General features: G+C 51.6%; 1 protein-coding gene across 2 annotated transcripts; it reads right to left on the reverse strand.

Annotated features, from left to right (window-relative positions):
- Positions 1-649: 649 nt before the first annotated feature.
- Positions 650-137,602, reverse strand: PLXNA2 (plexin A2). Of its 2 annotated transcripts, XR_009115531.1 has the most exons (33): positions 137,529-137,602; positions 118,505-119,759; positions 117,905-118,087; positions 90,286-90,420; positions 67,174-67,274; positions 62,769-62,892; positions 61,785-61,938; positions 61,246-61,342; positions 59,567-59,681; positions 51,198-51,398; positions 49,282-49,378; positions 48,514-48,707; positions 41,531-41,682; positions 37,268-37,385; positions 36,379-36,515; positions 33,079-33,246; positions 32,494-32,587; positions 30,746-30,985; positions 30,452-30,595; positions 29,074-29,308; positions 27,563-27,705; positions 24,733-25,001; positions 20,495-20,561; positions 19,807-19,953; positions 18,831-18,990; positions 18,446-18,549; positions 14,278-14,377; positions 12,104-12,294; positions 10,822-10,991; positions 9,038-9,250; positions 8,110-8,260; positions 5,668-7,167; positions 650-4,096 (listed from the first exon to the last, which is right to left on the reverse strand). XR_009115531.1 is itself a non-coding variant. In XM_058039985.1 (32 exons), exons 2-32 carry the CDS (start codon positions 119,690-119,692, stop codon positions 7,072-7,074), a joined length of 5,688 nt encoding a protein of 1,895 aa, XP_057895968.1. In that variant the 5' UTR covers positions 119,693-119,759; positions 137,529-137,602; the 3' UTR covers positions 650-7,071. The 2 variants fall into 2 exon arrangements, 1 of the variants encoding a protein (XP_057895968.1); XM_058039985.1 differs by having other exon boundaries at positions 650-7,167.
- Positions 137,603-286,633: the final 149,031 nt, after the last annotated feature.

The raw sequence follows: 286,633 nt of genomic DNA on the forward strand, positions 1-286,633 counted from the left end.
TGTCCTTTTTGGTACCTAATTTGTAAAGAAAAAAACCCCAAACCACCCCTTGAGATCCTCCAGAACAAGCAGTGAGACCTCTTGTTCCACATCCACATGTTTCTTCTTTAATACTTCCTTAAGGGTCTCCATTTTTCTGTCACTTATCATCATCCAGAGCAATTTGGGGCTGTTAGAGAAAGTTCATTGCTGTAATTGCGACCATATTGGTCATTAAAGATGACAGACAGCTGCTGGAGAAGTCACTCGCCGCTTCTGCTGCTCAGCAGATGCCTCTCAGCATTTGCTTGAATTTATGAAATGGAAGCAAAAGTGTTTCACCTCAAGGACTGAGCGTTTCAGTGAGGGGAAAACACAAAGAACTCACCCAGGTCTTTTATTTACAAACAGGGTTTGATGCTCCTGCTTCAGGAGGGGAAATAAATGGAATTTCATGCTGCTCCTGCCTGGAGCTGGATGGGCTTTAAGGTCCCTTCCAACCCAAACCAGTCTGGGATTCCCACTGGATTAAATAGCACTGGATGGGCTTTAAGGCCCCTCAAACCCAAACCAGTCTGGGATTCCCACTGGATTAAATAGCACTGGATGGGCTTTAAGGTCCCTTCCAACCCAAACCAGTCTGGGATTCCCACTGGATTAAATAGCACTGGATGGGCTTTAAGGTCCCTTCCAACCCAAACCACTCTGGAATTTCCATTCACCCATTTCTTGCTGCTGGGATTCAGTAAATAAATATTCCTCACACAATTAATGCCACATACTTGAAAATAAGGAGCTACTCGAGGAGGGTTTTTTTAACCAGTAAACTTTATTTATATATAACAACAGTACAAAGTGAGTCCTTGGCTTGCAAAATAGGAGTGTTTCATATTTACAATAGGTACACAATAATATATTAGAATAATAACAAAACCCCCTTTTATTTCCTTGGAACATTTTTAAATACTTAAACTTTCTTACATTTTTTTTTCCACAACACTTGTAAAAACAACAAAAAACAGACAATCATCTTAAAAAAAAAATATAATACAGAACTCCAGTGTGTCAAGTATAACGGGGAGGGGAGGAGCCAGAGAAGGACACGGTGGAATGGGCACAGATACAAATTCAATTCCTTGTTCCTGCCAACACACAAATCCCCTAAAACTGCTGGGGGCTGCTCCGTAAGGAGAAGGGGAAGAAGAAATATCAGAATCTGTTCCATGGCTGATATACCTCTACATTCTGTGACGTTTTTTGGGGGCACTCCAGAAGTTTTAGTACCTTGTACATTCCCTTGCCCCTGCTGCTTCTCCGCGGTGCCATCAACACCAGAACTCAGCAGCAAGAGAAGGACATTTCTGCTGCACCTTCTGAAGCCATGAATATCGTGGCCAAATCAGCTTTCTCCCCTCCCCAGGGCTCCTCGTGCGCCTTTGTGTGCCCAGTCCAAGGGAGGAGAAGCTGTTGCATAAACTTCCAAGCTTATTCGAAAGAGAGGTATTAAAAATCCCAAAGGAAAGGCCATCCAGGAGACTTGGTGTTTGATTTGGCAGCCCTGGGAGGCCCAGGGGGTTTGGGATATTTGGGATATTGTCCGTGCAAGTGGATGGACCCTGCGGGCCCTTGGGGCGTGTTCCTCAATGCTGCAGAAAGGGAATTTCTTCAGGGTTTTATTCCACGGTTACAAAGGAAGGAGAGGGATGGGAAACACAGGGACAAAGGGGGATCTGAAAGAACAAGCACAGAGACACTGCCATGCTCACAGCACGGCCACAACACCGCTGGTGCCACCTCAGACACCCTGCAGGGACAGGGTGGCATTTCCAGCACGGAGCAGGGGGGCTCGGCCATCCTGCACTGCCCCACACCCTTCCACCTGCCCTTCTCTGACCCCAGCACCCCAGAGAGCACCCTGGGGTGCAGGGCACACACCACAGAGCCCCAGTTTTCTTCCAGGAGCCAGGAAGGCACCAGGCACACCCACAGCTGGGGCTCCGGCTGATGTTCCATTGCCTGCCCAGAACAGGACCAGCACCCACAGCTGGGGCTTTTCAGGGTGAAGGAGCTTTCACAAAGCCTTCCAGACAGCCAGAACCTGCCATCCTCTCCCCCTGCCAAACTAACCTGACCACAGTGCACTGAAACTGCACATTTGGGGTTGCTCAGCTCAGCAGTTCCCCACCAGCCCCTTTGCAGTGCACACATCTCTTACTCTGACTGTTTCCCCACTGAGTTTCTCATCAGTAAAACCAAACCATCCTGCCCGTGCAGGTGGCCTCAGAGCTGGTTCCAGAGCCTTGCCCTCAGCCTCTGATCTGCTGGCCTCTGGTTTTGGGTCCAGGCTGGGTGTTTGCACCAAGGACAGGGCTGTGCTCTGAGCTCCTCCTCACACACAACTCTGCACAATGTCACAGATCCTGCACTCTTGCCTTGCAATTCCTGGTACAAATGTGGATCTGGAATAGGATGGCTGAAGCTCTGTGGCATTTTAATGCATCTTTGATGTCAGTTATTTCCCCTCCTCAGAACATTTTCTCTTCTCTCCAGGGCACAGTCACTCGTGAGCTCTCCCTGATGGCCCAGCTTATTCAAGTCAGTCGCTTTTGGTTTCATTTAGTTTGGGGAGCTGAGTCCCTGTGACAGGTGAGTTCTGACAGCACAGGAAGCTGGATGGAGAGCAGCCAGTGACAGCAGAACGTGGCTGGGCTGCTGCCAGGGAAGGGGCTGGAGGCTCTGGAGCAGCACAGGGGCCATGCTGGGAGCTGCTCTGCCCTGTGCCAGCCTGGCCTTCCCCATCCCTGCTGGCTCCCGGGGACCTCTGGGAATGAGACCTTGTTTGGAGGCTGTGCCCACTGCAGGAGGGGATGCTCTGACCCTTTTCCCACACAGATTTAAACACCAAGATCCCCACAAGGAGCTCGGAGCCAGCAGCGAGCAGAGTGCAACCCCAGAGCCCGAAACCCTCTCGCCTTTGCCCTCCACGTGCCCACCCAAACTGTTTCCTACATTGGGACATATTTTTGTGGAGTCCGGTGGAAGGTAGCAGGGAACACTGGCGTGGGGATGGGCCACCAGGATTTTAAGACAGAGTGTGGAAGGCACTGCTGTGATGAAGGTTGGCACTGCACTCATTGTCCCCAGCGTGTCCCAGCCCTGGCCCTGGGGAGGCACCGCTGTCCCCACGTCCGTCCTTCAGGGAAAAACCTGAAATTCCACACCTGGGATGCTGCTGGGATGCAGCCAGGCCGTGGCAGCAGTTTTGTTCCTCAGTGCTGGGTCCTCACTGCTGCACACAGGGTATCCAGCATTTCCAGGGTTCTGGATTTCACATGGTGGGTCCTCACTGCTGCACACAGGGTATCCAGCGTTTCCAGGGTTCTGGATTTCACAGGGTGGGTCCCCACTGCTGCACACAGGGTTTCCAGGGTTTCTAGGGTTCTGGATTTCACAGGGTGGGTCCCCACTGCTGCACACAGGGTTTCCAGGGATACCCATACTGGACTTCCCAGGGTTTCCAGCTGTGCTGACCCCTCCTGCCTCCCTTCAAACCCATCCTTTGTGGCAAAGTGTGGACCCCTCGCTGCCCACACCCTCTGAGCTTTGTTGGCTGTGGCTCCTGGCGGGGCTCAGGCAGGGCCAGCCGTGCCTGCGAGCTCCCCTCTGCTGTGTGGGGTTTGATAAAGGCTTTCAAGGTGGAGAAGCGTTTGATTAGCACCTCGCTCCCCCTCGGAGTGGGTGCTTTGATAGCTCGTGAGCAGAAGATGAAAGGGAATTATTCAAGCGGTGACACCAGGCAGAGAGATCCCGGCAAGTGACGTCTCCCACTTTGATGTTGGAATACCTGAAACGCAGCGAGCTGGAGACTCCAAACTCTGGGCAGCCTTGCAGGAGGAGGGGGGCAATGAGAGGGACGTGAAATCGTTTCATCTAAGGCAAGTGCCCCCTCCTGACCAACCCTCGAGTCCAGTTTGCTGCCGGTGCGAAGAAAATGCCATTTCTGAGATCTGAAGCTCCCTCCTCCCGAAGGAGGAATGGAAATGTTGGATGCAAACAGGGCAAGAGATTCCCAGCGCTCTGCCTCAGGGGGATATGTTGCTTCAATCGATATAATTGCCTGTAAAGATCCATAATTAATGTCAACCACCACGAGAAGATTCTTGGCAATGTATTTCTAGGCCACCCCTCCAGCCAGGACTGAGCTGTTCCCTCTGCCATGCTCCCAAAGCTTTTCCAGGTGATGGAAGAGGAATTTTTGCTGTTTCCTTTGGGATTCAGTCAGAAGTGTAAGAGTTTACTGGTTTGCAAAGTGCTCCTGCTGCTTCCCCTTTTTCCTTCTCTCTGCTCAGATCGTCCCACAGCACAGAAGATGAATTCAGTTGTCCCCTTGTCTCCTTAATGTCCTCCCAGAGAATCCAGGGGGTGTGTGGGGACCTCCATTTCTGCTGAGAAAATACAGGGGAGGGGGAATGGCAAAGCCTTGGCTTGGGGGGGTGCTCCTGGCCAGAGGGGAGGGAGCAGGAGGAGGAAAGCAGGAGGATGAAAAGCTACACAAGAGATGCAGAGAGGAGCACCATGAGGGCTGTGGGGCAGGGACACTGTCAGCAGGCCCAGGTGATGCACAGCCAGGCCTTTGCCTTGGGCTGTACTCCTATTTTGTGAGTCCTGCAGAGGAAACTCCTCACACTGGTATTTGGAAGCATTTGGAAGTCCTTTGGGAGTTTTTTGGAGTGCTCTCTTTGGGTTTCAGAGTACCATGAGAACTTGGAGAACCCAAACCAACAGCCACAGCTAGGACAGACCTGGCAATCCCTCAGCTAAGCTGTGTGATGGATCACTGTGAACAGCAGGAACAGAACCAGCAACAAACCTGCAGGACTCCAAAGCCTGACCCTGTGCCATGCCCTGGGTACCTGCAGCAAAGAGCAGGCCAGGCTGGGGACTGCCCCAATGACATTCCTGGGCTCTGCAGTGCCTGACTTTTAGGTGGACTTTTGCACATTTTTTGCCTCAGAAATGAGATTCACCATGGAGCGGGATCCCTGGGAAGGGAACTCTCGGATAACAGGCAGCACAAACTCTGCTCTGCCTTTCAGTCTCTGTTCCTGCCACTCCCCCCCTGTCTCAGTAAATCCAGCGCTCAGGCTGCTGTAAATGTCAAGAACTTATTGCACAAGGTCGATTATTATCATCAGTATTTTCTGCTTTTCAGAGAGACTCACAGAAGTGGATTACCAAAAGAAAGTGGACTTGGCATGGCTTTTACTGAATGGTAATTAAACCAAGTTTCCTGAGTATTTCTCTACGTGCTTCTCCCCTCCCCTGGTGCTGGACTGCAGGACACAGAGGGCCAGCAGCCCTGCTGGGCTCCTCCAGGCAGGAATGCTGCAGGAGGGGGATGGAGATGGAAATGGATTTTCCTTCAACACACACTGGCTGCAAGCGAAGATCCCAGTCAGTGTGACACTGCCTGGGCAGACACCAGGGATTATTTTGCTGCCATTGCCAAGCTCCTGCAGCCAACTCTTGTATTTCCATCAGGCCTCCTCTCCCTGCCCTCCCCACTGCATCCTGCACACGCATCAATATTTACTACAGAGAGAAATATTTACAGCACTCCTTCCCCTCCTGGCACTCCACAAAGGGACACACATAAGCTTTGGTGTCTTGGAAAGAAATAACACTCACAAACATTTGCCCGTCCCTGGCCACAGGAGCTTGTGCCGTGGGGGCCAGCAAGGAACTGAGGAGAACAACGAGACGCCGACACAGAGACACGACAGCAGGGCTGGCTGGCCCGGGGGTGCTGGTTAAGGTTTGCTCTTGCCTGGAGCAGAGATTTCTCTCCCTTTCCCAGTGGAAATGCAAGTCCTGGCCCTGGGTGAGGCGGCAAACGCTGGAGGAGACACCCAAAGGGAGCCCGTGCCCAAAGACTGCACGTCCAGCAGAAAATCAACAAAATCTGCTCTCCCAGCATCCAGGCTCTTCAAGTATTGTCACCGTAAACATCAGGGTTTGGGGGGTGTTGCAGTGAGAAATCAGAGCTGGCTGCTGGAGACCCCCAAAACCGACCTGGAGGTGTCAGCCCAGCTCTGCCTTGGCTCACGTGGCACCTGCAGGAACCAGCAGTGGACACTGAACGGATCAGTGCTGGTCACTGTTGGATAACCATGGCCAAGCTGGACACTGCTGGATCACCATGGCCTTGCTGGACACTGCTGGACACTGCTGGATCACCGTGGTCATGCTGGACACTGCTGGATCAGCCAGTGAGGTGGGATGCAGGTGGAAAAGGGAAAAGCAATGAAACTCAGATCTTCCCTCATTCAACAGTAAATGGGATTAAAAAAAAAAATAGATGCATTGACACCATATAAATACATGGATAAAGCTGGATTTCAACACAGGTCAGATGATGTGGTGGTTTTGCAATTCAGGTAAAGTTCCTTCTAGTGCCTCTAAGTTACTCAGCCACTGGACTATTTTCGGGCAAAACTGCTATTTTGCTTGTGTAAAAGGTGTGGTGCAAACTTGTGCTCCTATGTGTTGTAAGAATCCCAAACGAAGACATTTTGGTTTTCCAGACGTTCCAATTGTGTGACAGTCCGTTTGCAGAATGCCTGAGCCGTGTCCTTGGAAGGTTCTCAGGGACAGGATTCAGAGCTGATCCTCCTTGCCAGGATTATCTCTATGGCCTCTGTGGTTTTTGCTCTTTTTTTTTTTTTCTTCCTTTGTTTTTTTTTTTTAAAAAAGACCCTTTAAATAAAGTTTTATTTTCCAATATACATTAAACAACTTTCATGCAAAGCAGCAGTCGTGGAGACATCCAGACTTTCCAGGTTCCTTCTTTGCGCGTACACTCGAAATAATGATCCACCTTGCTTGGACTGGTGATGGAGATGCTTCATCTTCCCTTCCTGCCCTTCCAAACTGGATCCTGTACGATTTTTGAACACAGCCAGTCCTTGAGCCAGGCCCTGCTCTCTCCAGAAGAGCCTTGGGGGGTGTGTGCAGTGCCTTCCTTGCTTGTTCTCCCTCCGAATTCCCGAGAGTCCGTGCGATGCTCTGCCCTTTGCTGCCCGTGACCTTTCCTCAGCTCTCGAAGGACATGGCCCCAATGAGTTGCTCTACTTTGTAAGCCAAGCGCTGCCTCCGAGCCTGCTCGTCCTGCTCCAGAGCTCCGATGAGCTGGGGGAGAGAACGGGAAAAAGGGGGAAAAAATGAATCAGAGAGAGAAATCAGCGTGAGAGAGGGGGCGGGAGAGGTGGGTGGGCAGTGAGTGTGAGCAACTCCATGTGAGGAGCTGTGAAATCCCAATAAATAGCAAAGCATCTTGGCTGTCCTTGGTTTGTTGGACCCCTCCATACCCACCCAACAAAAACTACTCTGGTGCCTTGGACTCCACATTTCTGGTGCCTTGGAGTCCATGTTTCTTGTCTCGTTTAGCAGGAAAGTGATGAGATTTTTCAAGCCTAATGGGAAAATAGCCGTGGCGTTGTATCACAAATGGCTACATGCAGTTCAATGACAAAACCCTTCCGTTTCACGGACATAATTACAAAATCGGTTCTTCTTGCAGAGAAATGAAGGGATGGAACAGATGGCGAGAACTTGGTTTCAAGTGATGCATTCATTAAAGGAGCTCAGGCTGCCAGGAAGCCTTTGCAAACAGGAGCCTGTGCCACTACAACAGGGATTTGGACTGTGCTGCTCCCAAAGGACACCGAGGTTTCTGGGGAGCTTTGATGGGTCATGAATATTTTCCACATCACTGGGCGCATGCCAGAGCTGAGGTATCCAGGTGCTCCCGCAATATTTCAGCTCTCAATCCTCCTGGGGAGGATGCTACAAGTGTGGCCAATCCCAAACCCCTCTGTGCGTGAAGAGAACAGCGGGGCAGGAGCGGCGCCAGCTACAGCCAGGCTGAATCCAGGGAAGGGAGGGCAAGCAGATCTGGGAGGCAGCAGAGGGATCCCTACACAGCCCAGCACTGCTTCTGCTCTCCCACACACCTGCCATGGGGCCCTGTCACCCTGGGGACACCACGGCCCAGGGGACATGCTGCCTGGAGCACACCATTGCCCCAGAGGACACCACCACGGCCCAGGGGACACTGCTGCCCACACCCACCTCCTCGCTGTACTTGCTGACGTAGGAGTAGATCTCGTTGAGGGCGCTCAGCATGTTGAACTCCACGGCGTGCAGGCGCGACTGCTCGGCGAGGTAGGCGTTCATGTCCTGGTCACTGATGGCCGGGAGCTTGGCAATGTCGGCATAATACCTGCAGAAATGAGGGGGAAAATGAGAAACAGGAACGTCCCAAATGCCCCTGTTCCCCCTGGGATTTAAGCCAAGCTCTGCAGGGATAAGAACATATTTTTGTTTTGCGTTTGCATCCAGCAAAACGGGATTTTGGGCTGTAATGAGCTGAAAACAGGAGCAGCGGTGCTTGGTGGGGCTGAGAACCACCCTGCAGCATCACTGCTGGTCCTTGTGTGTCACAGACATCTTTTCATGAGAAATCTCTCCTTAGAATTTTTTTCCTCCTGAGAAGCTGAGAGGCCTCAGCAACAAAATGTAAACAATGATTATTTGCTGCTGTGGGATGCAACAGGTGCATCTGTGATTGGTCTCGTGTGGTTGTTTCTAAATAATGGCCAACCACAGTGAGTTGATTCAGAGTCCGAGCCACAAGCCTTTGTTATTATTCTTTCTTTTCTATTCTTAGCTAGCCTTCTGATGAAACCTTTCTTCTATTCTTTTAGTATCGTTTTAATGTAATATATATCATAAAATAATAAACAAGCCTTCTGAACCATGGAGTCAGATCCTCGTCTCTTCCCTCATCCTCGGATCCCTGTGAACACGGGCACGCTTCTGCTTCCCTTCCACTCGGGATGCTCTGCCCTGAGATCCATGGGGTTTCAGAGCACCCGGCACCCACAGGATGTTCTGCCCTGAGATCCATGGGGTTCCAGAGCACCCCGCACCCACAGGATGTTCTGCCCTGAGATCCATGGGGTTCCAGAGCACCCCCAGCCCCACGCGCTGCCCTCACCTCTCCACCCAGCTCTTGTAGCTGGGGATGTCCTTGGCGTACAGCAGCTTGTTGGAGGGGGAGTCCTTGCCCAGGCGGTGCTCGGAGGTGGAGCAGGAATCCATGAAGGTCTGAGCCACCACGGACAGGCAGGCGTCCGTGATGCTGCCCTTGTGGATGTCGAACACGAACTGGGGGTTTTTGATCACGTTCACCCAGAAGCGCAGGGGAAGGCTGGGAGGCAAAGGGAGAATCGGAATGAAATGAAAGACAAAAGGAAAAGGCTCGTGCTGTGGATGGTGCTCCCAGGCAGAACACGAGTGGTGGGGAGAATAAGAGAAGAATTTAAACAGGAGCTGGGCCGAGGCCATCAAGCACCAGTTGCTGCTGGTGGATCCTGCCATGCCCAGGAGCTGCTCCAGCTCAAATCCCACCTGGAGCAGTGGAGGAGATGAGGGGCAGGGCAGGGCTGGGCAGTTTAGGGGTACTGGGGGAGCACCTGCAGGAGGAGCCCATCAGGAGGAGCTCCCCAGAGCAGGGTCAGTGTGGGGTGAGCCCTGGCACTGATCAGCTCTGCCCAGCCGCTCTCCAGGACCCGCGAGCTGGCAGCAGGAACCACAGGATTTGTCCCCAAATCCCGGGGCCTTTGCAATCAAAGGGGAATTATTATTCCTTTTTTTCTCTGGCTGTATAGCAGGATCAAAAAAGCAGCTGCTGCTTTCTATTACCTTTCAAGTCGCAGCTCTCTCTGTCTCTCCAGCTCGCTGAAGGCTGCAGCCTTAACTCTTGCAGTGCTGCAGGAGAGCAGCTCAGCCCCAGCCCCAAACACCCCAGCTCCCTCTTCCAAACTTCCATTTGCTTGGACCTGGTCCAGGGGCAGCCTTCTCCCACATCCTCACAAAAATTCCCTTTCTGGAAATGCTGCAGCTCAGCTGAGATGGAAAGAAGGAAGGTCCAGGCCTGGTGGGACCTGTTGGCTCTGGCAGACCAAACTCTGGTGGTCATTGCTTTCTTTTTCTCTCATAATTTCTTGTGGTTCTACAGTTTTTATCCCAATAACTCCTTCTAAGGCTTTAAATTAATCATTTTGAGCTTCCCACTGCCTTAGCAGGGAAGCAGTTTTTGCAGCCATGATGATTAGAGGCCTTTTAAACCACGAGGGACTCGGGGGGAAAATGCAAGGTCTTCAGGGAACAACCATTTGTTGTGCTTTTTTATTCCTTTCTTGCAGAGGTAAATTTCCAACCCACAGAGGTTTTAATCCTAAAATAGCAGCAGAGGCAGAGATGTGGGGGCTCCCACTGCTTGCAGAGGCTGGACCTGGCTGCAGCCCGTGCCTGGGGCATGCAGAGCTGGCTCCTTCTCCCTGTGCCACCTCCTGCTGATGCCCAAATGCTCCAGGTGCTTCCCAAAGTGATGGGGAAGGTGCAGCCACTGGCTGAGCTCCCCTTCCCAGCCAGTGCTGGCATTTGTGGCACAGCAGGGCTGTGCAGGCAGCATAGGGCAGGCACTGGAACCTTGGTTTCCACTCTTTCCAAAGTCCAGATGTGCAGATCTACAGCCTGAGGGCAGTGTCCCTCTCCCATCCTGGGTATAGAAGATAGCCAGGCTATCTCCCTTACCTTCTGAATCAGAATATTTCAGGATTTTAGCATCCTGTGAACACTGGCAGCCCACCAAGGCTCTCACCCCATGAGCTTTGTGTCCTGCTTTGGGGCTTGGCCATTCCTAGCCCATCCCAAAACCATCCCCCACACCATTTTTTTGCCCAGAACCCCCCAGATTTGCCCCCTTTCCCCCGTTACCAGTTGCTCTTCCAGGTGTGCCGGACGTCGGTGTCGTGGATGCCGTGCTTGTCCGCCTGCTCGTCCAGGAAGTCAAACATGTACTTGATGGCCAGGGGCAGGGCACTGCCCCGGTGCACCGTGCTGAACAGCGTCTCAAACAGGTCATCCACGAACTTCTGCAGCGTGCCCTGGTGGCAGGAGGGCAGATCAGACAGATTCTAGCTTCTTTTTGTAATGTAATTTTATTTAGGGGTTTGTTCGCCTCCGCGCGGGATGGGGGGAATTGAGGTTTTCTCTTGGAAAGGCTCTGTTTCACTGAGGGTTTCAGAATTTCTGGCTTGTGGGCTTCAGTCAACAAAAAGGAGATTCCCAGAGCCAGAAGATACAGAGGGGATAAATGAACATTGACAAACATCACCCCCGGTGTGGTCAGAGACACCTGGTCTTGGAAATGATTGATAAGAGAACCAAAGCACGAGGACCAAATTAGCACTGAAAGGATCAATAACCAATAGGAGATCAAGTGCTGAGAACTGTGTGATTTAGAAGCAGTGAATGTGAATTTCCTTGGAGGTTTTATGTATAAATATGTGAAAAATGGGGTAAAACCCATGTGTGATGGAATGATTTTCACTGCACAACCCAGGCACGTGTGGATGAAATAATTTCTATTGCACATCCTGGCCAGAATAAAGTATTAACTAATTCTCTGATATTGAAAAGATGCTGTTGGAAGTTTCTGTTTTTCCTGCAGTTTTGGTGACAGAAGCAGCAATCTGGGGGTGAGGGGAGGGACAGGCACTTCCTGGCCAAGCAGTGGTGGCAGGAAGGGACACCAAATGTTACCAGCCCCAAAAAGTGCCACCACAGATCCCATGGGAATAACCAAGGTCAGGGTCTTTCAAAAAGCTCCAGCCTGCAGCTACTCACTCATTTACTCTTTATTTCTAACCTGAAATATTTTTTTTTTTTGCTTTCCAGAGCACAGCTGTGTTATCCACACCAATGAGCACAAGGGGAAAGGCAGGAAAATCATGTCTGGTTGAGGGAGTGGGTAAATATTTCCAGGCACTGCTTCATTCACCAATTTGTGAATTGGTGAACACTTTTAACACTGTGCAAAAAAAAAAAAAAAAACAAAGGAGAATTGCAGCAATTGCCTTGAGTGTGAGGAAATGTGGGCTGTGCTTCTGTTGCTGCTCCAGGAGTTTCCCAATCCCAGGAGAACCCAGCCAGGTGGGAGCTGAGCCTCACCAGGACCCCTCACCGTGCATTCCCCGGGTCGATCCAGCCCAGTTACCTTTGTGGCCAGCAGCCTGGTCAGGTAGATCTCAGACACCATCTTGCTGCCCCTGTCCCCTTCCTTCTGGTCGCCGTGGTCGTGGTTCTTGACCAGGTGCCAGACCTTGACGCCGCTCTCCAGGTCGGGCGTGATCATGGGCGCGCGCGAGCGGAGGCTGTCGGGGCTGCCCGTGTAGCGGAACGTGGAGTCTGAGCCAGGGAGAGAGGCCGGTCACGCTCGCAGCAAAACCCTTCTGCACCTCCTCAGTGCCCTCAACAACACCCAAATTGTTGGCACTGGGGTTTTTTTTTTTTGGTGGGGAAATGAAACGGGAAAACCGCCGCGGTTTTGTTGCACGCGCGTTCTCGCTCTGCGCTGTCAGAATTTGGTGTTTGGCAAAAATCTGTGGTGGTCTCCGTTCAACAAAAAACCTCAGAATTGAGCTTTTTTTTCCCCTCCCAAATATGGCCTTTCCTGCCCCATTCACATCCTTTCCTCCTCATACAGGTCCACACAAAAATCCTCCCCGAGTCACAGCTCACACACACGACCCCGGGCACCGACTCCTGCAGGAGCAGAGCTCCAATTTCAGGATTTTGTAAATAATGAGGAGCTGCCCAGCACAGCCAGCACAAAGGGCAGGAGAAGCTGCTGAGCTTGTCCTTGAGGCTTTCAGGCGAGCAGTGAGGACTCAAGCTGAGCATCAACAGCAGAGCCTGAGGCCAGTCCTGCCCCCTGAGCCATCCCTGGGCTGTCCCTGCAGGAAAAGGGAGCTCAAAGGGCACCAGGGAACTTTCCCTGAATTGCTCAGAAACCATGGGGGCATGTGGCACATTTATTGATATATTTCCCTTCCCAAAGAATGTCCCTCCCTGCATCCCCAGCATCTCCAGGACGAGACACAAGGCTGAGGAGCCCAAATGTGCCCTGCTGAATTCTTCCTCCTAAAAGAACATTTCTTTGTTCTCTGGGAATCTTGTGCATTTTCTCAAGTTTAGCCTTCAATTCACTGCTCCCCCTCCTCGTCAGGAGTGCGGGGATCGATCGTAAATCAGCTGAGGGAAATACTCAAGTCATTACCAAAGTAGCTGGATTTTCATCCCTGATTAAGGCTTAGATAAATGAGTGCTCCAACTGATATAATTAAGGAGACAGACAGGGGGACAGCTCAGGAAGCATGCAGTAATTCTATTTTTAAACATTTCTCTGTACTGATATATGACAGGGGAAGTAAATAAGTATCTAATTTAAATTCTGCCGGCACAATTAGAAATATTAATCTTAACATGAGCAATGATGGCTCGTATTGGTGCTTTGCAAAAGCTTTTCCAGCTGACAGAGATCAATGAGCACTGAGGGCTCAGGCTGTGAGACCCAGCCTTGGTTTTTCCTTCACCTGCACTGTGGGATGTGTGGGCCTGGCAGGGAGAAATGCCTTTTCTCCAGGTTTTTACCTCAAGACTCCCCCGGTTTTGATTCCTCAAAACACTCACTCGAGCTAAAAACCAACATTATTTTGGGAGCTATAAACAAGAGGAGGAGATGGGTTTGTCAGGAGACTTTTTGCTGGTAAAACACTCTGTGAAATGAACGATAATGAAAGATCAGCACCCGGGAGATTTTGCCACTGCTGCCTTTTATGGAAGTCTATTATTACAATTATTGTGGATTTAGTGTTCCAAGCGTGCACCTGGCACCTTGCAGGCTCATTTTCTCAGGCTGCAGCATCTTCAGGGACCCTCTGGAATGTGCTGAGCCCTTCTATTATGCAAATCAGGAATTCCCAGGTGTGCACATCCCTGCACTCTGCGCTAAGATTGCCCTTCCCCATTTGTGACCCATTAGCTCCGAGCTCAGGATCCTGCACTTGGGGAGGATCAGACAAATCAGGTTTATCTGTGCTGCTGCTCAGGGGCTCAGAGATCCTCTCCTGCATCACCCATCCCCTCTGAGCCCCTGGACCTTTCCCAAACCCCATTTCCCAAAGGCTGCTCCTGTTCTTGGCATTTCCTTTTCCCTCCTCTCACCTCTCCTGCTCCTTTTGCTGTTCTCACAGCTGGAAGAGCCTTTGCAATCCAAACCTGCAGCCAGGAATGTTTTTCTGTTTGGATTTACACTTGTTTTGGGTGGTTTTTTTGCTGCTTTTTCCCCACCTACACCCCAGTGTGTGTCCCTCCCATCCCGTCTCTCACCGTATCTGCTGATGGAGGTGCGGGAGATGCTGGCAGAGGCAGGGATGTTGTAGGAGGAGGTTTGCTTGGGCACCAGAGCCACCACGGAGCGGTCTGACACCTGGGGAGGCAAACGGGACCAGTCAGGGGGGTTCCCTGCCCACCCTGTGATCCCAGGCTGCTGATCCAGCAAATCCTGGCAAAGGCAAACCAGGACACGCTCCCCGAGCCCTGAGCTGGGCCAGGATGCAGCAGGAGGCTGGAGGAAATGAGGGATAAATCAAAAGATGCGGTGAAGATGCTTTTGGTCGTTCTGATTTAAGGTTATGCCTTACCCAATAAAAATGAGAATCTCAAGAATTGTTGTGATCCAATTAAAGTAACAATGCAGAGGGAATAAAAGAGCTGTAATAACGTTATGGGCCATAAAACATTCCTATTAAACCATTTTTTATTTTAGCAATTTTTACGAACTTTAAAAGTTTGATTTACAGCGGAGCAAGTCATAAAGCCATCTTTCAGGGTATTTAATTGTTATCCCTTTACTGCTCCAGAGAAGGAATTAAACACTGGGAAGTCAAACTATAAATGAACATTAGCACTAACAAGGTTTTGTTACAGCAGATTTTAGTAGCCATGTTTAATTTTATCCTCCCTATAAATCTGGTAGTCACTGGAAGTTTTCTAACTTATTCCCCTTAATTAAGGAGCTGCAGGTTTCCAGGGAATGGTCCTGAGGAGCTTTTAATTTTGAACTTGTGACCTGTGGTGCAGCACAGTGAGGGAGCACAGAGTCACCACGCCTTGCCAGGGCCCAGCAGACACTTTTAAGAGGCTCAGCACAAAAAAAATGCCTCTTCCTGCTGCAGTAATTGCTTTTTGGGCTAAACTCTGCATTATCTGCCAGGGGTTTTGTGATGGACCCAGCACTGACCCCATGAATGGAGCTTTCTGCTCCCCCAGCAGCTCTGTACCCTCTCTGCAGCACCAAGGGGAGCTGCACACAACGACCTGTGCTGCCTCCAAGGCTTTGGGCTCCATCCAGATGAAAGGTTTCATGGAAATCTGAGTTCTTATTATTGCTGGCGATAGTGGAAATAATAGTTACTTGTGTTTCACGGCACGAAAGTGAGATTTTCCTAAGCAAAACACTCCAAACACCTCCATAATTTCCTTCGCTGCTCCTGCCTCACTTCATCCAATTTATTGAGCCAGTGGAAGGAGTGATCAGTGCTGATATTATTTTCTCAGGCTGTTATTAGCTGCCACTTCAGCTCCATCTCACCAGGGAGAAACCCGAGGTGCTCCCGGGCCGGATCCATTTCCACCAGGGCTGTGCTCAACTGGGAGAGAGGCACTAAAAATTCCACACACACACACACAGAAAGGGCCCTCTCAGTCAGTAAATCTGGGGTGGAATGGCTGCTGTCAGCTCAGCCCCAGCAGCTGCAGAGCAGCCTCAGGTGCAGCACGCGTTCGTTTGCTCCCACAGCACCCCTGGGATGCGCTCCGGGCTGCCTGGCTGCTCCACTACTTTATAAATATTCTGATTGTTCTACAAGCTGGAAACACGGGGCACAAAGCACCTTAAAGACAGGGGGAAGGAAGGCTGGGAAGGGAGGAGGGAGCCCAGGGCATGGAGCTGTGTCTGCAAGGGGCAGTGAGGGCGCAATGATGATTCCAGCTCTGCATCCGCACCACTCTCACCTCCTAAGCCTCATTTTCCACCCAAACCTCCCCTTTCTCCTCCTGATTTTTCATTTAAAGCAGCTTCCTGGTCTCCTGGCCTCTCCAGACTGGCAGGGGCTGACAGGTATTCATGCTCTGCTGCCTCTGAGTTAACCCTGCGTGAGCCACTGTAAATCATCCCATATGAAATTCAGGGTTTCATTTTGCCCGAGTGAAACCACACGGGGCAGGACTCTCCCATGGAGTTTAATAGCCGTGAAACCAAAAGGATACGACACAAATGTAATACAATTCCCTGCCATGTGTAACAGCTCTGGAGAGTTTAACAAAGAATTACACTTATTTAAGCTACACATCTATTTTTATAAATGAAGAAATAAGCGGGAGTCGTGCAGTTCTCTCTATAATTTCATAAAGTGGTTCAAAACTATTAGAAAGGTGAACATTTCTCTTTAATTCCAATTTGGGTTTTGAATGTGAAGGCTTCCCATGAAAAATGCATTTGATCAGCTATTGTATTTTTGTGATTCTAATGTAGAAAACAAAAGCAACAAAATCCAGCATCCAGGTGTGGAGGGGAAACCCTTGGGATTAAATAAATAACCATCCCCGGGGCACAGGGAGGAGGAGGAGGATGCTTTGGAGCCTTGGAGCTGTAGGGAATGGATCCTGGGACTCAGGAGCAGGAATTGAGCACCAGGAGGGTCCTGCAGGTGCAGCACCTGTCCCAGGGACACACCTGGAACCTGGGCTGAGCATCCCCCAGCACCACCTGCAAACCCAGGGATCTCCCCGCCTTCAGAGCAGGATAAAGACAAAACAGCTCTGAATAAAAAAATGGGCAGGGCTTTGCAAAGCGGCTTTCACTTCTTTCCTAGAAATCCAGAAATCATCTTTACTGCTCTTCTGGAAATCCACGCTTATTTTAATGGCTTGAACCACACCTGGCTCATGTGTCACACTCCTGTTAAACAGTGAGAGCTCGTGGAACTCCAGTGATTTTACACCCTCCTAAAGCTGGGTATCACCCAGGTATCTGTTTTACTGTGCAGTCCTGGAACATCTGTATTTTTGATACCTAATAAAAACTTCTACTCCAACAGAAAAAAATCCCAAACTGGTAAGAATAAAATAAAAAAAAAAAATATATATATATATATCTGTTAGTTTCTGGCAAAAGGCTCGCCTTGACAGGATTTCTGCTGCTGCAGTGAAAAGAATTTGGCTTCTCTTTAATGCCTGAGACAGCTCAGCTGGGCTGAGCAGAGCTGGGGCTCGTGTCCCTACCTGGCTGGATGTCTGGCTGCCAACTCCTCCTTTCTTCCAGAGCAAACCTGACACTCAAATGGCAGCAAGAGCTGCAGCATCCCGAGCGCTGCGAGGATTTTGTTTATTTTAAGGAGAAGCTTTTGGCTCAGGTTTTCCCACAGGCTCTGGAACAAAAGTGCTCCCTCCCCCAGCATCCAGCACACATCAGACAAGCACAGCTTTCACTTGTGACTTCCTCACGATGACTTTTAAAGATCAAGGCATAATAAAGTCTCGCTGCTTCCCTGCATGTTGGTTAATCCCTTGCAACTGTCAGGTAAAACAGATTTTTAGGAACAATGGAATTAATCTGCGCAACTCCTCTGACATTTCACGGTAAACTGTGTTTAAATCCTGGGGGCTGCTTGGAAAAGTTGACCCTGGAGGTGCTTTTTAACATGCACGGTGCATATTGATGGCACTCTGCTGCCTGGCTCCCTGATTGCAGGGCTCCTGTCAATACTGGCTCCCATTCAAGTCCCCCAGCGTGAGTCAGGCTGATGGACTGGAGATGCTGGATAAACAGGGAGAGATGCCAGATTAAACACTAAACACTTCTGGGGAGGTGGTGATGGACAGGAGTAGGTTACAGTCCCAATTAATGCACTTATCCTGTGCTGCAGGCAGGCTGGGAGGGAAAGCCTTTGATTCCCTGCAGCCAAACCTTCCTCAGCCCCCTCCTTGCCTCTCTTCCCATCTTTTTCATTAATTCCCTCTAACCAAACCTTCCCCAGCTCCCTCTTTTCCCATCTTTCACACTGTGAGGAGCCCTTTCCAACAGACTCTGCCCTATCCAGAAGATAAAGATGACAAGAATTTCTTAGCCCTTCTCACCCACCCCATGTGAGCATTTCACTGCGTGCCTCCATTTCCCTATGACTTTGTGTCCCTCCTGCTGCACCCCAGGCTGTCCCAGAGCCCAGACAAAGCCCTGAGCCCCCCGTGCTGCCCTCCCCAGCCCCCTCATCCCCGGCTCAGCCCCTGCACTGCTCCCTCTGCCTCCCTCCCACGGCTGGCAGGTTTAATTCAGCCGAGCTTCAGCTCTGCTGCTTCCCTTGAGCTCCGTGTCAAGGCTGCTTTCCCCCGTAATGCTGAAGCACGTGGAACCCCTCTGGTTTGTCACACAGACACTGGGATCGGGTTCCTGCTGCCCTTCTCCCTGCTGGGGCTGTCGGGGGGGCTGCTCCCTCACCTGGTAGTGCACCAGGGTGTTCAGGCGCTTCCAATCGCCCTCGATCTTGGTGGTGATGTCCTCATCCTGCAGCACCACGCGGGCAATGCGGCCCTGCCGCCACTCTGGGGATGGGAGAGCCACGGTCAGGGGGTGCCAACCCCACAGGGATCACCCCCAGCCCCAGGGATCACCCCAGGGATCACCCCCAGCCCCTCTGATCACCCCCAGCCCCAGGGATCACCCCAGGGATCACCCCAGGGATCACCCCCAGCCCCAGGGATCACCCCCAGCCCCTCTGATCACCCCCAGCCCCTCTGATCACTCCCAGCCCCAGGGATCACCCCAGGGATCACCCCCAGCCCCTCTGGTCACCCCCAGCCCCTCTGGGCAGGGCAGCCCCTACCCAGGTCCATGTCCACAGCTCTGGGTCTCTGGGAGTAGGGCACGTTTTTGTACACAGCATCCAGGATCTTCTCCTTGACCTGGGTGATGGTGTCGCAGTTCAGCACCTTGACAGGGATCTCTGGGCTGTTCTCGTTGTCTGGGTTCACGCAGTTCAGGATCTGCAGGAGGAGAACCACACCATGCTCTGGAGGAGAGGTGTCACGGCAGCCTCTTCCCATGAAACACTCCACTGCAGCCCTAAATGCATCCCTGCTATTGCATCTATAATATTTACACAATTATTGCTGAGAGAGGAGCCCTGGATGTCCATTTTCAGGGGCTGCAGGAGAGCACTGCCCAGAGCACAGGGAGATAAAATTCCCTCACACTTGAAAGGAATAGTGGATTTGTCTTTACAAACCAGCTCTGTGTCTGCTGGTGGATCAAACCGGCAGAGTTAAAAGAAACAATGGGAAGGATTCCACTGATTGATAAATGGGAAAAGATATTTGGTTTTACAAATAAACTTTAGGTTTGCCCATAAATGAAATCAGACATTGAAAGAAGAAAGAAACAATGGGGAAGAAAAACCCCTAAATTCCACAAAAATTAAAAATTAAAAGGGAGGGTTGTACATTAGAGGGGAATCTCTGGTATTGGGTGTATCAGGAAGTCTGAACCTCTCAAGCACCTCAGAAATGGGGAAAGAGAGAAGGGAAATGTGGTGGGAAATTGGGATAAAAAGGAGGCTGTGTCCTCCAAAAATGGGGAACGCCCCATGGCCTCTCCCTTTATTCCAATATAGAGAAAAGGGACTCCTCTGTCTCCTTCTTGGACATAAACCTCTGATGTTTGCGGAATAATTTCCCTAACACACCTGTGAACTGGGGCCACACCTGGCTGGGACATGGGTCCTCATGGCACAGCAGCACTCAGAGCCCAGGCAGGGCCCTGATGCTGCTGCAGGGCCAGCCCAGCTGGGGTTTGTCACTCACCAGGGTCTTGTACTCGATCTGCTGCCGGATGAGCTTGTCCTCGCTCAGGGAGTAGCGCGCCTCCCCCGTGATGGCATCGATGGGGCCCTTCTCCATCTGCTGCTTGATGGCACAGTAGAGCATGAACAGGGGCTCCCCAGCACATTCCTGCACCACAGGGGGACACAGGGCTCACCGGGGTGAAGCTGCCTCTGCTCCTGTGCCAGGATTCCCCCCAGCACAGGCTCAGCCCCACTGGCCCAGCCCTGAGCACACAGGCAGCCCAGCAGCTCCCGCAGAGCTCAGCCTGAGCTCCACTGCTCCGTGGCTGTGCTGTCTTTGGCAGGGGAAATCCCTCCTGAACCCATATGGCTGTAAAAAAATGGAATTTGAGATCTCCATCTCACCGTTCACTCCCCTGGAGCCAATTCAGTGGGGCTTCCAAAGCCACAAATGAAGTTAAAACCACGGAAGCCGAGGCACGGAGACGTGAGGATCCCCCTCAAGTATCAAAGAGGTGTAACAGAACCTCCTTTAGTGGGAATTACTCCAGGACGCCTGAAGCTTGGGAAGGTGGTGAGCATGGAGCAAATTTCCACCTCTCCCTCCTTGCTGCTCCATATATTGGAGCCTGATGGAAGAGTTTCACCCTGCTGGGGTGTCTGGAGGGTGAGACAGCAGAGCAGGGCCTTGCTCCACCTCTCCTTACCTTGAGGAACCTGTGGAGCAGGAAGGCAAACCAGTTGGTCAGCATCTTCTCGGCCACCGACTCGGTCCTGGGGAGGCAGGAGGGCAAATATCACACATGGAGCACCCAAAACTGCACCCAGGGCAGCGACAGCACTGTCCCTGTCCCTGTCCGTGTCCCTGGCCCTGGCCCTGGCCCTGTGTCTGTGTCTGTCCCTGTCCCATCCCTGTCCCCATCCCCGTCCTCGTCCCTGTCCCTGCAGCCCATCCCAGCCTGCCGGGGCTGGTGACAGCCAGCCTGGTGACACTCAGCCCCCCGCACGTGGCGCAAATTACAGCCTGGCTCAGTAAATCACTGGGATTTGCAGCAGCTCCCGGCAATCAGGGACAGCCGAGTGACAATGGCAGGGAAATTGCAGCTTTCTCCCCGGTCCCACCCAGTGTCCTCTCCCCGCATTGTGCCCGAGATTATCTCTAATTTAAATACAATGGCTCCTAATGGCAGCTTTCAACGCTGCCTCTGCAGGGCCCCGAGGGTTTGCTTAAAGCTCCACAGCCGCTTTTCCTGGGATGGGATGGGATGGGATGGGATGGGATGGGATGGGATGGGATGGGATGGGATGATGGGATGGGATGGGATGGGATGGGATGGGATGGGATGGGATGGGATGGGATGGGATGGGATGGGATGGGATGGGATGGGGTGGGATGGGATGGGATGGGATGGGATGATGGGATGGGATGGGATAATGGATGGGATGGGATGGGATGGGATGGGATGGGATGGGATGGGATGGGATGGGATGGGATGGGATGGGATCCATGGGATGGGATCCATGGGATGGGATGGGATGGGATGGGATGGGATGGGATGGGATGGGATGGGATGGGATGGGATGGGATCCATGGGATGGGATGGGATGGCTCTGGTGGTCGTGGGGTGTCTCAAATTGGAGCCCCAGCCTTGTGCAGGGGGAAGCTGCTGTGCCCATGACCCTGGCCAGCTGTGACCATGTCTCTGGCCAGCTGTGACCACAACCATGGCCAGCTGTGACCATGGCTTTGCCTGGCTCAGCCTTCCCCTCATGGACACCTGTATCTGACCCAAATTCCAGCAAGCAAGGAAGGATGAATGCAATTCCCTTTCCTTTGGGGACTGCCCTCACCATGAACCAGGTCACCTCCTCCTTAACCTGGAGAGGGTCACATCTCACTCCAGCCCCATTTTCCCTGTTCTTCCCCTTAAATGAGGGGCTGCCTCTTGCTCTGACTCCCCACAGCATTTTCCAAGTGCTTGGAATTACAAGCACACACCAAAGAAGCACAGGGCTTGATTCCAAAGCCAGGCAGATCAAAAATAAACAGGAGCCAGAGATTTCAACAAACAAAAACTGACACCAGTCGGCCAACAGACCTGGGGTAACATCATCCATCATCTCCTAGGATGGCAACATCTGTCAGGAATTCGTGAAAATGTCTGCAGATCCCCGAAGAATTTAAGGCTGAATTGATTAACTGCCTAAAAATTCATCCTACAAATTGACACTCACGTCGTTCTCCTGTTTGAAATATTTCAGGCACCCAATTAAAGAGAAGAAGCACCAGCACCCTTTTGAACAGCCCTAGAAAATGGAGAGGCAGTGACACAAGCCACAGACGAGGTGAAAAACTCAGAAAATAACACATTCAGGGCTTCGGGGGGAATATTAATTTAATAAACTACTTTGTTAATAGAATATTAAATGAAGAACTAGAAAGTCTCCCAATTAGCCCTCCCCGTGAAGCTGCTGTGTCCTGTCCCTGTGGGCTGCTCATGACACCAGCTCTGAAAAAAGCACTGAAAAGTGGAGGGACAGAGAAGGTGGGGAATATTGATGGGGATAATGGGAGGGGATGGGATGGGATGGGATGGGATGGGATGGGATGGGATGGGATGGGATGGGATGGGATGGGATGGGGTGGGAGGGGATGGGATGGGATGGGATGGGATGGGACGGGAGGGGATGGAGATGGAGATGGAGAGGGAGATGGAGATGGAGAGGGAGATGGAGATGGAGATGGAGATGGAGATGGAGATGGAGATGGAGATGGAGATGGAGATGGAGATGGAGATGGGGATGGGATATTTGCAGTGCCACAGTCCTGAGCACAGCCAGCAATGGAGTCAGGGTTGGGTTCATGCCCTGTGTTGGTGGAAAGGGGCAGCTCTCTCCCTCCTTGGTGCTGGGAATTCCTGCATGGAGCATCCCTGCTCTCCTCTGCCTTGCAAATGGGAAACTGCCTCACAGCCCAGGGCCTGGCCTTTCTCCTTCACATGGAGGGCTTTGCTGAGCCCCAAATCTTCTGAGCCCCCAGCCTGCTGCCAGGTTTTGAGCTGCCCCTACCATCACTGCTCTGTGCCATCACCAGCCTCTGGATGCTGTTAAAAATCTGCTGCAAAAATAAAAAATAAACTCCTGGAGATTGCCAGGGCAGAAGAGAATCCCTAGACTTGGAGCCAACCCTCCTCACGCTGACCACAGAAGGATCCAGAGATGATTTTCCAAAGGAGCCTGACAAGAGCGCCCAGCCTTGGCTGCTCCGGCAAGAAAACAAACCTAAACAAAACGAGCTGGGAGAACCTAAAAAATAAATATGTGTTTTATTAATTCTCCCTGCTCTATGTAGGTCTCCAAACTGCTGTTGCCAGCAAGCAGAGCAGCTGTTTGATTTAACGTCAACTTTCTTGCTGTCTCCCGCGAGGGGCAGTCGTGGAAGAAAGAGAGAGGGGAAAGCCAGGAAGAAAAGAGGGAAAGAACTGAGTGTCAGTTATCAACTGCTGCCACCAGAGAGCTCAAAACATTCTGAAAAATAGTGTTTCACTTCATGGCTGATCACTCCTTATTAAGTCAGAGCAAGGAGCTCCAGGCTGGGCTGGGCACAGGGTTGGGACAGGTCTGCAGGCCAAGGTTTAACAGGACCTGGAGCATCAGGACAAGGAATAAAGCTTTTAAACCCAAAGGGAGTAGATTCAGACTAGATATAAAGCAGGGATTTTTATAAGGATGGTGAAAAACTGGCTGAAATTGCCCAGATTGGTGGAAGATGCCCAATTCTATGATTCCTGTTTAATGGGTAAATCCTGGTGCAGGACAGACAGCCCAAAGCACAGACAGCCCCCGGCCCTGACTCCTTGCTGGCTGTGCAGGAGGAGGGGGCACAGCTCTTATCACCATGCCTGTGTTTTTTGGAGCGCCAGGAAAAGTCATTATTGATGGCTGAGGCAGAAGACGCCTTCCCAGTGACTCGTCAAACCACGGGGGAAATTAAGGCGGCTTCCTTTGCCAAGATGAGTTATTGCCTCCGCAAACACAGCCAGATTTAAAGCAATTTCCTGTCAAGTATATTCATTGTGGCTGCAGGGACCCCTGAAATTTTCCTGGAGCTGTGAAATCCTCCCCTCTCCTCCAGTGTGATGCCAGCAGAGCCCAGCACAGCCCGGGGGCAGCACTGGCCAAGGCCAGGCTCTGCAGGACCCCCAAGGATGGGGAGAACAGGGGGAGCCTTTTCCTTGTGCCCACTGTTTAGCCCCACACTAATGCACATTTTTCCCCTATTTTCTTGCTGGCACTTCCCAGCTCTGCCTTGGTGAGTTTCTCAATCCATGCTGAGCTCCTGGCCTAGCTGTGGCACATAAATCTGGCACAAAAATGCCAGGCAGAACCAGAGGATCTGGTCTGAGACCCTGTCCAGCCACCTGTGAACTCCCAGAGCAGGGCCAAGTCCCCATCCTGGACACAGGTGAGGGAATGGATGGAGAGCAGCAACTCCCTTCCAACACGCTGTAGAGCCCTCAGATCACAGAATCCCGGAATTATCCAGGTCGGAGAAGACCCCTGAGATCATCAAACCCAACCTGTGTCCAATCCCCACCTTTCAACAGGACCAGTTCCTCTAGAGCCCTCAGATCACAGAATCCTGGAATTATCCAGGTCGGAGAAGACCCCTGAGATCATCAAACCCAACCTGTGTCCAATCCCCACCTTTCAACAAGACCAGTTCCTCCAGAGCCCTCAGATCACAGAATCCTGGAATTATTCAGGTCGGAGAAGACCCCTGAGATCATCAAACCCAACCTGTGTCCAATCCCCACCTGCAGCCCCTCCAGACACTGCAGCACCTCCCTGGGCAGCCCCTCCCAGCCCTTTCCATGACTGAAGTCCCCATGAAATCCCCACCAGCCACCCCCAGGACCCCTCCCCTGCCCGTGCCCGGCCTCACCTGCGCAGGAGCAGCTTGGGGTGGTTCTTGTTCTCCAGGTTCTTCTCGATGAGGTCGGAGAGCAGCTGCTTGAGCACGTCGGTGGCGTACTCCAGCTTGCCCTGCAGCCCCGTCATGATCAGCGAGGCCACATTGCCGCGGTCGCGCATGGAGAAGCTGCGCTGCAGCTCCAGCGTGCGGATGAAGGTCAGCAGGAACACCTTGTTGTTGATCAGCTGGGCAAAGAGCTTCAGGGCCTTCTCCACGCTCTGCTGCCCGTTCCCCTGCACCTGCAGGAGGAGATGGTGGCCGTCAGATGCAATGTGAGGGGACAAGGGACAGCGGGGCAGCGCTGCCAGCGCCGGGGGAATCTCAGGAGCAGGGAATGTTTTGGGTGGGAAGGGACATTGAGGCCCTGTCCAGCCACCTGTGGGAAGGGACATTAAAAATCTGCTCATCCCATCCCCTGCCATGGCCTAGATTAAAAATCACCTCATCCCACCCACCCTGTCCCAGGGTGCTCCAACCTGGCCTTGGACACTTCCAGGGATCCAGGGGCAGCCACAGCTTCTCTGTGCCAGGACTTTCTCACTCTCACAGGGAATAATTTCTTCCCAAGATCCCATCTAACCCTGTCCTCTGAATCCATTGTCCCTTGTCCTGCCCCTGCAGTTCCTGATTAACAGTCCCAGCTCCAGCTCTCCTGTCACCCCTTCAGAACCTGGAAGGTGCTGGGAGGTCTCCACACAACTTTCTCTTCTCCAGACTGAACATTTCCAACTCTCCCAGCCTGTTCCAGCCTCCTGGTCTCCTCTGGAGATGCTCCTGCAGTCCCATGCCCTTCTCACACTGGGGGCATCGGGATGGTTTAACCCTGGCTGCACCCTCAGGATCTCAGCATCCCTGGATGTGGTTTCTGGTGCATTTTGAGCAAATCTCCCCTTCCACAGCTGCCCTGAGCCCTGGCTGGGAGCTGCACTCTGTCCACACCATAAAGCAGCAACCTGGAGCCTAATGCCCCCAAAAATGACACCCAGTTCTGCTTGTTCTGCACAAAAAGTGACACTCTTGTAAGTAAATTAAATACTAATTTAGACTATTGCTTTATTATGGGCCAAGTGTAAAAAATTAATTGAGGCTTTCAGCCAGTTGCGGATTGAAGTAATTCATTACAAGTGAAAATGATGAACTGCACGAAGCAACTCTTTACCAAACATCTTGGAGAGTTATCTATTGGTTTTACTAACGTTACATAATTAAGCAACTGTGTAATTGGCAACACATTTATCACTTCTGCAATTCTGTTTTTCACGAGTGAAAAAAAAAAGCAAATTCATATTTGTTTGCTGGAGTGCCAGCTTCTCTGGCAACTCCAACAGCAAACATAATGCATGGAGCTGGAGGACTCGGAGCAGGAATGGGCTGGGAGAGGCTGCTCCTGTTTTAGCAACACCACAGCAATGCTGGGTGCTGGGGAAAGAAACCCAAATTAATGCCTTAATGGTGGGGAAAGCCTGCCTGGTTAGAGGAATCCAGCCCTAAAGCAAGCAGGACTCCTCCCTCCTACATCCATCCCTGGTCTGGGTGGGGGAAACAGGATTTCAGGATTTACTGGGGCACTCCCAGTGCCTGAAAAGCTGAGCTGAGCCTCTGCACATGCCACGGGGAGGATGGCAGCTCCATCGTGGGCATCACAGCCCCATCCCAGGGGTGAGGTGATGTTCATGAAGCCCATCCCTATTCTGGCCCCCTCCCAGGTGAGCAGGGCCCATTTGCCAGGGCACTGATGGGCCCCTGTGCCCTCCCAATTCCTCCGTATTCCCAGTGAAAGTTTTTTGTGCATTTTTACGCATCCTGGTGGGAAATCCAGGGAGATGGAAGCGCTTGCTCGGAGGCTGGAATGCCTGGGCATTCTCCTTGCCCTCCTGTGGACACGCGAGGGAACAGCAGCAGGATGCTCCGGGCAGGGTGCTCGGGGCTCTCACCCATCCCTTGCCCCACCAGTGACTTTGGAGCACTTCAAACACACCACAACTGCTCTGCCCTGCTCTGCCGCTGCCCTGGAGCGCTACAAACCCCCATAAAATAAAAATAAACCAACACCAGGGAGCAGAAGCCGAAAGGAATCCGGCGATGTGGGAGGAGATAAAACTCCAGACCGGGAGTTAAAATGAACCCTGCTGACCCCAGGGCATCCAATAACTGGTGCAAAGGATGGGTTGCATCTTTTGTCAGGGGAATTTTTTAGATTGTAATAATTGTTTTTATACTCCTAATCACGTTCCCTGTCTAGTTAAGCGTATGCAGAAGCCCATAGGGGATTAGGGAAGAAAAGGGGAGCTGTAGCATCCCATGAAGCTGGATCACACCTGTGTGGTGTCACAGACATCTTTTCATGAGAAATCTCTCCTTAGGATTTTTTTCCTCCTGAGAAGCTGAGAGGCCTCAGCAACAAAATGTGAACAATGGTTATCTGCTGCTGTGGGATGCAACAGGTGCATCTGGGACTGGTCTCATGTGGATGTTTGGAATTAATGGCCAGTCACAGTCAGCTGGCTCAGATAGAGAGCCGAGACACAAACCTTTGTTATCATTCTTTCCTTTCTATTCTTATCTTAGCCAGCCTTCTGAGAACTTTTTCTTCTATTCTTTTAGCATAGTTTTAATGTAATATATATCATAAAATAATAAATCAGCCTTCTGAAACATGGAGTCAGATCCTCGTCTCTTCCCTCATCCCAAGACCCCTGTGAACACCATCACAGTGTGGAGCCCTCAAGGTGCTGCAGGGCTCCCTGGGGGCTCAGGTGGAGCCAGGGGAGCTGGGGCAGGGCAGGTGGGTGTGGGTTACCTCCAGCTCCCTCAGCACCGGGTGGTCCTCGATGCCCGGGAACAGCACGCGCATGGCGTAGGTGCGGTAATCCAGGTAGGGGATGCCCGAGCGGTCCAGGTCGCTGGTCAGCTCGTTGATGTCCGTCTGCAGCTCTGCAAAGGCTGTTCGGGGAGAGAACAGGGCAGGGCTCAGCTCCAGGGGGATCTGGGCAGGCCTGGATGGGTGCTCTCCCCGTGGGCAGGGCAGCTCAGGGAAGGGTTCAGGTCGGAAAACACCCCTGAGATAATCAAATCCAACCTATGTCCGATCCCCCCGTTGCCAACAAGACCAGCCCCAACAAGCTCAGCAGCCCTGGAGGCTCCATCTCAGCAGCCCAGGGTGGCAGAGCAGGCTGTGCTCGGAGCAGAGACTGAGAACAAAGCTGTGGTTCATTTGTATGCAGTTCACACCTGTGCACACACACCTAAAACCCCTTTAAAGGCTGCGCAGAGAAACAAGGATCTGTTTTCATAACTTGCCGCCTCCCCTGTTTTCCTTTATTCTTGTTTTCCTCCTCTATCAACAGTTGGCAAGATAATCAAATCTGATGCAGATCAGATCTGAGCTGCAGCAGGGGTCAGGAAGGGATTTATTTTCCCTCTCCTAACACGGTGTTGTACAGCTGGATGTGTCTCCTCCTGTTCCCTCTCCAAAGTGTGACACGCTGGCTCAGGAAGCCTCTGTACCCCAGCTGGGCTTTGCCAAGCTGAATCTGTGCCTTCTCCTCAATACATCTCAATTTTTGCCCTGTGCTTTCAAGGCTACCCTTGAAATCAGCTGAACAAATCCAATGCAATTCTCTCTCTCCACTATGAAACGTGCAGTCATTAATTTTGTTTTGATTAAGCCCCTTCCCACGTGGGAGGAACAGGAAACAACAGCAGCACCTCCCAAAAATCCCCCTTCACCTGCAGGGTGAGGAGACTCAGCTGCCTCCTTGCAAGGCACAGGACTCGTCCATGTGGAAACTCTCAAGCAGCAGCTCTGGGTACTCCAAATAACACCCAAAATTCAGGCAGGGTGCCTAAGCAGCATCAAGCTGTAGTCCCATTCTTTGCACATCAGAGCTATGTCTGCTGCTCACCCACTGTGGGCTGCCACCCTCCCATGGTGGGGCAGGAATGGAAACCTCCAAAAACCCCACAAAAAAGCACAAAAAAACTCACAAAAAACCCACAAAGAAACCACAGAAAAACCCCACCAAAACCCACAAAAAACCACAAAAAACCACAAAAATCCCACAAAAAAGTCACAAAAAACCACAAAAAAACTCACAAAAAACCCACAAAAAAGCACAAAAAAACTCACAAAAAACCCACAAAAACCCCACAAAAAATCCACAAAAAATCCACAAAAAACCCACAAAAAATCCAAGGAGCTCCCACAAACCCCAAGGAGCTCCCCCCTGCATGCCTTGGGGTACTGGGAGAACTGGGATCCCTGCCATGGATGTGCAGCCCCCAGGGCCCCCCAGCCCCTGCAGCACTGACCCTCCTTGCACTCCAGGGCCACCCGGGACTCCAGGTTGTCCATCTGCATCTGCAGCCTCTTGAGGGTGAGGTCGTTCTCGCGGGACTTGCGCTTGTAGGCGATGAGGACGATGATGACGATGATGAGGAGCAGGGAGCCGCCGGCCGCGATGCTGACGATGGCGGGCAGGGTCAGCAGGCTGTCAGACACGATGCTCACCGAGCCAGGGGAGAAGGTGACGCCCCCAACGCGCACCTGCAGGGCACAGAGCTCGCTGAGAGCAGCTCGGGCCGTGCCCCCCGTGCCAAAGCCTGTCCTGCCCGCCACAGGGCCCTGCAGGTCCCTGGGGAAGCACTGAGCCACCTCTGCACAGAACAGAAAACCCCAACTGCCTTCAAACACAGAGGGGGCTGCTTGTGAGAGCACAGGGAGGCTTCAAGTGATGATAAATGTGCCAGCCCTTCACTATCTGGGCTTTGTTCTTATTATCTGATGGCTCCATTTGGCTTTCATTTTATAAGCTTTCAACTCCTTTTCGTAAGCCGTGGACGTTAACAAGCCCCTGATCATTCCACTGACAAGAAAGCAGAGTGACTGCAAGGGCAGAGCAGGGAAGGGAGCAGAGAGGCCCACGTGAGAGCAAACAGGCTGGAGTTGACACCAGGACAGGGTTTTCTTGGACGTGCCCTGGCCGCAGATGTGAGCAGCTCTCAGCTAGGTTAGGCTGCTGGGAGTCACACTGTGATAATCTGAATATGTTTTGGATGCTGAACTTCAAGGGAAATAAATCACAATTACAATCTCATTTGGGCTCTGCTCAGGCAGCTCAGCAGCTGGGGCTTGGTCTGCAGGAGAAGCAGAGGAAGCAGCAATGCCCAAACCCTGAGCAGAGGGAGGCACTGAGGGTTATCCTGGATCAGGGGGTTGATCCAACCACTCCAGGGTTCAGATGTTCCTGGCTCCTGCTTCGGGAAAAGGCAAAACCTTTCCATCCACTTGGCAGCTCAGGTCTGTCTCTGTGGCTGATTAACCCCTCCAGGAGGGAGAACACTGGGAATGCTCTCAACTTCATCCACAGCAAGGATGGCACCCAGTGCCAAAGGCACTGCCAGGAACATTTGTTCCTTCTAGAAGGCTCTGAGGGGCATTTTTCCTTCTAGAAGGGAGTGACTCTGAGGGAAGGACAAAGTCTCTCCATGCTAATCCCCATCAATATTTAAACTTCCAATCAGACACCCATAAAATGGAGAATCCTGCTGGGGATTGTGGATCCAAGTGAGTCAGGGAGCTGGAGAAGGAGGAGAAAGGGTGGGGAGGAGAGGGAAGGGGATGCTGGAGGAGGATGAAGGGTGATGAGGAGAGGGGAAGGGGATGCTGCCAGGACATGCAGCCCCTCACCATCACTCTGTGCTGCCCGCTGAGGGTGGGGGGCTCGCAGAGCAGCTGCGTCTCGGACACGGTGACGGCGCAGGGCGTCTCCCCGATCAGCACCGTGTAGTTGAGCTTGGCTCCTCCCGGGGCGGGCGGGCACAGGTTCCTGCCCTGGGGACACGGGGACACAACACCGACAGGGATGCAGCACGTCCCTCCAGCTCCCAGCTCGTGCCAACAGCGGGGCTCTGTTTAGGGCACCCCAAACTCCGCAGCCCGGGGGTTTTGGGGCTCCCCAAGGCTGAGGCAGGCTCTCCTTACCTTCAGGATGATGGGAGAGCCCGGCTTCTGCTCCAGCACCCCGGTGGAGCTCAGCATTTCGAAGGTGGGGTCGGGGTAGTAGATGAACTTGGTGTCGTTGTAGAGCAGCAGGGACTGGACGTTGTTGAAGATGAAGCCGAACTCGTCCGGGCGCTCCACGGCGTCCAGCCCCGGGCGGTACTCGGCCGTCAACGGGGGAGCCAGGCAGGCCAGGGCCGTGGAGTTCAGCACCTTGCACACCTGGGGAAAGGGAAACAGCAGGGAAAACACAGCCCTGAGCACCTGGGGAAATGGGACACTTTGGGGAACACAGTAGGGAAAACACAGCCCTGAGCTGAGGCCATGGATTCAGCACCTTGCACACCTGGGGAAAGGGGAAACAGCAGGGAAAACACAGCCCTGAGCACCTGGGGAAATGGGACACTTTGGGGGACACTTCAGGGAACACAGCAGGGAAAACACAGCCCTGAGCTGGGGCCATGGATTCAGCACCTTGCACACCTGGGGAAAGGGGAATTTCAGCGAGGAACACTCTGCCCTGAGCTGGACCCTGATGCTCTGGAGGATGGGAAGCCCAGTGGGTTCATTTTTAGCTGTGAGTGTTTAATCCAGTCCTGATGCTCCATGGTCTCAGAGGTCTTTTCCAACTTTGCTGATTCCATGAAGCATTACTGCCATGATTTGGGGTAATTTGCTTCTCCTCCAGCCAGCACGAAGGCGCTGGGGTGGAGATGGAGGGTGAGCCCAAAATGAGCCGTGTTTCAGTGGAGCTAAAGGCTCACACAGCAGCTCTCGCTCATTTTTCTTTATTTTTTTCCCATTTCTTTCCACTTTCCTCCTCTGCAGCTCTGAAGCAGACCCACAGGGAATACCAGCTCCCTGCTGCAAATGGGTGATTAGAGGCCATTCCCAAATGCCAGCGAGGGAAGGGAACAGAGCATGTGACACTGGTGGGCAGGAGGGAACGTGAAGGTCATCTCCTGCTGGGCTGAGGACACCCACAGCTCCTGCAGCCCTCAGAGCAGGGAAATCACTGATTTATGGGGCTCTTGCCTTGGAAAGCAGCAAGAGCCCAACCATTTGGCCTCTCTCCATAACTGAAAGATTTAATTTCACTCAATTTTGTGTCTTCAGAATTATTTTTGTAGCACTGTAACTGCAAGTGCTAGCAACAAAATTAGATGTCTTTTTAAAAAGAGCTCGGATGAAAAAAGGTCTTGAGGGGGAGAAAAGGAATAGGAAAAGACCTCTCAGTGACTTGCCCTTTCCAAGAGAATACAGACTCAGTCACAAAGATCACTGCATAGAAACAATATATTTCAGCTTTACTTGGCCAGAATAATTTCTGAAATCCCGGAGGTTCAAATCTTACACACAAGAACCTCGCTCAGTCCCCATTTAGCTGGGGGTGCATCTCAGCTTCTCACTCATGGACTGGAAGAATACAGAGGAAGGAGGCAATCTCACATTTTGTGTGCTAAATTCCCTCTTCCCAGTGTCCCCAGCTTGGGGGAGTGCAGGAAATCCCTGCAGAGCAGCTTTTGCTGTGTCAGACATGCCCAGGGAGGCAGCCCTGGCAGCAGTGCCCATGCAGGGTGATGCTCCTTGCCCAGCTGGCAGCAGTGCCCATGCAGGGGTGCAGGAGGCATCAGTGGCCATGCAGGATGATGCTCCCAGCTGCAGCAGTGTCCCATGCAGGGTGCAGGGTGCAGGATGGTGCTGCCTGCCCAGCTCCAGCCCCTACTCACGTTGATGAACTCCTTGCCGTTGTGCTTGGCGCGGATCCGCGGCTCCTGGATCACGTCCAGGTTGGAGCCGGTGACAGTCAGGGGCGTGTGGCCGCTGTGGGAAGGCAGGAGAGGCTGGTCAGGGCTGGGCTGGGCCCCAGGGACAAGATGCCAGTAGGGTTAGGAGGATGAGTACAGCCCAGGGCTTTCAGCAGTGTCCCTGCCGTGTGACAGCAGCAACCGCCCTGGCCCCCACACTCCCTTTGATCAACATCAGCTCTTTCCTTTCTAGGTGGCCTTGTGGTGTTCCAGGACCACAAGAAGGAGCCTCCAAGGAGCAGTTGTGCCCTTCTGCAGCAGAGGGGGTGGTCTGGGCTTTGGTTGAGCCCCCAACTCCTGGTGCAGGGTCTGCTGTCACTGCCTGGCTGGACACAACCTCCCTGTAACCCCAGACCCAATCTGTGCTAAATGCAAACCCAGGAATGCCCAGCCCTGACCTGTTCAGGATGCTGGGAGGGATGTGCATTCCCAAACAGCTCCTTTTTTGGCCTGGGTGTGTGCTGAGCAGCCCCAGAGCAGGGGAGAGCCAAGGAGGTGCTGCTTTACCTGGCGATGCTCCACTCGGGCTCGATGTGCTGCACCTTGGGGTCGTCGATGTACTCAAACAGCAAAGTCCTCTCCAGCTGAGCCCTGTCCACGCTGACAGAGACCTGAACAGCCCCCAGGCCGTGGGCTGAGGGTGCTGACACACAAACAATCTCGTTCATGGATCTCCTGCACAGGAGGGAAACAGGCAGGGTTAATGGGATGGTGGATGTGCAAAGTCCTGTGGCTCATTCCTTTCTTAAAAAAATATCCCACTTACATAGTTACTATTTTAACCACAAAAATTACCTTTTTAACTACAAAACTACATTTATCACACTATTAAAATGTTAATACAGCACTACTAATCAACATAACAAAATACATATAGTAAATATCTGCATAGAGCCATATAACATGCACTTTTCACACTGGTGTAGGGGCAGGAAACAGCCTTGGTCCTGTCCTGGGGCAGCCCAGGAAGGGCTGAGCCTACAGCCAGCAGCAGACTGGTACCTGGGGAGCTGCAGAGGTGGGCAGGAGGGTTTGGCATGGAAGGAAAGGCGGGAGCTGTGCCCTGAGCTGTGCCCATGGTGGGAGCAGCACAGCCCCCCTGAAATCCCTCTTTGTGCCAAGCTGCAGCTCCCACATCCCCCCGAAGCCGCTGCCGTCTGCTGGGCGTGCGAAAGCAGATGGCTGCCTTTTCAATGGGATGCATGAGCTCAGTGAAAAGCCAAATTCTTCCCCTCCCCAGCCCAGTGCACACACACGAGGCTCTGTGAGCGGCACAATGAGCAGCCCCTGCCTGGGCAGGCTGTGGCAGTGGCAGAGCTGCCTCGGCTTTGTCTCCCCCAGAGCGGGGTGACCCCGGCTCGGCGCTGCCTGGCTGGACACAACAGACCATCTGCTGCCACCAGAGCCCACAGAAGGGGCAGGCAGTGACACGGGGAGGCACTGCCACAGCACAAAGGCGTCGGTGAGTGGAGGGATGGGGAAGGGGAATGGGATCTGAGCATCCAGAACAGATCTGTTCCCGGCTCCGTGGTCACTGATGCTACAGAAGTGCTGGAGGGACGTCTCTGTCACATCCTGCACGGCCACCTCTGGCTGTCCTTGCTGCTCAAACCGACCCTGGCTCACTGGAAAGTCAATGTTCTTTCTGAGGCTCCTTTAGTTTGGTTCCCCCAGGGCAGAGGGTAGGCAGGTCTGCAGCACCTCACTGCCAGTCTGCTGCTTAAAGCAAAACCTGAATGGGCGACCTTCACCACCCTCACCATCCTCAGGGGCTGCGGAGGTGCCTGGGCGGCTGAGGATCAGGTGCAGCCGTGTCCCTGCTCTGTTTCCAGCAAAGCTGTGAGCCAGGGGGACAAGGTGTGTGTGCTCCCTTCTCGGGCTCCTTACACACCCCCTGCCCTCTCTAACGGGCACTCAGGAGGGCATGGAACAGCAGGCACCACAATGTTCCCAGCTCACACCTCAGTCCTTCCACCCTCCACATCCGAGGGCACAGAAAGAATCCCCTTAAACATCTCAAACCATCCCTTAAACAGCTCAAACAATCCCCTGAAACACCTCAAACATCCCTCTAAAACACCTCAAACAGCCTCCTGAAACAATCCCCTGAAACACCTCCAACAACCCCCTGAAACCCCTCAAACCAACTGCACTGACCGTTGCTGCTGATGCAATAACACATCCACCCCTTCCTGCCCTGCTGCTGCTCCTTTTCCTATCCTCACTTGGTTTTATCACATCCACCTTGTTTAATTCAGCCACAAAGGCTTCCTTGTGTGAGGAGTGGGATTCTCCACAGATTCTGTGCAGCCTGGCGGGTTCCTGCCCTGCTGCTGCCCTCTGCCCTGCCTGCTGCTGCCCACCCCGTGCCTGCCCAGCTCTGGCACGGGCTGGCAGTGATGCAGGGCTGTTGGCAGAGCAGCTCCCAGCTCCCTGTGATCAGCTAATTAGCTTTCTGTGCTATTATTGTGTCGTCATGGTGAATCTGCCCACTCCTCGGATCAGAGAGGGGAGAATGGGGGAAGCTGTAATTAGAGGGAATCTCATTAGGAGCTGCTTCATCTCATCAGGCTCCCCCACGCCCCGGAGTACAATTGGAGTTCATTGCCTCAGAGCGGTCCCAGGCATGGCCCCAGTGAGGATGGGGCACTCAGCCACTGCTCCCTGGCTGAAATTTCTGTCCTGCTGCCATCAGAACTCCCAGGGCATCCAAAACCCCCCCAGGTTTTGCAGGTCAGGAGCTGCAGGCTGCCTGAACAGGATCAGGCGTTTGTTTAAGGGATGATATTCCAGGATGATACTCCAGGGCTGGCCCCACACCTCTGCTGCTGCCTGTCTCCACCTGAGGCAGCAATTTGGCATCTTTGTTTGGGATGTGGGAGGAAATATTGATGGGTTGGTTACACTGCTCAACACCTGGAGGGCTGAGCTGCGCTGGAAGGTTCTGGAATGCCCTGAGCACCATCCAGAGCAAGCCCTGCTGATAACCCAACGTGCTCCCACACCTAATAACCCACAGCTCCCACATCCCAGAACCTCTCAGGCTTTTGGATGAGAAATTCACCTCCAGGCATCTCTGCTTTCCCAGAAACTTCCTCAGCTCCTCCTGGGCAGCCTGGGTGAGGATCTGGGAGGCAGAATCCCTTTGGATGCCAGGCTGTGCCCACCCCAGCAGGGTGGGCCGGGCTGTGTACTGATACATACAGATGTAAACCACACACCTCTTTTTTAACTAAGCCCCAGGAAAACCCATTAAACCCTGCAAATGTCAACTCTGTGTTTACACTGCTGGGGAAAAAGCAAATTTGCCATGGAAGTCCCAGCAGAGATTGATGGCTGTGCAAGTTCCTCAGCAGGAGGTGTGAGCAGTCCCTTGCCTGTCTCTGCCCTGAGGATCCCAGACCATTTTTAGGAGTTGGAGGCACCTGCAGCAGTGGCTACAATAAAATCAATGCAGCTCTGTGAAAAGAGAAAGGAGGTATTTCATATAAATGTTCCATTTTCTTCAGAGCAGCCAGGCTGGGGGCAGGTACTGGTGACCAATATAAGCACATTTCCATCCCAGTGGTGTTTCACTGTGATTTTCAGAGCAGTTACCACCGGAACAGCATTAAAATGAAATAATGAACAGCACTGACACCGACGAATCCCTCCCTGGCCATGCAAGCCTCCATCACAATAAAAGAGAAGATGGTTTCATGCAATAAAGGAGGGAGCCTCAGGGGCTTCCCAGATGGATTTTTGCACGCTCAGCTCCAGCAGATCCGAGCTGGGACGGGAGCTGCGGGAGCCTGGGGTGTCTCTTACTGCAGGAACTCGCAGGTCTGGTTCCCCAGGAGCACGGAGACGCGGCTGCCGGCGCCCAGGTGCTGGCCAGAGATGGTCACCATGGTCCCTCCCGACTCGGGGCCGCGGCCAGGGCTCAGGAAACTCACAGCCGGGGTCTGCAGGGAGGAAAGGAGAGCTCAGGGCCCCTGCTGCAGCCAGGGAGCTGCTCTGGGGGCCGGGACTGGGCACGACATCCCTGAGTGTGCCCACAGCCAGGTTGGATGGGGCTTGGAGCAGCCTGGGATAGTGGAAGGGGTGGCACTGGGTCTTTGGGGATCCCTCCCAACCCAAACCAATCTGTGGTTCCATAATCACTGCTCTGGGGGCTGGGACAGGCCACGACATCCCTGAAGTGCCCAAGGCCAGGTTGGATGGGGCTTGGAGCAGCCTGGGCTAGTGGAAGGTGTCCTGCCCATGATAGGGTCTTTGAGGATCCCTCCCAACCCAAACCAATCTGTCATTCCATTATCACTGCTCTGGGGGTGCCAAGCTGGATCCAAACACTGTGGGAGCCCTGGTTTATCCAGAGTGAGCTCTCCATCCTGCAAGCTGCGCTTGTTGAGAGAGCCACCAAAAACTGAGCTACACCAGGGGGAAAGCCCCAGGAAAAAACTGAGCAATTCCAGGACTGTCCTTTGGAGCTGGAGCCCCTCTGTGTGCCAGGCTCAGCTCCAGGGGACTCATGTGCTGTCCCCAGCAGGACACTCACCACAAACCTGTAGTACTGACCTGACTTGGCCGTCAACTTGGGCACCAAAAACTGAGCAAACCCAGGGGAAAAGCCCCAGAAAATCGCAGCAATTCCTGTGGAGCTGGAGCCCCTCTGTGTGCCAGCCCCAGCCCGTGCTGTCCCCAGCAGGACACTCACCACGAACACGTACTGCTGCGCTGACTTGGCCGTGAACTCAGGCTTGCACTCTCCGATGCACAGGAGCACTGGGCCGGAGCTGATCCCTGGAAGCGCCTGCCCCATTTCACAGACGATCCTGGAAGCACAAATGCCTCAGTGGAGCTTTGGCAGGAGGTGCCAGCAGTGCCCTGCTCAGCTCCATGCTGCCATTATTTCTTCTTTCTCCCCCCTCCCAACCCTTAACTTTGATATCTGCCTCTTTGGAAGGAGTTAATTACTGAGTCTATTTTTACCCTGTGTAGTAATTTAAAGGAAAAAAAATCAAAATGAGACATAATTATTACAAGCTGTAAACTCCAGAGCAAAGCAGAGCACTAATGGCAATATATTAGCCAGTAGCAAAGCGAGTGCGAAGTCCTCAGAGTAACAGATGAGTTCATTAAGGGAACAGCTCACACTGCAGACTCCCAGTTAATCACAACTGCAGGAGAAACCTGCTGGGGGACGATAGAGACAGCCCTGGAGAGCAGCTTCTGCTGGGGACAGGGCTGGCTGCACAAACACACTGGTGCTGGTCCCAGAGCTTGTCCCCATGCTTCTGGCGTGGTGCAGCTCAGCCCCATGGGCACATCCTGAGGCTGGGAGAGCTGCAGGGCCAGGGGGAGCTGCTGGCATTCACCACAGATGATGATGAACAACCCCAAAAGCCCAGGGCAAAGCTGCAGGGCCAGGGGGAGCTGCTGGGGTTCACCATAACTGATGGATGAACCCCAAAAGCTCAGGGCACAGCTGCAGGGCCAGGGGGAGCTGCTGGGGTTCACCATAACTGATGGATGAACCCCAAAACTCAGGGCACAGCTGCAGGGCCAGGGGGAGCTGCTGGGGTTCACCGTAACTGATGGATGAACCCCAAAAGCCCAGGGCACAGCTGCAGGGCCAGGCAGAGCTGCTGGGGTTCACCATAACTGATGGATGAACCCCAAAAGCTCAGGGCAAAGCTGCAGGGCCAGGCAGAGCTGCTGGGGTTCACCATAACTGATGGATGAACCCCAAAAGCTCAGGGCACAGCTGCAGGGCCAGGGGGAACTGCTGGGGTTCACCATAACTGATGGATGAACCCCAAAAGCTCAGGGCACAGCTGCAGGGCCAGGCGGAGCTGCTGGGGCTGCTCACTGAGGATGAATAACCCCCAAGTCCCAGGGCACAGGGGATGAGTGACACCAGCTGGGGACGGGATCAAGTGGATGCCAGGCATGCCAGCAGGTCTGGGGGAGGTTTTCAGAGGGGCATCAGCTGGCAGGGCTCTCCAGATGGACCTGCATGCTGCTTGCTCCCACAGCAATGCTGGCAGGGTAAATTCGAGAGCATCCCTGCAGGCTCTGAGAGGCTGAGGGTGGGAGGAACCTGCCTGGAAATCAGAGAGGGGGATTGGAGATGGGAAATTGGCCTCGGGGAGGAAAAGCTGAAGGCAGGAGGTGCGGTTCCACCTGTGAGAGGATCTGACCCTGGGAGTGGGACCAGAGAAGAGCCAGAGCAGCCTCTGCCTGCTGAGGCTGAAGGACAAGGGAGCTCTCCCTCCTCTGCCCATCACACACAAAGACATAAAAGGCCCCAATTTGGGGAGTTGCCTTCAGCAGCATTAAATTCACTGCAAATAAAAAATAAAATAAAATAAAATAAAATAAACCACGAAGACTGAAGGAAGAAAAGAAGCTGCCGTGCGCAGGTGATGCCAGGAGGCCTGATGAAATACACACATGCTGCTAAAGAGCTGGAACGTGCACGTCCTCGTTGCTGCACATCAAAAGGGGCTGCCTGGAGAGACTGCTGCCTTTGGAGAGCAGGGATTGAAGCCTCTCAGCTCCCAGCCTTCCTCTGCCACACGCTCCTCGCTCTGCCTTTCAAGCAGACATCGCCCCTGCACCTCTCTGCCTGTTCTTCCTTCACCTCTCCCCATCCCTCCTCCTCCTCCTCCTGGAGAGGAGCCCACTCCGAGCTTGGGGCCATGCAAGCAAAGCCTGGGGGTGACTGCTGGCACCCCAAGGGCAGCAGAGGACAGGGGAGGCTCTCTCTGCCCAAGGAAACACCATACTCTCAGCTCTGCCAGCACAGCGGCAGCTGCAGCCCAGCCCGGGCAGGGATGGGTGCGGGACAGGGCACAAGTGACCGGGCACACCTGGTGCCCAGCCCTGCTCAGAGCCAAAGCCCCAGCAGGTACCTTGTTACAAAATGATGCATTCGGCAGAGCTGTAGGGTGCTGATTGCCGGGCTAAGTGGCCCTTTCACCAACATTAACCTAATTGCTGCCTGATAGATTGCGGGGCTGGAGCATATGGCAGAGTCATTACAGTCCTGGAATTCAGTCTGCCCACAGAAGCCTTAAGAGGGTCCTTTTATCTGTATTCATCTTTAAAAGGCAGCTCTCATGCTAACGCTTGCTGTTATCTGCCCAGGGTAAATGTTTTAATGATGTTAACAAACTTTGAAAGCTCAAGAGCCGTAATTAGAGTCATGATTATAAAATCAGGGTTTCATACCATCAAAGGGGGATAATTTCATAATCTTCCATCCTTTATTTGAAAAATAAGATATAACAACGTACTGCTCAGCAGAACAGCCCCAACTGCTCGCAGGGATGGGGTATTGGTGCCATTCCTGCAGCAGCCCCAGGCACCCTAGACCCTGTGATCCAAATTCCATCTGCACTGCCCCTCGCTGCTCCAGAGGGGTCAGCAATGCCCCTGCTGCCTCTCAGATGGGCAAAGAAACACCAGGAATGGACAAAACCCAACCAACGCCGCCACGTGCTGCTGGTGACAGGTCCTGGGCCTGCTGGGGTCTGAGTGGGAGCCACTAAATGCATTTCCCAGCAGAGGAAAATGGATTTCCCAGCAGAGGAAAATGGATTTCCCTGCAGAGGATGAAGCTGGGGCAGATCTGTGCTGCTGGGAGCGCCCATGGGACCTTGGCCAGCTCCACACTCACCAGCCCTACCAGGCCACCATGCTGGTCCCAGCAGGAGATGACACAACCCAAAGGGACACATCTCCTGTTTCTGCTGTCCCACCCAGCAGGGATGTCCCCAAACACCCCCTGAGCCCCCCCAGCCCAGCCCAGCCCCGAGGGGCAGCGGAGGAGCGGCTGCCACGCCGACGCGTTCATTTGCCCGTCCCCTGTTCCAAGCCTCTTTTCCAATTTGGGGCTGACATTTTTCTCAGTGAAACAAATGGATTGACTGCAGGGGAGCTCACTCGGAGCGCGGGGCTGTCAGCGCCTCGCCCGCCTAACAAATGGCTGCTGCAGCCCGGGCGCCGGCGGAATCCCAAGCGGGATGGATGGCGAGGCAGCAGCAGCAGCAGCAGCAAGGTGCTCATCAGCAAAGGTGCTTAGCCAAGCAGGAACCGCCGTGTGCAAGGAAACAGAACGTTTAATGCAACCCAAAGCGCTGCTTAACCCCTGCAGAGAGAGCCCAGAGTGTGGGGATGTGCGGGAATGGGCAGGAATCCCTTCCCATGCCCACCTCCACAGCCCTTCCCGGTGAGGTTTTGGCCTCCTGAGCGTTGGCTGGAGGTCAGGGGGTGTGGGAATCTACAAAATTGGGGGGTTTTGAGAAAGCTGCAAGGTGCAGGCAGAACTGTGAGTACAGCTAAGCAGCAGCCATGAGATTGGTCAGCAGTAGAAGTATTTAAACTGCAGAAAAGCAAAAGCAAATGGAACAATGGTCTGTGTATTAATGCTTGTCTGAGCAGCTCTCTAAGCTACAGAAAGTTTATCTAGCAACATATTGAGAAGGTTAAAGCTTAATAATGGAGCTCTGTTGTGTTTTAAGGCTTACAAGCAGGTATTGTATTGGAAATAAGCAAGCATTGTTTTAACCGAAGGTACGTGTACTTTTAGTGATTACATAGAACTGCTGTCAATATAGAATATATACTATACAGATATAAATACTGTCAGAGTGCTTTTGCTTTGTGTGATTAGTCAAGAAGCTTATAAAGTGAGTTGTAACATTAAGTTCTGTGTCTGCTGCCTGGGATGTGAGCTGCTGGCATCGTCCCATTGTCACAACCACGGAATGAGACTGATGCTGGAAAATAAACCAGCTCGAGGCGCGTCCACAGCAGCCCCATCCCGTTTGTGCCTGTAAATAACCCCCAGCCAAGGTAAAGGGAGGAGCTCTGCGGGGTGCCCAGCCCCGGGGACAGGTGAGGGGACAGGTGAGGGCACAGGGGAGGGGACAGGGGAGGGGACAGGGCAGGGGACAGGGCAGGGGACACTCACTGCTCGGCCACCACGTAGTGCTCGGGCAGGGGCGTGCACTGCACCCCGGCCACCTGCACGCCCTGAGCGATCTCCGAGAAGTCCAGGCCCAGGTTCACCCCACGGATGGTCACCCTGGTCCCTCCTTCCGGGGGCCCCGACACCGTCAGGATCTGCAGGGAGACAGCACAGGGTGAGGGGACGTGGGGTGGTGATGGAGGCTCCCAGGACGAGGTGAGAATCTTGACTCCATGTTACAGAAGGCTGATATAGTATATCATATCATATCATATCATATCATATCATATCATACTATATATCATATCATATCATATCATACTATATATAATATCATATCATATCATACTATATATCATATCATATCGATATATTAAAACTATGCTAAAAGAAATAGAGAGAAAGGATTTCATCAGAAGGCTGGAAAGGAATGAATAATGAAATCTTGTGACTTGGCCAGAGAGTCTGCCACGGCTGGACTGGGATTGGTCATTAAGGAAAAAAAAATCCACAAGGAACCAATCAAAGATTCACCTGTTGGTGAGCAACCTCCAAACCACATTCCAAGCAACCAGATAATTCTTGTTTGCATTTCTTTTCTGAGGTTTCTCAGGAGAAAAATCCTAGTGGAAGGATTTTCATAAAACATGTCAGTGACAGTGACATCCCCACCAGGCCCCTTGTTCAGCCCCATCCCTGGTTTGGAACCTCTCCTGCTGCCAGACAAACCAGGGCCACCCCTCATGGCTCTTCTGGGTGTCCTGGAGGAGCCCAAGGGTGCTGAAATCCATCCATGCCCTGCTCCAAGAGAGAACTCTGAGGTCCCTGAGCTGGCCAAGAAGAGTGGGCAGTGCCATTCCCAGACATCCTTGCAGAAGGACACACCTGGCTCCTGTCTCCATCCAGAACAGGGTAAGTCACTTTCCAGAAGCAGCCTGGTGCTTGGAGAAGTTTGCCTTCTGCCTTGGCTGTAGTCTGAATGTTAATGTCACATTTTATTAGTGACTTGGCACCTCAAATGACTTAAAAATGCTAAAGGGTGAGGTGTGTGCTTTCAAGCTGCCTGTTTATGGCCTGCCTCAGCCATAATCATCCCTGCTTCCCTGGACTTGCATTAAGGACAATCTCCTCTTCAATTAGAAGTATAAATTTCAATTATGCATGGTCACAAAATTTGGACCCAGGACTCTCAGACAGTTATCCTGAATCTGCCACCGCTCTGTTGTTGCTCTTGGGTGAGTTTCTCATCTTCCCTGTGCTGCAGTTATTAATAAATAAACACAATCCATAATAATGCAATTTAATTAATTTAATGGATAAATCTTGTTTATGCTTCTTTGTTCCACCCTTGTCTTTGGCAAAAAAACTTGAGCTCCTCAGAACCTTTCCCTCGCTGTTTCCAGATGGATGGGTGGGTTTTTCCACCTCCTCAGGAGGGAGGAATATGGCCAAACACCAGTGCCACCATCCCAGCAACGTGTCCCACAGCAGCCCTTATGGAACACCCCTGTCCCCATCACTTCTGTGCTTCCCAGTTCCCCAAAGCATCTCCAAAATGACACCCAAGATCTCCAAGAATGAATCCCACCATCCCCATTAAACCAGTGGCCACATCCAAGTGGTTTTTGAGCACTGCCAGGGTGACCCCAGCACTTCCCTGGGCATTCTGCCCTGTTTTTGGCTGAGGTTATTCCAGCTCCATGCACCCACCAAGCCACCCCCTCCTTCCTCCACATCCTTTAGTTCCCACCTCCCTCTGCCCTCCACCGCCTGCTGGAGGATTTTAATTTATTCACCACGCAGTGCCTGTTGTGCTGCTGCTCCCTGTAACTCACACCACGGCCTGTCTTGTACCATTTAGCTCTGGGAAGTGCTCATAAACCCACTACAAAACCAAGCTGGGTTGTGTTACACCGGGTCCTGGAGGCCTGGTGGTGTTTACATCACTGCTGGGGAATCACCTGAACTTGGCTGACAGTTACAACTGTCCTCTGCAGCTCTGCATGATGTTAAAATGCATTTGCTGGGGCACTTACTCCGCTGTCTCGTCGTCTCATCACTGCTCAAACAAAAAGAAGTCACTGCTTGCCATTTCCCGAGCTGAGCAGGAGCAGCAGGGCTGAGAGGCCTCCCTGAACAAAGCCCAGCTGATGCTGTATTTTAAAAATGTCCTGACCTGGAAAATCCCCAATATGGAGCTCCACTCGACCTAGATTTTAGTGGCCACTAATTGAACAGTTTTGAAGTAACTGTGCCATAAAGCAGCCCCAGGGTTAGAACAGATGCATTCAATTAATTACAGCTGGAGAGATTCAGTCAAAATCGCAGAAAGAAGATAAGTCTTAAAGGTCCCGGTGCAGCCAGAGCTGGGCACCCTGTGAGCAGCATCCTCGTTGGGGTGAGCAGGAGGCACCTCAGCACAGCCAGCCTGGCCTGCCTTAATCCCAGCTGGGAGCTGCAGGGCTGCCAGCCCAGATTTCTGATCTGAGACAGACAGGATTAGCAAGAAATATTCCCCAATTTCAAGAAAATCACTCCACCAGACTGGCTTTTCACTTGGAGCTCTGTGGAGGATGAAAAGGAGCTGCAAAGGACAGCTGAGGAAGAGAAAGGCCATCCCAGGAATTGGACATTTGCTGTTTAGGAATCTGCACCTCTGCTGGAAGTTTTTTCAGTTTGTTTGCTAAACTGAAGCAGCTTGAAAGTCACTGAGATCTAAGCGGGGTGTGGGAGGCAGAATTATCCTGAGCAGGTCACCTCTCCCCACTGCAGAGACAAACCCCAGCCCTGTAATGATGCTGGACACACCAGGTGTGCAGCCCTGTGTTAGTGATAAAATGGGCTGATACAGGGATGAGGGGGTGCCAGGAGCTCACATCCTGCCCTTGGTCAGGGAAGGGCTGCAGGTGCTTCAGAGCCCTTCCCTTATTGCTGCTTTTTACCTGAAACCAAGGTGGGGACCCCAAGGCTGGAACCTAAGAGATTCCCCAAGGCTGGAACCCAAGGAACCCCCTAGGTTGGAATCCAAGAAATCCCCAAGGCTGGAACCCAAGGAACCCCCAAGTTTGGGATCCAAGGGAACCCCAAATTTGGGATCCAAGGAATCCCCCAGGCTGGGATCTAAGGAACCCCCAAGGATGGAGTCCAAGGGACCCCCAAAGTTGGAATCCAAGGGATCCCCCAGGTTGTGATCCAAGGATCCCAGGGACCCAGGAGTCCCAGCCCAGTGCCAGAACCTTTCCCCTCGCAGCCTGCAGAGGACACAGCTCCAGCAACGAGGATAAATGTTCTCGGTGTCATGTCTTGCTGCTCGAATCTTTCAGCCTTTCTGACATGAAGCAACATTTTGCCTGCAGAAGAAGTCAGAGAGGAGCTGGGGAGAGCTGGGGCTGCTGGGGCTTTCCCTGAGGAGCTGCAGGGAAGGCAGGCACAGAAGTCAGTGAGGATCCAGGGAGAGCTGGAGCTGGAGCTGCAGGGAAGGCACAGCCCTGCACAGCGAGCCCTGGGCGTCTGCTGGGGTGCACAGAGACCCCAATCAACGGCCCAGCCCCTGCCCCCTCCCCAGCCCCATCCACCTCCATCCTCTTTGTGCTTTTCTGCTGCTGCTCCGAGCCCTGGATCCCGGCTGATGAGCCCAGCGGGGAGGCAGCACATGAGCATTGTCATCCCGGCATGATCCCTCCTTGTCTCTGCCTCAGCTGATGGCACATTCAGAGCCTAATTGTTATCTCAGCAGAGCAACTCCATTATTCAGCCTGACACTGCCCCCCCTTCAGCTGTTTGTTGCGCTGATGTTATATTAATGAGGCCTGCAAATAAATGAATAGGAGATCAGAGCGCTGCTTGTTCGCCAGAAATCTGATTTTTATTTATTTATTGCTAAGGCCACGGGCCGGGTGGAAGCTTTAAGCGGCTGAGGGGACTTTGCTGGGGAGGGCTGGACCTCTCACTCAGTGACAGGACTGCAAATACCCCACTGCTCATTTACTTTTAGAACTATTAAGACACGATCTCCTTATTTATGCATCCCCCGAAGGCACTGGCGCCTGGGAGCCAGGCCCTTGACCTCAGCCTTGTCACAAAGAGTGAACCTGGCCAGATGAAGCAAAAGGAGTGGAAAACCAGCCCGTATTAAAGGCTCTTTTACTCTGGGTAATCCAGGCTGCAATGTGAGCTCCAGTATGAGAGCAAACCCTGCTCCCCAGTCCTGTCACTGCTGGTGCCCAGGGGATGGGGGATTGGCACCAGTGCCAGCCTGGACCTGCCAGGGCCAGGGCAGAGTGCCCTCCCATCTGTATAGCTCTGCAGCACTGGGCATGGCAAAATGGTACCCAAAATCCTGAGAAAACTCAGATATTGGGAAAGGACCCAGCAGCAATGAAAGCTGGGAAGGTCTCATGGTCTCCTCCAGAGTCTCAGACACAGACCTGGGGATGGAGTCAAGAAATCTGCAACAGCAGAGCTCTGCTCTTTTCTGCTTGGACAGAGCCCAAAAGTATTGCTTTCAAGTTGGACAGTGATAAAACACTTGGTGGCAGTGCCCTGCCTGCAGCCAGCTGCCAGAGCCAGCCTGGCACTGCTCACATGCGAGTCACTTGGTGCTTTCCCCTTCTCTGCCCAGCTCAAGGAGGGGCAGATAAAGAATTCCAACATTTCTTTGAATTGACGACTTTCTGCATGGTTTATGGGGAAGCAAATCTAAGCAGAGGCTGTTTTGTAGCACAACCTTGTGCAGCAGAACAGAACTTGGGCAAGAGAAATTTGGGTTCTGCCCAGTGGCAGGGCAAGGGGAAGATCCAGGGGAGCCTTTAAGGATTGTTTTATCTCTTGGCAGCACAGCTGGGACTTGGAAAACAAAGAGACTAACCGAGCAGGGAAAGGACAGGCTTCCAACCCTTTTTAGTGCTTTCTTATCCCTGCACAACCAGCCACCAGCTCCACTCTGTCCTGTACAAAACACTGCACGAGAGAAATCCTGCACAAGAGAAACACCTGCACAAAGAAAAACCTGCACAAAGACACCTGCACAAGAGAAACACCTGCCCAGCAAAGGTGCACCACTGGCAGAAGGCCCAAGGCAGAAATACCAAAATACCAAAACCAAATCTGGTAATGTCCCTGAGGATGGATGGACCCTCCTCAGTGACACCATTCTCCTGCCAGCCCCACCCAGCCCCAATACAGCAGCAGCCTCTGTGCTTCCTCCTCTCCTCCATAAAAGGAGGTTGATGGCTCTCTCCCACGGGATCTGAGCCAGTTTAGTTAAACCAGTGCAAAAACTTATTTAATTTAAGATGAGAATTCCACACTCACTTGGGTTCTGATCCATTGGGCAGACTTTGGGTGCTGAGCAGCAGTGCCAGCAGCAGTGGTGTAACAGACAACTCTGATCCTGCTGTGTTACACCTTTTGCAGTGCGGATACACACCCAAGGCAAGGGAGGCTTTTTTTGGGATTTAATTAACTGAGAAACCCAAACCTGCCTTGGTTCCCACCTGACAGGAGTGTCACTCCTCATAGCAGCGTTAACAGAGCGAGTGCAGTTTCACTGCTGAAAATGCTCCTGGGACACATTTTGCATCCCTCAGTGGGCTGAGCAGAAATATCAGAACCACCAACTCCAGACTAATTAGCTCCCTGGTTTAATTAGCATTCCCGCCACAGTCTGTGGCGGCCACTGCAGCGTGGGTGGGGCAGAGGCTGCACACTAAAACATCCCAGAAAGTTCTGGAGTGTTTTACCCACATTTCTCAGGGCTGGGCGGATTTTGGGGCAGCACAGGGGGAGTGTGGCAATCACACATCCTCTGAACACAGAGAGAGACACAGCATTTCCCAGGATTTTCCTGGGTAAGGCTGTGAGAAAGCTCAGAGTGAGAATTAAAACAATCCTTACCTTCATTTCTTGCACCTGTTATGTACACGTGGAATGTGTTATGGAGATTGTTTACCAAAGGGTGATTTGTTAATTGGACTCAGGAGGTGGTGTTTGGATTCATTGTCCAATTGGATCCACCTGTGTGTTGGACTGGCTGGCAAGAGTGATGGGATTTTCTTGGTAGTAGTACAATGCAGTGCAGTAGTAGTAGTATAACAGTGTATAGTACAGCAGTATAATAGTGTATAGTCTCAAGCTACATCAGGGAAGGTATAGGTTGGATATCAGGAAGAAATTTTTCACCTAAAGAATAATAAAGTACTGGAATACTCTTCCCAGGGAGGTGCTAGAATCACTGTGTCTGGATGTGTTTAAAAAAAGACTGGGCATGGCACTTGGTGCTATAGCCTGGTTGATGTGTTAGGGTATGGGTTGGACTCGATCTTAGAGGTCTCTTCCAGCCTCATAATTCTGTGATTCTATGTGATTCTGCGTAGTACAATATGGTGTATAGTACAGTTGTCTAATATAGTGTATAGTACAGTAGTATAATACAGTGTAGTGCAGTAGAATAATATAGTGCATAGCATAGTAGTAAAATATGAGTATAGTAGTAAAATATGGTGTATAGTATAGTAGTATAATATAGTGTAGTATAGTAGTATAATATAGTGTAGTGCAGTAGTATAATATGTATCTACATACAGTATTGTATGACATATATAGTATGTATCTATCATACAATATAGATATATAGATACCTAGATATATCTATACATTTAATTCGATGTATCTAGTATATCTATATCTATCTATATATCTCGTATATATCTATAGCATCTATCTATCTAGATATATACTATATAGATATATAGTGTATATATATACTATAAATCTGTGTATATATATACTATATATCTATAGTATATATACTATATATCCGTACAGTATATACCTATATAGATATATAGTACGTATATACTATACATAGTATCATATGCTAGAATAAAGCATTTAATCAGCCCTCTGCAGTCATGGAGTCAATGCGCTCATCCCCGTCCAGGGTCCCGCTGCCACGCCAGGGGAGCAGGGGCTGGGGCCAGGCTCACCTCGGTGATGCGCGGGTTGGAGCACTTGACGTTGTGTCCGGCCCAGTGGAGCCAGGGCAGGGCGCCCGGGGAGCTGCAGTGGGGCCGCAGGGTGCAGCGCCCCTCGCCGCTGCACCAGCCGCACGCGAACCGCGGCTCGGCCTTGAGGCACAGCCCGCAGCTCTCGCGCTGCGCCGCGCACTTGTACAGGTGCACTGCGGGACGGGAGCGGGGGGTTAGCCGGGGAGGGGATCCTGGGGGGCAGCTGGGGCTGAGGGGGGCTCATTCAGGGGGCAGCTGGGGCTGGGGGGGCAGCTGCGACTGGGGGATTCGCTTGGGGTGCAGCTGGTACTAGGGGGGCACTGCAGAATTACTGGGGGTGCAGCTGGGGCTGGGGGATTCCCTCTGGATGGAGCTGGGATTGGGGGATTCGCTTGGGACATGGCTGGGATTGAAGGGATTCCCTCAAGGTACAGCTGGGACTGGGGGATTCACTTGGGACACGGCTGGGATTGAAGGGATTCGCTTGGGACATGGCTGGGATTGGGAGATTCCCTCAGGATACAGCTGGGATATACCCTTGGGGTACAGGTGGGATTGAGGGATTTCCATGGGACACAGTTGGGATGGACAGATTCAGTCGGGACTGAGGGATTCCCTTGGGGTGCAGCTGGGATTGGGGATTCCCTCAGGATACAGCTGGGATATACCCTTGGGGTATAGCTGGGATTGAGGGATTTCCAGGGGACACAACTGGCATGGCCTGAAGCCAATTCAAGCCGATTTTACCTTTCACGTTCTCCGGGTTGTCGATGACAAAATTCCCATTCCAAACCACGGCAAAGTCCACTGCCAGGTTGCTGATGTCCATCCCATCATAGAGGTACTGCAGGGTAAGATCCAGAGTGAAATGCCTGGGGAGACAACACTCCCAGGCAAAGAGGTTTTTTTGAGAGAAACCATCTTCATTCTCTGCTTAAAAACATCTGCTGGTGCCTCAGACACCACATTTTTACACTTCATCTCCAGGGCTCTGCTTTGAGTCCCTTCTCCTCATCAGGAGGAGATAATTAAATCAGATCTAGTCCTTGTGAGAGGTAACAGATTAATTATTCCTCTTGCAGTGGCTGCTCTCATCACTCAGTCTCTGTCTTGCCAACACAGCCCCTCCAGGTAACCAGACTGGGACTGGAGCTGCCCTCAGGCTGCTTCTTGCCCAGTTTGTGATTGGGAGCTCCAGAACCCCTCTGCAGAGCTTTGCAGGTGGAACAGGAAAATAGAGCAAAAATAGATGGTGCAGAGCCCCAGCCACTGCCTCAGCCTGCCCCAGGACAGCACTGGCCTGAATTATTCCCCTTTTTATGACATCTGGGGGCCGTGGCTGAGCGAGGCTGGATGCTGCAGCTGAATTCCCAGCGAATGCTGAAATTCCCATTATCACACCCAGCACTGGCCAGGCCCCACTCTGGAGCTCTCTTTAGGTCAACCAAGAGCCGCTAAAAAGACTTCAGGAGGTGAGTGAGCATTGCCATGCTCCCTGGGAGGAGGGAGTGGTGATGAAAGCAGGGCAGAGTGCTCTGCCTGTCCCTGGGCAGCAGCTGTGCAGCTTTAACTCATGTTTGACTGTGCTGGGTTTTACTAAGCTGGGGTGGAACAAGAAGCTGCGAGTCCAGAATGGCCCCCACATCCTCCCCCTACCGCTTCCTATCAGCCCAACAGCAATAAAAGTGCTTCTCTAATGCTTATAAATCACTCTGGATAGGAAAAGTACTATGTACTATTAATGCATTTATTATCCACCAAGCTGCAAGGCCCAAAGACGGCCAGCGATGTATAAATATCCAGTAAAACTTTAAAAAATTCAAAACTTCATTAACAATTTAAGGCCATCTGCACTGAATATTCAAGTGGACCCTGTTGTGCTGCCTAAAACAAACTGACTGTGCCCTTTTTGCCCAGGGCCCTTTCTGAGCACATGGTGAGCAGAGGCAGGGCCACGCTCGTGAAGGGACACAGGGGACCCAAATTTGGGCTGTGGATCAGGGTGGGGGTGCCTGGCTATGCCATTTGTGTTTTGGCATCACAGAGTGCCCAGCAGGGTGAATTTGGGGTGCACATGGTGAGGTTGAGCGCTGTCTTGAGGAGGGGATAACCCTGCCCTGCTCCTGGGCAGCATCACCTGGGCAGCATCACTCGGTGATTCCCCTCTCCTGGGCAGCATCACCTGGTGATTCCCCTCTCCTGGGCAGCATCACTCGGTGATTCCCCTCTCCTGGGCAGCATCACCTGGTGATTCCCCCTCCACCTGGTGATTCCCCTCTCCAGCCCCGCTCTCTCTCTCTCCCCCTTCACTTTCCCTCTCCCCCTCCTTCCCCGCTCTCCAGCCCCGCTCTATTCATCCAGCCACCGTGACCTGGGATGTGACAGCTCCCCGATAAGGGGTCTGTGATTCTCCTTATCTCCCCGCGTGTGAATTAGCCTGCCTCAACACCTCCTGCATCCCCTCCTCCTCCCCTTTCCCAGGCTGACCTCCCACAGGCAGCCAGGGCGCTCCAGAGCCAGCATCTCCTCCCTGTGGGGATTCTCCCACCGGGGATTTGGGATTAGAGAGATTTTCCTCCCTCCCTGGTGCTGCCAGCCCTGCCCATGCCCATGCCCATGCTCATGCCCACACCCATGCCCGTGCCCATGCCCCTGTCACGCACCGAGCTGTTCTGGCACTGCACGCTGGAGCTGTTGAAGCGCAGGGCGGGCACCCTGTGCACGATGCCCTGGATGCTGAGCACGCACTCGTAGCCCCTCTGGCCCGACTGGGGCTGCGGCAGGTTCCGGGCCCTCAGCGTGATGGGCTTCACCTCTCCCACCGGGATCAGGATCTCCTCCGTGGGGAACAGCTGCGGGCAGTCCTGGGAGGCAACGGGAGAGGGGGCCAGGTCATGGGTGGGGTGTGCTTGGGGATGCTTCAGCATTTTAGCTTTTATATTTTTTATACTTTTTAAATATTTTATATATTTTATATTTTTATCTATCTATATTTTTATATTTTAGATTTTTAATATTTTAATATTTTTTATACTTTTTATATGTTATATTTTTATATTTTATATTTCTATATTTTAATTTTTTCTTATATATTTTTTATATAATTGTAATCCTGCAATTCTCCAAATCCTGCAAAATTTGGACTGTATAACTCCAAACTCCATACTTATATTTTTATACTTTTCTTATATATTTTTATATATTTTTATACATTTTTATATATAATTGTAATCCTGCAATCCTGCAAAATTTGGAGTGTATAACTCCAAACTCCATACTTATATTTTTATATTTTTCTTATATATTTTTATATATTTTTTATACATTTTTATATATAATTGTAATCCTGCAATCCTGCAAAATTTGGAGTGTATAACTCCAAACTCCATACTTATATTTTTTATATTTGTCTTATATATGTATTTTTTTTTTATATAATTGTAATCCTGCAATCCTGCAAATCCTGCAATATTTGGAGTGTGTAACTCCAAACTCCATACACAGTGTGAGTCTGGAGTTATATATATTATATATATGGAGTTATATATATTATATATATGGAGCTATATATATATAATGCTGCTCTCCCGTTTTGGTCAGACACAACAATTCCTCTCCAGGCCTGGCAATCAAGCCTCAGTGTCTCAGGCTCTGAGAGATGTGAACAAAACCATGACACCTTCCCACCCAAAGCATGTGTGACTCTGTGAAACACCATTGCACAGATATCCAGGTCACCCAAGCACAAAGAGAATGTCTGAATGAAAGCACAAAAATGACTTATCAGCTGCTGGTAACGGTGTGACATCCCTCCCATGAGATCTCAACATCCCAAACATTATCTCTGCACAACACACTGGGAAATACAATTTTTCTCCAATTTCTGCAGCAGGAACTGCAGCACCTCTGACCACCAGCTGTATTTACATTCTGCTCAGCTCTAATTCGCTTTGATCTAATGGAACAAGGTACCTAAGTACCTGTAAGCACCTGACACTGAGTGATTAATCCCCGGCTAAAGCAGGAGTTTAGAACAAACACGTCGGTCTCCATTCCCTCTGCCAAATCCCAGAGTGGCACCCCAAGCCCCTGCAGCCTGGGGATGAAAGGGAATCGTGCTGATGGCAGTGCCAGGAGCCACCGTGCCCAGGATCCTGTGTGCAGGGGGGAGATGGGGAAAATCCCCCTCCCCAGGGCAGGCAGCCCCCAGCCAGGGCCAGGGGAAGTGTTTCAGCGTGGCTCAAGCCAGCTGTAAATTGGGAACAGATGCTCTGCTCTGGAGCAGCCACTCACTTAAACTGCAGCCTCATAAACCTTTTTAGTGGCACTTTTCCGTATATATATTTTATTTTATTCCTAACAGGGACTTTCACGGATTAACAGCCAAGAGTGATTTCAAACTCCATCAGCTGTGCTGGGGAGGGAAGGGAGGCCCTTTCCTGCAGAGGAGAGGGTTCACAGGCTGGGAGGGAATGGCATTCCCTGCTTCCCACTGACCCTGGCCATGGATCCAGCCCCAGCTCACCACCAGCAGACTCCCTGGATTCACAGCATTTTCCATCCAGCTCTGCACATTCCTTCCCCTCCTGCAGCACCACTCACCTGTGCCACCTTCCACTCAACACCTGCCTGCACTAAGGCTTTGATTTCACCCCAAAGTCCCATTGAGCTCCATCAGAAAGGGGCCCAGCCCCGAGGGCTGGAAGGAAAAGCAGCCCAGAGCTGCAGGATCCTTTACCCCATTACAACTGAAAACAAAAAACCTCCACTTGCATCACCAGTGGGAGAACTTCAGTGCACAGTCCTGAAAATAATGAATATGTTATGGACCATTATCCCTCCTGGCCAGCTCAGTCCGTGAGGAGACTGCTAAGGAAGGGCTCCTTCCTTCCCAGGCACAGGAGGGGACTCCATCCCACATCTGCTCCCCGCTGCTGAAAGTGCTGCCAGCAGAAACTGCTCTGCCATCATTAGAGACAAGTGGGGCAACATAGATTTATCTTGTTTTCCATTCCTTTGGTTCCAGAGGATGGAGAATGTCACACTGGGGCTGTGGGGAAGGTGAGGCAGCCTGCACAGGAGCGAGCGGCCCCTCGGTGCTGGCTGACAGCTGCAGTGATCACACTAACAAGGGACCCACGCTGGGGATGCAGGCATCTGTGGGAGGATGCCAGACTCCAGCGCAGCCAGGATGCTCGTGGGCAGCCACACTGCTGCAGGCAGTGCCTGCTGAATTTCTGAGCTGGGCGAGAGGAGCTGCAGGGGCTGGGGTCAGCTCAGACCCTCAGAGCCTGTGCAGCCCCTGCGGGGCATTTCCAGCCCCAGGGAAAGCTCAGCTTTCAGGGCTTTTCTTCTTCCAATTTGCTTTTTAAATTGCTGCTTCAGTGATGTACACCCACGGCCCTGCATAGCCACATCCCTGCACCCCAAATCCCTGAAAACCCATGTCCTTGTACCCAAATCTCTGCACAGCCACATCCCTGCACCCCAAATCCCTGCACAGCCATGTCTCTGCACCCCAAATACCTAAAAACCCATGTCCCTGTACCCAAATCCTGCACAGACACATCCCTGCACCCCAAACCCTGCACAGCCACATCCCTGCACCCCAAATTCCTGAAAACCCATGTCCCTGCACCCCAAATCCTTGCAAACCCACGTCCCTGCACCCCAAATCCCTGAAAACCCAATTCACCACAGCCAAATCCCTGCACGGCCACACCCCTGCACCCCAAATCCTGCACAGTCATGTCCCTGCATCCCCAAATCCAGCACAGCCATGTCCCTGCACCCCAAATCCTGCACAGCCATGTCCCTGCATCCCCAAATCCCTGAAAATCCACCACCTGTCCCAGCTGCTCCCTGGTGTAACAGCCACTGCTCAGGTAAATGATTTTGTCAGGAGTTTATTTATCATCGGTTGGGCAGCTCCTCTGTCCATGCTGATCCCCTCAACAGGAATTGCCCTGGGAAGGGTTGGCAGCACCAGCCAAGGTCCCTGCTCGTGTCCCTGCAGTGCCAGGCTCAGCCTGGGTGCCCCGTCCTGGCTCCCTCCCCAGGAAGAGCCAGAACCAGCCAGAAAACACCGAGGGAAGGCGGTGGAACACACAGCTCGTTCCATAATCAGTTTACTTTGTTTTTTAATTCATGAGAGGTAAATCCTGCAGCGAGTCAGAAAGGCCATTACTGCCTCCTCTCTCTAAACAAACAGGCAGAATCCTCTCATTATCCTCCTTGACTTCCCGGAGCCAGAATAAACACGGATCAGATCTGCTGGAGGAAGACAAGGCTGGGGTGCCTGAGTGGCACAGACTCTCGGGGAATGTTCTGCCTGTGAAGTATCAGCACACACAATTTACAAAGACATTTTATGCTTCTCCAACACTTTTTAGCCTCAAAGACTCCAAGGTCTATAAATACCTTAAAGACCCACGTTCTGCAGCTGTCTCTGGAGCAGAACAGAGCACCCATGGTTATTATTTGTGTTTAACCGAGCAGTTTTAGTAGGTCAAACCTCCTTGCTCTTATTTGGAAAAAAAAAATTGCCTAGAAATGGCAGGCAATTCTTCTGACTAGAGGATTTAGCCCAAATGGCAGAAAATAGACTGTTTCTGTACTTTTCATCTTCAAAAAACCCCCGCAAACTCTCCACAAATGTTAACTTGCCGCACGTTATTTTAAAGTTATAAACATAACCCAATCTGGCACGTGAATGTAAACCCCTGGTTCACAGTTGTGCTCCCAATGATATAAATTACAGTCCCTGTCACTCATGGAAACACATTATCCTTCATTTATGCCACTGGAAGGGAGAGCAGCCCCCGCTCCTTGGAAACCAGACATGAAAGGAAGGCAGCTGGAGCCCAGCCTGGCGAACTCCTGACCCACACCATCAGCCCTGAGCTCCAACCTGGGTCTTCTCCATCACTCTGGGAGGCAGGGGGATGTTCAGAACCTTTCCCTGCTCTGAACAGCCCTTTGTGTGCCAGGAGCAGCTCCCTGGCCCAGGGTACAGGCGGGAGCATCTCCCTCTGCTCCTGCATCCCTCGCTCTGAACACCAAACATCCACAGCACGGCTGATAAAAGCACTAACCTGGGTGTTCTCCATCACTCTGGGAGGCAGGGGGATGTTCAGAACCTTTCCCTGGCCCTTTGTGTGCCAGGAGCAGCTCCCTGGCCCAGGGTACAGGTGGGGACATCTCCCTCTGCTCCTGCATCCCTTCCCTCCTGCCTCCCTCCCTCTGAACACCAAACACCCACAGCACGGCTGATAAAAGCACTGCCACGGCTCAGAGCTGAGGGAATTTTGCTGAAACCGGGCTTTTTGCTCCTATTTCAGGCAAAGGCATCTCCCCAAAGTGAGGTGCGACCCTGCAAAGTCATTGGCTGCCTTTGGTGGCCTGAGCTGTGGCTCTGAGTCACCTCCAGCACATCTCAGCCCTGCTGGCACGGGGATTGGCAGGGCAGCTCTGCAGGGCTGGTTCTGGTTTGTTCTGTTTCCTTCAGGGCACATCAAGCAGCACTCAGCACCCAAGGGCACAGCCAGGGGCAAGGGCGTCGCCATAAAATCAGTGGGAATTCAAAGGAGCCCCACGGGCACTGAAATCCCCGAATCTGGAGCTCTGTGTCCCCAGATCAGCGTCCCCCTGTGGAAATGGCATTATCAGCACACACTGGACATCAAAGAGGGACGGGCTCTCACATCCTGGGGAGCTAAGAGGATTTATTTGGTTCTAGCTCTCCTCTGGGATGGGGTGTGAGGATGTTTATGAATCCACATTCCTCCTCATTTAGAGAGAGACATCATAAAACCTCTCACACACACAAGCCAAACCACACCAGGCACATTAAAATGGCATCATTGGCTTGATTGGGGTTTTTTAAAGCGGGACAATCAGTGCTCCACACCCAGGAGAATCTCTTGGAGAAATCCTGATTTAGTGGGGGCAAGGTCTGAGCAGGCACCTTCAGCTGACAGTGAAGGCTCTGACCAGGGAAAGGATGGGGAAATAATTGCTTCTCTAATAATTAACTCCTAAAGAATTGGCTACATGAAAATGGAGACCTCAGAGGATCTCAGAAATTCCCAGGAGAGGGAGAACATCAGGAGCAGCCAGCTCCGTCCTGCAGTATCCCTCTGCTGTAAAGGCTGTGAAATATCTGCATCCACTGACCAGTGACCCCAAACCACAGCTCCGCTGTTCCTAAAGCACCCACCCACCTTCGGGGCTCCCTGAGCTCTGCCCTGGGATCTGAGCACACAGTTCCTGTTGGCAGGGCAGGTGGAGGGATGAGGAAACTCCCTGGGCTCTATTTCCATGGCAGGCAGGGCAGAGGCTTGCAAGGAGCAAGAGCACAGCCCGTGAAAAGGGAATTTCTCTCCCCCATCTCCTCCCGAAGTGGCTGAGGCTTGCAGCCCTCGTTCCTCCTCCAGACAGACAACTCCTGGGAGCATCAAAGGGAGCTCGTTCCACATCCAATCCCACCGGGATGCCAGCTCTGATGGGCCAGGAGTAAAAGGGAATATTCAAGATATTTTCCCTTGAATTAAAGATAAAGACGCGAGCGATGTGCAGGCCCGTGTGAACACGTGTGTAAACCTTACGTAAGGAGAGGCACAGGGGACTGAAAGTAGGGCACAGGCACGGAGATCCCCACTCCAAACACCACTGGCTCTGCTGGGGAGGCAGCCAGGGGAAGCACAAACAATTTCCTAATACATCAGGCCGTGACACAATGAGAACATTGTGATCTGAATCGGTTGAGGAGAGGAAACCCTCCATGAGGCATTTGCTTATTTGTGTGTTGGTGAAGAGCCCACAGCAAAGGCATCATCACCGGCTGTGTGTGAAGGGGAAATTCATTGCTCTTAAATGAGCAAACACATTTACTTGGGGTGGTTTGGCCTGCGCTCAGAGGTCTGGGGGAGAAATGATGGAGAGCACTTGTATCATTATCATCAGCCCTTATCAAAGGTAATCACCAGCAAGGTGTGAGGTGTCCCAAAACATCCCTGGTGAGAAATCCTCGGCAAGATGAAGACAGAGGAAGTTCTTTGGAGACAGCCCTGTGGTCCCAGCAGGAACTGCCAGGGATTCCCACTGCTCCTCTCTCCTTTTGTGTGACTCAGGCAAGCCCTTGGTGCTCCCAGGAGGAAAACAGAGACTGGGATTGTTCTGCTCTAGCAGGGACCTGTCAGACACTGCTGAAATCCCAGGGTTGGGGGCCCAGAGAAGGGAGAGCTCCACCTATGCAGATGGGAGAGCAGGGATGCTTGGAGTGTGGAGGAGAACCCACCCCAGCACTCAAGAGGAGGAGAGGCAAAGGGTTTTGCTTTCTCTTGATATGGTGAAAGGAAGTTTCCTGACTTTGAAAGATGGAGAAAGGGTTTGGTTTGTCCCTGGGGTGGAAGCTCCTCCCTGGGCACCCATTCCCATCCTTGGGTCTGCAGCTTCCCACCAGGTCCTTGCACAGCTCAGGAATGACTCTGCCCTTTACCTCTCCTGGCAGCCAGGGAGACACAGGAGTGGAGTTTACTCCCAGTTTAGCACCAACCTGGCTAAACCTTCACTCCTTTTGACAGCTCAGTGTTTACACCCCTGACTGATCCCTCCTGTTTTTCTCCATCTCCATCACTCACTGACAAGGATTTGTCTGGATGCTGGCACACTTTCCTCTCCTCTGTTTTTCTCCTATTTGTAGATGTCCTCACTGCTGCCTTTCCCACTTTCCAGCACCCTCAGGATTTCCAGAGCCTCTTTTAAACCGTTTTCCCCTGCAGCTTTAGGAGCTGCACTCATTTCAGGTGCTACAAAGCTGTTTGTAGGAGCAGTGGGGGCAAAGAGCAGGACCCTGCAGCACCAGGACCCTGTGAGGATGAATCGGGCAGGACAAGGAGTGCAGAAACCCTGGACCAAGGGCTCCTTGCAGTGGTAAATCAGGATTTGTGCTAACAAACCCCTTTCCTCCACGGATGCCTCTGCCCTGGGACACTCGGGAGAGCTGGCACAGCCACTCACAGCCTGTGCCTTTCCAAGTGTTAAAAGCGTTTTTGGATGGGAGCCCCACACCTTTTATGAGCTGCTAAGAGAGATGGCTCCGGGTCCAGGGTGCTGGAACCCAAACCAGCTCCCTTTTCCAAAATCTGGGGCTGTGCTCTTTGGTAATTCCTTCATCAGCCACAGCCAGGCTCTGCCATAAATCCCAACAGGAGGGACCAGAGCTCTGCTCAGAGCGAGCAAAGCAGAGCTGCTGGAAGTGCTGGAGTCTCTGGCACCCCTGGGGGAAAGCACTACAGCAATTACTGTAATTAATGAACCTGGGCATTCCCACACTGCAGGGGAGGCTCAGCTCTGCTGCTCAGGTCAGGAGCAGCACTTCAGTGACACCAGCACTGCCCTGCTTAAAGCTGCTCCTGCACTTTTGGGCACCAGACAGACCCACAAAGCTCACATGGACACGGTCAGGGTGCTTGGGGCGTGGAAAAGCAGAGGGCAGAGGGAGGAATCCCAGCGTGGTACTGTCACAGACATCTTTTATGGAAAATCCTTTCCTTGGGATTGTTCCTCCTGAGAAGCTGGGAGGCCTCAGGAACAAATGCAAACAATGGTTATCTGCTGCTGTGGGATGCAACAGGTGCATCTGGGATTGGTCTCATGTGGTTGTTTCTAAATAATGGCCAATCAGTCAGCTGGCTCGGACAGAGAGCCAAGCCACAAGCCTTTGTTATCATTCCTTCTTATTCTATTCTTAGCTAGCCTTCAGAGGAAATCCTTTCTTCTATTCTTTTAGTATAGTTTTTATATAATATATATAATAAAATAATTATAATATAGATAATAAAATAATATATATATTGTAAAATAATTATAATATATATAATAAAATAATATATATAATAAAATAATATATAAAATAAAATACTTATTAAAATAAAAAATATCAAAAAATAAATCAAGCCTTCCGAACCACGGAGTCAGATCCCGTCTCTCCCCTCCCCCTGGGACCCCTGAGAACACCATCCCGTGGTACCTCGGAGACATTGATCCTCCCCTCCTGGAAGGAGCAGGTGGTGGGGTCGTGGGTGCACAGGTTCCTGTACTTGCACCAGTGGCAGCGGAAGGCACTGTTCACACAGGACAGGCACCTGGGGGGAGAGCAGGGTCAGCACAGGCCTCCGCACCCTGGCAGGGCTGCAGCCTCCTCCAGGCCTTGCCAGAAATTCAGCCTTCCTGGGAAAACAGTTCCTTTGGTGAAGAATTCCTTTGATAGAGCACAAAACAAGAAAAGACTTTGGGAAAACACACACGGCTCCAAAAACAGACCCGGGGCAGCCTCACAGTTTATCCCAGAGTAAAATGCAAGCTGGGATTTACTGCACATCCTTGGATCAGTTTAAATGGAGCAGGGCACTGCACAGGCACCAGGCTGGGGCTTTGGCTCCTAGGAAAGAAGGCAAGCCTGGCAAAAATGGGATCAGTTGTTCTGCAAGTCAGGAATGCTTCAAGGCAGCAGCAACGCTCCTGCCCGGCCTGGGAGTGCAGGGGGTGCTGCAAGTGCTTGTGATTCATGTTGGGGAAAAGAAAATAACTGCTTATGAAATGTTTTTGAAAGAACACAGACCCCGTTCAGCCCCAGGGGACCCAGCTGCCAGCAGAGCGGCCGGGTGGGTTTTGTTCCCCTCTCACAGAGAGGCAGGAGCTGTGACAGCTGCCAGCCCTGGCAGTTGCCACCTCCTCCATCTCCGAGGCCACCCCTGGTGCCACGTGGCAGCTCGTGGTGGCAGCAGGATCAGCTGCGCCCGTGGATTCGGGCCATGCCCTGCCCGTGGCTCCGGGCACTGCAGAGGGAAGTGCCCGGGATTGCTGGAGCCAGGCCAGGCCAGGCAGACAAATGTCACCAGGGAGGTGGCAGCGTGGCCTGGGGCAGCTCTGGAGAGGAGCAGAGCAGCTCTGCAGGCTGGGCTGTCCCAGCTGGGCACAGGGAGCAGGGCAGGGTGAGAGCTGCTGCCACCACAACAGCTCATTGTGCTCTCCTGAGCATTCTGCTGGCCTCCACAGCCAGGGGAGCTTCTTCTGATCACCACAGCAAATCTGGGGAGTGCTGAGAGCTTCTTTAATTACTCATTTGTCTGACCCGATTCTGTCCCTCTTTGGGTCTGCAGCACCTTATCTCACCTGGCCTGGCCTCCAGCATTCCCAGCAGGGGCTCCCACAGCCAGCATCCCACCTTTCCCTCCTGCATCCCACCTTTCCCTGCCCACCTTCCCCTCCTGCATCCCACCTTTCCCTGCCCACATCCCACCTCCTGCATCCCACCTTTCCCTGCCCACCTTCCCCTCCTGCATCCCACCTTTCCCTGCCCGCATCCCACCTCCCGCCTCCCCAGCCCCTCTGTTCTGCCTTCCCCAGCAATCCCTTCCCTTCCCATTCCCCATTCCCCATTCCCCATTCCCCATCCCCCATTCCCCATTCCCCCATTCCTCATCCCCCATCCCCATTCCCTCCCGGCTCCATCCCGCTCTCAGTTGCGGGATCGCGCAGCTTGGGGGCACCAGCAGGTTGAGGTTGCTCCCGGCTCTGCCTGCTCCGCTTCTCCCGGATCCCCCCGAGCCCTCCCTGTGCCCCGGGCCCGGTGCCACCCCCAGCGCCCCCTCCCCGAACCCTCGGGGCTGTTTTTGGCTCTGCTCAGCGTGGGGAGGGGGCACTCACAGCTGGTGGGCGCTGCAGTTGTAGAACTTGAACTCGGTGCTGACGAAGGTCCTGCCGGTCTCCCGGGACTTCAGCTGGAGCACGACCCCGAACCAGTCTGGGGACAGAGCAGGGCCTGTCAGTGTCCCTGCTGTCCCTGCTGTCCCTGCTGCTGGCACAGCCAGGGGTGGGGATCTGCTGCCCACTGCCCTCTGCTGAGCCCCCTGCTGCTGCTGCAGCAGCACTGTTTAACCAAAGGTACGTGTGCTTATAGTGGTTACACAGAACTACTGTTAATATAGAATATATACTATACAGATATAAATACTGTCAGAGTGCTTTTGCTTTGTGTGATTAGTCAAGAAGCTTATAAAGTGAGTTGTAACATGGAGTTCTGTGTCTGCTGCCTGGGATGTGAGCTGCTGGCATCGTCCCATTGTCACAACCATGGAACGAGACTGATGCTGGAAAATAAACCAGCTCGAGGCGCGTCCACAGCAGCCCCATCCCGTTTGTGTCTGTAAATAACCCCCAGCCAGCCCCAAGGAGCCACCACTTACCCTGATCCACGGGGATGGCAGGGACGTCTCTGGCTGCTGGTGACACGCAGAGCACCTGGCTGCCCGACACCTGCCCCTCCACCTCGCTCAGGTTCCCGAAGAGGCAGCTGACCCCGGCACTGAGGTCTGGAGCATCGCTCACCCGCAGCCTGAGCTGCAGCACGGGCAGCAGGGAGCAAAGCAGAGCTGTCAGCAGGCAGGGCAGCCCAGAGCTCCCTCAAATCCCCAGCCCTGCCTGTTTCCCACCCAAAACAACCCCCTGAAATCACACACCTGCCCACAGTTGCTGCCAGCTGCCCTGTGATGGGGAAGGGAGGGGGAAAAGGGAAGGCAAAGATGTTCTGTGGATACAAACCATGCTGAGCCTTGGGGTGCTGGCAATGGCAGATTTTTGTCCCCTGGTTGCTTTGCCAACCCCAGTGCCTGTGGCAGGACCCTGAGAGCAGCAGGGACCATCCCCAAAGCCCTGAGCTCAAACCACCTCCCTCCCCACTGCATGAATGGGGGAGACCACCCTGCCCTGGCTGGGAGGAGAGTCCCCAGTGTCCCCAGAATGGCTGGGCAGTGTCCCCATGGCAAACCAGTGTCTGCAGGGCTGAGCCCCCTCTCCCCACACCATTTTTACACGGGGGGCTGCAAGGGGGGCAGCAGCACCAGCTGCCACAGAGGAGTGGGGCAGCAACAGCTGGGAAGGCTCAGAGAGCCAGGCCTGAGCCCAGCTCACAGAGGAGCTTTTTGGGAAACAAAGCCTTTCCTTTAGCAGCCACAGAGAGCAGGGAAATGTGAGCTGGGGCACCAGGGGAAGGGAATTTGTTTCTGCCATCCCTCTCCACCCTCTCGGGTGACCCCTTGGCTGCCCCATCCCTGCACGAGTGTGACCTCATGAGAAAACGCTTGTGCCAGAGGGAAAGGGGAGGCTGGGCTGCGGGGTGCTCCCTGCTGGGGGTGGCTGTGTCCCCTGCCCCTGTCCCCGTCCCTGCTCACCGGGAGGCTGTGCTCTGACACCGAGATGCTGCTGGGCTGCACGGCCACGCTCAGGCACTGCCCGATGCTCGCGGCGAAGCGGAACGGCTCCTGCGCCCGCTCACAGCGGTCCCGCGGGGAGCACCTGCCACACAGGGGCACCCAGAGCGCTGAGAACATCCCCAGGGCATTGAGAACATCCCCAGAGCACTGAGAACATCCCCAGGGCATTGAAAATATCCCCAGGGCAATGAGAACATCCCCAGAGCGCTGAGAACATCCCCAGGGCATTGAGAACATCCCCAGAGCACTGAGAACATCCCCAGAGCGCTGAGAACATCCCCAGGGCAATGAAAATATCCCCAGAGCACTGAGAACATCCCCAGGGCATTGAGAACATCCCCAGGGCAATGAAAATATCCCCAGAGCATTGAAAACATCCCCAGAGCGCTGAGAACATCCCCAGGGCACTGAGAACATCCCCAGGGCATTGAGAACATCCCCAGAGCACTGAGAACATCCCCAGGGCATTGAGAACATCCCCAGGGCAATGAAAATATCCCCAGGGCATTGAAAACATCCCCAGAGCGCTGAGAACATCCCCAGGGCATTGAGAACATCCCCAGAGCGCTGAGAACATCCCCAGGGCAATGAGCACATCCCCAGAGCACTGAGAACATCCCCAGAGCACTGAGAACATCCCCAGGGCAATGAAAATATCCCCAGAGCACTGAGAACATCCCCAGGGCATTGAGAACATCCCCAGGGCAATGAAAATATCCCCAGAGCATTGAAAACATCCCCAGAGCGCTGAGAACATCCCCAGGGCACTGAGAACATCCCCAGGGCATTGAGAACATCCCCAGAGCACTGAGAACATCCCCAGGGCATTGAGAACATCCCCAGAGCACTGAGAACATCCCCAGGGCAATGAAAATACCCCCAGGGCAATGAGAACATCCCCAGGGCATTGAGAACATCCCCAGGGCAATGAAAATATCCCCAGGGCATTGAAAACATCCCCAGGGCATTGAAAACATCCCCAGGGCAATGAGAACATCCCCAGGGCATTGAAAACAACCCCCAGATCACCCAAAACATCCCCCAGAGCACCAAAAAACATCCCCCAGGGCACTGAAAACACCCCCAGAGCATGAAACAAATTCCCCAGAGTACTGAAAACACCTCCCAGGGCACTGAAAATATCCCCCAGAGCACCAAAACCACCCCCAGGACACTGAAAATATCCCCTAGAGCATTGAAAACACCCTCCAGAGCACAGAAAATATCCCCAGAGTGGTGAAAACATTCCCCAGAGCACTGAAATCATCCCTCAGAGCACCCAAAACACCACCCAGAGCACCAAAACCACCCCCCAGGGCACTGAAAACTTCCCTCAGAGCACCTAAAGCACTCTCCCAGAGCACTGAAAACACCCACACAGAGCACCCAAAACACCCCCCAGAGCACATCCCACCCAGAGCACTGAAATCACTCCCCCAGGGCACTGAAAACACCCCCAAGGGCACCCAAAACACCCCAAACCCCTGGGAGATGTTCCACAGCAGGACCTGGTGATGCCCCTCACAGGGAACACGTGTTGGGCACCAGGTTAGGACCAAAGGGCGCTGGAAAATATCCTGTGATCAGCAAAACCACAAGGCAGGAACCAAGCATGCCAAGGTGCCAAGGTGTGCTCTGAGCAGGAACCAAGCATGCCAAGGTGCCAAGGTGTGCTCTGAGCAGGAACCAAGCATACCAAGGTGCCAAGGAGTGCTCTGAGCAGGAACCAAGCATGCCAAGTTGCCTGGAGCGCTCTGAGTGCTCCACATGCCCCAGCACAGCTCCTCATCCCTGCTTTGCTGCAGACAGAAATCCAGCAGGGCACCCACTGGGCACCAAGGGAGGGCTGCCAACACCACAGTCTGCTCTGGAGCACTGGCATCCCTCCAGGATTCCCTGCTTTCTGTCATTTGGGGAAAATCCTTCCCTGCCAACCCCTCCTCCATGGGTGCAGGTGGCAAATTTGCCTTTGAGGTCCCTTTGAACCCGAGTGTTGTGGGATTCTGTGGAACAGTGGGAGTGCGCTTCAGATGAAGGGAAGTGAAGTTCCCACTTTCCCTTTCCAAACCACCCCCCTGATCCCCAGCAAACGCTGGGGCTGCTCTCCTCACCCTCTCCCTTTTGTACCTTTTCCTTTGGAGCATAAAGGAGCTAAATATGAATGGTGCCAAAGGAAGAAATATCGAGGTTTAAGTGAATCTCTAAGATAGCCCTAAAGTGAGCTCTTGACTGGAGCCTTTATCTCATTGACTCGCTGGAATGGCTCTTTTTTATCATCCTATTTATGGCAACAGCCCCAACAGAGATAAATAGGCCTGGAGACAATAACACACTCGCAGAGAGCAGCACGGGGAAGTCTTGCAGGCTTCACATCCCACTGGGCTGCAGAGATCCTCTAACAATCTCCTGGAGGCTCTGACGGCTCCCAAAGAGCAAAGCATCCCTCTGTCCGTGCAGAGGATGAGCAAATCACCTCCTGCTCCAGCCCTCAGCCTTTCAGCCATCCCCAAACCCAGCGGGAGCATCCCCCCTGGCCCAGCACCTTCCAGGGAGCAGCTGGAAGCAGGAACATGTGAGAATGAAAGGGGAGAGGTGACAAATTAAATACGAACGCTCCAGCACTGGGGGCCTCCCAACAAAGATGACAGAGGCTTCGAGGAACAGCAAGATAAACACAATTATTCACAGCTTAAAGAAATAAAGCTGAAAAATGATCACTGCTCCAAAGTGCAGATGCTTGAAGGGAGCGTTGATAAATCCCATCAGGGGAAGAGCCCTTGTTGGGAATGGGCTGACGCTGAAATGTCATGGCCAAAAGGGCAGAGGAAATGACACTTTTCTCTCCTCTTGTCATCGAGGGTTTTGTCTCTGCAAAATGAAGATAACAACCTTTACCTGCCTCCCAGGTGGCTCGTGAAGATTCAGCTCATTAGCATGAGGGAAGTGCTCGCTGATCCTTGCGCAGGAGCTGCTGCAGGAGCAGCCCCAGAGCCCCCAGCCCCAGAGCCCCCAGCCCCAGAGCCCCCAGCCCCAGAGCCCCCAGCCCTGCCCCTGCTGCAGCAGCCCCTGCCCAGGGGGGCACACAGGGATGGAAACAATTCCCTGCTGCCGGAGGAGCTGGGCCTTTGGGGCGTGGTGCACCCAGGGTGGCTCTGCTGCGGGGGCTTGCTTGGGAAGGAAAAAACCTAAAAACCCCCAAGGGGTGCTCAGAGTGCCCTGGGCTGCTGCTGGGGCAGGCTCAGAGCCCTGCTGGTACCCCCAGCCCCTCTCTGACAGAATCCTGTGGGATGCTCAGGGGCTGAGCAGCCTCTCCCACCCCTCCCCAGCACCCAAACCCACACTGGGGAGCTGCTGGTATCCCCATACCCTCTCTGACAGGATACTGTGGGATGCTCAGAGCCCTGCTGGTACCCCAAGCCCCTCTCTGAGAGGATCTTGGGGGATGCTCAGAGCCTGAGCAGCCTCTCCCGCCCCTCCCCAGCCCCCAGCCCCACCCTGGGAGCTGCTGTGCCCCCAGCCCCGGATCCAGGCCGGGTTTGTGCAGGAGCCTGCAGCTCCCCCCAGCACCTGCTGCCCAGGCAAGGGGCCAAGAGCTGCTGTGCGGGTCCCTGGGCCCTCCTCCCCCCTGGCCGGGCGCTCAGGGCTGCCCAGCAGCTGGCACGGGGCCGGGGGGATTTCTGTCCCCTCCTGCGCCCCGTGGGCTCCCTTCCGCCTTAGGAAGTGCTGGTTGTTATGGCAGGCCGGAGAAAGGAAGGGCACAGACACCTCCTGAATGCAGAGAGGCTTTCCTGGAGCTCCCCTGGAGAAAAGCACCCTGAGCCCTTTGTGCCAGCTCCCAGCCCCTCTGCCGGGTCCCCCCGGAGCAGCTGGAGCTGGGACCCCCTGACCTCCCCTGCAGGATTGAAAATTCCCTTCTGGGGATTTAAAGGGGCTCTGTGCTCTGCTCTGCTGCTGGAACCTCGCTGGGAGCAGAGCCCCACTCACAGGATCCCGTCTGCTGCTGCCTTTAAAAACTCCAAATTACTGGGGCTTGGGCAAAGAGCAGGAGGGTGCAGAACAGCAGTGGGGGTGCAAACCAGCAGGAGGGGTGTGCAAACCAGCAGGCCTGCATTCCCACCAGTTCAAATTCTGGTTTTCCATCATTTTCCCATCTGGTTTTCCATCCACATCACCCTGCCCCTGCGGCAGGAGTTGATTTCCCTTCCCCTCTCCCAGGGATCTCCAATGGCATCCGAGCTGCAATGCAGGGAATGCCCAAAGGAGAGAAAAATGGACTTGGGGAACTTCAGCCTGGCTTGTTCTGTGTGGGAGGCTCTGGGGAGCTCTGAGGGCTGCTCTCATCACCAGGGAAGGCTGGACTTACATGTGGTGCAGGGAGCACCAGCCGCAGTGCGGGTCCCCCGAGCTCAGGCACTCCTGGCAGGTCGTGTACTGCTCACAGGACTCCACGGGCACCCTGGACACCTGCAAGGGACACAGCACACTCAGGGCTGCTCTGCCCACCCAGCCAGGGCAGCCCCAGGGCCCGCGGAGCCCCCCGGAGCCACGGGCACAACGGCAAAGCCTGGAATGAAATGAAATGAATTCGTTCCGACATCCAAGAATAGGAATTATTGCAGGCTGAGACGTGAGATCACCCATCCCCTGGGTGAGGGCTGGGCACAGACAGCCCCAGCTGGGCGCCCACAGTGCTGCCAGCTCCCCTGACCCCTCTGGGCTGGAGCTGAGCCCTCTCCTCCCTGATTTACGATTCCTGCCTCACCCTTCCCCAGGGAGCTGCTGCAGGGATGAATCACAGGGATTGTGGCAGCTGTGGGGTCTGGGTTGGTGTTTCACTGCTTTGTGGGGTCTGGGTGAGGGTTTCACTGCTGGAGCCACTCTGAGCCCTTCCAGCAGCAGCCACCTGGGCCCCCAGGCCTGACCCACTGTGGGTCTGATGCCACAGAGGGGAGCGCAGGTGGGAACGGCCCCAGAGGCTGCTCTAAACCCCTCTCCCACTCCCAGCGCACGAGGAATGATGGTGATGGTGAGGTGCAGCACGGTCCTGACCTATTTACCAGCACTGAAAGCCCCAGAGGCTTCAAAACGACGCCAGGCTTTAACCACAGGTCACTGCTTGGCTCCAGCAAAGACGTTTGTAACCTTTTTAACCACTTTAACCTTTCCAACACATCCTTTGCCACCTCCAGCATTTTGAACCACTTTAACTTCTCCAACCCATTCCTTGCCACCTCCAGCAGCAGGGTGGGTCTGCATCTCGAGCTTCTTGTAGTGTTCTCTGTACAAAATATGGAAAATTTCCTTCCTGCAAGGTTGGGGGGCACTGAAACACATTGCTTAAGGAGAAATCCCTTCCTGCAAGGCTGGGGGGCACTGGAACAGGTTACTCAAGGAGAAAACCCTTTCTGTAAGGCTGGGGGGCGCTGGAACAGGTTGCTCAAGGAGAAAACCCTTTCTGTAAGGTTGGGGGGCACTGGAACAGGTTGCTCAAGGAGAAATTCCTTCCTATTCTTTCCTTCAAGAAGAAATTCTTTCCTATAAGGTTGGGAGGCACTGGAACAGGTTGCTCAAGGAGAAATCCCTTCCTATAAGGTTGGGAGGCACTGAAACAGGCTGCTCATGAAGAAATCCCTTCCTGTAAATTTGGGGGGCACTGAACAGGTTGCTGAAGAGCCTGTGGACTCCCTTATCCATGGAGCTGCTCAAATCCAGGCCGGACAGACCTTGGCACAGCCTGGGATAGCGGGAGCTGCCCAGATGATTTCTGAGCTCCCTTCCAGCCCAGGCCATGCCGTGATCCCGCCGCTCCACTCCCGTTTCCCCCAGCAAACGCCGCAGATAATCCTCCCCCAGCCTCACACAGCTCCCGGGCCCCAGGAGCGATGCCTGCAACTGGCTGGGAATTCAAACAAGCGCTGGATGGCTGCGGCTCTGTCCGTCACAACAGCACCCGGCTCCCGGCAGCCGCGCTGAAAGGAGCAGTGTCTGCCCGCACAACGGCCACTGTCACGCCAAGTGCTGTTGACACAGTGAGAACCCAGTTCCTCTCTGAGCTGGACACCAATAGGGCTGCTATTCTTCTTGTTTCCTCAGCCCCACTCGACAGCTTTTCCCGAAACAGAGATTGCTCGGGTTTGGAGTTTTCTGGCTGAGGAGGAGCCTGTGGGGAGGGTGGAGGGCTCGGGATGGGACCCTGGGAATGAGGGGTGGGAAGGGCAGAGCTGGGAGTGCCTGCAGCCCCTGATGGATGGGAAGAGCTTCGGGAGTGGAGAGGAGAAATTCTGAGGTGGAAATGAGGGGTTGGGGTTTGAGTCCTGGCTGCAGAGGCGCCTGGGGTGCCCTCGCAGGGTCTGCACAGGGGATGTGCTGTTTGCTGCTCTGCCTCTCCCTTGTAAGGGGCAAAAAGCACTTTTCAGTGGGGTGGGAGCAAGCCCAGGGGCCTGGTGACAGAACAGCCCCCCAGCACGGCCCATCCAGGTGCAGACTGACCACCCAGCACCTCCCAGTGCAAACCAGTGCTGCAGCCATTGTGCTGCCCCTGGGTGGAGAGCCAGCGGCAAACCCAGGTTTTGGGCTTTTTCAAACCAAAATCTCCCTGTGGGAGACACCAGCTGGCACAGGATGTGCCCAGGGATGTCCCTGGGCTGCCCCTAAAACCAGCCCAGCATGCTGAGCCCTGAGCCAGCCCCAAAATCCCCCAGCACAGCAGATCCCCGCTCACACCCACAAAGGGAGGCTTGGCAGGATCTGTCCCCGTGATTTAAATGCAGCTCAGGGCTTGTTTCATGTTTGTGAGGAGCTGGATGCTCTCACTGCGCTCTATAAATAACGGAGGGCTGGAATTATGTGAATAAGAGTTCATTAGAGATGATTTGATGTTGAGCGCTTCGTTTCTTTTTCTGCTCGGAAGCTGCACATGATAATTCTCTAAAAACCACGCAGAGGGTTTGAACAATGTCTCTGGGGGAGCATCTGTGTGAAGGACAGCAGCCAAGAATCCAGCACTGCTGGGGGATCTCCTCGCTGCTGAGGGCACAGCCCTGCTCCCCCCAGCCCAACTGTGACCTCTCCTCCTGCTCTCCCTGCCAAAATGCACCTGCTGCTCAACCATTAAATGATAAAGCCTCATTATTACTGTCCCTGACTGCCTGACCCATAACACCAGCAAAATAAAATAAATTACAGAACGAAAAAAAAATCAATACAGACTCTCCAAAACACACAGATTCCAACTCTGCCAGTCCCCGGAGCAAATAAGTGCAAGAAACCAGTTCCAAATAAATAAATAAAATAAATAAATAAATAAAATGTACAGCCAAAGCAAAGTTTCCACAGCTTTTGCGTGCTACCAGCCCAGTGCTGTGACCTCCCCTGGCTGGAGACAGCCCCTGGAGCATCTCTCAGCCACAGCAGGCTGCCCACAGACCCCTCGGGGGGCTGGAGTTCAAACAGAAAATCTATTTTTAATGACTTTGGGGAGTGGAGTAGAGATGCCAACTAGTTCAGTGTAATTAAAGCCATCTATCACTCACTGAGCAGGAGCCCAAAGTTGATGAACTTTCCAATGAGATTTGATTCTTTCCTTTATTCATGAGAAAACTCCGCTTTGTGTCGGGGCAGGAGACGTGAAAAAGTGTGGGAAGGAGCAAGGAGGACGCCTCAGCTGAGCCATTAATGTGTCAGGGTGACAGGGAAAATAAAGTCAGACTTTCCCAGAGGCTGTAAAAAGTCTGGCAGACTCTTCCCACTGCTCCTCTTCCTCCCGTGCCTCCAAGCAGAGCTGCAGGTGGAATATCCTGCTGGGCACCTTTGCCAGGAAAATTCCCTGTGTGGAGGGGTGGGAATGCTGTGGCTGTGCTGAGCAGGACATGTGGGTGCAATCTGCATCGGGCTGTGGAAATCCCTACCTGGAAACTGCTGCTCCTGCCTGGTGGAGACCTCAGGGAGTGTGGAAGGACCAGGAGTGAGTGGGGCGAGGGAAACACATCCATGGGGCAGAGCCAGGAGACAGAGGAGAGGGGAAAAGGGGGAGTTTAACCACAAACAACAGAGGAGCATCCCCAGGGTGGAGCTCCCCGAGGTGGGGATGGCTCCAGCGTCCATCCCTGTGCCACAGGGGCGGTGCTGAGGCAGGGGCAGGGCTCGTGCAGGAGCGGCTCTGCCGTCCCACAGCCCAGCACAGCAGCTCTGCTGTCCCACAGCCCACTCTGAGGGGCTCCCAGAGCCCCCCCCGGGCTGTCAGAACCAAATCAAGGCCGGGGAGTTCTGGCAGAGAAGCAGCGAGTGGGAGAGGATGGGGAGACAACGTTGCCATGGCTACGAGGGGATTATTTAATTACAGCACTGCAGATGCACGCAGAGAGCCCCTTCAACTCTGAGCCAGGCAACCTCTGCCTGGGCTTGGCTTTGCTGCTCCGAGAACCTCATTAACATCCGAGGGGCACAAGCTGTGCTGGAGCACGGGGACTGGATCACTCTGGGTGAGGGATGAGATCTCTTGCACACATTCCCATCTCCTTGGCTCCCCCAAAGCCTCCGTGCAGCCTGCCAGGCTCCAGGGGAGGTGATGAAAGCAAGGACAGCCTCCTCTGGGAAGCCAGAAAGGCTGAAAAAACAGCAAATATCCCGAGGTGAGGCTTGCTGGAGCAGGGAAATTGTCCTCAAGCCAGAGTTTGCTGCATCCATCCGGCCCAGCATCCCGGCAGGGCTCGGAGCAGCCTCGTGTTCTGGCACACAGGCTCCTGCACACAAACACTTCCCTGTGGTTTACCACGGCTCCAGTTAATCATCACATCAATATGGAACATCTGAGCGGGGTTTGTTGGAATAACAAAGTGCCAGGCAGAGATCCCAGCTCCCGGGAGCAGCTCAGCCTCGGCCAGGAGGGGAAATGGGATTTCATCTCGGGCTGCTGCCTCTGCCCCAGCAGGTGACAGTGACACTCTGGGGCAGCAGGGTGGGCACGGGGGCAGGTGCCCCTGCCTGGCACAGACCCCGGGTGTCCCATCCCTCACCCTGCCTGGGCTCCCAGCTGTGGGTGCAGGCTCAGCCCAGCATTTGGGATGCCCCTCTGGCATCCAGCCCTGTCGCAGACATCTTTTATGGAAAATCCTTTCCTTGGGAGTTTTCCTCCTGAGAAGCCGAGAGGCCTCAGGAGCAAAATGTAAACAATGATTATCTGCTGCTGTGGAATGCAACAGGTGCATCTGGGATTGGGCCATGTTGGATGTTTGTAATTAATGGCCAACCACAGTCAGCTGGCTTGGACACAGAGCCAAGCCACAAACCTTTGTGGATCCCTTGTGTGGAAAGCCACCACCCCACAGGGAGAGGCATTTTCATTCCTGCCTGCACCAAAAGGGTCAAACGAGCTCCTGGAAGGCAGGATGGTGATCCAGGCAGGAGCTGCCCTGCTCCTCAGCTGCCAGGGTGATGGCACAGCCTCCCTGCTGCTGTGGGAGCCCCTCTGGATTCCAGGACGATGTTCCCATCCCCGTGCTCCTGCCAGGGGACATCACTGCTGCCATCACAAGTGGCTCCCTGACATGTTGGCACCGTCCTCTGATGCCACCCTGCCACGGCCACCAGCTGATGAGCAGTGCCCTTTGATTAGCCCAGGCCTCAAGGGAGCTAATTAATCAGGATAAAAGGGGGGCAGCCTTCCAAAATCTCCGGGCTCAGGTGGGGATCAATCCAGCACAGGAAACTTTCATCTCGCATCAGTTCACGGCCCCTGCTTTGCCTGGCTGCCATGGAACTCCTGGCGTGCTCCCTGCAGTCATTTAAAAGTTTTAACAGAAGCTCAGAAAATTAATTAAGGTGAATAATTAGAAAGTGTGTGCGCTTTTCCCCCTCTCTGTTTGGTGAGAAAACAGCAAAAACAGAATTCAGAATGATTCTGGAGCGGTAACCGAAGTAATTAGGTGTTCGAGGAGCACTCACAACTGGGCTGCGCACAGAAAAATTACTGTTTTAGTCAGAGCACTTTGCCAGAGAGTCGTTAACAGCACAATGCTCCCTTTCCTCTAATTAGGCTTGGACGGGACTCTCATTAGGCTTGGAGCCTCCAGCTCGGGGCTGCCCAGCCCTGGTGCCCACCCAGCCCTGCAGGTGATGCTCCCTGGGCTGCTCCCAGGGACAGGGACAGGGACAGAGCCCTTGGCATTGGGAGGAGATTCCATTCTGGGAGAGTGGGCAGGCCCTGGCACAGGGTGCCCAGAGCAGCTGGGGCTGCCCCTGGATCCCTGGCAGTGCCCAAGGCCAGGCTGGGCAGGGTTTGGAGCACCTGGGGAAGGTGTCCCTGCCATGGTAGGGATGGCATTGGATGGTTTTGAGGTCCCTTGTAACCCAAACCATTCCGTGATTCCGTGACACCCTCAAGGTGGGGATGCCTTAGAGGGGAACACACCTTGTGAGGAACCAGAGCACCCAGCAGGAAGCACCCTGAGCATTCACCAGCCCCATCCCTGCTCCGAGCAGCGCCCTGGGCTGGAGCCTGCCGCTGTGTCCCGGCAGGGATGGCCCTGCTGGGAGCTCAGGCACCCAGCTCTGCGGTGGAACCCTGCATCTCCGGGCTGTGCATGCAGGCAGGCTGCCTCACTGCGAGTGCCTGCAGTCTGTTTCTCCTGGCTCCCCAGGAAAAGCACACGCCAGACAGCAGAGCCCCTTCCCCCAGGCTGCCAGCCTGCAGCTCACGGATTCACTTCAGTTGTTAAAAAGGATTGTGGCAGGCTAAGATAAAACAGAAGAGTTTAAGATGACAAACAGACTCCTAAATGGGACTAGAGTCTTAATGAAAACAGTAATGAATGAATGAGGCGAGCAAATATTCCCCATTAATATTAGACAGATAGATTAGATCCCTGGGCGCTGCATTTAAAACCGACATGAAATTACTTCAATTACTCTGCATTGATAAATAACAAGGCCGTATTTACTGTTAAAACACATTTCCTCCACCCTCCCCCATGCTTGCTTTGGCTTCTTCTGCTTCTCAGGAGGGAGAGGAGATCAGTGAGGGGGTGGAAATGCAGCGGGCTGGGGGCTTCCCTCCTGCCCACGGGTGTGACGGCGCTCACAGAGTTCTTGGATGAGGGCAGAGACAGGATCTGACTCCGTGGTTCAGGAGGCTGATTTATTATTTTATCATATATATTGCATTAAAACTATACTAAAAGAATAGATGAAAGGATTTCATAGAAGGCTAGCTAAGAATAGAATAGGAAGGAATTATAACAAAAGTTTATGGCTCGGACAGAGAGTCTGAGCCAGCTGACTGTGTTTGGCCATTAATTACAAACAACCACATGAGGCCAATCCCAGATGCACCTGTTGCATCCCACAGCAGCAGATAACCATTGTTTACATTTTGTTCCTGAGGCCTCCCAGCTTCTCAGGAGGAACAATCCCAAGGAAAGGATTTTCCATAAGAGATGTGTGTGACACACGGGAGAGCCGGGCTGCCCTGCACCCAGCCAGGGTGTCCCAGGGCAGCTGCCCCAGGATCAGCCCCTCAGGCTCAATCAGCACCATCAGCTCTGCCATTCCAGCCCTGGCAAGAGGCAGAGCAATCACTGACAGCCACTTCAAACCTGGTGCTCACAGCATCCTCCCCTCTCAGAAATTCACTCTGCTTCCCCTTGCTGGTGGGTACAGCTGCTCAGCATCCTCCTTTCCACGCTGGGAAAGTGAGATTAACCTGATCAGAGGCCTCTTCTGATGAAGAGATCATAGATGGATAATTCCTGGGTGTTTGCTGGCATTTACATGCTAATGATGAAAGGCACTCTGGTAAAGGTAATGTCAACACGAGTCCCTTGTCCTTGCATCTCAGCCTCCAGCCCAGCCATCTGTTCTCAGGGTTCAGAAAAGCTCTGGAGAACAGGTTGCTGCTAGAAAAGCTGCAAAAGCTCCTTCCCAGCTCTGCTGCCTCAGCCTGTGGAGCTCCATGCCAGTCCTGGATGCCGGGGGATGCTCAGAGCTGTGGATAAGCAGAGCACTACAGCACACCCGGGCTGTGCTGGCAAACCACTGATGTCTTGCTGCTAGAGGATCTTAAATACCTGCAAAACTCAGCCTTATCATATGTCAGTAAACAAGAAAGACATAAAATATCTCATTTTAGGGGTACAGGAGCAGCAAAGCATCCAGAGGTCATGAGTCCCTGCTGCAGATCCAACATCCCAAATTTCCTGAGGGAGAGGAGGGGAATGAATAACTCGTGCTTCCCCCGAGCTGGGATGCAATCCCCTGGGATAAATTCACTCCCCAAAAGGCAACACAAGCCAGGCCTGGTGCTTTCCCAGCTGAAACCAGGGGTAAAACAGCCAAGTGGAGAGGGAGGAATGCTCAGAGCTCTTCCCACAGCTCAAGGGACGGATGACCTTTCCAATACTCTACCTGTATAAATCTTACTTAATGAAATAATAAAAAAAAAAATACGATGAAGGTTAAACCGTTCCCTGCAGCAGATTTACACTGAACACAAGGCCTGCTCAGGGTTTACACAACAGCCCTTTAACATTCCTTTCCTAACGACTGGGGTGACTCCTGAGCAGCCCCAACCACAGGATGGGTGATCCCAGCCAAGGGCAGCGTGCCAAGGAAACGGCTCCAGCCCGGGCTGTGCTAAACACACAATTAGGGTTTGGCTGGGTCACGAGCCACAACACGGCGGTTTTCCCCACCAAACCCTCCCCACAGCCCTTGGGACATGACTTCATTTTGCGGTGCCACCACAAGCGAGCTCTTCAAACAGCCCGGAGCAAACGCGGCTGCCCGCGGCTTGGGAGCGCCCCTGGGAAAGTGGGAGCACCAAGGCAGGGTCTCCCGTTGTGGGAAACGAGAGCTGGGACGGGGTTTGGAGCCATAGAAGGGTCGGGTGAAGGGTTTGGCTTTGATCTTTACCTGCTTTTCCTTGGGCTGCTGCTCTGCTGCACGGGAGATGGGGAATCAAAGAGCAGCTCTGGGGCTGTGGCAGTGCTCTGACTGAGTCAGGGCTGATACAAGCTCAGAGTCCCCAGAATTGCTGCATTGATGCTCCCAGGGCTGATACAAGCTCAGAACCTCCACACAGACCCCAGAATTGCTGCATTAATGCTCCCAGGGCTGATACAAGCTCAGACCACAGAATTAATGCTGCATTAATGCTCCCAGGGCTGATACAAGCTCAGACCCCAGAATTAATGCTGCATTAATGATCTCAGGGCTGCCACATCAAGGCACTTGTCCCTGGCAGCCACCTCAGCTCCTGCTGCAAGCAGCTGCTTTGACATCAGCCTCTCAGTGCCCGGATCCAGCACTCAGAACGGTGGCATTTTGGGCAAATAATGCCATGAAACTATTTCTGCTCCACCGGAGCCTGAGGAGCTTCTGCATGTATTTCCATAAATATCCCTGGCGTCAGTGCAGCAGCAGACCCAACAGACTGCCAGGGGGATCCTGCAGCCTGTGCTGAGCCTACCTACAGAGCAGCTCCAGGAAAAGCTCTGGGCTTGCAAGGGACTGGGGAGGACAGAATTAACCAGCTTCTGTGGGGAGGCTGGGAACAAGGGGAATCATTGCTCCAGGGTGGGGCACTGAGCAGGGATCAGCTCGTTAATGACAACGTGGGAATGCCAAAAACCAGGAGAAGAGCTGGTGGATCCATGACCTGCTGTCTTCTGCCTCTGGCAGGAGCAGGGCACAGGGACCTACAAGGATGGCTCTTTGTGCCATGTGAAACCATGAAACCTCCAGTTCTGGGCTGAACTTCATCCCTGGCACGGTGTCTGTCAGCTGCAAGCTCCCAGCAGGGTGGATGCCCTGGCAGGGGCCCTGCCCTGCCTCAGCTGCCTCCATCCTGCTGGGAGCCAGCGCTGCAGCAGCTGCTCCGAGCGCATTTCCCTGCAGGGTGGCTGGCAAGGGACGGGGTTAATGGTCCCACTCCACGTGTGACCTCTGTTCCCCCTCTGCAGAGCTGCTAATTACCCAGCTGAAGGGAGAGGGGCAGCCCTGGGGCTCTGCCAGCCCTGGCATCGATCTCTGCACCCCGGGAGAGACCCCGGGGAAGGCAGCTCCTCCCATCCCACCCAGCTAATCAGGGCCAAAGCACCACGAAAACCCGAGCAGCAGCAGCAGGTCCCCTCCTCAAAATGAGAGCAGCCTGTGGGGGATGAATAAAGAGCGCTGCTAATGAAAAGGTGCCTGCCATGGCTCGGTCCTGACAATTGGCAGATGAATCTCGGCGGTTTGTGTGCTCCCCCTCTTTATTCTCTGCTCATAAAACTGGCAGGAGCAGGGGTAGCACGGAGCTGCTGGCGGCAGCTGTGCTCAGGATGAAAAATGAGCAGCACATGCACGGAGGCAGCTGGAGCACAGCGAGGGACCCCGGGGTCCCTGGGGTTATTTCCCTCTCTCCAGAGGGGCCCTGAGCTTAACCCTTGCTCTCCTGGGTTGGAGCAAAGCAGCCAAAGCCACAGGCCTGGGTCACCCTGGCAGTCCCCAGTGCAGGGTGTGTGTCCTGGCGTGCCTGCAGTGCCAGGGGAGCTGCAGCCCTGCTGGAACAGTCACCGTGTTCTCACACAGAACATCACCCAAGCTCATGGGCAAGGCAGGGCACTGCAGTGGGGCACAGCACGGGTGGCAGTGCCCTGTCCATCCCCACAGCCTGTAGGATGAAGCTCCCTGCCTGGCACTTTCGGAGGGCACACAGGCAAGGTGTTCCCCAAATCTCTGGCGGCTCTCTGTGTCCAGCCCAGTGTCCCAAAGCCACCCATCCCCTGGCACCTCACCTCGGAGCTGCCTTTGCCTTGTGCCTGGCAGGAGCAGGAATGTCCTGCTGTCCCTGCAGAGCCCCCTCAGTGCCACCCCTGGCACACAGGGGGTGTGGAGGTCACGTTTTGTTTGCCCTCCTTGCTGAGGAGCCAGCCCAGGCCATGTCCTGCCACCCACCATGTCCGAGTGGCCGTGGGCACAGCGTGGGCACGGGGTGGGCACAGCCCCACATCTGCCCGCTCCCTGCAGCCTCCCAGGCCGTGCTGTGCCTCAATGCCGCCTTTGTTCCCGGCTCTGGCACGTCCCAGGGTGTCAGTGACACTGAAAAGCTTTGACTGGCCCTTTCTGTTTGTTTTCTTGGCACACGCGGGCACCTCTCCAAAGGCCCAGCCCCGCTGTGCCCGCACCTCGCGTGTGCCTGGCAGGGTTACTGAGCTGCAGCTCTGCCCAAATGATGCCATCCAGCCCCTCTGGCTCCTGCAGTGCCCATTCCCTCTGCATTTCCAGCACAGCATCCCACACCCCAGAGTGGGTGACCAGTGCTGGGCACTGCCCAGGCTCCCCGAGGCTGCCAGAGCTCCAGGAGTGTTTGGAAATGCCCCCAGGGATGCCCAGGGTGGGATTTTGGGGTGGATGATCCTTGTGGGTCCCTTCCATAGCCCAGGATTCCATAAATCCAGGCTGGCAGAGCTGCAGGGTCCATCCCTCAGAGCCCACATCCATGGGATGCTGCCTTGCCCAGTGAGCTCTGTGGCAATGCCAGGCACATTCAGCACAGACCCTGCTCCAACCTTCTCCACAGCCACAAAGGCCTGCTGCACACAGGGCAGGAACACAGACAACCCTCAATTCTCCATTTCTGAACCATTCAGGGCTCTTCAAACTGTTCAAACACTGCACAAACCTGGGAGGAACATCCCTGGCACGGCAGGTTTGTGTAATTTTACAGCGCCTTGAAAATCCAAAGCATTTCAGTGCCCTAAGTAGCTTTAAAGGTCACAGAGTGCTATCACTGCTGCTTGCACAGCCTGGCCAGGCCCTGCCTGGTGTTTGCTCCAGGAACACCCCGCAGTCTCCACGGCTTTTTAGCAGGATTGCTCTCCAACTCCATCACGCTGTCCTTGCCAGTCAATTTTCTGCTACTCCATCACTTTCCCATTTGTATATCATTACACACGGCTGTCAGAAATAATTTAGGAACCTGACGGGCAGCGTGAGGAACGAGCTGTCCTAAGCATATCCCAAACTCCTGAGTGCTGCAGGAAAAGGAGCTCTAAGCCCTTTTCCCCACAGAAGGAGCCTGGCGTGGCTGGGTGTAGGATATGGGTCTGTTCCCACACATGGACACGTCAGTGAGACCAAGGAAACATCTCAGGAGAGATCCCCAAAGATCCCCTGGTGCTGCAGGGTGAGCCAGGCTGGCTCTGCCCATCCACACCCGGCCACAAAGCTGCTGCTGCTGTAATGCTTTAACTCATTTTCATACATTTATGCTGAGACTAAATTTGTCCCTGCATATTTTCCTCCCCAGCCTAGTAATCAGTAGTGGAAATAATTTGCTGTTGTCTGCTCTGATGTTGCCATCTCTTGCACACATCCAAGTGACAAAGACATCAGGCCCTCAAAGTCCGATTGAAGAATAATTGGAAATCCAAAGTGGCACTAAATGTTATTTTCTAAATAAAATGCATTAAATTACAGAACATGAGGCTGTCAAGCACTAAAAAAGATTAGTTAGAGGCGGAAAAGAAATATTGTTCAACCCTTCAGAGACTTCATTACATGCAGAGGATACCCCTGTGTTCTTTGGGACAGACAGGGGGAAAGGGAATGCAAAGCTATGGAAATATTTCCAGCAGCCTGTGCTGTCCCAGATGGGCCTGGCTGCCTCTGCACTGCTGGATTTGCATCTCAGTTGTTGGATAAATATATAGAGAGATAGATATGTGGATAAATATGGGTGAGAAAGGCAAGATGGGTGAGGGGAAAACAGATAAATCAAGAAAAAGCAGAGAGCAGAGCAATCCCTGCCCCAGTGCCTGCAGGGAGGAGAAGGCCCAGCACAAGGACAGGAGGGATCGTGGATCTCTGCAGGGATGGGGAGGGCAGCCAGCCCTGGGTATCCAAATCACCCCAAATCTGCAGAAAAGGGACAAATCCAGGCACAGATCCAGCAGCTGAGCCCCAGGGCTGTGTGTCTGCCTTGGCTGGGTGTTAATAAACCCAAATATTGCGGCAGCTGCGCTCAGAACCTCAGCAAAGCCCAGCCTGGCCGTGGAGCGCAGAGACAATCGTATTTCACCCGGCAGGAGCTGCTAAATTCACACTTAGAGCCATAAAGGCACAGCCAAACAAACATGACCCCAGTGGGACCCGTGGCTGGGGCAGGCACATCTCAGCTACACAAACAGCAGAGCTGAGGTGCATTTATCCCAAATCCCTCCTCTCTACAGCCTTCCCCAACAGCTCTGGCCCCTGGCATTAATACCCAGAGCCCAGCAGGCTGCAGGGGAGGCAGAATTATTTACATGGCTGCTTCCCCTTCCTGCACAAGGATTAAAGGCCAGGTGAGGCTTTTTTTGTGGTGGTTTTTATTTTGGTTTTTGCCTTTTTTTAAAAAATAAGAGCAGATAATTATCATCTGCCATTATGGAGGTGCTGGTGCACCAAGTGCTGCTCCCCTGTGCTGGGGGAGAGGGCAGAGCAGCCCACACACAACTGGAGATGGATTTATTCCAGCTGAGGGCTGGGGAGCCAAATCCCTCTCTCCCAGGGTTTCATTAGCTGGGAATGGCTTTCTAACGAGATTTACACAGCCCAGCCTGGAGCCTGCCCGTCCTGCCCTGCACCCAAAGACAATAACCACGGGCAGCTCAGGGGAGCCTCCAGTGCTGTGACACTGCTGCCGTCGGGGCGACCTCACAAACCCACAGAAACCCCACAGAAACACCACCCAAAACCACACAGAAGCCCCACACAAAACCCCACAGAAACCCCACACAAAACCCCACAGAAACCCCACACGCAATATCCCCCACGCAAAATCCCTTACACAAACCCCACACAAACCCACATAAACCTCACACAAACCCACAAAAAAGCCACACAAGACCCACAGAAATCCCACACAAACCACATAAACCCCACACAAAACCACATAAATCCACACAGAACCCCCACAAAAACACCACACATAACCCCCCCACAAAACCACATAAACTCCACACAAATCCACACAGAACCCCCCCACAAAAACCCCACAGAAACCCACATATACCCCACACAAAACCCCCACAAACCCTGCACAAAACCCCACATTCTGGTGCTATGGCTCCAGAATCCCGCTCGTGGATTAAAACACCCCTAAAATAACCAAAACTCAGCGTTTGGACACTGCTCTGAGGCACAGGGTGGGGTTTTGGGGTGTGCTGAGCAGGGCCAGGGCTCAGTGATCCCTGTGGGTGCCTCCTAGCCCGGGAAATTATGTGATTCTCTCATAGCCTTATTCCCTTTAAGGGCTCAGGTCCTTTTTGGGTGGGATCTGCTGCTCTGGGTGGCTGCATCCCCCAAACAAAGCCTAAACCCAATCCCACCCCTCTAGCGCTGCCTCTTAGGGAGATTTTTCCTACAAATCCAACATTTCCTCCAGCATCCTGCTTGGACGAGGTGCCAGGGACGAGCTGGAGCCCAGGCCACCAGCCTGGACCACGCAAGTGCCTAAAATGGAAAAAGCCAGCTTGTTTTTGAGTGCCTGGAGCCTGCCCCCTCCTCTCTGCAGGCACGGGAATGCTGTTTCTGGCACGGCTTCTCCAAATAAAAGTGTGGTCAGCTCTTTTTTGGATGGATTTTTGAGCGAATTGTTTTTGTGGGCAGCGCTGTCGGCTCCAAGGCCCAGCCGCACAGGGAGGGGTTATTGTTAAACCCTTGGCCTTCCCCTGCTTCCTTCCCGAAGAAAATGAAAATAAAAATACTGAGATGCAGTTCTTAGCGAGGTGTTAATAGCACCCAAGGCACTGGCAGTTGTGAGTCACTTAAATGGATGGGGAAAATCTCTTAAATGGATGGGGAAAAGCCCAAAACAAGGGCAGGAGGCAAAGGAGAAGTCCCTGATCCCAGTGCTGAGTGCTGGGATCACTCCAACAGACTGGGGAAAATTGATCCCCTCAGCTCCAACCAGGCAGGCAGCAACCCCTGACCAAATCCTGCCCTCAGTCTCCAGGGATTTTGGCCAGTTTGGTTTTGATGTGGCTCTGGAGGCCATGGCAGGGTCATGAAGGGTGTCACTAACAAAGCAAAAGGCAGCACCCAGCCTCTGAGAGCCTTAGAATCAGCGAATCCTGGAATGGTTTGGCTTTGGAAGGACTTCAAAGCTCATCTCATTCCACCTCCAGCAGCCCCATCTTCTCCAGCCACCTCAGCAGCCGAGGGCCCCTCAGTGCCTGGGGCCCTTTTTGTGGCCCTTCCTCCCCAAACCTCCCTATTTCTCCACTGCTGGGATGGAATTCCTGGAGGCTCTTTCAATTAAATTGTTTGAAAGCATCTCTGGAGCCCTGCCAAGCCAAGCCAGGGTGGGCTCTGCAGGTCCTGCAGCCCCCTGTGCTGCCCTGCCCAGCAGTTTGAAAGGGAACACCAACACTGGTGCACTGGGATCAGCTTTTCATGGGCATTTACCCATTCTAAAAGCTCGCTCCAAGGAGTGCACAGGAATAGCTGCAGGTGGGAAGGTGATGCCTGGATTTATGGGTCTTTATAAACAACCTGGCACTGCAAACCACACCCAGGGCTTCTCTTCCCTCCTTCTGCTCGTTGGAGCATCAGCCTGGACAGGAGAGAGGAATGGCTGTGGGCCTGAGGGTCTGGGGGCTTTCCCAGATTTCCTGTCTCACTTAGGACAGGTCACACAGCATCTCTACACTTCAACCCTGGTCTAAAAACTGATATTGCTGCTCCATCTCCCAGATCTGGGAGTGGAGAGACAAACCTTGACAGCCTGGTGGGGGCTGCTGCAGAGAAACCGGTGGAAAAGGCAGAGGGAAAATGAAGAGGGAAAACAACAATCCCCCTGTGTGAGCAGCACGTTCCAGGCTTGATTACAATAAAAATAATTTCTTTAACACCCACACAGAAAGCTCCAGGCCAGGATTGCTGCTCCCCCTGTCTGTCTGGCCCCCAGCACTCTTGGCAGGGCCCTGGGCAGGGCTGGGGCAGGGGGAGCAGGCAGTGTTTAGTCTGCCAGGCACATTCCTGCTCGCTGCTCAAATAAATACAGGGTTATTGATGGGGCTCCCTCCCCTCCCCAGCATCAGGCAGAAATGCCACAGTTATCAAATGGCTCCTTGGAACAGCACAGGGATGGGGCTGGAGGGACCTTGGGGACGGAGGGACACCCAAGGCCAGAGGGGTTCTCGTTTACAAAGTCAGGATCTGCCCCAAGGCTGGTGCTCAGGATTTCCATTTGGGTGCTGAATGTGCTCTCCAGGATCATCCCTGAGAAATCCATGCGCCTCCCTCCAGAAAATATCAACACTTCTTGCCACAGCAAAGTTATAATGGGAAATATTTTTCCAGAGGAGGAGGAGGAGGGAGAGCAAGAGCAAACCTCACAAAAATTTGGTTTTTTCCTGCTTTACAACCAGCCTTAACTTTTATATTTAGTCCCAGCTTGCAAGGCCATTCCAGCCACTTTCCCTGGGGCACATCCATCATTTTCAACCTCTCTGGAGACTGCAGGAGCTTGAGTCAAGTTCCACCTCATCTGGGGGAATTTTTCAGAATCTTCAGGGGAAAAGGAGAAGAAGGCAAAGGCTTTAAGAGTCAGGTTGGATTTGAACTCTTTTAAATCCTTCTGCCCCTTTGAGGCTCAGACTGAGTCCACGCAGGAGCTGGAAGCCTGGAGAGGGCAATGCTGGGGGGGCTCTCAGCTGCTCCCCCAGCCCACACTGCCACCAGCAAAGTGCCACATTGTCCCAGGCTTCTGAGGAGACCAGGCAAAGCCTGATCCAAGGGAAATGCTGCAGGACAGAGCCTGAACTTAGCAGAGTCAGAACCAAGAATGGTTTGGGTTGGAAAGGATCTCAAACCCCCTCCAGTGCCACCCCTGCCATGGGGTCACCTTCCAGTGCCACCATGCCACCTCCCACTGTCCCAAACCCTGTCCAGCCTGGCTGGGACACTGCCAGGGATGAGGGGAGCACTGCCAGGGGTGAGGGGGATGGAGAGATCCAGCAGGAGCAGCTCCTGCCCTGAGTGCACACACCCCACCACAATAAAGGATCCTCCACGCCGCAGCCCTTTTTCCATTTCACCCTTCGCTGGATCATTTTATGCATCTATTCCCACTGCTAATTTGAACTAATTAAAGTATAAAATAGAATAATTTGTGCAATTTCAGAGCTCCCCTCAGCATATTGTGAGTTATGTTCCCTTTCTGTTGGTGCCTGATGTGAGCAATTCCCGGCCTCGCTGGCTCAGTACCCACAAACTCCTCTCCACAAACTATTCCAGGAGCAGGGGATGGGGGACAAGGGGAACTTTAAAGGGGGAAAAGAATCCAAATCTGGTTTTAAATCTCATCACTGAGCACTGAGTGTGGTATTTCAGATCTCTCCTTCAAGGCCTTTTCTCCTCTGGAAACACAGCTCTCTCCTTTTAGTGCTGGTAAGGAGGACCTGGGTCTGTCTGTCTGTCCATCCAGACAGGAAATCCTGCAGCATTCCAAACCCAGCCTTGGAAACCAGCATCACCCACGGAGCTGGACTGGGAGGTGTCCCTGTCCGCTTCCAGCGGAGCTTTAAGGTCCTTTCCAACCCAAAAAATCCTGGGAGTCCATGGGCTCAGCTTCCCTCAGCATGGAGCAGGGATGGTGGCACCAAATCTGGAGGGACATCAGAGCTCCTTTGCAGACCCTGCAGCCCTGGGGAGCTGAGGCTCTGTGCCCGTAAGGGAAATTCTAGAAATACCTCAGGACTGTGGTGGCTGGAATGGAAATGGAACAATGGCTCTGTGGAAGGGGAGGAATTGGAAAGGGAAGCAAATTCCGAAGCAAACACGTGGGAACCCTGTGGCTGTGACTGGCAGGGGAAGAAACAGCCCTAATACAAAGAAAAAACCAAAGCAAAACAAACAAACTGCAGGCAAAGGCAGGCAGCACTTGAAAGGAACAACCACACGGGCAATGTCTGAGACATAACTCATGCAGGAAAAACAAATCCACTGACCCCCGCTCACAGCAACGCCTCCCGCAGCCCTTCTTCCAGCAAAGCTCATTCTCCAAGGATTCCTCACCTCACAGGAGCTGTCTGCGCTTGTTTTGGGTCTGGACAGACATCCCTGGGGCTGGGGGAGCTCTGGGCCAGGTGAGCCCCAGCAGGGCTGACAAATGTGCTGGCAGCAGGAGCCCAGCAGGGCCCCACCTGCCCGGGCTGGCTTTTTGGGCAATCATGGTAATTAACACATCCTCCCTGGCAGCCAGGTATTGTTAATGAGAGCAGACAAGCTTTTAGCGGGATTTCTTAATTATTCCTAGTTGAGGCCGGGAAATTTGGGAGGATGGAGGAGGAGCTGTGCACACACAACCCTTCCTCTCCAGGGGCTCCTGTGCCCATCCAGCTCCTCTCTGTCCCAGCCCGTGGGCAGGTGGAGGGACTCTCAGGGGAGAAGGGATTTTGGGCACCTCTGGTGGGATCCAGCTGAGCCCTTCTCCCTGTGCTCCAAGTTTGCTGAGATTATGTCCAGCTAAATGGCTGTTCAACTAGCAGATAATGTAGTTAAAAATTTAATCAGTTCATTTTTTTTTTCCCTCCTGATGACTGCAGACCCTTTTATCCACGCCTCGTGCATTTTTTATCATGTTTTCTCAGTTCTCCTCAGGACACCATCGGTATTTACAGCCCTGCTCAGGCTCCAGGACTGATGGGCTCCCCTGTTTTTCTCAGCCCTCACTCCAATCCAATCTCTCCTAAATCATCTGGGCAGCTCCTGTCTGCCTCCCCCTCCCTCAGCATCCAGAAAATTCATCCCAAAGCAAAGCAGTTTGCACAGGACTGAAGCCTCTGGGGGTTACAGGGCAGAGGAATGCACAACAAATTATCCCTGGAGAGCTGCAGCTCCTGGCACAGGGGCACTTGCAAAGCAAATATTTCACTGCTCCCAGAGCAGGCTAAAAGACAATTTCTTTACCTAAAGACACAGTGATGGATGTGGAGAGGGAAGGGGAGTTCAGTCGGTGGAAAAGCAACAGGTTGGGAATAAAGGAGGAGGAGATGTGGCTGCCCCATCCCTGCAGAGTTCAAAGCCAGTTTGGACAGGGCTGGGAGCAACCTGGGGCGGGATGAGATGAGATCTGAACCCTCCCAACCCAAACCGTTCTGTGGTTCTGTGGTTCCATCAAAGAACACAAACCTGTGCCCTCCAAAGCCGCAGAGAGTGCATCATCCAGCACTGCCTGGAGCAGCAGGGGCTCCCTCAGGGCTCTGCTGTGTTTGTTGGTGTTCACAGGGTGGTTCAGGGCTCTCATATCTGCCTGGGGAGTGCTGAGGCTCCCAGAGGAGGAGGCTGCTCTGTTCCACCCCTCAGAGCAGGGAAATCCTCCCCTGTGCCCGAATCAGCTGGGCTGGGAGCAGCTCCCGAGCCCATGGAGGCTGCAGGGATCGTGGAGGATGGCTCTGCAAAGTGAATTCTGCACCTACAGCACCCTGGGCGCTGCCTGCTGAGGAAGGTGCTGCTCTTCCCCCAGCACCTCACCTGGGGGTTCACCTGAGGAGCACCAGAGCTGAGGCATCATGAGCTGGGAAATAGGGAATGGAAAATTCACCGTTGTTTTTGGGCAGGGAGGAGGCAGTGAGGGCAGAGGGAGAGCCTGCTCAGCACCAGCTCCTCTGCCCCTGCAGCTCCCACCTGTGCCAGGAGCCCTGATGCCCAGGCTGGGGTGGAGAGGGCCCTCCTGGCATGTTTTCCTCACCCCTAACACAGGAACTTCCTCCCAGCCACCATTTCCATCCCGCTGATTTAAATTCCACGTCTGCAGCCCTTGATTAGGTGCTGAAATCTTTTGGAGCCAGCAATCCCTGCCCTGGGTTTGATTGAGCTCCTCTCACTCCTGCCTTAAAAATAACCAAATTCCTTCTTCTGTCAGAGCTGTGAAAATCTTTGGCCCTGTTTTTGCTGATGCTTACACAATGCCCACGGCCCTGCCTGGGGGAGCAGAGGGGGTTCCTGCAGCCCTGGGGCCGTCAGAGCACCCTCATCCCACAGGATTGACGGGGCTGGAGCTTGCACACGCTGAGGAAACCCAACTGACAGCCAGACAATTGATGCTGCTGGGCTGAGGTACAGAGCCACTTCTGCCCAGCACGAGCAGCACCTGTGGGAGCCTCAGCCCTTCCCTCTGCAAGAGATTTTCTGCACGTGCAGGGGTTGTTGGTGAGGGCTCTGTGACAGACTCTGTGACAAAATGGGGATTTTTAAATCAGGGGGCGTTGGTGGCCCCACAATTGTCAAACATTGCCATTAACTCCTCACCTGCTGTTTGATCAGCCCCAGGGGCACCTCATGTCTCATCAGTGAAGCGGAAACTAATTCCATGTCAATGCCTTTTGTTTGTTTGTTTGTTTGTTTGTTTGGGTTTTTTTGCCTGGTAGAAACCATTAATTGAAATTGTCTGTGAAAAATTAAGCAGCTCATCCTGGGCAGTGGCTGAGAAGAGCCATGGTCCCCTCACTGTGGCTGTGATGGTTCCCTCACCACAGAACCGATGGTGAATAAAAATTGGGATTTTGGGGTGATTAGCTCTGCCAGTGCCTGCCAGAGCCAGTGCTATTCCCACCCTGGAACCTCACAAAGCTCCTGCAATGCCACCCATCTCCATCATCTCCACCATCCCCATCATCTCCATCATCCCCATGATCCCCATCATCCCCATCATCCCCATCATCTCCATCATCCCCATCATCCCCATCATCTCCACCATCTCCATCATCCCCATCATCTCCATCTCCATCTCCATCATCTCCACCATCCCTATCATCTCCATCATCTCCATCATCCTCATCATCTCCATCATCCCCATCATCTCCATCATCTCCATCCCCATCCAGCTCTCCCCAGCCTTGCCCAGCCTGTGTGCAGAAATGGGCTTTGTTTGCTCCACCAACACTGAGCAATGAATTCCTGCTTTAAGTAGTGTCAGAGCCACTTCTCCTTTCCCCTGTGAGTGTTTGAAAGCAGGTGCTGTGAGAAGGGAACCTGAAAGAGCTCCTAATAACCACCCTTAAACCGAGTGGTTCAAGAGCCCCCGAGTGCCTGGAAGCAAAGTTTCTTTATTCCTCTCTCCCCCGGATCGGGCTGTGCAACTGTTGCTTCTGTGCTTTGTGGGAGTGAAATCAAATGTCAAATATTCTGCTTTGGAAGGAGTTGGCAGCGAGACATGAAAGGCTCTGGGAGAGCTTGAAAAAAAGAGGGAGGAAAAAACTGGAGCGAAGCACAGACAGGGCTGGGACAGGAGCCAGGGGATGGGGAAGGGCTGTGCCTGCAGCCACAGCTCCAGAGCTGAGCAGGGAGAGGCTCTTTTCCCTGCAGTTCTGCACTGAGCTGGTCCTGCCTGCTGCCTGCACAGAAGGGAGCTGGGCTCCGTGCCGAGGAGCTCCCTCCATCCTTTGTGGGAAGCATCTCCACAGCCCCATCCTCACAACCCCATCCCCACAGTCCCATCCTCACAGCCCCATCCCCACTGCCCCACAGCTCCATTTCTACAGCCCCATCCCCACAGCTCCATCCCCACAGTCCCACAGCTCCATCCATCCCCACAGCCCCATCCTCACAACCCCATCCCCACAACTCCATCCCCACAACTCCATTTCTACAGCTCCATCCTCACAGTCCCATCTCCACAGCCCCACAGTCGCACAGCTCCATCTCCACAGCCCCAGGCCTGGGAGCTGCCCCCAGACCCCATCTCAGGGCTGTCCCAGGGCTGTCCCCATGTCCAGAGGGGCTCAGGAGGTGCCAGCAGCTGTTGGGGAGCACCTTCCCCAGGTAAATTGCACAACCCCCAGCACCTTCCCCAGATAAATTCCATAACCCTCAAAACCTTCCCCACATAAATTCCACAAACCCTCAACACCTTCCCCAGGTGAATTCACAACGCCCAAAACCTTCCTCAGGTGAATTCACAAACCCCAGCACTTTCCCCATGTAAATTCCACACACCCCAGCACCTTCCCCAGGTGAATCCACAACCCCCAGCACCTTCCCCAGGTGAATCCACAACCCCAGCCATTCCCCAGGTGAATCCACAACCCCAGCCATTCTCCAGGGCTGTGTGTGGACACAGCCCTGGCCTGGTTCTGTCTCAGATATCAAACCCCAGCTCTGGGCAATCCTCCCCCCACGGTAACTGCAGCACAGCCCTGCCAGGAGCAGCTGCTCTCTGTGGCATTCTGCTGCGGCAAATCTCGGTTTGTTCTCCATTTCCAGCCCTCAGAGGCCGTTTTTTGCTGTGTGTTCTCAGTCCTTCTGAGGGCTCCTCTCACCATTTACAGCCTCAGCCCTCCGGGGCTGCTGGACCTCCCTCCTCCTCTCGGTTCTGACCCCTTTTCAATCATCAGCCTCCTTTATAGAGAACCAGGGAACAATATCTCCTTGGCTGCTCTTTGCTGACCTATCACACTGCAGGATGGGGGCACTGGGGTCACCACGGGAGCTGACAGATCCATATGCATGGGCTGCTGCATTTTGGGACCCAGAGCACGCATTGCTGCAAGGGCAACAGGCAAATCCTGTGGCAAAGCCTGCAAGGAATGAGAGGCAGCAGCCCCCAGCTCCTGGAGCCTCCCCAAGGCAGAGCCGTGGCTGGAAATGGAATTAATGTTCCAGGAATATTCTATTATTTGCTAATTCTCTTCACATCTTTTTGTTTCACAATTAAGCAAATTAGCGCTTTGATGAATATTAAGACGCTCTTGCCTCATAAAAGATGAGTTAGAGGCATTCCCCCTGGACTTTGCTCCTAATGAAAACACTTCCTCAACTGTTTGAGATCCACACCGGGTCCTTTCCTCCCTGCTGGGAGCACGGGCAGCACGTGGCTCCTGCACAGTGACCAAGCATTAACATTTGAATAAAATAATTCAATTGCAAAGTTTGCACCGATCTCATTATCCAGCCTGAGCTGGATGGGATCTGAAACTTGTGGCTGCTCATGCAAGCGTCTGTCCATGAGAGTTTCCAACAAGCACAAAATGCCTTCCTCAGCCTCAGGGGTTCACTCACTTGAGGCTTTCAGTGGGGAGAAGACTTTGCCCTCTCCTCAAACATTTCTGCCCTGTTTCCAAATAACTTTATAACCAAGGAACCCCTGTGGTTCATGACCGAGGCAGGAACAGCTCAGAGCCCCAAACCAGCCCAGTTCCCATCCCTTCCAGCCAGGAACAAGCAGGGTCAGCTCTGCCCCAGCTCAGAGCCCCAAACCAGCTCAGTTCCCATCCCTTCCAGCCAGGAACAAGCAGGTTCAGCTCTCCCCCAAACCAGCCCAGTTCCCATCCCTTCCAGCCAGGAACAAGCAGGTTCAGCTCTCCCCCAAGCACTGATGCCAATCTCTGCTCAGGGGCACAAAGCCCCGAGCTGCTCCTGGCCCTCCAAGCCCTTATCCCCACGCAGCACCCCGGGGCTGATCTCCAGAGCGCAGCGCTGAGGGGAGGAGCGGGGATGGGCAGCAGGCACTCACCTGGCGCTCTGACATGACGTACAGGTACTTGTGGTCCATGGAGAAGGCCATGTCCCGCAGCACCGGGCTGCCGTCCTTGAACACCGGCACCACCTCGTACTGGATCCCGCCCTGGGGCGGCCCATCCGCCCGGATCTGCGGGGCAAAACACACGCACAGGTCAGGGGCACTCACAGCTGACAAATCCTGCCTTTGTTTTGGGGTGAGGGAGGAGGGCAGCAAGGTAGGGAAAGGAATGAATCCAAAAATCTCAGCTCCGGACTGCAGACAGAGCAGGGTGGGAGCAGGAGCTGAAATGAAGGTTCTGTCTGCACTGCAGCCAGTGTGATTTCTTCACTCCAGGAGAAATAATGAGAGAGTTTTGTGGTTGCAAGGCGAGCACAGAGACCTCCAGTGAGCCATGATTGACCATCCAGGGGGAAGGAAAACTGTAAACTTTTAAGATTCTCTCTAAAATAAACCTGAAAGGAGACCACAAAACTCTACAGCCAACAGCAAAGCCAAGCTGCCGCAGAGGTATATTTTAATTCTCCAGACACCTATAGAATGACACTTGGATAATCTCCACCGAATCCTCCTGGAGCATCATCCCTGCTTAAAACCCGGAGATGCTGCTGCCACTTTCCTGCCTGGAGGGTTCAGCGAGGCAAGGCCAGCTCAGCCCAGCCCAAGCATCCCTCCATCCCTCCCAAACACCGCCCTGCTCCCGCAGGAAAACCTGCCCGGGCTGTGACAAGCCCCATCCCTGCCAGCAGCCGCTGCTGCGGAGGAAACGCCGCCTTCCCTTGCCCGAGTTAATAATTGATGGCCTCGGGGGCTGAGCGCGGGGAGGGCAGCGGGAGAAACAAACTCTTGGCATTGCCTTTGCCACCAGGATCTGCGCGTTTGGGGAGCCGCGGGATGGGAACGGGGCTGGGGGAGCCATGGGCGGGCAGCGACAGCGGGGATGGGCCGGGGACCGGGGATGAGCCGGGGATGTTCCAAGGATGTACCGGGAATTGCCGGGGATGAGCCGGGAATGTACCGGGGATGAGCCGGGAATGTTCCAAGGATGTACCGGGAATTGCCGGGGATGAGCCGGGAGTGTGTCGGGAATGTGCCAGGAATTACCGAGAATGCTGGGAATTGCCGGGAATGTCCCAGAAATGAGCCGGGAATTGCTGGGATGTGCCGGGGATGTGCTGGGAATGTTCCGGGATGCGCCAAGGATGTGTCGGGAATTGCCGGGAATGAGCCGGGAATTGCCAGGAATTGCCGGGAATTGCCGGGAATTGTCGGGAATTGCTGGAAATTTCCAGGATGCCCCTGCTGCCCCTCCAGGAGAGGGAACACGGCCCTAGGCAAACCCCTTATCCCAGAGATGCCACCTGCCGCCCCGAAATTCCCTGCTTTGGAGTGTGTTCCCGCATAACGGAGCAAAAGGCAGGAAAACCCCAAGGCCAAACCTACAGAACAGGCAGGACTGGCACAGAAGGGGCTGGCTCTGCTTTCTGTCCCTGGGAGCTAAGACAGCAGGTTGTTAAAAATCTTTGATTTAGCTGAGAAACGAGCCACCCCAGCCGGGAACACCAGGAGAGCAGAGCTGCTCCCCTGCACCCTCTCCGAATAAATCCTCCCCTTGGAAAGGGCCCCGGTGCCTCCTGCCATGCACAGAGATGTTGGATACACACAAACACATTCATTTCCTGCATTTCTCTCTTTTCCCCTTCCCCTCCCGAGCGTTCAGTGCCATAGAGGAACATCAGGTGGGAATGTGAGCGCTCTGTGGAACACCCACAGCCAGGCACAGGAGCCCCTGGCAGGATTGAGCCCTGAATTTTCAGAAAGCAAAATCCCCCAAAAGGCAGAAGGTCAGAGAAAGCAAAATCCCCCAAAAGGCAGAAGGTCAAACCCTGCTTTAATTTCACCTGTGAGAATTCGGATCGTCACAGCCCCAGTGAAATACCGAGAATCAGATCAGAGCCACACCAGTATGAGCCCAGTGCCTTACTGGGTGCTGCCACCTGAGTCACCCGCGCTGCAGCGGGGACAGAGGGACAGAAATCACCCAGAAATAAAGAGCAGGAACGCGGGGCTGCCAGGGCTCCACAGCCAGCACCGTACAAAGGACTGATTAATGGCCAGACAGGAGTGGGAGCCCGGACATGAAGGATCAGCAGCCTTTGTGAAAAACAACTGTTTTCCAGAGTTCCCTCAGGGCACCAGCAGCTCGTTAAATTGAGCTTCTTTCTAGTAATGAGGTCAGACAGGGCTAATAAAGAGAGATACCACTGGACAAGGCTGGTGCAGACCAATTCCAACTGGGAATTGCAGCTCGGGGCTGGAGGCAGCGCTGAGTGCCCCTCCAGCCCGGCTGAGGGCTCGGAGCTGTGCCTGGAGCGGGAGCCTGGCATGGGTTTGGTGCCTGGCATGGGTTTGGTGCCTGGCATGGAGTTTTGGGGCGCAGCACGGGGTGGTGGCACTGCCTGTGCCCTCCTGCCCCCACAATGGCCAGGGAGCAGCCCTGGGGCTCTCGGGGATTCTGTGCCCGGGGCACGGGACAGGGGCACAGCAGAGCCCCTCCCTGGGTGGGTGTCGGAGCCCCGGAGCCCCCAGAGCCCCCTGGCCACAGCCCAGGCCGAGGGCACCCAGTGACACCAGGATGCTCCACTGCATCTCCCGCTCAGGGCTCGGTTTCCACGGCAACAAATGATGATGTCAGAGAGGAGAGCGATGATTCCCGCGGCCGGGGAGGAAGAAAGGGATCATCTCACCCAGCAGGAAGCCTCTTGTTGACGTTTGGGGAGGGAAATCATCCCTCTGCCTCTCGTGTGGGTGCCGTGCCACAGCTCCTGAACTGTCCTGGAGCGCGGGGTGGGACCGGCCCTGCACCTGCGGGCTCATCCCAAATCCAACCCAGGGCTCTTCCCCAAATCGAGGGCTCACCCCCGGTCTAGGGCTCACCCCCAATCCAGGGCTCACCCAAATCCAGGGCTCACCCCCAATGCAGGGCTCACCCCCAGTCCAGGGCTCACCCCCAACCCAGGGCTCACCTCCAATCCAGGGCTCACCCCCAATGCAGGGCTCACCCAAATCCAGGGCTCACCCAAATCCAGGGCTCACCCCCAATGCAGGGCTCACCCCCAATGCAGGGCTCACCCCCAATCCAGGGCTCACCCCCAATCCAGGGCTCACCCAAATCCAGGGCTCATCCCCAATGCAGGGCTCATCTAGCACAGCCCTGGGGGAGAGGGGAGCACAGGGGTGGGAGAGGCACCTCAGGAGCTGGAAACGGGGATCAGAGGGACAGCAGAGCCCAGGAGGACACAGCACAGGCTGTCACACTCAGACAGGGACACGAAGAGCTGCCCGGGCCACATCCAGCCCGTCCCTCCTGCTGGGTGTTTACAAATCTCTGCTGAGAGGTGCCTGATGACATAATCTGCAAATCCAAACTCATCCCAGCTCGCAGGGCGGCCCGGTGGAGGAGCAGGATGTGCTGGGTGCAGGAGCTGCAGCCCTGCAGAGCTCACACTGAGCTCTCTAATACCCCCACAATGCAGCTGCAGGCTAAGCTGGGCTTTATCAGCAGAGATTAGCCAAATACCACATTGTGGCAGCGTGTAGGAGCCACTCACGGATGTAATCTGACATGAAGCTCCAGCACACCTCGTGCACAGAGTTCCCCTCAGGTGCTGTGCCCAGGCACTGGGATAGCTCTGCATTCCCCCCAGCAGGCTCCCATTAGGAGACATCGAATCTCTTTGCAGGAACTTTCCGTGATTAAATTACCTGTCTGTTTGCATTAGGGGTGTTTCCAGCAGGCTGACTCAGGGTGGAATTCCCGGTGCCAGAGAAAACAGCTGAACAAGTCCTGCATGAGGGGCTGATTGCCCAGCCTGGGTCCTGCAGCAGGGCCACCATTGACTCCTCCCCACCTCTGAAAGTGCCTCATGGGTCCCAAAGCACTCTGGTTTCCATGTGGAAACACCAGGGAGGCACTGGAGGGGCTCCTGAGAGGATTCCCAGGCCCAGGAGCAGCAGGCACTGCCTGAACTTGCTGATTTTTGGAATGGCAGTGGAGTGAAATCTGGCCCTGCATGATTCTCCTGGTCCTGCATCCTCAGACCCCCACGGCAACCTCCAGGAGGGGAGAATCCACAACTGAAAGTGCAAATTATTACCCAAAAAGTTTCCAGGCCCCTGCAGGATCCCTCCCCATGTCCCCAGTCCAGCCTTCCCTGCAGGCAGGAGCAGCAGGATGGGACTGGGCTCCATGTGGGAATTCTCCCCTCAGAATTCAAGTGCCACAGGAACCCCATTGGGTGCCTTTCCTTTAAATCACAGATGTGTCCCCGAGAAAGCTAATGACAAACCTCACATGCACATTCCATTCCAATCAGCATATCCAATTAACTTCATTACCTGCAGGCTCCCTCTCTGCCAGGCTCTTTCTCTCCTGCCACATTTTCTTTATGCCTTTCTCCCTGATTGGGAGGGAAGGGCTCTGTCACCGTGGGCATCACCTTTGTCTTGGCCCCACAGCCTCCATGGATGGGTCCCTGCAGGAGCCCGTGGCGCTGTCAGGCTGGGGTAAAGCAGCTCCCGAGAGCAAATCCATCCCCTCCAAGCACACACTGCCCAAGTGAACACTAAATACTCTCACTAATCACTGCTGGGGCTGCCCCTGCAAAGCCCCAGGGAGAAAGGCTGCACAAAGGCTGCACAAAGGCTGCATTTCAGGCATGGTGGGATCATCCCAGCACTGCCCCAGCTCCCCAGGAGAGCCACACAGGTCCCCTCTCACCTGGAGCCCACCTTTCCAATGGATTAAACTGGGAATTTAAAATTGCCCTTGGCTCAGGCAGCTCCTGCCTTGCAGGATCTCTGACTCCCCTGGCTGAGCAGCTGGGGCTGGGTTTGTTCCTTGGCATTCCAGGGGGTGGGAGGGGGGAGCAGGGTGGGCAGGGACCCCCAGCCTCACTGTCTGTGTGGGGGCACCCACAGTGCTGGATCTGCCAGGAGAAGACATCCCACAAACATTTATTCCTCTCCCACGAGGAAAGGGATGAGGAGAAGGATCCCCTGCTGCCTTTCTGCAGGGTTCTGGAGGGGAAAGGAGCCAATTGTTGGGGTGAAGCAGCAGCTCAGACACCCTGACAGGACAAACCCCTATGAGAAATTGCCACTGGAGAGGTTCCTTCCTCCTCCAGGCTCTCCCACCCTCGTGCAGAGCTGCTCTGGATGAGGCGGGGAGGGTGGCACACAGGCACCATGCAGAGCCTAATCAGCAGCCCCATGTCTTTAATTTATTACTGCACGAGAGGCTCGTTCAGAACAAAGCTGCCAGTTCAGGAGATCGTTCCTTGAAAAGACTTTTTATTTGAAAAGCTGTCAGCTCACACCTTGTCACAGCCCTACTTGCAGCAGCACAACTTTAATAACATGCCACCTCATGCAAATGAGCTGCTAATTAATTAAGTAGTATTCTTCCGGGGATGGATTCATTAGATTGAAATTTGGGCTGGCGAGGCTGGATTGCTTTGGATGGTGCTTTAAATCAGCAGCATTGTCTTCTCCTGGAGGCCCAGCTCTCCCTCCCATCCCGAGGGAAGCTCCTTCCCATTCTGTGCCCCCAGGAAGGCTCTGCCCATCCTGCTGCACTGGGTGGGCACAGCCCAGGCTGCCCCTGAGCCCTGTGGGTGCCACAAACCCAGGGCAGGGTCGTTCCCTGCCTTTTCCCACTCTCTGCCCCTTGCCCTGAGCCAGAGCTGGGCTCGGTGTTAGAGGGACCCAAAGGGACACAAGGGGCAGCACAGAAACCCAAAAGTGCCTGGCTGTGCTTGCAGGACACACTCAGGGATGGAGGGAGCTGCGAGAGGCATTTGGGGAGTGAGAAACGGGAGAGCAGGGCTGAGTGCTGAGCCTGAGCCCTGCAAGGGACAGCAAGCACCGGAGCAAGCCCACAGCTGGTGTTGTTCTGGCGTTATTCAGGCCGAGGCAGGCGCCAGGTATCTGCCTGTCACAAACCATTTGCAGCTCCTGCCCAAAGCCCCCAAAATAGCCCTGCATCTGTGTTGTGTGTCCACAGCTCACCTGTGCCCTTCCAGCTGAATAATCCTGCACAGCTCCGTGCCAGGCTCTCTCTCCCCAGGAACATCCTCCTCCAGCTCTGCATTTCACAGCTGAAGGGATTGGTCCTGCTTGCTTTGCTTTGCTGACCTTGAGTGGCCATGTAAAATGGCATCAAAAGCCACTTAGACAAGACTGTCTAATGTGGAGTTTGCTCTAAACGAGCTTCAGTGCGTCGTGATTCTCCCCAAGGAGGGAAAAACTAAATGACTGTCAAAAATTGCCACACAAAAAACCCTGTTTCTCCAAAGCCACGGCTTCCAGCTGATCAGGTGGGAGCCGCAGAGTTCCTCAGGAAATATTATTCTCTTTCCTCTTTGAAAACATCATGTAAGTAATATGTTTGAAATGGCTTCGATTTCCTGCCCAGCACCTCCCGGGGATGCTGGAACACGAGCCAGACTCAGAGCTGCCGAGGGCCAAAGCCCAGAAGGAAATAAGAGAATCCACGTTTTATTGTCTGTGGGGTTTCTAAAGCTGTGGATAAACCCTGCCTGGTGGTTCTGTGCCGCTCTGGGTCAGGCAGGAGCCAGCAGGTGAACAAGGGGGCCGTGCATATTTTTGGTTCCACTTGTGCATGCAGAGGCAGTCATGTGTTACTGATCAGATCTAACCTTGCTGGGGCAGAGGATGTGAGAGAATTACCGAGCTCAGCTCAGCTCAGCTCCCGGGAAATGAGGGAAATGAGGGAGATGAGGGGGATGAGTGTCTCCCAGCCCCCAGGCCCTCCTGCCTGCAGAGCTGCAGCTGCCCATGGGCATTTTCTGGCTGTGAATTGGGGCACAGCCTCACAAAGGACTGGGTCTGGAGGTCGTGTGAGGACAGAGAGCCCCGGGCAGGCTGGCAGTGCCCCAGGGCTGCCTGCAGCTCTCCCCTGGCCCTGCTGCCTGCCTGGGCTCTGGCAAAGCCCCGGCAGGGCCTGGCTCCTTGTTTGGGGCTGTTCAGCATCCCTGGGCACGCAGAAATGTCACCTGCAGGAGGGCACCAGGCAGGGCCATGGGGCTGGCTGGGCCCAGGGACGTTGGCTGGTGCATTCCCTGTCCTGGAAGCACTGAGGAATCCTGAGGGGAGGCTCTAAAATATAAATCCAAATCTCTCCCTGTGTGCTCATTCATGCCCCAGTCTCCATCAGACAGAGGTTTGAGGTAGCTCAGGTTCCTGATGTGCGAGGAAAGCTCCTGCTGCCCCTCTGAGCTGCTTCCCCAGTGCTATTCTGGGGCAGATCAAGGATAAAAATAAAAATAAAAAGCAAAATCTCCTCCATCTCTGCACTGAAACTCCCTAAGCCTTTGGCACATGCCCTTTGCAGCATCTCAGCATCAATCAGCAGATAAGCAGATGAGCTGGCTCTGAATAATCTGGGTGTGCAACAACACATGGAACGATGCTCAGGCCTGGATGCAGTGGGGTTTGCTGGGCTCAGGGCACACGTCTGTCCCTGTCCCTCTGTCCCTGTCCCTGTCCCCCTGTCCCTTCCCAACACCAGCACAGCAGTGGGCCCAGGCTGGCTGCAGGGGTGGCACAGGCACAGCCCCAGCACATTCCTGCCCTGCTCCACCATTGACCTGCAGACAAACACGTGCCTTCCTTCCGCCCTAATCCCCTGCAGCCTCATGAACATCAGCCGCGCTAAATTTTTCATGTAATTAAGAGAAAAACCCTAATCCAGTGTAATTAGCTCCCTGATTGCCAGCGTCAGGCAGCAGAGCAGTGTTTGAACAGCAATTCAGGTCTGGCTGGTTAGGCAAACACTGCGTGTGTGGCTCAGTAATTCAACACTGGAGCAGCTCCCCCTGTGCTGTCCTTTGGGCTGCTTCCCTCAAAGCTTCCCCTGCTCCAGGGGCCTCATCTCCCCAAAGTGCTGCTCCAGTTACAGCCCCAGGGGCTGGGCATGGAGCCAGGCCAGCAGCTCACACAGAGCCCCCTCCCTGCTGATGTTGGAGCGGTGCCCCCGTCTCACCGGGATTTTGGGACAGCACCAGCCCTGCTTGCCCAAATTCAGCACCTGAGAGGCACAGCTGAGAGCCTGGTGGGGAACCAGGGGATGCTCAGCACCAGCAGCACAACCAGGCAGGGCTGGAGGCCACCAGAGCTCCGAGGGGTTTGTGGTGCAGAGCAGAACCATCCCAGCACCCATCCCAGCACCCATCCCAGCACCCAGCCCTTGTTCAGATCAGAACCCATCCCAGCACCCAGCCCTTGTGCAGAGCAGAACCATCCCAGCACCCAGCCCTCGTGGCTTGCAGTGATATTTTCCTCGTTCATTCATATACATGAAGGCAGAATTTTAAGAGTGAAATGTTCGAATTTTGGGAAGGGGAAGCAGATGGGAGAGGAACGGAGAATGTGGATGCGTGTGCCAACAGGGAGGCAGAGAAACTAAGAAAGCACAGAGAGAAGACACCTTCGCTTAACCATTTCATACATCCCCAACAACAAGGAGCTGAGCTGCTGAAGGCACTGTCAAATATTTCTGTTTTCTTTCTAAAATTCACCTGTGACAAACTACAGACACCTCTCAGCAGTCACACCTTCATCTTCAGACTCAACACCAGCCTGCTGAAACACAGGCTTGAAAGGAATATCATTGTGGGAGTATTTGTTGGAGTGTCTCGAGGACACAAAGGGTTTTTCTGCTTTTGTAGAAGGGTCTTGCTCTCTGTTTGGGCAGTTTTGTTTGCTGCTGCTGTAGGGGCTGAGTTTTTGTGGCTGGGATAGTGCAGACCCCAGCCCCCTGTGTGAGGAGCAGGCTCAGAACCATCCCACAGCCCCCATTGTTATCATTCTTTCTTTTTCTATTCTTAGCCAGCCTTCTGATTAAATCCTTTCTTCTATTCTTTTAGTATAGCTTTAATGTAATATATATCACAAAATAATAAATCAGCCTTCTGCAACATGGAGTCAGATCCTGTCTCTTCCCTCACGCTCAGACCCCTGTGAACACGGTCACAAGGAGCTGCTCAGTCCCCTCCAGCCAGCTCTGAGGTGACCTGAGGGACACCACGGGGCCCTTTGCCATCCCCTGCCCCCAGGAGCTGCAGTTCCAGCAAGGTGGGGTTCTTTGAATTGCTCTCAGTAAAAACAGAGCAGGTATCAAATGTTCCCAAGGCTTTTAAAACAAGGGCTACGAACCGAGCCAAGGCTCAGGGCTGATGTGGAAAGTTCCCTCCCAGGACAGATTTTCCCAGTGCTGGCAGCCACAGCAGCCTCTGTGCACGAGGCCCAGTGTCACAGGAGCTGAGCTCCTTCTTGCCTTCCTTTCCCACTGCTCAGAGCAGCACAGCCCCCTGCACACCCACACCTCTGCAGAGAGAAATCTGCTAATGATGCTCCTGCTCTGTCACTGCCGTGATTTATTGCTTGTGTCGTGGCTTGCACTCAGCTGTGAAGGAATCTTGCTGTGACCTCAAGCCACGGGACCCCAATTTTCCTGGTGCTGGAGGAGAATGGCCTGGCCAGCCCAGCCCAGCAGGTATTTTGGTATTTCCCTGTCTCCTCCTGCAGTTTGTGCTGCCAGAGCCTGGCTGGGAGCCGGGTCCTGCTCTGAGCATCTGGAGTGCTGTGCTTTGTGCCTCCACCTGCTCCCCAGGGGCTCTGTGCCTTGAAAATTCACTCTAAAGCAGCTTCAAACCCTCCAGTTTTCATTATTAATACGACTCCTTTCATCAGAGTCCACTCATCTTTTTGCTTTCTATTTCTGCCTCTACCCTTTCATTGTTTCCCCGGTGCTTCCATGGGAATGGCACCGAGACCCCGACCCGGCAGCAGGAATTCATTCCATCAAAGCTTCCTCCTGCAGCCGAGGGTTTGTTGTGGGGCTTTCTTCCCCCCTCGTTTTAATTCCATCTGTATTTAATCCCAGACAAACACAAACAACAATCTCAGCTCCCTAAGGCCGTCGCTTTCTAAATCAGTTACAGCCAACTCCAATTAGCAGGCAGGCAACATGAGCAGCTCCTGGATCTTTGGGAAGGAGCCAGCCCAGAAGGTCCTTTTCCCCAGACTGTCCCTTTTTTCCTTCTGAAGGACTTGCACCATCATTAGAGGCACAGGCTGTGCAAGATGAAACCTCCTCCCCTTTGCTTGTGGGGATGATGTTCCGCGGCCTCATTAATGCTGTTTGTGCTGCTGTGCTCCAGCACCTGAGCCTACCTGCAGGCTTTGATTTATAAGAGCATCCCAAAGGCTCTACAAGTGCTGAAGAGAGACTTTATTGGTCACTTTAGCTTCCCTCTCAGCCTGCACTTGAAACTGCTTCTCAACAGCCTCTCTAAGGCGGGCTGAGGAGAGGCAGCTCCTGCCAGGCACAAACCTGACCCTCCTCAGGGGGTGAGAGGATCTCTCAGGGGTGCCCTGGGGAAGCCTCTCCCTCCTCAGGCCATGGCAGCATCTCCTGGAATTACCCTGGGGAAGAACCCACCAGCCCTCAGAGGAACCCACCACATTCAACATGGAATTATTTGGTTGAACCTGACTGGGAGCTCACCGTCCTCAGATTGTTTGGGTGGGAATTGTGTGATCCTGCAGGCTGGTGGGATTTTCCTGGAATTATCCAGAGAGGCACTTGCTCTTTAGGGCTCGGAGCTGGTGGTGTGCCCTGCCTTGCTGGCTCCTCCCCCTCTCTGGGTGTCTGGAGGCTGCTGGGGGCACTGGTGGAGCTCAGTCCTTGGTGAAGGTGCCCAGGCAGGACACATCTCACTGTCCCCCCCAGCCATCCCTCCCTCCATTAGGGAGCTGTTTCAGGCCATGATTTCAGATGAAAATCTGTATTTTATTAACTGTGGGTGTGCTTTGCTGCTGGACTCTTTAATGTGCTTGCAGCTGTATCAGTGTGAGCCATGGAGAGAACCTTGAACCCAACTGCCTGGAGCTGCCACCCCTGCTGGGACACAGCTGTCACCAGGGTGAGCCCAGGGTGGGGACCATGGCCAGAGCTGCTGTCCCCCCCTCCTGTGGAACACAGAATCCTTCAGGCTGGGAAACACCTCCAGGATCACCAAGCCCAACCTTCAGCTGGTGCCACCAAACCACGTCCCAGAGCCACCTCTGCCCCTTTTGTGAGTACTTCCCAGGGGTGGTGACTCCACCACTGCCCTGGGGAGCTGCTCCAATATCTGACCACTGTTCCAGTGAAGAAACTTCCCCCAGTATCCACCCTATCCAGGGCCACTGAGGCAGTGCTGGGGCCGTGCCCAGCCCAGTGAAGGATGATGGCCAGGCAGGTCCATCTGGAGACACCGGCGGGTTCCTCTGTCCTTCCCACTGGCTGGCAGGGAATGCTCAGAGCCAGATCCAGCCCTGCTGGGCTGCAGCTCAGCGTGCTGCCAGCAGCTGTCACAGGGACAGACGAGGCTGGGAGAGAAGAGCACTTGCACTGCTGCAAACCCTTCCCCAGCCCAGCGCCCGGGCTCCCACAATCCGGCGATTCCTGCGCTCGTCTCCCGCCGCGTGCACACACCTCCCCAGCAGCCTGGAAAAGGATTTCCCCCATTCATGCCTCTTCCTCCCATGCAGGGCTATCAGAAAGAGCAGCGTGTGCAGGCAGACAGATTTATCCACCTGCCCTACCTGGCAAAACTGATTGGGTTTGACAGACGTGCCCGGGATGTGCCGGCGCGTTAACGAGCGCTTTAGCATGGAAACGAGCAGAGCTGTGCTCCTCACAGATGTTAGGGGGAGAAGTTTATCTAAAGCATATTTTATGGCTGTGCAGAATGTATTAGATCAGCAGCCTCAAGAAAAAATCACTACAGGCTCCTTCCCTAGCAAACACACGCAAATTTTTAAAATCAAATAAAACAAAACCTCCCCCGAACAAAGCGTGACACGTTTTACAAACCAAATTCTTTGCTGCTGAGGTGACTTCAGCTCTTGGGTGAGGACTAGAGAGGATCACCAGGAAGGAGAAAGGGGTGAGAAGCACCCAGTCCAGCCCCACACAACCCATCCCTGGGATCAGTCATTCCCAGGACCTGTCTTCCCCCTCCAAGCGAGTGATTTAAGTCCTGGTGTTTTAGAGACAGAGCAGCATTAATGGGCTCCACTGTCTGCAAAGTGCTCGTGCTTAGATCCCCGCAAAGCTGAGCAAGAGAGGCACCAGGCTAAAAAATGTTCCCTCTCAAGCAAAACAGACTCGCACTTGGATTGCACAGAAATTAAAGCAACAAAAGGTCTCTGAAGCCAATTGCCATCTAACTGAGAAACAGGCGCGTCACTTTGTGCACCCATCTGGCAGGGACATACTTTCCATTTCAGCAAGTGCGGGGATGGGTGGACGGCGAGGGGAATGTGAGAACGGCAAAGAAAGGAGAAGAATGCAAACCTGCGGGACAACACTGCTGCCCTGTCACGAGCACTGTACTCTATTCATATGAAAATCCATACGGCTGCTACTGTTGCATGCGCTCTTCTTACACAGCATGAAATTAAAATTCCTCCTCAGTCTCACATTGCCAGCGCCACAGAGCAGCTCCAGAGCAGGCGAGCAGACAATTTATCCTTTGGCTTCCTCAGGCGGGTTTGTGCTGGGATTGGGAGCCACTGGGGTGAGGGAGACGAGTCCATTGCCCACGGTGACAAATTCTGCTTCCCAAACAAATCCCAGAGAAATATTGCTGGCCTGCAGTCTGGCTGTTGGTGCTCCTTTTCCCGGCGCAGTTTCACATGTGTAATTCCCCCCCCAGGCCCCCCTGCCACTTCCCTTCTTATCTTCCCAGAACAAACTCAACGTGCGGGCTAATTTCAAGGAGTGTTTCACCCAGAGTCCAGCCAAATGTCAGTGGATCTGCTGGAAATGCAAATGGAGACAATCATGCAAAAGAGGAGGGCTTATGGATTGTGCGGGAGGGCAACAGAAGGCAAATAAAAGCTGACAGGGAGAGGGAGTGGGGAACAAATCTCCCGTCTCAAGCTGTTGAGCATTTGCGCAAACGCCCGTCGAGCAGCACAGACAGATTCCCCAAAATGCCCAAATCCCATTGATTATCCCTGCTGAATCGCCTGCGTGCCTCCAAACCCCACCTATCGCCAGCTCCTAAAGCAGCATCTCACTCCCACCATCCCCTCCCACTCCACGGGGGTAAATGACAGGGAAGAGATGGAGAAGGGAGCTGGAGCAGAACTGAGGAGCCTGGGAGGGGTTTTTTGGGTTTTTTTTTGTGTTTCCCCAAATTCCAGAGAGCCATTGAGTTGTCAAAAGCAATTGCAGCTCTCACAGAAAGTGTTTTATTTTGTGCTTTTGAGAAAGTCGGGATAACTGTGAGATCATCTGGGGACAAAGTGAGGGGAGACGAGAACTTGATTAGCTCAAACCCAGCCACGAGAATTTCTCAGATACAAGCAGATTTGTTCATTATGTGTGCAAAGGAACAGCAAGCAGGAGGACAGGATCCATACTATGTGTTGTAACATGATATAGAATGAATCCCCTCAGGTTACAAAATTCCTTATAAATTGTAAGGGGGATGGTGTCTGCTGTGTTGTATTTTATCACACTTTCTGTCAAAATATCCCTGGCAGGGAGCCTATTTGGAGATGCAATCAGCACCAAAGCCTTGTTTGGGGAGAGAGATTTGGACTAAGCAGCAGCAAACTCCAAAATGTTCTTTGGGAAAGCTCAGGAGAGAAACCCCTTAGAGCGTGGTTAGTGAGGTCTGGCCTTCTTAAATCACCTCATTTTATGGCTTTGCCCAGCCCCATAGGGAGCAGAGATGCTCTCAAGGTCCATTAACAGCAGTGCTAATCCAGGCTGGCTGCTTCCACCTGCCCTGAGCCCCAGGGAGCACAAAACACTTCTGAGAGCATCCCAGAGAAGGGAGCACAAAACAGAGCACAAAACACTTCCCAAATCATCCCGAGAAGGGAGCACAAAACACTTCCCAAATCATCCCGAGAAGGGAGCACAAAACACTTCCCAAATCATCCCGAGAAGGGAGCACAAAACATTTCCCAAATCACCCCGAGAAGGGAGCACAAAACATTTCCCAAATCACCCCGAGAAAGGAGCACAAAACATTTCCCAAAGCATCCCAGAGAAGGGAAGACAAAACACTTCCCAAAACATCCTGAGAAGGGAGCACATAACACTTCCCAGAGCATCCCAGAGAAGTTTGTCCCCTCCCAGGTGATGCGGGGCAAGGCTCACCCTTCACGCCCTGGCCCACAAAGCCCAGATCATCACCAGCCCCTGGAGCAGAGCAGAGAGAGCAGGGCTGGTGGCCCTGGGGTGGGGACAGCGGGCTCACCAGCCTGTGGAGCGGAGCAGAATGAGCAGGCTGAGCTGCCGGTGGTGCCACTGGGGTGGGGACAGCGGCTCCTCCCGTGCTGGCCTCTCTGAGTGCTCACGCTTGGCTGCCCCCTGCACTTTTGTGAGGCACTCCGGTGTTTTTGGCAGGCACTGAACTGGAAGGAAAAGGGTCTGATTATCTCCTCCAGCACCTCAGTGCTGACCCAGAGCGCTGACCCCTTTGCTGTCACTCTCCATTTGCTCTGGATGTTTTACACAGCGAGGGGGCAGAGCCTTCCCCATTGATCCGGGCTGCAGCCAAAGGCACGGCGTGGCTCCAGCTCCATCCCTCAGAGCCTGGGGCTCCTGGGCTGCCTCTGCTCCTCAGAGAGATCTGGGGCCACGCTGGGGTCAGGAGCTGTAGCACAGTTCTCACTCACACAAAAGCTTCTCCAGTGTCTGCCTAAAAGCCAGATAACACAGCCTGCATTTACATCAAAGTCTCTTTGGCACACCTCACACAGCCTCAGAATGGTTTGGGCTGGAAGGGACCCCAAAGATCACCTCATTCCAACCCCCTGCCATGGTGGGGACCATCCCAGGTTCCCCAGAGCCCCAGAGAGGTTTGGGTTGGAAGGGAGCCTGAAGATCACCTCATTCCAACCCCCCTGCCATGGTAGGGACCATCCCAGGTTCCCCAGAGCCCCAGAGAGGTTTGGGTTGGAAGGGAGCCTGAAGATCACCTCATTCCAACCCCCTGCCATAATGGGGACCATCCCAGGTTGCCCAGACCCCCACCCAGCCTGGCCCTGAGCCCCTACAGGGATAGGGACCCCCAATGCTGACATTGTCCCCAAACTGACCCAGCAGCACTGGGCCCATTTCAGCCCCCCTGCTCAGAGCAGCTCCCCTGATGGAGCAGCATCAGCATCACCTGAGGGTCCCTGGGTGCCAGAGCCCCCTGTCCCACCCTGTCCCCCTCCGCTCCCTCCCTTCCCAGGAGCAGTCTGTGCACAGCCACGTCCTTGCCATGAGAGCTGCAATTTGGAGCAATTTCCCTGCCAGCCTCGCTGCAATCTCGTGTAATCTCCCCCCAGAGGGGATCAGAGATCCCACGGTGCTGCAAGGAATGCAAATCACATCCCCACGGCTCTGAATGATGCAGGGCAGGGAGAGCAGAGCCCAGCAAGGTGGGATGGGTGGGATGGGGTCTGCCTGCTCCTCTTGGGGTTCTCCACCTCAGCCCAGGCACACAAAGAGCTTCAGCAGTGCCTGGGCAAAGCAAATCATTGTCTGCACCATCCCAGCACCGAGCAGCACCACCAGGAGAGGCAAGAAAAGCAAAATCCAAATGCAGGGAGGCCCAGAAATAAGGAGGGAGGGAGCAGTGCAATGTTTTCACTTTGCTCTCCTAATGGCATGGAGCTGGCAGAAAGTTCCCAGAGGGCACACGAAACTTCTGGCAGCTCCATTTCCCTGTCAGGAGCCCCAGCCAGGCTGCCAGAGCCCTCCACATCAGGCAGGGATTTGCTCATCCCGGGATTTTGCTGTAATCCAAACCACAATTCCCTGATAAGCTGTCACCACGTTTGTGCACCAGCGTGTCCCAGATGCTGGGGCTGCCAGGAGAGCCCACAAAGCAATTCCTGCTGGCAGGGGTGGCCAATGCCCAGCTCTGCCAGCCTCCCTTCCACCAGCAGGGCAGCAGGAGCAGCACAGCCAGGTGAAAGCAGCACAGCCAGGTGAGAGCAGCACAGCCAGGTGAGAGCAGGACAACCCAGGTGAGAGCAGCACAGCCAGGTGAGAACAGCACAACCCAGGTGAGAACAGCACAACCCAGGTGAGAACAGCACAGCCAGGTGAGAGCAGCACAGCCAGGTGAGAACAGCACAGCCAGGTGAGAACAGCACAACCCAGGTGAGAACAGCACAGCCCAGGTGAGAACAGCACAACCCAGGTGAGAACAGCACAACCCAGGTGAGAGCAGCACAGCCAGGTGAGAACAGAACAACCCAGGTGAGAACAGCACAGCCCAGGTGAGAGCAGCACAGCCAGGTGAGAACAGCACAACCCAGGTGAGAACAGCACAGCCAGGTGGGAACAGCACAGCCCAGGTGAGAACAGCACAACCCAGGTGAGAGCAGCACAGCCCAGGTGAGAACAGCACAGCCAGGTGAGAGCAGCACAGCCCAGGTGGGAACAGCACAGCCAGGTGAGAACAGCACAGCCCAGGTGAGAACAGCACAGCCAGGTGAGAGCAGCACAGCCAGGTGAGAACAGCACAGTCAGGTGGGAACAGCACAGCCAGGTGAGAACAGCACAACCCAGGTGAGAGCAGCACAGCCCAGGTGAGAACAGCACAGCCAGGTGAGAGCAGCACAGCCCAGGTGGGAACAGCACAGCCAGGTGAGAACAGCACAGCCCAGGTGAGAGCAGCACAACCCAGGTGAGAACAGCACAGCCCAGCTTTGCTGTTTAGACAGGAACAAGGGAAAGCAGATCCCTCTGCTCTGCCCAAGGTGCTGCAGGACCCTGAGCACACCCAGGGTCACCAGCCCAGCAGAAAAGTGTCCCCAGTACCTCAGGGCTGCCACATCACCCTCTCCTCCCTCCCCAGCCACCTCTCACTGCAGTCCTTGCTCTCCTTTCCCTTTCCTTTCCTTTCCTTTCCTTTCCTTTCCTTTCCTTTCCTTTCCTTTCCTTTCCTTTCCTTTCCTTTCCTTTCCTTTCCTTTCCTTTCCTTTCCTTTCCTTTCCTTTCCTTTCCTTTCCTTTCCTTTCCTTTCCTTTCCTTTCCTTTCCTTTCCTTTCCTTTCCTTTCCTTTCCTTTCCTTCACAAAGCTCACTTTCAAACAAAGGCTGACATGTCTTGAAACAATTATTGCCCATCCTGGGGGAGGAGAGGGCTGGTAAAAGATTATTTTGGGAGATTATGTCTGGAGTGACTGACAAACTGATCTGCAGCAGCGTTTGTTTTTAATCTGAAACAGGTTTGGGATAGAACAGAGGGAGAAAAGCTGCAGCCACCCACGGGCAGGAGGAGGGTGGCAGGGGAGCTGCAGGCAGCAATGCCAGCGTGTGACCAGCTCCAGCCACCTCCCCGCACTGGCCACATGGCCCTGGCCCATGTCCCCAGCACCAGAACGGCTCTGCGTCCCTCCCCGGGACAGGGACAGACCCACGGACACACAGAGGAGCTGTGCCACTCTTGGGCATCACCCAGAGCCCCCCAGGGCCCAGGGCTGGGCTGCAGCCCTGCGCTGGCACTGCTGGAAGGCGATTTTGCGCTTTGAAGCCAAACCATTTCTGGTTCTCTTTGGGGTGCCAGCCTTTATTGGGGTTTATTCCTGCCCAGGCAGGGCAGTGCCAGGGCTGCCCCTCAGCCCCGTCCCTGGCACAGCCCCAGCATCTCCTGGGCTCCAGCCCTGAAGCTCAGCAGTGACAGCAGCCCCAGATGAGCAGCAGCTGCAGGAGGGCTGGGGGAATTAAATTAATCCCTTCATTATCAACCTGAGCCCTGGGAAAATCTGCGGCAATGGCTGGGGGGGGGGTCAGAGCACTAAACCCAGCTCAGCTGGGCCAGCACAGCTGGGCTGGGCTCTGATCCCCTGCCCCAGCTGCCACCAGGGCTGCCAGGGCCACCAGTGAGGCCAAGCAGTGCCACCAGTGCTGCCAGTGCCACCAGTGCCACCCCGGCACGGAGCAGAGCTGGGGACAGCCAGGCTGGAGGGCACAGGGATGTGCCAAGGCAAAGCCAGGCAGTGCTGGCACAGCTTTGGAAGAAATCCCTTTCTTTGCATCCTGAGCGCCCCAAGGGCAGCCGAGGGCAGTGCCAGGAGCCTGGGCATGGCCTGCACGGAGCCACCAGGGTCACCTGCAGGGCACAGGGACGGGCAGCACTCGGGGCCAGGTGCCACGGGGCAGGAGAGAGGCAGCTCCCAGAGTGCAGGGATCTGTGTGCTGCAATCCAATCCCCTCTGTGAGCCCCGGCCAGGCGCCCTCCTGGCCTGCACAGGCTGCTGCCAGCAATCCTCTGGAAAAGCTGGGGAGGGAGGGAAAGAGTGGAAAATCAGGGAAAAATAACAAAAACTCCTCTCCTTGTTGAGATGAATATCTCCAATTGAATTTGTGCTGAAGAATAACAAAGAGGCAGAATAACAGAGAGCTCTGGCCCCCAGCTCAGGCTGGTGGTCCCACCTGGGGAGGGGGTTCAGCCCAGGGGCTGCTCCTGCTCCTCCCGTTCCCATTCCCATCCCCAGCACACACAGGGATCGGCTGGAAGCAGATTTATCTGCTGGACAATGGAGGAAAAAGGTTCTCCAAAGGAGCTCCAGGCCAAATCACCAGGATCCTGCTCTTGGGGCTTTAATCCCTCTGCAAAGTGTCAGAGTTGGGTGGGGAAGGGAGGACGGGGAGAGGAGAATGGGGAAAGGGAAGGGAGGATGGGGAAGGGATGATGAGGAAGGGGAGGATGGGGAACGGAGGATGGGGAAGGGGAGGATGGGGAATGGAGGATGGGGAAGGGGAGGATGGGGAATGGAGGATGGGGAAGGGGAGGATGGGGAAGGGGAGCCAGAGAACGGTCTGAAGTGGAAGGGACCCCAAATCTCCTCTCATTCCATGCCCAGGGACCCCCTCCATGATCCCCCCTCCCAGCCGTGCCCAGCCTGGCCTTGGGCACTGCCAGGGATCCAGGGGCAGCCCCAGCCTCTAAAAACCCATCTGAAATCACCATGGGAGCCCGCCAGGTCCAAAACCTGTTACAGGCTGGGGCTGAGCACAAAGAGCAGCCAAGGAAAGGCTGGAGAGGAGGAAACCTGGGCCAGGGTGGGTCTGGGGCTGGCCCAGCACTGCTCCCAGTGCTCCCAGTGCTCAGGGGAGGCAGAACTGGGGCAGAGGGGGCAGTGCCACCCTTGGGAGTGCAGGGATTGCTCATCATGAGCCAGCAAAGCTCCTCACTTTCAAAGGAGGGAAGGGAAAAAAACCCCAGCTTTAAAAAAAAGGTAAAAATCAATCAGCCACAAATTATAAATAAAAGAGATGAAAGTTGAGAGCGAAACGAAACAGAGCCCCAGGTGGCCTCTGCCTGGGGCACTCCTGCTAATTTTAGTTGCTCAGCTCTTCCCTGATCTGTCTGCTTCCATGACTGCACAGTTTCAGCTTTTCCTGCAGCCACTGAAAATGCTCCACACCCTGGCACGGCCCAGCCTGGCTGGGGGTGGCAGAGGGGCCCTGGGACCCCTCCCTGCTGGGATGGGGGATGTGGGGTGGCCAAAGAGCGGCTGCTGGCCCCGGCACTGTGAGCCCACCCAGCTCCTCCCCAGGCCAGGGGATTTGGGGCCATCCAGAGTGGGTGTGCCCATCCCTGCAGCCCTGCAGCCCCCTCCTTTATTGCACAGAGAGAAACAGCAGCAGCCTCCCTGACAGCGGCATCCTATGCAGCACCGTGGATTTAATTTCCTAATGAAGGAGCAAATCTGGGACCTGGGGACATTTACTGTGTCCCCATTCACACAGAGCCTATGTGGGGCAGGGGCCAGCACTGCTCAGAGCCCCATTCCCATTCCCATTCCCTATTCCCATCCCCATTCCCCATCCCCATTCCCCATTCCCCATTCCCCATTCCCATCCCCATCCCCATCCCCATCCCCATCCCCATCCCCATCCCCATCCCCATTCCCATTCCCATTCCCCATCCCCATTCCCATTCCCCATTCCCATTCCCCATTCCCATTCCCCATTCCCATCCCCATCCCCATCCCCATCCCCATCCCCATCCCCATCCCCATCCCCATCCCCATTCCCCATTCCCATTCCCATCCCCATTCCCATTCCCATCCCCATTCCCCATTCCCATTCCCCATTCCCATCCCCATTCCCCATTCCCATTCCCCATTCCCATTCCCCATTCCCATCCCCATCCCCATCCCCATCCCCATTCCCATCCCCATTCCCATCCCCATCCCCATTCCCATTCCCATTCCCATTCCCATTCCCATTCCCATTCCCATTCCCCATTCCCATTCCCCATTCCCATTCCCATTCCCATCCCCATTCCCATTCCCCATTCCCATTCCCATTCCCCATTCCCCATTCCCATCCCAATCCCATTCCCAGGGAAGGTGGATTTCTCCTTCCATGCAGGAATTGCAGCTGCAATTGGGAAATGTGCTGTGAGAGCAAAAAAAAAATTAAAAAAAAAAAGCTGTTTTCATGTAAATGTCCCCAGTAATAAAAGTGAATGAAGAAAGCAACACATCCAAACAAGAAATAGTACATTTGTGCTGGAGAAGCAGAAATGACTCTAAAAAAGAGAGCTTTATCAACAATTTCCAGCAGGCAGGGGCTGCTCTTTAATGCTCCTGGAGGAACAGCAGAGCTCCTGCTGGACCTGGGCTGTGCTGCCTCTGATCACAGCTCTGAACCAGCCAGGCTCACTTGAAAACATGAAACTTGTTTGTTTTCCCAAGCAACCCCCGGGCTGCTGCTCTCTCCCCAGAGCTGTGCTTGGTGCTGTCTGTCCCATTCCTGCTGCATTTCCCTGGCAATGCCCACTCTGGGGCTGCTGGAATCAGCCCAATCCCAGCCCCTGGCATGGCCAAACCCCCCTGAAATCAAGGGGAAATAATAAAAAAAGTGCCCTTAAAATCAAGGGCAAATAATCAAAAACGTGCCCCATGCCCTGTGATGGGCTCTGCTCAAAAATATACAATATTTAAACATATTCATCAGCTGATTGCTAACATGAAGGTCAGTGTTTATCTTGCTTTCTTTGCACTTTGGATTACCAACCCTGAGCTGAACTCCCTGTGAATCAGAAGGTGATTCTTGGTGGGAACAGAGCAGCAGAGAGCATCCTGTGAGTCCCTGAGACTCCCCCTCCCACTGTACCTGCACCTCCCACGTATTCCAGTTATTTATTTCCCAGCCACGACACCGAGCTGCTGCTGTGAAAGGCTCTGCACAAAGAGGAAAAGCAGAGAGGGCCACAGCCTGCTGCCCTTTGCCTCCAGAGCTCTGCAGAACCATTTACTCCAAATTTACTCCAGACCTGCAATGCCGGGGGATGCTCTGCGATGGATCCGCGGGGTTTTACAGCAAGAGGCACCCAGAGGGTGTTTACAGCCACAAGGAGCTGTAAAATCCATCAGGGGATGGAGGGAATGGTGAAGGCAGCATCGTGAGACACGCAGGGAAAGCCTCCAGCCATGCCCACCTCAAACCGCAGCCCCTGATTGTCCCTAAATCCCATTGCAGCCCCTGATTGTCCCCAAATCCCACCTCACCGCCTCACCATCCCTAAATCCCAACCTTTTCAGAGCTCCCAGCACTCTCCCTGCACATTTCCCCCCTGTCTCCAGACACATTTGTGGTTTCCACATTTGTTTTTACTGCCTCGAGGAGGCATTTAAGAGAAGCAACGTAGCCCGGGCTTCTCACAGTATTTCTTGCCACCCAGGGATTTAAGATCTTACAAATGGACCAAAACCTGTGTTATTTTGACCTCTGAGGGTTTTAAAAGCCTGCAGGAAAATATGTTTATAGTAAAGAAAGCATGAACTTCTTGACTCGTGAGTGGAAAGGCAGGAGTCTGACGCTGCCCTACCCCCAAATCCAGCAACAGCAACTCCTCCAGCTCCTCACTCCAAGGAGAGCAGGGACAGCAAAACCAACAGGAACTCACCGAAGAGTTGGGAATTTCGAGATATTTTTCACCAAGATCATTTCAAGTAGAAACTCATTACTGAACCTGATGAAAACGTGGTGAAACGGAGGAGGAATAACTTCTGCCTCACTTGATGCTCATAAGGGAGATAATGCCTCTGGGAGAAGGTGTGGGGATGAATTATCTGTGAAATTCAGGATGAAAACCTCGTTGGGATGGGGTGCTGAGCAGCCTGCTCTGGCTGAAGGTGTCTGTGCTCATTGCAGAGCCCTTGAAGGTCCCTTCCAAGCCAATCCATGCCATGGCTCCATGGTTCCAGAGGCAGAATGGATTCCAGGCAGGATGGATTCCATGGATAAGGCTGCTCAGCATTCCCAGCCCCACTAACCCCAATGGATTTAGGGCTGAACCAAATGCTGCCCTCCAAAATTTCAAGTTGATTTTCCAAGGTGCCTGAACCTGCATAAAAAACCCCAGAGTCATCCCCATCTCCTGAGCCAAGAGATGAGATTAAAGCAGCCCTGGAGCTCACCTGGCTCCGTTTCACATCCCCAGCATTTCCTGAACACCTGCCCCTCCCTCTCCAGCAGCTATAACATTCTCTGCCAGCTCCTGGCTCTTTTCTGACGTGACTTGGTCCAGCAGGCGCCAGACCCCAGGCCCAGGGAAGGGATGCTGGGACAAGAGAGGCCAATGTCATGCCGTTAAGAGTGGCAGGGACATTGCCGAGTGCTCAGAGCCACAGTCTGCAGGGACTTGGCAGCTCTGCCCCATCTCCAGCCCCAAACACAGCCCAGAGCTCTCCTCTGGCTTCCATCTCCCATTCCCCAGCACAAATTCCAATTAATAAGATTACAGCTTCTGGCTCTGAAAAATAATAAATGTGAGGGACCATGGGGCATTTTGGGGACCCTTTGCAGCACAGATGAAGCAAAGGGGAATTACTCTCCTCCTTTAGGGAGAAAATAAATCCCAGCTCCTCCAAGCACAGCAGCAAGTCCAGTACTGAACAAACACCCCCTTATTTCACATCATTGGGCAAAAATCAGACTTTTTTTTCTCAGACCTTTCAGTTAAACAACTTCTTCAGCCAGACAAGAACCATCTGCCCTCTCCCACCTCTGCTGGGCCGTGGGGATCTGCACTCTGAGGGTGATGGATTGACCAGGGAGCCAGCAGAGCCCCTGACCCCCCAACCTACAGCTAAAACCAGACAAATCCTCGGGAAGGCGCCTGCAAATGGATGGCTTTCATCTGCTCAATAACAGCCTCGTGTCCTCTTGGCTTCTCCACAGGCTGATGCAACCGACTTGTTCCTGGAGTGTGGCGGGGGCGATAACGAAGGATAAATCACCGGGGTGAGATAAGCACCCATAAAATGAAGTCATCTAAGGACAGGTCTGGACATATATATTTCATTGTGAAAGACCTCCTCTATTCCCACTAATGGAACAAGTTAAATCAGCCAAGCTGAATAAAACTCTCACGTCCCAAGACGTAACGAGGCACTTAAAAGTTGCGCGTTCCTCCGTTGGCTCACGGCTGTCCCTTGGGAAATGCAGGAGCAAGGACAGAGTTCAGGGGTTCTGCAGGTGACAGGAGGGTGTTCCCAGCATGAACAGAGTGCCAACACCGTGCATCTCTCTGTGGCATCCTGCGGGCACACTGAGCAGTGACCCTGGGATGGATTCGAGCCCCGTCCAGTGCAGCTGCCCTGGGACAGTGTCACAGGTGGCCAGGACAGCAGTGACACCTCTTTTCCAGGAGAATTGGGGGTGATTTCATTGATTTCATTCACACACTTCATCCTTCACCTCAGGGCACTGAAATAACCACACCTGGGCCCTTGCCTGCAGCACTGCAACACCCCCACAGCTCCGAGCACACAAATTAAAACCTTATCACCAGTGAGCAACTCAGCGCTGGGTGAAACCCAGGCACAATGTCACTGTTCAGCTTTTCCCTCTCCTCTGCCACCCAGGAGCACTCCCAGCCCGTGGGAAGGCAGGCAAGGCTGCAGGAACTGCATTTTTCCTGCAGGCAGCATAAACAGCAGGATGGAACAATAATACCTAGATGGCGACTGGCAGACAGAGCAGAGACATTTATTTATTCTTGATCACAAACAATGTCCTGCATTGACAAGCTGAATGAAGGGCACTTCACTGATTTATTAGACCTAATAAGAAGCAGACCTCTCGGGATGAAATACAAGATTGATTTTTAGTGGTGAGCCTCGCTGCCATCCCGGGCTGAGCTCAGGCTGATGAGATGGAACCAGGCGTGCGCAGGGACACGGGTCTGACACAGCTCTGCTGGGCCAGATGGAGGGATTGCCACGGGGAGGGGGAGATGGATACACAGCAATAACAGCCCTGAAAGCTGCTCTTTCCTCCCTGCAATCCTCCTCTCTCCCACCGAGGCATCCCAAGAGCAGCAAACCACTGGGAAGTTTGAGGGCAGCTCTGATGGAATTCCTGGGAAACCTCAAAGCCAGGCCCTCCCCACAAACCTGCCTTCCACAGGAGCCCCTCTCAGCACAGCCAGTGCAATTTCCACACCAGGCCCAGCCCCTCCTGGGCACACCACATGAGCTGAGCTCCGTGGATGCCGTTTTCCATCAGGAAAAAGCCAGCTAGCACAGCAGTGCTTAGCTTGAGGCCCTATTAATAGCAGTTCTAATTATATGGCTGCAAATTTAATTCATGGCAATGATTAGTGTCAAAATCAAAGGCATCACGCATCAATATTGATAGAATTGTATGGAGCCCATAAACAGAGCAAGCAAGCTGACACATCTCCCCCCAGCACTTGGTTGCTGTTAACTGCTGCATTAATGTCCCTTCCCATTTTGCTTGATGGAAATGGTTTTATTGGAGGAATCCCCAGTTCTGAATGGTTGTGCCTCCAACATGGGCCCCTTTTCCCTTCCTCCCACAGCCAGGAGGCTGAGGTGCTTTGGGAGGAGGGCAGGAGGGAGAATTTCATCCCATGTACCTGTGCTTGAGCCACAGCATCAGCAGCGTTTGCTTTTCACCCTCTGTGAGACATTCCTGGGGAGCAGGAGCTGGGAATGGGGCAGGAGCAGTGAGGTGAAGAGCTAAAGGCAGGAGGACACCATGGATATCCCAGTGTTCCCAGTGAGGGATCCTCACTGGGGAAGCACAGGCAAATGTGAAAGATTTTGGAGCCATCTCCCTGACTTTCCTCCAGCCACACAAAAATGCCTTCCCTGGCAGCCCAGACGGAGGCAGCAGCTTGTTTCCAAAGGAAATCAACAGCTGTGGGCGAGGGAATAGGTGTGACAAAGCTTTCAGACATTAGTGGTGTGGGTAGATCTGAGACGGAGGAGGACACGGAGGAGATCAGGTGGAGAAGGCTCTGCACCAATCCCTGGCACTCACAGAGGTGCTGGACGGTTCCACCATCATCTCAGTGATGGGGAAGGAGAGATGAGGAGAGTCCTGAGCATCCTGAGCACTCCCTGACTTCCAGACAGGTCAGGTTTTCTTGGAACAGGCACAAAATGCAGAGACAACCTGTGAACTTCTCTCCTCTGCAACCAGAGCCCCTCAGCTCGGTGCAGAGCTACTTCCTCCGCCTCACCTGGGCTCCCTCAGGCCATGGGAAAGGTAATCCCACTTGTCAAAGGAGGGAAAACCTGCTAAAAGTGCAGACAGAGCCGGGAGAGAGAGAACAGCATCTCAGTCCCACACAGGGATTGTTCCAGTTAATTACAGGGGGATGGATCCCACCAGCTGCAGGCAGCTCTGCTGTTAAATAAGGGCAGATGCCATGAAAACCTGACTGTAGTGAATGTCTGGGATGAATTTACTTCAGAGATGGGCCAATTTTCATCCAACAGATGAAGGATTGCAGGTGAAGGATTCCACAGCCTCCCTCTGGACAGCGGAGCAGGAATAGATTAACTTTGCATCAGAAAGCGTTCAGTGCAACTAGCACAGGAATTAAACCCTGCTGGAGAGGCTGCTGCCTCTGTAATCCTCCATAATTCATGGAACAAGCCCGTAAATGCCTCGTGTGCAGGCACAGGCCCTTGGCTGCTGCTGAAAGAGGAGCCTCCCCTGTCCCCAAACCCTGCCCACCGCGAGCACTGGGCTGCAACCCCTGCTGCATCTCCTAATGCATCCCCTGCTTCATCCCCAGCTGCATCCCCTGCTGCATCCCCTGCTGCATCCCCTGCTGCATCTCCATTCCAGGCTTGGCATTTGGGACATGCTGAGGGTTCCTTTTCTTCCATTTAGCTGAAAACCCCCGGCTCTCCCCTGTGCCACGGCAGGCGAGTGCAGGGCTCTGCTTTACAAGCTCCCTCTCCCCCGCGTTCCAAATTGCCCCACTGACACTCGAGAGGCACCAGGGAGGCACCTAATTTACTACTACTCAGCACTTGTAAAGTGCTGAATGAATATTAATGAGCTGATGTAATTAAAATGATGCAGACATTCAAGTGTAGTATCTGCCTGTCCTTGTATCTTCCTGGATAGATGAGGAAGAAATTCCCCGCTGCTTAAGGACTCAAAAAATTAACAGCCTGCTGTTGATTACATTTGTTAACTCTTTCCCCGGCGTGGAGGAGCAGGGGCTGCATTTAACAGGTTCACCTAATGCTGTCATTTAGAGCTGAGGTTAATTGGAAGGGTCTCGGCTTGCCAGAGCAGCAGCTCCGGGGCTGTTTTTGCTGGAGCTGGATCAGACTCACTGCTGAGCTAGCTCCCAGCTGCAGCTCCGGCTCCAAAGGCCAGCAAGGGCTCTCTCACACCTCTGCTTACACCCCAAGGCCACTTCCAAACTTATTTGAAATGCAGAACTCATCTGAGAGTTCCCTTCCAACTCAGAGTATTCTGTTATTGTGTGACTCAGAAGTGGCGAAATCCCAGCTGGGCTTCAAAGGCCTAAAAGTCATTCAAGGTCGGGTTGGACAGGGCTTGAAGCAGCCTGGGCTGGTGGAAGGTGTCCTTGCCCATGTCCCTTCCAACCCAGAAATGTTCTGTGACTCTCACCTGAGCCCCACCAGCTCCCCCTCGATGTTTGTGGTGCAGAGGACAAGGAATGTTCCAGGGCTGATCAATCATCCAGCAGGAGGGAAAGAGGCACAGGGAGCAGCAGGACTCTGCCCTGAGGCTTGGTTCCAAAAGCAGCCACATTAACCCATTCTTGCCTCTCCATGACCAAAATCCTGCCAGCACCAGCAGCTCCAAAGGCTTTGCAACTCACACTTTTCTACACCACTTGCAGAAGGATTGCTGGGAAACAAAACCATTGCAAGATTTCCATCTGACTTCCTTTGGCTCCTTTCCCAGGACCGTCCTGCAGCAGCTTCAACTTCACCTTTCCCAAAAACGGCACTCCAAAATCACACCAACAACACTGCAGGCTGACCTCTGCCTCTCCAACACCAGGCTGTGACCCACACCCTGCCATTCCCACTCCTGCTTCACTCCCAGTTTCCCACAGGGAAACACCCATGAGGCGCATCAGAGCATCCCGAGAGAGACCAACCCTGGCCAGCATCCTGAGAGAGACCAACCCTGGCCAGCATTGAAGAGAGACCAACCCCAGAGCAGCTCCTGGCCCTCCACAGCCACGGACAGGGCTCACCTTCTTCAGCCTGCCTGTCTTGGTGCCCACGAAGACCACGCTGTAGCCGTTGTAGACGTAGGAAGCCACGGAGGTCATGCGGTCGCGGCTGGAGGTGAAGAGCGTCACCCCCTCCACGGGCACCGAGCCACCCAGGGGCTGGTTGATGTCCAACCCGCAGAAGTTGTCGTCGATGGGGACTGGCTGGAAAGACAAGGTTTGGGGCAGCTGTGAGTGACACAGAGCCCAGGGAGGCCCCACACACTTGGGGTGGTGTGGAGGGAGCTGGTGGTGTTGGCAGCAGGGTGGGGGCCACAAATGTGTGGTGTCAGCTTCAGCCACCTTCCCCAGAGCTCCTGCAGCTTCCAGAGCCCCCCAGAGGGTTGGGAGTGACAGAGACTCCCAGGAAACTGCACACTTTATTCTGCCTTAACACCACCCCTTCCCTCATTGTCAACCCACTGTAGGATGAGAGCGTGGATTAAAGGGGAAGATGTTCTGAATTCAGGGAAACTGAGGCGCAGACCGGCTGATCCTACTCTGCAAACTTGCATTCCATTGGGGCAGGGATTGAACCCGGCTCTCCAGGGCCCCCACAGCCCCCACCCAGCGCACCCTTACCGCTTTGGTGCACTGCACATCCTTGCCCAGCAGCCAGTTGAGCTCCAGGTTGCCCTCGCCCTGGTAGCAGGACTGCAGGCGCTCCTTGATGTGGGCGTTGACGGTGCGGATGGGGAAGGCGCAGAGCGCCGAGTCGTCGGGCGGGTGGTGGTACTGCTTCTGCCCCTTGGAGAAGATGGCAAAGAGCACGTCCTCCTGCGCCGTGATGTTGAGGGCCCTGGCCAGCACCTCCCCGGGCTTGGCCAGGTAGGCGGCCTGCAGCAGGCGGTACTCGGTGTCACCCCTGACGCAGCCAAAGGGCAGCGACACGTACGAGTGGAACTTGGGGTCGTCCTTGCACAGGCGGACGATGCGCGAGGTGTAGAAGAGGTCGCTGGCCGAGTTGATGGAGACGCCCTCGGGGGTCTCCGGCTGCACCGTCAGGAAATACACAAAGTTCCCGCTGGCGAAGCCGTAGATGTAAAAAATGTCAAAGTGCGAAACCAGGGCCAGCGTGTCCGAGGGGATTTTGATGAGGGACGAGACAAAGTCGCTGTGGAGCTCGTAATCCAACATCGCCGAGGACTCCGGGTCCCGGGGCAGCTTGCGGCTGGACAGGGTGGGGAAATAATCCTGCTTGCCATCCACGGCCGTGCCGATGAAGAGCTTCCCGTCCTCGCCCTCGGAGCGCACGATCACCCCGTACATGGTGCCCGTCTTGTTGACGCTGGACAGGTAATGCTCCTTCTTGTGCGAGGGCTCCACCAGGATGAAGAGGTCGTCGAGGCGCAGCAGCTTGCAGACGCCCTGGTAGAGGCTGCCGCAGGCCAGCAGCCGGTTCTCGGAGTAGTCGATGATGAGCAGCTTGTTGACGTTGTTGGTGAGCGTCAGGACCTCGCTGCAGGGCTGCACGATGAGGGGAGGGTAGCAGGACTTGTTGTCCTCCTCGGGGCCGGTTTTGTGAGCCACCAGGATGGTCAGGTTCCCCGAGAGCTTGTAGACCCTGTTGATGGCCCCCACGTAGACGGCGCCGGTGCCCCGGTGCACCGTCAGGTGGTTGAACGTCCAGTCCCGGTTCTCCGAGTGGAAAGTGTTGAAGGAGGCATTGCTGGACACGTCCCGGGACAGCGATGCCAGGAGGAGGCAGAGCAGAGCCACCGAGCAGCCATCAGAGTCCAGTAGGCGAGGCCAGGTCCTCCTCTGATCCATCCTGGGAAAGGAGAGCTCCGTGTCCCCCGCGCGTGTCCTGAGCCCCGGCAACGTCCCTCACATGGTTCTGTGGAGAGAAGAACCACCCAGAGGCAAGGATTAGATCCCGTGTGCCCCGCAGATAAAATTCAAAGGAGGCTTTCTAATTACACAGTCCTTGAGATAAAGGGAGGATGTCTCTAAGCACAGCGAGAATTAAGCGAGTCCATAACTTAGTGGAGAGCAGTTCAGGCTTGATGCTTTGCCACTTGTTTCAGCCCCTGCATCTTAATTTGTGCTGGAGTTTGGGTGTTTAGAACATGCTCTGCTCAGACAGGGAGGGGAGAATCAGCTCCAGCCCAAGACAAAGCCTGCAGCTCACAGCCCCAGCCACCCATCTGCAATCTTGGCTGAAAGGATGTCTCCTGCAGGGTGTGTTGCTGGAAGCAGCAGAGGAAATAAGAGCTGCTCTTTACCTTTAAAACCTCCCTGATTTAATTTGGGAACCCGAGGAAGAAGCCTCGTGCAGGCAAGCTCATTGAGCACACACGGAAGGCGCTGACATCTCCCCTCAAAGCCTCCCCAGAGCCACAAGTGCCTCTCAAGCAGGTGCTTTTTAGGCAGGAGCTCCTTCACAAGGTACTTTCCTGCCAAAAAGCAGCTGCCACCAAGGTGGGAGCACACGGTTAGATCAGCCACCAAGCCCTGCCAGCAGGAGAGACACCACAGTCTAGAGCAGCTGCCTTGACCTGCCCATGGAGGTGTCTGAGTGTGAGAAAACCACCACAAAGTTCTCCTTTATCCCAAATTACTCACTCCTGGTGTGCTCCAGGCTGGGCAGGCCAAGGCACCACTTCAGAGAATCCTCCCTCCCCTCGGGGTCACCCCAGCTGAGGATGAGGATGAGGCACCACTCTGCACCCATCACATCCCACACACGCCCCACGGGAACCCTGCCCTCTGCAGCTCTGAGCCCCCACTGCTGCTCCTGGTGTGGTTTTATTTAAATTTCCACCAATTCCCAGCCCCGCAGGGGTGCTCTGAGCTGCGGGTGTCACTCTCTCTTCAGCCTTGTTCCTGCCGGGAGCGGGGACGGCTGTTCCTGAGAGGTGACAAAGGAGCTCTGTCCCTGCCTGTGCCTCTGACAGGAGACACGACAGGAGAGGCAGCCCTGGTGGCTTTGTCATTCTGCTCAGGGACACATTGCCCCGGCTGCTTCCCTCTGGCTGCCAGGCCCGGCATTCCGGCATTCCCACCTTGGCAGTCTGTCTGTCCTGGGGAGGACACGGGCCCTGCCACCCTCTCGGTGTGTCGCAGACACGTTTTATGGAAAATCCTTTCCTTGGGATTTTTCCTCCTGAGAAGCTGGAGGCCTCAGGAACAACTGTAAACAATGGTTATCTGCTGCTGTGGGATGCAACAGGGTGGCACTGGATGGGCTTCAAGGTCCCCTCCAACCCAAACCAGTCTGGGATTCCCACTGGATTAAATGACCCTGGATGAGCATCAAGGTCCCCTCCAACCCAAACCAGTCTGGGATTCCCACTGGATTAAATGACCCTGGATGGGCTTCAGGGTCCCCTCCAACCCAAACCATCCCTGTGGAGGAGGCCAAACACCTGGGGAGTTAAACAGCAGCAGAATGGATGATTTTAACTCTCACCCTTAATACCATTTGATCATTAATTTTCCCTCTCTTTCTTTCTTTTCTTTTTTTTTTTTTTTCTTTTTTTCTGAAGAGAGTTTTAAAATACAGCCTCAGAAGCAATCTGCAGCTATTAGTAACGCAAGGTGAAAGAGAGAGTAAATTCAGGGACACAATATAAACCCAAGCAGCTGAAAGGCCTCAATTAGGCTGAAAGGAGTTATCTGGTATTTAAATAATTATTAGATTGAAGGAATAATCACAGGTCTGAGCCGATTTTTTCCCCCACTGTCATCCTAATGGAGACTATAATATTATTATTCAAATGCCCATGATTCTCATTGAGGGGGGAAGAAAAAAGGGCTCATTTAATCTCCATGTGACAGGGCTTCAGGAGGCACCATTAGTCATTTCTCTCATTTCAGCTGTCACTCACTCACGGGCACCACAGTTTGTCATTAGTGGCATTTTGTGCAGACCCCCAGAAAAAAAAAAAAGAAAATTAAAGCCAAAACAACAAGAGAATCTCCTGTGGCCAATGACGGCTCAAAGGCACAATTCTGATGTCACCAGTGTGGCAGCTGTGTTTGCCTGGTGCTGAGGGGGCTTTTCTTGGGGGGGGGGTTGTAAATCTGGTGAGCAGTGATTTACACTCAGCGCGGCTGGGCCCTCACCCATCACCCTCTCAGCTCCTGGTTTTGGGATATTTCACCCCTCTGGGCCCTCACCCATCACCCCTCAGCTCCTGGTTTTGGGATATTTCGCCCCTGCTCCCTCAGCTCCTGGTTTTGGGATATTTCGCCCCTTTGGATGTGCCCCAGCCCGTCCAGGACACAGCAAACACCCCCAGTGCCTCACTGACCCCCCATCCCCATCCTCATCCCCACAAGCTTTTCCCTGCCTGTCCTTTCTCTGTCCCTGTTCCTCCCCCTGCCCAGAGGCCACCAGGGTCCCCAGGCACTCACAGGGAGGAGCAGATTGGGCCATAAATCCCACATTGGCTTTGTGTGGGCTGTGATCCTGAACAGACCCCCCTGAGGAGTGGCAGGGCCGGCCAGGAGGGGCAGAGGGGGCTGGGGTTGCTCTGGAAGATGGGGGTGGTTCTGCTCTTTTTGCTGTTTACAGCCCCATGGGATTCATGGCTGGGAGTGGGGACAGCGGTACTGCCCAAAGGGTGACCAGGCTGTGGCACCCCAGCTCTGCCCAAAGGGTCGCCAGGAGGCCAAGCTGCTCATGACAAACCCTCAGGCAGGACAAACCCTCTGGCACAGCCCCCTCGCACCAGCCTGAGCCCTTCCCCTCCTGCTGGCTCCATATCAGCTCTGGGAATGAGGGAAGAGCCCCAGTTTGGCCATTCCCTGCAGCAAGAGGGATCACAGATGCTGGGCCCTCATCCCTCCTGCAGCTCCTGCAGTTGGGAATTTTCCTGTGAAACCTTTCCAGGCACTGGAGCTGCTGCAGTGACTGATCCCCTCCAAGGAGGGACACTCTGCACACGTCTGTCAGCTGTGGAGGAAGACCTTGCCATAATTAATGAGGTTTGGGTTTAATTAGGCAAAAAGTCCGAGCCAAAGTGTCTGATGGAAGCTTCTCCAAGCCCTGGGATGTTTCCAGGTGGATCAGAGGTCTGGATGCTCAGTGCTGCCTCTTTGGCCAGGCCACCACAGCCACCACAGCACCCAGGAGCCTGACCCCAAGGGCAGCTACTGGCACCTTGGTGTGAATAACTGGAATTCTGTAACACAGAGCCACGAGGATGCCTCCCACCATCTCCTTTTGGCCTTTTTCAGTTAATATTTTGACTCCAACAACAATAAGAACAAGTTGTAAATCACCAGTGAGGAGCCTGGTGAGGTTTCTCCAGAGGTTTCCCCTCAGGGATGACAAGTAAGATTTTCCTAAAACACAACCTGAACACTTTGGGTTTTGGACCCAAAGGCTCCAGGTATTCAAATAATTATTAGATTGAAGGAATAATCACAGGTCTGAGATGATTTTTTCCCCCCACTGTCATCATAATGGAGACTATAATATTATTATTCATACTCATATTCGTATCCAGACTATAATATTATTATTTTTTGGACTAAAATGCACCTTCCTGGCTGGCCCTGTCCCTGCTCTGTGCTGGCAGCCAGGGCAGGGCCCGTGCCAGGAGCTGTGCCCCCCTTCCAGGGCTGCTCATTCCCAGGGCTGGCATCCACAGCCCTCTGAGAAAGAGTTAAGAGGGCAAAGCACAGCATTGTGATTATTGCTTCCTCCAGGCCTGGGACAAGGAAGAGGAGGGGAAGAACAGAGCCCAGCCACGAAAAGGCATTTCCCTGATAACAAACAACATCACAGCAATTATGCTCAAAATTTGTCCGGAGCCCAGACATTTGTTTACACAGCACACACTGTGCAAAGCTCTCCCCTGCACCTCCCTCCTGTGCACACACACATCCCAACGGGTCCAGAGGAACAGAAAACCCAGGGAGGGCTCTGCCCTGCCCTGAGCCCCAGGTCTGGAGCTGCAGATGGCAGGACAAGGACACAGCACACCCAGTGCCACCCCTGGCGCTGCCCCAGGTTGGCTGGGGAGCCTGGACAGGCTGTGCTCCTCAGTCCCCATGCCAAGGGGGGATCCTGAGCTGCAGGAGTGATGGGGGTAGGATGGTGGGGATGCATGGAGACAGAGATCTCTGAGGCCAGGTTGTGGAACTTGGGGTTTATTGCAAAGGGCCTGGGCGCAGGGCCCTGCTGGGATTTGGGGTTTATTGCAAAGGGCCTGGGCGCAGGGCCCTGCTGGGATTTGGGGTTCATTGCACAGGGCCTGGGCGCAGGGCCCTGCTGGGATTTGGGGTTCATTGCAAAGGGCCTGGGTGCAGGGCCCTGCTGGGAGCTGCAGCCACAGCTGGAGCAGGCCTGAGAGAAGAGAGGGGGAGAGAGGATGAGAGGGTAAAAAAGCAAAAGTGTAAGAGAGCAAAAGGGGTAAGAGAGCGAGGTTCCCATTACAACACAATAAATCATCTTCTGTGCTGAATATTCTAATTCTCACTAACCAATCTAGTACAATACACAAATCCTGCAGCATTTCCATACAGCCTATAAGAATCACTACATCACCACACTGTGTTACATTTTAAACACTAAAAACTCCTCTTTGGGCCCTTCTGCCAAGCTGCAGGGTCTGCTCTGAGCCTTGGGCCTGTCTGCAAGCAGAGGGTGTTGTTCCATCACAAGGGGATCACCTTCAGTGGCCACACCATTGTTTTCCAGTTGTTCAGTAACTGAGGGATCTCAAAGCTTGCTTTAATTTCAATCTCGCTTATGGTTTCCATATTCTCAAAATCTTTTGCCAGACAATCATATCTATAAGACTTTCCTATTTCATCTTCCCCAATGCAGAGCAGCAGCAGAGCCGTGGCTGTCACCCAGCTGTGCCCTACAGCTGGAGCCATTTAACCCAGCAGCCCCACAGGACTTCAGGGAAAGGCACAGCCCAGCCTGGACACTTCAGACACCTTCTCCTGTCCCCACACTTGGCACCTGCTCCCTGAGGAAGCACAGCTGGCAGCCTCTGAGTGCTCTGCTGTGGAACAGCTCATCAATGACCTGCCTTGGACAGGCCAGAAATCTGTCTTGGTTTGCAAAGACAGGTGCCTGCTAAGGAAGGCAGGAGCCTCCCCTGAAATGGAGAAAATGAACCCTCCCAATTGCTCTAAATTTTAAATTAAGGGGCTCTCAGGCAACAACAATTATGGGAACAGGGAATAACAGTTCTTTACTAGGGAAGAAAATAAAAACATAAAATAAACAATGCAACAAACTAAACCAACACCGACAGAGTCAGAACCCAACCTGACACCCTGTGGGTTGGCAGCAGTGCCATTGGAATTGTGGCTCAGCCCTCCTGCAGTGTCAGGGGTGGTTCTGTTGGAGCAAGGAACCTCTAGGAAAGGATGGAGTGTTCCTCTGAATATCCAGTGGAAGAGGAGCTGCTGCCCCTCCGGGAAATGCAGTGGAGAAGTGCCCCAGGAGGGCTGCACTCCGCAGGCTCCAGCCTGGTGACAGCCTGACACGGAGCAGGACGGAGCCTGCCCGCCCTGGCGGCCTTGAAGTCTGACACCAAGGGGGAATTCAACACTTCTGAGCTTTCATGGCTGCTTTAGTCACGTTTGGGAGGCCGGGGTTCAGCCAGACCTGTGTAAACAGGTCACTGGTGCTGCATGATGTTGGAAGAGCAAAGTTGGGCGGAGAGCTGTGATGTGTAACAGCCTCCTGCTGCAGGCCCAGCTGGTAGAGCCATCAGCGCAGTGCTGTTCTCTAAAGAGTCCTCAAGGACCCCCAGAAACAGAATCCACAGCCCCTCCAGGCAATCTGGGTCAGTTTTACGTGCCTCACAAAGTGCTTTTCCTGGTTTCCTACCTGAGTCCTCACGGACTGAGCTTTACCCACCTCTCCACCTGAGCGTCCTTTGATTATTCATGGGCTTCGTTCCCAACAAAATGGAATTTAATGGCTGCTGACCTCGGGTGCAAGCAGATTAAACGAGGCAATGATTTGCCCAAGGCTAAGCAAAAGGTCCCAGTGGCAAGGCAGGAGTTTTATCTCCCGAGCCCCAGCCCCGTGTCCCCAGGTGACATCCAGCTGCAGTTTATTACCAGGGAATGTCACAGAGCAGCAGAGGGAGGATCACAGCGAGCTGCAGGAGCAAAACAAGCAGCAGCTCCTGCTGGCCTCGCTCCAAGCACACCACAGGCGAGTGGAGAGCCCCAGCTCCAAATTAAATGGGTCCCCAGGCAGTCCATTAAACAGAGCTGGTGCAGCAGAGCTCCTGGGCTGTGCCAGAGAGCGCTGGGTGCGATCCTGGCTGCATTCACACAGCAGGGCAGGACGTGGGGCACTGGGCACAGCTGATGCTCAGGGCCTGGGTGTCCCCAAAACAGCCCTGGGTCACTCTCAGCCAGTGGGGCTGGGGGTGTGGGGACTTCTGGGCATGGCTGGGGCAGCTCCCTGACCCTCCAGAATGGGTTTATTTCCTGAGATCAGCACCAAACTGGGTTTATCTCCCTGTATCAGCACCAACCCAGGTTTATCTCCCAGGATCAGCACCTAGCAGGGTTTATCTCCTGAGATCAGCACCAAACTGGGTTTATCTCTTGAGATCAGCACCAAACTGGGTTTATCTCCCTGTATCAGCACCAAACTGAGTTTATCTCCCAGGATCAGCACCTAGCAGGGTTTATCTCCTGAGATCAGCACCAAACTGAGTTTATCTCCCTGTATCAGCACCAAGCTGATCTGGGGTCGGGGGGCTCCCAGGGTGCCCCCAGCCTCATGGCCCGAGGTCCAGGCAAGGACCCCAAAGCCTGGAGCCACCTCCCCTCCGTGCCATCATCAGCTGAACATCATCTCCTCTCCCAGAGCACTGGGACATCAACGTCTGCTTGAGAAAGTGGCTCCTTCACACTCGTGTGCTCCCTGCTCCTCTGCCCTGCTTTTCAATTTCAGAGCTCTGGCAGGTCTCTGATTAATTCAAGCCTGTTTAATAACCCTTCTGTTTAGATGAAACGAGCTGTCTTGTTTTCTTTATTTTTAACACTAACTCTCGTTTCTTTGCTAAGGATCTCTGTCACTTAAAAACTTCTCTGTCTCCAACCAAGCTGAGACTGAGATGGAGAAAGCAGCTGCTGACGTCCACATCTGACATCAGCCACAAGGTCTGAGGCTAAAGAGGGGCTGGACACTTTGATGGATGAGATATCCTGAGCAAAACCAGGAACTCCACAAACCCCACAAACAGCAGCACTGTGGGGACCATGGGGGTAACAGGAGGGGAGATTTGGGAGCTGCAGCACCCACCCAGGAAGGGTCACCATGTTTCTGCCTGTGGGGGCGGAAAGTGTCCCATAAAAGCCCCTGGAAGCTGCTGGGGCCGTGTCCCACACTGTGCCCCTGGCGTGGCAATCGATTGGCCATGGGCTGCTGCAGCTGCTCCCAGCCCTGCACAACTGCCCTGGTTATTATTATCATTATAGAAATTACTGAGGCACTTAGGAAAGCACCCACAGCCCCTCCCTGCTCTGTGGCACCTTCCCTTGTCCCCTGCTCTGCTGTCACATCTCCACCCCACAGCTCCTGCGGCCACTGCCCAGCCCGCCCTTTTCCCTGCCCGTTTCAGAGCCCCGGGAGCAGCAGCAATTCCCAGGAATTCCCTCAGGACACCCCGGGCTGCTCCTGCCTCCCTGCAGCTCAAAGCTGCACTTGTCTGCAGAGCAACTGAGTCACTTCCTCCCACTCCTGCCTGCGGGACAGGCTCCAGCCCTGCCGGAAAACAATAAATCCTTCAGGATGTGCGAGGCCATAATTCACAGGGATGCAGCCGGGCTGGCTGCCCCGGGAGCCCTCAGCACCCCTGCATTCAGCTCTGCCCCAGGGAGGTGTCCCAGCCCCATCCCAGGTGTCCCCAAATCCCCAGGGCACTGCTCGGATGGAGCAGCAATGGGGTCACAGCACCAAGGTGGGTCAAGAACTGAGCATAAAAGCTCTGTAAAATGCACAGAGGTTCCCACAGGGAGAGAAACCGTAGCTAAGCTTGTGGCAGGGCTCCTTTGGCAAACCCAGGGACGCATCACAAAAGGAGTTTCCTTCAAAAACACAACAAAACAACTCGTGAGGGCCAGGGCTGCACTCTCAGCTGGTTCAGTTTTACAAATCCCCTCTTTACAACCACAAACTGCTACTCCAGATCCCCAAAACATTCCCACAGATCTCGAGGACTGGGCAAAGCCAAACTCAACAATTAGAGCCGTCTCTGGCCCAAAACCTGTGGAACTTCCACCAAAACCACCCAGCCATGCCTGGCCAAAAAGAACCTTGCAGATCTGAGGAAAATCAGTGATTTTGGAAAATCCAGGAGCACTGAGCGCTGCTCCCTTTGTCTTTTTCGAAGCAAAGACCAAGTGAGTTACATTAAGGATCACAAGACTTTGAAGCAAATGATCCCACACAGATGAGAACAAACGCAATGACAAGGAAATTAATGTGATATCCCCCTCAGTAACACGATGGCTAAAGCAGATAATCTGCCCAAGTGTCATGTTTATAATGGGAATTCGCGGAGAATGAAGCAGGAATTCGCAGGGATGAACAAATGAGCCAATATTCTGTTTCTTCTCATGTTAAAATTCTGCAGTTTGGGATAAAAATAATGGGTTTTTTATAAATCTTGGGAGGAGAAGGAAATTTGACCAAAATTGTTTTGTTTCAAATAGATTTTTGCAGCTCAGAGGGTGTGGGAGCAGGTGAGCTGCCCAGAGCCCCGTGCCATAAGGACTCACCCCAGGGAGACAATTCCTTTATAAAAGTCAATTCAATCTCATTTCAATGGCAGGATTGACACAGAGCTCCTTGGTGCAAGCCTGTGAGGCAGTGGATGGTTAAAATCCAACACATCCAGAAGTGAAATCCCCCTCTGCAATGTCCCTGCAATTCCCCCCAGCCCGTCCCTCCTGCGGCCAAACCTCCCCGTGACCCAGCACCCTGGGCTGGGCCAATTCTTATCCTTTTTTTTTTTTTTTGGTTTTTAACCAAGTTACACAACCCCCTTGGAAGTCCTCACAAGAGCCTGTGCTGTTGTTTTCTCTGTGCTGGGAGTTTGTTCTGGCACTGCTGAGCTGAGCCCAACCTCGGCCACGGGGAATTCATCCAGCGGGACCGACTTGTCCCTGCCACACAGAGCTTGTCCCTGCCACACAGAGCTTGTCCCTGGCACACAGTTCCTGCCCTGAAAAGCAGAGTTACACAAGCCCTTGCAGCAGCACCTCATTGTGGCCCGGGGACGCGCCAGGAGCTGCTGCCTCTGTCTCCCCTCGAGCCCGGCGAGTTTGGCCCGAGCGCCTCGGTTGCTGTGAGATTTTTAAAGGCAGTCTGGACCTGTCACCACTGAGCAGCCTCTGAGCACAATTCCTGCTCCAGGAGGCTCCTCAGCTGCCAGTGGAGCCAAGCACTCCAGGAGAGGGCTGGGATTAACTCCTCGAGAGCTGCAGGGAAATCTCACAGAGGGACAGAGAGAAGCCGCGGTGCCCCTTGCTCTGCCACAGCACCTCCCAGCCCAGCTCATTGCTCGTTTCCATCCCAGCTCCAGCCCCACAAGGGATGATGCCTCTGCTGTTAAATTCACTTGGAAATCCAGAGGGGCAGACAGCAGAGTCAGGGGTTTTGGCAGGTTTAAGGCAAACATAAGATTCCTCGTCCCAAGGTGGAGTTTGAAAAGCTCTCACTGCCAGTTTGCTTACTCTGGGTTTATCATGGAATTACAGAATAGGGACCTGAAATCCCATCCAGTTCCCATCCCTTCCACTGTCCCAGGTTACTCCAAGCCCCATCCAACCTGGCCTTGGACACCCCAGGGAAGGGACCTTTGAGGTCCTTTCCAACCCAGACCATTGCACAGTTCTGTTTTGACTTCAGAGCAGATTTCAGAGCTGTGAAATGGCATATTTGCAGCACAAGAATAACCAAGGCACTTAGGAAAGCTCCAGGCACGCTCCCTTTTCCTCCCCACCTCTTCACACTTCCATTAAAAATCAAAAGGAAATTCGCAGGCTATTTTTTTTTTTGTTGTTGTTCAAATAACATTCCAGGCTGTGACATAAGCCAGCAGAGACAGGAAATATGATCATGAGGGCACAGCTCCATCCTCTGCTCCTGTCACTGCGACTTTTTGGGGACTTGGCAGATGAGTGAGCAGAGCAGACAGCCGGCGTGTTTTATGGAGTTGAACTGTAACATCCCTGTTCCTCAGCCAGCTCCCTGCTCCTCTGCTCTGACACCAATAAATCTGCCCAGCCACGGGGAACAAAGCTCTTCACATGAGCTGCCCACACGTGAACCCCTCACACTGGGCTACCTGGGCAAGCACCCAGCCCCTGGCTCTGCTGTGGGTAAATGTTCCCCAAAAAATGGGAAAATGCCAATTTCAGAGCCATCACCCGGGGGGTTGAACCCTGCCACCAACACACTCGCAGTCACCACAGCTTCCCAAGTGCCGATTCCCAGAATCCCAGCCTCCCATCCTGAGGGGAAATGGCCACTTTGGGCTGGAAGGAAACCCTGCCAAGGCAAACCCCAGAGCCCAGAAATCACCACACAAATCCAAACAACTCAAAGCCTCCTTTGAGCGCTGCCCAGGCATTCACCTCAAAAGCACAGACTCACTTTTTGGGCGCTCATTCCCAGGTAAACAAAGCAAAGCAGGGAGACTCAGGAACAGCTGGAAAATGCCTCCAGATTTGTGTCCTTCCCTTGCTGGGTGCCCAGTGCCCTCCAGCAGGGCCGGCACACTGCAGGGGATCACAGCAGGCTCTGGTGATGGCAGAGCAAGGACTGCCCATCAGTGTCCTGCAGGAATCTGTTCCCAGGCTGGAAGTGACAGGAGGAACTCCTGGCAGGCTGAGTCAGGGAGTGACGGGGCCGTGGTGGCCGCGCTTCCTCCGGCACAGCCGGCGCTGCCCGCGGCTTTCCTGTCCCCCTGATCCCCTCAGGCAGGGAAACGGGGCTCCAGAGCCTGGCACGGCGGGGGTTAAACTGCTGCGGTGCAAATCCTGTGTCCCAGACGCACAGGGGCTGCGGGACCATGAAAATGAGCAGTTTGGAGGAAAAGGAGCAGTTTGCTCCAGCCTGTGCTGTACCAGCAGGAACGGCCTCGCCAAGGACGGTCACCCGCTCTCCCATCCATCCCTTCAGCAGGAAATGGGATTGGATTTGTCACAAACACCCCCAGCATTGCCACTGCTGATCCACACACGTGATTCCAGCCCAGGGCAGGTGGGAGATGCTGGTCCAGCCCTGCCAGGTCACACACAGGGGCAGGGGCCGCACCCACACTCAGCTCTCCCTGCCTGCGCCCCCTCTCCTGCTCACAGGGATTGTTCCTGGCGTGGATTCCCACAGAGACTCCTCCCTGCTCCCCCCGGGCTCTGGCAGGGCTGTGACACAGGGACGGGCAGTGCTGGTGGCTGTCACACTCACGGGCAAGGCTCACACTGACCCAGCAGCCACTGACCGTGCCTGGGGCAGCCGGGCTGGACCCTGCCCTTCCTGTCCAGCTCCAGCTGGTTCATCGAGCTTGTGTTCCAGCCCTGAGCCCCCCCGAGCCCCCAAGAGCCCCCAGCTCCCGGCACAGCCCCGGGGCAGAGCAGGGGAGCCCCGGGGAAGCAGCAGCAGCAGCGGGAGCAGCAGAGGTGAGAGGTCAGGGCAATATTTACTCAGACATCACCTTTCACTTTTATGAAGTGGGGAAACGGGGCTGGAGCAGGAAAAGGGCTGGGAGGGACGTTCCCTCCTGGGAAGCTGCTGTCACAGCAGACACGGAGCTGGCCCCAGAGAGCCGGGGGCCAGGACAGGGCCCTCCAACCCCACACGGGGCTGGGAATGGCTCCAGGCTCCCTCTGGGAATGGGCATTCAGGAGCACAGTGGGGTCATCCCTGGGCACTGAGGGTTTAGGAGCTGGCAGGCACAGAGCGAGCTGGGATCAGCTGGATGACAGAACTTCCACAGGGGAAACTCTTGGAAGAACCTTCTCCTTCAGCGAATGGGGAGATGGAGCTGAGTGTGCCCCTAGCAGGGAGCAGGGCAGGGGCAGTGCCAGGCAAGGAGGGCACAGCACAGCCTTGCCAGGGCCCTCCCAGGCTCACCCTCCCCATGCCTTCAGAGATCATCTGGACTTTTCTATAACTCTGATGCCTTTTATCCCCGGCTCTGAATGCAATTTTAGCCCGGGCAAAGCAGGATTAAATTTTCATAGCAGGATACATTTATCTCGCTTTTCACTCCCCCCTCGCAGGTCGATTTCAGGCAAACAGAAGCTGCGATTACGGGCAGAAACATGAGATGGGATCTCTCTGATAAGGAGGGGAGGGTTCCCTTTTCCCAGCCCCGCATCCCTGGCTCATGCCGGTACCGGATCGGGATTTCCAGCCCAGCAGGGAGCACACAGCGCATCGGCTCCATCGCTCACACGTGTTGCACTCGTGTGCTTGGGGAAGTTCTTCCTCGGGAATGCTGCTGGAGCAGCCTCGCCCCACCCGGGCACAGGAGCCACGGACACGGAGCGAGGACAGACGGACACAGCCAGCCTGGGTCACCGGGAATGCCCGAAAAGCACCAAAATGCCCCCGCGCCCCGGCTCAGCTCCCCAGCCCTGCGCCCCCACCGGCACCAGGCGCTGCTCCGCTCCTTGCTGGGCTTGCGCTCCGTTTTTAGTTGGATCCAGAGGATCCCCTCTAGTGGGATGAGCAGGAATTTCAAGCCCACATCCCACCCCAATTCCCGAGCTGGCTGTGGGTGCCGGGGGGAGCAGCCTCGGGAGCTCCTCTCTGTCCCTTTTGCCATTTTCCCCCCGAAGGTGCAGCCAAAACCAGGCTGGGATGCGGATGTCAGGTGGGGAGAACCGGAGAAAAGAGAAATAAAGAAGATAAATCCCTCCGCGGCCGCAAAAGGAGAGGATTTCCACCACAAAACACCTTTGGCAACACGGACCCGCTGCGTGCCCGCACTCAGGAGAGGTGGCAGGGCCACCCTGTGACACAGCCACACGCGGGGACACAGCCCAGCCCGAGTCCCTGCGGGCACACCCCGCAGTAAATCCGGTTATTCGCGCTGCGGAGACAGCGCTGCCGCCCCGCATTCCCTTCGGTCCCCGCCGCGCTTTTCAGCCGCCGCTCCCCGGGCGCACCGAGCGCTCCCGGCCCCGCCGTGCCCACCCTGGGGCTGGCACCGCCCGAGGGGGTGCGAGGATGCTCCGGGGGCACCGACACCGCCGCAGCCCCGAGGGGTCGGGAACACCCCGGTGCCCCCCGCCCTCCCCTCTGCTGTGGTGGCCGTGGCCTCCCAGCCAAGCTGGTTAAGAGATTAACACTCTAAAAACCACATTTACTCTAATTAGCCATGAAATCTTTGTAACTAAGTGAAAAAATGTTTCCCTTGAGGGATTTTTGTCCATTCATCGCTGTTTGAATTGCCAGGGAGAGGGGGGTGGGGTGGGGAAGAGAAAAGAGGGGGGACGGGAGGGAAAAAGCCCCTCAGATGTAATGAATTAATAGCAGAGCGCCCCGGGGGAGCAGCGGCTCCTCCGCAACACGGGCACCTCAAAGGGGCTTTGCACGGCTCGCCGAGGGGCCGCTGCTGAATTATTTGGAGTTAACAGACTGTAACAGCCCCGCTCCCGTTCGAGCCGGGCAGCCTGCGCGGACAGACGGACAGACGGACGCTGTGCCCGGCCAGCCGCGTGCCCTGCAGACAGGCAGCACCAGCCGTGCCCCCAGTTCCTGTTGTACCGGGAAAAACATCCCGGAGTCAGGTGGGAGGGGAGGCAGAGAGTCTTGCCACAACTTAGGCCCATAAATATTTCATATCGCTGGAAGAAGAACGATTATATTCCTGCCAGCACTTTTCTTGTGTATTTTAAATGTGTCACCGCCTTCTACTTTCTCCCCCGTTTGTGTTTCTTGTAACAGGCCCATGAAATAAAGATTAGCTGAATAATCAGGAGTGTTTAGAAATGTGAAGGGGCCTGTCTCAGGAGCACTGCATGCTCAGGTTCATCTTTTTTCCAGGTTTTTTCCCCCTGTTTTTAAGGATGCCGGAGGCAGGAGGGGGAGCGCGGCTGTCGCAGGGCGGAGGCGAGGGGAGCGAGCCCGCCCTGCCCCGTCAGAAATGACAGGCTCGGAGCCGGGAGCAGCAGCGGGGCACTCTGCCCCATTGCATATTTATCGTTCGGGCTGCAGAGGGGCCAATTAAAGCGGCTTCATCAGCGCCGTGTGCGAGCGGCCGCGGCTGTGCTGGAGAGGCGGGGTGAGAGGGGCAGGTGGGCACGCCGCTGTTGGGATGTGGGGAGTCCCTTCTCCGAGAGCTACAAACCAGCAAGGGCATCCCTGCATCCCCGGGATATCCCCCAGTGAGCAAAAATACCCCTGCATCCCCGGGATATCCTTCAGTGAGCAAAAATACCCCTGCATCCCCGGGATATCCTTCAGTGAGCAAAAATACCCCTGCATCCCCGGGATATCCCCCAGTGAGCAAAAATACCCCTGCATCCCCGGGATATCCTTCAGTGAGCAAAAATACCCATGCTCCACCAGGATCGCCCCTCGGTGAACAAAGGTGCCCCTGCTCCATCAGGAGAGCATCCCTTGGTGAGCAAAGGCACCTCTGCTCCTTCAGGATCATCCCTTGGTGAGCAAAGGTATCCCTGCTCCACCAGGAGAGCATCCATCAGTGACAAAGGTGCTCCTGCTCCACCAGGACCATCCCTGGGTGAGCAAAAATAGCCCTGCTCCCCCAGGAGAGCATCCTTTAGTGAACAAAGGTGTCTCTTCACCCCCAGGATCACCCTTCAGTGACAAGGGTGCCCCTACTCCCCCAGGAGAGCATCCATCTAGGAGCAAACATGCCTCTGCTCCATCAGTAGAGCATCCTTTAGTGAGTAAAGGTGTCCCTGTACCCCCAGGATCACCCCTCGGTCACACAGGTGTCCCCGCACCCCCAGGATCACCCCTCGGTGACACAGGCACCCCTGCACCCCCAGGATCACCCCTCGGTGACACAGGTGTCCCTGCACCCCCAGGATCACCCCTCGGTGACACAGGCACCCCTGCACCCCCAGGATCACCCCTCGGTGACACAGGTGTTCCCGTACCCCCAGGATCACCCCTCGGTGACACAGGTGTCCCTGTACCCCCAGGATCACCCCTCGGTGACACAGGTGCCCTTGCACCCCCAGGATCACCCCTCGGTGACACAGGCACCCCTGCACCCCCAGGATCACCCCTCGGTGACACAGGCACCCCTGTACCCCCAGGATCACCCCTCGGTGACACAGGTGTCCCCGCACCCCCAGGATCACCCCTCGGTGACACAGTCACCCCTGCACCCCCAGGATCACCCCTCGGTGACACAGGTGTCCCCACACCCCCAGGATCACCCCTTGGTGACACAGGTGTCCCCGTACCCCCAGGATCACCCCTCGGTGACACAGTCACCCCTGCACCCCCAGGATCACCCCTCGGTGACACAGTCACCCCTGCACCCCCAGGATCACCCCTCGGTGACACAGGTGTCCCCGCACCCCCGGCACAGCGTCACGCTGGCACCAGCAGCCAGCCCAGCTTCCCACCTTCAGCTCCTCACCACTCACGCAGTTTCTAAATATCGGCTCTGCTTTCTCTCCCGGTTTTGCTCCTCATCTCAGCTGCCCACGGCATGAGACACAGTCTGCACCTACATCTGCCCTAGCTTTTGGGCAACCTTTCCCAGGCATGCTCGAGACTCCCACATTTAGCTGCAACAGGAGTTCCCTAAGTAAGTTCTGGAAAGCCTCGTGGCGGAGCCGAACGGGAGCTGCCGGGAAGAGCCTTCAAATCACACATTTATTTCCCCGAGACTCCGCCGCTCTGCCCGGCACGGCGCTCCAAATGTCAGCTCCGTTTAGCTACTTGGCGGCCAATTTGTCACATCCTGATGCAATTTGCAGGAGGAGAGTTAAAGAGCGCGGGCCAGGAGCGGCGGCGCTGCCCTGCCCGGGTCCCGCAGCTCCGCTGAGTGTCCAGCTGAGCTCCGGGATCGGGGCAGGCCCGGGTTAACCGGGGAGCGAGGCACAGCTCGGCCAGGGCCGCTCCCGTCCTGTGGAGGGGTACGTGCAGGTCTCACACAGCATCAATACCTGCTTCCACCCACTCCTGAGCCGGGGGGACCCCGCGATTAATTACATCCAGCACCACCGTAAAGACAATGAGGAGTAAATTGGGTTAGTTTATCTTCTGGCGGCCAGCACCGGCGATGTGGCTGGCAGAGTTGGGAGGGATGGCTGCCTTGGCTGATAAGGCGTTTCACAAGTGACACCGCTGGGTCACGTCCCTGGCTGCGAGCGCCGAGCTCCTCGAATCAAAGCTGCTTTATCTGCTCCCCTGCACCACCCCAAAGCGCCGCGCTTGAGCTCCGAGGGTCCTCAAAGTGACGACAAATGGCACAAGGACAGCAATAAAGACCCAAAAAAGAGCCCCATAGAGTTCTAAAGGATCTAACACCTCTGTGCTAAAGGTAAAAAGCCAAACATCTGTTCCGAGCATGGCACAGATTCTTGCGAGGCATCTGTCCCTCAGCTGTAAGTAGGTCACCTCGTCTTACTTTAGCCACATTTATCAATGAAGCCACCCGGAGCAGGAGGGACAGGACCGCGTCCCCAGCTCAGCCAAGGTCTACCAAGCACACTGGAGCCACCAGTGAAGCATCAAGTGCCCAGCCAAGAGCAGGAGCAGCCTTTGAGCGGTGGTTTCGCACCACGGCACTCGGAGAACTTCACGTTCCCTCACCTCCGAGCCTCAGCTGCTGCTCTCAGACGCGCAGGGCATCTTTTCCCTCTGCCACTTACTATTCACCTCGCTTAAAATTAACCTATTGACTTTCTGATACCCCTTAGAACACAGATTAATTGAACATCACTCACTTCACCTCCAGGAACGCGCGGCTATTGGCCGCAGCGTGAACGGAGACAAAGCCGGGGATGCCTGACCGTGCCAGGTTAAACGGAGGTCACAGCGGCGAGGACAGCTCGCCCAGAGCAGCCCCGGCTGTCACCGACACCCTCCCGGCGGCTCCGGGGCTGCGGAAAGCGGGAGCATCACCCGGGAGTTGGGATTTCCCCCGGGGAGCACAAGCGCGTTCGGTACCTGTCCCCTCATCGCCGCCCAAAAGGGTCTCCCGCGGGTTTCGGAAAGTTTTCCTGGGGATTTTGTGTCTTTTCCCCTAAGGTTCAGGGCTGTTTTCCAGAAAGTGCCTCCCTGCTAACAGCAACTTTTCATGGGGATGAGTTTCTGCCGCTGCATCGGCTCCAGACCGTGACTGAGCGGTACCGAGCGGCCGCAGAACGAGCGGGGAGGCGGCGATGTCTAACGGGAACGCGGAGCAGCGCGGGGAGGCGGCGGGAGATGGATTCCCGGGAGCCGAGGGGCTCCGAGGGGCTCCTCCATCCCTTCCCCAGGCACCCCCGGCATCTCCGCGCAGCTCCGCGGGCACCACCCCGCGCTCCGCAGCCCCGGTGCCACCCGCAGCCCCGGCGCCACCCGGCACGGCCGCGGCGATGCCGGGCTCGTTCCCTCATCCTCGGGCGGGGGATGCCCGCGGATCCCGCACCCCGCTCCGGGCAGCGGCCCCCGCCACCCGCCACTCACCGGCCCCGGGCGCCGCGCTGCTCCCGGCTCAGGGCGGGGGATGCCGGCGGCCCCCGGCACCGCGGAAATCAATCCGGGGCCGGGCGCCGCCGCTGCCCGCAGCCCCTCGGCCTCGCCCGGCGCGGCTCGGCTCGGCTCGGCTCAGCCCCGCCGGCCTCTCATCGCCTCCGCAGCCGCTGCCCGAGTGCGGCGAGCGCGGCTCCGCTCGCATCCGCCCGCCCCAGCCCGGGCGCGCTCCCCGCTCCGCGCCGGCCCCGCGCCCGGGCGCGCTCCCCGCGCCGCTCCCGCCCGCCCCCGCGCCGCCCCCGCGCAGGGTTAACCCTTCCGTGCCCGCGCACCCCCTGCCCTCCTCACCTGCGCCCCCCGTCCCGCAGAGCGCGGCCGAGCCGGGCCCGGGAGCGGCTCCGCGCCGGAACAAAGCCCCGCAGCGGCCGGGCGGCCTCCCCGCGCCTCCCTCCCGGCACAGCTGTGCCCACGGGGCCCCGCAGCTGCCCCGCAGCTGTCCCAGCTCCACTCGGGGGGGGGTGCAGGGAGCGGAACGGGGCTGTGGGGTCTGGGCCTGGCTCCGGCCCCCTGAGCACCCCTCGGCTGCAGTTTGGGGGCAGAAGAGGCACCCGAGGGCTCCATTCCTCAGTTTCCCCTCTCTGGAAGGGCTGGCAGCTTGGGTCTCTGCCAAGGCTGGGTCACCTGCAGCAGAGCCAGAGCTGGGCATGTGCTGCAATGGCCCTGAAGCCACCGAGCCCCACAGCTCCTGCCAAAAGCTGCCAGAACCCAGCCACAGAGGGCATGGGGACCAGAGAACCCAGCCACAGAGGCCTTGGGAACCAGAGAACCCAGCCACAGAGGCCTTGGGGACCAGAGAACCCAGCCACGGAGGCCTTGGGAACCAGAGAACCCAGCCACGGAGACCATGGCTCTGAGCACTCACTGCTGGGAACCAGAGATCCCCCCCTCGGGCTTGGGTGCTTCAGCCACGGAGCCATGACCTGGCCTCTCCTACTGCCTTAGAAACACCTGGCAGCTGCAGGGAACCAAAGGGAGGAGCATCTCCCACCACCTCACACCCCACTGGCCACCTGCAGCAGCCCGCAGGGGTTTGGGAAGAGCTGGAATCAAACACCTGGAGGGAAAGGCAGTGCCAGTGCCACAGCAGGACCCTGTGCTCCTCAAAGGCAGGAACACCACGGTGCAGCTGATCCTGACCCAGCCAGGGCCATGGGAATGATTCTGAGCAGTGCAACTGGTGGAGAGGATCAATACCATGATGGATTGCTGCTTGCCAGCCCTTGTCATCGGGAATTTTTAAACCATTTTTCTATTACACACCGGGACAGTTGCGAGAGAAAAATCAGAGCCATCATCCAGGGCCTCCTCCACAACAAACCTGAGTGACAAAACCAACCCAATGTCCTGTGTCAGCCCAGCCTGTGTCACCCTCACTGCTGTCACCATGGCCACAGCAGTGGCCTTGCTGCATCTCCCTGCCTGGTGAATGTCAGCCAGACCCTGCAAGAGCAGTTTTGGGTGGAAAGGGACATGGTTGAGGTTGGTTTTGCTGTTTTACTCCTGTAGAGGATTCAGGAACCCCTAAAGGGAAGCCCAGCAGGGAATGCCTTGCATCCCAGTGTGCAGCTGCCACCCTTCTGCCCCTGCCCAGGGTGAAAGGCGCAGGTTGGTTGGTTGGTTGGTTGGTTGGGTGCTCTCCCCATCCCTGCAGGGTCTCCATCCTCTCAGCAGCCTCTGCAGAGCCCTCAGGGAGCAGAGGTTCTGCACAGCACAGCCCATCCCCACGGAAAGGGTCCCCTCACTGCAGTTCCATTGCTGAGGACTTTGGCAGCCTGGAGAGGTCCCCAAGCTGCAGCTGCTGAGCCTGGGAGAGGCAGCAGAAGGCACTCAGAGGATGGCAGCATTGGTTCCTGAGCAGGCTTTGCTCTCTCCCTCTCAGCTCCCAGCGCAGCTCCTGTGCTGCATGTTCCCACAAATGGAACCAAACCCCACTGCAAACCCCCCAAACCCCACTGCAAACCCCCCAAACCCCACTGCAAACCCCATCCTGGGGAAATGCACACCCCAGCAATGCAGCCCCTGGTGCAGAGCCTCCCAGGGCAGGGCAGGGTGTCTCAGCATCCCCTCCTCTCCTCTCTGCAGGCCGTGCCTGCCTGCTGGTCATTGTTCACTGATGGGCAGCGTGCTCCTGCATGCTGAGGCTGTTCCCAGCTAATTATTCCGGCTCTGCCGGGCTGGGGAGCACCGGGGAGAGCCCAGGCTCCGCTCGGAGCCCTGCATCACAATTTCCCTTTGTCAGTGCCTTTGATAACCGCCCTTGTGGGGTCACGAACCCGTGTGATCGGGAACCTTTCAGCGCTGCTGCTGCCAGTGCGGGATCACGGCTTTGGACATCGCCTGGGGCTCTGCATCCCTGCCAGGACCCAAACCTGCCTCTGCTCCACCTTTGCCATTCCCAGGGCAACCAAACAGAGCCATCCCTTCCCAGACAGCCCTGCCAGGGGAACAGAATGGGGAGAAGAGCCTTTTTTGCCTTTTTTGCCTTTTTTGCCTTTCCCCCCGTTCCCGGCGGGTTTCGGACGCGGGTTCCGGCGAGCAGCGGCTGTGCGAGGCCAAGAGCACCATCTATAGGCACCGTCTATAGGCAGCTCCAGCTCCCTCCCAGCCCCGCAGAAACGCGGAGCAGCTAATAATTATTCAGCACTAATCACTACAATAGAGGAATCATAGGCAGTTATTTAGAAATGATTGTTTCCCCTCGGTTATTACTTATGACAGTGAAAGGAAGTATCAAGTAGTCAAACCCACATGTATATGGGAAGCTGAGTGAAGGATCAATGGGAATTTAACCAGCACTTTGCACTATTCTTCCTCTTTAGAAGAGCCTTGTCAAGTGATTTTTTTCTCTCTCTCCTGTTCATCATGTCTTCTTGGGAAATGAAAAGGATTTTTCTTTTCCTAGCGCTCCTTATCCCTTCCTGTGCTCGGATTTTCCCATAACTCCAGCTCCTGCCTCTGCATCCCCTGGTTTGAGCTGAGCTGAAATTAACTCTGGCTTTTTCTTGCTAAAACAAACTCTGGTTTCATTAAGTGCAAGGGCAGGAGAACAGAAAGTCTCCGGATCCCGAGTTCCAGAGTGCCTTGTTACTGTCAGAAGCACAATTGCCTGCGCTGGGGCTGTGTCAGGATTCCAGGTGCAGACAATGTGCCATTTTTAATCATCTTCCCACAGCTACCAGCTGAAAGAAAGGGGATCATACAGAGGAGAGCACAAAACTAACCCTGGAAAGAACCCAGCAATATTTAGTGATGTTAAAAAATCAGATACAACATGAAAACATTGGCCAGGCTGGCCCGTACCAGGAGTGACAGCGTCACCTTCTCCTCTCCTTCCTTTGGCTCCTGAGCGTGACCCAAGCTCTGCACCCCACTCCCAACTCTTTTAAAATAAATATTCTGCTGCATGCTCGTGTTTCCCCCTCCAGGGCTGCACATGTCCCTGCCAGGAGCAGGGAGAGGTTGCAACCTCAGTCACAAGCCAGGAAAGGTCACCTGAGGAGGCTGAGAGCCCCTGTGGCTTCTGGTGGCACTCTGGAGCACAGCTGGGTTCCAAAGTGTCCCCAGAGTGTCCCATGAGCCCAGGGTCACCCAGAAGAACGGGCACAGGGGCTGAGAGCAGGAGCTGGGCTGAGCTGAGAGCAGGAGCTGAACCTTCGCCAGGCCAGCCATGGGACTGGACGTCCATCCATGGATTTTGGAAACGTTCCCCATCCCAGCTGCTGACCTGATCCAGCTGTGCTGACCCCATCCAGCTGTGCTGACCCCATCCGCTGGAGAGTCCCAAGGCAGGACAGGCTTTGCTGGAGCCTGCCAGGGGTGCCCAGGGCCAGGCTGCCCCTCAGCTGGGCACAAAGAGGGTGAGCAGTTGATTATTGGCCCCTAATGAAGGAGCGTCCACAGCAGCACAAAGATCCCAAATGCAGCAGGGCCGTGGTGGCACCGCTGTCCCCTCTGGAGGGGTGCACATCCAGGATGGGGCTTCCCAAAATCTCTGCACCCGAATTTCCTCGGGGCTGGCTGAATCCCACCCCAGGGCTGCCCCTTGCCCTGGGGGAGAAGCATCTCCACCACTGAGTGCAGGTGCTTGCTGTGATTAAGAAGCTGCTTTAGCAATAAATCTCCCCTGCCCGCTCCCTGCTCTGCTCTCATTGGAAATCTTTAGTCCCTTCATCATAAAGAAATGAGTATTTCAAGCTCCCTGTCCTAATGAAGGTAAAATACAGAGCATATTGTCAAACACGCTGTGGCTCTGCCTTCTATTCCACAATAATCTTTCTAATTCTTCTGTAGGCGCCGTGTATCACTGACAGTGCCAGGCGGAATGAAATGCAAACCAAAATGATTTTAAACCCTAATTCCATCTCTTTTTTTCCCTCTTGTCTGAGGAGATGGAGATTTTCTTTTCTCCCCCTGCATAATAGGTGGGAGCAGGGTGGAACTGGAAATGCTTTGATTTGTGGCTCTGGCAGTGTTAATCTGCTGCTGCAGATTCTGCACAGCCTCCTGCCAGTGATGGAGGAATGCAGAGCCCATTGCTCCAGACTCCTTCCAGCATTCTCAGAGCTTTGTCAGGGAAGGCAGGGCGATGCTCCCAGCCAAACACAAACCCTGAAGTTTATAAAACTCCTTCTCATCAGGTGGCTCAGGGAAAGGCGGAGCAGACACTCTGGACTGCACTACAAGCTCATCTTAAACACTGCTATCAGTGTTGCAGCCTCTGCTACAATGAACAGAGGCTGGTAAAGGGTAAAAACAACAAAAGAAGAAAACTTCAGGAGCACCAACCCTTTAATTTCCCCCCAATTTCCACCTCACCTGCCCCTGCAGCAGCCCCTTGCAGCTCTGTGAGTGCCCAGAGTGGGGAAAGCTGAGGTGCAGCCCTGCAGGGAGCTCTGCTGCAGCCCAGGCACTCTCTGGGGCTCCCCTGTGCTCCCTGCCCCATCCCAGAGGCTGCCCCGGGCCAGGGAAATGGGGATCATATGGAGAGACTCATTCCATGTGTGCCAGAGCTGATTGCAGCACGGCCCTGCTTTAATTGATGTCTTGGGTCGTGTTGGGGAGAGTATCCAGGGAGTTTTCACCTCACAGATGTACAGAGGGGGACCTCCTCTGGCTCCTTTCTTTGCCTCAATGCCCAGCAAGGGGCCCGGGAATATTGGGGGATTAATGTCACAACAGAGGGAAAAAGTCTGCCATTCAATCTATTTAAACATTTGATTTCACCAGTGCACCAATTAGACATTCCCTGTCTAAAGAGAGCACGGATTAAAGCAACAGCAACGCTGAAAAAAATCATAATCTCTTTGGAGATCTGTCTGTGGACGGATCTTTTCTCTCAAATGATCAAGGCAAATATATGAAATTGAAAAAAAGAAAAGAAAAAAAGACCTCTCAGAAGTAAACTTTAGGGCTATGTGAATAATTTCCCCGTTCTTGTCTGAGCTCCCTTTCATGAGCTGCTTTTCCTTTCCCTGGCACCTTCTCCATCGAGCCCATTTGCATTCCCCTAATTAAGGAGCTGCCAGCCCTGCAGATGCCACCGAGTGCCCTCTGTGGGGTCTGGGATGAACCCACCCCAGAGTGGAGTCCCAGATCCTGCAGGGCACAAACCCCGGTCCCAAACCCCGACCCCAAACCCTGATCCCAAATCCTGACCCCAAACCCCAAACCCTGACCCCAAACCCCAAACCCTGATCCCAAATCCCAAAAAAACAGGGGGGGTTCAAACTGACAGGGAAGGGGTGGATCACAAAACCAGGAGAGCAAGTGGATCAAAACAGGATCACAAAAAAACAGGAGAGCCAGAGGATCAAAACAGGATCCCAAAACCAGGAGAGCAAATGGATCAAACAGGATCACAGAACCAGGAGAATCAGTGGATCAAACAGGATCCCAAAACCAGGAGAGCAAGTGGATCAAACAGGATCACAGAACCAGGAGAACCAGCGGATCAAACAGGATCACAGAACCAGGAGAGCAAGTGGATTATTCCTGCCAGCTCCAACCCCTCCGTGGCTCTGCCAGGCCCTGCTTCCAGCTCCTCTCTCCTGATTTAGATGAGTGGAAGGTTTAAATGGGGAAGTTTTCCTTGGCAAATGCGTTCTGGCAGCTGAACTGGACCAGTTAAATTCACCCAGCCCAGACAAAAGGAGCAGGCTGTTTCCAGTCAGGAACTCTGGTGGTTTTCTCTTTCATGATTTCCTGGGTGAGGGATTTGGCTCAGGGAGAGGGGAGAGAGGGCAGGGGGAACCCCAAAGTGCAGATCTGGCAAATCTGATCAAGATCTGAATTCCTCGGTGCTGCAGCATCCCCAGGCTCGGCTCCTGTGCCTTGCAGGGCTTTGATCATGCCAAGGTCTCGTGGCCAGCCCAAAGCCAAGCCCCAGTGCCCATTTTTGTGTCAGATGGGGCAGTCCCAGCCCAGCAGAGCCTGTCTGGCTCTGGCTGCTCCTCACACCATGCAGGAGGCACCAGAGGGTTCTCCAGGAGGATCTGACCCTTCCCTCCCTTCCCTCTGCAGGACTCCCCAGCCTGGAGGTGATCCAAACTAAATTTAAACCAGGAGTGACTTGGGCAGGCTGTCCCTAAATCCGAGTGTCTCATTTGAAGATTGTTTTATTTCCTCTGTGGTGCTGGACGGGTGAGAGCTGCTGGTGCCTGTTCAGCCGTTCCAGAGGGAGGGAATTTCGCAGGAATTCCCCAAGGTGGGCAGGATCCCAGCCGGGATCCCTCCTGCAGGACTGGGTTCCACCACCAGGATCAGGAGCAGCAGCAGGAACCTGCCCAGCCCGGGCAGACAAAGGAGCACAAGTCATTAATAAACCAAATCCAAAATAATAAAGCGGAGCCAGAAGAGCTGAACGTGCTCAGCGCGGGAGAACAAAAGGAAGGGGAACCGTTTGTCACCTCATAAAGGAACTGCAAAAGAAAGTCTTTGACGATGAGGGAGGACGATTTGCTCTCATGGGCCAGTGCACAGCCAAATATCTACAAGCTGTTCGTGGCAGACTGATTGCAGCAGGGCCAGAATGCCATTGTACGCGCTGGAAAAAAAACAGAGGAGCAAAAACCACCACAGAGAGGTACTTCAGAAATAAATCACAGCCTATTCATTAAACCAGATTATTTTAGTATTTTATTTCCCCCCTCTCTTTATGGCTTTGTTTTCTTTTATGTTAATTCTGTGTCTGCTTAAAGTCGAATTCCTTGATCTGCAACATCTTTAGCTTTAATTTTTATTTTTTTCCCCTCTCTCTTCTCCTCTTAGGAGCGAAATGAATTCAAATGATTTGCATTTATTGCAGGGAAGATCCAGGCTCATCTGTAGCCCTTGGTGTGAGTGAATTGCTTTTCTGCTTCAGGGGGCACAGGGAGAGGCTCAGAGCCCCCCAGCCCCCCAGAGCCGTCCCTGGCACTCCCACGGTGCTGCAATATTTATCATATCGATCCTCCATAAAATAAATAAGCAAAATGATATTATTGGAAGCAATGATCTGATGAACCCAGGGACTGAATCAATCACTTGGCAGGGACTTCAGAAGCAGCAGAGCTCGCTCTCAAGTGTTTCCAGAGCCAATTTTCCTTACAAATGGGTTTCTCATCAACCTAAGCACCTCACAGAGGGAATGTGTCCTTCCACTGGATCTCCTTGGAAAACAGGAGTGTTATATATGTGTGCTATACCAAATCTAACTTCTTTACAGCCATTTCTTAATTAACTTAAAATCTTCTTTAGAAAATGCCTGATTCATCTCACAGATTTAGCTTGGAAAAGCCCGAGATTCTCTCCAATGCACAAACCCAGGGCTGGCTTCACCCTGCTGCTGTTTGTTGGGAGAGGTTTGTGAAAATTATGGATGCAAACACAGGGAATTTGCACAGCTTGTTTTCCATGATCATCTCCTGTAGCACAGGAACAACATTGCCCCTGCATGGCCCAGGGACCCAAACCCTCTCTTTGGTGTCACTGTGACCCAAACCCTCTCCTCTGGTGTCACTGTGACCCAAACCCTCTCCTTTGGTGTCACCAGGACCCAAACCCTCTCCTTTGGTGTCACTGTGACCCAAACCCTCTCCCTTGGTGTCACCAGGGACCCAAACCCTCTCCTTTGGTGTCACCAGGACCCAAACCCTCTCCCTTGGTGTCACCAGGGACCCAAACTCTCTCCTTTGGTGTCACTGTGATCCAAACCCTCTCCCTTGGTGTCACCAGGACCCAAATGCTCTCCCCTGGCGTCCAGCTCCCACTGTGACCTCTCATTTCACACAGCAAAGGAGAAGAATTCCATGAAAAATCGGCCTGGTTGGGGAAAAGACTCAAACTTATTGATCCCTGATCAGGAGAACACGGTGCCTGTAATTAAACACGTGTAGGAGCTGCTTGGCTGCCCTTGGGTTTGTTCCTCAGGGAGCTGCACACAGACAGACAGACAGACAGACAGACAGACAGACAGACTGCTCCCTCCCTGTGACTGCAGGCCTGGGGAGGAGGAATAAATTAATCAAGCTTACCTCTCCTTGCAGGAAAGCCAGTCAAGCTGGCTTTCCAAAGGATAACTGCTATAAACCCTGCATAAAAAGGGGGAAAAAAATACAGCTGGGACCTCCACATTGGCTTTTGAGCAGCTGTTTGTAAATATGTCTAATAACTCATCCTGTCAGCGTGCTGGCTTGGCCATTACCAGGAAATATTCATAAACGCTATTCCCAGTGCTGATGGCTCCATTTCCTTAATGAAATCCACAGAGTTTACTTTGCAAAGTTTAATTGCTGGAAGAATGGGTGTCGGGTTTCTGCAGCCGACCTGCTGCCCTGAAATCCTTCCAGCTCCCATGTTCAACAAGCAAAGAACTTAATGGAGCTTTTGCAGCAGTGGCTTAGCAGCTAAGCCACCTTTAAGCAATAATCCCAGCAAATATAGGTGGAGATGCTGGAATCTCCAGCCTTGCAGGAGAATAGATTTTAAGTAATATGAAATTCAGTGCTGCTAATTGAGTGAGCAGGGGATTTCTGTGGGGAATGCCTCCCCAGCATGGAAATGCAGGCATTGATTGCATCTCCTGGATAGGAATGTCTGCAGGAGGATGGAGATGGAGAGAACAGCTGGGTGAGGAGTGAGCAGGGCTGGGTGAGAGCTCTGCAGTCCTTGTGTGGGTCACACACTACCCAGAGTCCTGGGCATTGCCACCTTCCACCTTCCACCACTAAATCTGTCATAAACAGGAGACTGAAATTGTTGGAATTACTGTGGAATCTCTGATTTCACTGACCCTGATTTAACCCCTGCATTTCCCACCATCCCAGCTCCCCTCAGGGATCTGAAACCATCCACAAAGGGGCAGAGCCCAGGGCTGAGGGTGGGTTTGGCACACAAATCCTCACCAATCCCAACCCTGTGCTAATAATTCCTGGCAAAGGCACCCCAGTGATCTCACCTGACCCCAAACAAACTGAGACAGGTTCAAGCCCCAAGCCTGAACCCGAGTGCTGAGCCCACAGCGCTGCTGTGCTTTTCAGGGACATTCAAACACAGAACAGACTCATTCCAGCACTCACTCTCTGCTCCTCTGGCACGGAAAACAGCCTGGAAAGCAGCGGGGAGGGGAGCTGGGTGCCAGCCCTTAAACAAGATCAATCACCTCCAGGAGCAGCCTGAGCACAGCTCCTCACACAGCTCCCTGCCTGCCCCCTGCACTGCTCAGGTTTCTCCAGTCATGCAAAACTAAGAGAAAAACTTCCAGCTGACTTTGGGAGGTGTGCAGGACAAAGAATTCCTCATTAATGGGAGCTAATTATTCACTAAGTCCAGCCCAGGCCACAGCAGTTCCTAGGCTGGGTTATGCCCCACACCTGTAATTTCAGAGATTCTGCCCCATGGAGTTCCAGCTGCAGAGAGAAGAAAGTGTGACTTTTCTTTTTATAAAACATTTTTCTTTTTATAAAACATTTTTCTTTTTATAAAATTTTTGTAAACTGTTATTATTTTCTGATATTTCACATGGGAAAGTGAACCCTCCAAAGCCAGCACAGACCTGAGGTGTGGCCACATCGTGTCCCTGCTCAGCACAGTCCCCACACAGGAGGAGGGGTTCAAGGGACCCCATTTGGGGCAGCCCCTGGCACCAGCTGGGCACTCCCTGGGCACAGGGAAGGACAGGGCCAGCCTGGCACCAAGCAGGGACCAGCAGCTGGGGGCCGAGCTCTGTTTGTCTGTACTCCTTCCCGACTCCAGCGCAGCAGAGGCTGATCAGATGTGAAAGAGGCAGGATCTGAACAAGATCTCAGACAGCACAAAGGGCAGGGCAGAGGAGCCTGCAGGAGGGAGGATGAGGCAGTTTTATTCCCAGATGGAGCCTCCTGTGCTGCTCAGATGTTGGGGTCAGAGGAGGACGGAGCTGAGTCCCCTTTGGAGCTCAGAGGGTGAGTGCCTCTCACGAACCCCTCTCTGACAGACACACACATTTCTCCATGAGCCCTGCAGGAGCACACAGCACAGCAAAGGCTCCTTTGGAAAGTCACCCTGCAAGGGCTGTGCCTGCCCAGGGTCCCTCTGAGGGCTCTGGGTGTCCCCAGGCTGTGCCAGCCCAGCTCAGCCCAGTCCCTGAGCCCTGCGGCTCCTGAGCCGCGGCTCCCTCTGCCCCCAGAGCACTGTCACACTCAGTGACACAGAAAATCAGAGTTCCAGGCTCATTCCGAGGCAGAAGCCAAGTCTGGAGCATCAGCACTGATGGCTTCACCTTCCCTGGCACCTGGAGCTGCGCACAGGGAGCTGGCAGAGCCCCCCAATCACCTGTGTCAGTCTGTCCCCAGCCCCAGCCTCTGCTGCAGGCAAACGCTGCAATTTCCCAATTTCCCAAGGAACCTTTTCATCCATTTTTTATGCAGCTCACTTTCTTCAAAGGCAGATTGGGGCTGGGTGTGAGAAAGGAAACCAATATTTCACTTTCCTCCTGCTGCATTTTAATCCTGGAGTTTGGCACTTGGCTGAGCACTGCCCCAGTTTGCCAGGGAAGGCATCAGGAGCCAGTGGGTAACTGAGCTCAGAGTCATCAGTGCAGAAGAGGACAGAATGTGGTTCATTATTTTAAAGACTATTCCTTTATAATTTCATTTTTTTCTGCTTTATTTTAAAAACCAATCTCATTGCTTTGGCCTTCCCCTGCCATCCAGAGCCCTCCTCCCATCCCCTTCCTCTGCTCTCCCACTTCTTTCCTCCTCTTCATCACTCCCCCTTTCTGATCATTTATTTTAAACTGCTTTAATTTTAATTAAACCCATAAACAGGTACAAACAAACATGAAGAAAGGAAAGATTAAAGTCTCTTATCTACTAATTATAGTCCAGATGAGATGTTTCGGATAAATTATCAGAGCATGGTGTATTTATGGAGCTCATCAGCCTGTAATTAATTCAGCATCAGGGTTACACCCGTGTGGGCTTTTCTTTGTGGCACACATTTGTTACCCTCACCAGGAGCCTCAGCTCGGGCCAAAATAAATCTCACTTGACCCAGAGGCTATTTCCCCTTTGGGGAGGATTTATTGCTGCTGCCCAGGCTGGCAATGCACAGCCTCACCCTGCCTGCTGCTCCATCCCAAAATTCCGGGCTACAAAATTCCATGTACAGCCTCCAAAATTCCACGTGTGACCTGGGGTGGCCCCGAGCTTCTGCCCAGCCTGCTCTGCTGTGAAAGCAGCTCTCATTAATAAATGTCCCTGTGTCAGCTGCAGCTCCTCAGACAGCAGCCAGCAAAGATCTACAAGGTGTCATTAATTCAGGATCAGTTCCAGAGCCATCATTCCTTTAACTTTGGAGCTGTCTATCCCTTCCCTGATCCATCTCCATGCAGCTTTACATCATGATCATTTACCAAAATATCCCAGGGCTGTTATGTTATATTATATATTATATATTATATATTATATATTATATATTATATATTATATATTATATATTATATATTATATATTATATATTATATATTATATATTATATCATTTTATATAATATATAACATATTAAATATTATAATATATTATATTATGTATAATATATATTAGTACAATATGTCATTAATATAATATAATATAATATAATATAATATAATATAATATAATATAATATAATATAATATAATATAATATAATATAATATAATATTTATAATATAATATTTATAATATAATATTTATAATATAATATAATATAAATAATATTTATATAATATATATAATATATATATCTTATATATTATATATATAAAATATATATAATATATTGCTGGTTTTGAGAGCCTGCCTCTTTTCTTAACCAAGGCTTGAGAGGCAGCAGAGCATTTTCAGCCTCTATTACACACAAAATATTTCCTGGGAATACGTAAAAAAAAAAAAAATCTTTGCTTTTAAACATTAATTCCTTCTTAAATACTGCCAGAATAGAGAAAAAAATACAAGAGAGTGGCTGCAGATTTACAAAGGGGATGAAGGGTTTGTTGCAGGGCTGGGAGCAGCCCCTGGCTGCAGTGATAGCAGCACCACTGTCACCCCATCACACAGAGCTGCAATTGCCTGTCCCCTTTGGCCTTCCCCCCCTTTAATCCTTTTCTGCAGCTTTACTGAGTTCTTTACTTCCCTTTTATTATTTCCAGGGGCTTAAGTCGAGTTTTCAGCCAGGCTTCAAAGGGGCTGATCCACCCTGTGCCTGTAATTCCTGGACACCAACAAGTGCCAGGAGAATGTTCACTGGAGGGGGATGAGGCACCCACAGCTGATCCCAATCCCCCTTCCCTGGAGGAAATCTGAGTGTCCAGCTGGTCTGTGCCTGCTGAGGCTCTGCGTTGGGATATCCCATAATGTTGAGATATTCACACCTCGACCTGGAGAATGAAGTCAAAGGATGGAGGGCATTGGACCATCCAAGTGTCCTTTGTCCCTTCAGAGAATAAAGCTCTGGATCCGAAGCCTCCATCAGAACCGACTCCTCTCCTTCACCATCACCTTAAAGCTTCTCTGCCAGAGGGAAACCCTGAGGAGCAGCCCCTGTTATGGAGGGAAGCTCCATCCCAGCACCCCCAGAGCTCCTGCAGGCCTGGACTTGTCTCCATTGGGCTGCCCTGATCCTTCAGGCCCAAGGGGACACTCCAGAGCTCCCAGACCCTCAGAACACCCCTGAGAGACCATAACAACCCTCTCACCCCATGGCAGGGACCCCTCCCTGCACCCCTGGGTGCCCCAAGCCCCATCCAGCCCAGCCTGGGGATGGGGAGATCATTCCTCACTCCCCGTGTCCTGCTCACTGGGAAGGAAGAATGAGCAGAGCTGCATTTCACCGTGATGGAGGTCAAGATCTTGCCACCAGCACATGAATCAAAGCTTTCCCTGGGTTCAACGAGCACATTACCTTGATAACTCCTCTGGTTATAAAACCCACATACAGATATTTCTTCCAGGTCCTGAGCAGCACATGTGCTCTTTCATAATTAATAGATTGCACAGTTTATAATCAATCATGGTTGAATTTACAATGCAAACTTTTAGCATCACAAAAAACCCACGCCTGATTATCCAAAAATATTTATTCAAGATTAAAAAACATGTAGCATATGAATATTTTAATAAATATTAAATATTTATTTCTCCTTTCCAAAGCTTTCATAACTGAGCTTTTAATTAATCTGTCATTAAAAATTTATAGAGCCAGGTAGACTTTTAAATATAATTATTAAATGATAACTTTAAACTGCAGGTGCTCACTCCTTTCTCGTGGCAGGATGGGCTCCAGCAGGAGCAGATCCTGCTGCAGGGCAGGGATGGATGGGAACCACATTTCTTTTGTTAACCCTATTTCTTTTTGTTAACCCCAATTCTTTTATTAACCTTATTTCTTTTATTAACCCTATTTATTAACCCCATTTATTTTATTAACGCTATTTATTTCATTACCCCCATTTATTTTGTTACCCCCATTTCTTTTGTTGCCCCCTCATTCTGCTGCCCCAATGCACGGATCCCCTGGCAGGGTTGAACCCACCTTGCCCTGCTCTCCTCAGTGCTGGGCACTTTCCTGAACTACAAACAAACACACAAACAAACAAACAAACAAACAAACAAACAAACAAACAAACTGCTGCTGCTGCTCCCGATCCCTCTGCAGGGAGGGTGGCACAGCGAGATCTGCATGGGCACAGCGCTGGGAGAGAATATTAAACTAAATAATAGCAATTAATTAGGCTTGTGTAAAGCTATTAACCTTCAAATCCCCGCAGAAATAACAAGCAATGCTCAAACCCTCTGGGAGGCATGTGCTGCTCCCCATTCCAGGGAAGAGGGAGGCTCCAGAGCAGAGGAATGAGTTCTGAGTTCTGATTTTTGATTTCTGATTTCTCATTTCTGATTTTTCATTTCTGATTTCTCATTTCTCATTTCTGCCCAGGGCAGTGCTGCAGCAGCCTGGGATCACTCCCATCCCACAGAGCTGCTGCTCCTCCAGAGCAGGAGGGATCCCAGGGGTACCCCCAGGCACAGGAACCCCATTTCCAGCTGCAAACTGTGCAAATTCAGTGCCATTGTTTCCAGCCCAGTCCTGTGTTCCCTATGGATTTGGGGCAGATTACAGTGAAATTTTGCCATTGTGGTCCAGCAAAAACATAAAGAAGCTGAAGCTTCCCACCTTCTCAAGAAAAAAAAAAACTAGCAAAATTTTTTTTCAGGAAATATGTCTGTGACAGCAGCAGCAACATATCCCCCGTGCCCAAGAACAGCTCCAAGGGACATCTGAGCCAGCAGCATCTTCACTGCTCTGCCCAGAACAGAGGGGACAAAGGCAAAGGTCTGCTCCTCCAATTAAAAAATAAAATAAAATAAAATGCAAATGAGCAAAGAATCCCCCTGGTTAGAGAAGTTATTCCAGCAAGTGGCTCTATAAACGTCTTTATATTGTTATTTCCGATATTAGTTTGTTGTTCCTTCATGAAAGCTGATTTATTTGAAATGTTATTACTTGAAACACCCTAATCTTTTTGTAATAATTCATATACTGGAGATTACAGTTTTGGAAGGCAGCCCAGCTCTGGCTGGAATCCTATTTATGGATTAAAGGATTTGAACAGCATTGCAAGCTAGATCTCCCAATAGCAGGATAATGTAAACCTGGTTCCATATAAAATGCTTTCCCTGAGCAATAGTAACCCCATTAAAGGCAGATTGTTGGAGGAGAGCACTTCCATGGCAGCAGGGCAGGATATCTCAGAGCCCTGGAGAGCCCGGCTGAGCCCTGCCCTTGTCCCCGTGCCCCGAGCTGCACCCTGAGCTCTGCTCTTCCCCGCCTCACAATCCCAGGGATTTTGGGGGCAGAACCTTTGTTCTGGGGAGAGCTGGGCCCCCAGAGCCAGCAACGGGAGCTGCTCCTGCCCAGGGTGAGAGCATCCCCATGAGCAGCAGCACAAACCCCAGCCCTTTGGAATGTGGTTTGGAGAATTGTTTACTCACTATGTGAAATTAATCACAGGTCTAGCTGTGTCAAGACTCTGGTCAGTCACAAGATTTTTATTGTTCATTTTTTTTCTTTTCTTTGCTAACTTTCTGATTTTTTTTCCCTCTTTCTTTAGTGTAGTTTTAGTATATAATTTTATTTTAATGTAATATATATAGTACTAATAAAATAAATAATAAAAATAATAAATCAGCCTTCTGATTCTTGACACCCCTGGGATGATCCTGACACCCCTGGGATGATTCCTACCCCCTCATTGTTTGGGGGCTGCAAGGAGATGATCTCAAATGTCCTTCCAAGCATTTTTTTATTTATTAACTTTTTCTTTTTTATCTATTAACAGTTCCTGACCAAGCTGAGGGTGCTCAGCTGTGAATTCCACAGCAATGGGTTTCATTATTTCATATTTAACACGCTCTGCCATCCCCACCCTGCACACAGAAGTGGTGAACAGGAATAAAGTTGTTTCCCTGCATTTGCCAGCGTTTTTAATGCCTATCATTAGGGGCTGATTAAATAAAATTGAGGCAGATGAAATAAAAGCCACGTTGTTCAGCTTTCCCCTCGCTCCTCCTGCTTCCACCCAACTCGAGGAGTCAATGAAGCTTTTATGCATATTTTACACTGGGATGTGGCACTCAGATAAAATAATAACAACATCTGACAAAGTTTATTGTATTAAATAGAAGGTTGAGGACTCTTTTAACCTGCCCTACGTGCAGAGCTGGCGGTACAGCAACAACGGAAACCAGCACAGGTTGCTGGGAAATAATTTGCTATTCATTTATCTGTCAGGAGGGCTTTGGAACAGAAGTTCCAGCACAATTCAGCTTTAATAAACAGGTACTTAAAATACACTTTGTAAAAGTACATTGTAACCATCTCCATGCATTAAACCTGAAACCTCAATCCATAAATAGCTATTGATTGATAAGAAATTATTAAACCTAAATAATAACTAAATAATTAATAATAATATAGATAATATTAATACTTATTAATACTTATTAAGTAAATAGTTATGGATTGATAATAAATTAGTAAACATAAATAATTATTTAATTATTAATTATTCCTAATAATACAAATACTATTAACATTTATTAATGTTTATTAAACAAATAATTATTGATTAATAATTAATTAGTAAACCTAAATAATTTGGTACCTAAATAATTATTATAATGATTATTTATAATATATACTATATATTAATAATAGCAATAAATAATTAATAAATTAAGTATTTATTACTATTAAATAATACATAAACATTTAATTATTATTAATATAAATAATATTAATTATTATTGCTATTTATTAAATAAATAATTATTGATTGATTGATAATAAATCACTAAACCTAAAGGCCAAAACCCTTTTATTTGAGCAGCTCTGAGCCTTTCCAGCCTCACCCAGGCCTGCAGCCCTGCTCACCCTCCCTGAGCCCTCCCCTCTCCTTCAGACAGGATCTCACCAACCTCTGAAGTTCCTTCTGCCACTCCTGTGCCTTTTCTCAGTAACTTTTTCATTAGTTAGTCCGTTTTAATGGGGTCCCTTGGCTTTGATCCTCCCAATTTTCCCTCCCAGTGCCTCTGATAATTTTTTAAGGCTTCACGGGAACTTTGAATCCTTCCCCACGTCCTGGCTGAGATTCCTCCCAAACCTTTAGGAATTGTAAATGTGACCTTGCTAAGGAAATGCAGCAAGTGTCATCTCTCCTAACACATAGGACAGGCAAAGACTGTAATTTATAGGGCTGAGTACAAAGGGCTGTTTTTCTTTCAGCTAATTAACTGGGAGAAGAGGATAACTAATTAACTGCACAGACACCCAAGGAAATATGAGGCTGCAGCAAAGCCCTGGGACTGAGGATGCTCCTTTTCATCTCCTGGGTGGATTGGGCTGTGCCAGGGTGGGTGCACGGCCCTTCCCTCTGCTCTGTGGGCCTGGAAACTCCTGCCCTCGGGGTTTGGGGTCCCAGATCCCACAGGCTGCACTGGGAAACCCCTGGGGTTGGGGTCCCAAATCCCACAGGCTGCACTGGAAAGCCCTGGGATGGAGCTCGGGTTGGGGTCCCACATCCCACAGGCTGCACTGGGAAACCCCTGGGGTTGGGGTCCCAAATCCCACAAGCTGCACTGGGAAACCCCTGGGGTTGGGGTCCCACATCCCACAGGCTGCACTGGGAAACCCCTGGGGTTGGGGTCCCAAATCCCACAGGCTGCAGTGGGAAACCCCTGGGGCTGGGGTCCCACATCCCACAGGCTTCAGTAGGAAACCCCTGGTGTTGGGGTCCCACACCCCACAGGCTGCACTGGGAAACCCCTGGGGCTGGGGTCCCAAATCCCTCAGGCTTCAGTAGGAAACCCTGGGGTTGGGGTCCCAAATCCCTCAAGCTTCAGTAGGAAACCCTGGGGTTGGGGTCCCAAATCCCTCAGGCTTCAGTAGGAAACCCTGGGATGGAGCTGGTGTTGGGATCCCAAATCCCACAGGCTGCAGTGGGAAAGCCCTGGGGTTGGGGTCCCAAATCCCACAGGCTGCACTGGGAAAGCCCTGGGGTTGGGGTCCCAAATCCCACAGGCTGCACTGGGAAACCCCTGGGGTTGGGGTCCCACATCCCACAGGCTGCAGTGGGAAACCCCTGGGATGGAGCTCGGGTTGGGATCCCAGATCCCACAGGCTGCACTGGGAAAGCCCTGGGGTTGGGGTCCCACATCCCACAGGCTGCACTGGGAAACCCCTGGGGTTGGGGTCCCAAATCCCACAGGCCTCAGTGGGAAACCCCTGGGGCTGGGGTCCCAAATCCCTCAGGCTGCACTGGGAAACCCCTGGGGTGGATTTGGGGTTGCACTTCCCAGGCTCAGGCTGGAGCTGATTCCCACCCACACACCCCAATAATTGCAGTGATCCCTCCCAAACCGGGGCTGCTGTCCTTGGGGGTTTCAGGCTTCCCAGGGTCTGTTTGCTGCAGCTTACATCAGTTCCATTCCCATCCCGTGGGTCACAGAGGACTGGACAGGAGGAAGGGCTGGGCAAGCAGCTCCTCCTTTGTTTTTAGCAGTAGAATTCTGTTCTGGGCTCAGCCAGCAGGAAAGCAGGAGTGGTTTTGCTGAATGCTGGATAATTCTGGGTTCCTGTGCCAGGGAGATCACACAGAGGTGCCCTGAATGTGAAATTCAGCCTGGCTGAGGCTGCTGCTCCAAGGGCTGATCATTACCTGTGCTCCCAGCCAGGCTGGATGTGCTGCTGTCCCCGTCCCAGAAAAACCATTAAATCACCCCAGGATGGGCTGAGGGAACTTTGCAGGAGATAACCAGAGGATTTAGAGCTTAATTCCCTCTGTCTGTCAATCCCAGGTGATGTCTGTCACTGTGAGCACAGACCCAGCTGCTGGCTCTGCTCCCTGCTGACATTCCTGCCAGGACTGGGCCCAAAACCCCCTGACACCGGGGCCACCAAACCCTCCTGAGGCCACCAAAGCCTCCTGGGAGCCACCAAACCCTCCTGGGGCCATCAAACTCTGCCAGGGCCACCAAACCCTCTTGGAGGCCACCAAACCCTCCTGGGGCCACCAAACCCTCCTGGGGCCATCAAACTCTGCCAGGGCCACCAAACCCTCCTGGGGCCACCAAACCCTCCTGGGGCCATCAAACTCTGCCAGGGCCGCCAAACCCTCTTGGAGGCCACCAAACCCTCCTCCATACTGGGAGCACCAGGGAGGTTGCGGAGGGCATTGAGGAAACTGGGCCAAACTGGGCCCAAACTGGTCCCAAACTGGGCCCAAATTGGTCCCAAACTGGTGTAAATTTCAGGGCTTTGGGGTCCCAGGGAGGATTTTGGGGTCCCAGGGAGGATTTTGGGATAAATTCCAGGGATTTTTGAGCTGCATCCCTCCTGGATGCTCCTCCCAAGAGGGAATGCAGGAGGTTCCAGCTCCCTGAGTGCCACGAGCTCGGGGCAGGGCTGCGTTGTTCTGCTTTTTGACCTGGATTTGTAATTATCGCTCCTGCAGAGAGAGACGTGTTTTTTAAATACCCTCTGATTTGCTTTCAGAGATCATAAACCCTCTTCATTATCTGCTGCCATGTATTACAGACAGATAATGACTGACTTTTGCCTTCCCACTCGGAAAAGTGCATTTAATTTGGTGAAATAATGGAGGCATTTGTTCATCTTGAATTGCATTTTCTGTGCTTCTGGTCCCTTTCACCTCCTCGGGAATCCTCTCCTGTTGCAGCTCCTGGGCACTGCTGTGGGGAGATCCACCAGAAATCCCATGAAAAAATCTGGTGAAAATAATGGAGTGATAATTTGGTGACATAATGGAGGAATTTGTTCATCTTGAATTGCATTTTATGTGCTTCTGTTCCATTTAATGCATGCACAGCACCAACACTTTTCCCAAATTCCTGCTAATTCAGGGATTTGTCAGGGCAGGGTGAGGGTGGCACTGATCCCACCCAGCAGGATGGGGCTCAGCTCTCTCCACCCTCTGAAGGGAAAACCTTTCCCCAGCCCAGCACAAAGTGCCAGCCCCAGGGATCACTCAGCTTTCCCACATTTCCTCCATCTGTGGGTTTGCTGCACTCAGATATTCCCAGAAAAAAATAAAAAGGGCTCCATTCCACCATTCTGAGCAGATCTCAGCTCTGGCTTTATGCAGGCACAGCATTTTTTTTTTTTTTTTTTTTTTTTTTGCCTGGATATTTGCAAAGCTTTTAAAAATATGAAATAGTTCCTGCTCGTGCTTTGGCGAATGTATCAATTATTTTTAATTTCTCCAAACTGCTACTCTGGCATACAAATAGAGCAGAAATGAGAGGGGATTTTTCCCCTCGAGAGGAGTCTTTGAGCATCCCCAGACAAATCCAGAGGGGGAGGAGAACTGTAACAGTGCCTTGTTCCCTACGTATTTCCAGCTGCTTTTAAGGCAATTGCTGTTTGTATATTCTATTATTTGCTAATTGTTCATTCTCTCCCGGGCACTGGGCTTTGCTCTGGGTGTTTTATTGCTGTTTGTGTTGCAGGGTGTTTGTTTAAGAACTCTGCAGGCGCCCAGCAAGAGGCAGGGCTGCCTTCTACGGAGGATCCTGGGATGGTTTGGGTTGGAGGGACCCCAAATCCCACCCAGTGCCCCCCATACCATGGCAGGGCCACCTTCTCCTGTCCCAGGCGCTGTCCCAGGTGCTGTCCCAGGTGCTGTCCCAGGCGCTGTCCCAGGTGCTCCCAGCTCTGTCCAGCCCTGTGCCCGTGCTCACAGGGGTTCTTGGATGAGAGAAGAGACGAGGATCTGACTCCATGTTTCAGAAGGCTTGATTTATTATTTTATGATCTATATTATATTAAAACTGTACTAAAAGAATAAAAGAAAAAGTTTCATCAGAAGGCTAGCTGAGAATAGAAAAAGAAAGGACTGATAACAAAAGTTTGTGGCTCAGACAGAGTCCAAGCCAGCTGACTGTGATTGGCCATTAATTAGAAACAGCCGCATGAGACCAATCCCAGATGCACCTGTTGCATTCCACAGCAGCAGATAACCATTGTTTGCATTTTGTTCCTGAGGCCTCCCAGCTTCTCAGGAGGAAAAGTCCTCAGGAAAGGATTTTCCATAAAAGATGTGTGTGACCCAGCCTGGCTGGGGCATTCCAGGGATCCAGGGGCAGACCTGAGCATGGCATTTCCCAAAAGTGCCCAGAAATTTGGGGCACCTCCCCTCATTTTGCTGTCTGTAATTGCTCTGAGGCCAGGAGCTGCTGGCAGATTGAATTTCACAGCCCATGACACGCCAGGGCCTTGGCTCAAACACTCCCTGCACTCTGCTCCAGTTTTCCACGTTCTGCCAGTTCAGCTTTTGGGATTTCAGGTGCTTGGGATAGGTGACATTATTCCCAAGGAAAAGGATTTGCCCGCCCAGGGCAGAAATCAGGGATTAAACCCAGCCCTGAAGGTGAGAGGGAGCAAAAAAGGGGAAAATAATCAGGGAAGAGCAGCCAGAATTGCAGAATTCCAGAATTCCAGGTCCCGGCCCTGCTCTGGAGGAGAAGCTCAGGGACAATTTTAACCCCCAAAGCAATTACTGCCAGAGGATAAAACCCATTAATAATGAGGGGTTGTGGGGCTGGCAGAGCTGTGCCAGGAGGGAGCAGAGAGCTTTGAGCAAGGCTCAGCCATGCCAGAGCCCCTGTGCCCAGCCTGGCACCCTCTGGAGCTCTCTATGGAAATCTGACTCAGCAAAACAGCATTTTCTGCCCCAAAGCAGCCAGGGAGGCCCTGCAGGAGGGGTTCTGCTGTGTTCTCCGCAGGAATCCTGTCAGGTTTGTGTTCCAAACCCACCCCAGCCCAAACTGCAGATGAATCCCAGCGTGGCTGGGTCCCTCCTGTGGGTAAAACAGCTCAGATGAAGCTTTTTCCTACATGAAATTCTTCTTTAAAAAAAAAAAAAAAAGAAAGAAATTATAATTATGCTGGGAGAACATTCATTTGCTTGTTAAGTGAATTTTGAAGGGGAAACTTTAATGATGGTAGGAAGAAAAATCAGATCTTCTTGTTAAAGAACGTTCCGAGAGAGCTCGTGCTGGACAGCACATTAAGCTTCAAAGACTCATCAGTGATTCACAGAAGAGTTTTTTCTCTCAGTGACATGAATTATTTTCATGGGAAAAGATATGAAGATATCTTAGATGAAGAAGAGGAGTGAAGACTTTTTATGCCTGTGCTTTGGGAGAGAAATGGTGTATAAATAAACCTTGGATTTAAAGGCCATTTGAAAAACAACCCGCAAAATTCTATTTATTTTTCGTTCTGTTAGCACAGAAAAATAGGTTCTAATCCCTCAAGTTCAGCTTGGAATTGCAAATTGGTGGATGTGTTTGCAAGCAAGCTGTGGGGAAATGGATACACAGTGCAGGTTGGTTTGTGTTTTTGTGTTTTTCCTCAATAACTCCTGGCTCAGAGGATGGAGCTCATTTGTCCCGGTTGGGTGGGATCTGCTCCCACCTCCCAGCGCTGATCCTGCTGCCCTGGGGTGCTGCTAATCCCTCCTTGATTTATGGGTGCTTATCACCTATTGATAAGGGTTCAGCAAAAAGCAACGGCACTGGAATTATTAATAATATTATTGTTGCTAATAATCCCCTTTCTGAGGCAGGATCTTGGCTGTTAATTAGCGATGACATAAATAAATGAAGCCTCCCTTCACAGCAGTGTTCACTGGAGCTCTCTCACAAAGAGGGACACTGAGGCACAAGAGTTCATCTGCTTCCATTTGCACACTCCTGACTGGGGAATGATTCCCTTGCAGCCCCCGAGGCAGGAATGATTGCCCTGGCCCAACCGGGAGGGCAGGAGTGGGGTAAAAATTGCATTTCCAGGGGAGAAGTGGGGTAAAAATTGCATTTCCAGGGGAGAAGTGGGGTAAAAATTGCATTTCCAGGGCAGGAATTGGGGTAAAATTGCATTTCCAGGGCAGGAGCAGGGGTAAAATTGCAGGTGTGAGCTCCTGAGCAGGCAGAACCCCCAAATCCCTGCTCCCCTCCTGCTTTAGGCAGCATTGGGAATTCCTGGGAAGTGTTGAGAATTCCTGGCCATGCAGGTGTGAGTTCCTGAGTGAGCAAACCCCCAAATTGCTGCTCCCCTCCTGCTCTGGGCCATGCTGGGAATTCTTGGGAAGGCAGGTATGAGTTCCTGAGCAGGCAGAACTCCCAAATCTGTGTTCCCCTCGTGCTTTGGGCAGCGTTGGGAATTCCTGGCCAGGCAATTTCTCCTTCCCATCTCCTCTCCCCTCTCCGCCCCCAGCTCTCCTCCCACCCAGCAGTTATTAGATGACATAACAGCCGCTCTGCTGAAATATATTATTCAATAACTGAGTGCCTTAAAATTGCCACGCTGCCGTGGTCGTGACCCCTGGCTGCAGTTAAAAATAAATCCCTTTATCCACACCACGGCCCCGGCTCCACCAGCATCCTTTCAAACACTCCAGACCCGAGCCTGAGCGAGATCAAATGTGGCATTTCCAAACCAGGAGCCCTGCTCCTCTCCCCGTGCCTCCTGGGGCCCACAACGGGGATAAATTTGGATAAATCTGCTCTGCAGCCCCTCTGTATTTGCAGTTTGCTGTGGCACATTTGTCACCCCCAGCCCGGAGCAGCAAGCACGGCTCCTGCATCATTACTGCATGGAACGATGGGTGTTCAGGGGAGCAGCAGGCAAACACAGAGGCTGTTCCATCCAGAGGCTGCTCCAGAGAGGCTCAGCTGGGGAACGGAGCTGGAGAGCCCGGGGGTGCTGGGGAAAGGGATAAATGTGTGCAGCAAACGAGGAAATGGATAAATGTGTGCAGCAATCGAGGAAATGGATAAATGCTGGGGAAATGGATAAATGTGTGCAGCAATCGAGGCCGTGCCCGTCGTGGAGCTGGATGTCACTGTCCCCCAGCCTGGGCTGGGCTCAGAGATGCTCAGGGGTGGCACCAGGGGCTGTTGGCATCTCTGCTGCCCTTCCAGGGATGTCCCTGTGCCCAATTGCTGCCAGGGTGACATCGGACAGCCGGTGCCACAATGAGGGCTTGAGCTGGGAATAATGAAATATAACAAGAATAATATGTATAATGAAATATATTTATATATAATAAGAATATATATATAATATATATATCTCATTGCAATATGTATTATCTACATATATTATAAAGATAACAATACATATTATTTATATATAAGAATAATATATATAATGAAATATATATAATAAGAATAATATACATAATAAGAATATATAATATATATATACATAATAATATATTAGCATATATGTTATATATATTATACATTATATATATAATAAGAATATTAGGTATATAATGAAATATATATAATAAGAATATATAACATTACTATATATAAAATAATATATATTATATATTTTATATCTATTATATATATATAAACTAAGAATAATATATATAATGAAATATAATAAGAATAATGAAATATAATAAGAATAACCCAAATGCCCGGTCACATTAGAGGGCAAGGCACTGAGGAGTTAATTACCAGCCCCTGGGCACAAAGGAAGTCACCAAGGAATCCAAAATTCTGTGGCTGAGCCATTGGAATTTGGCCTCCATCTCCCATAGATGTATGGATCCTTTTCCTCCACCATAAACTAAAAGCGAATCCATCCTGTAGAGACAGCACAAAAATCTGTATAGCAGATTATAAACAGATTTAGATGATCAGAGGACAGTTCTGTGCTTTTATATGGTTATTTTTTAAGGTTTAAAATCAAAAGAGAGATAACTTTACCAAGGAGAGCTCACAGGCAGACACTCCTTTATCTTGCCATCCTACACACCCAGAGCTTTGCTGGAAATCTTTGCTGAGTATTTCGGGTAGCAAATTCCTGCTGAGGAGACATTCTGAGCATGTCAAGTGGAGGAATTTTTCTCACATGCCTTCAAAAAAAAAATAGCATTCCTCTCATGTTTTGAGAATTTCACATCTGTGAGGATTTTTTTTTTTTGAGGGTTTTATTTTTTGAGGGTTTTATTTTTTGAGTTGCAGGATGAAACACAGGCTGCTGTGTGAGGATGAGGGGTTTGATCCTGGGATTGCTCCATCCCGGGGCCTTGGCTGTGTCCCTGGCTGACACTTGTCATTACCATTCCTCTCCATCCCCCTTCCCCTCCCTGGCAGCTCCTCCAGTCATGTCAATACTCATTTTTCCCTGCCACAGTAAGTTGGTTAATCAGACCTTTGAAAGCAAACTTTCAGCTGGGTATTTGCATGCAGCCCCTCGACAGAAATGCAGATTTGAGGAGGCAGCCATATGCAGGCGTGAAGGGAGCAGCTGTTCTACAATCAGGGGTAATTTAAAATCAGGGGGAAGGTGAGAGAAGGACGACACCAATCCAAAGTCAAGGGATTTTCGTTGTTGCTGCAAACACAAAAATGATGTTTTGCTTCACACCTCCCGGTCCCACGGAGAAAACACTGCTTCTCTTCTGGGTCACTGCCACCAAATGCCACCTCTCTGCTCCCAGATGTCATTTCAGAGCTGTGCTGTTCCTGCACTGAACAGAGAGATCATCCTACACGTTTTCATCTTCCAGCCTTTTGGAAGAAAGAGAATTCCTTAAAGTTCATCCAGTTCCAGCTCTGGGTGCTCAGAAAGGCAGAATTCCCTGGGAGCTGCTGGGTCTGCCTTGCTGGCCAGGAAATCCGAGCAGGAACAGGATGAATTCCTGTGGAACATCTGGATCAGTGCCTCAGGATGGGCTGGCTGCACATCCAGGATCTCCAGGACTTCACCTCCCCACTCCTTTCTGAGCTTCACATCCTCAGAGATCAACTTCTGCCTTCGCTCGTTTCAAAAGGATCAAGACATGAAAATAAAAGCAATTTTTTTTTCTTTTTGCAATTGAGTGCAATCCTAATCAATTGTGACAAGACCTGGAGAATATTTTCACGGTGCCAATTACTTAAAGGGCAGAGATGCCACAGTGCCATTACAGGAACAGCTCCTGCAGCTCCCGGGGACACGGCGGAACAAGGTGCTAAATGTTGTTCCACCCGTTCCATGAAATAAAGGATTGGGTCATTAACCTTACCAATGTCAATGTGTTGTCACTATCAAATTCAGCTAAATGAGTGTCCAAGGTAATGGTGAGGAGCTCACTTCGCACCGAGCGATGCATTAATACATTAGTGCCTGCTAAAAACGAGAGGAGCTGGGAGCTGAGCCAGGGCTGGGGACGGGAGGGACAGGGACGGCCAGGGTGGGACAGGGAGAAACCCAGGGGGATGAGGAGGCTCAGATGGGGCAAAATTGCATTTTACACCAGGGGGATGGCTGAGTGGGACAGGCACAAACCCAGGGGGATGAGGACACTCAGACGGGGTAAAATGCAATTTTACCCCAGAGAGATGGCTCAGTGGGGCAGGCAGAAAGCCAGGGGACCAGCAGCAGATTGATGCACTCCCCCTTGCACTGCACAGCCCATGAAATGGCAAACTGGGAAATTGATGGCAGCAAACCCCAGAGCTGTAAACATGCATTAGACGAGCAAATGTTTGCAAACTTCCCTTGCAGCAGGGTTTCAGCTCGGGATATAAATATCCCTGAGGAGCTGCCTGTGCATCCTCCCCCTGAGAGTCACCTCTGCTCAGCTCTCCCCAAAATGGGAACCTGCAGGGCTGAGGGGGATCTGCTCTGCTGGGATCCCCCTGGAAGGGGAAGGTCCAACACCAGCGAGAGGATGCTCTGGGATCTGCTGCATGCCAGGAATCCATTCAGGGATGGCTGAGCTCCATAACCCCTGGCACTGATGTGTGAGGAGAGGGGAGAAGCATTTCTAAGGGAAATGGACACTGCTCCAAAGAGAAAAACATTGGCACTGAGAAAAAAATAAAAAAATAGCAAAGTACTTGGGCACTGTAGGATTTCAGTATTTTCAGGTAAAAGGCAACGCTCCCTCCTGATCATTCATGGGAGCAGGGATAATTCAGCACAGAATCATTGGATGTTTTGGGTTGAAAAGGGCCTCAAAGCCCACGCAGTGCCAGCCCTGCCATGGCAGGGACACCCCAACTGTCCCAGGCTGCTCCTGCCCCATCCAGGCTGGCTCTGAACAATTCCAGAGTTTCCCACAGCAGATGTCCTTCAATCCTTGCCATCCTATTCCAATTTTCCAGCGAAATGAAAGGCAGAAAATACACAGATTTAAGATGTGCAGAGGTGGAAAAAACCCACCAGGATACCGGGCAGCGCTGCCGTCGTTCCTGGCCGACTTCTATTTCATAATTAATAACTTAAATGGGGTAATTTAAAATTGCTAATTCTTTTCACAGAGCCTGCACGAGCGCAGGTGATGTCAGACACGCTGTCACCAGGAAGGTTAAATACTCCTGGTAGTTGCTAATTACCTAATCACCATTGCCATCTCGTATTAATCGTGCCTGAGGCGCGGAGCCCGTTCTGCCTGAGCGGGGTGGGGGCTCAGGGGCTGCACAGGAGGGGGAAGCAACTCAGGGCAGAGGGGAAAACCCTGCCCAGGGTGAGCGTGAGGAGCAGCAAGGGGATGCAGGATACAGGGGATGGTTCAGAGGGCAGGGAGGGGTGGGATGGTGGGCAGGGATTGATCCCCGTGAGGGTGCGCAGGGTGGGATGGGGAGCTGGGAGCCTGTTCCAATGTTTGACAATGGCCAGTGTCCCCTGCAGGGACCCTCTCCAGGCTGTCCCTGCCCTGTCCCTGCCCTGTCCCCTCCAGGCTGTCCCTGCCCTGTCCCCTCCAGGCTGTCCTTGTCCCGATCTCCTGTGCTGTCCCTGTGCTGTCCCTGTCCTGTCCCTGTCCTGTCCCTGTCCTGTCCCTGTCCTGTCCCTGCCCTGTCCCTGTCCCTGTGCTGTCCCTGTCAGGGGTGGCAGCTGTCCCCCAGCCCCACATCTCCATTACCAGGGAGCTGCCAGGGGCACGTCCAAGGCAAGGAGGGTTTATGGCTGTTTTTAGCGCCGTGCTGTTCATCTGTACATTCGATTCCGAGAGTGTGTTAGGGGATGGCAGCTCCGGAGCCGCAGCCTTTTGAAATGCTAATTGTCAGCCCAAAGTTTCGAGAGGCTCTTTCAAGGCAGAGTTGCCACTATTTGGAGGATGTGCTCTAAATGCAAGAGCTCAATTATCTGGAGTGTCAAACTTCTGACACCTTTGCTGATCCATAAAAACAAGGGAGATTAAAGAGTTTTCTGGAGGAGAATCTCATTTTTATGCTCAAGGTTATTTACTGAGTTATGCACTGCGGCCAATCCCAAACCCAGCTCCATGATGAGGTTTATCAATATTTATTTATGGCTACCCAGAGCACCCCGGCGAGGGGACAGCACCAAGTTTGCAGAAATTCTCAGTGTTTGACTGAATTTTTTCCAAGCCAAGGTTCTGTTTTTCAGACTTTGAGAAGAGGAGCTCTGGTGACTCTTTCCTGGCTGTCTCAGAGACAACAAAGCTTTTCCTTTATTGCTGCCTTGATTTTCTCAGCTGTTAGTGCATGGAAGAGCCCAGGAGCTTCTTAGGGGACAGAAACCGAGAGCTCTGTAAAAGATGAAAGCTGCAGCATGGAAATGCACTTTTGGTGGGGATTTGCATTTGCAGTTCAAGGTTCTGAGGAGCTGTGTCTCCTGAGAGCAGACGAGGAGTGTGGGGATGAGTTCTGCTGGTTCTGCACCAGGGAACTGCAGCCAAACCCTCCCCTCCCAGGGCAGCAGAGCCCTGAGAGCCCAAGGAGCCCTTTTCAGCCCTTATCAGCCCTTATCAGCTCTTATCAGGGAATGAGAGGTGAGAAAAGTCTTCTAAAAATCTCCTGCGCAGAGCCTGAGTGCAGCTTAAACCCCCCTTGTCAAGGGTGTGGTGGCAAATATGAACTGAGAGCAGCCCCCTCTGCCAGGGAACAGCTCCGAAAGGGCCCCTGAGCTGGGGCTGGGCTGTCCCAGCCCTCCTGAGCTCCAGGGCTCACCCAGATATTGGGATATTCTTGTTCTCACCCCAGGACTGCAGTGAGGAGCAGCCAGCTGAGTTCCAGCTGCAGGACAGGGTTTGGCTCAGCCTGGTTCCTCTCGTTTCAGGAGCTCAGTGTGCTGTCCTGGAGCACGGGGACATGGCAGGAAACAGCTGGAGCCTTTGCAAGAGGAAATTCTCCTTTTTGGTCACATCCGGGGGATCGTGTTACACCCCAGAGCACCTAAAAATCCAAAAGCAGCGAAAGGTCACGAGCCACATCAATGATGGCATTGTTCATCCGCAGTCTGTACAGTGTGTTATTGCTCAGTGCTGCACAGATGTGGTTTTTCAGGATCCATCCCTCCATCCAGGGCTGATCCCATCCCTCCAGGCTGATCCCACCCCTCCATCTAGGGCTGATCCCATCCAGGGCTGATCCCATCCCTCCATCCAGGGCTGATCCCATCCCTTCCTCCATCCAGAGCCGATCCCACCCCTCCATCCAGGGCTGATCCCATCCAGGGCTGATCCCATCCCTTCCTCCATCCAGGGCTGATCCCATCCATCCATCCATCCATCCATCCATCCATCCATCCATCCATCCATCCATCCATCATCCATCCATCCATCCATCCATCCATCCATCCATCCATCCATCATCCATCCATCCATCCATCCATCCATCCATCCATCCATCCATCCATCCATCCATCCATCATCCATCCATCCATCCATCCATCCATCCATCATCCATCCATCATCCATCCATCATCCATCCATCCATCCATCCATCCATCCATCCATCCATCCATCCATCCATCCATCCATCCATCCATCCATCCAGAACTGATCCCACCCCTCCAGGGCTGATCCCATCCCTCCATCCAGGCTGATCGCACCCTCCAGGAGCAGCAGCTGCCTCCCCCAGCTCCCAGCCCTGCCCAAAGTCACCTCTGCAGCAGCAGGAGGGGCAGAGCCAGGCACAGCTGCCATTGAAAGCTCCTCCAAGGCTTCCAGAGGGAACGAACGATCACAATTTCCTGGGGAGCTCCAGGTGGAACACGGAGCTGCCGTTTCCAGGGAAGCTGAAAGTTTTCAGCAGGCTGCACAGAGGATTAGCAGAGTGCCTCCCTCGCTGTTTTAAATGCACAAACAGGGCTGGGAGGCAGCGCTGAGCAGCTCCAGGGCTGCCAAGGAATGCAATAAATCAGCTCTGTGCCAGTGAAGGACTCGAGCCCTTGGCACAGATAATTTCACGTAAAGAATCCTCTGGTGCTGCTCAGAGCCAGGGCAGCAGAAGGACACGGGCTGGGGTGGGCACGGGGCCTGGGGAGCCACATCCCAGTGGGTCAGAACCTCACAGAGCCACTGTGGGCTCAGGGGGCCCCTTTGGGCATCTCCTGGCACAGGGCAGGGCAGGGCAGGGAGGGTGCACGGGAGCCGTTCCTCCACCAGCAGCACCAATTTCCCATTAAACCCCTTTGCACCAAACCCCTGCAGGCTCTGGGCACGGCCCCAGGAGGGCTCTGAGCCCCCAGCTGTGGCCAAAGGGGCTCAGGCTGGGGCAGAGCTGCAGCTCCAGGGCACTGAGCAGCTCCTGGGACCAGGGCACTCAGGGACCAGGACAGGACAATGCCAGGCTGGACAATGCTCAGGGGTCCAGGGCAGGACAATGATGGGATCAGGGGTCCAGGACAGCTCTGCCCAGGCTGGACAATGCTCAGGGCTCCAGGACAGGACAATTGCAGGCTCAGGGGTCCAGGACAGGACAATTGCAGGGTCAGGGGTCCAGGACAGGGGTCAGGGCTCCAGGACAGGACAATTGCAGGCTCAGGGGTGCAGGACAGGACAATGCAGGGGTCCAGGACAGGGGTCAGGGCTCCAGGACAGGACAATTGCAGGCTCAGGGGTCCAGGACAGCCCTGCCCAGGCCCAGGAGCCCTGCAATGCCTCCCTGCCAGGGACACCCCAAGACCCTCACACTCAGCACAGAATGAGGGACCATGGAAAAGCAGGGGACAAAGGAACAAAACATGGTGAAATGAAGCTGATGGCAGAAAGGAGCCCAGGGAGCTGCTGCGATGTTTTAAGATCTAATCCATCACCTTTTCTTCTTGCTTGCCTTTTAAATTTTTCTTTCTTTCATTTTTTTCTCTTTTTTTTTCCCTTTTTTTCTAACAGGGCAATTTCATAAAAATAGATTTGGCTCTCGGACGTTGGTGCCGTGGGGAAAAGCAGATAAAAGGCAATAATACAGTAATAAAAACAAACTTTGCAGCATTAACTGGCCAGGAGCACGGGAGGAACCCCCAGCTGCTGGGAAATGATGTCAGCTTCTTATTTCTACCTTTTTTTTCCCCTCCACGCACAGAACTCAGATGTGAGGACAAGAGGTTTCCAGGGGACAGATGAGAAAGACAAAATAGACAAAATGAGTCATTCCAGAGCAGCAAGGTGACAGCAAAGACTTGTGCTGCCTCATTCTCCAGCTGTGGCTGCAGCTCAGGCTGGGCTCTGCAGCTCTGGGGGTTTGTGCAGAGACCCCGGCCCTGAGCAGCACAATCAGCTCCTTCAACAGGGATTGAACACCACCAGAAATGCCCCTGCTTTGGGATTTACCGGGTCACGTTGCCAGGTTTGTATGGGGCATCTTTATCGACTCCGGAGGGGATTTTGTGTCTGTGCAGCCCAGCCCAGGGGGCAGGCAGGTTAATCTGGGGGGAAAGGGAAATCCTGGGGGTTCAGGCACTCCATGAGACACAGATTGGGGTTCCCTGCTCCTTTCCCTGAGCCCAGCCACCCCTCCCCTGCCTGTGGTGTCAAACACACCCTGGGACAGAAATATCCAAACCAGAGCTGGCTTCAGAGCTTGCACAGGGGATGGTGGCTTGGTAAGAGCACAGCCTAAATTCCCTTTCCAGGCAGAGCAGCCCCAGCACTCCCACCCCTCCCCAGTGCTGAAGTTTGTCCTTCCTCCCTCGTCCCCCCCTCCCCTGTGCTCCCCTGACCCCCCTCCAGCCATTAGCTGTTGAATTAGTGCTGGCTGCAATCTGCAGCAGGGCTTTTTTGGGCCTGCAGGCAATTCCCTCACCTTTCAAATGCTGCTGGGGAGTGCTTGGAATACTTTTTTTTTTTTTTTTTTTTTTTTTTAATAAACCCAATTTCAGTTAATTTAATTATAGCTGGGATTTAATGTTTAAAAGCCATCAGCTTAATAAGTGCCAGGGATGTGTCTCATTGTTATCAGCATCTTTGAAAACTGCTGAACAATGTCTGTGCCATTTAGGGATGCAGAGATGGAGCCGGGAGATTGCTCCATGCTCTCCCAAGTCTCCTCCAGGCTCTCCAGGCCGTGTTCCTGCATCCCCCAGGCTGGCTCCACATCCCATGGATCCCATCCCATCCCATCCCATCCCATCCCATCCCATCCCATCCCATCCCATCCCATTCCTGCTGCTCTGCCCAGAGTGGCAATCTCTCCCCAGGTACAAATCTCTCCCCAGGTACAAATCTCTCCCCAAAGCACAAAGCTGTGCCCAGGTGCAAGGCAGAGCTGAGCTCTGAGTCCAGGCAGGGCCTGGCTGCACGAATGGCTCTGCTGAGAATAACAAATTATCATCTTATCTCCACTGATGCTGCATTTTATTGCTTCTTAATATTTTTCCTGGGCTGCCCGTGGCCTTTTATCATCTCTCCTGCACTTGATCACAGCTTTATGGCCCTGCTGTTCCCTCCCCATTCTTTTTCCTCTCTGTCTTATTGGTCTCCATTTCTCCCTTCCAAACAAAGGCTTTTTGCAGGCACCTCATCCCAGCCCGGCTGCTGATATTCCTCAAGGTTCAGTTGCTTTCTGCATTGTTATTTGCAATTTATCTGATTCCAAAACCTGACATTATTCCTGGCTGTGATATACACTCTCCTGGCTCTTGCTAACCATGTGCGAGCGCATTATTCTGCATTGACAAATTTTATTTATTTATTTTGAACCTGCCCGGTTCAGAGCAGTATTCACTGAATTACGGATTTTGATGTCTGCAAATCACCAGCCCATCACGCAGACGAGACAGAATTCATTACTGCAGGCCCTGCCATCTCATGGAGGAATTTAGGTCAGGCTGCTTTGTCCTTGGGCAGCATCCCTGGGTTTCTAACCCAGCATCCTCCTGCTGCCCAGCTGTGTCTGCGGCACCAGGGACCTTCCCCTGCCCAGGTGCTGCCAGCCCGGCCTTGGAACCTCGCAGGGGCAGCCCCAGCTGCTCTGCCACCCTCCCAGGGAAGGATTTCTCCCCCACATCCCTCCCCAGAACCCCTTCCTGTCTCAGAGCCATGCCGTGGTACCGGGGTCCCCTGCCAGCTTTGTTCCCTTGCTGACCCGGAGGGCATCCCCGGCCCCTGGGTGCTCGCTGCTGGCTTGGTGACAGCTCTGTGCCCTCCCTGTGTGTCACCAGCCAGGGAATCCCCCAGGAGAGCACAGCTCCCTGCAGGGCTCTGTGAAACCCTTTCTAGTTAGAATTCAGCCAACGACACAAATTCACGTTATCACCGGAACCATCGAGCACGGAGCAAGGAGGATAAATCACAATGCAGCTGCCTGGTGAAGGAAGTGGGGAGGATCTGGTGCTGCTGCTGCAGTTTCCTTGGGCTACATCCCATATTTTGCTCATTAGGAGCTCCCAAAGGGAAATCTGAAGACTGAGGGCTCAGTTTGCAGAGTGACTTCAGGCAGAGTCAGGGTGACACTGGTGGGCACCGGGCTGGGAAGATCTAGCATGGGGCATGGCCAGCAAAACATTCTGAGCAAAAGGAATTTTGCGTTGTGCTTTTTAAATAAACAAACAAACAAACAAACAAATAAATAAATCATAAAAGTATTGAAAATTGTTTCACTGTAACTGAAGCTCTGAGTTTGCAGCTGGCAAATAAAACCAACATTTTTGAACCAATTCTTTTATAGCATCTGAGCCTTGAATAACCCAGCAATCTTGGACAGGAGTTCCACAACTGTATTCTTAAATAATCCAGCAATCTTGGACAGGAATTCCACAATGGTATTCTTAAATAACCCAACAATCTTGGACAGGAGTTCCACAACTGTATTCTTAAACAATCTAACAATATTGGACAGGAATTCCAAACCTGAATTCTCACCCCAATTTACAAGATGTCCCTGGAATTCCCAGCCTGGTAGACACCACAATATTTCCAACTTTCAAACTGGAGCCAAAGGAAATATAGAGAATAATTCCTTTCAAAAGCCCATTCTGGGATTGTTTTTCCAAGTGATTACGTGGAGAACCAGAGCTCACCCACTGTCCTGGCCAAACTGGAAATTACACTTGGAGTAATTGCTACCCAATAAAGAAAATAATTAAAAATAACAGCAGGTCCTTCTTTCCAAGTGTTTACATTCCTCCATGAACGAATCTTTCCCCTGTGGTGTTGCACTGAACAATTTGATATTTTATTGCTTTTAGGGTTAGAAATTCACTCACTTTATTATGGACTTGAGGAAAAAAAATTGGAAGAAAAGATTTGTGTCTTCTTTGGACAGCAAAGCCAACAAATCTCCTCCAGCTTGGTTAGAAAATACAATTAAGTGGACTGTAGTGGACTCTCTGGCAAGAAAATTGTCTGGATTGAGATGTGAACAGCCTAAAAGCCAAACGTGTAAAAATCAATCCTTCCCAGCCCTCTGGGATATGAGAGCTTGGGAGAAGTTTGCTCTGATTTTCCTGTGCCCTGAGTGAGTGCATAATCCTTCAAAAATCAATAGGGATCCCTGGGATGAGAGAGTGGAGCTCTGCAGCTCACAGGGGAGCAGGGACAGCTCAGGGGCTGGGCTGGGGTCAGATGCCATCCTCAGAACCCCAAACTGCCCCTGGGGGACAGGCAGGGGACAGATGAGGGACAGACGGGGGACAGACACAGGACAGACACGGGACAGACACGGGATAGACACAAGACAGACAGGGGACAGACAGGGGACAGACAGGGACAGACACTGGACAGATACGGGACAGACGGGGACAGACACGGGACAGACACAGGACAGATCCCATCCCTCCATCCCAGAGGCAGCAGTAAATAAACGGGATATTTCTGAGGGACAGATCCCTTCCCTCCATCCCAGAGGCAGCAGTAAACGGGATATTTCTGAGGGACAGATCCCTTCCCTCCATCCCAGAGGCAGCAGTAAATAAACGGGATATTTCTGAGGCATTTCCCATGCCAGGCTCCCTTCAGGGCTCTCCCATGCTCAGCCCAGACCTCTCGTGCCCAGGCTGCACTTGAGCCCGTGCTGCTCCAGCCAGACCCCATTGAATGAATCATCAGTTAAATATATGTAAAAATCAATTACATCCCCTCAGTGCGCCCTGCATCTTAACCCGTGCCATCTTTCATCTTCCTAATCATCCACAAGATCTGGAAATAATTAAAAATCACTCCAGAGGGGCCAACTCTTTTTCTTTTTCTTTTTCTTTTTCTTTTTCTTTTTCTTTTTCTTTTTCTTTTTCTTTTTCTTTTTCTTTTTCTTTCTCTTTCTCTTTCTCTTTCTCTTTTTTTATTGCCTTTTCCTTTTTTCCTTTTTTCCTTTTTTCCTTTTTTCCTTTTTTCCTTTTTTCCTTTTTTCCTTTTTTCCTTTTTTCCTTTTCCTTTCCTCCCTTTCCCTTTTCCTTTCCCTTTTCCTTTTTTCCCTTTTCCTTTTCCTTTTTTTCCTTTTCCCCTTTTCCTTTCCTGCCCTTTTCCTTTCCCTTTCCCTTTTCCTTTTTTCCCTTTCCCTTTTCCATCTTTGCTTTTTCTTCTGCAGAAGAGGCATTTCCCCTTGCAGGGAGATGTGGCACCCCGGGCAGGGTTTAATGAGGGGGTGATTGCCAGGGCAAGCAGAGCCCCCTGGAAGTGCCCCGTTAATGCCAGGCTGGGCAAATCCCAGCAGTGACCTGGCAGTGCCCACAGAGGTGCCAGGGTCAGAAATTCTTTATTAGGAGGACATTAATTAAATGTGAGAGCTGCAGCTCTCCCCACCCCAGGGAATTTCACAGGCTGCAGAATATCCCCAGAGGTTTTATGGTTTTATCTTCCTGGGCAGAAGTGGGATTTATGGGAAGGATTCTCTGCGTGGGATTTCTGGGTGGGCTTGGGAGCAGTTCATGGTCTGGGTGAAGCAGCAGAGCTTTGTGCATTTTAATGCCCACCTCCATTACAGCAGGGGTAAAACATCTTGATTTCCAGGGTAGCTAAAAATCCAGGTGATTTCAGCTCCATAAATTTATTTTCTCCAGCAAGATAAGGAAAGATGAGCAGACCTGGTAAAACGGTGGCTTGAAATCCTCCAATGTTACCTTTAACTTGGATTTAAACCCCCCTTGCTGTCTCTAAAGTTCCAGGAATAAAACAGAGCTGAACTGGCAGCAAAGCCATCCCTGATGTTTTAACAAACCACAGAATGAGTGGATTTGGCCTCAGCCATTTCTAGAAACCCTGCACTTCCTAGACAAGCTGTGCCACGAAAAAAGAGAGGAAAAATCAATACATATTAGATTAGCTGCATTTCAATTTGGATTCAGCGCTTCAGACTTGGCCAGGTTTAGGCAGATTAAAGCCCCAGAGTTGGATCCCTCCTGAGCTGAAGGGTCATGGGGCTGACCCACGGAAAGTCAGGGAGTGGGAAGGGCTGGAAATGGTGCTGGTTCCAGGGAGGAGCTGGATTGCAGCTCAGGTCAGGGCTCAGCAGCTGGATTGGAGCTCAGGCTGCTCTGCTGCTGCTGAAAACCTCAGCTCCTCTCCCCTGAGCAGAAGGAACGTTCCCCTTCAAGCAGGGTGTCACAGACATCTTTTATGGAAAATTCTTTCCTTAGGATTTTTCCTCCTGAGAAGCTGAGAGGCCTCAGGAACAAAATGTAAAAAATGGCTATCTGCTGCTGTGGAATGCAACATTATTCCCTTTTGTTTTACCCCATTTATTCCCTTTTTTCCCTGTTTATTCCCTTTGTGGCATTTGCAGAGGAAGGAGTTTGGCTCAGCCCTGGCCTCCCCTTGCAGATGCACTGAAATAAAATGAAATCCATGAACTGAAATGCATCCAGGGCCGTGCAGGGTGTGCACAGGGGTGAAGTCCATCAGCTGTGAGCAGCTGCTTTATAACCTTGATTGGAAATGGTTTTCATGAGACAGAGAAGGTGCTTAGGAGAGTAAAAAAGGGATCATTCAGTGAGTTAGAAAATTACTCCAACTTCCAGACCATGTCAAACTAAATAAAAGCCAAACAAACTCTGGCACAGGAATGAATAATTTACAGCAGCAGCTTCTGTGTCTCAGCAGGGAGAGCAGCCCTGGGGCTCTGTGCTCATGGTCACTGTCCTGGGGCTGGTGCTGGCCTGAACCATCCCCTGAAACATAACCCGAATCATCCCTGAACATCCCCTGAACATCCCCTGAACATCCCTGAAAATCCCCTGAACATCCCCTGAACCATCCCCTGAAACACAACCTGAACCATCCCCTGAACCATCCCTGAACCATCCCTGAACATCCCCTGAACATCCTCTGAACATCCCCTGAAACATAACCTGAACCATCCCTGAACATCCCCTGAACCATCCCCTGAACATCCCCTGAAACATAACCCGAATCATCCCTGAACATCCCTGAACCATCCCATGAACCATCCCCTGAACATCCCCTGAACATCCCCTGAACCATCCCTGAACATTCCCTGAACATCCCCTGAACCATCCCCTGAACCATCCCCTGAACCATCCCCTGAACATCCCCTGAACCATCCCCTGAACATCCCCTGAACCATCCCCTGAACATCCCCTGAACATCCCCTGAACATCCCCTGAACCATAACCCAAATCATCCCTGAACAATTCCCTGAACATCCCCTGAACATCCCTGAACCATCCCCTGAACATTCCCTGAACATCCCCTGAACCATCCCTGAACATCCCCTGAAACATAACCCAAATCATCCCTGAACAATTCCCTGAACATCCCCTGAACCATCCCCTGAACCATCCCTGAACATCCCCTGAATATCCCCTGAACCATCCCCTGAAACATAACCCGAATCATCCCTGAACATCCCCTGAACCATCCCTGAACCATCCCCTGAAACATAACCCAAATCATCCCTGAACATCCCCTGAACATCCCCTGAACATCCCCTGAACATCCCCTGAACATCCCCTGTGTGTCTCTGGCTCTGGAGCCCTGGTCCAAGCCCCCCAATCCTGGATTTCTGCACCTTTTTCTCCTCACTGGGCTGGGTTACCTGGGAAATCTCCACACCTCATCCCTTGCCTGCCCTGAGGGATGCTGAGGAGGAGGAAAAGCTGAGATAAGGAGCTGGAAATGATAATCAGGAAAAACAACAGACGGGAGAGACGATACAGAGACATAGAGAAAACACAGGGAAGGGTAATTCCTATCTCCTTACACAAAGGAACGTGAAAAATAACCAGGATATATCTGAGGGAAAAAAGCCAAACATGAAGCTTGTTGAGTTCAACAGAGAGATCCCTCTTTGCCTGAGCAGCTCTGAGGCAGACAGGGAGATAAAGGAGAGAAAGCAGAACCTGAGCTGGGATAAAAACAGGCACCAGATGCCAGATTTCTTCTGGTGGCTGCCAGGGTGATGGGTCAGTGGTGATGGATTGCAGAGGAGGAGCCAGGAGTGATGACAGAGGGCTCCTGGCCCGCGGCCAGCGGCTCTCAAGGATTTGGCTGAGTTTACACTCCCACCATCCATGCAGGGGCTGGGGTAACTTGTCTCTGCCAGGCTGTTTATCAGGACAAAAATCCCTGAATGGAAAAACACAATCTCTATTACGTGCCTGTGTGTAGCATTAATAATCTGTCAGAGCAGATGACAACAGTCCTGATTAGAAAAATGGAAAGGAGGAAGGGCTGGGAGGAGATTTACTCAGCTCTGCTGGCCCAAAATTCCCATGGTTTGCTCAGCATTCAGCCAGCACCAAGGAGGGGTTCCCTGGGAGGTGAATTCAAGTGGGAGCTGGCTGAAGGTTTGGTTAGAGACTGGAAACAGCATTAATGCACAGAAATATTGATCAGAGGCATCAGAAATCAGTGAGGAGGTTCTCCCCAAAGTGAGCAGGAGCTGATCCCTGCAGGGAGAGGGGCTGGGGTCCCCAGGAAGGTGTGGAGCAGCAGGAGGATGGAGAAAGCTGCCAGGAATTGCCCAGAGCTGGGCTGGGGCTGTGCATGATGTGTGGAGTGAGACAAACACAAAGCCCCGAGCAAACAGGCAGCTAAAATGAAATGTGCACCTCTAACAAACTCCCCATTAGCACAGAGCCATAAGAACATCAGTTTGTGCCACCAGAGCATTAAAACAAACCATCTCTGCTCCTTTATTTACGTTCTGCAGGAACAGAAAGCTGCCTCAAAAGCTTTTAACTTCTGCAGTAAAACAGCCACACATTTCTGACCAGCTCACGCAAATAACTCCAGCCCTGAATTTCCCCACAGAAGGAAAAAAAAACCCAACCCACCCTCCTATTTTAAGCATTTCATTTTGCAAATAGATTGTTTACTTGAATAAAAACTAGGGAGGAAGTAAAGAGCAAAGATTGGAATGACCATTTAAATTAAGCTATAACTGTTTGGCAGCCAATCTGTCCATAATAATAAGATGAGGATCTGCAGCCCCAGCAGTGGAGCACACACAGTGGCTGAGATGAGGAGCCCTCGTGCTCCAGGTTATGGAATGATGGAGGTCAGGAAGCAATTTCCTTGCACCCATTGCTGACAGGCTGGAGACGTGCAGGGAGTTTTGCATATTTCTGAAACATCAGTTATAACTCACTGTCAGCAGAGCCCACACAAGGGGGATGTGGATTTTTGTGTCAGGATTTCAAAAGAAGAGCTGGATCCTGCTGCTCTCACTGGGACAAACGTCCTGGCGGGGACAGAACCTGCTGGGAACAGGGACAGGGACAGCACCAGGGGAGGGACAGTGACATCAGCAGTGACATCGGCAGAGATGTCACCCAGGGGAGAGGGCAGTGACATTACCCAGGTAAATGGGCAGTGATATCAGCAGTGACATCACTCAAGTGGATGGATGGTGACATCAGCAGTGACATCACCCAGGATGGACAGTGACCTCACCAGTGACATCACCCAGGTGACATCACCCAGGTGACATCAGCAGTGCCATCCCCAGTGGAACACTCTCAGTTCTGTCCCAGCGAAGGAAGGAAGGAAGGAAGGAAGGAAGGAAGGAAGGAAGGAAGGAAGGAAGGAAGGAAGGAAGGAAGGAAGGAAGGAAGGAAGGAAGGAAGGAAGGAAGGAAGGAAGGAAGGAAGGAAGGAAATTTCTCCTCCACGCCGTGCTCCTGCTCCTCCCGGGCTGGGTTAATCCATCCCAGCTCTCCCCATGCCCAGAGCCCCTCCAGGAATTCCCATTCCCACCTTGTCCTGGGCAAGCCCAGCCCAGGCAGGTGGGGAGAGGACCAGGGGCTGCAGGGCTGAGGGCTGAGTGTGGGGATGTGCCTTTGTGTCTCTGCGAGGGAAGGAAGAATGGTTCATAAAAATAAATCTCTCCTCAAAGTGAAGTGAGTCACTCACAGCAGCCTCTTGAAGATGCCAAACAGCTCGTGGAGCAAAACAAAGAGGAGATCTCCCAGACTCATCAGCCAGGCTGAATGCACTCCCCGAGCTGTGAGAGCCACTTGAGATCTGCGCTGGTGAAAATCAATTGTGTCTCGTTGATTAAGAAACAGCAAAAAGAGTTTGGTTGAACCTGGGGAATGGTTTTATGTCCAGGTGTGGAGCCGGGATCCCGGCAGCCCCCAGCGCTGCCAGGCAGAGTGCTCAGGAGAAGGTGGGCACGTGTTTTACCTATAGAGCTGAGGGTTTCACACGGAGCTATCAGAGGGTATCAAACTTTGGGCTCACACCACGAAATTGCTGTCAGAGAGAGCCCAGAGCCCGAACCCGGCTCTGTCCCATCCCCCGGGGGTAAGGGCTGCCTCCTGTCAGGCGTCCCACAGAAATTGGGAATATTGCAGGGCAGCAGGGCTGGCGATGGAAACAACCTGCCGAGGATGTTTCCGTGTCTGTGCCTTTGCAAGCAGCCGGTTCCATTTGCATCACAAATTGGACATTTGTCACGTTCCATCCCTGCATGCAGAGTGCTGCTGGAGCGGGGTTTGATGTTATCTTGGCCACATCAGCCCTGCGGAGTCGGTGCTGGTGCAGACACCGGGCTCGCTGAGAAACGGGCTCTGAGCGCAGCTCCCAGCACTGGGGAAAGGGGGAAATGAAGCACAGAGAACCAAAATAATAATAGAAATAAATAATAAAAATATCAAATATTAAAGATTTAAATATAACAAATACAAATATATGTAATATTACATATAAATATATAGATATAGAAATATATTTATATATACATAAATATATGAATATATGAATATATAAATATATAAATATACTATTACTACTACCTTTCTGAATCAAATGGGGCATCTCCCATGAAATTCTGGATTTTGGTGCCTGAGCCTTCTAGAAAGGTCTCCACACGAGCCTGCTCTGTGTTCCTGCAGCTTGGATGCTCCTTTCAAACATCACTATTTTAAATAATACTTCCTTCCAATGTTTTTCCTGCCCTGGTCAAAATACTGTAGGGTCTGAACATTTCTTTTAAGTTAAATGAAGGAGCTGCTATCAAATGTGCCCCACACAGGTTTGAGTTCAAATAAAACCCTTCTGAATGTGCCTGCCTTGGGAGCAGGAGCCATGCACGCTGGCAGATAATGCAGCAGATATTTTCCCCTCTTCCTTTCATTTATTTGGCTGCTCCACATTTCAGCCTTCAAGTTGATTAACATCACCTGCTGAAGTTAATTAAAGTATATGGGATGTAATAAGACTAATATGTTTGAGTTCTATCAATCACAGAATCTGGTGAGTCAATATTTGAAATTAATATATCACAGAAGGGAAAATCCTCGACATGGAGCTGAAATTAAAGGAGGAGGAGGAGGAGGAGAGAGTGCAGAGCACGGGGGGAGAACATTTTGTGATAAAACAGGGTGAGAACATTTTGGGGATAAAATGGGGGAGAACTTTTTGGGGAAGAAACAGAGGGAGAACATTTTGGGGATAAAACGGGGGAGAACATTTTGGGGGTAGAACATGGGGAGAACATTTTGGGGATAAACCAGAGCTGCTCATGTCCTGCCCCCTGGATCCAGCCCAGATTTCCTCCTCCAGCACAGGACTTTGCTCTCCAAGCTGGGAGATGCTCCTGGGCTGGCACAAGAAGCAGCCAGAGGAGGGAAGGATGGATGGGGAGAGCCTGGAGGAGCTGGGGACCCTCACAGGGGGCTTGGGGAGCCCCTGGAGCAGGGCTGTGCTCAGGCTGGCTCGGTTACAGGCCCCTTCCTGCATAAAATATTGAAATACAATTTTATCAGCCACTCGAATCAGCAGCTACAAGATGCAGCATGGCGGGGCCAGGGTGCATTAATATTTATTGGCCTTGATTTGTTTAAGGAAATCCACCCAGCTTTGGGTAGGCAATTTCTGCGGAATCAAACTGTGAAAGGCATTAATCACTGTCAATGATGTGTGTAGGGTACACAGAAAATAAAGGAAATACAGGCTGGATAAACACGGGCTGTGGGATGGGGCTGGGGCAGGTGGTTGGGTTTGGGATCCAGGGAATTCCAGAATCCCAGCGTGGTTTGGGCTGGGGAGGTGCCTGAAGCCCAGAACCCACCCAGGATCCCAGAGTCCGTCATTCCTGTCACTGTGATAGTTTATGGAAAATCCCTTGGCCAGGAGTTTCCTCCTGAGAAGCCTCAAAAAAGCAACGTGAACAAGAAATATCTGATTGCTTGGAATGTGCTCTGGGGGCTGCTCACCAACAGGTGCAGCTTTGATTGGTTCCATGTGAATTGTTGTTAATTAATCACCAATCCCAGTCCAGCTGTGTCAGACTCTATGGTCAGTCACGGATTTTTATTATTCATTGTTTTCCAGCCTTCTGATGTCTCCTTTATCTTTCTTTAGTGTACTTTTAGTATATAATTTCATAATATGATATGGGATATGATATGATATCATATAATATCCTATCCTATCCTATCCTATCCTATCCTATCCTATCCTATCCTATCCTATCCTATCCTATCCTATCCTATCCTATCCTATCCTATCCTATCTCTGATCTGTCGTGGGTTTTTATTATCATTCTTTTCCAGCCTTCTGATGTCTCCTTTCTCTTTCTTTAGTACAGTTTTACTATATTATATAATACAATTTCATATCATTTCATATAATATAATTTCATATGATATGTTATATAATATATTGCATATTATATATAATATGATAATATATAATATAATATAGCAATATAAAATAATATAATAGTATATAATTTCATCTAATTTTGTATAATATTATATAATATAATTTTATATAATATATAGTGTAATATAATATATTATATTATCTCTGGTCTGTCACAGATTTTTATTATCATTCTTTTCCAGCCTTCTGATTAATATAATATAATATAATATAATATAATATAATATAATATAATATAATATAATTAATATCTCAGCCTTCTAAGAACTTGGAGTCAATCCTCATCTCCCACCTCATCCTGGGGACCCTCAAACACCACAATTGGTGACCAGCAGCCCTTCCCCTCTGGTGGGAATGTCCCAGCCAGAGCTGCGGGCTGTGAGTCCTGGGGACACCTGGGGACCAGGATCCCCCTCTGGGGCTCACCTGGAGCCTTTCCCAGTTGGATTTTTGGGAGCAGCCTCCCTGCAATGCAGCTCCTGCCATGGCCAACCACGCCGTGGCCAGAGGATGCTGAATGGGCACTGAAATGTGGCATTGGTGGTTTCCATGGCAATTTCCTCCGAGGTTAAGGGGAAATTAGAGACACTTTCATTCTCCCCTCAAGATCTTTTTATTGGGCTTTAAATGAGAGCGCTATTAAGAAAGAGAAAGGTTTCAGGATGTGTGTGTTCACAGGGGAGCTAAGCTTTAAACAGAAGAAAAGTGTTAATAAAGCAATTTCAGAATTTAATCTGAGAGTTTATTTTCTCCTTTGCTGCCTTTCCTCCCCTGGGGATAGATCTCCTCCTTGCCCTGCTGAGGATTTGGGATGAAACCTTTTACATTTTTGGAAGCTGCGTGAGACAGTGAGGAGGGAGAGGAGTTTGGCAATGCAGAGGTCACAGGGAAATGAGGCTGCTGAGCCTTTGTGTGAGCAGGGCCTCAGCCAGAGCATGGACAGTGAGGGACACCCACCCTGCACCCAGCCTGCGTGGGAACCTCAGATAAACCCCAGTAAAAACAGTTTGCACTCTCAGTTCTGCTGCTGGCACTTCCCAAACCCAGGGAATGAGCTGGGAATGGAAACCCCAAGAGGTGAGAAAGGAGGGCAGGAATTCAGCAAACCCACATGGAAAAACCTCTGCTGAAACCTGCTGCAGAGCAAAGCTGCTGGGGAGACCTTGGAAATTCATTTGAGAAGATCAGGTGAGCCCTGAGTGTGTTCCAGGGCTGCAAAATGACTCTCATTAACTCCTTAAACGAGGAAGAGTTCCTGCAGTTTCAATACCGTGCCCAGAGGAGCAGTGAGAAGTGAGATTTAAGGCAGCCTGAATCAAATCTGACTTTCATTTCCACTTGCATATGATCAGGGAGGCAGCAGCTCTGTGCTCGGGATGAGGAGGGCGGGAGGAAAACCCAGAAATCCCCATTAACACCTCTGTGCTAGGGGGGATAAAACCCATCTGTGTGCACTGAGGTGCCTGAAAACCCCAGTATTGACCAAAAACCCATTCCAGGCACCAGGGTCAGGCTGGATCAGGGCACCTGCACCCCATGGAGGGGCCTGGTGGAGATTTGCTCTGGAAATGTGGGATGAGGGACCAGAGATGAGGTTTGGGCTGCTGAACACCCCAGGCACAATCAGAGTGCTGGGATTTAAGGCTGGAAAACCCTCTGGGATCATCCAAGCCCAGCAGCACCATGGAGTTTCCCTCTAAAACCCATTCCGGGGGTTCCTGGGGTGCAAAATGGTGCTCAGGGAGCTCAGGGAGCTTTGCAGGTCCAGGGGTGAGGAGCAGGCTGAGCAGGCATTCCTCATTTGGAGTTTTACTCCAAATCCTTGCACCAAGCCAGGGCAGCATTTCCTGCTCTGGAATTCCAAATTCCTACACCAAGCCAGGGCAGCATTTCCTGCTGCTCCAGGGAAAAGGAGAGCTGTTCTCCCTCCACCAGACTGCTTGTTTTGGTTTTTTTCAGTTACACAAAACGATCTTCTCTGTCTGCAATGTGAAGGAAAAGCCATATCCCTCCAGCTGTTGAGTTAAGCAGAGTCTTATTCAAATTATGTAGGGGGAAAAAAATGTCATAACATAATGAGAATCAAATGTTGGCTCCGGGCGCCTTCATATTCCAGGGCTTTAAAAACAACAATAGCAACAAAACACTTCAATCTTTTATCTGCCAGTGGAAAATGGTCATTTAAATAAACATTAACTAAGCTGGGGAACTTTGATGTTGCGGCAGCAATTGGTTTCTGACAGAGAAGATAGTTAAAGTCTTATTCTTTTTAATGGGCAGCGTTTTTAGAGGCAGATTAGCTGAGTTGCAGCCCGGAGCTGCTCCTTTCCTGCAGCTGGTGCCCCTGGGGATGGAGCTGGGCTCTGGGGCCAGGGGATGGCAGGGAAGGGGTTTGGGCTGGCAGAGACTGAGACAAGGAGCCAAAGCACCCAGCTGTGCATGCCCAGGGCTGGTGTGCAGGAATCCATCCCAAAGCTGGGGCTGCTGGGTTTTGGGGAGTGCAATGTAAGAAATCCCTGGTGGAAGGTCCATATCCAGGGTTGGTGTGCATCTCCCAAACCCGGGGCTGTTGGGTTTTTGGGGAGTGCAATGTAAGAAAGGCTTTCCCAGATTTGGGATGGCTGGAACAGCTTTTCCAGAATTTGGGACGGCTGGAAAGGCTTTCCAGGATTTGGGATGACATTATGTTATATGTTATGTTATGTTATGTTATGTTATGTTATGTTATGTTATGTTATGTTATATTATATTATATTATATTATGTATTTATTATAAATCATATTGATGCCATGGGAGGTGGCATCAATGTGATTTATAATGAATATATAAATATATAATTTTTTACATATTCATAATAAATATAATATTTATATTATATATATAATATAAATATTATACAGATAATATTTATATAATATTTATATTATATAGATATAATAAATATTATATCGTGCCTGCTCAGGTGTGGGGGCACAGGGAAAAGGGAGGACTGGGATGTGGAAATTGGAAAGGGAAGGAACCTTCCCCTGGTGCTCCTACAGCTGTCAGACAGCTGGAGGGTGTGATAAACCACGGTGGGAGGGTGTGCAGGGTGCGATAAACCACGGTGGAATACCCTGGGCAAAGCTCAGCTCAGAGGGTCCCAGGTGGGCTCAGCTCTGCCTCCAGGAGCTCTGAGCTCCCAGCACACACCCCTGGCACCTGTGGAAGGTGATTTCAGCTCTCTGTCAATGGTGCCCTGAGTGGGGCTGATTCCAGAGCTGAGGAAATCAGCGTGAAACAGCCCAGACAGATCACTCAGAAATGAATTTTTCCCATAATTAGGCCACAAAGTGGGAAAGTCCTCTTAACACTGCATTACTGAGCACCTGAAAGGAGAGAATGAAAAGTTTCTCAAGGGGCCACCAGCCCTGGAAAAGCAAATCACTGAGGCCAACGAAAATGAGATTAAATTGAACCTCTGAAAGGCAGTGTGTCTATTGACCTCCCTCATACCAAGTGCTTTCTTCATGTTCCTGTTCTGAAAAAGGGGGGAAATCTCTCCAGGAGAATGCAGGCTGCTCAGCAGATAGCTGGAGGCTGAGTTGGATTTGAATTTTGATCAAAGTTTCTCTCATTTGCCATGCTTTCCTGTGCCTGCACTCCCAATCTGCCTCCTTTGCTTAAAATAATGCTTCCCATGCAGGGAGCAGGAGCTGCCACCCATAATCAGGAAACCTGGGCTCCTGGAAATGCCTTTTGTGCTGTCTGGGGGTTCTTCTCCAGGATCCAGGCTGGAAAAGGAGCATCAGCAGTGTTCTGTGTGCCCCTGCCCATGGGGATGCTCAGGGTGGGCACCTGGCACTGCCCCTCTGCACCCCCAGCTTCTCCATGAGCAGGAAAATGTTAATTTCCAGCAAATTGCACAATTTCCTCACTCCCTGAGCTGGGATAACATCACCTGCAGCGCTTTCCTCCTGTTTTTGAGGCACAGAAGATGCAAAGGAGGAGCGAGGCAGAGGCACCACCTGGCAGGGCCATCCCCAGTGCCCATCCCCAGGGATTGGCATTGCTGCCTTGGCACAGCTGCAGATCCTGGGTTTGCTTTGAGGATTGCCCAGTGCGGGCCTTGGGATGGAATTGTTTTATAAAGAACCTTCCTTGTGCCTTCCTCACACCTGGGACACAGGGGGTGGCTTTGCTGGGCCAGCCAGGGCAATATTCACTATTAAATAGTAAATAATAAATATTAAATGAAGAAAACATCCAGGGGGAAGGAATGAGGGGAGGATTGCCCAGCTTGGTGCTTTTTGGTGCTGCTTTTCCTGATTTTAGGTGCTGTTTCTCCTGCCTTGCCAAGGGCAGTGTCCCACTGACGTGCCAGAAAATCTTGGTATTGACCCAAAAGCCATTCCAGATTCCAGGGTGCCAGGATCAGTCTGGATCAGGGCTCCTGCACACCATGGCAGGATCTGGTGCAGATTTGCACACTCAGCTGAGCGAGTTATTGGCTGCCCACCCTTGGGCTGCTCACCTCTCATTGCATTGTGGGGCCCAAAGCACAGAAAACACAGAACATTTCCTCCTCCCAACGCTGCAAACCACTGCAGTGTTTTAAGATATGGATTATCTCCAACTCCTGCTCCTCTTGATGGTTCCAGCTCATTTGCCTTGCTACTCTAATTTCCTGAAATGTGTGTTTTCTTTGCAGGCTGCTCCCTGCGCACCAGCAGCTGCAGTTTGTGCTCGCTGGGAATGCAGTGCCAGGGATGGGGAACTTTAATGGGCTTGGGAACTTTAATGGGCTTGGGAACGGGATCCTTCCCCCGTGTCCAGGGACACACAGGGCACTGAGGGAGGGATGGCCATGGCAAAGGCTCCTGGAATATCTGAGAGATGGAAACGAGATGGATGAATGAGAGGTGGAAATGCAGCTTGGCCAGGCTTTGCTTGTCCCAGCCCCTGCCTCTCCTCAGCACCCTGGTTTGGTGCTGACCATGGGGATGGGGTTCATGGCTGAGCTGGAGGATCTCACAGGTCATTTCCAGCCTAAATTATTCCACCATCCCAGGGCTTTTCTAGGAACATTTTTGGCCACATTCTCTTTTCCCAAAGAGTGACCAGGCTGACCCTGCTGTGCCACCCCACAGGAGAGCTGCACTGAGCACCACAATGCTCATGTGCATTTATATTTCCCCATTTTTTAGCATTATTTTTGAGGTGTGGCACCTTTAATTTAACTTCCATCTCAGGAACACTCTGGAGTGCTGCTGCAGGATTTGGCTTTGCAGCAGCACCCGCTCTCCCTGGCTGATCTCACAGATGTTTCCTTGGCACAACTCCTTCCTCCATGGGTTTGTTTCCAGGGGAAGGTCAGGGCACTGCACTGCTCTCTGCATTATCTCCTCCCCGAGTCCCTGTCCCTGCAGCAATCCCACCTCCAGCACTTCCCTGCCCGGCTCTGGCACTCCCAGCTCCAGCAGAGACTTCTGGGGACTTTTAATTAATGAGATATCAAAAGGGAATACACCCAAAGAGTGAACCCCGGAGTTGACGACTTTATCTGCTCTTTGCAGCTGCATCTTTTCCCTCTTTTTTATTTATTTTTTTTCCTTTTTTTGGGAGCTGCCTTCCCAGCCCATCAATAGCGTTTCTCATTAAATTAAATCGTTTATTGACCGGAGAGCGACGGCGCCGGGCCCCGCACACAGCACCTTTCCCTGCCAGCAGCCACAGGTCAGTGCTCAGGAAATCAGCTGCTAATGGACTCTGGGCCCGGGGAGTCGCTCTGTGTACCCTCTGTATTTGTTTTTAATTTGGAGCATTGCTAATTCTGTCGCTTCCAATCCCCGTAATGGTTGCAGGGCAGCGCCAGCCCCGTTTTCCTTCTTGCTGATGAGGCAGACAAGAGCCCCCAGCTCAGGAGTTCAGGGGTTCACAGGGGTTCTTGGATGAGGGAAGAGATGAAGATCTGACTTCATGTTTCAGAAGGCTTGATTTATTATTTATTATTTTATTATTTATTATTTTATGATATATATTACATTAAAGCTATACTAAAAGAATAGAAGAAAAGGTTTCATCAGAAGGCTGGCTAAGAATAGAGTAAGAAGGAATGATAACAATGGTTTGTGTCTGGGTCCGTGTGTGGTTCCCTGGCTGCACCAAGGGGCCGTGCAGAACACGTCTGCTTGCAGAGTCACACGCGCACGTTTCTGCTCCACAATATTTTGGGAAGCTCCTCAGACGTGTTAGCAAAGCTGTCACTTGCACAAACTTCCCTGCAAACCAGAGTGTGAGGTTTTTTTCAGAGCTATTAATGGAGGACCAGGGTGGAACCAGCGTGGCAAAGAGGAACAAAAACAAACACCAAGTTAAAGGTGTTCACACCAGGTGCTCACCTGCTCCACACAGGGGTGAACTCTCCAAAGCTGGGGCCGTGTCCAGAGGTTTGGGCACCAGGCAGCTGCCATCACTGCCAGCCCATCCTGCTCCCTGCAGCCCCAGGGAAGACAATGGAACCACCACGGGGGAATTTTCTGTCTCAGGCAAGGGAGGAAGGTGCTGAAGGGCAGGAGGAGCAGGGATGGCACTGGGCAATTTCCTTGAGCGTGACTTTGTCTGTGCTAAAGTGGCAAGGAACACAACAGGAGGAGATTTCAGCTATTTCAGCTGTTAATGAGGGTCTGGAGCATGCCAGGAGCACTCCTGCCTAAAACTGGGGGTTCTCTGGGGATTTTGGATCAGCACAGGCTGAGGCTGGGCTATTTAATTCCTCAAACATCTCTCAGCCCAGGATTCCCCCAGAAGAGAGAAACCTTTGCTATTCCCTGTTCTTGCTCTGCTTTGCCTGCCCCAACTGAGAGCAGTTCATTGTCAGTGCTTGTGGATTTTTAGGTTTTTAATGCCAATCAGCAGCAAATTCCAGCTTCCTATTGACTCAGGAAGAAAAGCTGCCTGCTGGACAGAGCCAGGCTGCAGCTTGAGCAGCAGGAGAGCACCGGGCTCTGGCTCAGCTCAGGGCTACCCTGGGCTGCTCCTCTCCTCCCTCCCCTGCTCAGCTGGGGAGAGACTGATGGAATATCCACGATAAACCATCCCCAGCTCAGCCCCTCCCCTGGCAGGGCACAAACCCCAGTTGGGGAATTGATGGAATATCCCCGATAAACCATCCCCAGCTCAGCCCCTCCCCTGACAGGGCACAAACCCCAGCTGAGGAGTGACCAATGGAATATCCACGATAAACCATCCCCAGCTCAGCCCCTCCCCTGGCAGGGAACAAACCCCAGTTGGGGAATTGATGGAATATCCCCGATAAACCATCCCCAGCTCAGCCCCTCCCCTGGCAGGGAACAAACCCCAGTTGGGGAATTGATGGAATATCCCCGATAAACCATCCTCAGCTCAGCCCCTCCCCTGGCAGGGCACAAACCCCAGCTGAGGAATGACCAATGGAATATCCCCGATAAACCATCCTCAGCTCAGCCCCTCCCCTGGCAGGGCACAAACCCCAGCTGAGGAGTGACCAATCGAATATCCACGATAAACCATCCCCAGCTCAGCCCCTCCCCTGGCACAGAACAAACCCCAGATGAGGAGTGACCAATGGAATATCCACGATAAACCATCCCCAGCTCAGCCCCTCCCCTGGCAGGGAACAAACCCCAGCTGAGGAGAGACTGATGGAATATCCACGATAAGCCATCCCCAGCTCAGCCAAGCTGTCCTGAGGAGGAAGTGCATGAATAAAACCCATGATCTGCACACCAACAGGAAAAGGCTGAATTCTTCAAATAAATGGCTCCCAACAAATAATTTGAGCGGCTCTCATGAGCGGCTTAGGCCCTCGAGCATGAAGATTATCAGCCCCATGTAATTTTCTCCTGGCTGATGTAGCTGCAAAGACCATTCATATTCATATAAATGTCTAATGTCTAATCCTCTAATCTAATCCTTTTTTTTTTCTTTTTCCTGCTCATGCTAAAGCTTCCCAGCCCAGGCTCCAAAGCCCTCTGAGCAATGGAATTATTGATAAATTACTGCAGAGAGGAGGAGCACAGCACATGCACCAAACCCACCGAGCTCTGCCTCCTCTTGAAGAGTTGGGATTTCTCTGTTGGGTGAGTTTGAAGGACAATTGCAGGTGTTTTCCCTCCCTGGTGCTTTCCACACCCTGGCCCAGTGCTGGAGGGAGGTGATTTCTCCTCCACTTGGGCTTGCAGAGAGCTTGAGGAAAGGTCTCACTTTGTCACAAGTCAGTTAAGCTCAGCTTGTGCAAATTCAAAATATAAACCCGGAAAAGAAAAATATTAAACAAAAACATAAACATAAAACAAATAAATATAAATATATATGACCCAAAATATAAACATAAAACAAACATAAATATTTAAAAATCCTCCAGAAAATCACAGACTGGTCTGGGTTGGGAGTGCCCTGAAAGCTCACCTGTACCACTGTCCCGGGTGCTCCAGCCTGGCCTTGGACACTCCCGGGGATGGGCCCAGGTTCAGAAGCAGCCAAAGCCCAGCTCCCAAGCCCCGCCTCATTTCTGCCTCTGCCCTGCCCTGTGAGCAGCTCCACATTTATTTATGGACGTTCCCTCTGTGCTCACTCAGGGGGAAAGGTTTGTACCATGGGCAGGAATTGTAAATCCAGGCACAGGCCTGAGCATTTCTGTAATAAAAATGATCATCCTGGAGCTGGTTTTCGTTTGGAATTAGGCTGAGGCTCATCAATTATCTCACTTATCTCACTTAGACCAACAAATAAGCATCAGACAGGAGCCCCTTTCAATCCTGGCAGGCTTGGAGCAGTGCTGAAATCCTGCCCTGGAGCAGCAGGCTCAGCATCCCATTTATTGCTCCCCAAGGCCAGCCAGCTCTCCATTAACTTTTACCTCCAACTAATAGCACATTCATAAGCAATTTTGTGGGTGACTCTGAGACTTTAGGCTGCTCTGGGGTTTTTTCCCCTTATAAATTATCTTTTTGCTTGATGATATGGAATTATTTAGATGACAACTCCCATTAAAAGAACCTGTGCTCTTACAGGCAAAGCCATTTCTTCCCAGACAACCCTGCTATAAAATTGTTCTAAATCTACTGAATGCATGGAACAGAGTTTTGCCACGATTAAAAAGGAACGGAGACTTTTCCATTTGAATATTTCCCTTTTTGATAGCTCAAACACACATTTCCAAGTCAATAAGTTTTCAGCTTTGTTGTCAGATGAAGCTGGTTTGTATTATAATTCTCCCCGTTGCTTTTCACAGATACCGAACGTTTTGTAAATGGAATTTATTTGTAAAATGTCGCTTTCTGCCCCTGATGTTGGACAGAAAGAGCTGCAGGGGCAGAGGTAGGGCCAGGAAATGGCCCAAAGGACAAAACCCCTGGAGGGGATGGAGCCTGCTCAGGGCCTGTGGGGTCCCTGCTCTGCCCTGGGATGGACATCCCAGAAATGTCACAGATATATTTTATGGAAAAGCCTTTTCTTAGGAGTTTTCCTCCTGAGAAGCTGAGAGGCCTCAGGAACAAAATGTAAACAATGGTTATCTGCTGCTGTGGAATGCAACAGGTGCATCTGTGATTGGTCTCATGGGGTTGTTTCTAATTAATGGCCAACCACAGTCAGCTGGCTTGGACTCTCTGGTCAGACACAAGATTTTCCTTTTCCTTTTCCTTTTCCTTTTCCTTTTCCTTTTCCTTTTCCTTTTCCTTTTCCTTTTCCTTTTCCTTTTCCTTTTCCTTTTCCTTCCCCTTCTCCTTTTTCCCTTCCCCTTTCCTGCCTTCTGATGAAATCCTTTCTTCTATTATTTTAGGGTACTTTTAATATGTAATTTTCTTTTAATAGAATATATATAATAACATAACAAATCAGCCTTCTGAACCATGGAGTCAAGATTCCCATCTCTTCCCTCACCCCGGGACCCTCAAACACCACCACACAGAAGCTCTTCAGAGCACTCACAGATCTCTCTGGTGCTTTCTCAGGCACTTTTAAACATCTTCCCAACTGTGCTCCAAGCCCTGACCTTTGGCTGTGCACGGAAATAAATAGGCACACACAGAACAACAGTGAGTATGGAAAATACAAATGTTGACATTAATAAATCATTAAAGGATTTTGATGCCCAACAGCAAGCACAGACCTTTCATCCCTCATTTCTAGCTCTGCATCTGGTAACTAACCTTGTGAAAACAAGAAGAAATTATTGATGTTGTTTTAGTGTTCTGTAGATCAAGTTGCTGTGAGGACTGAGCTAATATTTTGAGAGGTGAGGGTGGGGTGTGGTGTGGTTTACTCCATGCTCTGAATCCTTGGCTGGTGGGATATCAAAAGGCCAGGATGAAACCCAGAGAAGGAATGAGTCTGAAATGTGGGCAGCAGAAGGAAAGAATTGAGCTGAGCAGTGCCCAGTTTGGCTTTGCAGAGGGAGAGTTATGGGCTGCAGTAATTCTGCTTTTTGTGTGGTGCTTGGCTTTCACATGCAGATCCTGGGGATCCATCTCAGCATTATTTGTTTGCTGGTTTCCCTCTCCCTGAATGTGAGAGGACATCGATAGAGTTTAATTGCAAAAATCCATCTATCCCACCTCTGCACATCCATCCACCCTCTGCACTCCTTTATTCACCCACAGCCCAGCAAGGAAAAATCATAAAAACCCATATACAGCCACTTGTGTTTTAAAGAAACAGCAAAGCAGGAGCTACAAACCTTACCCTGATTTACATCCCCGGCAGAGCAGCTCTCCTGTTCCAGCCACCTGCAAAGTGAGTTTATAAACCACGGCCAGAGCTGCCAGTGCAGCTGAGAGGGCCACGAGGGCTCCTATAAACCATATTTTATTGATCAGAATAGGCAGAAACTGCTGTTATTTACACACAGAGTTCTGAACAGCATTTATCGATGTTCCTGAGGAGATGGAGAGAGAGATGGGAGCTGGAACCCACCCAGCTGGGAGAGCAGCCCTTGGGGGAACAGCCCTGCAGACCCTTCTCTGGGGGGCTCTGGTCCCATCCTACACCTTCCAACAATTATTTATTGGAAACCTGCACCTTTATTTACTGGAACCTGCACCTTGATCAGCGCCCAAGATCTCCCTCTGAGCACCAGGCACTCGCTGCACCCCATCCCCTGGAGTTCTGAGCACAGCCAGGGGCACGGGGGCAGGCGCAGGAGGGCACTGGTGGCACTGGGGTGCCCTTTGGTGCCTGTGTTTTCATTGCCACCCTTTCCCCTTTCCTTCCCTGGCTCCAAACTCCCTCCCGTGGCTCTGATCTCCTGCCCAGCAGCCCTGGGAAGGCTTCAAAGGTTTGGGCAGAGCACAGAGAGGCTCTGCCAGGCTTGGACGCTCTGCTGAGGCTCAGCTGAGCCTGGCCCAGGCTCCGAGCTGGGCTCTGGAGCTCATTTACACAGAGCTGGATGGATCAGAGCTGGCACCTCCAGCACAGACACCCCTGTGGCCTCGCACCTCCTCTGTGCCTGAGAGAAGCAGAGAAGGATTCCTTCAGGGCACAGAAATGTGGGAAATCAGCAAAGAACTGAATGCATTTATCCTGAGCCCTGCAGCAGCAGGAGCGTTGCAGTTCCCTCCTGCTGCAGGAATTTTACTGTTCCCTCCTGCTGCAGGAATTCTGCTGTTTGTTAGATCCTGCTGCAGGAATTCTGCTGTTTGTTAGATCCTGCTGCAGGATTTTGCTGTTTGTTCTCTCTTACAGCAAAAACAGCAGGAGTTTTGCTGTTTGATAGATCCTGCAGCAGGAATTTTGCTGTTTGTTCTCTCCCTGCTCCAGGAATTTTGCTGTTCCCTCCTGCTGCAGGAATTTTGCTGTTTCCACGGCCACCAAAAAAATCTCCTTTTTAAACCAAACCCAAAACGTGGTGTGCCATTAATGCACTGTTAAAAACACCCAGTCAGATTTGATGCTTTTTGACCCGACGCTTTATCACCAACGAGGTGAGGAAGGATTTTCCTGCCCCGGGGGAACGATTTGATTTTTGTGACCCTGCTGCAGCGCTGCTCCTCCTGCTGCATCTTGTCCTGTGTAAAGGTGCAGAACAGCCCTGGGGAGGGGTCTGGGGGTCTCTGCCTGCCCAGGGCTCCATCCCAGCCCCTTTGGAGCCCTCAGAGGTGATGCTTGGAGCTGTCACAGGGAGCAGCAGTTAATGCTCAGATAGGGAGGCTGATTTTTCTTCTGTCTGCAGCCTGTAAGAAAATTAAATTCATGCCCAATGGGCCTAAACATTCTGGGTAGCATTGAAGTGCAAACTTGAGCTAATACCTTTCTGATGTTTAAACAAGTACTCATGATATTTTTATGCCCATCAAGGAGCAGCTCTGAAGCCGTCACAAACCAAAAGGGAGGCCATGAATAAAGGAAGGGGGAAAAAAAATCTATTTATGGGTTGTGGGGAGTTCTCTGGATAGCACAGACAGGATGAAATGCCAGAGCGCTTCTCTGAGCTTCCCCTCTGCTGCAGGATCCCCTGTGGGACACAAAGGGATGGGAGATGCTGGTTCTGCTGGGGCTTCTCTTTTCCCCAAATAATCCCTTTGTGAGAACACAGCAATTTCCTGCAGCTCTGACCCAATATTCCTCTTCTCCACCTCCAAATTCCTCTTCTCTCTCTCCAAATGCTCCATCTCCAGGGAGCAGCTGCTCCTTAGGGATCCCTGGGTGCCCAGAGGAGCTGTGGCTGCCCCTGGGACAGTCCCGGGCTGAATCACCAATAACCAAACAATGACCATTAAAATGGGCACAGCCAGGGGGGAAGAAAGGCTGGGGAGGTTTCAGCCCCATCCCACCTCAGCCTGCCGCAGCACATATGGGCAGTGCTGCCCTCCCTGAGGTGTGCAGGGAAGCAGGAGCAGATGGGAGCCGGGCTCTCCAGCAGATAAAAGACAATTAGAGGCGGAAAATGGAGCTGCTGATCACAGGCAGCTTCACTCGGGATGCTCAGCTCAGCCCCTGGGATAAAGAGCGTTTGAAAAGGGAGGGCTGGGAGATGCTCTCCTGGCAGGAGCACCCTGTGCCGCCAGCCTGCTGATTCAGGCGTGGAGCAGCTCCTTGCAGACGTGGGGAGAAACGTTTGAAGGCTCAATTTGAGCCGTTTGTTTCTCATTTTTGAGCTCTCATTAAAATAATCTGTCCTGATTGTCTGTGGGAGCTATTTTTTGTTCCTCTAAACGGTTGCAGAAGACAGCAGAGATTAGAAAGAGAGAATGAGCCCTGGTGAGGCTGTGACTCATCAAATCCAGGCTCCGGCTCTGTGCTGGCTGCCAGGGCAGCAGCAGCCCCTGGAACAGGGCAGGGGCAGGGGAAACTCAGTCCTGCCTTGTCTGAATGAGAGGTTTGGGGAATTTACCTTTATTTATATGGGATGTGACCATCCTGGTCCTTTCATTGGTGTGGGATGTGACCATCCTGGTCCCTTTACTGATATGGGATGGGACCATCCTGGTCCCTTCATTGATAAGGGATGGGACCATCCTGGGACAGGGATGCTCTCTGGAAGAGTTTTCTCCCCTCTCCAAGCCCACAGCACTGATTTGGGATGAAAAGGCTCTGGCTCCCCATGCCAGGATTCAATCCCTGCACTCAGAGCCCCAGGCTGGAGATGTCCAGCACCACCACCCCAGGGAAAAGGTGTTTGGGAGGAATTGTTAGGACACAAGCAGTTCTTTCCTATTCCACCCCAGGGAAAAGGTGTTTGGGAGGAATTTTTGGGACACAAGTAGTTATTTTCGATTCCAGCTACGTCTAACCTCAAAATCACCCGGAATGATGAGGAAGTGTAAATTCCTTCCTCCATTCCTCCCCTTCCTGCCCCCATCTCCACCATCCCTGGCTATCCTGGTGTTCCTACAAGAGCAATTTCAGCTCCTTTGGAGCTCCTGGCTCAGACCCAGCCTGAGCCTGAGCCTTGCTGAGCATCCCCAGGGGCTGCAGGGCTCTGCCAGTCCCCAGGCACAGCTCAGGGGTTCCCGGGGCACCCCTGGCACAAAGCCTGACCCCTCCTGTGGGTGCTGAGCCCTGCACAGACAGTTCCTGCAGGAAGGGCCCAGGAGGGGCTGGGATGTCCCAGCTGCACCTCTGGGGCTCCCAGACCACCCCAAACTGGGTCACTGGAGTGACAAAATGCCCAACAGGCTCTGCCATTAATTAAAACTCAGGGGCCAGCACCTTTCACTCCCAGCACAAAGGATTTCCAACTCTTACTCAATTTCTTCTCCTCCTGTCTCCACAAACACACAGAAAACGCCTTTTGTTTCAGTGCCAGCCTACAGAGGGGCTGTTTGTTCTCTGGCCATTTAAATGTCCCTATCAGTGACATTTTTAAAGCGACGAGAAAGGATTTTAATTGGCTGGAATGCTGATTGCCATAACAACTGGCTAATGAACCATCTGTTAGCATATGTAATATTTATTTATACATTTCAGAGGCGCAGCTCCAGCTCTGGACAGGCTGTGCAGGGAGGGCAGGGCAGCCCTGGCCCTGTGCAGATGGGCAGGGGGCACAGGGGGACCCCAGGGACCCCTAAACTCAGCCTAGAAGAGCTGGCAGCGTGGCCCAGCCTGGCTGAGGAGCTGCCCAGCAGCACAGGACACCCTCCCCTGACCTTGGGTGTCACAGACACCTCTTATGGAAAATCCTTTCCTTGGGGTTGTTCCTCCTGAGAAGCTGGGAGGCCTCAGGAACAAACTGCAAACATTGGTTATCTGCTGCTGTGGGATGCAACAGGTGCATCTGGGATTGGTCTGGTGTGGTTGTTTCTGATTAATGGCCAATCACAGTCAGCTGGCTCGAACAGAGAGCTGAGCCACAAACCTTTGTAATCATTCTCTGCTATTCTATTCTTAGCTCAGACAGCCTTCTGATGAAATCCTTTCTTCTGTTCTTTCAGTATAGTTTTAACGTGATATATATCAAAATCAAGATGAGGAGGAGGATGATGAGGAGGAGGATGAGGAGGAGGAGCAGAAGGAGAATGAGGATGAGGGTGAGGATGATGAGGATGCTGCGGGGGGACCGGAGATGAGTTTTTGACAATGGGGAGGATGAGGATGAAGATGAGGATGAGGATGAGGATGAGGATGAGGATGAGGATGAGGATGAGGATGAGGATGAGGAGGATGAGGATGCTACAGGGGGACTAGAGATGAGTTTTTGACAATGAGGAGGATGAGGATGAGGATGAGGATGAGGATGAGGATGAGGATGAGGATGAGGATGAGGATGAGGGTGAGGATGAGGAGGATGAGGGTGCTGCGGGGGGACCCTTGCTGCGTTTCTGGGTGTATTTTTAGCCTGGTGATGAAGAGCAGGAGGAAGGCAGAGCAGAAAGCCCGGCTCACACCAGTCCCATGCATATGCAAGAGACTCCTAATTGCCCCTCTTTAGAAAGGAATCATCGGGGATTTCACAAGGCACATTATGGAACCTGACATGCTTATTTTTCCTTTTATTATGTTTGTAAGCAGTGATCCTATTGAAAAGAAAATCAAACCCTATTTTTGCCAGTCACAACCATCTCCCTTTCTCTTTCTGCCGGCTTTATTTTATTTTATTTTTCTTTCTTTCCATCAGTTGAATAGAGCAGCATTTTCATGTGTATTAATTGCCCTGTAAAATGCCCTCGAAGTCATTAGAATTCCCCATTCAAAACTATTATCTGTGCCATTATGTCTTTGCATTATATTTATTTAAATGTGGCTCTTCTGAATTAGCTTATTTTTAACAGCTAGCCATGCCTGAAATATTGTTCCAGGCCAAGCTGTTCTCAAATCTTGATTTTTTTTTTAATAAATGATAACTTCATAGAAACTCTTAACGCTTCATCCCGAGTGGAATCACAGTTTTAGGCGTTTAACTCTCTTTCCTTTTTCTCTATTTTCAGAGGGATTGGAGGTTGCCCTGCAGGATTTTTCCTATGGAGCCCCAAGGTTTTCTCCTCCCATCGCTGGCAGCTGTGGTTTGTGGCTCTCACCGGAGTTAAACCCGGTGATTGCAGAGCTGGTTAAGAGAAAACCACACCAGAACCCTCTGAAATCAAGGCCAAGTTGTTCTGATTGCTCAAAGCACGCAGGGATTTCCCACCCACCCTGATGGGATTTTGGGAAGATGAGGGAGCAGCGGATTTTCAGGAGTGCTGCTGGTGCAGGATGAAGGCAGCGCTCCCTTCCCCAGGAGATGCTCTGTGGGTGCATTTCCAGTGGGAAGGGCAGGGCTGGAGTGGGAATTTGGTTTCCTGCCCCATTCCCTCCCTCTGAGCAGAATTCCCACCCTGGGGGCTGAGTCCCGAGCCTGGGCACAGGGAAGGGCTAAGGACAAGGAGCCAGACCCAAAACCATCCCCTACATCCCAAACCATCCCCTGCACCCCAAACCAGCCCCTGCATCCCAAACCATCCCCTGCACCCCAAACCATCCCCTGCACCCCAAACCATTCCCTGCATCCCAAACCATTCCCAGCATCCCAAACCATCCCCTGCACGCCAAACCATCCTCTGCACCCTAAACCATTCCCTGCATCCCAAACCATCCCCTGCATCCCAAACCATCCCCTGCATCCCAAACCATCCCCTGCATCCCAAACCATTCCCGGCATCCCAAACCATCCCCTGCATCCCAAACCCTCCTGCACGCCAAACCATTCCCTGCATCCCAAACCATCCCCTGCACCCCAAACCATCCCCTGCATCCCAAACCATCCCCTGCACCCCAAACCATCCCCTGCATCCCAAACCATCCTCTGCACCCTAAACCATTCCCTGCATCCTAAACCATCCCCTACATCCCAAACCAGCCCCTGCACCCCAAACCAGTCCCTGCTCCCCTCTGCCCCCCTCCCTGCCCCCAGGGCCATCCCTGAGCCAGCACCGGGCCCTCCCCTGCCCTCGCATCACTTTCATATTTAATGGGAGCAGCCGCTCTGTGTCCGCCCTCATTAACCGCAGCCGCAATTAGCGGCTCGCCCCGGGCCGGGCCCTTTGTGCTGCCGCTTCCAGAGGCAGCAGGAGCCACAGCCGGGCCCTGGCCGGTGCCCCGGGCACGCAGCGGGTGTGCCAGGCTGTGCCAGGCTGTGCCAGGCTGTGCCAGCGCCTGGGGACTGTCCCTGCTGTCCCTGGGAGCAGTGCAGCACCTGCGGATCGCAGGGATGCTCTGGGAACGTTCATCCCCCGGTCCCTGCCCGCTCTCCTGGCTGGAGTTTTGTGCTTTGGGGTCAAGGCTTCAACCCCATGGGGTGCTTGGCATAGTGAGGGCAGAGCTGGGGCTGTTCGGGACAGTTTGGGAGCGTTCAGGACAATTTAGGAGCATTCAGGACAGTCTGGGAGGGTTCGGGACAGTCTGGGAGCATTTGGGACAGTCTGGGAGCGTTCAGGACAGTTTGGGAGCATTCAGGACAGTTTGGGAGCGTTCAGGACAGTTTGGGAGCATTCAGGACAGTTTGGGAGCGTTCAGGACAGTTTGGGAGTGTTCAGGACAATTTAGGAGCATTCAGGACAATTTAGGAGCATTCAGGACAGTCTGGGAGGGTTCGGGACAGTTTGGGAACATTCAGGACAGTCTGGGAGCATCCAGGACAATTTAGGAGTGTTCAGGACAGTCTGGGAGGGTTTGGGACAGTCTGGGAGCATCCAGGACAGTTTAGGAGCGTTCAGGACAGTTTGGGAGCGTTCAGGACAGTTTGGGAGCGTTCAGGACAGTTTGGGAGCATTCAGGACAGTTTGGGAGCGTTCAGGATAGTTTGAGAATGTTCAGCACAGTTCAGGAGCACAGCCCTTTGTTGTTTTGCATCCAGCTTTGCACAGAGCAGCAGGGAAATGTCCCCATTTGAATCCCCTCAGTTCTCACCGGGCCCTTTTGAATATTTACAAGCAGGAGCAGGCTCAGATGCTATCTGCTGTTATATCCTCCTTCATTTCCTCTCCTCTGGGTAGCACTGACCCTCACGGGCCAGCAGAGTCTATAAAAGATGGGCAGATACTCCTGAGGCTGCCACGAGCTCCTGCTTTGCCATCCTGACAGAATTTCCCTATTTATTACACCAGCACTGCTTTTTTTACACCACTAAATGCCTTCATTATTGGGGCGGAGCACAGTTCGTGGGGTTTAACCCTTGGGAGAGCCACAGCTCCTGCCTGGGATGCACCAGGAGTGACATGGAAGGGCCTCAGCCCATCTCTGGGGAGATCAGCTCCCGCCCAGCCCCACCAGGGCTCCCAGCGTCGCCAAATGCCGATTCTTTTGCCACTAGATGGAGTCGGGATGGAGTTTGGACAGCCTGGAGCTGTCCAGCAGGTTTGGGGTCTGGGCTGTGGGACAGGGGCAGGGATGGCTGGCAGCCCCCTGGGAGCTCAGGGCTGGGGGTCTGAAATGCCATAAATGCCACCCCCAGTGGGGCTGGGCCCTTCTGCAGGGACCACAGGTGGTTTTTTGAGTTTTTTGTCCCTTTTCCCTTCTCTTGCATCTCTGTTCAGCTCTCGGAGCACAGGGTGGGAAGCAGGCCAGGCTGCACCCCTGAATTCCCAAATGAATTCCCAAATATCCCCGACCAGCCTGGAAAAAGAGACAAAAAACCCCCCAAAAACCAACAGAAAGGAGCAGGGACAGGCCCAGGGGTGCCCCCATCCTCCCCTGCCCCATCCTGCTCTGCTGGGCCACCCCGAGCCTGCAGCTGCCTCAGGACTTCCATGAAATAATAAATATCAATCACAATGGGCAGGATATCGATCTGCAGATTTCACTGACATTTACAAATAAATGATGTATTGCAGTTTTCATTCTGCTGGCTGGGCTGACCCCGATGGCCTTTACATAATTTACTTTTGATTAAAGAAGTGCTTTGACGCAGGGAACCAAAAAAAAAAGGGATCGATACAATTATGAGATCAGCTTTAAAACAATGTGCTGTGGCAGGGAGGGGAGAGAGGCAGAGCCTTTGGAGAGACTCACGTGGAGCTGGGATGGGTGGAGGGATTTCAGAGATTTCCTCCTTGCTGGGAGCTTGGAGTGGGCTGAGGAGCATCAAAAGTGCAGGTTTATTTAATTCCAGGGGTAGGAACGGTCCCTCCAGCCAGAATCCAAAAGAGGAGCAGCCCCACTGCCCCTGCCCTGGACATTTTGGATTCAGCAGGGCTGGAGATGCACACAATGCCCACTGCAGCTACAGGGAAACCAACCCTGTCAGCAAATCAGGGGCTGGCACGAGCTAATGCGCTGCCATATGTTCATTAAAGCGCCACGACGTGCAAAATAATGGTGACAGTAGGTTAAAGTCATATTCTGGTGAACAATATCCAAAAATACGATTTTTTGGCAACCGAGCTGTGAGCATTATACATAATTAATGAGTGTTCTTGCACTTCCTATGCCCTTGCACACAGGGAATAACCACAACCTGTTTGCGTTTGTGAGGCATGAAAAACCCCCACACTCACTCCCCTGCTCAGCACTGCCTCACGACTCCAAATTCTTCTGGGTGTATTTTTAGCCTTCTAAGAAAAGTCAGGAGGAAAACGTGGGATTTGGGAGCTGAGATGGAGCCAGGCGGGTCAGGGATATTCGGGAATTAATTTGGGAACTCAAATTTGGGTGCTGCCTGGCCTGCTTCCCTCCCTGTGCTCTGAGAGCTGAACAGAACTGCAGGGGAAAGGGACAAAAAATGGAACTGCAGAGCTGCAAGGGAAGGGGAAAAGGGAAAAATTGGAACTGCAGGTGACACCCAATGGAGCTGCAAGGGAAGGGAAAAGTTACAAAAAGATGGAACTGCAGATGACACCAAGAGCTGCAAGGGAAGGGAAAAGGGTCAAAAAATTGAACTGCAGGTGACACCAAGAGCTGTAACAGTGCTCCAAGGGAGGGGAAAAGGGATAAAAATATGGAACTGCCAACAACAGTGCTGCTGCAAGGGAAGGGAAAAGAGACAAAATTCCCAGGGTCAGCATCCTGCAAATCCTGCACGCATGGGGAGGAAAGGCAGGACCTGTCTGTGCTCCCATTTCCCTCACCACTAGTCATGGTTGCAAAACAAACAAACAAACAAACAAACAAAAACAAAGAAAAGCAAAACCAACAAAAAAACCCAAGACTAAACAAAAGCCCCAGATCTACATCCATAAAATCAAATAAATCCAAATGCAATGACTGATCAGAAGGAAAACAATCAGCTGCGAGCCAGTTTATTCAATCTGCCTAATGTGAGGAGGTTGCAAACATCCCACTGTTTACCCTGACTTCTTTTTTTTTTTTTTTTCCCTTTTGGCAGCAATAAAAACAAATAAAGCAGAAGCACTTGCTATTCAGTCTGAGGTCTGACTGTACCCGGAGAATCAAAGCCAGCAGCAGAGGGCTGGAAGGCATTTGGCCCAAACCTTTTTTTGCAAGGAATCCTGCAAAGTTTCCTCTTTGTAAAGTGCATTTAGGAGGAGTTTTTCCTTATTGTGATTCCCTCACAGGCTGCTGTGGAACCCAATCCCTGCTGCTGCCCCCTCCTGTCAGGGGTTTGGGGAAGCTGAACGTGTCCCCGCACACCTCAGGGCAGCGCAGGGATGCTCCAGGATGGATTTGTGCTCCCAAAACCCTCCCTGGCGTAGTTAAGCTCAGAAATCCTGGCTGGGCGTCCCAGAGGAGCTGAAACAGTCGCTTGTGAGCAGAGAACAGCAGTAAAAGGAGGATGAACACCCTCCAAGTGCTTCCCAAACCCAGGATTTGCCACACAGCCCGTGTCCCCACGCAGTGACAGAGCTGGAACAGATGGAATTCGTGGAATTCGTGGAATTCTGTGTCTCCCCCCTGTCTCTGTTTGAGATGAGGGGAGCAGATCCCTCAGGGCTGGTGCCAGGCACCTGGGTGCTGATGGAGGCTGGTCTGGGTGGGCATGGCCTGAACTTCTGCCCCTGGAGCTGCTCCTGAGGGCACAGCAGGGAACAGCAGCGCTGCCAGGAGCTGCCAGCAAACGGAGATTTGCTGCTTGTGAAAAACGACAATCACTTGTTTATAAAAGTTTAATGGTAATAAAATACCTGTAAAATTAAAGTAATAATAATTTGGACAATTTGGATTAGGACAATGTGAGACAATAGAAACAAGAGTTACAGACAGGCTGGGTACTTTTTCGGGGCAAAATAAGCCTGCAAAAGGACCCACGTTAAAAGAGGATTAACCCTTAAAAGCAACAGCCTGTTGCATATTCATACACCTCATACATGATGCATAAATTCCATTCAAACACAGGATTCTGGCTGGGCAGTGTCAGCTTCTTCCTCTTAATCCTGACGGTCTCTTCAGGCCTGAGCAAGGTGGGAAGAAGTTCTTTTCTTCTGATAATGGAGCAATAAATTCTTTTTCTCTGCCTGTGAGCCCACAATGGCCCCAGTCCCACCAGCACAGGGCTCTGGACCAGCAGGAGGAACCTTGGACCAGCCCCAGGCACAGCAAACAAGAATTCAGCAAGAATAATTCACCCTGCCAGGTGAAGAGCAGGAATGTTCAGAGGAACTCTGAATGTGCAGCCCTCACATTAAAACCCTTTGGCTCTGGCCCCCAGCTCGCTGCCAGCTGCAGGTATGACCCCAAGCAGAATATCCCAGCCACTCACTCCTCCTCCACGGCTGCTTCTTCATGGCTGGACCCTGAGCCCGCAAGCCCCGTTGGGAACGATGCCCACGTTTGCCAAGGTGTGAGTGAGGCATTTCCAGACTCTGGAGCTCCTGGAGGGGCAGAGGCTGTGCCAGCCCTCCTGAGGAACTGCTGGCAGCGTGGAATGCCAGGGACTCTGCCCTCCATTCTTCTCCCAATCACAGCACAACAAAGCTGAAATGTCACCGTGCCTGCCCTGGCCCTGCTGCAGACAAGGCAATTATCCCTCCCTGTCACCCTGCTCCTGAGTCTCGGCTCAAATGAGCTGCTGGCACCAGGCTGGGGCCCAGTAATGGCTCTGGATTTCAGCTGCTCAGGGCAGGCAGGGCAGCTCTGGGGACACTGGGGATGCTGGGGACACCTGGGGACACCTGGGTACACCTGGGTACACTGGGGACACCTGGGCACAGCTGGGGACACTGGGGACACCTGGGGACACTGGGGACACCTGGGTACACCTGGGGACACCTGGGTACACTGGGGACACCTGGGGACACTGGGGACAGCTGGGCACAGCTGGGGACAGCGGAAGGGTCACCTGGCCACCTCTCTCCTCCCCTCTCCCTGCTGACCTGATACCAACCCTAAGTTAATCAGGCTGCAGGAAAAGCCCCATTTGCAAGGGAGGAGAGCTTATCTTTCATTTTGCAGGATCAGTTTTGCAGCGTGTTGATGTATTTATAGTTTTAATACCCACCCATAAATGCCCCCTAAGCAGGGAATATTGCACCTCTCGATTACTGTTATTGCTTTATTGCTCCTGGGAACCATAAATTAGCAGCTTCCCCCAGCAATGCTCACAGGGCACAGAATTACATTACAATGTACACACACAGCAGCCTATTAAGGCATTGCCATTCCATAAAAGTCTTTATAGTTTTTAAGTGTACACCTATAAGTGTTTCAATTAAAGAACTACATGCTCGCCTGGTAATTGCCCTCCCATTTGTGATAGGGCTCCGTGGCAGAAAGAGGAAGAAGCAAGACTAAAAGGTGGAAAATTGGAATATAAAACACAGAATATGAAGCTGCCATAAAAAGAAAACCACAGGTTTAAATTATGCTTATTAGAGTCGTTTGCATGGTTTCACTCTTGCTGCCAGGAATTGTTTGTGAGGAGAGGAGAGGAGAGGAGAGGAGAGGAGAGGAGAGGAGAGGAGAGGAGAGGAGAGGAGAGGAGAGGAGAGGAGAGGAGAGGAGAGGAGAGGAGAGGAGAGGAGAGGAGAGGAGAGGAGAGGAGAGGAGAGGAGAGGAGATGGAAGAGAGAGAAGAGAGAAGGGAAGAATGGGAGAAGGGAGAGAAGAGAGAGGAGAGAGGAGAAAAGGAGAAAAGAGAAGAAGAGAAGAGAAGAGAAGAGAAGAGAAGAGAAGAGAAGAGAAGAGAAGAGAAGAGAAGAGAAGAGAAGAGAAGAGAAGAGAAGAGAAGAGAAGAGAAGGAGAGAAAATAGAGAAAAAAGAGAAAAGAGAGAAGAGAAGAGAAGAAGAGAAGAAAGGAGAGAAGAGAAAGAAAAGAGAGAAAAGAGAGAAAAAAGAGAGAGAAAAAGAAGAGAGAAGAGAGAAGAGAGGAGTTTCTCTTCTCTCCCATCCCGATTTGCCCAGTTTGGCGGGGATTCAGTCCCCGGGATGAGGATGGTTCGATCTCCCGGGATGAGGATGGTTTGGTTTCCCGGGATGAGGATGGTTCCATCTCCTGGGATGAGGATGGTTCAATCTCCCGGGATGAGGATGGTTTTATCCCCCGGGATGAGGATGGTTCCATCTCCCGGGATGAGGATGGTTTGGTTTCCCGGGATGAGGATGGTTCTATCCCCCGGGATGAGGATGGTTCCATCTCCCGGGATGAGGATGGTTTGGTTTCCCGGGATGAGGATGGTTCAATCTCCCGGGATGAGGATGGTTCAATCTCCTGGGATGAGGATGGTTCGATCTCCTGGGATGAGGATGGTTTTATCCCCCGGGATGAGGATGGTTTTATCCCTGGGATAACCCGGGATGAGCACAGAGGCAGCAGCAGAGCCAGGCAGGCAGACCTGTCGGAAGGATGACATCTTGTGGCAGGACGGCTCCGAGGAGCGGGGATTAATTAAAGCTGCAAATGAGGCTGCAGCAGCATCCTGCGAGGAGCTGGGGGTCCTTCCAGAAACCTTCAGGCAGCTCTGCTTGGGACCTGGAGGCTTCAAAGAGCAGGGAAGGGTTCCTCAGGTGTGCTTTGGGCATTGCTGCACCTGGCAGGGAGATCCTTCACAGCCAGAGGCTCGGGTGAGCTCTGCTGCCTTTTTGGGGTGATAACCTCCAAACCGAGCCTGGGAAATGGCTGGAGCTGCCCCTTGGGTTTTATTCCAGCCTGGACTGGGGGTTTGGGGGTTTTCAACCCCACAAAAACCCCATTTCTGTCACCCAGTGTCTCTAAGGAGCGCACGAAGCTGAGCTTGGAAGGTTCTGGAGAATTATTAAGGAAATTCATCATAGAACCACCCTTGAAAATAGTCTCAGCTCTCGGCAAACCTCATGTTGCTGCTGAGTTTGGAAGAAAACAGTCTTATTTTGATATAAGTGTGGCACCAGAACCAAAATGTGACTTTTTGCAGCCTGTGGAGATTCCCTGGCACCAGTGGCAGTTCCCACAGCATTCCCAGGTGTGATTCCTCAAGGATCAGGGTGGAAGGGAGCAGTGGGCACCCCTTGATAAGCAGCAGACATTAATTAGTGCTCCATCACGATGGAATTCAGCTGGGATAACGTATGGAGGCCACAGGAAGAGGAAATGAAGATCCATCATGGTTAATGCTGTTGCAGTGGGTGTCAGAGGAAGCAGTGATGATTTCCCACTCGCTGTGGGATGGAGAGCAATCCAAATGCAATTGTGGCTGCACTGCCTGGAACATCTCATGGAGGAGACCTGGTAGGAAAGCAGAATTCACTCCTCTTCCATGGCTGCTCCTCCATGGCTGGGCCCTGAACCTGCAAACCCAACTTGGGAACAACGCCTGTGTTTGCCAAGGTGGGAGTGAGACATTTTCAAACCAAATATTCTGTTTTATCCTCCCTTTTTAGGGCTGTGAGATGTTTGGATTTAACAGGGCAGGTTCTGGAACCCTTTTGGTGTGATGGTGTTCACAGGGGTTCTTGGATGAGAGAAGAGACGAGGATCTGACTCCATGTTTCAGAAGGCTGGTTTATTATTTTATGAAATATATTATATTAAAACTGTCCTAAAATAACAGAAGAAAGGATTTCATCAGAAGGCTGGCTGAGAATAGAATAGTCAAGAATGATAACAAATGTTTGAGGCTTGGACGGAGAGTTTGAGCCAGCTGACTGTGACTGGCCATTAATTAGCAACAACCACACGAGGCCAATCCCAGATGCACCTGTTGCATCCCACAGCAGCAGATAACCATTGTTTGCATTTTGTTCCTGAGGCCTCTCAGCTCCTCAGGAGGAACAATCCCAAGGAAAGGATTTTCCATAAAAGATGTGTGTGACACTTTTGGGCTGACCCTGGCAAAGCAAATCAGCTCCTGGAGGCTTTTCCCCATCAGACATTTGTGTCCCATTGTCCTTCCTGGCAGTCCTTGTCACCCACAGATGCTGAGCCTTTCCCAGCGGGGTTCAGGTCCCGTCCAGCCCCATTTCCCTGCAGTTGGCAGCTCTGCCTGGGTCTGGCTCTCGCTGTGGGCCCTGAGGGCAGAGCAGCAATGCTGCCCCCAAGGAATCATTTGTCCTCTGGAATAAAAGCCCTTCCCTTCAGGAATAACAACTCTGCCAGATCCTTCCTGATATTTCTTCAGCAGGAAAAATGCTTTTTTCAGAGTTTAGTATTTGTCTGGATGGTTTAAAGCATTCCAGGGCAAAACCCATCCAGCAATGTTACAGCAGCAGATGCCCTGCTCAGGGAAAGGACTTTGCAGGGAATTGTGCAGGATTTATCCCCTTCTTCCCCATTTAGTGCTGGGTTTCAGTGAGGGCTCCTTGGGAACAGAAGCCAACAGGTTGCTGTGAATTCTCCCTCCTTTGCCCACTTTGCTGTGTGCCAGCAGAACTTCCAGAGCCTGCTGGAACATTATCCTGCATCATCACACAGCCCCTTTTGAAATAATAATAAAAAAATATCTACAGGGATTTATTTTCCTTTAAATATCTATAAATCAGCCTTCATTGAGGCACTATAAATTCTAATTCTCCAAAGGAAATAGTGTCTAACATTTGCAGCTGATTCCATTCCAGTCCCACACAGCTGCTCCAGGGCTGCTTTGTCATTGAAATAAAAACTCCGAGGTTTCCATTAGCTTTAGGTCCATGAAAAGAAATACACTTATGTATCTTTTAGAAGATTCTAAATAGTTATTATTTATTTATGCAGCCCCGGAAGCTTGCTAGGCGTTTCACAGGCACGCACGGAGAGCTCAGACTAAACCACAAACAAATAAATCCAGCAGGGAAGAGAGGGAGAAACAGAATTTCTGCTCTCAGTGCTGTCAGTCAGTGACACAGAGCCCTGCCTCTGCCTCTGCTCCCCAGCTCTTGCCTCATTTGCTGCTGCTTTGTCTTTTCCAGCACCATTCAGGCCAAAGCAGGGAGGTGCAGGGAGAGCAGAGGTGAAGTTCAGGGGAGGTCAATGGCAGAAAGTGAGGCTGGTGTGGGTTGGGAGGGAGTTAAAGCCATGGCAGGGACACCCCCCCTGTCCCAGCCTGGCCTGGGACTGTCCTTGGTGCTCAGGGAATGAGCCTCGCACTCCACTCTGCCACAAATGAAGAATCCTTATTTTTCATGACTTTTCATGATTTCTCCTGATTTTTCATGATTTTTCCTGATTTTTCACTCCCTTCCCCGTTGAACAGCTCCAGGTCTCCTCCCTGCTGTCACGCAAAACAAAACTCTGGACAAAATTCTCTTCTTCCCCTTTGAAGGAGCTAACGAGAGCCAGGGTGACATTTATGGATAATTAAAGGCAACTCTGATGAGCCCAATAGTTGCAATTTCTCCCTTCAACAGAAGAAGCCTTTTTAATCCAGGTCATCTTTGGTCACCAGCTTTAGAGCTGTAACAATTTCCCCAGGAACACTGTCAGAGGCTGTAAACTTTAATGCCCTTGTACTTTCTGGGGCCTTGTTCTTGCCCAGCTGTAATTAAGCAGGGGTGTGTGTATCTGTGCATTTAAAGGATAAAAAGGATTCATATTACAATAAAAATCATCTCTGTGCTCCCCAGCCCAAACTCCAGCCTCAGCTGTGGCCAGCAAGCCAAGAGGAGTCATTACTGTAACTAAATTAGAGCGTTTGTTTTCCTTCCCTCAAATCCAATTGTGGAGGAGCTGCTTTATTGCAAAACAGACATTAAAATTCCAGCTAGACCTCCGAGAGAAAGTAATTTCTATTTTATCAGCACTGTAAAGCTGTCTTTATGTTCTGAAGCAGGAAATATTGCAGGGATATTTATAGCTGCAGCACCAAAGCCAGTTTGAATAGAAATGTTACTGCGGTCGGCGGAGCTGTCACATTGCTCAGTGGAGCAGGGAATTTTAGTGAATTTGTGAATTACCCTTTCAGTCTTGACAAGTCTTTCAGTGAGCCTGGTGTGTGTCAGGAGCTGCTTTGTGCTTCCAGGATAATGATTAAAGACTGGGATTGCTCCAGGAGGAGATCTCTGGTACCTGAGGGATGAGCTGCTCCCATCCCCAGGGAACCCTGGGTTCCCAAATTTGCTGTGCTTCAAACTCTGCTGTGCCCAAACTCTGCTGTGCCCCAAAACTCTGCTGTGCCCCCAAAACTTTGCTGTGCCCCAAACTCTGCTGTGCCCCAAAACTCTGCTGTGCCCCCAACTCTGCTGTGCCCCAAAACTTTGCTGTGCCCCAAAACTCTGCTGTGCCCCCAAACTTTGCTGTGCCCCAAACTCTGCTGTGCCCCAGCAGCTCACCCTGGGTTCACCTGGGAATGCAGGTTCCACCCTGCTGGTCCCTTTTCCCAAAGGATTTACAACTTTTTCCTTCCTCACCTGCCTGGTGCAGCAGGAACTCTGCTCCATCCACCTCAGTCCTGCACTGCCCAGCTGGACAAACTGGGACAAACTGGGGTTGGGGCCCTGCCTGTCCTGTTCCCACCAGGCTGGCAGAACCCAACCAGACCTAGGCTGTCTCCAAACCCACACGTGGCTGTGCTGAGACAGAGGAAATTCCCCTCAGGGCTATAGGGAAGTGTGTTTGCAGTGCCAGTAAGTGAAACAGACCCCGAGCCCTCCCAGGGCAGCAGCTCCAGCAGTAAATGTTATTCCTGATGGGTTTCTACTTTACTCTGAGCTTGATCTTTTGCCTGATTTGATTTTTGTTCCAACTTGCCATTTCCCTCCTTTCACCTTTTATTCTCCTGCTTCTTTTTCATCATCACTCTCTCCCATAAATCTGTGTTCTCCCACCTCTCTTCCCTGCCAGCTTCACTTCAACCCTAAAATCCACTTTCCAAATCCCACTTAGTCCCAACAAAACCACCTGTGGACCACCCTCCATGTGTCCTTGTTCCAAAGGTTTGGGTTGCTTTGGGGTTTCCTACCTCACCATACTTTTGCTGTTATCCATTTCTGCTGATTTCCCCATGGCAGGGGATGGGATGGGATTGAGGTCCTTCCAACCCAACCCCTCGTGGTATTCCCTGTGAACACCCAAACTCCTTTGCCCCATTCCCAATTCCCTTCATCCTTTGGGGAACTCTTCCTCATGAGCAGGAGCTCCCAGCAGGTCCCACCAGCCCCGCCACAGGAAAAGCTTTGGGGAGCAGGGAATGGAAGATTCCTCACAAAACCTCTCCAGATCAATTGCTGCAATTACTCCTTGAATAATTCCCCAGCCATTCTGCGGGCCCTGCCTGTTCCCCCTCCTGAGGCTCTCCAGCTTTAGGATTTACAGCTGATTGTGGACAGAGGATTTAGGGTTGCACCCTTAGGAAACTCATCTGCAGATTGTGGCAGAGATAAAGGAAAATACAAAGGACATGGAGATTAAAGGAGCTGATCTGCTGCTCATTACTGCTCCATCCATCTCCTGGGAGCTGTGACAGGGCCAGCCTGGATGGCACCAGCTCCTTGTCCCCTTGTCCAGGTGACATTTACAAAGTGCCAGCACCAGGAGGGATGGAGCAGGGAGCAGAGCCTCGTCCTGCCCGCATTAATTCAGGTTCAGCCCCTGCACTGCCAGGGGAAGGGATAACAGAAGGGACAGGAGGGTTCGGCAGCTCATAAATATGTGACAAGCAGCCTTGTCTCGCTGCTGCTGCTGCGAGCACTCGATGTGTAATAGACTCCCAACCACAGCCCCAGCTCGCTCCTTTTTATCAGCCCTCATTGCTCTGCTGACAAAAAAATTATCAGCAAAAGGCAAAAAACGGGAGCTGTTTGCTGCAGCATTAATGTTAAACATCTGGAACGTGTGGGGTGTAATGTATGCAGATGTTTTGTAATGGAGACGTGTTACAAGGAGAACCCAATCCATCGCGTGCTGCCTCTGCTCGTTAATTTAAATTGACATCTGCTGAGCGTGGAGGTGAGCTCTGTGCTGGGATCCTGCTCCATCTGCTGTGCCCATGCACTGAACACCCCTGTCCCTCCAGCCCTGGGAACGCTGGTCTGGTTAAAGCAGGCTTAGAGACGGGCCTGAGCTAAATATCCCTTACAGCCCCTGTCCCTCAGCCCTGGAAACGCTGGTATAGCTAATACCAGGCTTAGAGATGGGCCTGAGCTAAATATCCCTTACAGCCCCTGTCCCTCAGCCCTGGGAATGCTGGTATAGGTAATACCAGGCTTAGAGATGGGCCAGAGCTAAATATCCCTTACAGCCCCTGTCCCTCCAGCCCTGGGAACGCTGGTCTGGTTAAACCAGGCTTAGAGATGGGCCTGAGCTAAATATCCCTTACAGCATGTGCAAAACTGCTGAGAAACGTCAGCCCAGCCAAGCTGGGAAATGTCCCATCCCCACCCAGCCTCCGTGCTCAGATGCTGAGCATAATTTGGGATTTGTTTCCAGAGGAGCTGCTCAGTACCAGGCAGTTGGAGGCTGTGCTCACAAGGAATGAAATTCTGCTCCAACCATGATGGGCATGGGGGGCCTAAATTAAGGGATTCACGCACATGGAGCCTTTTGCCAAGGATTTCTGACATTTCCAGAGCGGGTTTGTGGTGTTCAGATGAAATTGGGGCCAGCAGCAGCAGTGATAAGGAAATTAAAAATAATCAGATTTGATTAAATTTGCTAAAAATGGGAATTGAAGGAGCTGAATTTTTCAGGTTTGAGGCAGGGACATCCTGGCTTCAGCTCCAAGGTCAGGAATTCTGGCACCTCCCAGTTCAGAACTGGTGCAGAACTCCCCAAACACATGGCAGGAGCTCACCATGGGATCCTCCTTCAGATCCTGGCCTCAAAATTCCCTCCCTAACTCAGAGAACTTCTGCAAATCTGTTCAGAGCCCAGTCCCCATCTGAATCTGACCATGAACGCGCTTTTGGGACAGGAAAGCCAGAGGGGAACAGGGCAGCACAGCTCTCTGACTGCCCAGAATTCCCTTTATTTTTGCCCAGAATTCCCTTTATTTTTGTTTTTTTGGAAACCCCCCCAAAGCCACACAAACCTGGCCACAATCTAAAGCATCACCGTGGGTTTTTCTCCTCATTTGCTTTTAAAAATTGTTCTGTGATTGAATCCCCAGGGAGGCTGAGGGCAGGGGATGTGCTCTGCATGCTGAAATCCCTCAGTGAGGCTGTGGGGAGAGAGGAGCAGCCCCACTCCCATGGGAGGAACTGGGTCACACGTCAAACATTGCCAAACACAAGGGGGGAAAAATCAGCTCAAGGCAAACTCCTGGAATAAAAAAAAAAAAAAAAAAAAAAAAAAAACAACAAAAAACCTTTGGGGACTCAATGAAAAATTGCCACCAAATGAAAGCATTACAAGAAAACAGATGGAGAGTAAGAGAGGAACATCAAAAAAAATCAAATGACATGTTTAAAAGGGCAAAACATCAATACTCCCCAGAGAACTGATAAAATGTGTCATTTGAAAGGATGCTGTAAAGCAAAGAAATCATGAAATGCATCATGACTATGAAAGGGAATAAGAGAAAAAAAAAAAAACCAGCACCTGCATTTACCTTTATAGATGGTTTCAGCAGGCAGGAAATTAGATTTGCTCTGCAGGCTGGGTGTGTATCTATGGAAATGCAGACAGGCTGCTCACAAAGGCTGCAGTCATTAGAGGGTGTCAGGATGTGACACAGGAACTCGGGCAAGGTCTCCTCAGTTCCCCTGATGAAGTTCGGGAGTGGCTGCTGGTGCTGAGAGCTCCCCAAATCTGCATTTCCTGCGTTTGTCCCCTCCTGAGCTGGGGGTGCAGGGGGGGACACTCAGCTGTGGATCCACAGGCAAATTGGATATCAAAAGCCATTAATTAAAGCACTCTGATCATGAGATCCACTCCTGGTGTTTACCACAGCATCTGTGGGAAGATGCTCTGCCCACATTACCCAGAGTTTAAGGAATGAGACCTGGGACATTTCAAATATGTGCAAATTTACCTTTTTTTCCCCCTGCTAGAGGGATAAATTCTTTCATTTCTTCTGTGTGCAACACTCTTAAAAGTCAAACTGAATCCTTCACAGGAAAAAATCAGGAATGGAGCCTGGCCTGAGATGCTCAGTGCAGCTCTGTGCTCATCATCCTCATCTCCATCATCAGGACCTGCAGCCACTTCAGTCATCAGCTGCAACAGGTGCTGAGCAGCAGAAATGAGCTATGAAATCACATTTAAAGGTGGCTGTTCTCCACTCCAGGTGCCAGGAGGTGAGCCAGCCTGAGCCCAGGGATGCTGCAGAGGGGCATTTGCACACCTGGAGCCCAGGCCCAGCTTTAACCTGCCCTCATCCATCATTTACTGCTCAGCTCAGCCATTGCTGCCCTGCTGCCCCTTTGCCTGTGAATTATTGAGATGCAGGACGTTCCGAAGCAGCTGACAGATCTGACAGGCTCAGCCTCCCTCCACCTGTGGCTCTGCTGCTGATTTCTGGCCAAGAGCCCTTGGCAGGGAAGGGGCAGCGCTGGAGATGAGATAACGAGGCAGGGATTGGTGCCACAGCCCGGGCTGGGAGACCAGAAACCAGGAATCAGAACCAGGAATTCAGGAAATCAGAACCAGGAATCAGAACCAGGAATTTAGGAATTCAGAAAATCAGAAACCAGGAATCAGAACCAGGAATTCAGGAATTCAGAACCAGGAATCAGAAACCAGGAATCAGAACCAGGACTCCTAGCAGAGATCTGTTTCACTAGAACTGATGTGCTCTACAATAAGAACTGCTGTGCTTACAATAAAAGCCTGGATTTTTACCAGTAAATATTCCCTAGGAAAGCAAACTCCCGCCCAGATTCTGACTCAATTCCCATGGATTTTTCAGGGCCAAATTCCCTTTCCTTCCCCATGGCTGCTCCCCTGCCCAGGCAGGAGGCGCTGGGTCCCTCGGCTCCTGTGAGCCTGACTGATACCCTGGATCAGAGAGCCAGGAATTCATTTCAGCAGCACAATCCCAGCACATAAACCGCGCCGCTTGTTTTCAGATGCCATCATTTAGAGAACGTTCAGGGGAATTGTAGAACAGGATTCACTTTATGATGCGCGCGAAGCCGGCGCTGAATCCCCAATGAGCTGGGAACCACATGCTGAAGTGTGTCAGCAACACCTCAGTGAGCAGAAATATGAGCTTTTCTGTCTCTGAGACACCTCTCCTCGAGTGATCCATGGAGTGGCATCCTTATCAGCCCCGACAGAGCAGAGGAGATTTGGTGACAAATCTGTCACTTGAGAGGGGTTGGAGATGTGATTCCAGCTGGGAGCAGCAGCAGGTGGAACAGGCTGGGGGCTCAGATCAGCTCTGCTCAGGGCTGGGGCTCAGACAGGGAACTGAACCCACCTGGGTCTGCCCTCCCTGCAGAGACTGAACCCGCCCGAGAGCCCAGTTCAATTTGGAATACAAGGTTCTGGAGGTTCAACCCACCTGGAGATTAAACCCACCCGAGAGCCCAGTTTAATTTGGAATACAAGGTTTTGGAGATTAAACACACCTGGAGATTAAACCCACCTGAGAGCCCAGTTCAATTTGGAATACAGGGTTCTGGAGATTAAACACACCTGGAGATTAAACCCACCCGAGAGCCCAGTTCAATTTGGAATACAAGGTTCTGGAGGTTAAACCCACCTGGAGATTAAACCCACCCGAGAGCCCAGTTCAATTTGGAATACAGGGTTCTGGAGATTAAATCCACCTGATAGCCCAGCTCAGCCTGGGATCCAAGGTTCTGGAGATTAAACCCATCTGAAAGTCCAGCTCAGTTTGGAATCCAAGGTTCTGGAGGTGTTGGTGATGAGAAGGAAGCAATGAAATAACCTGAAATAACCCAATAAATAACCTTGGATGGCCCCACCTGCCCTTGCCAGGCTGGAATCCCCCAGGCCCAGCTCCGGGACCCTGGGCTCAGTGAATGACTCGGGGATTGGAACCCTTCCCAATCATGGCATTTGCAATATTCCATGTATTCAGAGCGAGATGGAGCCCAAGTGCTGAGCCAGGGGTGCCATCCCTGACCCCCAAACCCCAAAGGGATTAATCTCTGACCCCACAGCCCTGCAGGACCAGCTGGGCTGCCTCACCCAGGGCTCTGTTGGCCCTTTGGACTCTGTTTTTTCACTCTGTCATTCCCACAGCCCCCTGCACCCTCCCTGTTATCCTCAGGAACAACATTTCCAGCAGGACTCTGCAAATCCCAGACAGGGAGACTGTGAATATTTCAAACTTGTCATGTTCAAAAGCTTTATTTACGTCAAAAAAGGAAATCTAATTTAGTGCAGGGTTTGGTGACAAGGTCTGGTGACAAGGCCCGGTCCTTGCCAGGAAAACACTGATGAGAAAAATCCCAACCTGTGGAACTGCAGCTCTTCCTCCAGGGAATGTCAGAGCCAGGTGAGAGCAGAGCTGTTCCCATCACAGGGGTTTGATCTGCTCAGAAATCTTTGCAGCACAAGCAATGATAAAACAGAACTTAACCTTTCCCAGTGCAAAAGGCAACCGGGTGCTGCTGCTCCTGCTCTGCCTGGCTCCTCTTTCTCTGAAATCCAGTGAAGCTGGGACAGTGGGGATGCAATCTTTAACTCTTTCACCTCCCCTGGGGATCCAACCCAAGTCTTGGCAAGGCAGCGCCAGAAAAGGTCACCAGCACCCCAGAAATGCCCATTTCAGCTCAGTGCCAGCCCTGTCCCAGCTCCCCTGCCCTCCCTGTGTGCCCCTGAACGGTGCCACTGAAGAGCACACACTGAGCCAATTAACAACCCTCGTTAGCCTAATTAGGGGACACATGCTTTTAATCACAGCTGAGAATGGGGAGGGACTGAGGAGCTGGTTCAGAGCTGTGCAAAGCCTGGTGTCAGTGCAGGGAATTCAATTTAAAAGGAGGAGCAGAGCTCTGCACTGGCTTCGGCTGGGGAAACATCCATAGGGACAGAATTGCAGAGGGACAGCCTGCCCTGGCTCTGCAGGACTGGAAATACAAACCCAGCACCGCTGGTTTGGTTCTAGGCTGGCATCAGTCACTCTGTAAATGCATCCTGCCCTCAGCAGAGCTGGTGTGGACGCCCAGAGCAGCACCAGAGCTCTGCCAAAGGAGCTGCAGCTTCACCAGGGCATGTCCTGAGCCACAGCAGGAGAAGGGAAGCACAGACCCTCCCAGAGGATTCACCACAAAACCCCAAACTGGGGAGTTTCTGCCCAAAGCCAGGAAATGCTGGCAGCTCTGTGCCTCCATCCCCTGGCTCTGTCGTTCCCCCACCCACTGGAGCCCTGGTTTCGTTGAACAGTGAATAAACACATTTCCCTTGTGCTGCCAGCCTGACCTTGCCTGTGGAGGCTGGAGCAGCACGTTCTGCAGCCTGTGCACAAAGCAGCCACGATGGCATTTAGCAGCAATCACCAGCCAGGGATGAGAGCCCCAAGGTCTCTGCAGCAGGAACTGTATTTATGCAAGTGCTGAAATGAGTGGTTTCAGGCAACACAAACAACCAAACTGAACAATTGGCAGCAGGGGCTCCACAGAGAGAGGTCAGCTGTGATGGAGCTGGGTCAGCAGCTCTGAGCCTGCCCCACACCACCTCTGGAACCAATTCCTGATTCCCATCCCAAACCCCTCCTGATTCCCATCCCAAACCCCTCCTGATTCCCATCCCAAACATCTCCTGATTCCCATCCCAAACCTCTCCTGATTCCCATCCCAAACCCGTCCTGATTCCCATCCCAAACCCCTCCTGATTCCCATCCCAAACCCCACCTGATTCCCATCCCAAATATCTCCTGATTCCCATCCCAAACCCCTCCTGATTCCCATCCCAAACATCTGATTCCCATCCCAAACATCTGATTCCCATCCCAAACCTCTCCTGATTCCCATCCCAAACCCCTCCTGATTCCCATCCCAAACCCCATCTGATTCCCATCCCAAACCCTTCCTGATTTCCATCCCAAACATCTCCCGATTCCCATCCCAAACCCTTCCTGATTCCCATCCCAAACCCCTCCTGATTCCCATCCCAAACCCTTCCTGATTCCCATCCCAAACCCCTCCTGATTCCCATCCCAAACCCTTCCTGATTCCCATCCCAAACCCCTCCTGATTCCCATCCCAAATATCTCCTGATTCCCATCCCAAACCCCTCCTGATTCCCATCCCAAACCCCATCTGATTCCCATCCCAAACATCTCCCAATTCAAGTGTATATCCAAGGGAGGAATATCCAAGGAATCCTTGGAATATCCAAGGAGGAAATCAGCAGAAGCCCAGCCATCTCTATTGGCTCTCATCTGTTCCGTTTGCCTGTCTCACTGATGCTCTGCCCATGTTTTTGTAAGAGAGGAGCTCAACATAACTTCTTTTTTTCCCTTCCCAGATTTATGAGTAATAGGCAGCAAATTGGGCAAATCACTCATGCAAACAGTGGCTCTCCAATTCTCAGCGACATTCATCTCCAATAAAAATGGCACAAGGAATTTTTCAGAGACATCTCAGCCCAGCTATTGATCCCGAGTTTAGAGGAGCAATTAGAAGATATATTTGTGATGTCAGTGCTGGTGTTAATGAAACATCTCTTTCCCTACTCAATATTCTGCTTATTTTCTCAGATACAGAACCTGAAGGAAGTTAAAAATCGTGCTGCAGGATGAGCTGGTGAGGGATTACAAAACACAAAAAAGTGCTCAATTCTGACCATGAGGCCAGGAAGTCAAAGGCCAAATGAGCCCATAAAAGCAGATGAAGAACAAACAATGCGTTGGTGGAAACCAGAGAAAATTATTCCTAATTTTGAGCTTGAATGGCAGCTGAGTATTCTGGGCAATACCAGGGATGGTCAGCAGGACACCAGGCTGAGGGGCTTGGAAAGGAGCTGGGGAAAGGACAAAGTGAAATAGAATAATTCTTATGAAGAATTAAAATAGTTTAAACATTCATAGAATATGAAGTAATTGCTGAAAAGATTAAGAAAAAGAGGGAAATTGTTAAACAAATAAAATGTCTACAAACAAACACGTTTCCCGATGAAATAAAAGGATTATGGCAAAGCCTGCCTGTGGAAATTGATAAAAACCTTATTCCCAATTTTCCCTCCATCCGTTAGGAGCCAGCCATGTGGAGAAATTATTAGTGGCTGTAATGTCTCAACCTGTATTTTTAATCAGTCATTCAAATTAATGCAAAGCAGATGGAATGGACCATATTTTCCTAAATCACACACATTAAAACACGTAACTGAAGTTTTTTTTGAGCTTGGAACACTCCTGCAGCTCTGGCAGCCTCAGGGCTGTGCCCATCCCCACCCTTTTCCCAACACAAAGGGGTCAGACAAAGCTGTGCCATCTTCCCCTGGTTCCTGGGACCAATATGGAAAGGCAAATCTGAGTGATGGTCACTGTCACCCCATGTGGGAGAAGCACCAAACTCATCCAGGCCCCTTCACCAAAGGGATTCATTGGGGAGCTTTGGACTGAAGGAGAGGGAGGTTATTTTTTCCTACATTTGCGAGCTGTTTAATGATCAGAAACTCAGAATTTCCACTTCAAATGTTAATGGCTTTGCTTTCTGATTTGCAGAAATTGCCGTGTTGATACACTAAATGGTGAGCGCTGAGTGATGAGAGATGGAGATGTGCACTGCGAAAAAATGAACTGAGATGGGGAGGCTGTGCTAAAAAAAATGAGTTTGAAGGGAAAAATTAAGTCTCCAGTGGAAAACAAAATTAGACATGCCACAATATTTCCTGCTATTTCTATCAGAAAAGCCAGATAGACTCAAAAATGGTTCAAAATTCTGTTTGCAAGGAAAGACTTCTCAGTGAGGACCAGTGTGCTTTTCAGCAGTGTTGCTCTTTAGATAAATACTCCATAGCTTACATAATCAAATCCAATATATGTTATAATCTAAAGTGTCCCCGGTGCTTATTGCAGTGTCCTTTTCAGAGGAGTCCCTGCTCCTCACCCCAAACACAGATTTCCCTCCCTGCTGGAGCAGGTTTGGGTTTGTTGGTTTTGGCTCTGTTTGCGTTAACTCCTGCACACAAACACAGAGCTTTTTTCCCCTTTCCAGTCCATTTTGATCCTTTCAGAGCTGCCAACCCCACAGAGCAGCAGGTCAGGCTCCTCCAGAGCCGCCTTTCGCAACCCTCATTTCCAAATATTCTCCTTCTGGCCAGAAATGGATTTTGTGCAGGTGAGTCCGGGGAGGGCAGGCAGGGCCAGGCGTGCAGGGGGCGATGAGAGGGGTTTGGAGCTGGGATAAAGCCCCGGGACAATCCTGGCAGATCCAGCCCCGGCGCTGGGATAAACCCACGGGCAGGCAGCCAGAGGAGCCGTGACAGCGAACACTGACTGAGAATCTGCTCTGCTGTTTCCAAATAAACGAGGAAAGGCACCGACAGAAGGTTGGCTGCGAGCGTGCGGGGAGGGAGCCGGGAGCAGATCAAGGGAGGGGAGCGAGGTCTGCAGGGGTTTGTGATGGATTACGTCGCGTGTTTGAACATAATGCACATTAAGGCTGCAGACACCGATGCTTTGAGTGGTGTGAAATTCCATCTAATGTGGGTTGTTTGCCTGACACAAACATGTTTAACACGAGCTGGAACAAAGGCGAGAAAATCGCAGCAGAGTTCCTGAGTGATGCTGGGGAAATTGTTTGCTCTTCCTCGCAGAGCCCGGTTTGAGAACGCTGCCTCTGCTCCAGCCCAGCCTGTCCTGCTCGGGAGGGGCTGAGCAAATAACTCAGAGGAAAACCAGCTCCAGAATCGGAGCAATAAAAGTGATGTCTCCATCCAGGGCTGAAGTGCCTCTGCCACTTAAGGGAGACAGATGGGAGACGGGAGAGTGCTCAGCAAAATGCAGGGATGGGATGGGATGGGATGGGATGGGATGGGATGGGATGGGATGGGATGGGATGGGATGGGATGGGATGGGATGGGGATGGGATGGGATGGGATGGGATGGGATGGGATCCATGGGATGGGATGGGATGGGATGGGATGGGATGGGATGGGATGGGATGGGATGGGATGGGATGGGATGGGATGGGATGGGATGGGATGGGATCCATGGGATGGGATGGGATGGGATGGGATGGGATGGGATGGGATGGGATGGGATGGGATCCATGGGATGGGATGGGATGGGATGGGATGGGATGGGATGGGATGGGATGGGATGGGATGGGATGGGATGGGATGGGATGGGATGGGGTGGGATGGGATGGGATGGGATGGGATGGGGTGGGATGGGATGGGATGGGATGGGATGGGGATGGATGGGGACAGGGATAGGGATAGAGTAGGGAGAGGGATGGGGACAGGGACAGAGAGGACAGGGACAGAGATGGGGACAAGGATGGGGACAGGGAGAGGAATGGGGATGGGGACAGGAATGAGGAAAGGGATGGAGAACAGAGACAAGGTAGGGACAGGGATGGGGACAGGGACAAGGACAGAACCAGCCTGTATCAGGAGCACAGGCCGAGCTGGGCTGGGGGCGCTGGTACCCTGCTCCCTGACAAAGTAATTCACTATGAAATGGCCTCTTTGAAGGGAGAAGATAAATAAACCCACAGGAGGGAGCTAAGACTCATCAGCGGCCCAGCCACGGGATCTCCTGACAATGCAAACTCTCATTTCAGTGCCAAAATGGAAAGTGAGCTGTTCAGGAGAGCTTGTCGTTGAATTTTGACTGTGGAGACTTTGGTTTCCAACATCCCTCAGCACCCAGCCTTTGGTATTTTGCTTCTGGAAACCAAACAAAGCCCAGCACCCCCAGAACGTCCCAGGTGGCCTTGAGGCTGGAGCATGATTTATAAATATTGATTGTGTGCTGGAGGCTCAATCCTGCAGGGTGCTGAGCACACACAGAGCTCCCCCTGCCCTTTGGACAGCCCCAGAGAGAGCCCCTTGATGAATGCACCCCTCAGTTGTTCCTGCAGGAGGAAGTGCCAAGTGCTGTTATTGTTCTGTCCCCTCACACACAAGAGCAGATTTATTTGGAAGGCACACACACAGTGGAAGTTGCAAGGTAGAGGTAAGACATTAATTATGTCTCAGCATGAGAGCCCTGACAGATTATGGGCAAACTAATTAAAGTCTTTAATTAAAATACATGGTCTTTGCAAAGCTCGGGCCAGATATGGACGAGCTGGCTTGGGGAAGGTTGGAAATCACCCTAATGAAGGTGTCTGGGACCAAAGAGAGCTCAGGGCCTTCACTTGGATCTGCATCAGGAGATCGTGGGGTCTGCTGGGGTGCGAGAGGCTGATCCCAGAGCCCTGAGGGGACCCTGGAACCCCAAGGCGACCCCAGAGCTCAGAGGGGACCCCAGAGCCCAAAGGGGACCCAGAGAGGATCCCAGAGCCCAAAGGAGACCTCAGAACCTAAAGGGGAGCCCAGAGCCTCAAGGGAATCACAGAGGGGACCCCAGAGCCCAAAGGGGCCATGAGAATCCTGCAGAGGCACTCCCCACAGGGGCAAGGAGAAGGGGAATGGCTAAACTGGAAGAGAGCAGCTTCACTGGACACCAGGAGGAAATCCCTGCCTGGCACAGGTGCCCAGAGCAGCCCCTGCAGTGCCCGAGGCCAGGCTGGATGGAGCTGGGAGCGCCCTGGGCCAGTGCAGGTGTCCCCGTGCCACCAGGGCCGTGTCCCTGCCCAGGGCCGTGGGTGCTGCAGCGTTTTCCCTGCAGAGATGCCACTGGAAAAGCTCCGTTCCCAGTCCTGGAAAGGTGCCCCACTGCAGATCCTCAACTCCAAACTGGGAAATGTTTCACTTTTTAATTAAAGCAGAGCTTCTGCCTTCCCCTTCTTTGTTCTGTAGCAGAAAGCACAACAGTTGGGTTGTAAAGACTAAGTCTCAATTTATGTTTTATCATGGGAACCTTGGCTTTCAGACTCCTTCTATACATCCAACTGAATCTTTTCAACTGAGTTATGGTTTCTATTTACATAAATTACCATATGAAACTTGTTAATATTTCCTGACTATCCTTTTTCATAGCACTATTAGACAAGGTCCTGTGCTTTTGTTTGGGACTCGGTGTCAGCAAATCAGAATTCATGGCTGTGATCAGTTCGGAGCAGAACAAAATAATTTATTCCCTAACATACAGCCTGGGTGTCGAATAATCCACGCTGAGAAACTCCATCTGAAATCAGCAGAATTTTACCATGCAAATGGCAGCGAGTGTCAGAGCTGGGGCAGGGGGGAGCTCCTGATCTGCTGCCTTTGGCACCCTAAATGAGCTCAGGCTTCCCTCTGGAGGGGGCCTGGGACTGCCCTGGGCTGGGGCTTTTTGTAAGCCAGCAAAAGTAAGGGAAGGGTGAGGAGAAATTCACCTGTTCTGGGGAGAAATTCACCTGTTCTGGGGAGAAATTCACCTGTTCTGGGGAATTTGTGGTGGGATTTCAGCCCAAAGGAGAAATTCACCTGTTCTGAGGAGTTCATGGTGGGATTTCATCTCCAAATTCACCTGTTTTGAGGAGTTCATGGTGGGATTTCACCCCAAAGCAGAATTTCACCTGTTCTGAGGGGCTTGCTGTGGGGTTTCATCTCAGATTCCCTGCTGGTGAAGCACTCTCTTCCCAATCCCTTTGGGAGAGCTCAGCGCCTGCTCCCATTTCTGCTGCTCGATGTTTCCCACTCCTCGTTAATCCCTTCCTCGTGCTTTGCTGCTTCACCCTGCTTGCATTGGAACAGGGGGAGCTGAGGAGAAGGAAAAGAGGCCAAAGTCCCTCAGTCGGTGAGGGATGAGCTCACCTGCCATCTGGAGCCTGTGGTCTTCCAAAGAGGAGACTCAAAATCTAATTAAAAATACTCTGTTGTAAAGGCTGGGCTGCCAGTGGGACCAAGAATAAACTGGGGATCGTTAGACCTTCATTTCTCCGCAGCATCTTCAGGGAATTCTCATTTTCTGCTCACCCTCACTCCTCCTCCTCCTCTGGCAGGGGAACAGCTCCAGGGCAGTGCTGGGAAGGAGAATTGCAGATCCCATCAAAATTCAGAATCCCAGATCCCACCAGAAATCCAGAATTCCAGATCCCACCAAAATCCAGAATCCCAGACCCCACCAACATCCAGAATCCCAGACCCACCAGAATTCCAGAATTCCAGATCCCACCAAAATCCAGAATTCCAGATCCCACCCCGATTTCCCTGGGGTTCCTCTCCCTTTTCCTGGCCCTCACACATCAATTCCTGCAGCTCTGGGGGAGCAGGACTCAGCCTGTGGGAGGGAAGCTCTGAATCATCACGTGCAGCACCAACTCCTGGTGCCAGCAGCCACAACCCCATCAAAGCTCTCTGCAGAAGTGCTAATAGGAACCGGGGCTTCAAACTGATGACTCAGTCAGGATTATTCACTGAAATTTGTTTTCCTCACATGCTGGAGCCTCTCTGAGGGCTGTGGGGGCCCGGAACAAACGCTGCAGATGAGAGGAGTGGGAATTCTGCGTGGCTCTGCTCCTTCACCTCTGCAAAGATTGTTTTTATCTACACACAGATGAGCAGGACTTTCATTCCTGGGACCTTTCCCCTGCATTGTTTGTAGTGCCATTCAAAGCTGGATCTGTGCAGTTTTATTTTCCGTGCTTCCATTAGCGCTGCCCTTGGCGCTGGGTGAGCAGGGGTGAGGTGAGGACTGGGCTCTGGAGCACACAGGGAATTCTCCTGAGTACAGATCTCACTCCTGTATGAATCCCTGCCATTTGGGCACTGCATTAACCCAGCCACCATCCCTCTGCGATTTATTAATCTCAGACATGGGAAAGGAGAAGTGGTTTATTTTCAAAGGAAAGCGAGCCATTCATAAAACATTATATTTTGACATTTTCTGGAGAATATGAAGGGGCTCATTGCTCTGATTCAGGCCCCATTTGCATAATTTTTCCTTCCCTCACCACAGGTAAATCACGGTTAAATATTGAAGCATTTATCACCTGTGTGTTTTCAAGCCAAACTTGGTATGAGCACAGCAGAGGGCGAGACTTTGTCGAGCACAGGCATCAAACTGCAGGAATATTTTGGCCCTGCAGTTCTGCACCATGGAATGAAGATCCTCCAGTTCTGCATCATAAAATGAAGATCCTCCAGTTCTGCACCATGGAATGAAGATCCTGGCTGGATGAAAACCCCCCTGGCATTGTTTTCCCAGGGAAGGTCCCAAAGCAGAGCTCACAGGGCTGGAATTCTGCATGGATTCCACCCGCACAGGGCTGAACATCCTCATGGAAATAAAGCGTCACAAAAAGGAACATTTGGGTGCCCAGTCACCCTGCCCTGCCTGCTGACCTGTTGTTAGCCCAGCTTGCTGCTCTGTAAGGCTGAGATGTTTAATTTGGCTGGGAATTATGGGCTGCATGCTCAGCTGATGGGAGCTGGGGTGGCTCTGCAGCAGCTGCTGACATGGGATCACATCTTGTTGTGTTCGAGTTCCTGTTCAGCAGCTCTGCAGTATGTAAATGGTGGTTAATTAAAAATACATATTTTACACAATCGAGGCCCTCAGCCTTCCACAAGTGAGAACATGACAGAGTAAAGAGTGTCTGCTCCTCTGTCCACTTCCATTCCCACCCCAAACCGTGGCTGGGGGCCAAATAAATAAGTGAAAAGGAGCAACGCTGCTGTTTGTCACATAACATCAAACACTTCCCTTTGTCTCATCCTCCCTTTTCCCTTCTGTTGTCCTAATAAATAAAAGAACACCGTGGGGATTTGGATTTGCAAACAAGCCATGCCTGCAGTTGGCTCCTGGAGCAGGCAGGGAGGAAGGTCCTGCTCCTCCATAACCCACAGAAAATGCATACAAATGATTGCAGCTGTCGCTAGCACGGCTGAGGAGCAAATGCAGATGGCATGAAATAATATTCACAAACAGCTAATAGAATTTTAATGGCTGTAGAAAGAAAATAAAAATGAAAGGCACCGTGTTTACTTGGGACGTGAAGGGAGCTTGGAGTGTGCCATGCAAGGAATGAGTCACTTTGGACCTTGCATTTTGCCACATTCAGAAGTGGGCAAGGCCCCGTGGGGTTTGTTTGTGGGGAGTTTAAATAGCAATCAGAGCCTGTGAAACGTTCAAGGGTGCATCTGCATAAAGTATGGTGCTGGCATTATGCAAATGTCATGTATGATGAATGAAATGCATCAAATGTCTTGAGGACACCCAGATGTTAAAGCTGCCAGGATGCCAGGAAACATGGAAGGAGGTGAAGAACATGATTTCTTCTTGAGTTAATTGGTTCTCATGTTCCAGCAGCACCTTCTAAACACTTCCAATCAAGAAGCAAGCTCCAGTTGCAGTTCCCTTGTTGTGGTTGTCTTTTTCCATCATCACTCTCAGCCTCCAAAGCCATCCCAGCCCAGGAACCACCCTGGCACTGGCATGTTTTATGAAAAATCCTTTCCTTAGGACTTTTTCTCCTGAGAAGCTGAGAAGCCTCAGAGGAAAAGAAAAACAATAATTATCTGCTGCTGTGGAATGCAACAGGTGCATCTGTGATTAGACTGTGTTGGTTGTTTCTAATTAATGGCCAATCACAGTCAGCTGGCTTGGACTCTCTGAGAGTCACGAGCTTTTGTTATCATCCCTTTTCCTTTTCCTTTTCCTTTTTCCTTTTTTCCTCTGTTCCTTCTCCTTCCTTTTCCTTTTCCTTTCCTGCCTTCTGATGAAATCCTTTCTTCTATTCTTTTAGTATAGTTATAATTTATCACATATACTAAAGCTATATTATTTTATTTTGATTTATTTTTTGTTATATATATTATATTAAGAGAAAATAATTTTCTTGTAATAAACATATATAATAAAATAATAATTCAGCCTTCTACAACATGGAGCCAAGATTCTTATCTCTTCCCTCAAACACCCCCACAACTGGTGACCCCAAGTGAAGAGCATCCCCACCCCAGCCCACCCTGCATGCCCAAATGAGATCTTTCCTCACGCCCACCCCAGTGTGGCAGCTCCCTGCTCCGTGCCTGCAGCTCTGCTTTCCTGCCATTGCTGCTCTGCGGCCGAGGAGGAGGGCACAGGGCCCTGCTCCAGCTCCCTGCGGGCCCGGTGGGAGCTCTGGGATGGAGGAATTCCAGCCCTGGCACTCGGAGCAGCCCTGGGCAGATGGGGCCTCGCAGGGCGGCTCCTCCTCTGGGTTTGCAAGGAGAGATCATAAAGATCCCCATGTGCTGAGCAGGGAAATTTATGGCACAGCAAAAGCCTGTCCTATTAAAGGAGCAGAAGCTGTGCCTTCCACTTAATTTGGATGTTATTTCATGCCCTGCACTCAGCACATCCAGTCACCTTGTACCCCCTTTTATTTTGCTGTATTTTCACTGCACAGACCAAATAAAAATTTTTCTTTTCTCCTGGGGAGCTGAGGGCCCGACCCTGGTGTCCCAGGGCTGGAGGGAATGATCTCCTGGGCAGCACCAAATTCTGCAGCTCGTGGTGCAGGTGAATTCCCAGGGAAAAATGAATGGTGCAGGTGAAATCCCAGATCAAATGGTTCAAGTGAACTCTCAGGTAAAAATGAATGGTGCAGGTTAACTCCCAGGTAAATGGTGCCGGTGAACTCCCAGGGAAAAATGAATGATTCAGGTGAACTCCCAGGTAAAAATTGTGCAGATGAACTCCCAGGTATAATGGTGCAGGTGAACTCCCAAATAAAAATGGTGCAGATGAACTCCCAGGTAAAAATGAACGGTGCGGTTGAACTCACGGATAAAATGGTGCAAATGAAAATAAATAAATAAATATAAATTGTTCACCTGTTGTAGCCCACAGGAGGCTGCTCAGGGAAGGGCCAGGGCTCCCCTGGCTTTGCTGAGGGTGGAGCAGCCCTGCTGAGCATCACACACTGAGGGGGTTTCTGCTGCCCACCCTGCCTTTGGGGCACAGGGACGACAGCCCCATTCCCATCCTCTCAGTGCTGCAGAAAAGGAGATTTACGCCCTGAGCAGGGGCTGCCAGGGCAGTTTCCATATGGCACGGGAGGAGCAGGCTGCAGCAGGTGGGTCCCAGAGCAGATGCTGAGGATCCTCACGCAGCCAGGACCTGGCTCAGGCTGCTCTGCCAAAATCCTGAGCGTGCCAGCACGGGAGCAATCCCTCTTTGGCCCAGAGGGGAAGGATTTGGGGTAAAAATGCCTGAAAGCATTTCAGGAGCTGACAAAGCAAATGTGGGATTTGTTCTTTCCTGCTCTGGCAGCAGCTCCTGCATGGAGGGGCTGAATTCCCCTGCCCAGGGTGGGATCCAGGCAGGAGCCTCTGCAGAGCATCCCTGCATGGGCTGGGCTGGGAGGGACCCCACGGTCACCCAGAGCCACCCCTGCCAGGGCTGCAGCTGCCTCGCCTGGGGATCTGTCACACACATCTCTTGTGGAAAATCCTTTCCTTGGGGCTTTCCCCCTGAGAAGCTGAGAGGCCTCAGGGACAAAATGCAAACAATGGTTATCTGCTGCTGTGGAATGCAACAGGTGCATCTGGGATTGGTCTCACATGGCTGTTTGTAATTAATGGCCAATCACAGTCAGAGCCGAGCCAACCTTTGTTATTATTCTATTCTATTCTATTCTATTCTATTCTATTCTATTCTATTCTATTCTATTCTATTCTATTCTATTCTATTCTATTCTATTCTATTCTATTCTATTCTTAGCCAGCCTTCTGATGAAACCTTTTCTTCTATTTTTTTGGTATAGTTTTAATGTAATATATATCATATAATAATAAATCAGCCTTCTGAAACATGGAGTCAGATCCTCATCTATCTCTGCCCCCATCCAAGCACCCCTGTGAACACGGGCACAGGGAAGGGCTGCCCCAAGTTCTTCACTTGTCAGCTGAGGCCTTGGACAAAACTGAGCGAGCTCACAATGAATTTAGGAATGTAAATCTCACTGAACTTCAGTGCTGCTGATGTCCCTGATGTGGCAAATCAGCAACTGCCTGGCAGTGACGGATTAAAACTGATAAAAATAATTTTGTTATTGAGCACGTCATTTGACGCTGTAAAAATGGGATTGTGAGAGGCAGCTGCAGTGATGGCTATTGAACCTGCTCTGGGTGATGGATAGCTTTTAAATGCACCAAACTTGTCCACCAGCTGAAATTCATAATAATTCTTGGAAGTGCCCCGATGAAGGGAGCACTCACACATAAATACACATTTTTGTCTGGCAGGAGCAGCTTTCTGCTTTGAGCACCAAGGGACCTGCTCATCCCTGCTCATACCTGTTCATCCCTGCTCACACCTGCTCATACCTGTTCATACCTGCTCATACCTGCTCATCCCTGCTCATTCCTGCTCATCCCTGCCCATACCTGCTCATCCGTGCTCATTCCTGCTCATACCTGCTCACACCTGCTCATACCTGCTCATACCTGCTCATCCGTGCTCATTCCTGCTCATACCTGCTCATCCCTGCTCATCCCTGCTCATACCTGCTCATCCCTGCTCACACCTGTTCATCCCTGCTCATACCTGTTCATACCTGCTCATACCTGCTCACACCTGTTCATACCTGCTCATACCTGCTCACACCTGTTCATACCTGCTCATACCTGCTCACACCTGTTCATCCCTGCTCATACCTGCTCACACCTGTTCATCCCTGCTCATCCATGCTCATACCTGTTCATGCCTGCTCATCCCTGCTCATCCCTGCTCATACCTGCTCATAGCTGTTCATACCTGTTCATACCTGCCCCATCCCTGCCCATCCCTGCTCATCCCTGCTCATACCTGCTCATCCCTGCTCATCCATGCTCATCCCTGCTCATACCTGCCCCATCCCTGCTCATTCCTGCCCATCCCTGCTCAGGGACCTGCACCCAGGAAAACAGAAAGGAAAGGGAGACAGAAGAGAGGCCCAAGCACCAAGGAGAGCCTATTTTCACCCCATGAGCAGTTTTAGGCCAGGGATGATGAATTTTAGCAAATTCCAGCATCTGCTCCATCCCAGGTGTGGCAGCAGATGGACGGAGCAGTAAATAAAGGGCAAATCCCACAGGCAGTGCCAGGGGCTCCTGAACTTTCCCTTTGTTTTCCCTCATTTGATTTCACATCTCCAGGCTCTGCAGCACGCTCTCAGCAGCATTTAGCAGGAATCTCCTTCCCTTTAATCCTTTCTCTTATCTCCCTGGGGAGGATGAAAGCTAAATGATGTTAATCTGCTAAATATTACTGATCACTGAGAGCGCAATAGAAATTACCACCCCCACTGGGAATTAATTGCAAAATCAAATGGGCTTGGAGAGGGATGTCAGCACCTGAACATCCTTTCTTCTCTCTCAGTGAAGGACAGCTCTGCAACTCAGGCTAAAACCACCAAAAAGCCACCATCAGATGCTTGGGGGATCACAGATTTATTTCGTTTTTGGAAAGTTTTGGGTGCTCACAGAAGTTCAGTTGTACCAAGAATAAAGAAACTCTGGTTCTTCTGCAGAACCTCAGAGTGAAAGGAAAGATACAAAGCCGCCAGAGCCAGTGGGGAAAGAGAGAAAGAGAGAGGGAAGGAAAGGAAAGGAAAGGAAAGGAAAGGAAAGGAAAGGAAAGGAAAGGAAAGGAAAGGAAAGGAAAGGAAAGGAAAGGAAAGGAAAGGAAAGGAAAGGAAAGGAAAGGAAAGGAAAGGAAAGGAAAGGAAAGGAAAGGAAAGGAAAGGAAAGGAAAGGAAAGGAAAGGAAAGGAAAGGAAAGGAAAGAAAGCTGAGCTCTTTGGGGAGCAGTGCCTCAGCCCCCCAGGTTGGGGAGCAGCTTCCCAAGGAGCAAACCCCTCCAAACACAGAACTTCCATGAGAAATTCTGTAATATTTGGCTTAAAAATATTAATTTGGGGAGAGGGGAGGGGGGTTAATGAATTTCACACCCAGGAAGTGCTGTCAGATTTTGGTGCCATCTGCTTCAGCTCAAGGCTCTTTCCAAGGGGGTTTTGGAGCCTCTGCAGGGAGAGCCCAGGGAGAGGAGGGACCCTGGTGCTTGGCCTGCAGGGCAGCCCGAGCCCCCTCCCAGTCTGACACTGAATATTTCTGCAGCCCATCTATAAACTGAATATTTCTGCAGCCCATTTATAAACAGCAGCAGCTTTTAACTGCTGAGGGAAAAGAAAGGGGGAAGGGGAATCATGCCAGGGGGAGAAGGTGGTGCTGCATCGTGTGGCAGAGCACATTCCCACTCTCACTGAGATGATTTTGCACTTGCTCTGTGCTCTGTTCGTTTTCTCTCTTGTAATCCTGAAACATAACAAATGGATGGAGGAATTGCTTCACCCAGCAAGGCAGCAGAAGCAGCAAAATCCTCCCACCAGCAGAAGGCAGGAAGGAGGAGGCACGAGGGGAGTTGGTGCACATTTTGGGAGGCAGGGATTCCTTAGGATTGTTCCTCCTGAGAAGCTGGGAGGCCTCAGGAACAAAATGCAAACAATGGTTATCTGCTGCTGTGGGATGCAACAGGTGCATCTGGGATTGGGCTCATGTGGTTGTTTCTAATTCATGGCCAAACAGAGTCAGCTGGCTCGGGCTCCTTGTCTGAGCCACAAACCCTTGTTATCATTCTTTCTTTTTCTATTCTTAGCTGGCCTTCTGATGAGAACCTTTTCTTCTATTCTTTTAGTATAGCTTTAATGTAATATATATAATAAAAAAATAAATCAGCCTTCTGAAACATGGAGTCAGATCCTCGTCTCTTCCCTCATCCTCAGACCCCTGTGCACACTGTCACACAGAGCCTGAGGGATTTTGCCCAAACCAGCCTTGAGGGGTGCAGAAGGAGCACCCCAAACCCCTGTGTGGGTGCACACACCCCCTATTGGGAACTGACCATGTCCACGCCTGGAGGAGCTGGGAAAGAAGCCACAGCTCTGCAGAGATTTGCTGAAATATTGAAATATTGAAATCTGGCGCACGAGGCTTTGCCAGAGCTCTGTGCTGTGACCCCAGGTGGAACATCCATAACTCCTGCAGCACGCTGTGCACACAAACCTTATCTGGAGACATTAAAGAAAGCTGCTTGACATTGGAAATCAAATTGATTTCTTGCCAAGATTTCACAAGGGCATGTGTGACAGCAAATGACATGCTTAAGCCTTGCAAGAAGAAAATAAACATGTCCAATGCAAAAGCCATCAGTTTCTGTGCCAGCTTGAATTATGCACATCTGGAGTGATCTGACACCCAGCTTGCTTGGCAGCACACGGGGTGAGTTGCCACAAGCTGAAGGAGATAAATAGGCTGGAGCAGAGTGCCTGCCTTGTGCAGGGCTGCAGAGGAAGCAGATTTGAGGCAGCAGTGTCCACTCCTCCTGTTTCCCAGCCTCCTGTTTGTTTCCACTCTCCTGTTTGTTTCCCTCTCCCCTGTTTGTTTCCACTCTCCTGTTTATTTCCCACTCTCCTGTTCATTTCCCACTCTCCTGTTTCTTTCCCTCTCTCCTGTTTATTTCCCTCTCTAATGTTTGTTTCCCTCTCTCCTGTTTGTTTCCCACTCTCCTGTTTGTTTCCCACTCTCCTGTTTATTTCCCTCTCTCCTGTTCATTTCCCTCTCTCCTGTTTATTTCCCACTCTAATGTTTGTTTCCCACTCTCCTGTTTGTTTCCACTCCTCCTGTTCATTTCCCACTCTCCTGTTTATTTCCCTCTCTCCTGTTCATTTCCCACTCTCCTGTTTGTTTCCCTCTCTCCTGTTCATTTCTCACTCTCCTGTTTGTTCCCCATTTTCCTGTTTGCTCCCCACTCTCCTGCTCAGTGGCAGCTCCTTGGAAATCTCTGCTGCTGTTGTCCTGCATCTCCTGCTGCTGAGCCATTCCCTGTGCTCACCCCTGCCCTGCAGTCCCTGGCACAGAGCTCCAGCCAGGCAGGAGCATCCTTTCCCCAAAAGCAGGAATTGGGTGCTCGGGGCTCTGTGATGGGCAGAGCTCCCCCCTGGCTGCAAGGCTGGCCCAGCACAGGGACCCTGCACACAGGGTGAGCTCCCACCCTGAGCTCTGGAATTTGGGGTCCCCCTCACCTTTCCAGCCCCTGGGAATCCTGTTCTGAGTGGGCTGGGGTCGGCTGTCCAAACCCAGGCTGTGAACAGCAGCAGGGCTGCCCACCCTGTCCTGCTGGGAGCCCAGCTCCCTCTGAGGTCACTTCTCTTGCAATTATCATTATTGGAATTATCAAACCCAAGCAGGAACCCTTCAGGCCAAGCTGCCAGGAGTGCATTCCATGCCCACGCTGGTGCCAGTGCCCTCGGGTGCCATAAAACCCTTCCCATCTCAGCACTGGAGAACAGAACCAAATGTTTGATCCCCTGAGCGCTCCCACCCCAGGGATTGATGGCAGAGCTGCCTCCCAGCAGCCCTTTTGCCACATTAACATAAAGTTTCTATTGCGCAGCAGTTTGATCCATTCGTGTTTGTTTAACTCCTGTGTTCTGACAGAAGAAGATGGAGAATCTGCATAATTAATAACGACCCGAGCAATCTCCCTTAATGCCTGCTCTGAAGCCCTGCTGTCCCTGCTAACTGAGGACATCCATAACAGAGGCAGCCTGCTGAGATATTGCTCCCCTGGGATCAGCACGGGGTGCTGTGCAGCTCCAGCCATTAGCTGGGATTGCTCAGGTATTCCATAAAACTCCTTCTCTTTGCACACAGGGAGCACAGAGGCTGCAGCAGAACGCTGGCCACGAGGATGGGGCTCCTTTACACATTTCTGGATGCGCTTCTGGAATGGCTTGTCACACACATCTTTTATGGAAAATCCTTTCCTGAGGACTTTTCCTCCTGAGAAGCTGGGAGGCCTCAGGAACAAAATGCAAACAATGGTTATCTGCTGCTGTGGGATGCAACAGGTGCATCTGGGATTGGCCTCGTGTGGTTGTTTCTAATTAATGGCCAAACACAGTCAGCTGGCTTGGACAGAGAGCCAAGCCACAAGCCTTTGTTATCATTCTCTGCTATTCTATTCTTAGCTGGCCTTCTGATGAGATCCTTTTTCTTCTATTCTTTTAGTACAGTTTTAAAATAATATATATGATAAAATAATAAATCAGCCTTGTGAAACAGGGAGTCAGATCCTCGTCTCTCCCCTCACCCTGAGACCCCCGTGAGCACGGGCACAGGAGGGGTCCTGAGCCACCCCAGACTGAAGCAGGACAGCCCCTGGGCACAGGGGAAGGGGCTGGGAGCTGGGGGGCCCTCAGCAGGCAGGGCCTTTGTCTCCTGCAAGGAAACCAACTTGTAATCCCTGCTATCAGAACAATGCTCTTTGCCAAATCAGATGAAATGCTTGTATGAGGGGCTAATCAGATTCTACATTAATGAGAGAAAATATGAAGCTAATCAACACCCAGGCAGGTCTCAGGGCTGCAGGCCTATTAAACTTCATAAAACATTAATGACTGAAAGAGCAGAATGGTTTGTAAGGCGTCTCCAGTGGCACGGGCAGCTCTGGAGCCCCGTTCCCCTCTCGTCATTCTGTGGCAGCCCCAGCCCAGCCCTGCTCTGCTCAGGGACACTCCTGGTGGATCCATCCCTCCTCACACTGCTGCCCCACTGCCAGAGGGCCTTTCCGTGGGAATTTGAGATTTGTACCCACCACTCTGTGGAATGGGATGGGAGGAACATCAAAGTCCATCCCATATCACCCAGTCCCTGTTCCCAGCCCAGCCCATGGATCCCATCCCACCCCTGGCACTGTCCCAGGCTGCTGCAGCCCCATCCTGCCCCAAGGCACAAGGCTGCCTTTCCTGCCTGGGGTTAGGGTTAGGGTTCCACCTGGGGTTAGGATGTTTTAAACCACAAATCCCAGAGCTCCAGGCACACTGCAGCTGCCAAGGCATCCCCAGGGGAACAGCCACCACGTGCCTTCCTCCCCAGCTTTTTCCTGGGAACCAGCCCTAGGTGCCAGGGATGGGCTGGGCAGTTCTGTGTGGGTCCACAGGATAGATTTGCAGCGCTGTGTGGTTCCACAGGATGGATTTGCAGCTCTGTATGGTTCCACAGGATGGACTTGCAGTGCTGTATGGTTCCACAGGATGGATTTGCAGTGCTGTGTGGTCCCACAGGATGGACTTGCAGCTCCGTGTGGTTCCACAGGATGGATTTGCAGTTCTGTGTGGTTCCACAGGATGGATTTGCAGTGCTGTGTGGTTCCACAGGATGGATTTGCAGTTCTGTGTGGTTCCACAGGATGGACTTGCAGTGCTGTGTGGTCCCACAGGATGGATTTGCAGCGCTGTGTGGTTCCACAGGATGGATTTGCAGTTCTGTGTGGTTCCACAGGATGGATTTGCAGTTCTGTGTGGGTCCACAGGATGGATTTGCAGAGCCCCTGCTGGAGCAGTCCCAGGGCTGGCAGCTCCTCCAGCAGGTTGTGCCTCACTAATGAGATGCAGAAATGGAGATCACGTTACAATGAACTGCGCAGGAATGGAAACAAGGAGCGAGGCTGATTCCTCTGCCTCGCATCTGTTGAACATAAAAGGAGCCTCAGCTGATTTGGGCTGTTCCAGCCCGATTTAATCAGACAGGCCCAACCTGCACGGTCCAGTCCCTTCCTCACAGGCATTGTTCAGCTCTCACCTAATTGAAGGTTGTGCACAGCAGATCCCTGCCAGTGATCCTCTGTTTGCAGTGCTGCTGAGGGAAAACAATCATTTCCTGGGCTCTTTGGCTGGGAGGAGAGAGGACATTAGAGCAAATCTTCAATATTTAATGCACTATGTAAATGAGATGTGTAAGTACATCTCTGGTTCGAGCAGGGGGAGGAGAGGAGGTGCATTCCAGGAGTGAGGAAGACATCTGGAGGATTCAGCAATCGCTGCTCAGCGTGTGGCTCCAGCAGGCCCTGAGGCCGGCCCTGGGATCCCTCCATGCCCCAGCCCTGGGCCTCTTTGGAGCCTGAATTAATCAGGTTTCAGGGCCGTGCTTAGCTCTGAGATGCTCCACTCCATCATGGGAGCTCCCAGCCAACAGGATTGGAGACCAGTTCTCAGCGGGCAGGGGAGCCCTCGCCTGCAATTGGGATTTTGGCAGTGCAGAGAGTTGGGTTTCACAGACGAGAGGAAGCAGCTGCTGTAGGTCAGAGCAGAGACAGATCTAAAATTCAGATCTAAAATTCATCTTTCCTGACTAATAGCTTAAAGTGCCTCTCTTTAAAAAAACATGCAGCCCTTTGCAGAGGCAGCTTTACCTCTCCCAGACCTCGCTCCTACGGAAGATAAACCCGAGATGAAAAATTTATTGGGATGCAAACTGTGCAGGTGAAGTGCTGGCTACAGCTGCAGGGCAATGAAAGTGCTGCTAATGCATTCAGCCTGCTCCTGAAGCCTTCAGCCTGCTCGTAATGCCTTCAGCCCTGCTCCTGAAGCCTTCATCCCTGCTCCTGAAGCCTTCAGCCTGCTCCTAATGCCTTCAGCCTGCTCCTGAAGCCTTCAGCCTTCTCCTAAAGCCTTCAGCCTTCTCCTAAAGCCTTCAGCCTTCTCCTAAAGCCTTCATCCCTGCTCCTGAAGCCTTCAGCCCTGCTCCTAAAGCCTTCAGCCCTGCTCTCTGGCACTGCCAGGGATGGGGCACCCATGGGATAACCTGTGCCAGGGAGGAATTCCTGCCCAGTTTCCCACCCAGCCCTGCTCTCTGGCACTGCCCACTGCTGTGAATAATCTCCATTTGTGCCCTGCTGGGCTGGGAGCTGGGACCCCTCTCTGAATCTGCATTTTCCTTTCCCAGGTTGTTCTGTGCCTGTGCCCCTGATGGGCTTCCCAAGCACCTTAAATCCCTTTAAAATGGCATTATTTGGGTATTGTCAAATAGCAGTGATGGGATCCCCGTGCCCACTGAGACGCTGGGGAACCTCTGCTTGCAAAGGGAATAAACTGTGAATGAGCAGCCCTTGTGCTGGGTGTGCTGGGCTCAGGAAGGGAGAACAAAGCAGGTGGGAAGGGGTGGTGGCAGCGTTTGATGAGCACGCAGGGAATACAGCCCATTAACCAGACAAACACAGCCCTTGCTCTCATTCCTCGCCCAAGCTCTCCTCCAGGATCCCATTGTCTGCAGGGCAGGGAAGGGGCTCTGTGATCTCACATGAAGGGAGCAGCAAAGAGCTCTGGAAAAAGGGAAATCAATCCCTTTGGTCCCTTTATTGTGAACTTTTGCAGCAGGGGGTATTTACTGCTGGATCTCGCCCTGTTACTGATGCTCACTTGGAATGCACCGAGCGGAACCAGCTCGTTAGAAACACAAGCAAGGCACTCATGTGGGTTTTTCTCCTCTTTTGGGAATCCTCTCCCGTGTAAATAAGACACATAATAACCCTTCTCCGCGTTTTACACATGTGCACAGCTTTTCAGCCAGAGATGTCACGGTGCTGCTGCAATTATCCCCACTTTTCAGGAGGAGAAAAGGGAGCACAGAAGGGTCTGATGCACCGGCACTGGCTGTGACAGCCGAATTTGGATGGTTGTGTCCAGGGCAGCTCCAGCCCTCCCCGGGAACAAGGAGGGATCAGGGAGCAGCATCCCAACCCCAATTGCTGGGATCAAAGCGGGCAGAGGGATGGAGGAGGTCCTTTCCCATGGACAAGTGACAGAAAAGTGGAAAAGGACTCAGCGTGGGCCAGGGGAGGTTTGCATTGGATATCAGGGATAAAAAACCTCCCAGGAAGGCTTGGAAAGCACTGGGAAGGTCCCTCAAGGACCTCTCTGCTTTCAGCTGCCTGGGATTGAACTCCATTTAATTTCTGGATTTCCACAAAGAGCCTGCAGTGATTGTGATTTTGCAGGGGGAGAGCGGGGTCTCACCGTGCCTAACCCCCGGAGGGTTTTAATCTCTAAATCAATAAAATCCATTAAACAAATTGCTCTGCCCCCACGCATCCCATGCAAAGGGAGTGGGTTTGCCATTATTTATTTAATTTGGAGCACATTTCAGAGCTCTGCTGATGGATTGGGAACTACTGCTCAGCTGGCAGAGGGTGCAGCAAAAACCCCACTCAGAAACTTTGGGTGGAAACAAATGGCAGCACTCAAGGTGGGGGGAAAAAACCCAAAAAACAACATTCCACAAAAAGCTTGGAACGTTTGTAGGGTTTAGGCTTCATGCTCTGTATGTGCAAATCAGGAGGAATGATTAAAAGCAGCTCTCCTCTTTGGAAAGGTTAAGTGTCTCATCTCACACAAAGGAGCTCCGTGTACCAGCACTCTCCAATCCTGGAGTGAGATCAAGTGCTGGAGCCTTGATAGCAGAATATTTAGTGATAAAGAACGAGGATCAGGCAGGATTGAAGGCATGGAGGGCAGGCAGATGTGCTGCAGCACTGGGGGCTGCACTGACAGCTCAGAGCTGGAAATTCACCCAGAGCTGGGAAAAAAACAAAGAGAAATAGTTGGGGATGGATGTGCTCAGGTGAGGGTGGCTCTTCACCAGGCTGGGGAGATAAAGAGATGGAGTTATTCTCTCACAGGGAACTCCTGCTAAGGCTGGCCAGGGTGGTCCAGGGGTGGCCAGGATGACCCAGAGCATGGCCAGGCTGGTCCAAGACTGACCAGAGTGGCCCCAGGGCATGGCCAGGGTGACCCAGGACATGGTCAGAGTGGCTCAAGGCTGTCCAAAGTGGCCCCAGGGCTCCCTGTGCAGCATTCCCAGCACACAGCTCCCGCTCACAGAGGTTTTTCCCAGTGGAACTGTCCCTGGCACCTCATTTCTCCATGTCCTGGTGAGGAGGGGGAAGCTCTTTCATTGTCCCCCCAGCCTGGGAACCCTTGCAGAGCTGATCTGCCCTGGATGAGCCGAGCACAGCTGAGCCCCACGGGCTCTTTGGGGCTCCTGAGGAACGGGACAACTGTCACACACATCTTTTATGGAAAATCCTTCCCTTGGGATTGTTCCTCCTGAGAAGCTGAGAGGCCTCAGGAACAAAATGTAAACAATGGTTATCTGCTGCTGTGGAATGCAACAGGTGCATCTGGGATTGGTCTCATGTGGTTTCTAATTAATGGCCAATCACAGTCAGCTGTGTGACAAGGAGCCCGAGCCACAAACCCTTGTTATCATTCTTTCTTTTTCTATTCTTAGCTAGCCTTGTGATGAAATCCTTTCTTCTATTCTTTTAGTATAATTTTAATGTGAATATATCATAAAATAATAAACCAAGCCGCCTGAAACACGGAGTCAGATCCTCATCTCTTCCCCATCCCCAAACCCCTGTGAACACAGAGAACCACAGGAGTCAGCCAGAGCCAACCTTGGAGCAATCCCAACACCAGGGGAGGCAAACCTGAGGGGATTGGGCACAGGAGCTGCCAGCACAGAGGAGCAGGGAGGTTTTGTGAAGGATCCCTCACTCTGGATGTGAGAAAAGCACAGGGAGCCCATTCAAGCAGTGTTTAGAGAGATAATTGCAGCAGCTAATTGCCAAATAATAATAATAAAACATCTTGAAGTTTGCTAATGGAGGGGTTGAAATACTGTAATTCTTAACAGACAGCAATTAATTAATACAGGCTGGAATATCCAGTAAATTCAGAGGCCTCATCCATTCTGTTCTGAGGACATTTTATGTGGTGACAGCTCTGCTCAGAAATCAGATCTGTCTGGAATTCTTTTGTTTTTATGGGGACAGACAGACATTCTCTAGTGAAAGTTAAATGAAGTTAGAGCCCTTCTGTAAACACTTTGCAATCCCTGTATTCATTAAAGTCAAAAGAAATTGTGCTGTTAATCAAGCCTTCATTTTAAAAGGATCAGAACTGGACCAGGCCCATCTCCCCCCCTCCCTCCCTGCCTCTCCAATAATCACAGATCAGCCCTGTGCAAATTAAAGCCTCAATCTGGCTTTGTGTTTAATTGAGTTCTGCTCAGCTCTGGCCTTTCAGCCCCAGCACCGCTGCCAAGGTGTGACCAGGAGACCTGGAGTGAATTTTGTGCTGCTTTCCCTTGGTCCATGCAGCAGTGTCTGAGCCCTGTCTCCTCACACAGCTCTATTTGTGTCAGATATAAATCTCCTTGCACCATCGGAAGCCCCGCTGCTGCCTGGGCCTTGCTGGCTCAGATATTCCATTTATTCCTTGAATATTCCCATTTTACAGCAGAAGTGTGAAATAGGTTATAGAGAGCAGTGTAGGTGTGTCACTTAGGTGGGAAATTTAGGCTTTAGGACTTTTTAGTGTGTTGTGGATGGAAGCAAGATGGATGGTGCTGTCCTGGCTTTCTTCTACATGCTTCTCCATGGGTTTGGGTGGCATTTTGTAATTGGGCAGGAAAGTCCACATTGGGATCAGTTATTGGGTTAAAAGGGAAATAATCCAGGTGTCAGTTCTTGATTGGATAGTTTAGCTGTAAGATGCCTTGTACCGAGAGATTGTTGCCCATTTTTGTGGTGCTTTTCCAGTGCACTGAGCCTGGTGTGGACAGCATGCAAAACTTTAGATAAGACAACAACAAACAAGAACCTGAAGACCCAAAAAATCCAGTGTGTCTCCCTTTTCTGACACAAACCCACTCCAGGAGGGTCTCCCCCAACAGAGGAGCCCAGCCTGAGTCAAAAAAAGTCAAAAAATTGACAACAATACCCTGACAGGGAGGGATTTCAGAGATGGGCTCTCTCTCTGAAGGGCTGGAGCAGCCCCAGCTGCCACCACTGGCTGAAATGAAAGTTAAATTTAGCCCAAAAAAGGGAAATGGTGTGTTCCATCAGCGAGGTTCTATTGCAGTGATACAACTCCACAAGAGCAATTTCATTCCCGGCATATTTAGCGTGGCATTAGGGAGTGTACCAAGGTAGCAATTTTCTAGATAATCAACTTCATGTCTTCATTCTGAGTGCGTTTGTACGTGTAAGTTAATTAGGGGAGTTCATTTTTACGAATGGCAGAAAATCTGCATTTTTTCCAGCAGGCTTTTGCTTTCTGGCAGCTCCTGATTCAGGAGAGGGACAGAAAGCTGAGGCTGTGCCACTTCCCAGGATGGAGCAGGGCAGGTCCAGCCCAGCCTGGGCTCTGGGCAGAGGGAAAATTCCCTGCAGCAAATCCAGAGCGTGCAGGGCTCTGAGCCAGCCCTGAACATCTGGGGCTGCAGGGACAGCTGTGCCAGTGGAAATGGAAATGGGAGAGACGTGGCTGTGATGGTGGTCACAGCGGTTTTGGGATTGGGGAAGAGACAGGATCTGACTCTGTGTTTCAGGAGGCTGATTTATTATTTTATGATATATATTGCATTAAAACTATACTAAAAGAATAGAAGAAAAGGTTTCATCAGAAGGCTGGCTAAGAATAGAAAAAGAAGGATTGATAACAAAGGTTTGTGGCTCAGACAGAGAGTCTGACCCAGCTGACTGTGATTGGCCATTAATTACAATCAACCACATGAGACCAATCCCAGATGCACCTGTTGCATTCACAGCAGCAGATAACCATTGTTTGCATTTTGTTCCTGAGGCCTCTCAGCTTCTCAGGAGGAAAAATCCCAAGGAAAGGATTTTCCATAAAAGATGTCTGTGACAAGTGACAGAATCATGGAATGCTTTGGGTTGGGGGGAACCTTAAAAATCAGCTCATCCCAGCCCTGCCATGGCAGGGACACCTTCCCTGTGCCAGGGCCTGCCCACCCTCCCAGGGAACAATTCCCAGTTCCAATATCCCATTTAAATCTCCCCCAGCACAACCCCACAATGCTGGGCTGGAGGGGAGAATGCAAGAAAGGACCACGATGAACGGCTTGGCAATTATCTCCAACCCTTTATGGAAAAATTCTGTAAAAGAGATAAAAGCAGGGAGTGAAGCCTCAGTGAAGCAAGAGGGAATTTTAGCACATGCTTTAAAAGGCCTGGAAATTCAGATGGAGTCTGTAAAAGTTAAATTGCTCTGAATAGCAATGTCCAAATTTAGCAGGGCTATCTGAGCCCACAGCAAGTGCAGCGGATTCAGATAATGACTCCTTCCCACTTTGGAAAGAGCTAATGCCTGGGGTTGAAACAGAAAGATTTTTGGTGATTGCCTCCACTCACAGCCCTCTGAGGAGCTCCCAGCACCCCTCCCATCCTCCTCCCTGCTGGACTAATGCAGATTGCCCGGCCCATTTTCATACCCATCATTTCATTTCACAGGGGACAATGGCTCTAGGCTGAAGGGGGGCACATTTGGGTGGGACATTGGGAAAAAATCCTTCCCTGGGAGGGTGAGGAGGCTGTGCAGGACTCCCAGAGCAGCTGGGGCTGCCCCTGCACCCCTGCAATGTCCCAGGCCAGGCTGGGCAGGGCTGGGAGCACCTGGGACAGGGAAAGGCGTCCCTGGAATAGCAGGAGGGGCACTGGGTGGGATTTGAGGTCTCTCCCAACCCAACCCAAACCATTCGGGACAGGGAAAGGTGTCTCTGCCATGGCTGGATGGCACTGGGTGGATTTTGAGGTCCCTCCCACGCAAACCAGTGTGGGATGCATCTGGAGAAGCTGCAAGGCTGAGCAGGGAGAGGGTGGTTGCTCTGTTGTGCCACCTCTTCTTATGGAGTTTAATTCTTATGGAATTTAGAGGTTTTTCTTCCCCATTTCTCCTTTCATCTTTCAATGTCTAATTTCATTTCTCAGCAAACCTACAGTTTATTTGTAAAAGCGAATTATCTTTTCCCATTCCTCATCCAGTGCAATCCTTCCCACTGTTAATCTCCAAGTTCTGGTTTTGCCTACTAGCAGCCCCAGAGCTGGTTTGGAAAGAGAAATGGAATGGGAAGGGAAGGGAAGGGAAGGGAAGGGAAGGGAAGGGAAGGGAAGGGAAGGGAAGGGAAGGGAAGGGAAGGGAAGGGAAGGGAAGGGAAGGGAAGGGAAGGGAAGGGAAGGGAAGGGAAGGGAAGGGAAGGGAAGGGAAGGGCTGCCAGAGCAGCCACTCTGGGCTGGAGGAGCTGTTGGATTTCAGGGAAGGGGAAGCTGCAGAGCAGCCAGGAGCCAGCTGTGCCTCCGTGGGCTTTCCATACCCTCCCACCCTCTGGCCTTTCCAGTGTGGTTCCCACCAGGAGGGGGAATGAAAGGCAGAGAGGGAGAGCTGCTGCTGCCTCCCAGAGTGTGAGCAGGAGGGATTGAAGTCCAGGCGATTCTCTATATGAAATAAACACCATTAGGGCATCCATTAACCTATGTGAGCCTTCAATTAGATCAGTGATGCTGTGAGGGAAGAGCTGTTTCTGATGTGTGCTCGGAGTGAATAATGAAAGATTGGCCCCCAGGTACTGCAGCCCTACCAACAATAAACATTATTACTAAATAATAGCGATGAAGACTTGGAGTTAATATTTAAAATGTGCATGAGACCAAGGCATGCCCAAGCACATTTCACGCTCATTTTAATTGCCACCAGACAAATGGAATGAGGATGGCTGCTCCCTCCAAAGGGTGTGATTCTGTTTTGCTGAAGCACTCAGAATTTAGCGCGCTATTGTCAAGCCTATTTGGAGTAAATTGTGGGGAGAATTGCAATGAGAGCTGTAGTTGCCTAGCAAAGGTCTAAGATTTCCATTTAAAATTAATGTGAACTGTTTCTCTGAATCTGGCATATGGGCTTTGAGAGCCCCTGCCAAGATGTCAAGAGCCAGACTGCTCCCCCTCCAACTGGAAAAAACGCTGGAGGCAACGTTCTCCTCTTTCTCCTGGAGTTTGGGGTTTGTGCCAAACAAAGAGCCCTGCTGAGGTGGGGCTGCAGGGCAGGGCAGGGCCCTGGGGCTGGGCACTGAGCTGGGGGCCTCTGGGATGGCACCCTGAAGGGATGTGACCCTCAGAAGGGGTGTCACCTCAGCAGGGATGTCTCACCATCCCATCCCATCCCATTATCCCATCCCATCCCATCCCATCCCGATCCATCCCATCCCATCCCGATCCATCCCATCCCATCCCATTATCCCATCCCATCCCATTATCCCATCCCATCCCATCCCATCCCATTGATCCCATCCCATCCCATCCCATCCCATCCCATCCCATCCCATTGATCCCATCCCATCCCATCCCATTGATCCCATCCCATCCCATCCCATCCCATCCCATCCCATCCCATCCCATCCCATCCCATCCCATCCCATCCCATCCCATTGATCCCATCCCATCCCATCCCATCCCATCCCATCCCATCCCATCCCATCCCATCCCATCCCATCCCATCCCATCCCATTATCCCATTATCCCATCCCATTATCCCATCCCACGCTGCTCCAGCCTCATCCAGCCTGGCCCTGGACACCCCCAGGATGGGAGCCCTGACCAGTTGGGCACCAGGAGAGCTGCCCTGGCTGTGAGACACGGACAGACCTGAGGACAGAGCCCAGCCAGGGCAAGGCTCAGGCCCAGCCAGGTCCCTGTGCTGCCCCTGTGTGTCCCTGTCCTGCTCAGACCAGGCTGGTGGCAGCCCCTGCCCTCGAGGGGTGTCCCACGTGTGTCCCACCCCAGTGGGAGCTCTGTCCCTGGCTCCAGACAGACAGACAGATAGACAGACAGACAGGAGCAGCACAGACTCAGGACACAGCGCTCTCCTCATGCACACACACACAGGGAAATGTTTGCTGCTGCTGGAAACGAGCTGGAAGAAGGAACAAACCATGCAGGCACACACAAAGACGTTGGCTTTTTTTGTTTAATCTGACTTGGACTCTGCTGAATTGCTTCATTGTTTGTGGGGGAATCTGAGCAGAATTAATGACTGGCGCAGGCAGGAAGAGGCTCTGTTTGCAAATGCACTGGCCAGACATTCTCCAAGATCTGTAATCTAATTTAGCTCGGAGAGTTAATGATTTTAATGATTTGTTGTGATCTCAAAACAACTGTTAGGAGATAAATCTACATCATTAAACCTATTATGATGTTTTGCTTCATTTAGCAAATGGTGTTTTTTGTTCTGAAGACGCCCACATTTTAAACAAGCAGAGGGTCAGCTGCTGATGGTGAGGAACAATTTATTCCCAGCTCCCTTGGAGACTGAAATGAAAGGTGTCCTTGGGAAAAAAATAATTCCTCACCAATGTTATTGAGTGTTTGCTAACAGCAGGCTCAGCTGGGGCTGCGGTGTGTCAGTGTGAGTGTCTGGGACCAGCAGAGAGGTTCCTGCAGACAGAACAGCCCCTGCTGCTCCAGCAGCACTGGGTGGGAGCTCCAGCTCCTTCTCCAGGAATCCCAGGGGACTGCCAGGTTTTGGGAGCCTCAGGCACCCAGCAGCCACAGAGAGAGAGGTGTCAGCACCAGGGAGCCCTTATCTATACATACAGATAATTTAGTATAATATATATTATACGAAATAATATTATATATCTATATTATACTAAATTATACTATATGATCTATATTATACTAAAGAACGCTATATTAACTATACTAAAGAACAGAGAAAGGATACAGACAGAAGGCTAAAGGATAATAATGAAAAACTTGTGACTCGCTCTCTGGAGTCTTACACAGCTGATGGTGATTGGTCATTAACTCAAAACAATTCACATGTTGGGTAAACAATCTCCAAACTCATCCCAAAGCAGCAAAACACAGCAGAAGCAAATGAGATAATTACTGTTTTCATTTTTCCCTGAGGCCTCTCGGCTTCCCAGAGCAAAGTCCCGGGCAAAGGGATTTTTCAGAGGGTGTGACAGTGACACAGCTCTCACCGAGCTGCCCTGTTCCAAAGCCCGTGCTGCTTTGGAGGAGGGAGGGCAGAGCAGGGAGGGCTCAGTGCCTGCTGCCTTCCTGTGCCAGCTGTTTACACAGCACAGAGCAAACACAGCCCCTCTCCCTGCGAGCTGCAGCACTCCATTACAATCTCACTACATTTGCCTAAGCTGAATATTTTATACCTTTCAAACATGATGCAGAGGGGAAAAAACCCATTCTGTAAACAGCAGTGTCTGGGGCTTATTCTTGCTCAGCTGCTCTTTATTCCAGGGCAGGGAATGGGGTTTGGGTCTCCATTCTCACTCGGCAGCATCACTGAGTGGTGGGTTCGGGATGAACGTGTTTTTATATTCTATCCTTATATAACTTTCATGTTAATTATTAAACTTGCATTGTTCTATGGCAAACATGGATTTCAGCCAAGCATGGGGTCCTCGTGGCCCCCCTCAAACTTCTAACATAGTTTCTCATGGTTCTTCTTACGATTAACAATCATTATATTTAATTGCTAAACAATCATCACATCTAACACAAAGCCTAACATTTTCAGAGTCCGTTTTTAACAGGAGGAGGCTCTGGAGCCATGCACTCTCCTGTGCTCCAGACACACAGAAAGGGCTGGCCAGGGTCCCCAGCTGTGTGGCAGCTGTGTCTGACCCTGCCTGCAGCTGCAGACAGCTCTGCATTCCCTGCCTTAGCAGGAAAACCTCAAAGTCCATGAAAACCCCAAATCTGGACGCGTGTGTTCTGTACTGGAGTACACAAACAGCCCTGCCAAGGACACGGAGCTGCTCCAGCCTGGGTGGGAACAAACACTGGTATGAAACTCTGGAATGAGGGGCTCTTTCCAATCTGGGGTTTAGCTGCAGTTCAAGGTCATTTGGGGCCATCCAATCCCTTCCTCAGCACCGAGCCATTAAACTCTGGCTGGGAATTTGGGCACACAAAACATCTGGAGCCACTCTCCAAGCCAGTGCACGTGGATGACAAAATACAGCTGGAAATGGGATGGTTCCATGGCTGTGCTTGCCAGGAGATGCCAGTGAAGATGGGGGGCTGTCTCATGGGGACACCCCATAAATTCCCATTTTCCTGGCTGAAATGAGACCCCTGCTCATCATTCTGGCCACCATTCCCCTGCCAACTGTTGAGCCATGCCTGGCTGTGCTGTGCTATGTGGGAAGTGCCCTCCAGGTAGAACAAATGTTGGTTTATTTGCTGGGTGAAGATTCGTTAAATAAATCATAGATTCATGTGGCACAGGAAATGAGCAATAAGCTGTGCCTGGAAGGTTGGACATATTGCACTTCAAAATAAGCAGGAGGCCACTTTGCAATTCAAAGGAGGTATATTGGAAAATGGGAAGGCACATCTGTTAATCATTTTTCCCAATACCCAAAAGGTCCCAGCAGAACCCTGCTCCAACACCGAGTGCCTCTTTTAAATTGGCTTCAATGGCAGGAGAAAGGCTTGGGAGCTTGTTCTGATGTCCTTGGCTCTGCTGGGAGTGGGGCTGGGCTGTCCCCACTGGGGGAGCCACTAATAATAATAATAATAATAATAATAATAATAATAATAATAATAATAATAATAATAATAATAATAATAATAATAATAATAATAATATTTTATCATTATTATTGCATTATTCCCCCCTCTCTCCCCATCCCCATCCCCATCCCCATCCCAGCTCACACACAGCTGTGCCACCCTCCCACAGTCACAGGGCTCCTCCTCACATCACAGCCAGCAGCTATCATTATTTTTTTCCCCCTTAAACCACCTAGAGAAGGAAAAAAAAGCGGTGAAAGAAAGGCCAGAGCAAGTTCAGCTGAAGCAGAAGTGATGCTGCTCGCTGCAGGGCAGTTTGAACTGAACTCCAGTGGAGTTTAGATAAACAAGGATTAATTATCTTTCTGTTAGTCTGGGAGGCAACTGATAGCACATATAATTAAATTATTTTGCTGTTACTATTTTCTGAATGCTTAACCAAGAAGCAGAATAAAGGTAGTGGGTTTTTTTTATTATCTTGCAGAATGGTTTCATGTTCAGAATATTTTGTTTTACTGTATTAGCTTGTGTAAACTGTGGCACTGGATGTTTCCTTTTGCTTTTATTTGCCCATCGGGTCGTTTACTTACTGGAATTGAAGTCAGAAGTGGTTTGCTCTCCCAAACAGCTCTGAATTTCTAATAAATATGTAAATAATGCATCTCTGAGCTGCTGCCCTTGGCACTTGGAGCTGCGTTTTCCTCGGCAGCGGTTAGTGTGCTGTGAGCACACACTTGTTTCATTTGGAAGGGATCTCCATGCTGGAGACCCTGCTGGGCTGCAGAACAGCCCCAAGGGTGACAGAGGAGCTGGGGACAGCAGAGAGCGAACCCGAGCACAGGGACAGCTCTGGGAGCACTTCCACACCTAATGGGAGAAGGATGCTCTGTGCTCCTGGTGCTTTATCAACACAACGCCCTCCTGTAGCCACTTGGCCTTTGGAGATGATTTTCCCAGGGAAACTGTCATCACGCAGCTGATTAATTACTCTAATAATCATAATTTTTTTTTCTAATAAAACACTCTCTTCCCATTCATTAACTACATTGCAGGTAGGTGACAGTGGTAATTATTCTCTGGGAGTACTTCTGAATTATCTTTTCTAATCCAGCCCGTGCTGACATTTTTGAGAGAAAAAACCATTTTGTCTCTCTTTCATGAGCGGGGTAACATTTGAATATGCAAACAGTGTCAAAGCGTGCCCTCAGGATGTTTTCCTGAACTATGATTTATGAGCTCTGGCCATTGTATTTGCTATCAGAGACCCAGAAAGGTCATTAGACAAAGAGGTTTTCCCTGCAGGGGTCCCTTGCCGTCTTTATCTTCTGATATTTTAATTTTTTTTTCCCCAAGCTTCACGCGGGAGAAGCGCTGTGAGTTCCCCCATATGCTTCTGCTGTTTATTATTTATTTATTCACGAGGGGGAAAGTCCTGTGCAGTGTTGCAGGCACAGAAATCCACATTTCCAAACCTCCCAGAGCAGATCTGACCAGGCCCTGCCCACCAGAGCTCCCAGCACACACTCAGCCCATGGGGATTCTGTTTTTGGGAACGGGAATTCTGGAATGGGAATGTTGCTTCCTCCCAGCCCTGTGCTCACAGACCATGGCTTGGGGCAGGGGCTGGCTCAGGGGAGAGCAGGGCAGTGCTGTGCTGCTGGATGGGGCAGGAATGGGGCAGGATTGCAGGATTGCAGATCTGGATGGAGCAGGAATGGGGCAGGATTGCAGATATAGATGGAGCAGGAATGGGGCAGGATTGCAGATCTGGATGGAACAGGAATGGGGCAGGATTGCAGACACAGATGGAGCAGGAATGGGGCAGGATTGCAGATACAGATGGAGCAGGATTGCAGGATTGCAGATACAGATGGAGCAGGAATGGGGCAGGATTGCAGATACAGATGGAGCAGGAATGGGGCAGGATTGCAGATCTGGATGGGGCAGGAATGGGGCAGGATTGCAGGATTGCAGATCTGGATGGAGCAGGAATGGGGCAGGATTGCAGATACAGATGGAGCAGGAATGGGGCAGGATTGCAGATCTGGATGGGGCAGGAATGGGGCAGGATTGCAGATCTGGATGGAACAGGAATGGGGCAGGATTGCAGATACAGATGGAGCAGGAATGGGGCAGGATTGCAGATCTGGATGGAACAGGAATGGGGCAGGATTGCAGATATAGATGGAGCAGGAATGGGGCAGGATTGCAGATATAGATGGAGCAGGAATGGGGCAGGATTGCAGATCTGGATGGAACAGGAATGGGGCAGGATTGCAGATCTGGATGGAGCAGGAATGGGGCAGGATTGCAGGATTGCAGATGGAGCAGGAATGGGGCAGGATTGCAGATACAGATGGAGCAGGAATGGGGCAGGATTGCAGATACAGATGGAGCAGGAATGGGGCAGGATTGCAGATCTGGACGGAGAGGGAATGGGGCAGGATTGTAAACACAGATGGAACAGGAATGGGGCAGGATTGCTCTGCCTCTCCCAGCCCCTTCCCCAGCCCCTTTCCCTTCCCTGCACACTCTCCAGCCCCTCAATTGTTTGGGTTTTTTGAGTGGCCCACAGCTGGACACTTCTCTCAATAGGGGAAGAACCCATGTTGAATCAATCCTGCCTCACCAATTAAGGAGAAATAATCAGCTTTGTGCACATGTTAGTGTAACTGGAAATGTTTACCCAATGTGTGTGTGCAGGGAGTCTCTGTGTGCTCCCCCAGCCTGCACATCTGGCTGAGCATCCCCACATCTGCAGGAGCTCCCCTGACACCAACCTGGGCACTCCCAGGAGTGCCTGTCCCTGGAGATTTACTCAAAACTCCACATTTCACCCCCCAAGAGCCAAGGGGAAACACAAATATCAAATTCAAAGGACAGCTGAAAAGAACGGTGGGTGTGAGGGGCTGCAGTGCATTCAGCCCTTCCAGGCCCTTTTTTCCCAACTCATCTCTCTTTTCCAGTGGATCAGTAACCTCTAACAAAGGATCTGTCCTTTCCAATCATGCCCAGGCCATCCCCTCTCCACACAAACCCCATCTCCAGCAGCAGCCCCGGGGCTTTGGAAAAGTCTTTTTCAGCAGAATGATTCCATTGCAGCCCAGCCTGGGCTGCCCCTGCCCCTTCCACTGCCACTCACATCCCCCAGCCCCAGCACCCTGCAAATCCAAAGTGACAACAGAGCTCCAGATGGGTTTGTGCCCATGCAGCAAAAACAAAGAAGGGAGGAAATGAGGATTTCTGTGTGCTTGTGTGTGAAACGATAATGGAGAATCCCCTGTTTGCACAATTGTGCTGGACCTGATTGCTCTGTTCCTTCAGTCAGAGCAGGTGACTGACATGGAGAGTGACAAATATTTGCTGTGGCAGATGATTTCCTGCTCAGGCAGGACTCAGCTCCCCTGCACAGCGCCCTGGCTGCCAAATTCTGCTGTTCCATTGTTCACCCTGAGTGTCTGGGCAGGTAAAGCTTCACACAGCAGCTCTGCTCTAACATTGCTGTTCCTTTCTTCTTTTTTCTCCTCTTGAGCTCAGGATACCTCACTCACTTTGATTTCCCTTTTGCTACAAACCCCAGCTCCACTGAAGCCAACGAGAACTTTCCCTGTGGGAGCAAAAAGCCATTTTTTACACTAAATTTAGGCTAAAACCAAGTAACCCCTTTTGATAAAAATAAAATATGCTCTGGGTGCACCACAGGTATGAATTCCAAATCTGACAGACTTTGGACACCCTCTCTGTGATCCAGATGAGCTATAATTCAATATATATGAGATATATACATATATTAGATATATCTATATCAATATATAAATTATAAATCAATATATAAATCAGTATATATGAGATATATACATATATTAGATACATCTATATCAATATATAAAAATCAATATATAAATTATTAATCAGTATATAAATCAATATATATGAGGTATATACCTATATTAGATACATCTATATCAATATATAAATTATAAATCAGTATATATGATATATACATCTATTAGATACATCTATATCAACATATAAATTATAAATCAGTATGTATGAGATATGTACATCTATTAGATACATCTAAGCCCACATAACTGTTGATTCATAGGAACTGTCCTTACAGCCTGAAAACCATGATTGGGATTTATTTATGCTCCCACCTGGAGCTGGAGCAGCTCAATAATGGAGCAATTAAGTGCAATTTTATATAAGCTAGATGATTTAATAAGCATATCCCAGTCAGTTATGGAATAAGCAGTAAAACACTGCTGGGTGTATAAAACATCAGCTGTAAGATGAGAACCGCGATTGTGCGAGGGCAATAAAAATCCAGATGTTGTTCTGTGCTTCCATTGCTCCGTCCCAGAGTCCTCTGTAACCTTGGCAGAGCTCTCCAGGGGTGGCTTTGGTGTTTCTGGAGGAGCAGGGAGAGCCTTGGGCAGGATGGGACAAGGAGAGCCTTGGGAAGCTGCTCTGGAGGAGGGCAGGGCTGGGATGAACAGGGCGAGGGTCACGGACACATTTTATGAAAAATCCTTTTGTTAGGATTCTTTCTCCTGAGAAGCCACACAGGAAAAGAAAAACAATGGTTATCCAATGATTATCTGCTGCTGTGGGATGCAACAGGTGCATTCTTGATTGGTCTCATGTGGTTTCTAATTAATGGCCAATCACAGTCAGCTGGCTTGGACTCTGGTCAGTCACAAGATTCCTTTTCCTTTTCCTTTCCCTTTTTCCCTTTTCCTCTTTCCTTTCCCCTTTCGCTGTGGGAATCCACAAAAACAGAGGGTTTTGGGAAAACCTCCATTATTAAGCTTTAACCTTCCTAATATCTCACTAGATAAACTTTCTGTAGCTCAGAGAGCTATTCAGACAAGCGTTAATACACAGACCATTGTTCCATTTGCTTTTGCTTTTCTACAGTTGAAATACTTTTTCTGCTGACCTGTCTCATGGCTGGTGCTCAGCTCTGCTCACAGTTCTGCTGTCTCTGAGGCCTGCATCTTGCAGCTTTCCCAAAACCCTCTGATTCTGTGGATTCCCACATTTGCCACAACACCTCTCACACCTCCAGGATTTCCCACCAGGACCAGGGCAGCCCCACCGTGCCCAGCAAGATCTGCAGGTGATCTGCTCAAATTTAGGGTAGGAAAACCTCCCAGCCCCCCCTGTTAAATGAGTTTCCCTCACCAATAAAAGGTTATTGTAAGAAGTCGAATGGAAATGTATTTGTGTTTAACAATTAAATGTAATTGGCAAGTGCTAATGGCTCTGTGATCGCAGAACTGGGGGAAAAAGCAAAGAGGAAGAAGCCAGTTTGAAGGGACTTTATCTAATTTCATTTTAATTAGATCCTTTTTCTAACTGAGTTTCTAATTTTTCAATTAGCAATTAGCAGCTGCAACTCATTCTGAGCGTCACGAGGTGCCAGAGACACTAATTACACCACAGGAGTAGGAGGCTGAAAACGAGAAATAAAATTATCCATGAATGTTATTAGAAGAAAGGAATGATTACATTCTGTAATAATATACTGATGTGAGCCTAATTAGATTGAAGGATTGGGGGGGAAATAGGAGATGTAAAAATGGAGCCTGTTTAGGAGCTCACAGGTCACCTTTTTTGGCATTGATAATGCTCAGGTGTGCATGGCTGGAGCAGGGGCAGCGTGGTGGGCCCGGGGATGCAGGGAGGACCTGCTGGGCATCTCCAAAATCACAACATCACCTCCTGCACCTCTGTTCTGTCACCCATAAATGGGCAGGCATCACTCACCTTGTTGTGGGATCCACACCTGGAAGGAAATAGAAAAAAAAAAAAAGGAAATACAACAAATACAAAAAAGTCCCTTTTTTTCATGGTTATGGGGTTATAGCACTGACAGCAAAGCTCCACCCAGGCCCTGAACTTCCCCCAGGACAAAGGAGGATCTGGGGAAAAATGATTTATTGCCAGTAAGAGGGGAAGCAGAGCAAAGCCAGGAAGAGGCACTTGATGGCAAAGAGGGAGCTCTGCTCTGAGTCCATTTATCTCCCCACTTATAACACACCAATTTTTCTTTATGAATCAATAATCTCTTACAGCTGATTTAATAAAGGGGGTGACCTCTCTCCAGCTCAACCTGCAGGCTGGAAGCACTTGCAGGGACCCCAGGAATAAATGATTGCATTCAAATGTGGTTCTCCGTGGAATTTATGGGCCCCCATTCATCCCCGCGCCCCATTTGTCTTTATATATCTCACAGCATTTGCCACTAATTATATTCCTCTTTATCACCTGGGCTCCCCAGTTAAGGGCTGGGATTGATGGCTGCTGAAAGTCACTCACTGCAAAAGGGACGGGAGGGTTTGTCCCACTGTGCCCCCATTGCTCCTGTCCCTCTCAGCATCCTCAGCCCCGAAATTCTTTTGAGTTCGTGGAGGATCCAGCAATGGCTCTGTGATAAGAGAGGGAAAAGAGCAGAGAATTCAACCCAAATTGTTCCCCATCAGTTGAGGGGAAGCCCCCACAACATTCCCTGTGTGCCCAGGGACCCCCTTGAGTGCCCAAAGACCCTCCTTGAGTGCCCAGGGACCCTCCCCATGTGCCCAGGGACCCTCCCCATTTTCCCTGGGGCTCTGCAGGCACAGCCAGAGCTTGTTCCCATCTCCTGCTCGGGCAGTGTCATGGATAAACCCAGCCTATAAATTAATCTTGCATTTAGAAGCTGGTTAATAGTTCTGGCCCATCATCTCCTGCCAGAAATCTGCTGCATCTGCAGAGCTTGAGGGAGTAAAAAGGAAATAAAAAAGAGGGATGAAGTGCTCGGGAGCACTCTGCTCTGCTCTGGAGCTGCACAGGCAATATTTCCAAGAGCTCCACGATAAATTTGAAAGCCCCAGTTTCAAAAAAAGCCCGTCAATCACCCCAGGCACTTCCACTCCACACTCATTTAGGACTTCTTTATAAAATGCAAGCAGTCCCTGCGTTAGCTGTACAAAACAAGGCAGTTTCTCTCTGTGTCCAGATTTTATTTCTCCACCAGGACAAGGCCAAGCCTCCTTGTTCCCTGTGGCCATCAGAGCCCCTGCCCATCCCCTGTGCTTGTCACTGCTCAAATCCCTCGTGCCAGCAAACCTTGGGGCTTGGAGTTTATTCTGGGGAGCAGCACAGGGCCTGCAGAGCCAGGCCACGAGGCTGTTCTGAGGAAAATCATCACTTCAGATCCGGCTCAAAAGGGCTGCAGATCTCCAGGAGGCCTCACTTGTCACCCAGATAAAGCATGTAAATAAACAGATGCCTGCCTGGTGGGCTGCTTGCAAAACAAACAAATGATTTCTAGCAGGGCCCCTGGCAGGGGGGTTTGCTGTGGAGCCAGGGTCCCCACGAGGGGCACTGTGCCAAGCCAGGGCACACAGGGAATGTTTGGGGATATTTCTGTGTCTGCTCTGGGTGCCCTGAGCCCCAGGGGAGCTCTGGCTTTAACCCTGATCCATGGAGAAAGTTCCCTAAACTCCAGAATGGACTGGAATCCACAAAAGTGGGAAATAGATTACAGACAGTCGTGTAGGTGTATCACTTGGTGAGAAATTGAGGGTTTGGGGTTTTCAGTGTGTTGTGGATGGAAGCAAGATGGAGGGCACAGGGTGCCATCCTGGATTCCTTCTTCTTCTTCACTGGCTTTGGCCCTCACTCATGGAGAAAGTTCCCTAAACTCCAGAATAGACTGGAACCCACAAAAATGGAATCTACAATCTATAGGTTATAGAGAGCAGTGTAGGTGTGTGAAAAATTGAGGGTTTGGGGTTTTTAGAATGCAAGATGGAGGGCACAGGGTGTTGTCCTGGGTTTCTTCTTCATGCTTCTCCATGGGTTTGGGTGGCATTTTGTAATTGGGCAGCAAAGTCCCCATTGCAGCTCTTTGGGATCAGTTATTGGGTTAAAAGGGAAAATAATCCAGGTCTCAGCTCTTAATTGGATAGTTTAGTCTTAGAAGACCTCGTAACAAGAGATTGTTGGCCATTTTGTGCCTTCCAATGAAAGGTGCTGAACTCACAGTAGTGAGACTGTTTTACTGATAAGAAACAGGAAATGTCATCTTGAGTGCCTTCAATCCAGCCCCAGAGAAGCCCAGAGCTGGGACAGGACACCACAGTCAGGCACATCCTCCCTCCCTGTTCCTTTGCACCCACCCAGCCCTGCCCAGATCCCTCCCCTCACCCAGCACTTTTATGGACTCTTTTTAACTGACTCCAGCAGCCCAAGGATGTGTCATGGAGTGTTAAACTTTATGGAAATTCTCCTGGAGAATAACATCATTTCACGCTGCATTACTCCACAATGACCTGGTACTTGAACAATTAATTTTTAAGGTGCAGCCTTTCTCTTCCTGTGCTGTGTTTGGCTTTTTCCTAAACCATCAACAAGGCCCGGATTCCTTTTCTCTCTCTTTATGATCTGAGCAGACAGTTAAAACCTCCCAGCATGTGCTGCACTTCCACAATTCATCATGCAGAATATTCTGTTTGAAAACAGAGCGAGGAAGGGGAACCAAACTGCTCCAGGATTTACCTTAATTATTTCTACCTCATGAATCTGCTGCCATTTCTCAGCCTACCTTATTTTCTGCTGAAAGTCTTCCAGGCTTTCCCAGGATGCACTGAAGCCAATCTGTTCATCAGAAATGGCAATCTGCTGTGAGCACTCGCTTTAGGTCTGGCAAACAGCACCCAACATATTCCCACAGTAGGAATATATCTGTGGGCATCTCCTGGGGTTTGTATTCCATCTTTCAGTGGTGCCCTCACACACATTTCCAAGGTTTAAAATCTATTCTCTCCCCTCCAACCACAGCAGCCAACTTCCATTGTATTTCCATGGGGCAGGACCTGTGTAACCCAATTTTCCACCCACCAAAATTGCTGAAATTTTTCTTTGACTTTATAATTTTTCCACATCTGCAGTTTCTATAGAACTGTGCAAAACAAGGATCAGCAAGTCATTAGAGCACGTCCCTTCCGAGCCATTTGATTTCATGGGGGGATTAATCAGGCTGAGAAATAACTCCTTTAATGTTGGACATGATTCTCTTCTGCTACACAAACCCTGTGCCTTAACTCTGCCATCTGCATATTAAATTGGGGTGGTTTGGTCTCCACTCCCTTCAGGGCCCCCTTGGCACCCTTTCCCTGTGTGACCGTGCTCACAGGGGTCTGAGGATGAGGGAAGAGATGAGGATCTGACTCCATGTTTCAGAAGGCTGATTTATTATTTTATGATATATATTACATTAAAGCTATACTAAAAGCATAGAAGAAAGGATTTCTTCAGAAGGCTGGCTAGGAATAGAAAAAGAAAGAATCATAACAAAAGCTTCTGTTTTAGACAGAGAGTCTGAGCCAGCTGACTGTGTTTGGCCATTAATTAGAAACAAGCACACGAGACCAATCACAGATGCACCTGTTGCATTCCACAGCAGCAGATAACCATTGTTTACATTTTGTTCCTGAGGTCTCTCAGCTTCTCAGGAGGAAAAACTCTAAGGAAATGATTTTCCATAAAGGTTGTCTGTGACAGGAGAGAAGCTTTAGCTCTGAACTCTCTGACACACGAGGCTGGGGCTGCCCTGGGTGCCCCAACCATCCCTGCCCTGCCAAAGCTGAGGCTGAAGCAGGGAAAGGAGAGGTGGGAAATGTTCCCGTCATGGGAAAACAGAGACAGGAGTCAGGAGGAAAAGTCTCTTGGAACAAGCTGGCCTGTGCAATGAAGATGTTGTCTGTCACCCAGGGAACGTGTCAGGCTGGTAATTATTGCCAGGCTATTCCGTGGCTCCAGCAGCCAAAACACTCCCATCAAACTGGAGCACACGGAGCCTGTCAGTCAGCAGCGATTTTTCAGTCTCAGTGACTCCTGATGAAAAATGCAATTTACAAAAAGGAATCAACATTTCCCTTTGCAAGACATCAATAAATGACACCCTCAGAGATGCTCCAGCACTTTACAAGCTCTGCAGCTCAGATCCCTTCAGCATTTTTGTGTCTGCAGGGAGTTTGGCTGGAGCACAATTCCCTGCTCTCCCCCGAGCAGAGTCACAGGGTGGAGCCCTGTCCAAGGGAATTGCTCCTGTCCAGGGGCACTTTCAGCTCGAATTAAACTGACTCTGCTTCAGCTCTGGAGCTGCTGAGCCTCCCTCCCCTCCTGCACTGAGAAGTGGGTGCTTGGAGCTACAAAACAGCAAAAAATCCCTGGCAATGTCCCCCTGGCTGGGCTGGCTCGGTGGGCTGTGGTTAACTGGACAGGAATGAATTAAATGTGCTGTGTTTAACTGGATAGGAGTTCTATGTGCTGTGTTTAACTGGACAGCAGCTAAAGGTGCTGTGGTTAACTGGACAGCAGGTAAATGTGCTGTGTTTAACTGGACAGGAGTTAAGCACAGTGCTATGTTTAACTTGAGAGGTGGCTCTGTCACCCTCCAATCCATTGTCACTTTTGGAAATCTATAAATGTTGGAGTCAGAAATTAAAAATTCTCTTTTTCACCTTGCAAGGAGCAGCGTGTCCGTGTCACCTGGTGTCCTGTAGTGACACACCAGGACACCAGAGTGGGGCTGGCACTGCAGAGCTCCCAAAACCCCTGGGCACATCCTTGCCTTTGGGGTGAGGGAAATGAAGGCAGGGCTGGGATTCACCCTCTGAACAGAGTGCCCGGCTCTAAATCTCACCTGGGAGCTCCTGTTGTGTTTTGTGCCTCTGGTTGTGTGTGTGGGAATTGTTTGTGTGGGAATGTTTGTGTGGAATCGTTTGTGTGGGAATGGTTTGAGTGGGAATGGTTTGAGTGGGAATGGTTTGAGTGGGAATGTTTGTGTGGAATCGTTTGTGTGGGAATGGTTTGAGTGAGAACCATTTACCCATCGACTCCAACTGCTAATACAGTTCCACGGAATGCGAAGTATAAATCAAAATTACTGGATCGTTCCAGCTCTGTCTGAGCCGTTGTTTGTGTGGCATTTTTCTTCCCCTGCTCCTGCACGGCAGCAGAGACACCATCAGATGATGATGTAGTGCAGACACCCACCAACAGCTTGGCAAAGTGCTGCCAATAAAACCCAGCACGGTTAATTATTCTCTTAGTTATACAAAGCACAAACACTAATGAAGAGAAAAGGCTCTAAGAAAGGGCAGGTACAGCCAATCATCAGATGAGTGATGAAGAAATGAAATCACTTCTAATTAAAAGAAGAAAAACCCCCTCAGAAATGGCTTTGCCTGCGTCCTGATGGGCACAGCCTGCCCTCAAACAAACAGGAGGAGCTGAGGCATTGATCAGGATGGGATGTGGGAAGGGACAGGTCTGGGGGTGCTGTTTGTGCAGGGCAGAATTCTATTTGGACCAGAAAATAATCATTTAAAACCAAAATTATGGGAAAGAATCCACCCCAAAAGAATCCATGCAGAATTATGGAAAATAATCCAAACCCAGACATTTTCCCACTGGGAAACAATCCTGCTGCAGGCTGCACCAGGCATGAGCCAGGCCTGGATGAAACTCCAGATTCTGCTGGGAGCACAGAGGTGTTTCCTGAGAGAAATAAGGAATATTTGGGAGTAACTCATCCTGCCCAGCCAGGAGCTGGGATCTGGCAGGAGCAAAGGGAAGGGAAGCTACAATGGAAGGCACAAATCAAACCCTCTGTAAATCAAACCCTGCTGTTCATTAATCCCAAGTTAGCACATTGAAATAAAGCAGCAGTTGATGGATACCCCTAAGCAGCGCTGGGGCTGAGTGAGAACTCCATGGTAATGTTTTAATGTTGATTTTGCAGGGCATTAATGGGGACCCAGCCCCCTGCTCCAGGGGATGCTCCTGGGATTCTGCTCTGCTACCCTGGATGGTGGAGAGGACACTTGAATTTACACATCCCAGCTGAGGATAATGCCACAAATGTGTGTAAAGCTGAAAACAGAGGCTGTCAGGAACTTACATAAAGATCCTTAACTAATATTGATAATTTTTTACTGAAAACACAGATTTGCCGATAATGGAGCTCAACATCTCTGGGACACACCATTAAGTTTTATAAAGTTGTCCTTGTCTTGAGCTCACAGAGCATCATCTCTGGGCAGCTCCTGGTGCTGAATAACCAGAATGTTGTACATTTTATCTGTATGCTGAATAACCAGAATTTGTACAGTTTACCCATGTACTGAATAACCAGAATGTTGTACATTTTATGTGTGTGCTGAATAACCAGAATTTGTACAGTTCATCCATGTGCTGAAGAATGTTGTACAGTTTATCCATGTACTGAATAACCAAAATTTGTACAGTTTATCTGTGTGCTGAATAACCAGAATTTGTGCAGTTTATCCATGGGGAGACACAGATGAGAAGGAAAAAAAGGGGATAACGGAGCAGCACTGGTGGATATTAGAATCCACCAGCAGTTTCTTTATTTTTAATTATTAATCCACCAGGCTGCACAGAACAGGGAGGGTGAATGGCAGAGGAGTGGCCCGAGCCAAACCCCAAAAAGACAATTGTGAGCAATGTGTCATCATTAGTGTGGAGTCTCTGCCTGTGACTCCTGCTATGGATTTCCAGTGCCAGGATCTCTGTGCTGGCATGTGGAACGAGTGAAAGTGACAAAACTCAATATGGAAATTAAGATCATTAACGCTTTAACCAAACTGTCGATATTGTAGAAATTAGCACGTTCCTGCCAAGCACTTGGGGCTTCTCTCAATTAGCACTGGAGCCACCTGTGCCCTGCCCACAGCCAGTGTCCCCAGTACCCACACCCAGTGTCCCCAGTGTCCCCAGTGTCCCCAATACCCACACCCAGTGTCCCCAGTGTCCCCAGTGTCCCCAGGCTGAGCTGGCTCAGGGTGGCAAGGCCCGGCTGCATTTCTTTGTTTGGGTTTCAGTTTCTTTGTTTCTTCAGGAAACTCTGCCCCCTGATTATACCGAGTTTGGAATTTCGGATTTCTGTTCTCCAGATGCAGATTTCCAATCCCAGAGTGTCAGAGTGGTGTGAGTTGGATCTCCAATCTCCTCTTGTTCCATGGGCAGGGATTGCACCCAGGGAAGTGTTCTTGTTTCCCAAGGGTTTTGTGCTCCATGGATTTGCTTAATTGCAATCCTCACACAGATTGTGGTATGCATTTTTTGTTTTTCTGGAAAGGGTTTTTCCACAACTTTTTTGGGTGTCAAAGGCTGTCATAATCAGCATTTTCAAGTTAATTCTTCTATTTCTGACTGCTGCAATTTGAAAATCTCTGACTCAGCCGCAGCCATCAAAGCAAAGCTCCAGTGAATGTGATTGTGTGCAGGAAGCTGACAGTGATCCTAACAGAACATGATCATTAAACATCCCCAATAACAACCCAATCAAACATTTCCCTGTGAGATGTGCACCAGCAAATCTGGAGTCACTTTTACATTCTAGAGGCAAACAGAGCTTCCCCATCAGCTGATATCTCCTTGTTTGTTTGTTTGTTTGTTTGGGGAGGTTTTACAAGTGGGGCAATCACTTCTCCATTAGCACAAACATTTGCATGCCCGGCTCCAGACCCAGAGCTGTTTGGAGTGTTCTGGCTGGGCTGTAAAAGCTCTAAAATGGCTTTTCCAGAGCCCGGCAGGCCCTGCAGGAGGCTGGCACCGCTCTGAGCTCAGGTTCTTTATCTCTGACATTTCCTCAGTGACACAAGGTCGGGCAGGCAATGAGCGGCAGAGCACAGCCATGAAAAATGGATATTAATGAAGTGTGCCCATGAGTAATAACGCCATCAGTGAGCTCTGATAACAAACACATTCCCCTAATAACATCTTCAATTACCTTCATTAATGCCTGTCCTGGCAGGGTGTGCAGGGCAGCGTTCGGGAGCAGAGCCCAGAAGGTTTGGGCACATTTAACTGCCTGCCCAGCCCAGCAGCTTTGGGCACGCTGTGGCTGCTCCCCAGCCCAGGCAGGACAGAGCTCCCTGATGGATGGATGGATGGATGGATGGATGGATGGATGGATGGATGGATGGATGGATGGCTCACATGAGGATCAGGTGTATTTATCATCATTTCTCAGCTCCATGTGCTCCATCCTGTCAGCAGGAGCCTGCACTGGGAGTGGGATTGGCTGCACTGCTGGGATGGGTGGCGAGGAGAGGGGCAGAGCCTGCCTGGGGCACAGGGGGTCCCAAACCTGTGATTCTCAGGGAACCAGGACCCCCAGCTCTGCAGCAGGACCTGAGCAAGGCCAGGAGCAGCAGCAGATCCAGCCCAGCAGATCCAGCCCAGCCCAGCCCAGCCCAGCAGATCCCAGCAGATCCAGCCCAATCCAGCCCAGCCCAGCAGATCCCAGCAGATCCAGCCCAGCAGATCCAGCCCAGCAGATCCCAGCAGATCCCAGCAGATCCAGCCCAATCCAGCCCAGCCCAGCAGATCCCAGCAGATCCCAGCAGATCCAGCCCAGCAGATCCAGCCCAGCAGATCCCAGCAGATCCCATCAGATCCCAGCAGATCCAGCCCAATCCAGCCCAGCCCAGCCCAGCTGTGCCTCCCCGAGGAGCTCCCGAGAGGTGCCAGGAGCAGCTCTGGGAACTGAAATCCTTTATTCAGGTTTAACCCAGCGTGGCACTGACACCTCCCTCAAAGCCAGCCCTGTTCTGCAGAAGGGAGTTTCCAAGGAGAGGAGAGGTTATCAGTCAGCAGAGCCTGGTGAGGCTCTGACAAAGGAGGGATAATTAGTGCCTTCTGTGAGAGCATCTTTGGGGATGTGGCCATTATCTCTGTTCCAGGATGAAATTGAGACTGGAATTTGTGATAACACTCGGAGCTATTCAGGGGAGTGAAAGGCCCTGAAGCACCAACAATCCCTCCCTCCTCCTCCACAGCCCCGGGCCATTTGCGGCTCCCTCAGGATGGGAGCACAGAACTCATTATTGCTGTGTTTGCCAACATTTCTGTCAGTTCTGGATTTTTGTTGACTCGAACCTCAGGGTTAGGACAATCTGAGGGAAGAAATCCCTTCCTGGCTATTTTCAAAGATATCTTTCATTGCTGCACATTGCAGAAATAATTTTAACGTTTAGAAATGGAAATAAAGATTATGTAGAAGCAAATTCAAGAGTGAAGGGAGTGAAACTGTGCAGGCTCTCCTCTCCTCATGGGCCCCACAGAAAGCCTGGGTAAGGGGAGAGAAAAGCCGAGGGAGATCTTCCTGTCACCACCGCAGCCTTGCCTTGATATTTTTACAGTAATTTCAATTTAATCAAGTCATCATCCGTAAATTTGCTCTGCTCTCCTCTGAATTGGAAAAGCTCGAGCCGGAGCCCTGCAGGGCGGTGAGCTCCCAGCACAGGGATGTTGATGAGGTGATGTCTCCATCTCCCGCTCCCTGTGCAAACCGGGCTGAGCTCTCAGGAGCCTCCGGGGGCACCTGGCAGGTCCTGTCCCTGCTTTGGGGGGTGCTGGGCATGGATGGGGCAGGGAGAGGGCAGGGAGAGAGCAGGGATAGGATCAGGACAGGGACAGGGCAGGGATGGAACCAGGATAGAACAGGGACAGGGCAGGCACAGAGACAGGAGAGCACAGGGACAGGGCAGGGATGGAACAGGGACAGAACCAGGACAGAACCAGGACAGAGCATGGACAGAACCAGGACAGAACCAGGACAGAACAGGGATAGAACCAGGACAGAACCAGGACAGAATAGGGATAGAACCAGGACAGAACCAGGACAGAGCATGGACAGAACCAGGACAGAACAGGGACAGAACCAGGACAGAACCAGGACAGAGCATGGACAGAACCAGGACAGAACAGGGATAGAACCAGGACAGAACAAGGACAGAGCATGGACAGAACAAGGACAGAACCAGGACAGAGCATGGACATCTGGGCTGGGTATCGGGAAAGGCTCTTCCCCAGAGGGTGCTGGCACTGCCCAGGCTCCCCAGGGATGGGCACAGCCCCAGAGATGCCCCAGGAGTGCCCGGGTGGGATTTTGGGCTGTCTGCAGGACCCCGGGCTGGGCTGGGCCCCTCCTGCAGCTCCAGGGATTCACCCCAGGCTGCAGGGCTGGGATTGAGCCGGCAGCTCCCCGAGCCTGCTCCCGGCTTTACAAAGGCATTTCCACAGAATGAGGAACAAAGGGATTAGGGAAAGGTGTGAATAATGCACTTCTAGCCCTGTCTGTCCTCGCTTGCTGTAACAGATTGGTAAAATAACTTCATCCACCAGTTTATTAACAGCTTGCCCTCTCTTGTATCTCACCTCCATAATGAGATGGAGCAGATATGATGGATTACATTTTGCCTCCTGCCTCCATCCCGAATGAATTATCATTTCTGCTCTCCCAGCCTCTGCTCCGGCTGCCTGCAGCCCATTAAGCACCGCAAGGCTGAGGGGGAAGGGAAACTGTGATGGGGAAGGGAAAGGTTCCTCTGAGGAAACAGCTTCAATTTCCAGGGAGGAGAGGAGAGGAGAGGAGAGGAGAGGAGAGGAGAGGAGAGGAGAGGAGAGGAGAGGAGAGGAGAGGAGAGGAGAGGAGAGGAGAGGAGAGGAGAGGAGAGGAGAGGAGAGGAGAGGAGAGGAGAGGAGAGGAGAGGAGAGGAGAGGAGAGGAGAGGAGAGGAGAGGAGAGGAGAGGAGAGGAGAGGAGAGGAGAGGAGAGGAGAGGAGAGGAGAGGAGAGGAGAGGAGAGGAGAGGAGAGGAGAGGAGAGGAGAGGAGAGGAGAGGAGAGGAGAATGTCTGAGGGGTGATGGCACCTTGATGGCAGCTGCACTGAAATGGGCCAAATTAGCTCAAACCCCAGCCTGAGCTCCTGAGGAGCTGCTCACTGCAAGGCAATTGGAAAAGAGAGGGGAGCTCTGGCTGCTCCTGCAGCCTGTCAGACACCTTTAATTTCCATCCCCAGGATCTCCTGCTGTGCTGAGAATATGAAAGATATTGATTGTGCTTGTACCTGCAGAGCAGGACAAGATCTGATCTGATTCTCAGCTGCCCTGGGTGCTGTGTGGGGGGGACAAAGCAAAGGCTGGCTGGGGCAGGGGAGCCCTGCAGGGACACCTGGGGACACCTGCTGGGGACACCTGGATGCAGGGCAGGATCCAGGGCAAGATCCAGCCCTTCCCAGGCAGGGATCCAGGTCCCTTCCAGCCCAGGACACTCCATCACTGCTGGCACCTCGCTGGTTCTGTGCCAAGCCCACCCTCCCTGGCCCTGTCCCCCCATGTGTCCCCCCATGTGTCCCCCAGCAGCTCCTCAGGCTGCCTGGAGCCATCCCAGCTCCTCCCCAGTGCCCAGCTCCCCTCTGCTCCAACCCAGTGATTCCCAGCGTCACACACACAGTGGTTCCAGTGTCACAAACCCAGTGGCTCCCAGTGCCACACACACAGTGGCTCCCAGTGTCACAAAACCAGTGGCTCCCAGTGTCACAAACCCAGTTATTCCCAGTGTCACAAACCCAGTGATTTCCAGTGCCACAAACCCAGTGATTCCCAGTGTCACAAACCCAGTGATTCCCAGTGTCACACACACAGTGGTTCCAGTGTCACACACACAGTGGTTCCAGTGTCACACACCCAGTGACTCCCAGTGTCACACACACAGTGGTTCCAGTGTCACAAACACAGTGGCTCCCAGTGCCACAAACCCAGTGGCTCCCAGTGTCACACACACAGTGGTTCCAGTGCCACAAACCCAGTGGCTCCCAGTGTCACAAACCCAGTGATTCCCAGTGTCACAAACCCAGTGATTCCCAGTGTCACACACACAGTGGTTCCAGTGTCACACACACAGTGGTTCCAGTGTCACACACCCAGTGACTCCCAGTGTCACACACACAGTGGTTCCAGTGTCACACACACAGTGGTTCCAGTGCCACAAACCCAGTGGCTCCCAGTGTCACAAACCCAGTGACCTCCTCCCCAGGTCCCCAGTGTCACACACCCAGCTTTGCAGGCTCTGCCTTACAAGGATTAAATCTCAAACACTCAGATCCTGTGTTCTGTCTCTCCTAATCCACAATAATACCCTGAGACTCGGAAGAGAGAGAAAAGAAAGAGGAGGAAGGGATAAAAAAGAAACAGATTTTTGTTGTAAATGCACTGGTGGGCTGGGAAATAAAGGGCTGCCCCAAAGTGGCCCCTGTGAGCAGAGCATGGGGTGGAAACCTGGCTGAGACGGGAGCAGAGGAAAGACAAGGAAGCTCCCCTGGCAGATGGATGCAAATGCGCCTTCGGTGCAGGAGAACAGTTGATTCTAAGGCATGAAATCAAATTAGTGCATCTGCAGCTGCCTATGTGTCATCCAGCTTCATATTTTACACACTAAAGACATTTTTTAACCTCATGTTAGCTACACTTCTCTCTTTTCTTTTTTTTTTAGCTTTACACTCCAGGATTTGCAAAGTGCTATTGGCAGGTATTGAAACGAAAGCTGGAGCAATGGTGCAATCTGTCTCCTCTCCATTGTAAAGTGACAGAAATCTTTTGGAGATTCATTCAGCAGCAGGGAGGAGACTCGGGGAAAAATTACACCCCAGCCTCAGCTCCATCAGGAAATGCAAAACTCCCCCAAGAGTGGGTTGTGGGATTTCATGGGGTCACAGGATCATGGTTTGGGCTGCAAGGGACTTTAAAGATCCTCTTGTTCCAAACTCTGCCCCATTTCTCGATCCATCTGAGGGTTCTTGGCTTTCTGCAGCCCAGGGCCTCTCCCAGGTGTCAGTGTCTGCTCCAGGGGATTTGTGGCAGTCCCACAGCCCAGGGTGAGGGGATCTCTGGATCCACCCCTGGTGGGGAGATGGAACAGGAAAGCCTTATCAATATGATTGTCTGGCAAAAGATTCTGAGAATATGGAAACCATAAGCGAGATTGAAATGAAAGCAAGCTTTGAGATCTCTCAGTTACTGAACAACAGGAAAACAATGGTGTGGCCACTGAAGGTGATCCCTTTTTGATGGAACAACACCCTCTGCTTGCAGACAGGCCCAAGGGTCAGAGCAGACCCTGCAGCTTGGCAGAAGGGGCCCAAAGAGGAGTTTTTAGGGTTTGAAATGTAACACAGTGTGGTGATGTAGTGATTCTTATAGGCTGTATGGAAATGCTGTAGGATTTGTGTATTGTACTGGATTGGTTAGTGAGAATCAGAATATTCAACACAGAAGATGATTTATTGTGTTGGAACGGGAACCTCGCTCTCTTACCCTTTTATTCTCTTACCCTGCACCCAGGCCCTTTGCAATAAACCCCAAATCCCAGCAGGGCCCTGCACCCAGGCCTCTGCAATGAGCCCCAAGTTCCTGACCTGGCCTCAGAGATCCCTCGTGTCCTTCCATCCCAGCTGTGTTACCTCCATCAATCCCACACACCCCAGCTCAGGGATCTCCACAAGATCTGATACCCAAACTGGTCCCTTGAAGATCTCCCTCGTTTCCATTCAGTGTGGCTGAGGAGCAGTGCAGGAACACGTGGCTGCACACACAGAAAAAGCGTTTTCCTCGTTAAAGCCCAATTAAAGTTATTAGCTGTCCATAGATAATGTAGCCCTGTTACACCACAGCCATATGGATGATCAATGATAAATAATTTAAAAATGAATATTTTAAAATAAGAGTCTTGCTTGCAGTACTGAAAACTTTCCTGCTTTTAACTTGCAAGTTAAATTTCCAAAACTGAGAACAGTGCAGGCAGCAGGGATGATTCTGAATTTGTTGTCTGATTTGCATCATAAACAATAAAGAATTCCATTTCCACTTTCCTTGAGCAGTGATTACAGTACAGAATAGCTGCCTGCAGCCCTCAGAATTGATCTGAATGAAAAGCTGCTCTTGTAGAGCTTTTATATCCAATTCCTGAGGGTTTGGTCAAATTCAGGGCAGGCTGAAATTAAACACAGATTGATTTATGTAGAAGGAACTGTAGTTGCAAGGCTGCTGCAGAGGGTGTACAAGTGGGAAAGGCTCTTGCTGAACACAAACCAGATTAATTGGAACTGAAGGAGGAAGACAAGAGGTACAACTTGTTTCCTGCTTCCTTTCCACGAGGATGTGATCCAAAAGCAGCTCTGTTTCTGCAGATCCTTCTTTCTGACTCAGCAATGCCACTGAAGGTAAATCTTGTGGCAAAGCCTTGTCCAGCCTTCAGAATCCTGCAGCATTGGGTGATCTCCTGAGCCCATCCCATTATCCCATCCCATTATCCCATCCCACCCTCCCATTATCCCATCCCATTATCCCACCCCATCCCCAGCTCACTCATGGTTATTTATGGCCCCTGTAAGGGAAGGGGGAATTTCAGAGTTCAGAGTCAGGCTGCCTGAGCTCTGCTGCCTGAGAAATTCGATAAAATCTTCTCTTCCCTGTGCTCGCAGGGCTGCAGCTCGTTTGGGGAGGCTGTGCAGAACTGCAAAGATTCCATCTAATCTCTGTAAACAAGTTTATATCCTTAATTTTCCTGGGCAGATCAGTCTAGACGCTGAGCTCTGCAGTGCAAAAGGCAGCCTAATCAGACAGGCTTCAAAATGCAAATAAAACGCTGCAATTAATAATATTGGTGCACAGATTGATCTGGAAGTTATCGAGTGGAAGAGATGGCTTGAGGACCTGTAAGTGTTTCTGTTATCAGATTCCATTTTCATGTTGTTGTAAAGCTGTGAGGGGGGGTGACAGTCAGTGTGTTCAGCTCCTAAAATCCAGTGCAGCTCTGCCATGGATCAAACCCAGGTTTGGGGTTTGTGAGGAGACAAACACGTGCAACTCACATTTATTAAGTGTCCGTCAATCCTGCCAATAAGGAATGAAAGGCAAATAAATAATAAAAAAATGAATTAATGTAATAACGAGAGAAATGTTGTCCTTTCAAAGCAGAGCACCAATGTTCCCAAGAGGTCTGGGCACAAAACCTCCTTCCCTGGCTGACCAAGGCCTCTCCTGCTGCCCCTGAGCTGCTCCCAGCGCTGCTCCCCATTTCCCTGGCAGCTCAGGGACCTGAACCCCCTCCCAGGAGCTGAGTCCCACATCCCCCTCGGGGATGGGGATGCTGCCCCCGGGTCCCCCTATAACAGGGGAGCCCCGTCCCAAGGGCATTCCCAAAGGAGGGAGCTCGGAAGGGGATGGATGGCTGATGGGCTCAGCAGTGACAAACCCAGTGGATCAGTAGTGACTAAACCCAGGGGACTGATGGCTCATGGGCTCAGCAGTGACAAACCCAGTGGATCAGCAGTGACCAAACCCAGCCCAGGGATGGCTCAGGGCCCTCAGCAGTGACCAAACCCAGCCCAGGGGATGGATGGCTCAAGGGCTCAGCAGCGACCAAAGGCAGGGGATGGATGGCTCAAGGGCTCAGCAGTGACAAACCCAGGGGATCAGTAGTGACTAAACCCAGGGGACGGATGGCTCATGGGCTCAGCAGCGACCAAAGGCAGGGGATGGATGGCTCAAGGGCCCAGCAGTGCCCAGCCCAGCCCAGGCTCCTGCTGCTCCCTGCAGGACTCTCTCGATGCTCTCGGGGCTCTGCTGCAGCAGCTGCAGCCGTGCGAGGTGCCTTAAGAGGGCTGTCTAACCAAGAACTCGGCTGTGCCTCGAGGAGAGCCGATGAAAAATGCTCCCTCTCCAGAAAAGCTCTCAGGCCCTGCTCAGAGGCTCTCCAGCCGCGCTCCCAGGAGTGCTCTCTGTCCCTGTCCCTGTCCCCATCCAGAGCTCACTCACTGTCCTGCTGATTTGTGGGGCTCTCGAGGGGATGGATCTCAGCTCTGCAGGTCCTCACTGCTGCTCTCCCTGTGCTCGGAAGGGAATAAATAAATAAAGAAATTAATAATAAAATAAAGAAATTAATAATAAATAAGTAATAATAGAACAATAAATAAATAAATAAATAAATAATAAAAATCGTAGATAAATAAATAAATAAATAAACGAACAAATCAATATTCTGCTCCTCTGAGCCTCCCAGCCCAGCCTTTTGCTCTTCCCTTGCTCCCATTACGCCCATGAATAACCACGAATTCCCTCCAGGCACCTGAGACCCCCCCAGGTCACTGGGACAAACGGCTTGTGCAGCCCCAGCTCCGCCATCTCCTCTTTATTTCTCTCCCTTGCCGACTTTACAGCGTTTCTTTCACTTGCTCTGTGTTTTCCCAACCTGTGAGCAGCACAAGTGTCACAAATCACAGCCCCATGGGGATGAACCACGGAATCACCAGGGCTGGAACAGAACCCTAAGGTGATGGAGCCCAACCTCTGAGCCTGCTGCCCCAGACCATGGATTCTCACACCTCCAGTGGGGTTTGGATGGTGGGAGCAGCCCTGCCCTGTGGAGCCTCTCCCAGCGCTGGAACGTTCCCCCATGGAGCTGATTTTACACCTGATTTTACACATTTTACACCTCAAGGTGGCAGCAAGGCGGATTTTGGGGTTTGTTTGATTTGCCAGAGGGAGCTGAAGAGAAATTCCCCTCCTACCCCCAGACACTTCCCACTCCTGCAGATTTCCAGTCTCTGTCCGTAGATCAGAAGTCAAAAAAAGAGACAGCAAAGGGAGCACACACTGCCACGATGGTTAAATAAAGTCTTTTTCTTTCTTCTTTCCTTTTTCAACAGCTCTGTAAAGTGCAAATGTGAAGAAAACCACCCACAGCAAGATGGGTTAAGGAACATTTGTCAATAAGAAAGAGAATAAAAGCAGGCACTAAAACAACAGAAATAATGACTCTGCTTCCCAGATCTTGATTCCAAAATGTCTGGTGCCTCAGGCAGTTATTGAAAATCCCTTCCCCAGCACAGCACCTCCCTGTTTGCCTCAAATCGTTGGAGTTAACAAATATTCTGTGTGAGAGGGAGGGAGGCTCTGACAGACAGCCCAGAGCTACTGGGGAGCTGGGGCTGCCAGCAGGGAATAGAGACCAGAGCAGCAGAAATATTACAGCAATATATCTTCAGCCTGCAAAGAAATATTTCCATTTGCTTCCTCTTTCCTCTCCTGTCCAAAGGAGCTGGACTGCACCTAGAGCAGGGCTTGGTGCTGGGAGCCTTTGGAAATTCTCTGTTCCATGGGAATTGTCTCATGGCACTCAGAAATCAGAAATCACCACCCAGCTGGAATGCAACAGGTGCATCTGTGATTGGTCTCATGTGGTTGCTTGTAATTAATGGCCAATCACAGTCAGCTGGCTTGGACTCTCTGTCCAAGACAGAAGCTTTGGGCTCATTCTTTTCTATTCTTAGCCAGCCTTCTGATGAAACCTTTTCTTCTATTCTTTTAGTATAGTTTTCATGTAATATATATCATAAAATAATAAATCAAGCCTTCTGAAACATGGAGTCAGATCCTCGTCTCTTCCCTCATCCAAGAACCCCTGTGAGCACCGTCACAGTAAGGACCTCAGCAATGTCCCTCTCAGCCTGCATCAGGTCCCCAAATTGCTTTTATTCCATTTCACACCCTTTTTCTCTCTTACCCATGGGTAAGGCCTCAGCAATGTCCATCTCAGCCTGCATGTGGTGCCCAAATTGCTTTTATTCCATTTCACACCCTTCCATGCCTTACCCAGGGTTAAAGGGCTCAGCAATGTCCATCTCAGCCTGGATTTGGTCCCCAAATTGCTTTTATTCCATTTCACACCCTTCCATGCCTTACCCAGGGGTGTGGGAGGACTCGGAGCTGCGTCACCTTCCAGTCCTGCCAATAAAGCCCTGATTTGATATGGAAACTGTGCATAGCATTATATTCTAATTTGATATTTAAAACAAGCTTTGGCAGACAGCTGACTCCTTTTGATGCATTTATCTGATTTCTCTCTGCCTTTTCATCCTGAAATGTTCACAGGGAATATGTGGCACCACGTTTTTGTTACGCACACTGAATCCATGGAACTTCCAGTTCCCTTTTATTGCTTCCTAGAATTTGGTAAATATATGGGCATATATTAAAAAAATAAAAAAAATAGAAAGGGAAATGCCAAAATCAACAGAAGAATGGGAGCAACCAAGAGTCAGGAGCATCCCTGAGAGGGACGGGCAGGGCAAGCTCCTCCAGCCCAGGGAAAAGCAGAATTGTCCCCTCAGAAAAAACATTTCTGCCTCTCTGATCGCTCCCCCAAGGGTAACCTGCCTGATTCAATTAAGTTTTCATTTCTAATGAACCCTGGTTATGAAAGCACCAGCACCAAGCGATAATTGTGAGCAAACTCATTCCCCCACTCACAGCGAACGCTCTGAGAGAGCCAGAAAAGTTTGTGCTCAATGAATCAATAACAAAGTTACTCAGAAATAAGCAAGTCTTTCATTGAGTTTTGCAGAATTTGTTTTCGTGCAGAATGGAAATGAGCTGGTGGTGGCCACAGAGCTCTAACATGCTGAAGAATGGGTTCATTTTTATATCACTCAGAGCTGTTCTTTGAATTGCCATCCCCGCCTCATCACTCAAAATGAATTTTCTCCAAAGAACACTGAATTTTTGTATATTTTATGAACTCAGTGTGCAGCAGTACCCACCGTGTGATCCCAAGGAAGATTAAAAGTGTCATTGAAGAGAATGAAGATTACAAACGGTTTCAATTAAAGCCACACAAACCCCTGGACCCTGTTTGCCACATTTCCATATTTGTCCACGCTGTGCACACAAACAGCCCTCCAAAGAGCCCTGCCCTCAGTCATTTTCCCTTTCCCTAATCCTGGAGCTCCCAGCCTGCTCTCCTGGGGTATTCAGGGATCTCCTAAGGACAATCCACCCTCACACTGATTCCCTCTCCCAGATCCATCAAATTGGCTGCCTCAGGAAACAGGGGAGCCAAGGAGCAGAGCACACGAGGTTTAATTTAAATTAAATTAAATTAAATTTGTGCTCTCCCCTATTTCCAGCAAGGGGGAGGCACAGATGGGGACAGGCGCTAAAATTTCAGTGCTGGGTTCCTTCCCAGCCCAGTTTGTCCTCATTTCTCACCCTCCCTTTGCCAAACCAAAACCCTGGGTACCCCCAGAGCCCCAGCTCCAGCACAGGGACCCTCCTGCCACCAGCCCAGCCTGGCAGCCAAGCTCAGCCCCAGGCACAACTTGTGGCCAGAACTTTTAATTCCAAATCCTTCAGGTTGACATTTCAGGAGGTAACACAACAATTGCTTGTGCTAAATCAATTACTGATTATCAATACAGCACTTAGCAATGTATAATTAGTATGTAAGAGATATATTTAGCTGTAGATTACACCAATAATAGGGGCTACATGAGCAATGGCTGTATAATTACATTTTATGAATACAGGAAACCTGTGAGAAATGCTCCCAGATTTAATTGACATTTAACAAGATAACTACAGCAAGTTAATTAGAAATTATATGCTAAAAATATGAATTAACTTTTAAATAATATTTAAGCTTGCTGCACTCTAACTGTAGTATCTGGGTTGATGCCACCAAAACACCTAAATGAAATAGTCCTTTCAAATACCAGCTCTAATTCATTTCCCACAAACCAAAGCCTGTATTATCAGCTACTCATTCTGAATCCTTTTTGCTATACAGAGCCTGAGTTGATCAGCTTAGTGAAAGGCTTATTTTTTATGGTCCTTTCATACTTTTTAAAAATGAGATTTCTCTTACGTTTCTTTCAGCAAGGCAGAGAAAAGATTCCAGTTCAGCTGTGCCTTCAGCTTTGAACCCAGAACAAAAATGCAAAGTAAGGCACTGACAAGCTTTTAGACTCCCTGCAAGGTGATACACGAGGGACTCTGACAGTGCTAATACACCAGAAATTTGGAGAATAAAGCAGCCCCGAGCTGGCTGTGCTGTGCCTGGGTGCAGTCACAAAGGAAATGGAGCAGCAGGCCCTCAGCACAGCGCTGTTATTTGGTATTTTTAGATCCAGGTAGGGCAGCGTGAAGATGGGAATGGAGCCCAAACTCCGGTTTGCTGCAGGTGCTGTGGGGCCAAAGCAGAGCCCCAGGGCCCTCCTGGGCCTGTCCCAGGGCTGGAGCCCCCAGCAGCCCTGGAGCCGTGGCACACACATCTCTTATGGAAAATCCTTTCCTTGGGATCTGTGCTCCTGAGAAGCTGAGAGACCTCAGGAACAAAATGCAAACAATGGTTATCTGCTGCTGTGGGATGCAATGGGTGCATCCGGGATTGGTCTGGTGTGGTCCACGGTGCCTCCTTCCCTCACAGAGGCATCCTGCTGAAGGAGTTTTTCCTGCTGTGAGTGCCAGGCATTTGAAACAGAAAAATAACAAAGAAACAATAAATAAATTATAATAAATAAATAAATAATAAAGAAATAACGTGATGATCCCCAGCCCCAGCAGCTCCTGTGCCCCTGGCTCCCCCTGAGCCCTCCTTGGCCATTCCTGCAGTTGTGTCTGCAGCCAGACTTGGGAATTCCTCTGGAATTCCCTCGCACAGCCCAGGGATCCCTCTCTGCTCCTCCCCAGCCTCCCTCAGGAGCACTTTGGCTTCTCTCAGGACAATGGGCTTTTCTCCTCAGAGCCACGAGGAAGCGTTGGATGCTTTGCTGAGCTTCTCTGTAAAACACATCTTAAAGAAGATAAAGTAGGTGTTTATGTGAGTTCCTCTTCTGTAGAAAAAATATTTAAAGAAGATAAAGTGTATGATTATATGGGTTCCCCTTTTCACTTTTACTTGGTCAGTAGATTAGTCAAGATTGATTTTTCTGCATGAGAGGGAGAGGCCTAAGGTTAAAAGATAAAAGGGTAGATTCCTTTTAAAATGTAATTTAGATTTTTCTGGTATTAGCTCCAGTATCATCACAGAATCACTTCAATTTTCCAGGAGCACCTGAGCCCCACTGTACAGCTGCAGGGAAGCAGGAGAGGTCTCCTCTGGCAGCTGGAGCAGCTGAGGGCCTGCAGGACCTGCCCTGGGAGGGGTCCCTGCCCTGGGAGGGGTCCCTGCCTGGCCCCCAAACCTCAGCCACACCAGGGACACCAGGGACAAAAGTTCTGCTGAACTTATTTCCTTTTGCTGCCCTCAGTGCAGGTTTAGGATTGAAGTTTTCAGAGCTCATGGCTGAAATGTCACCCCGGGGGTGAAGCCTGGGCTTTTGGGCTGGACAGCACCCGTGGCTCCGAGCTCTGCCCCCTGAACCTGACCAGGAACTGAAGCGTCTTTGACCAATTTTCAAGCCCATCCCTCCTAGGAGTCCCACCAATCCTCATCTCAATAACATTCCCAGCTTACTGCCCTCCCTGGGGAGCAGGAGATCAGAGCACACAGAGCTGGTGTACCTGGAGTCCTCCCTTTGTTGGGAAGGCATCTCAGTGTGACATGGCACGGTGGGCTGGCTCAGGGACCGGATTATTCACCAAGAATAATTGAGCTGATACGTTTCAGCATTTTTCTTTGAATAAATTATTTGCAAATAAACATTTTCATTATTCGACCATCTCTGATGTTCCATTAGCATTCGGTGAATTATTTATTCAGCAGCTTTTCCCATCAATCACTGAATAAATTATTCGCAAATAAATTATTCTCCAGCTTTTGCTTTAAAGATGTCCCTTTGAGAACAATAGCTTCCCAGAATAGCAAACAGGCAAAGGGAGCAATTTAAAAGGCCTGATCCTCATCTCGGTGTCTTGGTGCAAATCTGGAGGATTATCATGGAAACTCCTGGCCTGGTTCCACGTGTTCCTGTCTGTGAGTCAGATTGTGGTGCCACAGTGCTGCTCCCTGCCAAGGCCAGCACAGAGAGGCTCAGAGCCCTCCAAGCCCCTGAGAGGAGCTCCATTGCAGCTCAGAGACAGAGCTGGGGCTGATCTGCACTCACAGCCAGGGCTCAGCTCCCACAGGGACCCGGAGGGAGGGGAGCTGGCCCTGCCCCAGCCCTGCTGCTCCCCACACCTTGGCTGCAGAATAAACCCAAATCCCCCCTGCACCGAGCCCAGGAACTGTTTGTGCCTGGGCCAAGGAGGATGAAAGCCTGTCAGAACTAAACGCAGGCTCCATTCATGCCGATTTTAAGGCATAATTGAGGTGCAGCACAGGGGAATTCGCTGAACTCCTCTGTCCGTCTGACAAGGCAGAGCTGCTTTTGTTCCACGGCACAGAAAGTGCCCCTCATTAAGGAGCCACCTTTATCAGAGCTCAGCAGGATTTATCAGCTCCCCCAGGTGCCGGGATCCTCCAGAGAGGGGCAGAGAGGAGCTGGGGTGCAGGGACAGAGGGTTCACTATCACAGCTCCTGATCCCACCTGACATCAGCCCTGGAGCCTGTGCAGAGCTCTGGTGGCACCAGCCCTACCTGCTGCTATCACTGCAATAAATAATTGCTAATTTGCACAAAATGAGCAAGTGAGACACAAAGTAATTGTATGAGGGGGGACAACCCAACAATAACATTAAGATCTGTAATTGACTTAATACCAGACGCTCTTCCCCCGGTGAAGCTCTCCTCATCCTCGCAGTAATTGTGTAATGACATTTATGGGGAATAGACTTGTGACATTATAAATGACACTTATGTCAGGATTGTCAGGCTGTGACAGGCTCAGAGACAGCTCCAGTGAGAAATTAATCACTTCTGAGGCTTGAAAGTTGCTCATTTATCTCTGCCAAATAACATCTTGCAAAAACAAGCTCTGCAATGAGATGCGAGCTCCCACCTCACCCTCCAAGACGTGTTTTCTCCCTGTGGGAAACCTTCCTGGAGAGCCTGCAGGGATGGGCCCTCACTGGGCATGGTCAGCCTGCTCCAGGAGCACAGATATTGGCACCTTCTCCATCTGCTCCCAACATCTCAGCACCTTCCAGCAGCTCTTTGTGGAGCACAGCTCTGTAAACTCCATCTCTGTGCTCCACATTGCTGGGGCTGCAGGTCGTGAAAGGGTTAAACTATTTACTGGGGAGAAAAGGACGTTTTGAAATGCACTGTACATAATGAATATCACAAAAAACAGAACAGCAAACCCTCTCCAGATCAGTGTAGGGGCTATTATTAGACTATCAAACTGTCATTTTTCAAAGCATTTCAATTGTCACCATTTTTTCTAATGGCTTCTAAAGCATTATCTAATGCCTGGGCCAAAAAAACTGCACAGGATCAAAGCATGTTGAAAAGCAGCAGTCAGGCTGCATGACAAATAAGTGTTTGCAGGCTAAACTCTTCCCATCCATTTGCCTTCCAAAATATTTGTGAACTTCAAACCAAGATGACTTCATTTGTGTTCTGGGCTTTGTTTCAAAAGGTTCAGGTGTCCTCAGGATTTTGCTTTCTCTTTTTTCCTGGTTTGGGAACATTTAAGGGGAAGGGTGGCCCAGCTGGGGTTTCGTGGAGCTGCCATGACCCTGCAGGTCCTAGGAGAGGTGGAGGCTCCAAAAGCAAACCTGGGATGGTGCTGAGGATGGAGCAAAGAGCAGAATGTGTGGGAGGCTCCTGCAGAGCTCTGCACACCCAGAACCTTCCTGTTCCTGGGTCAGACATGTCCAGGTGTGTCTGAAACCCCCGGGATGGCTGAGCTGCTGCAGGCTGGCCCTGCTCTGCCCTCAGGCCACCTCCCCAGGACACTGAGGGACATCTGTGACCGTGCTCACAGGGGTCTGAGGGTGAGGGGAGAGACGAGGGTTCGACTCCATGGTTCAGAAGGCTTCATTTATTATTTTATTATATATACTACATTAAAAATATACTAAGGGAATAGAAGAAAGGATTTCATCAGAAGGCTGGCTAAGAATAGAATAGAATCAGCAAAATGATAACAAAGGTTTGTGGCTCACCTCTCTGTCTGAGCCAGCTCACTGTGACTGGCCATTAATTACAAACAACCCCATGAGACCAATCCCAGATGCACCTGTTGCATTCCACAGCAGCAGATAACCATTGTTTGCATTTTGTTCCTGAGGTCTCTCAGCTTCTCAGGAGGAACAATCCTAAGGAAAGGATTTTCCATAAAAGATGTCTGTGACAGACATCCCTGGGATGTCCCTCCACCACGGTGTCCCCTTGTTCTGGATTTCCACAGGAACTCGTCAGGAATTCCTGCCGTGGCTCTGGGCTCTGTGTCCCCTCCTTGGGCTGTGCTCCCCTCTCTGCCCCCAGTGTCCCCCCAGGTCCCAGAGCCCCAGGGTGAGGCTCTCATGGAGCATTTGTTCTCTCCAGCCCCAATGACAATGGGATTTACCAACGGCTGCAGTTTAACCGAGTGTGACGGCACAGCCCCGTTCCACAGCCTAATTAAATTACATTATTTCCTAGGTGGAGGTTTATGAGCAGAGGTGAAGAGTAATGACACGAGCAAGGCACGGACTTGTTAGAGCCAGGACTTCTGTCCAGATGGCAAAATGAGTTATTCTGTTTCCATCTTTCTGAAATGTCACCGTGCTCGCCTGTGTTTAATCTGGAGCTCATTTGTGCACAGAGAAGAGCAAACTCCGAGGGAAAACAACAGCCCGGGCTGCAGAAAGGAGGGAAAACCTGGATTTTCTCAAACCCACCACTTGCCATGGACAAAGATTTAAACCCAGCATTATTGCTGCTGGATGGCTCGGGGGGTTATTGAGCAGTGCTAAAGAGTTGATGGGAAGAGGATTCCCAAGGCTGCTCCCTCTGCCTGCATCCATGAGCTGCCTCTGATGGGAATGGAGCCCAAATCCTCTGCCTGCCACCCACTCCACAAAGCCACTCTGCAAACTCAGCCAGTTCTTGCGGAAGTTTTCCTCAGTGAACAAGTGGTTGGAACCCAGCTTTGCACTATGGGTGTTCAGAGGAAAAAACCATATATATATACGGATTGCAGGCTTAGAGATTTTTCTGAACTCGTAAACAAAAAGGGGAGAAATGCAAGAGGTGGATGTGTAAGTTTATGGCCTGTGAAATTGAATTGCCTTTTACAGGTCCTTGCCTTCAGATGGACAGGGAGAGGGTTTGGCATACTGTGGGAGGTGGGTAAAGGCTCCCAGCATAGAGGACGGGGCTGTGCCCTGGTGCCCGTGGGCTCTGCAGCTCTGCAGCCCATAAATTGGTCTGGGAGCGAAGCAGAACCTTCACTGCATCGTCTGGAGACCAAACTCCAGAAGACGTCGCTGAATTTGGGGAATTCTGCAATCTCATGGAGACAATCAATGGTTTTTTTTATCAATTTGAGCATGCTGAGGGGAGCTGAGGAGGGGAGCAGGGCAAACCAAGGGAGATTCACCCCCAAAGAGTCTGGAGGGTAACTGGAATAGAATCTCTGAGCAGGGCAAACCAAAGGAAATTCACCCCTGAGGAGTCTGAGGGGTAACTGGAACAGAATTCCTGAGCAGGGGCAGGTGGGGAAGGGTTGTATTTAAAATGGGATCTAAACCAGAGCATAACAATGGCCACAGCATCCCGTAAATGCAGCTGGAGTATAAAAAGCATTTTTAATGTAAAAAAGCAGTTTTCATGTAAAAAAGCATTTCTCATGCAAAAAAGCATTTTTTAATGTAAGAAAGCCCACATTCCCCTTGACTGCAGAGGGCCATGACAAAGGCAGGAATGGGAGGATGCAGATGGGCACGGGGGAAGGACAAAGGCAGCTGAGCAGAGCAATCCCAATTCTCATGCAAAGCCCCTGCACTTCCCAGCCCTTGAAAATTCAATACTTTTAAGATCCTGGCTGGAGTTCCTAAGTGCTGAGAAAGGCAAAGGAGCAATCAGGGTGAGTGGGATTGGCTTTCAGCAGGTGAGGGGAGGGATGGGCTGCAGGGATGGGGGTGCTGGGGGGCCTGGACCCCCTGCTCCGCCCAGTTTTCACCCAAATATTCACTGAAGAGAACACCCAGAGGGAAATGAGCTCTGTGCCTCGGTGCCTGTTGTGGGGCAGGATGCTCATTCCTGGTCAGATTTGCAGCTGGAATTTTCAGATGTGTGAGAGCTGCCAGCACCCAAAGCGTAGCAGGAACTGAGTTAATTCATTTATGTGTTTTAAAACTTGTAGCAATAATAATCATTATCATTACAGAGCACTGTAAGTGCTAACAATAATCAGAATAATAACTATTACTGCCAGCAGTTCCCATCATTATTACTATTATTACTTCCTACAGTATTAGGGATCAATTCAGCTGGGAGACAAATGAGCACCAGGCTGGGGAGGGAAGGGGGAAGGCTGGAGACAAAAAGGGAACGCTGCAATAAACAATCCCATGCCCTTCCTTTTTGGCAGCACATGACAGGAGATATCCAGCTGTCCTAGCTCCGAGGAGGGGCACTAATGGATCACCTACCACACTTGAAAAGCTTACAAAAATCTGCTTATATTTTTTAATCACCCTGCATTTTAGACCTTTAAAATACAAATATGGATTTCAAACATATCTGGGGAACAAATTAACTCAGAAAAATGGCCGTACTTTCCAAGGTTGCACCTGCCATGAAATTGCTCCAAGTTTGCATTTTCCCTGAGTCTCTGGTGTGTCATTAGAGCAGATTGATTGCCCTCCTCTCCCGGCAACTCCCCCATTAGAGGGTTATTGTATGGAAATTAATGGCAGGCCTGAAACATTTCTTTTGCAGCTGCAGTAGTAGAAGTCAGTTTTGATTAAGCACTGGAAGCGGGGCAGACTGGGGTGATCTCTTTGCTTTAGTTCCCTCTTTTATTATCAGCGGTGTCAAGTTTTGTTACTTTAGCCATTCCCCTGGTACTCCCACTGCCTCCTTGGGTAATAATAGGGGTAATTTTTTTTATGTGCACATCTATTTATTTTAAATATGTACAGGCTGCTCCTCGGCGGCGTGCAAGCCCCAGGAATGATTTCTGCTGATTGCAGGGGCTGCGAGGGGCAGGGCAGCAGGGCTGGGATGGAATCAGGGATGTGGCTGTGGCTGCTCAGGGTGGCACTGCCAGGGCAGGGCGCTGGCACTGGAATGGGGGCATGGGGCAAACTGGGCTGGGAACCGGACTAGGGAGATGCTCTCTCTCTGCAGGACAGATTCCAGACTGTGGTGATGTCTCCTCCCTGCAGGGACAGCAGTGTCACAGCGACTCCAGCAGCTCTGGGGGCAGAGCAGGAGGGAGGAGAAGATCCACAGCAGGAGGGGTTTGGGTGGTTTGGTGGCTGTTTCCTCTGCATGCTCAGCTCATCCCCTCTCTGCACAGTGGTGTCTGTAAATCTGGGATTTCATTAACCCACAGCAGCACACCCAGCTCCCCTCCTTACCCTGGGCTAACTCAGGAAATAGAGAGAGCTCTTCTCCCTTCTCACCAGAAGCTGATCTGAACCACAGCTCCAGCACTGCACCTCCCTTTTTGGGATGTGGCCATCGTGCGGCTCGTTCCTGCAAGGAGCCACCCCAGGCAGGGCTTTCCAGGCCTTCCTGATAAAACTTCAGCGTTTAATGACAAAGTGCTGTGCTGCAACTCCCCATTTATCTTATTAAATGGTCCCAGAACAGCTCTGAAAAATGTATTTAGCACAAAGATATCTATTAATTAATAAGCACATTAGTCAGCAATCAATAGTGGGTTGATGATATTGTTTAAATTATGCATGGATAATAAGGATCAGGTTCTGCCTCCCTCATCTGTTTTAAGGCATATATTGAAAATGAGTAGTGCAGAACGGCTTTGCATTTTAAAAAGTTTGATTAAAATTATTTTTAAATAGACTAATCCTATGAACATATTATATTGCATAAAATTAGCCCTGAGCACAGTGGGTTTATCACCTCAGTCTCTTCACAGTCCATTGATTCAGCAGGCAGTGGGAGCAGCCTGTTCCCTTCAGTGCCTTTGTGTTCCATTGTGGGGCATTGTTGTGTCTCAAAGCCCGAGCAGGGCGCTCCTGGCAGCTCTGTGTCACCAAGGGTGATTCTGAGGCTCGTCCCCAGTGCCACTGGCATTTCCTGGGGGACAGAAGTGACAACAAACCCCCCCAGGATGTCCTGACAGCCCCACAGCACACACCTGGCTCTTCCTCTGCTTGTCCAACTTTGCCTCTAAGCAGCGTTGTCAGAAATGGGAATTACTTCATAAAAGTGAAGAAAGTCAATGGAATTATCCTGGCATTTGCTTTGCTGCCACTGCTGTGGTTTAATAGAGCTGAAATTCTCAGCCTGGACACTCTCAAAGTGGATTAAAAAGTATTTGCTTTACGTTCAGAGGCTGTCTGTGTAGGGATAAAGTTAATATTTAACGTACTAATATTTATATTCATATGTTTAAGTGCTATTACATTAATTTCAGTCATTTACACAAGCATTTTACCTGGATAGCTTTAAGTAAATTGGCTGAAGCTCATTTACCTGAGTGTACACAAGCCCCAGTGCCAAGAGATTTGCTGTTAAATCGTCCCTGTGAGCATCCCCTGTGCTCCCTTCCTGAAGGAGCCTGTCCAGCTCCAGGTGCACAAACTCTGTGTTCTGAGGGCTGGACCTCCAAATTAGCTGTAGGGTCTCCACGCGTCGCTTCCTTAATGATGTGACACATAATAGCCTCGCTGGAATAAAGATGAATTACTCCTCAATAAAATAATAAAACTCGGGTAAACACTCAAGCTTTATCTCTTAATTTGTCCCCAGTGCTCAGACAGGAGGAAATCTTCTGTGCTCCTTGGTTTTTGGTATTCTCAGTGATGAGGTCCCAGTGAGCCCTGGCAGCAGGGGTGCCTCATTCCCCTGGACAGCCAGGGCAGCCACAGCCTCCCCTCCACCAGAGCTCTGCTCTGCACTCCAGAACTTCTGTCAGAATGAAAGATCTGCCCGGGGACTTGCAGCAGGCCCACGGCAACGCTTTGGCAGGGGGCTGGATAATGAAGTTTTGATTATTACACAAAGATATTTTAGGGTTGTCATCACCTATAAATCCATTCTTCTACAGCACATCAGCACAGTATTCTGGTTATTCCTCATCCACTGATCCCACCCTGCCTGCAGCTCCCCATTCCTGGTTTTTGGCAGCACTTTGGAGTTGCCATAGAGATAAATTCCAGTCTCTCTCCCTGGGGTGGGATGGGGAGAGCAGGGCTCACATCCTGAAGGAAATGCTCGTGTGGCTCATCAGGAGTTCTGGAAAAGGGGGATTGTCAGGAGGAAGTGAAGTCCAGCTGCTTGGTGCCACGCTGGCTCTTGGGCAAAGGCACCAAGGGAAAGCCAAGGCAGATCTGGAAAGGGTTCCCTGCACCTAAAGATCACTGAGATCCATCAATAGATTTGTCTGTATGGATTATCTTTATACCTCTATAAATAAATCAATAGATGTATCTCTATAGATGATCTCTATATCTCTATAGATAAATCAATAGATGTATCTCTATATCTCTATAGATAAACCAATAGATGTACCTATATGGATAATCTCTATATCTCTATAGATAAATCAATAGATGTATCTCCGAGGGAACTTCGAGCCTCCTAAAAACACCAGAAAGGAAATGATGATTTGAGCAAAGACAGGCTTGCTCACCTGTCAGAAAATTCTGTTTTTTCTCAGATTTTGAAAGCAAACTGCAAACCCTATCAGCTCTGGAATTGATTGAAAAGAATTTTCCCTTTGCAGTTTTAAGCAAACAGGGAAGTTCCGTGTGGCAGCACGAATGGTGTCTGTAATGGCTTGCTAAGATCCTGCTAATTAAAAAAAATAATCTCGTTTGAAGATAGTTAATGGATTCAGCATTTCTATAAAGTATTAGGAAGGCAACATTATCTGAACTTGGGGCCTGGGTGATTATTGTGCAATTAGTTGTGATTCAATTCACTGAAGAAAAATGCACCAAGGAATAACCAGTGGCAACAAAATAAATGTCCTGCAATTGTGCTACCAACTGCTTTGATTTTGTCTTAAGTTCAGGATTTTGATGCCATGATGATGCTTTAATTGCAGCCCTGATTGCACACCACTGGGCTTGATTTATGCATTTATCCCACTCGTGCTTTGCTCCCTTTCCCTGAGACGCCCTCAGTGAGTCCCTCCAGATGCAGGAGCTCTCCCTGCTCAGACCAGATGGCAGCTCAGGAAACCTCCCACAGCACGGGGGTGAGAGTATCTGGAATTCTGCACGATGAGGAGGGAGCACCCGTGCCAGGTTCAGTTGTTGCCTTCAGCACCATCAACAAAGGATTCTGAATCCCGGGCTCTGAGGGCAAACTCTGCTGTGCCAAGGACAGCCAGGGTGGGTCCGGGTGGCAGAGGTGGCACGGTTTCATTTGGCAGCTTGGAGGAAGCCAGGGAGGCTCTGCTGGCTGCCCAAAATCCCACCCCACACTGGGGCTTCGGAGCTGCTGATGTGAAAATCGGATTTTTCCACTTAGAGAGATCCTGGTGTCCATTTCTGGGGACAGATGTGCTGGATAGGACAGAACCAGGGGCCACCAAGAAGCTTTCCCTGTTTCCTCCTGCTGGACAGTTCCTGGAGAGCACTCCCTCTGGAGTTATCCCACAGTTCTGGTGTCTCCCGGCTGATCCCATTTCTCTCTTTCTAAGCCATTTCTAACCTCCCTTCCTCAGCACAGATGAAGTTGTGATTTTAAGCCATTTCTAACCTCCCTTCCTCAGCACAGATGAAGCTGTGAATTTGCACAACTGCATTTCGGTGGCAATGCTGAGCTCCATCAGGTTTCCAGAGAGGGAACCTGCATTCCTATGAAAATCTCCCCGAATTTCAGCGCAGGGTTCCCACGATCAAGCTCCAGAACCGCTCGGGGCGAGTCAGGACCAAAGGGAAGCAGCAGGCAGATAAGGATCAGCGCTCAGATGCTGCTTTCCCTCGCTTCAAACAAACAAATGCATGGGTACGAGCGGCAGGAGCCGGGCTGGGGAGCTCCCGGCGCTCCGCTAGGGGTCTGTCTCCGCTCAGCATCCCCGAGCGGGGCTGGGGAAGCTCCCGGGCCGCCTTTGGGCGCTCAGGGCTCCGGGCTGCGGTTCCTTATCAGCAGCATCGCCGGAGAGAGTTCAAGCCCCGCTCGGCTCCCAGATGTGCCGGGTGGGTTCTGGGGCACCTCGGGGTGGGTGGCCGGGCAGGGCCCGGGGCTGCTCTTGGAAGTTCTTCTATTTATGGAAATCATCGCCTTTCATTTCGCTTAATTAAAGCGCCCCGAGCCATCGGGCTCCCGGTTCCAGGAGATGAAAGGGATTTGGGGAGGCACACGGGGGCCAGAGCCGGAAGCCTCAACCTGAACCGGGTATTTAGTGGGAAGAGACGACGGGAGATTCAAATCCAGGCAGAGATTCAGCACCATCCCAGCTAAGTCCTGAGCTCTGATTCCACTGAGGAGTTCAACCTGCACAGAATAACACAGCCCGGAATGATTTGTTTCCACTGCTGGCCCAAACCATAATGATTCATTTAAAAAACCCCAATATAAATGACAGTGCAAACTATGCTCCACTTTCCTGATTTATCCAGTTCTAAACTAATTCAAATATTCACCTGAAATGCACGTTTTTCATTCCACAGAAAAATGGTGAGATAAAATTCTCCTGGCATGGCAGAAGTGCTCCTCAGAGCAGTAAAAACACACAAAGATTGAGCAGAGCAATCCCACTGCTGCGCTGCTAAATGGGCTTACAGGAGACCCACCTCTGGAAGGGACATTTGGGGGTTTGTGGGTGAGCCCATCATCAGAACCTTGGTGCAGTCAGACTCCATCCCGTGCCACGAGCTGTTCTGGCACCAGGAATATTCTGATCTCATCCTCAGCGTGGCAAACCCAGACCCAGCATCAGCAGGCACTGGCTTTGTGCCAGGGCAGTGGGGTGAGCTCAGCTCCCAGCCCTGGCCCACTGTGCCTCCCCAGTGGCCACCTGAGGCAAGGCCGCTGAGAAATGGCCCAGAGCAGCTCTGGAGATGACTTCTGATTCGTGTTTTCCAGGTGGCACCAGAAATGCCCAACTCAGATGTCTGGGCAGCGCAGGTGAAGGGCTCTCTGCTGCTCAATTCCCTCTATGGCCCCACAGGGTGCTCCCCAATCACCCCCTCAGCAGCAGGAGCTGCTTTTCATGCCACCAAGCTGCACAAACCCTCCCATTTGTCACTGGGATATTGCCGGTGTCTCTCTGCTCACACTGATGTCACTCCGGGTCTGTTACACCACCAGCAATGGATTGGATGGAAAATAAAATCCTTATAAACCTTCAGGAGTTGACTCAGCCCTGTAAATTCCAACTGCATCTCAGAAGGAGCCAGCTGCTCTTGGCAGAAGCAGCAGAAGTGCCCCCCTGTGAGGGGCTCATCAGCACAGACAGCACCAGGAGCTTTTCACACTCTCTGTTTCTTATCAGCCAGCGACTGACTTTCCCCAGGGTCCCCTGGAAAGCACCACACCAAAATATCCCGTGCTTCCAGCTGGCCAGAGAGGTACTGGAGCAGCGAAATGAATCTGCTGAGCTAATGAAGCTTGGTCAGGGCTGGGCAAACACTGCAGGAAAGGATCTGCAAACATTTGCTCAAGTGAAGGCCTGGAGTGGGCTCCAGTGTCCCCATGAGTCCCAGCGGCTCCCGAACCTCTCCTGGAGCCCTTGCACAAACGGGCTCGTGTTGCAAAGAGTATCAGACAAAGGCCCACAAAAACACAGGCAAATACATGCTCAGAGCTGAGCGGTTGCACAAATATTTCCCCTGATGAGTAATGGCAGCCGTGGCTCTCGTGCTGTTTGTGAACTGGGAGTCACCTGCCTGCCAGCCCACAGTGCACCAAAGAGCACGGAATGGGAAAAGCACTGGGCTGTGACAGAGGTGTTCTGGCAGGATTTGTTAATGTTTCCACTAACATCCATCCCAACACCTTTCACCCGGTTAGAAATCCACTGAAATGTCTTTGGGAGCTGTTCCTGGTATCACCCCATTTACCCCAAAGCCCCTGAAGCAGGAATCTGTGCAAACACCTGTCAGTAACTCCCTGCTCATCCCAGCAATGCCCACACTCCTCCAGGAACTGAACCTGAGCACGGGATGGCCCCAGCTGCAGTGACACCAACCTGGGGCAGCTGCTGCTGTCGGGCAGGGCAGGTGAGGGGTGAGGTAAGGATGTCACCAGGATGTCCCTCCTGAGGAGGCAGCAGGGCTGAGGTCAGAGGGAGATGCTCTCCTCACTGGGGAAGGGTTCTGCAGGGCTCTGGCAATTGCCCACCCCAAATCAAGCTCCTGCTGGCTCAGCCCAGCTCAGGAAAGCTGACTCTGAGCCAGGAGCCTCTGACAAGCTGGATCTTGAAGGCTCAGAAAACAACGCCCTGACAACTTTTGTATTTGCATAAACATTATTTAATCAGTTCTGTGCCATCTCATTTCTGCAGGAGGCTGTGCCCAGACAATTTCCAAAAATGAGTTTAAATGCATGTAATTCTGGTGGGAATGGCTTTCCCTGTGCCCCTTCCTGGAGGCGAGGTGTGCTGGAGGGGAGGCCAGGCAGGGACAAGGAGCACAAATGTCCCTGTGCTGGCTCAGAGCCCTGCACTGGGCTGCAGCTCAGCCCACACTGAGCTGGAGCTTAGCAAAGGCTCTGGTGCTGCTGGATGCTCTCCCAGCAGCTGCCACTCCAGCATCTTGGGGCTAATAACTCCTTTCTAAGACATTGAAATAATGTGTTGTGGGTTGTACTGATCACAGCTCTGAGAAAGAAAATAACCCCTGTGCTTTCTCCAGGGCTTCTGCCGAATGTGTTTCCAGAACATTCCTGCACATTCAACCCATGACAGTCTTTCCTTGAAAGAACAGACCTTCCTGGATTCCTTTGACTTGCTCTTTGGAATGGGAAAGTTTGCTCGGAGGAACTGCAGGCCTTTGAAGATAATTCATACATTGGTCAACAACTGTAATAATGCAGCTAAAATTACAGTGTGCTCCAAGCACTGAACATTAAAGACTCTGCACTTTATAAAAGTAATAAATCAAGCAAGGTAAGGGCTCAGCTCCTGGCTGAGTGCAGATAATGGAGCAGCTCCTCATCCCTGAGTGGCAGCACTTGGGGTTGTGCACTTGGAGTCCCTGAGCCTCCCGAGGCACGGGCTCAGCAGTGGATGTGGCAATGCCTGCTCGGGCTGTTCCAGGTCCAGAGACTCTCACCGAGCTGTTTATCATCTGAGGCTGACCCAGAGTGGCCTCTTCTCCCTTTCTGTCTCTCTCCCTCTTGCTTCTGACTCTGAACTGTTTTGCTGCTACCAACAGGAGCTATTTCTTCTGAAGCTCCTGGTGCTTTGCTGGTGATGCGTTCTGAAAAACAAACCCTGTTTTGAAAAACAGACCATTTTTTGTGCTCAAACACAAAATCAGAGGGCTTTCTCTGACTTCAGCTGAGTTAGCAAATAGTTCTGCAAGCGCTCTCACCAGCTGGAGGTAACAGGCAGGCTTCTAAGGCAGTCAACGTTCACATTTTCCTGGTGCTCTGTTCTCATGAGAATCCAGGAGCTGCCTCCTCCCACCAGCCTGGAAAGCCCTGGAAAAGCAGCACAAGCTGGGGCCAGTTCTTAGCTTTTCCCTTTGCAGCAGTCTAATACTGTACCTATAAGATTTAGAGGTTTTTTCTTGAACAGAGGACAAGCCCTTTGTCCCAGGTCAGTGCAGCTGCTGATTTAGGTCCTACAGAACAAGAGAGGTTCTGGTGTTTCTGGCAGGACTCAGCAGCACGTTTGTGACTTCCCCACACTTCTAACACGGAGAAAAGAGAGAAAAAGAAAATTACATCACTTCTTAGGTTGTTCTCTTGGACATTTTCCCCACTGTCTTGAGGTGGAATCACTCTCGCGTTCCATTTTGCCATCACAGGTAACGGCTGGTCTGTGCAGTTGGGCTCAACAGTTTGGGGTAGCCCCAGTTCCTCAGCTCAACATCCCAGAAAAGTGCCAGGGAAGGTGACAAAGAGCACCAGCACTGTCCCTGCAGCTCTGCCCTGTCCCCCATCCTGTGCATCCTCCCGGGCTTGTGGATCCACTTAGCTGACAGCCCCAGCTGGCAACAAAGGGAATGGGGAATGGAAATTTACTTCCATTTAGCTGCGACTGGGTTTTATGTGGAAAGTGCACCCCACCCTCCCTATCTGAGGATCAGCAGCAGCAAACTCCCAGCGCTGTTGCTCAAGGGGAGATCTCCCCTGTCAGGTTGATTTGCGATGCGTTTGAGTTGACAGAGCGCCCGGGGCAGGGGAGGAGGTGGGTTTGCAAAGGAAGGAAGGAAGGAGATTAAACCTCCATCAAAATGTGTGGTTACCTGTGTTCGGGAAGGGGAAAGGCAGTGGGGGAGGGTGGAAAGGCAGAGAACCTGGGAAAACTGCATTGCCAAATAGGGAAATGGGGAAAAGACAGAGGATTTACACAAGATCCAGGGCTTTCCGTGAGCTTCTCAAACAAAGCCCCATTAGGGCTCTTTCCTCCAAATCAGTCAAGCACCTGAAGGGAAGCTTTCCCAAAAACAGAGTCAAAAAAAAAAAAAATCCAGATTTTAAACAGCAGTGAGCACCCCAGGCTGGAAAAGGAGTGTGTCCCAATGTT

The sequence above is a fragment of the Melospiza georgiana genome, chromosome 23, assembly GCF_028018845.1.
Source record: "Melospiza georgiana isolate bMelGeo1 chromosome 23, bMelGeo1.pri, whole genome shotgun sequence".
NCBI classification, from domain to species: domain Eukaryota; kingdom Metazoa; phylum Chordata; class Aves; order Passeriformes; family Passerellidae; genus Melospiza; species Melospiza georgiana.

What these genes read in the sequence shown, in the direction of transcription:
- PLXNA2 (XM_058039985.1), bottom strand. Translation starts at nt 119,692, where the DNA reads ATGGATCAGAGGAGGACCTGGCCTCGCCTACTGGACTCTGATGGCTGC. An exon ending in CAACCCGGAGAACGTGAAAG is followed by an intron (nt 48,708 to 49,281) that starts GTAAAATCGGCT and finishes CCCGTCCCGCAG; the next exon opens with TGCACCTGTACAAGTGCGCG. An exon ending in AGATCGAGTACAAGACCCTG is followed by an intron (nt 18,991 to 19,806) that starts GTGAGTGACAAA and finishes CTCCTCCTGCAG; the next exon opens with ATCCTGAACTGCGTGAACCC.